The sequence below is a fragment of the Anastrepha obliqua genome, chromosome 2 (assembly GCF_027943255.1).
Source record: "Anastrepha obliqua isolate idAnaObli1 chromosome 2, idAnaObli1_1.0, whole genome shotgun sequence".
Taxonomy (NCBI): Eukaryota; Metazoa; Arthropoda; class Insecta; order Diptera; family Tephritidae; genus Anastrepha; species Anastrepha obliqua.
Genome location: NC_072893.1, coordinates 36065568 through 36353925, shown reverse-complemented (window position 1 = coordinate 36353925; position 288358 = coordinate 36065568). Strand labels below are relative to the sequence as shown.

General features: G+C 37.5%; 4 protein-coding genes across 5 annotated transcripts; 2 read left to right on the top strand and 2 right to left on the bottom strand.

The window, feature by feature from the left end:
- The first annotated feature begins 46005 nt into the window (after positions 1 to 46005).
- LOC129239012 (uncharacterized) lies at positions 46006 to 208132 on the top strand. Of its 2 annotated transcripts, XM_054874273.1 has the most exons (12): positions 46006 to 46127; positions 47324 to 47580; positions 143514 to 143690; positions 190137 to 190349; positions 194629 to 195447; positions 195511 to 195690; positions 195773 to 196153; positions 196234 to 196666; positions 203791 to 203892; positions 204054 to 204212; positions 207772 to 207839; positions 207924 to 208132. In XM_054874273.1, exons 2-12 carry the CDS (start codon positions 47499 to 47501, stop codon positions 208037 to 208039), a joined length of 2730 nt encoding a protein of 909 aa, XP_054730248.1. In that variant the 5' UTR covers positions 46006 to 46127; positions 47324 to 47498; the 3' UTR covers positions 208040 to 208132. The 2 variants fall into 2 exon arrangements, with proteins under 2 accessions (XP_054730248.1, XP_054730249.1); XM_054874274.1 differs by lacking the exons at positions 203791 to 203892; positions 204054 to 204212; positions 207772 to 207839; positions 207924 to 208132 and adding an exon at positions 202151 to 202786.
- Positions 208133 to 215380: 7248 nt separating this feature from the next.
- Positions 215381 to 258624, top strand: LOC129237534 (dynein axonemal heavy chain 6). The gene is made up of 39 exons (XM_054872341.1): positions 215381 to 215793; positions 218747 to 219093; positions 219166 to 219273; positions 219367 to 219511; positions 220846 to 221029; positions 221097 to 221158; positions 221225 to 221329; positions 221460 to 221555; positions 221632 to 221762; positions 221825 to 221999; positions 224899 to 225298; positions 225354 to 225464; positions 225533 to 225832; positions 225893 to 226280; positions 228457 to 228733; positions 228794 to 229137; positions 229217 to 229490; positions 229945 to 230397; positions 230462 to 231285; positions 231345 to 231939; positions 232007 to 232156; positions 235827 to 236138; positions 238459 to 238581; positions 238634 to 238717; positions 238827 to 239544; positions 239608 to 239784; positions 239841 to 240107; positions 242961 to 243146; positions 243233 to 243582; positions 243651 to 243792; positions 243852 to 244193; positions 244260 to 244562; positions 244630 to 244988; positions 248407 to 248587; positions 248660 to 249220; positions 249283 to 249476; positions 252537 to 253605; positions 257652 to 258122; positions 258206 to 258624. The coding sequence occupies exons 1-39, from the start codon at positions 215483 to 215485 to the stop codon at positions 258560 to 258562; spliced, it is 11976 nt and encodes a 3991-aa protein (XP_054728316.1). The 5' UTR covers positions 215381 to 215482; the 3' UTR covers positions 258563 to 258624.
- Positions 258606 to 262899, bottom strand: LOC129237535 (xenotropic and polytropic retrovirus receptor 1-like). The gene is made up of 8 exons (XM_054872342.1): positions 262778 to 262899; positions 262319 to 262711; positions 261973 to 262234; positions 261538 to 261908; positions 261129 to 261471; positions 260887 to 261053; positions 258973 to 259106; positions 258606 to 258906 (listed from the first exon to the last, which is right to left on the bottom strand). Exons 1-8 carry the CDS (start codon positions 262844 to 262846, stop codon positions 258705 to 258707), a joined length of 1941 nt encoding a protein of 646 aa, XP_054728317.1. The 5' UTR covers positions 262847 to 262899; the 3' UTR covers positions 258606 to 258704.
- Positions 262900 to 267371: 4472 nt separating this feature from the next.
- On the bottom strand, positions 267372 to 275881 carry LOC129238997 (xenotropic and polytropic retrovirus receptor 1-like). The gene is made up of 8 exons (XM_054874254.1): positions 275725 to 275881; positions 275238 to 275660; positions 271496 to 271757; positions 268853 to 269220; positions 268443 to 268785; positions 268198 to 268364; positions 268004 to 268137; positions 267372 to 267605 (listed from the first exon to the last, which is right to left on the bottom strand). The coding sequence occupies exons 1-8, from the start codon at positions 275791 to 275793 to the stop codon at positions 267398 to 267400; spliced, it is 1974 nt and encodes a 657-aa protein (XP_054730229.1). The 5' UTR covers positions 275794 to 275881; the 3' UTR covers positions 267372 to 267397.
- Between the last annotated feature and the right edge of the window lie 12477 nt (positions 275882 to 288358).

Genomic DNA, 288358 nt, shown 5'->3' with positions numbered 1-288358 from the left:
TTGGCAAAGCTTGTTTGGGCTGCAGAATTAAATCACTCAGGCTACCGCATGCGGACGATAGTTTTATATTTCTGCTGAAAATAAGCATTCAGAATCGTTTCCTCTGTCTGTTATAAACTGTATAAAAATTTAAAGCGAATGGGCCTGGTTGTGAGCGAGGCTAAAGCAAAATATCTCCCGTCAGATCATTCGTCTTTCAATACCCGGTTAAGAGTTATAAAGTAGAAAGTAGTATAGCTCTTCATTTACTTGAGAACCGTTAAACACTTTGCGTTTGAAATCAAATAGGGCTAAATTAAAGAAAATGCACTATTTCGTTAGGAAAAAAATCAAAAATAAGATTCAATAGCACTTTTGTGCTATTTATTTATGAGTTTTATAATTACAATGGTACCTATGTAAGAAAAAAGTCTGACCGAAATATTAAGAATAGCGTAGCCAAAGTTAGACTGAAGTGAAGTATTTTTTGAAGCGTGACCAAAATGCACCTGGAAAGGTAATGTAAAGTCTTCTCAAGGCGAAAAAATATTCTTCATGGATGTTTTATTGTATAGTGACCTGGATTGTGAAAACATCGAATGAGGTTGTCCCTGCAGGACTCCAGAAAATTATTCTCTACTTTACACATTTGCAGCCGAAAATGCTAGAGGGGAACGTTCGCACTATAGTCGATCATACTTTAAATGAGCAACGCAGATTTATGTCTGAACAAATACTGAAACTTCAGAGACAACAACCGCAGGCGGTAGAATAGTGAGCTGTATGAACTTTATGACGGCAAAAACAGGCTACGGCAAATTAAGGCCTTAGATGCGATTTGGTCTTAGATGCCCTTGACAACATCAGCACTAAATGGGAATCACTTAGCGTTAGGAAAAGGTATTGCAACAATAAAACTAAAATAGTTGACAGCAAATAAGACGATTTTCACAGCAACAACTTTATCTGTCTGTGAAAGTTTTTTACGTGATTCAACGCTTACAAAGTAGCCAAAACTATTTATGTACAGCAGTGGACGCTCATTCATCTATCGACACACCTAACGAACATCCAAAATTCACATAACTTTACAGCCATACATTTTGACAATTTAATAAGCCAATCAAAGTGAAGAATGCATTAAACTAATAAATTTTAAAAATATCAAAAAAAAAAAAAAAATACAAATCCAAAGAGTTGATTGTCATTGAAAATATGCGAAGAAAGAATTACAAAGTCGGCGAAAGGCCATCAGCCCTGCCCAGCATGAACCGAAACCTGTATTGGTTCACAGGCACAAGTGGATTGTGGCGCAAAGCGCTGCACTGCATATACCGCAGCATGCCACCACACTCCGAAGGCAGTGAAATCATTGCCTACAATGTCAAATGTCAAACTCGTTTGTAAACTCAGCGCAGAGCAGCGCGCCACACCAAGTTAGCTGCTACTTTTTGCATTCTTTCGTGCGCTTTTTGGGCATTCGACGCGCCCTTTTTGTTTTCGCTGTCCAACCTTTCTTCTTTGAGCTTTCCATATAGCTAAGTATAAGTATGTATGTGTGTACATATGTGTGCGCTGAAAAAATGGAAGTAGAAAAGAAATGACAGAAATTGGAGGTTGGAATTTTTGGCTGGTGAAATTTTGAAACAACACTTCTGCTGCGTTGCTTGCTGGCAGATTTTTTGTTTAATTTCGTTCTTTTTTTTGTCTATTTGTATTTTGAGTGGAAACATAAAGCTAACAAGTGGCCATTAAAAGGTTAAATAACCACTGCCAATTGACTATTGTAAAGCGGGTATTTATTTCTTTTATTTTTTTGTGGTTTGTTTTGTGTTTCTGTATTTCAGCTCATGTGTGTATGTGTGCTCTGCGCTTGTAATTGAGGGCAGTATAACTTAGAAACTTTAAGCAAAACAAAAATTTCATATCTAGCCAAAAAATTGTTTGCATATGCAAACGGAAGACTTAAGCAACGAACTTGATGGTCTTCAAAATTGATAAGGCAAGCACGCAACTACACAAAACCGCGTACTTAAAAAGCGCATGCTTGCTTCAGAAAGTAGAACTAAACTTTTACTTTCCAAAAATGTAAGCATACCTCCAATATGTTTCTACAATTATCGCACACGATATTCAGCCCACCTTGGTATGTGCGTTCACTTTAAAAGGCCTCTGGGTTTTAGTCTACCACAATACGTACAATACGTGTGTTGATTTTAAATAAACATTTGCACTAATTATTACCAATTTAAAAATGATGAAAAAGGGGACAAGAAAGATTAGTAAAGAAAAAGGCAGCGTTTTGAGCGCTTTATGAATGAAGCAAATTGACAGAGAATGCCATTCCCTCAATCCATACCAGAAGCGACCAAATTGTCGCTGCTGTTCAATTACTTCGCACCAAATTGTTTAGTGTGAGCAGCGACTATCCAACTATCATGATGCGTACACAGATGTTTGTGGGCACAACTACAAGTTTGTGTGCATGTATTTACCGATACTCGTAACTGAGTGTTTGCGCCAATGGGCTTGTAAGTTAAATAGCAGAACTTTCACTTGACGCATGCAATATGAATTCATACCAAGTACAACTATATGAACTGAATATGTGGAAATTGATTTCTTTAACTTTAAAATGAATCATTTGAAAGCAGTGCCTATCGACGTGAGCTCGTGTGCTCTTATGCGGGTAACTAAGGATTTGGAGGAAGGATAGGACGCTGTAGGCTAAAATAGAATTGAAAAGGATAGTACAGAATAAGTTAGAAGGGAAAGAGATGCTATAGGAAAGGATGATCTAGGATAGTGTAAAATGGAATGTGAGAGGAAACAAGTAAGCAAGAGTTAATTCGGTTCCCACTGAGTGTTATATAAAGGGTGGTTAAATTTTAAGGGCCGATGTTGAATGTGAACCCCACCTAAAAGTCAAGATTTTTTTTGCATTTCATTTGACACTTTTCAATTTCAGACTAATTCAATATGAACCATGATAAGATACATAATGAAGTTAAAGTTATTCAGGCTTATTATGAAAACGGACGCATATCGCGCACTTCGTGAAGAAAATCATCTTCAGTGATGAGGCATATTTTCACCTCAGTGGATTCGTCAATAAGCAGAATTGCCGCATTTGGGCGAATGATAATCCAAGAGTGATTGCCAAAAAACGAATGCATCCACAAAGAGTGACTGTTTGGTGCGGTTTATGGGCCGTCGGCGTCATTGGCCAGTATTTTTTCCAAAATGAGGCCGGTCAGGCAGTTACTGTGAATAGTGTTCGCTATCGTGAGATGATAACGAACTTTTTATGGCCCGAATTGGAAGATATGGGTGTGGACGATATGTGATTTTAACAGGACGGTGCCACTTGTCACACAGCTAACGAAACAACGGCTCTTTTGCGCGAAAAATTTGATGGCCGAATAATCTCACGTCGCGGCGATGTCAATTGGCCGCCATCATGTGATTTGACACCGCTAGACTTCTTTCTTATTTGAAAGAAAAGGTGTACGTCGATAAGCCAGCAACTATTCAAGAGCTAAAGGATGAGATAATTCGGCACATTAACGGCATAGAACCTCAATTATGCCTCAGCGTCATCGAAAATTTGGACCATCGGATGGAGGTGGGCCGCCGAGGCCGCAGCGACCATTTGGCCAAAATTTTTTGTTATACGTAATTGAGCCATACTAATATTATCATAGTAAAGAGAAATGACAATAATTTCCTAAAAAAATTGTACTCTGTTCAAAATCAACACCGTCCCTTGAAACTTAACCACCCTTTATATAGTAGTTCGAGAAGCGATGAACTTTGTTTTGGAAAACAAATGGAGAGGCAGACCTGTATGTTTCTGTAGCGGCGGCAAATCTGCGCTCATGGACTTGGACAGCCCTTCAACCAGTACAAGGGTAGTCGAGTACTGTAAATCCAAGTTAAGCTATGTCGGTAGACATAATAGCCTGATGCTAACATGGGTCCCGGGACACGTGGGTATAGTGGGTAACGAGACCTCTGACTCTCTGACTCCTTAGCTAGGATGGGCTTTGAGGCCAACTTCTTTGGCCCTGAACCCGTTTTGTCACTCCCTTCTGCACCCATCAAAGCCACGTTTAGCCAACCCATAGTTTCAGGGCTCCGCACTTATAATCCACCATAAGCAAACCGCTTAACATTTCTTCATAAATATTTGATATAAACTTTTTGTCAATAAAACTAGAAACTTAGTAGACGTCGCAATGATGAAATGTGCCTTTTAATTAAAACTAAAAAAAAAACAGTTATTCCTCCGAAAACCCCATAACTCATGGGATGTGAGCAGTAGGGGAACACTGTTTGAATTCATTCAGATTAACATACATATACACATTAACACACATATATATATTATCATATTCACTTATTAATACACACTTTCGTATGCAAACAGACTCAAAAGAATTTGGGTACACACACAAATCCGCTTCAAACGCACACAAATCTCAAAGTGTATTACCAAAATTAGAAAAAAAAAACGAAATTCAACACCTGCCAGCTTTTAAGTATTTCCGTTAGGATTGCCTTTCTTCAAAGTCAGTGGCGCGTACGAGTAAGTGTGGCATATTGGCCGACGACGATATGAAGATGCAGGCGAAATCATAACCATAACCACTTTACCGGCCGGCGTTAAGAGTCGCGCCGTCAACTTTACTCAAGCGAAATGCTGACTGAACAGCTTACAAATGTTCGTTCAGCAGTAAACATTAAAGGCGTTTAGTTGCGCTCACTGAGCAGCTGAAATATTAACTGGATAAATGGGATTACAAAAGAACATTTATAATTAAATAAATTCACATTATTTGAGATTATGGGAAATAGAAAATGATGAGAGAAATGAAATGTGCGAGTGGTGGAACGTATTTCTAAGATTAAAAATGTTATGAAAAGAGTTTTGAATGTTTACTTACATATCTTATCGTACAAGCATAATATGAGTTATATCATTTAGTTGTTTCATAAAATAAAATAATTTGTAAGTTTTGGCATTTAAGGGGCTAGGGGTAGTCAGAAGCCGGAAAAAATTATGATTTTCAGTAACTTTTTTATTGCTAGTCTGTTGCTTTATTTAAAAAAAATTAAAACCTATCATTAATTTGCCATATTTCGACTTGACTTCAGCAAATTTCAAAAAACAAAAAAATAATAATTGTAAAAGTTATCGCTCTTTGTGTGGAGCCCGTTTCTCCAAAAGTTCCTTGCGGTGATCATCACAAGTCCTTGTAGATTCATCTAAAATCAATCGGACAAGAGAAATTAGTTTTATTAATAGATAATCTTTTGCCTGAACGAAACTGTTTTTTTTTTTTAATTAATAATATGGCGGCCTCAGGAAATGTTTTTCAGATTTTCGAGAAAAAAACCGACAATTAATGCTAAAAAAATTGAAATTATTGAAAACAGAATTCTTCGATCAGCACGAGTTTTTTATGTTTTTCAAAAGCAGTATACATTTTTTTGAAATCTATCAAGCGGTTCTTAAGTTACCCGTTCAAAAAACATAATTTTGAGAAAAACGCATTTAAAGTTTTGCGAATGCTCGAAAAGTATTTTTCGGATTCACGATTTTTCACACAATATTTTTAAGATATTATATATACATATATATATACATATATATATAATTGGCGCGTACACCCTTTTTGGGTGTTTGGCCGAGCTCCTCCTCCTATTTTTGGTGTGCGTCTTTATGTTGTTCCACAAAATGGAGGGGCCTACAGTTTTAAGCCGACTCCGAACGGCAGATATTTTTTATGAGGAGCTTTTTCATGGCAGAAATACACTCAGAGGTTTGGCATTGTCTGCCGAGGTGCGACCGCTATTAGAAAAAACTTTTTCTTAGTTTTGGTTTTTCACCGAGATTCGAACCTATGTTCCCTCTGAATTCCGAATGGTAGTCACGCCCCAACCCATTCGGCTATGGCGGCCTATATTAGGGGACTTTATTGAATAATAAAACGTATTTCAAACCATAAAATTGTGGTTTTCTTATCGAACCGCTAAACTTGTTAAACTACCTTGTATTCATATACATGTAGAAACGAGCAGTAGTAGTGGGAGTGAGCAGAAGTCTTTAGTCAGTTGATCTCTAACCGTGAGCGTGGACACAACGACAGTTCTTCATTGTATTAACATTACCGCGATTCTTTTATTTTCTCTTTGAACCCATATCTGTAAATTCTTGTGAATGCAAATTAATTATGAATATTTTGAAATAAATAATGAAATAAAAAATTATGTCAACATCCAAATGCGCAGCTTACAGATCCTAAAATTCTTAACCAACTAACCTTTCCTCACTCTTCTTCGCTCAACATCTCGCTAATTTAATTTTAAACGTTGCTGCTTTTGTTTTTACTACTGCAGAAGACAAAATGCTAATGCCAACATCTTTCCTCTTATTTTGCTGCTTCGATGCTGATTTGGAGACGATGGCATATTTGTTGTTGTTTACGGAATTGAGGTCATACTTGTTAGTATTCCGCTAGCCGTTAGTAGCTAGTGAATTATATAGTAAATATTTAAATGACATGGGCAAAAATATATAATTACGCACATATAGACATTCATATGCATAAACATATCCAAATTGCCACGCTTTTATCTCTTGTACTCATATTCATCCAACTATTTGGCCATTGGTATGGTCATCAACGCTAGCGCACTCGCTTCCAGATGGAGAAAGTCGCATTTGTTTAATTTGGCCCACCATTCAGCTATGAAAATAACTATGAATTGCAAATGCTTGTTGGCTAATTTTGTGCTTGTTGTTATTGCATTTTTGGTATAAGTGGTTTTAAGATTTGTATAGAACTGCTTAAAAGATTAGATAATTGCATTAAATTTACATCAGCAATAATTAGATTTTGTTAATTTATGCTGAGAGTATGACGAACTGACCAACAGTGATTCTGCGGCATCCAAGCCATGCGCTGAAGTTAAATGAGAGTCAGGTGTAGTCACGACCTTATGTGCAGAGCATAAATGTGGTTTAGGTATCTCCGAAACAGTTAAGAACTTTTTCTAAAGGTCGATCAGTGAAACATCGACAATACTCCTCAAATTGAAAAAGCAAAAGCCACGGCCCTTAACAGAACTGAACTCGGTACACAATTCATAGTGGCAAAATATGATCGATATATAATCAAGTAGTGATGGTAGGCAGCACAATATTCACATTCTGCTGGCAGCAGCTGAAGGACAATAAAGAGCACTTAGTTTGATAACTGCCGCATTAAATAGTTTAAGCTGAGTAACCTGAGACCCTGAGAAGTAATGAATTCAAGCTCAGCAAGAGCCCTAGTAAGTGCCCTAAACCATGAATAGAAAAGACAATTTCCATAAAGCACTTCGGAGGTTGTTTGTTCTTTTTTGTTTTTTTGTTACAATTTAGTTTACAATTTAATTGCCTAGCAAAGACTTGAAGATATATCGTCCCCTTAGTATTAAAATAGCCTATAAATTTTTTGATGTTTTGAGAAAATGAATTTCAAACTTTTTGTCGAAAGTAGCTCTCACTCAAATCTCGTTATGTCTGTAAATATTTATTATTTTTTGACTGACGTTTCGACCCACTTTATGGAACTAGAATTTGACAAAATTTTGACCTCATATAAAATCGACGATGGAGAATCCAAAAATTCAATAAAAAAATAATAGCCTATGAGCACATAGGCTATTGTTATACTAAGGGGACGATATATATTTTCTTTCGGAACACTGCATAATTTTCTAAGAGTAGACAATTGAAACCAAAGAAGCAGTTGACTGGTGGCTGATAAGTACAGGGTGATCAATTTAGAGGCATCGGTTGATTGCTTGGGCAATCATTATTATTTTTGTGTAAAACCATTCATGACATTTATTTTTTAAAGATACTCCCTTGTATTTCAGTCTCTTTAAACTGCCGGAAACGAGCAGCGTTTTCTTGAAGCATGCACAATGCTTAGGGATCGCTGTTGGGAGGGAGACATTAATATTTTTTCTGATAGTCAAGCTGCGATCAAGGTCCTGTCGTCGCCGTATTGCAGCTCTCTCCTGGTAAACTCCTGTAAGGAGGAACTCAAACGTCTCGAATGCGCAGGAATCATTTCCCTTACCTGGGTTTCTTGGCACAGGAATATAGAGGCAAATCAAATTGCCGATGATCTTGCCAGGAAGGGGTCGACAGAACCGGTTTCAGTTGTCCCCTACTCAGACATCAGGGTATCCTTGACCGTTGTTAAAGGGAAACTGCACAATTTCTTTCTCAAAAAGGCAGATGGAGGACTGTCTCATCGTGTGGTATTTCAAAAACTCTATGGTCTCAATATAATAGAAACAGAACGCTTAAGGTGATGGAAATTCCCCACCATTCATTCCCTTTTCTCTCCTCCACTACATCAACAGCACTGGATGGCTGTAGATGGTTTTCTCTTCCCTAAATATTTTCACAGATAGTGGTTCACATTATGACATCAAAATGGCACGTAAGTTCTATTTGAAGTGTATTTGTGGTATTCTTGCCATCTTACCCACCTACCTACCCTTGCAAATGTTGGCCGCAACTGCGCCGACTCGTTGGAGAACTTCGTTCGGTATCTCGTGAATAACTTTAGTGTTGTTGGCTTTCAGTGCCCTAATCGCAGCTGGTTTATCCGCAAAGCATTTAGATTTTATTAGATTTTACATATCTTAACAAATAAAATCCAAAGGTGTGATATCACACGATCTCTGTGACCAATCTGCTGGCCGAGGCGAGAGAGAAATCATCGAACCGACGACGCAATAAATCCATTTTTTCACGGAATGTATGGTAGGTTGGAACCAAATGTTGTGGAGGTCACGGACTTCAATTTTCGGCATCAAAAGGAGGTTTCCTTCAGCCCATAGGCCGCACCAAACGGTTCTTTTCAATAGATGTAATGGCTGTTCTTGAATGGATTCGGGCTGCTCTCCAGTCCAAATACGACAATATTGCTTATTACTTTTAAAATTATGTATTAAGTTTCTCAGTAGTAACGCATGATCTGTCAAAAAAAATTTATTGTGACTAGACTTACTAGTGGTGTGTTCGAAGTTGTTTAGTTGACCTTTTTTTTGGCCGTATCTGAGAACTTGCCTAGGAAGCTTATTGGGTACCATGTCACAGGGGCATTTTAAGAAATTATGGTATGGGTTTCCTTAGCTACTTGTGGTTTGCTTTTGGAAATATTGGTATCGAGTCAACTCAGTGAGCTCACTAATACGTAAAAGTGGCGCTGTTGTTTTGAGGTCTTGCGGTACCCTGTCTAATGGCATTCTTTGCGAGAGCTTAAAGCTCTTTTTTACCTGGCTCAACTGGCGCTGGCTAGCACGAGAAAGAAATGATTGGTTTTCTTAATTAAACTTGGCCTAAGTCGGGGTAAGCAATTATCGTGTGAATCAAGAAGAAGGAGAATATGCTATTACCAATAGGTATGTAAGAAAAACAATTTTTTCTAATAATGGCCAGCCCTCGGCAGACAACAGCAAGCCTGCGAGTATATTTGTTGCATTAAAAAGTTCCTCAAGACGAACACCAAAAATTGTAGGAGAAGCTCAGCCAATCACCCAACGAAGTTGAAATAAATATTAACCAAAATGTTAAACAAAATTTAAATATCATACTTCGATAAGTGCTTTCGCTTAGGCACGGCGTGGGGTTATGGATTAATAATACCCCAAACAATGGATTCTTTGGTAAGCTTTCAAGTAAGCCTCTTTCCTTTGGAAGCAACCCATTCAAACCTTTGATCAACGGCTTCTACTCCTCCCAAACCAAAAAATCACTTCTAACTCCGCTCAGTACTAACTCGTTTATTGAGATCAATAATTGCACAGATTACTTCATACTAGAAAAGCAGACTCATAGAACCCAGGAAAAAAACAAAGATGTGTGCGTATACTCAAAAAATCATGCATTATTATCACATTAGCCTGCAAGCTCAGTACACAAAATATCACAAAATATTTGATTCTATGACCGTCCGTTTTGTGCGGTAATAAAATACCCATTTAAATACTTTGTGCATTTATGTCATTTGGCGTCTCATTTATCTCCGAGTGGTTTGCGTTGCTTTAAAATTACAATTAGTGTTGAGAAGATAAATTACCTTCCAGCTTTGTGTAGCTTAATTGTGCATAGATCCGGAAGTTAAGCTGTTGGTCATTATTTAGCTAAATCTTACAATACTATTTGTCACGGGAAATCACTCACACTTAATATTTATTGCTCACCAAAAAAAGTGGGCAGTCAATGCAAATTGCTACGCTTTGTTATTTGCCTTAGCGCTTGGCGGTTTTACTGCGTTTGCAATTAGTGGTCTGACATTTACATGATTTGTGATTAAACTTCGATTTGTTTGCCAACAGCGAAAACAATTGAGGCAAGCGAGAGCTCAAGCTGTGGCAGTAATCGGAAATAAGTGAATCTAAGAACAAAAGCATGTTTACTACTTCTTTATTCACTCTCACGAGGAGTATCACTGAACATCATCAAGTGCCTTTCTTAAGTAGCAAAGCCACCTAGGACTCGGGTGTGGAAATATTTTTATAAATTTATTGAAGAGTATAATATGGGCTTATTCATTTTGCGCCTTCAATTTGCGATTATTTATTGCGATCATCAAAGTACTCCTACTAGAAAACTGTTTAACATTCTAGTGGTCATTTATGAGGTGTGTTCAAAAAGTATCGAGAATTTTGAGTTTTTTCAAAAATTATTTATTTATTCATTAATATCTATTTTGTCCCCTTCAAAGTAATCCCCATGAGATTTTATGCACTTGTTCCAATCTTCGAAGTACTTCACTTCGTCTTTATCTCGTCAATCGTAGCGTAGCGTCGTCCTTTCATGGGCCTCTTCAGTTTCGGGAACAAGAAAAAGTCACAGGGGGCCAGATCTGGGGAATACGGTGGCTATGGCATTAGGCATCATTAGTGTGTTGTTTTGGGCCAAACAGTCGCGCACAAGCAACGATTTGTGAGGAACGCCCCCGCATCGTGATGCATGAGCTGATTTTTGTTCTTCCACAAATCCGGGCGTTTCTGGCGGATTGCTTCACGCAAATTGCACATAACTTACAGGTAATATTCCTTATTGACCGTTTTACCTTGTGGCAAGAACTCATGATGCACAACGCCCCTGCAATCGAAGAAAACGGTAAGCAAAACTTTTACATTCGACCGAACTTTTTTCGGTCTTGGTTGGTGCGGCAGCTTCCATTGAGATGATTGAGCTTTGGTTTCCATGCCATAACCATATGTCTATGTCCTTAGCAACTTCTCAATACCGTTTTCTTCACTTCATCAATTTTTTCGTCTGTTGTTGAAGTGCTCGGGCGTCCGGCACGCTTTTCGTCGTTTACATCTTCTCGGCCTTCTGAGAACATTTTGTACCACCAATAAACGTTGCTTTGATCCAAAGTAGCTTCTCGGTATGACACACTCAACATTCGGAATGCATCCGCGCACTTAATTTCGTTTTTCACTCAAAATTTGATACAGGCTCTTTGATCCATCTTTTTGAATAGGTAAAAATCGAAGACGAGCCGAAACACGAGCAAGAAAAGCAGCTGTCAACAATTAACTAAACACTCAAAATGGCCGTCGGCATGAGTGAGAAACATGAGTACCAACATATCGCTAAAAAAAAATCGAAATTCGAATATACGTAACCGGCGAAAATTCAAAATTCGCGATACTTTTTGAACACACCTCGTAGTTGTTTGTGTTATAATGAGGAATATGTATAAATTACCACTACCTTAGAGATGAAGCACTGCAAAAACAAAATTTTCATTTTAACTCCACATAGAAATTATTTGTTTTTTATTTTTTTTCATTACAAAAAGGAAATTTTATATTAATATTATAAAGAGTAAGACTTAGAGTAAGACTTAGAGTATAATTATGCTTTAGACTCTAACAAAAATTTTAGTAACTAAACATTTTAAAAGTTTCTGAACTACTTCAGCCATGGATCTGAGAGAGCTATTGGTACAAAAGCAGATTACAGAGGAAGTTTGAAAATGTATTATATTTTATTTACAATTATAAAAAATGTGTTTAGAGATTTCGATCTTTAACATCTTTCGAGATTTTTATAAGTTTATGTTAAAAAACTGTTCCAAAAACTAAAACGGACTTAGTTGAGGAGTAATGATTCCCCAGCCTATATCTCTCACTATCCTATTAAATCCAACCTCATGGCCTCTAGGACAATGACCAATATTGCTTGAGTGCACAATACCATTTCAAGGCATTAGTGCACCGTTTAAGAAAAAAATCGCCTTATTTTAATTCCACTGTAGAAAGAACTTTCACACCGATCTAAAGAACTCTTTCCGATAAACAGCTCTAATATTTTCTACGTACGTTCGATCAGGTCACACTCATAAATGACCAGCTATAGATGCGAAAATCCAGAGAGTAATAGCAGCAACTGCAGGCGGTAGATTAAATGTCATACACGGATAAATGATGGCTCACAAAAATGGTACACAGATGATTCCAAAACGCTCCAAGGAGTAGGAGCAGGAATAGTGGAGCCTAGAACACACAAATCCCTAACACTAAGTACAGATACCACAATTTTTCATGCGGAGCTCTTCACCATAATGGAAACTGTGGAAATCATATCCAAAAGAGGTTCGAGAAAGTAAAAATTAAAATACTTTCGGACAGCCAAACGGTTCTCAAAGCCTTGAATAGCTTCATATACAAGTCAAAAGTCCTTATAGAGAGTAACAATGCACTCAACAAATTGGCCACTCATAATCAGGTCTCACTGATTTGGGTACCAGGACATGAGGGACACCAGGGAAACGAGAAGGCAGACTTGTAGGCAGAAAGGCTATTTATTGGACCAACCCCATCGGCTTTAACAAAAATAATATAAAACAGGAAGCCAAAAAATGGATACAAACGAAAATCAGGGAACCCTGAAACTGTACTAGCAGCCTTAATCGCTCCAAAAAGTTTTTGAACTTCAATGCCAACAGAGCAAAATCTGCTCTAACCCTAGATAAAAAGGGCCTCAGATTACTCTGTGGAGCACTTACAGGTCACTTTGTCTGTAATAAACACTTTAACACAATAGGGTTACCTAGTACAAAATCATGAAGGTTCTGCTGTGATGAAGAGCAGTCTATGGAACTCTTAATCACCAACTGTGAGGCATTAGGCCATAGGAGACACAGAATTCTGGGCTTGCACCTACTAGAGGAGAGAGACCTACAACTGCTCCATACTAAGGAGCTGGTTCGATTCCTCGATATACTTAATAATTATAATTAAGTAATTAGGGGCGCACATTAGATCAATCTGGTGGCAGTGCATAAAGGCCTTAGCCTAACCCGTACAACCATTGCCATTACCAAATGCCATACACGAATGACGTACCATCAACCCGGCACACGTAAGTGGGCACTGAAATTAAACTGTATGCCTCGAAAGAGTCTTCAAAGTATCTTGAAACTCAAGACAAAGGAGAAGGAAATATGTTTATCAGGTAGCCTTGGGACGTAGGTTTAAAATTTGTATGTTAAACTTTGATGACCACCAGACATTTTGGAGTTCCAGCAGTAGATTAATTCAGATTTCGATCACAATTATCCACTTAACTTGCATTCTTTCTCTGTACAGCGTCAATGAACTCGATCTTAACGCAATACGCCTTGCCTCCCATTGTAGGCCATTGGAATTTCGCACATTGCCAATTACAGTCAAACTATTCACTTTCTCTGTGCCCGCAATGGATTATCAAGTGTGCCAAGAGAAATTCTGGCAAACGCTACGTGCATGTACTCCCTCCTTCCGGATCTACGCCAGTACTCCTTCAAGCGGCGCTCACTGCCGTGGAATGCTTAATAATTCACTAAAAAAAAAATCCGGGAATAGGCCGTAAAACAATAGAATTGCTCATAAAAATTCATAAAGCACGCGGAACGTCATAAATGTTTAGCGATTAAAATGAAATGTATATATATAAGTACGAGTACGTGTGTGTGTGTTGTATTTTTTGATGATGGCTGGCAGGCGCTTTTAATAAGCCCAATCAAAACTCATTTTGACGCTTTTACAGTCGAGCAGAACTGTTAAAATAAACTCATTAAGCCGTGGCTGAGGTTGTTTGGCACATACACACATACACATATACATGTATGCATATGTATTTAGTATGCATATATGTATGTACCATCTGTATGCAAATATCGCCAACTCGTACGTGCTTACCGCTAAGCACTGCCACGGCTGTTGAACTATTTGGGGTATTCAACTTGAACTACCAATTTCTGAGTTAGCCCACGTCACAACCACTTCCAATGACTGATTGTCGTAAGTAATTCACTTTTCTGACAACTATTTTCGTGGCCTGCGTTTAATTTCTCTCTTCTTTGCCGAGTTCTGCTGGTGTTTGTAAAGTTCGTTTACTTGGTTGTTTGTTGTGGAAAGCTGACAAGTGCAAGCAAATGGTTTTAATATTTGGCACGCGCTGCAACCAACTACTTTGGCTAGCTGACATATCTGATATTACAGCCAATTGTTGTAAGTACTTAATCAACACGAAACTTAGTGCCAGAAATCAAATGAAAAATCTAAACAGCAAAGAAAAGCCATGCAAATTCACGAGTGGGTATATAAAGGGTCTTTCGAAAGACGCGCCAATTTTTTTTACTCAAAATAATAAAATACCATTAAATGGCGTTAAAATATGAAATAATAATTACACTAAAATTAAGATTAAAGGGCAGACCCAATTTTCTATTTTTTTTAATACATTTTTTTATTGCAATCTGTTTTCTAACATTAAGTAATATTTGTACTTAAAACTAAGAAATTTTATTAGATATGCATGTAAAGCACCCAGCGGTGCTTATTAGCACTATAAATCCATTGTTGATTTCCTCTCCTTCAGTCTATTAAGGAGTTATATACGTCCACACACATTATGTTTCTGGTTGAAAGATCAGTATTTCGTCTCGAATATTTTGCTGCAGCTGTCTAATAGTCTCTGGTTTATTAAGATACATCTCTTTTAAATATCCTCATAAAAAGAAGTCGGGCGCTGTCAAATCTGGTGAACGAGGTGGCCAAGGGTAATCTGAATTTTTGGAAATCATACGTTCGCCAAAAATTTCAAGCAGCAGGTCCATAGTTTACCTAGCAGTATGTGGAGTTGCTCCATCTTGTTGAAACCACAAATTAGGATACTGCTCCGCCATTGGCCGCAATCAAAGTTCTGTAAGAAGCTCCTGAAATCGATTCCGGTGTTTTATCCTCATTTTCGAAGAAATATGGTCCGATAACTCTAGTGGCCATAACACCACACCAAACAGTACATTTAGATGGGTGCAACTGATGTTGGTGCGTTGCCCTTGGATTTTCAGAGCCCCACAATCTACAGTTTCGGTTGTTGACATAACCATTTAAATGGAAATGCACTTCATTCGACATCAAAACATTACTTAAAAAATCAATTTGTGTGGCTAATTGTGTACGAATAGAAGAACTCGATAATTTGAACGCGTTGTGTTGTACTGTAGGGTTCCATATTAAATGTCCAACAATTCAATTATAACCTAAAAAAAGAGAAAAATAAATATGTCAAAAAATTAAAAAATATGTGTGCTTAACATTAGTAGGTCTTATTTGGCCCACCCTGTAGTTTTAGGCGTATTTCTGTGGAAGTCGATTGTAAAAATTCCACATAGATACAAAGTTAACTGCTCGACGAGAGTTTGATGCGCACAGGTGGCTGTCTTTCGTTTGAGACAGCTAGCCGTTACTTTCGGAGCCTTGAAAGTTGAAACTCATTTTTCTCGAAACTACTTTTTCCGGCACGATCTGCATGATAACTCATACAGTTTTTGATATTTTTTAATGCGGTTTTTTTAAACATATGAAAGTGTTTTCTCTATAATCTGTCGAGCCGAATTTTTGATATTTTTAAAAATATTCTATGAACATAATTAAAGTGTGACATTTATGACGTAAAACGCATTTTTTTAAATGCCGTAAATTGCAAAATTTTTCGAAATTCAGAAATCCGGCTCGAGAGACTATAACTACAACTATATTTTACAAGATTTTTTTACTTTTTACAGATCCATCAACATTTCTGGAAGAAACGATGCAATTTTTTTTTTCATTGTACTTCAGGTCACGTGATTTTTTATGTACTAATAAAATACATTCTTTTATAAAGTTTCAATATCATACTAATAAACAATGTATAACATTTTTTATATTTATTTCTAAAACTAGTTTTTCTTTTAATGCATTTTTGGCGCTGCTGGACGTATGTAACCCCTTAAAGGAGATGAGATTGAGAGTTATTTCTGTAATTAAAAGGTTTGTGTGTGCTTAAAGACTTTTATTGTGAGATGTGGCAAGCTTTTTTATTTCTTCAGCTATTGCGAGCAATTTGAGATCGCAATGTATTTGGGCATTTGTGATATAATAATGGGCGTTTGTAATCATTCTTGGGGTTTTTGATTGAAAACTTTTGGAGTGTTTCGTTGATGGATATAGCTGTACGCCATAGGTCCATATTGGTTTTAAGACGGTTGAGTGGAGTAAGAGCTTGATTTTGAAAAGAACATGAGAATTTCGATTAAGTAATCAGTATAGATTTCGGAATCTAATTCCAATTGCTATGCGCTTTGCATGTAAGTTTGTAACATTATTTTAAGAAATGATTACATTGTTGAGTTTAGCGAGTGGGCAAGTGTTTCGTTTGAGTATAATGGTAACTTGAGCAGATTCCTTAAAATGACACACCTATCGCTGAGACTCTCTTTTATAACAAAAAAAAGAAATTTCCTGAACGAATGTTATTAACGAAAAGACTATGCTGCCAAAATCCACAATCAAATTCTTATTTTGTTAATTTTTGTTCTGAAGCAGCCCCGGCCATTTTTAAGGGTAAAGGTTTATTACCTCAAGTACTTAAAAAACTTGCCGAACAATTATTTTTACTGAATAGGTATTCTACCGTCTCAAATTATTTTTCATCCTCACAGCTCCTGCAGGGGTCATTGGAGGTACACCCATTCTACTGGCTTGGGTGCTAAAAAGTACAGCGACCCGTTATACCTAACACCTGTGAGGACGCTAGTAGTTGATTTGTTGAATTCAAGCACACATTATGTTCTTTTAAGGTTCAGTTTTGGCCAGAGCGCCTTGGAGGCCCTGCAGTTAGTAGTAAGAGACCACCTTCTATTGGTTTCCACAATTACGCTCAAGTCAATCGCAGTATATAGATTATTTAGAGGAATGCTAATATTCTCTACCACTCGCTGAAGAACAAGCTCAGTGCCTTTCCTTGCACACTCATCCGCTCTTTCATTTCCCTCCATTCCCTCCATTTCACTCCAGAGTGGCCGGAGACCCAACAAAGTGTAGTTTTGTGTTGTTGGATAAGCGAGATCGACCTCCTGCAATTTAAAGATAAGTGTTCTGAGTACGCTCCTAATCCAGTGCCATTCCCCATCTTTCATCAGGAAACAATTTTTAGTACTTTAACTCACATCACTTCACTTCGATTGGTAATCGGATCACTTTAAGCCAATCATGATAATGAAGCAACGCAAAGCAAATAATATTAATTAATTAATAAAATAATCTGAGACTATTCTCTCAGATTAACCAACTCCTTAAGCACAGATTTTCCCACAGGGCTCTTCAACTTCCAATGGTTATGCTTACAATAAAGTGGCTACCTAAACTCGCGTATGTATGTACGCAAAGTACCAATTGCCCTTTTGGCCGACGTCAAAAGTTTTATAATTAATATGCGCGCACTTGAACGATGGCCAACAGCAATGGTAACGGCAACAACAATCAATGCAGTAGTGGTAGTAACAGTAGCAAATATGCTTATTATAAAGTGAAAAGAGAAATTAGGCGTAAGTACTACACTTACATGCTGCATACCCAAGTACATATTGTATATAAATGTGTAAACATACAAATGCACGTATACATACACACATATATGCAACCAAGTGCATTGCTAGAGAAGAAATCTATTTCACTAAGCAAGAATTTCAAGCAAGAAAAGCACTTGCTATGTATACCCAAGTGGGCGAACAGTGAAGCAGGTGGGCAGTACAACTCAGCTAACTAAATACCCAGTTGAAATTGAAACTGCACATAGGAAAACATATGAACACACTTGTACATACATAAGTAGTATGTATAGAAATAAAAATTCTGACCCGCATGCCTAAAGCAGTGACTTATTCCGTTTTGTTAGCACTAACTTGTAAATGGTGGTGTTGTTGCTGCTGACGCTTTTATTTATAGCAAAGCTGCTATTGTACGATAGTTGCGCGCTCTTTAAGTAGTTACCAAAAAAGAAAATATTTTTTAAGAAAGAAAATTTCAACAAATAAAGTGTGGTGGCGCAAATCGTGTACGGCAAGCAATGAAGACCAAACTTTCATTTATGGCTCAAAAATAGTCACTTTTTCGGTTAAGTTCAATTCATTTTTAGGCTGTCGATATTAATGTGAGTTTTATGAATTCTTGCTTTGATTTTCTACTCTTGAATGCTTTACAAGTACAAACAACGGAAGTTTTTCATATATGTATGTATGCAGAATGTGCTTAGAATGCTTTATACATTTTGAATGGAATAAATATGGAGTAAATATGCGTACGAGTGAGTGTTTGGCCTCAAAATATTGATAGCAGAAAGTTGCAAATCTTAATCGCTTACTCAAGAGTTTTTGTATTTATATTTTCTTCGTCGAAGTTGAAAGAGTGCAGCAACTAACCTAAATGAAGAGTACTTCTGACCCGGCATTACATGCTCTGATTGGTCTACCAGCCCTTGATGCTTTCATCCAAGCAGAGGCATTGAAGGCCATATGCAGGCTGAAACACAATGGGAACTGGTACGGCCCCTGTCGGGTATTAGAAAACAGAGAAGGCATGGAATTTGGTCCAACGATTCTCTCCATGCCCCTGACTCCATGCCATCCAGAGTCGTACTTAACAAAAGATACAGTGTAGTGCTGCCAGAGGCTCAGTTGTGGGAAGACTCTGAAAATGAACCCGGCAAGCCCTGTTTTCGCTTTTTCTCGGATGGCTCTAGGACCGAGCACGGTTTCGGCTCTAGTGTCTACGTGGAATCCAGCAGGACAAAACTAAACTTTGCTCTTGGAATGCATGCATCTAAAGGGTGATTTTTTAAGAGCTATAGGAAAGTTTTTCGAAAAAATACACGTAAAATTCAGTAAAATGCATGAAATTTTTATTTAAATCGATAGTACAGTCCATATAATTTAATGTTTGAAGATTATTTCATGCAAATGTTCACCGCGACTGCGCTTCAAATGGTCCATCCGCTTAGTCCAATAACCTAACCTAACCTAACATAGCCCCACAAAAAATAATCTGAAGGCGTTATATCGCACGATCTGGGTGGCCAATTGACAGGTCCCGAACGTGAAATAAAATGTTCACCGAACTCGCCTCTCAACAAGTCCATTGTTACTCGTGCTGTGTGGCATGGGGCAACGTCTTGCTGAAACCACATATCATGCAAGTCAAGCTCTTGCATTTTGGGCAAAAAAAAGTTGGGCATCATTTCACGGTAGCGCTCACCATTCACAGTTACATTACGATTCGCCGCATCTTTGAAGAAGTACGGTCCAATGATACCTCCAGCCCATAAACCGCACCAAACTGTGACCTTTTCTGGATACATTGGTAGCTCTTGCGATTCTTTCAGGCTGATCTTCACTCCAAAATCGACAATTCTGCTTATTTACGCACCCATTGATCGGAAAATGAGCTTCGTCGCTGAACACAATTTTTCGATAAAAAAGTGGATCTTTCTTAACAGAACACGCACTTTTATAATAAAATTCAATGATTTGCAAGTGTTGTTCGTTTTTAAAACGATTCATGGTTAAATTATAGACCAAATTGAAGATGTTTGACAGTGAAACAAAACACGAAACGTGCGTCAGCTGTTCAAACCAACTGTTTAAAAAGATAATAGCTAAAAAATCACCCGTTATGTTTTAAGCGGGGATTTATGCTGTCCACGAAGCGATGAACTTTGTTGTGGAAAACCGATGGAGAGGTAGATCTATATGTGTCTGCAGCGACAGCCAACCTGCGCTCATGGCTTTAGACAGCCCCACAACCACATCAGGAGTAGTCGAGTCCTGTAAATCTAGGCATCTCAGACAATGCGCTCTGTCCAGCATGTGGAGAGGAGGATGTGACGGCGGTCCAAATTCTGTGCGTCTGTCCCGGCTTCGCTCGAATAAGGCTTGAAGTCTTTGGCGCTGATGTGTTAGGAAGCGGCCACCTTGGCTTCTTCGCACCACAAGATCTATTCAGATTTCTTCGGAGGTCGAGTACATTTAAAGAAAATTAAAAGAGACTCCGAGTGTAGTACAATTAGTACTAAATGAGAGCTGTAGGTAGGTAGGTAGAAGTGCCAGTCGGTCTTTGAACCATTACCGATCCATTGTGATACCACAGTAGCAGTTGAGCTGCAGTTTACCTCCTCATTAAACCATTTTGTTTTAAGTGCAAATCCATTGATCTGGCTGACCTTTAAATCCCTAAGGTCATCGGTATCATTCAAGAAAGAAGAGTGAAAGTATCTAATGGCTTTCTACGCAGTACCGTGACAGAGAAGATGTTTGACAGACTCTTCCTCCTCCTCACTCTTGCAGCTTCTACAACAGTCGTATTGAGAAACGTTCAATCTTTGAGCATGCTTTTCCTTGAGCGACATTTTTCCGAGACCGATTAAGTAGCGCTTTTGTGCGTCTGACTTCCCATTCTGGTCAAATTCCTTTTGTAACGTTACATGTGAAAATGCTGAAGTGACAATGCTACTTGTACCACTCATTGGGGAATAAGTTCATATCGTTTTTATATTTTCTTCATCATTATTTTACAACAATTAACTTCCTGTATGGCAAAGAATAAGTATTCATCCGATAGAACTTTTTTTGTTCTACAAAACTATTTTAGTTGTGTTTTGGAGTAACTTAGTTTTTTATTAGTTTTGAGGCTTAGAAATGGAATATTCAGGAGAACTGTCACCAAACCAGGCGAATTGGCGAAAAAAAATTAACTGCGATCATAAAACGATTCTCAGTCATTTGCGTTCAATGGGATTTACCAAAAAATTGGCAGCCTGGGTGCCTAACGAGCTCAACGAAAAAAAAAACAAAGAAAGCCGCCTTCAAATTGCTTCTCATCGTCTCGTCATCGAGCAACATGCGGTCATAAGCAGCGCTTTTTGTACCGAATCGACGCCGGAGATGAAAATGGTGCCTATACATCAATATTAAGCAAAGAAAGGAGTGGACATACATCAAAGCGGAAAGTCAAGCGGGATCTTCATCCAACGAAGATCATGATATGTGTTTGGTGAGACTGGGAGGACATGGTGCACTGGAAAATCCTCGAAAAGAATGCCACGATCAACAAAGAGTTCTACATTACCCAGCTACATCGCGTTAATGCTGCTATTCGACTAAAAAGACCTGATCGACCTGGTCAAATCATACTACTTCACGACAACGCCAGGCCCCATGTTGCGCAAGTCGTCAAAGCCGCAGTCCAAGAGCTCGAATGGGAGATTCTTCAGCATGTGCCGTATACTCCGGACCTTACACCGACCGATTACCGTGTTTCTCGTGCCCTTAAGAGGTTTTTAAAAACGGGTTCAGCAACTTCTTTGACATCAGACCAGGCGATTTTTGGCGGAACGGCATCAACAAATTGGTCGAGAGGTGGAAAGAGGTTGTAAACAGCAACGGCGAATATATAATTGATTAACTTATTGCCTATTATTATAATATATATAATTATTGTTTTAAATAAATTGTTTTTAAAAATAACTAAATTATTATTTTTAAATTAAAAAATTAAATTATTATTAAATTAAATTATTTATTAAAAACAATAATAATTTAAATAAATTAAATAAAAGTCTTCGTTAAAAACGCTACGAACGAGTGGTAGTGTGTTTTTCAAAAAAAAAAAAACATAATTGTATCCAAAAATTTGTAGCAAAAATATTAAATTTTTTTCCAACAAAAAAAAATATATTTTATCCTAAAAATGTTTTTCAAAAGTTAAAAATATGTAAAAAGGGACAGAATATTCGTTACTCTGAAGAACTCTATATCAAAATGTTCAACGTTGAAAAAGTCTGAAATTATACATTTTTTCAGTTTACTTCTTATTATACTTAATTTACCTATACTTATGAAAATAAACCAACTTTCAGAAAAAGTTACGAATACCTGGATCCTTTAACGTTGCATCGCTCTATTGTAAAAGTTTTAGGATATTTGAAAGAATATACTTCTCTTCATTTTTAATACTTCCTCATTTGCCAAAGAGTACTCGTTAATTATTATTATTTCCAAATTTTTACTGCAAATTTGTTTATGAATATATCCGCCTATTGCGAAACTCTTAACAACTAAATAATTAGTTTGGTTTCCATTTATGTTTTTTTTTGTTTTGATTTTCTCTTTATTACATAAGTACACTCAGGCGTCATCTGGACATGCACAAACATAGATACATAAATTTCAGCTTCGCCACATTAATTTTGTGGCACTCAGTAAAGTTTGCCATTCAAACTAATTTGAGTTAAATGTAACTGAAATGTTGTGTGAAGTGTATGCTTTTTCCTATATATGTGTATGTGCCCGTTGGTGCTCATTGAACAGCTTTAATAAAACCAGTCATTAACGTTAATAATTGTTCGAACATTATTGAGTTGTATTTAATTTGGTGATGCAACAAAGAGGTTGTGCAAAGAAATTTTTGAGTTAAATATTTTTTTTTATTTATTTGTATGTGAAAAAATGGTAACTTTTAAGCTAAAAAGGGAGTTTTTGTGGAAATAAAATAGTAATGGGTGGAGGAAAGCGGTGCGTACTGGGAATTGTGTATTGTTTAGAGGGATTATTTTCTACTTTCTACGGCATACATAAAATGTACTAGAGTGTAGACGTAAAAGTTTTAAAGTGTGAGATGTTGGTTGGAGATGGTTTTTATTTTTATGTTTTGTACTCTAAAGAGACGTGCAGCCTCTAATAAATATTGTCTGGGTACTAGAATGTTTCTTCTCACTTTTATCAAAAAGTCTCCGAAATATTAGCTTGGCGAAAAATATGTCCATTATTTTTGCGTACATTTTTTGTGCAAATAATAGGTCTATGAATAAGTTCGTGCGGTTTTTTTCGAAATTTGAATTTCGGATCATTCCCATGGCTTTTAAACGTTTGGAAATGGTTGATTGATCAACTCCCAAAGTTTTTGCAACCTCTTCTTGCGTTTGAGCCGGATCTTGATCGAGCAATTCCTCCAATTCGGTATCCATGAACTTTGGCGGCGCGGCCAAAATCACCACTTTTAAAGCGTGCAAACCACTTCTGGCACGTTCGCTCAGCTAGAGCATGCTCACCATAAACTTCCACCAAGATACGATGACTTTCGGCTGCTTTTTTCTTCATATTAAAGAATTCCCCGCAAAAACACATTATTTGGCACGAAATTCGACATTTTCAAGTGTGGTAAAAATATTGTTGTTTACGCTTCAAATAAAAAACTTATACTGACGTTTGTGCCTTACGACAGTAGCTCTCCAATGAATGTTTGGAAATGTGGATCGATGGAATAATAATCAAGTTACGCCATCTGTTGTAAAACCGCAGTTAGTTTAAAAATATTTTATTGTCGACCTTTAGCTCCTGGGCGATGCTATAACTACTCACATGTCGGTCAACTTCCATAATTTCTGTGATTTTGTGATGCGTTTGATGAGTGTTGGGGTTCAGTCTTGGAAATCATGTCTTTGGCGACATCAACGCTGTGCGTTTTTTTGCAGGAAATTCAGGTCTTTTAGGACCAATTTTGCAGCAACCCGGCGCAAACCCAAATCATTAACTACAATGTCCTGTATTCATGTGCTAAAATTCAGATGTAAACTTTCAAAGCGCCCATACATGTGTATTCTTTTGCCCCGTCTACCAGAATGAACTATCAAAACTCTAACCTACAAACGAGCTTGGTGGGCTGAGAGAGGCTCATGTCCGACCGACTGTCGCAGTTCCTCTTGTCTCTAAGCAGAGGGGACTCTAGGCGGCTGGTTGGACTGATGACGGGCTACTTTCTATGCACTCTGCTCAGCATGTGGAGAGGAGTATGTGACGGCGGACCACTTTCTGTGCGTCTGCTCAGCCTTCGCTCGAATCAGGCTTGAGGTCTTTGGCGCTGATATGTTAAGAAGCGACCACCTTGGCTCCTTGGCACCACAAGATCTACTCAGATTTCTTCGGAGGTCAACTAGATTTAAAGAAAATTAAAAAGGAAACCCGAGTGAAGTACAATGTGTCTGAGTAATATATTTGATAATTTGTCCCGACAAAAAAACAAAAAAAAAACAACCTCGTCCTTTTGAAGAAAGTTTGCATTTGCACTACCTACACTCAGGCTCCGACAACACCCCTTTATATATGGTGGGACTTATTAAATTTATCAAAGATACGGCCTGGTTCAACAGGAGCTATTAGTAAGGGGAATTTTGCTATCACCAAAGAACTCTATTTGTAGTGTTAGTTTATAGCTGCTTTTGACGGTAACTACTTCAACCTAACCTTGTCCATAATGACTTAATTGCACCTACCTACCAAACACCATTCCATTGACTCTCCGCACACACTTTTTCTCTCGTGCGCCAGTTATGTATTCTCAAATTGTATTATTATACAAATTACAACAATTATATCAGCTCACATTAACAGTTACAACAAATTGGTAACTATGCTTCACTTCGCAGTTCCAACTCGTAAATTAATATCATCATTGATGCACCGCCTACTTGTTTTGCGAACTATGCAGCGTAACGACTGAAAAACATATAAATATTCAAGTTCGATGAGTTAATCAATGCTTTGATGAATTCACACATAAATATAAACAGTTAGCTGCTCATTCAATTATAAATTATCTTTCATTTGTTTTAACTTCGTACCAGATAAGAAATAAAATGACCAAAAATAATAGTTACACCTCAGCTCAATCGAATAGGGTGACCCAAAAGAGAAAAAAGTTTCAAATATTTCAATGCTTAAGGTGTAAGATCATAAATTTCGGATGGTGGCAAATAATTTTTTGATGAAATTATTGGACGTATAACTCTTTCACATTTATTTACTCTTCGTTCTCTGCGCACCGCGGCCGAAGAAGAAATCGGATTTTAGAAAGAAAGGACACTGCGGTCGGTCGCACCGCTAGCCTGTGGGATCGCTATCGAAAGTTGAGATAAGAAGAGAGACGTATTATCCAAAAGAAGAAATCAATAAAAGGATAAGAAGATATATTACCGACAACAACTAAACATTCACGATTGAAAAGGTACGACTTTATCTATTTAAGGAAAGTAGAGTGAAATCCAAAACTTATTAATACAAGAGATTAAGGTTAAGTGGCAGACTTGGAAAAAACCGTATAAACTGCATCAACTTCAAGGCTATTATTGAAGTCGAAGTACAAAAATCTGAGAAAACAGCAAGATTGGTGACAGTTGACCTACCAGCCATAAAACCATGCTGATTACTTGATATGTTACGTTTTACAGCAAAGTATAATATAATTTTTGTTTTACAATATACTCATGGAGCTTTGAAACCGTTGAAAGTTTGGAAATAGGGCTGTTTGCGATGCCATTTTTATTCCCAGCTTTGAATATAGGTGTGATAGAAGTAATTTTCCAAGCATCTATGAGCTTTCCAAGCATCCAAGCCAATATAATTGGCGCGATTAGGAGTCTGAAAAAAGGGTGGAACTACAAGTTACGCAAGAGACAGTTTTATTGATACACTCCTTCATAGTGGGAGAGACTTCAATTTTTATTTAAAACGAGTATATTGAAGCTTTTTTATAGTTTGATAAGTTATACCGTACAACATCTTTATTTGGATCCTTTGCAGAAGAAGTTGATGACGCCCTAATCAAAGCAATAATCGATTCGGATCGTCACAGTACAACACATCAGATTGCAGATAAGCTTCATGTAACACAGACATGCATTGAAAATCACTTAAAACAACTTGGCTATGTTCAAAAACTCGATACATAGGTTCCTTACGAACTAAAAGAAATGCATTTAACGCAACGATTAACAGCTGCGATTTGCTAAAAAAACGTAATGAAAATGATCTATTTTTAAAACGGCTGATAACTGGTGATGAAAAATGGGTTGCTTACAACAATATCAAACGGAAAAGATCGTGGAACAGGCCAGGTGAACCAACTCAAGCAACATCAAAAGCTGATATTCCTCAAAAGAAGGTTTTGTTATCAGTTTGGTCGAATTACAAAGGAATTGTCTACTTTGAACTCTTACCACCTAACCGAACGATCAATTTCGATGTCTACATTCAACAACTAACGAAATTAAACAATGCAGTTGAAGAAAAGCGGCCTGAATTGACAAATCGAAAAGGTATTGTATTCCATCATGACAACGCAAGGCCACACACATCTTTGGCTACTCGGAAAACCATATATAGTCGACATCCACCATATTGTCCTGACCTTACTCCATCTAAATACTTTTTGTTTCGATCTTTACAAAACTCCTTGAATGGTAAACATTTCAACAATGATGATGATATCAAATCGTTCCTGATTATGTTTTTTGCTAATAAAAGCCAGAAGTTTTATGAACGTGGGATTATGATGCTCCCTGACAGATGGCAAAAGGTCATTGATCAAAAGGGACAATACACTACAGAATACAGTTATTTAGTTCCATCAAAATATTGTCTCTGCTTTTCTAACAAAAATCCGCAAATACTTAGTTGATAACCCAATATATACTGAAAGAAAGATCCATTTATAAAAAAAAAAACAAAGGAACTTTTACGCACCATAAAAATTTCTTACTTTCGTGCTAAATAAGTTATTAAATAAAATTAGTTTTTTAAATAATTACAAAAAATTTATGCAAATTTTTTTTTAATTAAGCAGCTAAAAAATTCCTACGCCAATCTGTGTAATTCATATATACATAGAAAATGTTTACCACTTTTTAACCAATCGGTTAAAAGCTGTTTGGGTTATCATTCCCATTCATCATATCGTGTAAAATATGGTGAAAAAAATCCTTTGGGCTCTACTGCAGCACACATTTTCATAAGCTATGATGCGAGTTCCGTCCTACAGAGCCATGTCATACAAAAACATGCAACAAAAACAGTATGGGATTCAAAACGAACCATAAAAAAGATGAGGAATTGCTCAGAAATAACTCTATACAATTCGCACTGCGCTTTCTAACAAAACCCGGTTTGGGCTCCAGTGAAGATTTTCGCCAAATCCACTTGGAACTCAATGTGTTAAAATATCTCTCTACTTTAAAATTTAAATTAATAAAAAAAAATCGATAAAAGTATCTCACAGTCATACGCAGTTTTTCGCCTTTGAACCGGATCCCGTTGCACGCGTTCTAAATTCCGCAATGTAGGTGTACAATCTACACACAACTCTATTTTACTATATGAAGCGCAAAAGTTTGCCCAACCCACAAGTCAGTCAATTGCATGCGGCTGAAAAATCCAATAGGCAAGTCAAGAAATTGAGCCAAAATAGATGAATTCACTGCAGAAAAATACATATTATATAGTATGTATGTTTGCAAGTATGTATGTCAAGCAAGCGACCGCGACGACCTACACGCATCAGCTGACAAATAGAAGAATTCCCCTCTTCAACGAACAAAGTTTTAAAACAATGGCTAATGATATGCGACGGCAATAATTGCAGACAAGTAAGAGCACTTACAGATTCATTGATGTGCGTAAGTAAGTGCACTTGAGCGTAATTGAGGCACAGCGACAATCATGATAAACACAAATACATCTATAAACTGACTAGCTTTTGAGCCAAACTCTTATGCCTTTTGTGAGCGCATGTGCAAATGTGTCTACTGATTGTCACTGACGGAGGTAATATTTTACTTGTTGGGGTTTAGAACTTAGTGCAGTGGTTTCGGCTGAATTGGGTAATTTGTTAGGAATTGGAAAAAAATTCTTCAAAACAGAAAAATTATGTTATTGCAGCACTTTTTTTTAACCCTATTGACACATGTGACATTTACAATTTCTGCGCAACAGCTTGTAGGGTTATTTTTGAAATTGACAGATAGAGACTGTCTCCCGGTCTACCGCCCCTTTCTAAGATCACGGAAATTTACAGGAAGTCTTCCTCTACCTGCAACATTCCATTGCTTGCTATACCGTCTTTCCAACTATTTCTGCTGATCCATTCATTTTCATTTCCATCTGAAGGTTTTTTATGAAAAAGTCGAAATAATCTGAGGCACGAGAATATCACCGCTCTAAAATCACCATGCGACATCGCTGTGATAGAAGCCTCGTCTTGCACAGTGCTTCTCAGCTGATGCACAAACTCTGGCGTAACCTTTTCTCCTCTTCCGAGCTCCAAAGGGTGGTCCATTCTTTGTTTTCCTGCCGCATCTTACTTTGATTGCCTCATCAGTAATCTTTACGCCCAAGTCTTACAGTACATCTTCATAACTACGGCTTTCTGCCTAACTATGGTTGCGTTAGTGGCTTGCTCCTTTTGTTTGGCTCGCCTCGCTTATCCATCGGCTTCTTCCGGTTGCCCTTCGTAGTAACTGTCTGCCAGCCCTCATCCATTTTCTCAGTGTGTCCTTTTTTTTCCCCCGGGGTAATTTGCTTTCTTACAGGTTGCCATTCGCTATTTCCTGTTGGCCGGATGGCAATGTTCTTTCGGGGATTCGAGAGCGCCCTTTCGCTTTCTGCTGTCTTCCATGAACGTCTGCAGTTCAGCGTTACATCCAGCAGCTCAGCTTGTTTGAATGCTCCAGCTTTGACTTCGTTGCTGATGTCCTTTTGACAACTGAAGGCCTGTTGCATAGAACTTATCACCAGTTTGCATTGGGAGAGCGCATCTTCCTCCATCCTCCTCATTCCTTTAATCAGCTCAAGTCGAGGAGTCATTTCAGTCGAGTCGACTGATACGCTTTTGGAGTGAAAGTGATGAGCTGTTCTGCCGCTGCAAGAATGCTGGTTGGCGTATATTGCGCTGATTGGAGCCCTCCAATCCTGGTACTGGAGGCATCCGTTCTCTGATCGCTGATGTTGGTGTGCTTCCTCTCCTGCCTGATTTTAGTCGCCTCTTACGATAGGCATGCTTTACCGCGGATTTATTCTTTTCCCGACTCGTTGGGGAAATCCAACGAAAAACTTGGTGCCGGGAATTAAGCGAGAAACCTGTTGAAATTTGTAAGAGCCTGATTCAATGAGTTCCGAGGGTATTGGCACTGAAGTAAGAGTTTGATTAAAATATGTAATAGAGTAGGCCGACAATTTATGGGCGATTCCAATTTCTATTCCTCCTTATGGGATTTACTTCAATATTTAAAAATGATAGTAATTTAAATTCACAATGTAAAGCGTATAGGATATAATTGGGCAAGTATTTAAAAAACCACAACAAAGTAGGTAAAATTCGGCAAGCTTTCACTAAACTTTCAAACTTTTTACTCAAAATGAAAAAAAACTTTAGATATGTAGTTACATATGTATATCATTTAATTCTGGTATAAAAAGTGGTTTTAAGTGGTTCAAAATCGCCTCGATTTTTCACAATTTTTTCTGCTGACGGTGTTGGGGTTTTCTTCCTTATAAAAAAATGGGGAGAAGGCGTTAAATGAAGAAAATGCACAAGGCTGCAACCGGGAAAAGTTTTCAAAAATCTGTGCGATTCTTGATCTACATGCAACTTTGCACGGTACTGCACCTAATTTAAGATGCTACAAAATTGAATCTTCGGATTTTTTAGAAATTCTGATTAAACAGTTTGAAATTTGGAGGAAAATTGTCCGATTTTTTAAACATTTTTTGCAAAGTTCGAAACTTTTCATTGCACAGTTTTTATGATAGTATAAACTATACTTTTTCATAAAACTGATTAAAATTCAAAAATTAATGAATAAATAGTCAATTTTACTTTGTATAGGTACAATATATTTTAGCTGTATTAGGTGCTTATTTATAGACTTTGGCTTGGATGGGTTTTTCTATTGACCTGTATAAATTCTTGTCCTGTATAGGCTGTTGATTGTTGATGTTCGTTATTGTGGGCTGTTACGCGCAGGCTTGCCATTCTGCCGGTAGTTGTCGAAACAAAACAAAAAACTACTTAGTGTTAAGTTGTAAGCAAAAACAAAGTGCGCTTTCAATAAATTATTTCAGAAGACGACTGAGAATTGCACACGTGTGCTAGGTGAATGCAATAATAGTCCCATTAGTTAATTCGTTAATTCTTTTAAATCAAATGAAGATATTCCCTCTGTCGAGTAAGTTTTCATAGAAAATAAGAAATACGTTTTTTCGAACTGCACTTACAATGAACTCAGTGATCGCTACGCCTATGGTTCTAACAAGATTGCTCCTGGCATCTGCCACGCTCGGTAAGCATCTCAATATTTCACAATTTAAAATGGCACTGCTTGCATTACGGAGGTGGGTGGTGCCGCATACACGGTACAGTTAGTTGCGCCACTGTTGAAGCCACAGCGTATAATTTGTTTTTCTGTGTAACGCTGACATATTGCCGCTTGACATTAATGTTCAACTTTGAAAAAAATATTTTTTTTTTTTTTGATTTTGTGACAGTTCCAGTTGTGTGTTCTAATTTTGCATGCAGCCATTAAATTGCGATGCATCGAGCGCTCAGCTAACGAACAGCGAAGGCTCGACTGCGCCAATTCAGCTTTCCACTTCGTCACTTTTGCAAATGATTTGTTTTTATTATTATAATTATTATTATGTTTTGCATAGATTGTTGTTACATGCATACTTGCTTGTTTTTCTTGTAGCAACTTTTTTCCTTGTCCACCTTGTAGTGACCATTTGACTTACTTACCAGTGTAGCGGTACTGGTGTTGCGTGTAGTTTGTTGTATGTTGCAAGGTGAGCAAGCCAGACAGTTTTCTACTCGTTTAACAGTTATGATTTGGTTGCTGCGTACGCACACACACGCACACTTAAATATGCAAATTTCTAGTATCGATTTCCATTCATACACTTTCCGTCGTTTATGTGTGCTTTCCGCCCATTGCTTCGCTCTTCCCTTCCCCTTTATCCTCCTCGCCTAACTTTTGCTCTTCCTCTTCCTTTTCCTTTTCACCTTCGCATTTTCCCGTTCCCGTCGTGCTACTCCAGTAGTTATTGTGCAACGCAAAATGCGTGTAAACGCTTTTAGTGGCAAGAACGGCAACAAACCAGCAAAGTAGGCTGTGTATTTGTCAGTTTGTTCATCTGCTCGTCGCTATTATGCCGCCAACTTTAATAAAAGTGCATTTTGTTGGCAATGCGATGTTGTTTTTATTTTTATTTTTATTTGTCCCCCTGCACGGGTATGAGCAATTGCATAACCTGATTTTGCTGTTATCACAAGTCTCAGGCAATTTAGCCGGTTATGCGCTGCCAGTTGTGGTGCCTGAATGCAAAACTGGTGCAAGTTGATTGCCGTCACCAGTTCTTAGTAGTTGGTGTAGCTATTTTTATTGGTGGTTTTGTTGCTTTACTGTATTTTTTGTTGCTATTATTGTGCGTGTTGCTATTGTTGTCACATTACTTTGGGTGTTGGTTGACCTGCATTTGTGGCGGCGTCGGCCGTGTCGGTCTAGTTTTTTCGCCAGTGTCCCAATCAACTGTAACTCGGCAACAACAGAAAAATGTGTAAACACAACAACAAAAATATGTGTTACTACATAAAATGAAAATAAAAATAAAAAATGTAGTGGTAATAATGCACCATGGATAGCAAAATGTTCACGCTTGTCTTTATCTCATAGTAGGCGCGTTTATAATTTTCTTTTTTTTTTTTTTTCATAATTACTTAGTTCCGCAGATATGGTGCAATGAAAAAATATGTATAGTTGACACGAAAATTATGGATGGTCGAGAAAATTAAAAATGGGTAGTGCAAATGATCAGTAGTTTAAGTATTCAAACTTAAAAATCAAAGTATTGGGGTTTTTCTTAGCTGCAGGAGAACTATCGCTATCGAAAACTAGAGAGTAGCAGTTGAGAATGGCAAACATGTAGACATTTCTGTTCAGTAGAGTTTGGCAAGTCATGATGCATCATTTAATGCTAGAACAACGCTTCCAAATTGTAAAAATTTGCTTTGAAAAAATGCGCAAAGTTCATAGAGCACTGGCGGCATCATTGGTCCTTGGCTTTTCGAAATGAGGAAGCAGCTGTCGTTACTGTGAGTGGTGAGCGCTATCAATCCATTCTGATTGAATTTTTGTTTCCAAACAATAATCAGCTGAGCATCGACGACATTTGGTTTGAACAAAATGAATGCTCTACAGTGCACTCAACAATCAATTCATTGCAAAATCAATCAATCAGTCACCTTCTTTCCAGATGTGATCTTGTTCACTATTCCCTTCGTTCCCCTCTGAATGGCTTTTTATGGGACTATGTTAGTCACATGTTTTTGCCAACAAACCAGCAACTCTTGAAGCATTGGAAGCCAAAATTCAAACCACCATTGACACCATATGGCCAGATTTATTGGAAAAAGTAGCCAAAAATTTGACTGATCGGATGGAACTCATAGCCAAGGCAGACATATGTCGGATATCATATTTAAAAAATTAATTATTCCATAAAATTATGTACCAGATTATAAAAAAATAAAAACATATTCCAACAAACTTTCTATTTTGTATTATAATTTTAAGTTATCAAGGTCTTAAAAAAACACCCGAAATAAGATAAGGGTTATTAAGCGTGGTGTGCGTGGGTCTTTTTTTAATAAGGAGTAGATCAAAAGACGCGCCTAGACGTTGTTTTAAAATAAAACTAGAAAAATTTAGATTATTTCAGGTGTCATTATTTTTATTCAAAATACGGCTCTGAACGTTTATATATAAAAAATTACTTCATTTACAGGTGCAGATGACGGCAATGGGGTATTATATTTTAAGAAAACGTTCTTAATATCCCAACGGCGGCCGCCGTAGCCGAATGGGTTGGTGCGTGATTACCATACGGAATTCACAGAGGGAACTTTGGTTTGAATCTCGGTGAAAGCAAAATTAATAACAACATTTTTCTAATAGCGGTCGCCCCTCGGCAGGCAATGGCAAACCTCCGAGTGTATTTCTGCCATGAAAAAGCTCCTCATAAAAATATCTGCCTTTCGGAGTCGGCTTGAAACTGTAGGTCCCTCCATTTGTGGAACAACATCAAGACGCACACCACAAATAGGAGGAGGAGCTCGGCCAAACATCCAAAAAGGGTATACGCGCCAATTATATATATATATATATGATTATTTAGATAACTTGTTGTTTCATCTTTTTCGGCCAGGTATAAAAATGAAAGGTATAAAAAAGGATAATTTTCCGAGTTAGTGGAACTACATTGTATGCTAATATTTATTTAAGTAAATGTATGCATAAAACAAATATTCAATTGAAAATCAAGTGTAAAAATTTTACCATTACTTTCAACCCCGCAATCAAAGAATGTTTTTTTGAGATGTTTGAGGCAGAATGCACAGATAAAGTAACCAAAATAACAGGTATTTTCACCCTGAAGGATGTCGACCGCTTCTGCAATAGGTCTCATAAGCTTTATGTATTTCTCTAAGTACACAAGCTCACGACTGAGAATAGTAGACATTTTCTTAACACTTTTATGTAAAAAATGCCATACTTTTAACGTCTACCGATGAGCACATCTATAGGTACAATCCGCCAAACAGTGGATTCATGACTGCCGCATTGTTGAGAAGATATCGATGTTGAAGGTTAAATGTTAATCAACACCACTTTGTGCTCAAGCAGCACTACTCGCAAAAGGACGCAAAGGTTTTTGGTTGGCCACTCCTTTTGTCTATCCTCGATGCAACCAGTTTCTTGAAATTTTTTCAATAATACATTTTGCGAAAAAAAAATACCAGAAATTGTTCATTTAAAAAGCGTACAAGTATGTCTAAATTTTTTTTGTTGGAATGTTGGTACAACTGTTCTCCATAGTGTCGCAGTGTTTGAGCGTGACCTGTCAATTAGCTTGTTTTTGGCATTTAGTTATATCAGTCAGCCGCAGGTGTGCTTTGCGATTTTCTCTATGGATAAAAATATCGAACAAAGAATTTGTCTTAAATCTTGTGTGCAGGATTTCGTGTGCCGAATCGTTGAAAATCTTGCAAAAATCCTATGTCGAGTGTGTTTTATCAAAATCACGGGTCTACGAGTTGTATAAGGGTTTGACATCAAACCTGCAATATACGACGTTTGAGATAGAATGTGCGTAGGGAACGGGCCAATTTGAGGAAAGAAAACTGATGGATCTTGCACAATTATAACGCACCCTCTCACTAGGCTCATATTGTGAAAGCTTTTTTCATCAAAAACTCGACAAATATCATCGAACAACCACCATATTCATCGGATTTAGTCACCTGTGACTTTTCCTTTTCCCAAAACTTAAATTTTTGAGCCGGTAGAGGCCATTAGAGAGAAGGAGTTGAAGGAGCTCCGGAAGATCTCTTGAAACCTGTTTAAAAGGTGCTTTGATGACTGGACTAATCGTTGGCATATATGTATATCTTGCTCCGAATAGGCGACAAAATAAATGTTGACGATTAAATAAATATATTATATATTTTAAAAAAGTACAGAAGTCATTTAGGATCAAATAAAAAGGTAATATAATTACCTTATTTGAAATCCAAAACTTAGATTCTCGATGAGTCGGCGCTCATTGTTTTAAATAATAAATTTAAAATAATAAATTAAAAGTTGCATAGAAAATGTTATACTAAATCTGTTAAAGCCAGCATTTCATTGCTAAGCCATTACAAAACAACAATATAAAAACACGTTTTTGATAAATTGCAAACAAAACGACGACGCTTACTGCGTCACGGGCTATATGGCAAGCAGAGCCGTCTTGTTGGAACCATGTTGTAGAGATCACGGTCTTCGATTTCCGGCATCAAAAGGTGATTTATCATGCCGCGATATCGTTCGCTATTCATTGTTACTTATACATTAGCGCCAGTCTCGTCTTTGAAGAAATATAGGCCGATTATTCCTACGGAACTTTGCTTTCAGTGGATGTAATGGCAGTTATTGAATAGCTTTTGGTTGCTCTTCAGTTCAAATACGGCAATTTTGCTTATTGATGTTGCTATTAAGCCAAAAATAAGCCTCAGCGCTGAACAAAATTCCGGTCCCGAATCTTATTAAAGAGATAAAATTTTCTAAGTAGCCCAATTGCGTTTCTCGCCGAAACCAATTCTTTTCCAATATATGAGTACTCGTACATGTAATTGGCGTTTATACCTTGGTCGAGCTGCTTCTTCTATTTGTGGCATGTATCTTGATGTTTTTCTCAAAGAGAGGAACCAACAGTTTTATGCTGCCTCCGGCAGATAGTTTTTATACAGAAATAACAACCTCCCTTACTTTATTTGAGCATTGAGCCCTCACGCACATTTTCATTTCAACGCTCGTATCAAAGTTGTAAATTTTCGTGAAGTTCATAAAAACATTCGCAATTCAGTCTTAGATGTGTACCCATTTTTAAATTCTCATTGGTGCCAATCTTACAATAAAAATTAATACGCAATTGGCAATACAAAAGACTTAACAAACAAACTCGCTCAACCTGTCCACGTTCACATGCCACAATATTGATGTGGAATCAAGTACATATTTATTAGCGTGTTGCAAGTGCACAATTAACGCCAAAATAACCACTTCCTTCCAGAAAATATGCAGTGCAATTGTCAATTTTTTTATTACTCCCCACTTTTAATTCCTTTTGGCGCTTGACGCAAATTGCATTTGGGTAGTATTGCAAGCCGCTTTATTAGCTTTTCAATGCGCTGCTGATTTCAGCCACATTTTATTTTTATTTTTGTTTCTTACTTACTTTTTTGCTTACTCTTTTGACATATCAAATTAAAGTAGCAATTTGATTTTCAAAATACCGCTACCGTCGTTGAGTGAATTGCGAGCTTAAGCCGTCCAGCTTGCGTGTATTGCTTGCCACACTCGTACAATCTCACGCACACTTGCAAACATGTGCATATAACTGCAGCAATTGTCGCTGTGCTGGCAGCATTCAAGTGCAGCACTGCAAGTAACTGGGTGAGTTGATTTTTTCTTATTTATTTTTTTGCTTGTTTTTTGTTTTTGTATAGTAAGAAGCCTGTTTCTTGGTTGCTTTTCACACATTGATGGTGGTTGACAAAAAGTATTTATTGCAAATTTTTTTTTTTTCGTATTTTGACAATTTTATTACAAGACAAAGTAGAAACATTTCAAATATGGCAATAATTTTTCTTGCACTACTGACAATAAAATCCAAGAAAGAAATATTCAAATAAAACTTAAGCCCCTGCAAAATAGAGAAAATATTTTTAATTGTCAACTCATAAAGTCCGTGGTGGTTACTGCTTGTGATTTTTTTTAATTAACTGGTGATATATGTTTGCGTTGGAGTTGTAGTTGGAGTATCCACTTCTGAGCATTTGAGTAAACGCACGGCTGTCGTCCACAGTGTGCATAGAATGAGGTTACAAATTACTCTCTGGGTGCTTGGCATTTCGTAGATTTTAACGATGCTTTGTTATTTTTATATAACCGTTAGATATTTTTTAATTTTTTCATATTATTAACAGTTAACTAATTTGTTACTTAACTATGATCAATTCTTAGAAATTTCAAAGCAGAAGTGAATTGAAACTATGAAGAAAAAAATGTGTAAAAGCTGAAATATAAACAAGCCGGTATCTATTACATAATTATAATTACCAATTATTTTGATAGTTTTAAAAATATTTTAAAAAGTGTACGCAGTTGAAGTAAAGTGATAGTTTTTCAACAAAAATTTTAGGAAGAATGCAGAGCTAAAATTTTACAATATTAATACTTAATACGCAGAGAGCCATTTTAGATTAATGTCGGTTATTATACAGTAATCATTAGTCCTGTTAATGATTACTAAAGATCAAAGTGACAAGTGAAAGTCTCAGACTTGTCGGAATACAATTATCAGGATAGGTACGGGATGTCCCTTGATGTCTCTCCTGCAACATTTACGCATCGAGGCCTGCATAAAGCCTTCGTGAGACCCGCATAAGCCAAGGTTAAACTTCTACTTATCCAGAATCAAATCCGCGTACTCAATATATGCCCGGCATGTGAAATTACCCCGCATGACACTAATCACCTGTTCACTTGCCCTCTTAAACACACTCAAGTAAGACCCCTCTCCCTTTAGACCCAATCCATTGAAACATGTTTCCTCGGCCTGTCGTTAGTGAGATACACGATGACTATCAGTAACTACACCGCATTAGTAGGGCTTGATGCCCTGCTACAACAACAACAATATCAAGTGATTCAAGTATTTTGGACATTGTCGTCAAACCTTACAAAAGTTGCTGCATTTATAAACTTGAATATAATACAAAGAAAATCGCAAAAAAATTTCAAAAAAATTTGAAAAAATATTTACGGTAGATACCTATGAAATGAGACTTTCAGCTAATATTCCATAGATGTCGCTAGGAGTATTTTTGAACCTTCCCAAATATCATGGTTTTTTCGTCTGTCATCTGTCAAATACATTCAGTTCATTGTTTGTTACGTTTCATACAACAATGCATTTTTGTCGCATGTCGAATGTCGAATTTCGTGCCTTCAAACTACGATTTGCGAACATCGTTGATTTTCTGTTATCAATTGAAGAAAAACGAAGTGGTGATTTTAGCGTGGAGAACGAGGATCATGGAGGGCCACCGAAAAAGTTTGAGGACGCCGAATTGCAAGCATTGTTGGATGAAGATGATAGTAAAACGCAAGAAATGATGGCAGAGCAGTTGGCAGTGACCCAAAAACCATTTTCAAATGTTTGAAAGACATGGGCATGATTTTAAAGGTCGGAAGATGGGTGCCGCATGAACTGATTGAAAGGCAGCAAGAGAACCGAAAAAACACTCGTGAAATGCTGCTCTCCCGGTTCAAAAGGAAGTCTGTTTTGCATCGAATCGTTACGGGTGATGAAAAATGGGTGCATTTCTCCAATCCCAAGCGTAAACGATCGTATGGTCTGCCCGGTCACAAGCCAAAAACAAAGGCCAAACCAAATCGTTTCGGCCGCAAGGCAATGCTGTGTGTTTTCTGGGATCAGCGTGGTATGATTTGGTACGAGCTATTAACACCAGGTGAAACCGTTGACGGTGCACGCTACCAACGACAATTGGCCGATTTGAAAAACGCTGTACACCGAAAACGCCCAGAATATGCCGATCGGCGTCACAAAGTAATTTTTTTTAATAACAATGCACCGCCCCATCGAACAAGAGCGACCCGCGAATTGGGGAGACGTACGATTGGGAACCGCTGGTGCATGCGGCTTACTCACCAGACTTGGCACCTTCCGGTTATCATTTGTTTGCATCGATGGGCCACGCACTTTCCGAGCAGCGCTTCAATTCTCACGAAGGAGCCAAAAAATGGCTCGACAATTGGTTTGCCAAAGACGGCCAATTTTTTTGGCGCGGCATCCACAAATTGCCTGAGAGATGGGAAAAATGTGTCGCTAGCGATGGCTATTATTTTACGATTAAATTTGTAACAATTTTTTGTTAATAAACGTTTGAAATTGGAAAGAAAAGTCTCATTTCATTGGTATCGACCATGGTAAAACGTTTGGTATACAGTTTTTTAAAGTGAAATATCTTAATAGTTGAATTCCCATAACTCTTCTAAAAATTGACTTATTTGTAGGTTGAATATAATAAGAAGTAAATTGAATGAATTTTGAAAAAATTTAGTAAATGAGATTTATTGACTGTTGAAAATTTTAGCATAAAGTCTCTTAAAGTGTTTGAGTTTCTTCGTTAACTTTTCATATTTTTATATTGTTTAGTATAAAATATATATTTTTTGTTTGTTTTTTAATTACACTAATTATATCTAATTTTGTTTTATCTAAATTTTCTTTTGGGAACAAAACTATTTGTGCCATTTTTGAAAAACATTTCCACTGCAATTTCTTCCTGCAAGTTTTCGAGTTTTATTCAAATAAAGTACGCCCCATTGCAAATGGATCGAATCACCGCTGCATACAGTAGTTTATAGAGCTCCACTAGAGTAGTATTTTGTACGGATTTGTTGTGCCTATTTGTATGAATTCAAAGATGAGACTTCCATTTGTCTTCACAACCACATGTATTCTGCCTTCACTAAACTGTTTAAACATAAAAATAAGTCCACCAAGCCTACGTAAAGTAAATATGGACTTGTTACTTTAGTTACCGTAAACCCAAATTGCCATTATCACATCTCCTCAATGAAGGTCAGTCGCTATCCGGCACCTTCATTCATTCATTTTTGCTGTATAGTGTTGCTATTACTCTTACAGCTTTATTACTCTGAGCACGCCTTAGCGTAATCAATAATTTAAAGATGATAATGAAGAAAAGCCATAGGTGCGGATTCAATGACCCCTTAAAACGAGTTGGGAAGTGGAACAGATTTTACCAATTCACTAACTTATATAACTCAAAAAGTGGTGGGGACTCCATTATGAATTACTGGGCACAGCTAGTGTTATCAGCTATTAATAAAGGGAAGTTCAAAAAAATTAAAGACAAATTTTTAACAAAAAATATTTTTTTTTACAAAGTTTTTTTAAGAGAATTTTATCCTAAAAACTAAAGAAAATGTATACAAATGTTAAAAAAAATGATTGTTATGCCAATATTTACCACATAGAATAAAGCTCAGAATTGTGCAACTTATGTCAACATTTTTTTAAACCCAATTTTTAGAGGAGTTGAAGGCAATGCCTAAAATTCTTGGCTCACTCGACAGGGAAACGCTTAACTATAAGTGATCACTAAGTGATGTTTTTTTTAATTTTTCACTCACAATTTTTCTCCACTAAAATGCCTATTAATTTATTGAAATCAATCGGAAGGAGTCCCTTAGAGTGGTGGAGAGCTAACAGTATAAGTTCGATCCAAAGCAGTGAGCAGTGTCTATAATCTGAACCTGGAGAATGAGGAATAAATGCTGATAAGGTGTGAAGTAGCTTCTTCATCCTCCAGGCATGGGTGATGGCGCTGTCGACTGAGAAACCTAACCTACAGTGTAGCTTAGAAAATGTACAATGTGGTAGGGCACCGATAGCTGAAAAATGTTTAATTGCCATGATATACTTGTATAATGAAGTCTGGAGTAACTAACTTTGACAGTCAGACATAGCTGGATAATGCCAACTCACTTGCTGAATTACCTTCAGACGGCAAACCACTCTATCCACTTTCATTTTATTTTGCGTTTCTTAACAAATAAAACTGCAAGTTTTGATATTAAAGCTGCACATTCTAGTGCTGACTGAGGTCGTAAAACTCTCGCCGCATTAGGATATACTGCGGTTTCTGCAGCCAGAGGAAGCTAAGCTTTTTATCTAAGTAAAGCTACTTCGTTTATTTATGATACCAACACCAAATGGTGGCAAGTGACAGAGAAAGTATTCAACATCCATGCTTGTTTTTGTTATTGTAGCAGTGGCAACAGTAGCCATAGGAAATAAACACCATTCCGCAATAATTAATTTGCATTCTATCTTATATATGCTGCTGCTGCCAACTTGTTTGCACTGCTACACTTTTAGGAGCTCACACCTGGTTAGTATCCATTTCACGCCTGAGCCTTTTCTAGCCAAAGTAGTGCATGATGTACTCGTAAATTCGTAGAATTCTTATTGGGCAGCCTAAAGAGTTTGCTAATAAATTGCCGATAGATGGTGAATATCTCTTTTAATGAACAAATCATCCAGTAATATGATATATGATGTTATATTTCAACATGAGAGCCACAGATCACATACACTTTTGGTGACGCGGACGAAGCTGAGTGAGACTGAGAAGTATTGATGCAGTTTGACCTTGAAAGCTCTCTTAGGGGAGTTAAGTAGATTTTAATGTAGACCTGAAAAATGCGCTTCCATCTGATGTTCATAAATAAGATTCAAAAGTTATTCTTGTAAAATGAGAGGAGAAATGGATCCACCAGAGAAATAAGAAAAGATTAATGATGAAAGTGGCAGTTAATTAGATTGATGAAGTAATTAAAAATCAGTAGCTGGAAAACCAAACTTGGCAAATAGAGCTACTTCAGAGGAGCCAATGAATATACATATACGAGTAAATACTTTCAAAAAATTCCTGAATTCATGCTGTTCAATATATATTTCATTTGATAACCGAGTTGATTTCTTTAGTTTTTAAATAATAATTTAAATTAAAATAGATGGCAATCAGTTGTGAATACTCTTGGAGGAAAGAGCAATACAGGGTCTGGCACTTGAAGTGTAACCAAGTTCAGACCGCTTGCGCAACTGATGCACGAGCTTACTGAAAAATGATCTCAAAGACAAGCCTTACAATGTCCAAAAGACGCATTATCTCTAAAGCAGCAACAAGTCAGACTTGAGAAAGCGAAGAAGTTGCTTCGCTTCGCCGGAAGCGGACAATTTCCGAACATTGTGTTTTCTGACGAGAAAATTTTTCAAATTGAGCAATTCGTAAAATCCCGAAACGATAGGGTTTATTGACCGAACGTTCATATCAGAATTTGAGAAATTTCAACAGAGGCACCGTTTCACAATGCTCGAGTGAACCAAGAACCGTCTACACAATGGCTTTCAAAATCACCAGATGCGCATCCAATGATTTTTCTCTTCGGACCATTTTGGAGATTCACCAGTCTCGAGGTGCTGAAAAAAGCCATTGTCCGCGAGAGGGCCAAAATACGTGCAAGTCACATTCGGGCAGCTTTCGCCTTCTACAGCATCTCCAGCCCATAGTCAAAGGTAGTCATATCGAACAAAGTAAGTTGATTCCTAATTTTGTATTATTTTCATACATTTTTTACTTTGAATTGAATAAAAGTAATTTTCCAAACTAAATTTATGGCCTTTTTAATTAATAAGCTCAAAACATGGACGTTATCTGAGTAGTAGTGTCATCCTAATTTTGAAAGGCATTCCCAAGAAACCAAATTATATACTCTTGTGCTCGCAATATTTTCTAAGTAAATTTTTTTTCGTTAATCTTTTTTAAAAACATAGTTAATTTTATATCAAAAATCTTATACATCAATTTTACATACTTCCTGCAAAATTCACAAAAATTAAAAAATAAAACACTTCAATTATCATAGAAATTTTCAACTTTTTAATCAGAATTTTTGGACTTCCAAAATAGTTCTGTATTTAGAAGAAATCCCAAACATTGTATGCAAAGAAAATTATCAAAACCCGACGCAATTCTTAAGTTGCTTCAAGCTTACATACACTAAAATGGAATGGGATATTAAGCTTCATATCCAAAAATATACTAAAAATCGTAATAAAATAGTTGAAAGTTTTTCGAATTTTTTTTTTTTTCAAATTTGTAAAATTTTTGTGAACTTTGTACGAAGTCTGGAACTTTGATCTATAAAGTTTTTGTTATACAATAAATATATATTTTTTTGAATTAACAGAAACAATTTGGCATAAAAAATATTGCGAATATTGTAAAAAGATAAAGATAAGCAAGTCCAAGTGTACATACACCTGTATATAGTAAAAGACAAAAATGTGTTGATATTTACCTAAATCAAATTATTTTTGGTTTGAATCTGTTTAAAACTTACCTCATTTTAATTATGATTATGAGAGGATTAAGAGGATATCCATATTTTGATATTTTACTTAACTTTGCGATAATTTAAAATAATTGACATTCTATTGCGAATATTCAAGACGCATATCACAAATAAGAGGAGAGTTCCTCCTCGACCTCGGCGAAACCCATAAAGGGTGTAAGCGAAAATTGTATTGGTTTGGGGAAAAAGAAGTCCATTATTTTCTCGGTAGATGCATATAGTGATCGATATCTCCTAACGTATCGATTAAGTAATTTAAAGTTTATCCACGTTATCAAGATTAAATTTCACACTAAAAAAATTCGTTTGCTTTTGTTTCATTCAGGAGCGGTGAATGATGTTTATGGTGCCGATACTGTAACAGTTCATTACGTGCAATTTTGATATCGTCAATTCCGTTAAGGCATTTTTTATGTTAAAGAAAATGTCGATAAAATCACAGAAATACTCGAAGTTGACCGGCTTGTTAATAATCGTAGCATCGCCCAGAAGCTAAAGATCGCCCAAATAGGAGTAAATAAAAGTTATAATATAATATATAAACATAATAAACATTATCATATAGAAAATATATGCCAAATATTTTAATATCATTCCAAAAAACCGAAGGATATTATTATAATACAGGGTTTTCCAAACAGAGGTGCTATTTTGATATTCAAAGAAGAATGCTATTTTTTAATATAAATGATCGAATGCTTATCTCATTATAAAGAGGAAGGTATGCCGTTAGTAGTGGAAAATAACATCAGGCAAATGACCACCACGAAAACGCTTACAGGACAATATACTTTTCATGAAATTTTCCATAACCGAATTGCAAAGTTGCTGCCCTATGTCCTCGACAGCCGCATGAATTCTATCTTTGAGGTCTTGAATCGACCCTGCGCTGTTGGCGTAGACCTTCTCTTTCACGTGGCCTCAAAGAACACAAAGTTACAAGGTGTTAAATCACAAGATCTCGTTGGCCAATTGTGAACACCCCTTCGAGAGGCAAATTTTCCCGTAAAAGATCAATAGTTTCGTTGTTGGGTGGCACGTAGCGCCGTCTTGTTGAAAATAAACGTTGTCCAGATCAATACCATCCAATTCCGGCCATAAAAAATAACACCTGTTATTGGAAACCCCTTTAAATGCAAATAATGAAAAATTGGAATTTTTAAAAACTATTTTTTAATAAAGCTGTCTCAATACCTCTCACTTTATATGTAGGTAATAGGTCTATGAATAAGTTCGTGCGGTTTTTTTTCGAAATTTGAATTTCGAATCATTTCCATGGCTTTTAAACGTTTGGAAATGGTTGATTGATCAACTCCCAAAGTTTTTGCAACCTCTTCTTGCGTTTGAGCCGGATCTTGATCGAGCAATTCCTCCAATTCGGTATCCATGAACTTTGGCGGCGCACCCTCGCGTTCTTCGTCTTCCAAGCCAAAATCACCACTTTTAAAGCGTGCAAACCACTTCTGGCACGTTCGCTCAGCTAGAGCATGCTCACCATAAACTTCCACCAAGATACGATGACTTTCGGCTGCTTTTTTCTTCATATTAAAGAATTCCCCGCAAAAACACATTATTTGGCACGAAATTCGACATTTTCAAGTGTGGTAAAAATATTGTTGTTTACGCTTCAAATAAAAAACTTATACTGACGTTTGTGCCTTACGACAGTAGCTCTCCAATGAATGTTTGGAAATGTGGATCGATGGAATAATAATCAAGTTACGCCATCTGTTGTAAAACCGCACGAACTTATCCATAGACCTATATCTATTCTCAAGCTTTATTCAATTATTAAATAATTCAAAATAGGTGGCACATTTTCAAGATAAACTTAGAAAATAAAATATTATCTTAAATAATTGTTATCAAGTGGTTTAACCCTCTTCTATGTAGAAGCCAAAGCATACATATGAGCATATGAAAAAATAGATATCTGAAGCAAAAATGAGATGGCAACCCTATTTAAAAAGACTTTTGGAGTAAAGTTTTTTAAATATCTCTCCTTTTATATCTACCCATTTTATGATGTTTTATTTAAAACTAAAATAATTCAAAATAGGTGGCAACCTTCATACGCATATCAGCCAGATAAATTAAGATGAACTTAGAAAGAAAAATATTTAAAAATAATAATTCATACTGGAAACGACATGAAAACATTACAAAAACATATATATAAAGAAAAACTGAGGTGGCAACCCTCTTCAATATTTTTTTTGGAACAATGCTGTCAGAGATGTCACTCACTCCAAACTCATATTTTGCAATTTTTTATTTAATCCTTATAATTTCAAAATAGGTGGCAACCATGTTTCGCGCATTTACGTATGATATTATACATGTATATAAAACGCGAAAAAATAATTTTTGTTGAATTTCGCTGCGGAGGATTTTAGACTACCCAGTATCTGGCGCTAATCATCTGCCCGATCTATGATTAGACCAGCGCTTTAGTTATCACAAACCAAATCGCACAATCTTTTAACAAATTTACCAACCAATTAATGCATGCAATGCGGTGACACCTCACAAAGAGTTCATAATATCTCAGCGCCACTTGCGAATTATTGGACCAAACCAGTTAACACAATTTCCTCAAAATGAAATTAATATTGTTGCCAAACTATTAAACTATTAAGCGAAGAGCTGAAGCCAAAGAAGGCCTTCATCAAAAACAAGAAACGAAAAAAAACATTAGCAACGAAAATAGACGTACTTGCGGTCGAATTGCATGCGAAATTGGCGCAGTGTGCAAAGCGAAAAAATCGGGTAGCAGCAGCGTAAAAAAGTTAAGTAAACAAAATGTGGCAAATAATTGGTAACAACGCTCACTAAGCCACAAGTAACAGCAAACGCATACGCAGTTGGTACCTACTCCAGAGAGCTTAGTTAGTTGAGCTTAAGAAACGCTTTGAGAAAGTGAAACACGAAGTCGAAACGCCGAAATGTTGCAAGCAGCGTGGGAAAAGCAGGTGAGAGAGAGCCAGCGCCAACATGTTGGTTAAGTACAGTGCGGCTGAGTCGAGTGTGGTTCGAAGGTAGTTCGATGGTATAAGCCAAGTTTGAGACAGCTTACACATAGACTTGCTGAGTTTGGTGCGCCGAAACCGAGTACGTTGGTTACTTCGTATGGCCGCAGCTTTCAGTTGACTTTTACTACCTGAACGTGTCGGTTGTCTGCAACGCTAGTACGCGAATTTTAGCGACGACTTTCTGTTTGTTTCCGTTCGTTTTTTTTTTTTACTTGTGTTGGCCTTTTTCCTGCTTTGCTTTCCTGCATACACAACAGCGACTTACGGTACGCTTTGACAGCTGTTGCGTCAAACACTGCCGTTTGAACGCGCGAACACGCTTGGTTGTTGTATACGTTGGCTGGCAGACAGTCAAATGCTAAGTTGGAGTTAGCGCGGCAAATAGGCTTTGGCGTACAATTTAGTCGTACGAGGCATATGAACGTGTGCGCATGCGCAGGCGCAATTTTTTAATTTATCAGAAAAAAAGAGAAAACCAATCAGCGTGTGAATGAAAAATATTGATTTGGATTAATAAAAGTGTAATGAAAGAATTTTATGAATCTTCGGCGTGAAGTAAAGGAGAATATTAAAAAAGTTTCTGTTGCAAAAAAAAAAAAAAAATAATTGCAAAAAAACAATTATATTGAAAAAAAATGTATTTAATAAAAACAACTATTTACAAATAAACAAAGCACTTTAAAATATAAACATTGCGAGTTTGTAACTTTTACCATAAAATAATTTAACAAAAAATACATTTCAGCTTAGAAATAATATGTGCGCATAAATAAAATATACACAAATTTAAATCTAAAAATTAACTCATAGCGTCAAGTCTTGAAAGAAAGTTGGATCAGTAGTTGGAAAGGCGACAAAGCAACAACGGAAGAAATGAAACGTCAAAAATAACGCTGAAACTGGCTGTCATTGTTGCTATTGCTTTTGCTGCGGCTGCAGCAGTTGCTAGTGTTGTTTGTTGCTGCTTTTGCTGCCACCGCGTGTAACGGTGACATACTTACCACTACGGGTTTTTGTAGTCACCAACTTCACCTGTTCGCCGTGGCTTTTTTAGACTTCAAGCGGCTACATTTGGGAGAGAAAAAATCGTTTAAAACAACAAAAGAAAAAATATTAAAAAACTGCAAAATAGTCTGCACACAAAAACACATAAAAACATACAAAAAATATTTAGTTTAATATAAAAGTTACGGTTTGATTTGCTAACAAGCACGAAAGTAGTGTAGTGAAAAAAGCACATTAAAAAATATGATAAAAAAATTTAAATTAAAAAAAATTTATAATATTACAAAACTCAAGAGGCATACAAAACGTTTCGTAATTTATTTAGTTTTTCCCCCCCCCCCCGCGCACATCCTTTTCTCACTCAGAATAAACAAGTTTTTTAAGACAACCGTACAGTGCGTAATACTAATATTACATAAATTTTTTTTAAATTTATTTTATTTTTATTTTCTTATAGTGTTTTAAAAAATTAAATAAAAAACAAACAGCAAACTATTGGTGAAACTTTTATTTATATCAAATATTACAAGTTATTGAGTTGGAGTTTAGCTTAGAAAAAAAAAATAAAAATAAACTACTTTATAAGTGATAAGCAGCGGTTCAGGTGTAAAAACAACAACAGTAAAGCTGCAATGCCGCACATACGTACACAGCTGATCCTGGTGATCATCAGTCTGCTGGGCTATCACGCACGCATTGATGCACAAAATACAGGTGAGTGGATGTTTTAAGTCGAAGGCTTCCTTCAGGGAGTAAAATGATACTCGAATACAAAAGAAATAAAATAAAAATAAATAAACAAAAAAAATTGATAAATTATAATTTTATTTATGGCCAAACACTCTAACAGAGAAACATAATGAGAACTTAAACTTTTCACTTTATGCGGTAGATTTTCACTGCAATTAGTGAAATTATTATTTACTGTGATCGCCCGTGGCCGAAAATTCAATTAATAACAACCTCCACTGTAAGTAGTAGGTTTTATCTAATTTCAATTCAGCTATACAATTTTTTATTTTTTTTGATGGGTGAGATATTGTTCAAAATGCCTTCGCACTGACAGCAACCGTCGCCTTCTGCATTGAGTGGTGTGGCCAGTAAAACAATCCCTCCTATTCTTCTGGGGAGTTACCCTTCCAGGGACTACTTTCTTCATTATTTCGGGCGGACCCAGAACGGCATCCATAAAGGACCAATTCTATTAATCCACATCTGGATTCACCGCATTTGTAGCCAGATTTCATACTATAGATTTGTGGTCCTATGTCGCTGTCTGTAAGGCTTCGCTTTGTTGCAATGTGTCGAGGTTTATCTTTTTCTTTCGCAGTACGTCCTCTATGTATCTTTTTACCGCGTTCCAGCTAGCCTCGCGTTCAAACATTTTGCTGATTATGTTGGTCGGCGCGATGCCGCCATTCTGCTTCCACAGAGCATCTCTTTCCGCGAGCCATCTGTCACAACTAGAAAATGTGTGTTCAGCGTCATCGCTCGGCGCTTCGCAGTATATGCCCTTGGCATCGCGGTACAGGTATCTCCGGAAGTCTCCGTGAGCCGAAAGGGATTGAGTTAAGAAGTAAATCATTTTATCCAACTTCCTTTTAACTTATTTGCCCATTGCTGCAATGAGTCTGCTACTCATCTGCCACTTGGCTCAGTGTCCCACCGGATTTGGCAGCATGGTTTGGCATCTTCGTTCCACGACGCTAGTGATGAGGTGTTTATTCTCGGAATCCCACGCAACCATTCGTTGCCGAGCCATGAGGTCGACGTTTAACTCCCCGCTGATCACAAAGAATGCAGTACCAGAGACAATGCTGAGACATCTCTGAGTGCCGCTGTTCTTTGCACAGCCTCCAGCGCTTAGCTTTGCAGTTTAGCGCATCTCCCCATAAATCGCTGCCGTACAGGAGAAATGAGTTTGTGGCCCCCATTATTGGCCTTCTTTTGCTCTGTGTTGGTCTACCGATGTTTGCCATTAATCTGCTGAGCAAGCTCGTGACATTGTAACTGTACTACATTGTAAATATGTAATCGTCATAATAATTACCTTCACAATACCAAAAAACTCCACTCTAATACCAAGAGTTCGTTTGAGATCCCCGAGCTTAAAACGTATTTTTTTTATATTTTTTGCGATAAAATACCTATGTCAATTTTTTTCAAGCTCTGGTAGCGAACCAAAAAAAAATTGTTTTCAGGTTTTGAAATTTTCGTTGATTCATTTATTTTGTACTCACGATACGAGATTTAAGTGTGTATTTGAGGTGCCACGGTCCCTTTCGTCCTAAGTATGGCATCCGTAGTTTATGTAACTGTATGAAATTTCAGTACCACCTTAGCATAAGTAGTGCCAGAGAAAAGCCATATGAAGGTTTCAGTTTGTATAGGAGGTGCTACGCCTCCTTTTCCATTACCTTCCACATTTCTGCATAAGTACGGTATATGCAATTTATGCATTCGTGCCAACTTTCAGTTCGCTAGCTTAATTGATTTTAGAGATATATTGGCTTCCACACTTAGTCTATATGTCAGATGTTACGCCCCCAATATATCGGGGTTTAGCACTTCTGCTTTAAAGGAGACTATTTGCTTCAAATTTCAATCTAACAAAAATTTGATTCTTTCCCATTTCTTTAAATTTTATGATGATATCAAACATGAATGCGATCAGGAATATCCTCTAGAGTTTTTAAAAAGAAATTGCGAATGTAATAGGGACCAATCATTAAAAGTGGCAATAAGAATGATGTGCGTAACTATAGACCAATTTCGAAGTTGCCCACTAGTTCCAAATTAGTCGAAACTATTGCTAAAGAAAATTTATACTTTGCTACGAAAAGTCTATTTTCTTCTAACCAGCATGGTTTTACAAAAAGTAGGTCCACTCTTTCCAATCTGATCGCTTTCAGTGAATAAGGTATTGAATCATTTTTGTCTGGACTTCATGATGATTGCATCTACACTGATTTCTCCAAACCCTTTGACACTGTGTCAAAATAAAAGAGGAATAATGTAATTTGGACTGAACAAACGCAGAGTATACATAATATCTTAAGAGTATATGGGTCAGTAAAGTGCGATGAGTGACGTCTAACAAAAGCGAGCATAGCAAGAGAATTAGAAACGGCATAATTTAGGTGCGTGATAAAATTAAGCTTTAAATCGTTTATCACATCAGACGAAGCAAAATATGTATAATTCATATGATAAGAGGTATAAAGGGTGTTTTCAAGCTTAGAAAATGAGATTTTGTGACATTTTTCAATATTAAGAAATAGACTATTCATAAGGCACCAGGAAAATAAATTATTGAACTCGGACTGTAGGGCGGCTGAATCACTAGAATTTCTTATTTCAGCGTACACTTTTAGATCATCAGCATAGAGAAGAAAATTAGCGAAGGAAAATCATGAACAAATATCATTAATAAACAAAACAAATAACACAGGTCCTAAAATATTACCCTGAGGTACACCAGAGGTGGCAATTAACTGTTTCGAAGAAACTCCATCGATAACTACAGTACTGCACCTCTTTATTAAATAGGACCGAATCCAATCAAGGAAAGTAGAAGACGTAAAGCAATTGCATAAGTCATCAATAAATAAAATAAAAGAGCGAGAAGCCTAATAGGTTTCCTCGGGAGACTCCAGGTGTTGCAATAAAATATTTTGGGGCAACGTTATTAGCTACAACTTCACACTTACGCGACGAAAGGTAAAATTTGCCCATTCATTGGGGAAAAATGCTTATAAATGTACGTAACAACAACAACAAAATTCAACAAATGCAAAAAGTTGGTTGTGAATTAGAAAGTGTATACTATCAATTTTGTTTAATTGCCAGTCTATACATATGCATGCACAGCACATTTTACGTGACTCAATTAAATCAATAGCTCATAATTTTTATTCGAATTTAATACTCAGTTTGAATATTTCCATGCTTAAGAGTGTAAATACTGGAGCAAGGACTGAAACGCTCGACATGTTCATGTAATGCATACAAATGTACATGGTTATGTTCGTACAACATAAGGAACTATGCAATTTTCTTTCACCAAAGTACTGTTACAACATAAAGAAAATTTTATGAGTGAAGCGAAATTTTAACGTTATAACAAACAAAACTCCTTAGTAACTAAAATGGGGCTAATGAAACTAGAGCATTAAAAATATGAGAAAGATATTTAAATAAAAAAAACCAAAAAAGGAAAAAAAAAGTTATTCGAAAATCTTAAAATACTAATCTGTTTCAATTTGGCACTAAATAGGACTCATTACTTGTTCATAGAAGAGACCAGATTAGGGTAGTCAATCAAAGAGTTAGACAAGATTATCTGTTAAGTCGGACCTTGTTTTCCTTGTACTTAAATGACTTAAACGAATTTCTACCGGTTGGAATAAATGTAGCTAATCGTTGCATTGAGTTTCTAATGTACGTTGAAGACTTAGAGCTTCTTGCCGAGTCTCCGGCCCACCTACAGGATATGGTCGATGCAATACGAAATTATAGCTTTCCTTAAAGTAAATTTGTTTAAGTCTCAATTTATAGCCGAGTGCACCGCAATTCCTGTTTCATGTAGTTGGAAGCTTGACGATGAAAATATAAAGACTGTGATTGAACAAAAATATTTTGGCGTGCTGATTAACTACAAACTGTCTTAGGTACACCAAGTGGGATTTAAAGCGTGCCGGCTCTAAAAAAACAATAAATGATACATGGCAAAAGTTTATAAATAACCCTCAGATTCCTATTTCTAAAAAACGAAAAACCTTTGCTGCGAGCTCAAGAGCGATTACGTTTTATAGTGCACAGCTATTTTTACTCTACTCTTGCCTAATCCAAGACTAGCTATTTCTTTCAAATATCTTGGCAGCTGATGGTAATGATGCTTTTTGGTTAATTATTTTTTTATTCATCAAAAATGCATTCAAATAAATGGGCAAGTCTTTTTTCGGGGAAGCAGCCGCAAATATGAATCTTAACCGGATGCTCAAACAGTTCGTTAAAGTTTTCGATTATCAGCAGTACACCGGGACCAACTATTTGTTCAAAAGGCAGTTTCATCCATAAATATAATGTAAGTTTGTCCAATTCCGTTCTGAATTTGCCTTAGCTCATGCAAGTTCATGCCTTTTTTCAAGGTGTGTTAATGAGAGTAGCGGTTGTTTCAATGCGCTCCGGAATTTGAGGTATTCTGCTAGTAAACGTCCGTCGAATTATTTCTTTGATATATTAATACCATTTTTCTTTAAAATTCTTGCAAAACTCACGCAACGATATGTTCGGCTTTATCACAAGCAAATAAACCAATCGATCTTCTGATTTTGCTTTAAGGAGGCATTTTGTCGAGGCCGCGTCCGTGGAAGTCGTCTACGTTTTTAACTGCCATTTCACGTATTTATTTATGAACGTCTTCGACTTCATGAAGTATTTTGCTGCAGATGTACGTGACAGTCCTGGACCTTTCTAAATTTCTCACGAAAATAAAAAAAAATTGCAAAACGCGCATTACGAAAAGGATACGTCTATTTAGTAGCACTTAAATTTTTTTTATAGCAGAGCTCTAAATGTTGTCGGTATCGCTTGTATTAGACAGGCTGTATGTGTACAATTGCAAATATACTTCTATTATATAAAAAGATTTGTATACTCGGTAAAATACCACATAATTGCTAATAGATCTTATTTCTGAGACATAACAGTTTAAATTTAATTGCAAATTTTCTTAATAGTAAAAGTTCCCATAATATGAAATAAAAATTGGACATGTCACTTTAGAAAGTGAAAGTTTTCATTAAACTAATTTAAAAATCACATTCAAATAAAATGTTGTTATGTCATTAAAATGGTATAATTAGCTACAGATATGCAATACTTGTGACATTTATAACTGCAAATATTTATCCACTATGAAGTGTTAGAAGCGCGAAAGAAAATAATAAACAACAACGAAAAATCTTTTTTTATATGCCCATATAGATTTCTCCTGGGGATCAAAGCTACTTTTCAAATTTTACTTTTTACACCAAACTTCTATGTATTAGGTGCGCAACTAAGTTCTCGCTGTTATTTTCATGAAAATACAACTTTATTCTGAAAAAATGGTTACAAGTGAATCATTGAAAGTATTGCCCACTGCTGGATACTACTTTTTCCCATCTTTCTGGTAGATCTCGTGTACCATCGCGGTAAAACTGTTCATCTTTTGAGGCTATCCACGAATCGAGCCATTTTTTGATGTCTTCATATAAATAGAACTGCTGATCAGCTAGATCATGTGCCATCGATCGGAATAGGTGATAATCGGACGGCGCAATATCTGGAGAATATGGCGGGTGGGGTAGGATTTCCCATTTTAGTGTTTCCAGGTAGGTTTTAACGGGCTTCGCACCGTGAAGTCGAGCGTTGTCATGCTGTAGAATCACTTTTTCATGCCTCTCGGCGTATTGTGGCCACTTCTCGCGCAGTGCTCACATCAATTGAAGTCGGTACCGATCCCCAGTGATGGTTTCGCTTGGTTTTAACAGTTCAAAATAAATAACACCAACTTGGTCCCACCAAATACATAGCATAACCTTCGCAGCGTGAATATTCGACCGAGGCGACGACGTAGAAGCATGACCGCGCAGTCCCCATGACTTTCTTTCCTTTGGATTGCTGTAATGAATTCATTTTTCATCACCGATCACGATGCGATGAAGAAAAGCATTCCTTTTTTTGCTGCTGGAGCAGTGGCAGTTGTTCACATGCGAAAAAACGACGTTCAACATCCCTTGGTTTTAACTCATAAGGAACCCAAATCCCCTGTTTCTGAATCATTCCCAAAGCATGCAATCACTTGGAAATGGATTGGTGGGTAACTCCTAATACTCCATTTTACACGGATTCTCATTGAGCAATGCCTCCAATTCAGCGTCTTCGAAGGTTTTAGCCTACCTTCACGCGGACGGTCGTCAACATTAAAATCACCGTCTTTGAAGCGACGGAACCAATCTCGGCACGTTGTTGCACTTAAAGCACCATATCCATCAACTTTTCTTTCGAGAGCTACAGATGCGCTTCAGCCGCCGTTTTTTTCGAATGAGAGAGGAAAATCAACTCTTCCCGCAAATGACGATTATTCGGCACAAAATCAAACATTTTCACAAAACCAAAAGTACTCGTATATGATACCAACAAAATCACTAATTTGTCAAAGCAGTTTGTTTTCCATATGTCTAAGGTTAGTTTATGACGTTTGGGTTATGTTAGAATCGACTAGCACACACTGCTGGCGGCATCTATTGGCAAACAGCGGGAACTTAGTTGCGCGCCTAATACTATAAAACTGCATACTTGACATTTTTATAAAATGAGTGAAATTTTGATAAAAATGTATACAAAGTTTGAAACTCGAATTTATATAATTTTTGTAGGAATATCAATTATATTTTAATAAAAAACTATTAAATTTAATAAGAGACACATAAATCGTGAAAACTTATCAACAAGTCCTAGTGCTGTAGCTATTTAATGCCGTGTATGTCCTACAAAGCATTTTAAAATTGCGCTCATTTTAAGCGTTCAGATGCAAATACTAATTTATATGTAAAAAAAGTCTCTGTCTTAACGCTTGCTTTATTTGTAAAATGTTTAATGCAGAAGCTGATTTTTATGATGCTTCCCAGTAGCATGAAAATCGTTTTGCAAAGTTGTAGTAGCTTAAATTAAATATCAGTAAATTGAAAATTTTAAATCCGAACGCTATAAATAAAAGCTGTGCATTTCTTAAGCGAATTCCGAAATTAAAAGAAGAATGCGATTTGCGAGAAAAATGGGCTATCTCCAGATGTTTTAAGTTAAAGTTGTGATAGAATTAAAAATAAGTTTATACTCTATTGTATAAAAAGTACCAAAAAAGATTAATTAACAGAATAATAATTAAAAAGAGTTGTCTACAGAAAAGTTTTGCTACCACAAATGTTCCATAAGCCACAAAATTCATCAGAAATTAATATTGTAATAAATAAAAATAAAAAAAAAAATTCCACCACTGCCACTTGTTCCACATAATTTGGCACCTGCAGCACCACCACAGCGCATAGACATCATTGTTTGGCTCCCTGAGGCAGAGCGCTTGTCTCACTGTGCAAGTAATTGCAATCAAGAAACTTCTACCATACACCTGATTTGTATACATATATAATATATGGTGTGTATATATACCCACATATAAGCATACATACAATTGCCAACTGGTGCATATGGCTCATATTTTAAGTTTGCTGCATAAAAGTCAGTGAAGCGCAGACTTTCAGTTTCGTGATTCAGTTCTTGGCGCAGCATGTCGGAAAAGCCACAGCGGGGCAATAAGAAGTGGCACGATTGTTGCACTCAGCGGCAATGACTTCAACCGAACAGCAACAATAATAACATAAATAAAACCGTAAAGCACAGGGCAGCTCAATTGGTTGTATCCGATTTCAACAACAGCGCTTCCCGGTCAGACAACTATGGAGGAGCTGCATTTTGAAAACTATTGAATGAGTGCATTAGCTAGTTGTTGTTGTTGTTGCCACACACTGAGGCTGTTGCACATCGCACAACAAAGTGTAAATGTGAGCAAATGTTGTTTATTATTATACGAGTGCATTCCATGCATGTACATATGTGTGTATATGTGGAAGTGTATATGTTTGCATATATTTTGTATATTTTGTGGTGTCTGCTGTGCTTGGGCGCGCGCATTGTTTTTAGAAAAGAGAATCAAAGCATGTATTTATGTATGTATGCCTGTATGTATAATATATATGTATGTATGTACCAGCCACCAGCTCAGTGGCAATGTGCGCGCCTTGAACTTGAATTCATGCATATACCAACCACTACCAATGATCGGTGGTGCATTGTCACGCTGCAGCTCACCAGCTCAGCTGCCATCCGCCACACCTTCAGCGCTCTTTTCATTCAATGGTCCATTGATATATTGCTGCTGCGCGGCTGTTGTTGCCATATCGAATGTCCGTTGTTCACAAGTTTTACTGTTTTGCCTCTTGCTTTTTGATTTTTTTTTTTTTTGTTTAATTTGCCAACTGCACGCTTCATCGTGTCGAAGTACTGTAAATAATCACACAAAAAAAAATTAATTAATTATGGCATTACGTGCAAAAATTTATTAGTGGCAAAAGCCCAGTTGTCAGCATCTCAAGTTTATGGTCAAACCCGAGGCTATCTATGGCCTCAGATAATTTAAAATTATTGTGGCTATTATGCTTTTCATTCTTTCATTTTATTTTAAAGGAAAAATAAGAAAATAAAAAGTGATACTAATTTCTTCTGAAAGTGAAACAAATTTTTACAATATTACAATGCCAGTCAATGAACTATCACGAATTCCTTTTATAATATATTTGTTGACAAATTTTCCTAGCAAGCAACCAGTGTTGGGTTGAGGAGTTTGCACACTTGCCTGCCTTTTTACGTAAAGTGAGCTTTGGATGCACTTCATCTCAAATATTGTGAGTTCTCCACCAGCCTAGGTGTACGCAGTATTCGAAGTAGGCCAGTCCATCTCTATTTGCCCTTTTAACGAATATCAAACTAAGCCAGTGCATGCAAGTCGTCCGTCTGGTACCTGAGTTTTTGACAGAATTCAAAAAAGACTTTGTTCCTTGCGATCTCATCTTCGGTGCAGGTGTCATGGATATCTCTACTAGTTGAATTTCATAGCACAAGCTGTGTACTCATGAAACCAGCTAAATTAGTTCCTTCCTATATAGAACATCCATCTACAAGAAAGTGCTATCTGACTTTAGGAATTCAATAATAGCCTGGGTCTCAAAGTAAATTGTACGAAATCCTATATTTGGGAAAGAACTTTTAGTCTTCTTTTATTGACTAGTTTCGTATAAAAGACACTGCAGTGGTCCGTAGGCTTCTACTATGTACCCTAGACCTTAGGTTAAGCCTAGAGATAGTGGACCTTCTGTCTAACTTTCACACGCTTTCCCATTTATTCAACAGAAGCCAGAAGTTGTGTGAGAGTTCCTCGGAGTGAATATCTCTATCTATTGATCCTATAATTAAGCTTAGAGCCGTGGGTAAAGATAGAACTGTACATGGTACGTGGTTGTTGTTGTTGGTGGTGAAGATGTTGATTATTTCTATTGAAATAATCCTAATTTGCGACTAGCGCCATTTTACTACCACTAATCAGATTCATTTCGTGAGATCCAAATATGGCAGCAAACTTTTTGAGATTTCATTAACTTTTTTGTAAGAAAGACCTACCGAGAGAGCAAAGTCTTGCTCTAGCTAGACCTGGGCATTCGCATAAGTAGTGGAATAGACTTTCTTTCACCCTTTCTGCTTGACAGCTTCTGCAGATGGTATTGCTAACGTGCATCACACAGTCTGGGGTAGCTCGGATATCAATGTAAGAGGTGAGTCACTTCTTCATTTTATTTCTACTAATAATATACATAGTGATAGCAAATAGAGGCAATGAGCCAACTTTAATAAATGTGATAAAAAGGAAGGTCGTGGATCTCACTCTCACTAGCGCATTTATATCGAATAGCATTTCGAACTGGAGGATGTTGGATGAGGTCTCCTTGTCGGACCATCGGTAAATTCGATTAGATCTAATAGGGTATGTTGAAGATATCTTTCAGGTCAGAAATGTTAGAAGACCAATTGGTCGCTATATCAATTCCACTTGGAGCAAAATAAAGGGACTCTGAGCGGACGAATCACTAACTCTTAAGAACTTAATCTTAAAATTAACAAACTGCGGAACGCAATAACGGCAGCCTTCGAAAACAGTTGCGAACTGGTTGTGAAGAAGCGTGCCAGGAATGCTCCTTGGTGGAGTAAGAAGTTGAAAGTTCTTCAGAGGTAACCCCGTCAGCACTTCAATAGTGCCAAAATAAAGTGAACAAAACTAAATGGGCGATCTCCACCTTCAGTCCATTCAAATCAGCAGGTGTTTACAACATACAGCCGTGTCTACTACAGCAGGATGTATTAGCACCCGTTTTGACAAACATTATCAGGATAAGCCTGGAATTAGGCATAGCTCCTAAAAATTGGAGTAAAGCCACTTTCATTAAAAAAGCAAACAAAAAAAAGGGTAGAATACCAGCCAAAAGCCTTTCGACCCATAAGCTTAACTTCTTTCCTGCTCAAAGCTATGAAAAAAATAATTGATCAATATGTTAGAGACGCCTATCTTAGGGATTCGCCTCTTCATGTTGAAGAATACGTTTACCAATCAGGCAAGTCGACAGAAACTGTCATTCATAGTCCTACGACCAAGATCGAAAAGGCGTTGGCTGCTAAGCAGATAGCCCTCTGTACATCGGTGGAGATTTCAGCTCAATTGAGGAAGGTATGGTTAGGAAGGAAATAGCTAGACTAATCATAAGGGTTTTCAATATGCTGAGGAGTAGAACAACAATCTTTGAAACTGGGCCAAAAATATTATGTTTTAAATCAACCAAAGGACTCCCCCAAGGATGCGTTTTATCATTGTTCCTTTGACTATTGATCATTGACGAGCTCCTACAGACTCTCAATGATCTCGGATACGAAGTTCAGGGCTTTGCTGACGATCTAGTCGTCATGGTTAGAGGCAAATTTGACTCTACCATAACTGATCGCATGCAACTAGCTCTCGACATTATGCAAAACTGGTGTCGAGAGAAAAGACTGAATAAATCATGGTTAACACCCAGCCGAAGCAGGAAACTAAGTCTAGGGACCCTTAAATTAGGGGGCGCCGAATTAACCCTATCTGGGGAAAAGAAATATACTTGGAAAAATGTCTTATCGTACATCACAAATAAAGCCTTGAGAACAATATACATATGCCAAAGGCTTTAATGTAAAGCATGTAGTCAGTGGCTAAAGATGACGGCATGGTCTTAAAAGACAATAATAGTTCCAATGATCACATATGGCTTTCTGGTATGTTGGCCAAAAGTAGCCCAACTAAGACTCAGATAACACTTAACAAGGTATACAGAATAGGCTGTCTGAGCAATGCGAACCTGCCCCACAGTGGATTTAGGAATGATCACTGGACTCATTTCACTCTATCTTGTAGCCAAAGGGTCGGCAGTCAATGCAGCAGAAGGAAATCTTACAAGGCATGTAAGAATTCTGGGTTCAATCCTGAACTCTCTGTGCCTAACAGTCCACAACTAGATAGAAAGGAACCTAGAATTCTCCAAGAAATTCAAAGTGGTCATAAATGACCGCTCAGCGTGGAAAAACTATGAAATATCCTTAAAACGGGGCGCACAAGCGTGGTTTACTGATGAGTCCAAAATGGAGGACGGCAGTGCCGGGGTTGGAATGGTCGATCCTGAATCTTTCCGCGGGGTAAATAACAGCTTCGAAAGTGCCTTTTCTACGTGAGCAGGAACAACGAGGCCTAATCGATCACTGAAGAGCCCAACCGGGATAAAGGCAGAAGCACTGCTTAACCTAATCAGAAAGAACATAAAACTTTACAGTGAAATACTAACAGGACACTGAAAACTTAATTATCACATGAAAAAGATAGGTGCGATAGAAAACGATTCTTGTAGACTCTGCAAAAGGGCACAAGAAACAGAACACGTTCTATGCGACTGCCCGGCAGTGGTACCACGTAGACTGAGTTACCTGGGGAATGGGGCTATAAATTCAAACCTCCTGGTGGAAATTAAGCCTACAGTAGTTCTAAGATTTATTAACAGCCTTAACCCCTTGCCTTACGATTTAATTTCGAAGAAACATGCGTGCTCAGACTATTTAATTTTAATGCAACTCTGTGCGGGTGTTATCAGAAAATAAAACTAAACTATTATAACGGTTGTTTTTAAGTTTATTAAATTTACTACTACTGATTTTGAAACATTTAAATATGCGGCGGGTATAGCCCGTCAATGTCGAATTTGGCAGAGAAAATGTTTGCGGGCGACACTCGTCATTTCCACTTAAGGGGTTAAACTGTTCGAGTAGGCTACATGGCTGCAAAATAGATCTATTCAGGCCGCAGTGCACAAACAACCAATCAGTAATAATAATAAATTATTACTTCCTATTACTATTACTAATTATTACATCAATCTATTATAGAATATTTATTTTGAATCCGAAACACTTGACCTAAAAAATTCGAGAAATATTTATATTATTAATATTCATGCAAATGCATATTCAATTAAATGTTGATTTGTTGTATTTTTTTAATATAATAAGAATGTTATATATGCATAATGGAAAACAACAGAAGACATCTTTTTTACATGGTTTTTCTAAAAATCAAGTTATGTGTAACTATTCTTTCGAACACATTAAATTCTTTAACTTACATATCTTTAAATTTATTAACGCGCAGAGTCCTTCAAATCGACTCATTATTATGCATACCAGCTTACTATTGTAAGAACGGTATCTGCTGGCATTCTTCTTTCGTATTTTGTTTTTTTGTTTTGTTTTTTAAACCACATTCCTCGAATCAAAGATTTACCATTGGATTCCAATCAAAGAATAATAATTTAATGCAGCACAAAAAGCAGCTTTACGAGATTTTTATGTAAATTAGTAATAAAAAGAAAATGTGAAGGTAACGAACAAAAAACATTGAGATATGCTGCACCATCTGTATGCTAATGTGTAAATAATCAGTTTGAATAAAAACAAGGTAATGTTTACAGTTAGGAAAATTCAATAATTTTTAACGCATAGAGAAGGTCAATGCAAAGATATTAGAAGAAAATTTGATTGACAAATGCAAGGCACTTGAATGCATGTCGCTGAATAGTTTCGGGTAGCGGTAGTTTTGTTAATTATAAAAGCATAAAAATGCAGCATCCGGTGCAAGCGCAGGCACAAATGGAAGAGCAAAGCTTGATGCCATATTTACATTAATAAGTGAGAACTAATAAATAAAAGTTACCTACCCCGAACTGGTTACTTCAGAGCTGCACTTCATAGCTGCACCTCAGAGCTGCAGAAGATACCGTTGCCTTTGTATTTAAGTCCGTTACTCTGAAATTATTAATGAGATACAAATTTATAAGCAAAAGCTAAATTTAAGCTTATTGTTAGGTAACCTTAACGGTTAGGTCATAGTAAAAAATTTGAAAATTTGATCTGTTTTTGCTTAAGGGGTTCCGGTGGTGTGGAGCTCAAAAATTTAGAGCATTTTCAGGATTTTTTTTTTTAAATAAAAAAAGGATTTTTTTTACAATAAAAAAATTAAAAACAATAATTTTTAATTTAAAATGTTTAGGTTTTTTATTTAATTTCTTTTACATACAAAAAAAAAAGCTTTTTATTTTGATTTTAAAAATGGCGCTGAATTTGACCCTTCCGAAAAAGTGGTTTTAAAAAAAAAATGATTTTTTTTACAATAAAAATGTAAAAACGATATTTAAACTTTTTAGCTTTTTTATTTAATTTCTTTTACATACAAAAATGAAAAAAAAAAGTTTTTTATTTTGACTTTAAAAATGGCGCTGAAGTTGACCTTCCCGAAAAAGTGTTTTTTAAATAAAAAAATTATTTTTTTACAATAAAAAAAAAAAATGAAAAACGATATTTAAATTTTTTAGCTTTTTTATTTAATTTCTTTTACATACAAAAATTAAAAAAAAAAAATTTTTATTTTAAAAATGGCGCTGAAGTTAACGCTCCCGAAAAAGTGTTTTTTAAATAAAAAAATTATTTTTTTTACAAAAAAAAAAAATGAAAGACGATATTTAAATATTTTAGTTTTTTTATTTAATTTCTTTTACATAAAAAAATGAAAAAAAAAATATTTTTATTTTAAAAATGGCGCTGAAGTTGACCCTCCGAAAAATTGGACATGGACGGTGTTGTCCATTTTGGCTCTTCTATTTACCTGAAACACAAAAACCAAAAAAATTATTAATCAGTGAGACTGTAGCTATGTCCCGTACTAGAATAAGAAACCCGTTTAACGAAATGGGGCGGTTTTGAATTTCACACTCTAAAAATCGGCCTTTTTTCAGTTTTTTAATAAAAAAAATACGAAATAATTGAAATAATAATATGATTCTAGTACAGGCGATGGCCATTGATGTTATGAACAACATAGTAAAATTTCAGACGATTCGATTGAATAGCTTTTTTTTTTGTTTTGACAACACCAGGCCGAAAAAAGTCGTTTTAAGATAAAAGAGCTTAAGGGGGGCTCTTATCAGCGGCTGGAGTTTTTTCTCAATTTTTCGGGAATAATCTTTTGCATATATTTAAAGGCATGATTGAAGAGTAATAAACAATTTTTTAACATAAAGAAAAAACAAAATGGCGGACATATGAAGAATCTCACACAGCTTCTCGTTGCGCGCTAGTAAAACGGCGTGTAAGATTGCGGTCGTAGTTTTCACCTGAAACACAAAAGAAAAATATTGTCTTATTCAGAAGGCTTTTGCGCATATAATAGACTACTTTTGTATAAAAATATGAAAAAATTGGCACACAATTAATTATTGAAAAAAAGTGCTTCTTTTCGCTATTTTTTTTTTTTTCAAAAAAGGTGTTAAATAACATTAAAAAATTATTTTTTTTTTGTATTTTGTTAGTAAATTAGTTGCGCATTTTAATTATCTTCATATAGATTATTGCTTAGGAACGATAACTTTCGTCGTTTGTTTTTAATCTTACACGCCATATTCAAAAACATGGTTTTGAGAAAACATGTTTCAAAGTTTTCAGAAGGTAGACAGTATACTCACACGAGAGACGGCTATAAAATTTTGAGGGCATATTCTCCTATAATATATCTATCGATTGCAATAAATAAAATCGATTTTTTGAAGCCAAAGATAAGAGATTTTGAGGTGCAGAAGCGCGCGGACTGCTCTCTACCTAGTTAATGGGCTGCAGCAGTTATAATATCGGGAATTCCCTCATGAAAATTTCACAGTATACTCTTAAGATACTATACTTTCAAAATATCAAAAAACCAAAAATTCGATTTGTGAAATTTCTAGACCAGCGGGCCGCTTTAAAAGATTCTTTCAGAAATTACATATTCCAAAGAATAAGGGGAAAAACTGTCTGACTACTTATAACTCACGTCTCATTCAAAACTTTAAACGCACTTTTCCCGAAACTACATTTTTCAAGTCAGACGAACTGGATTGCCTGTTTCAAAATTACTTGATTTTTTCAACATATTTCAAATTTTATATGAAACATTTATTGAAGAGTTAAGTGTCACACGAAGCTAATACGGACACTTTTGGTGACTTTGGAGCTATATGAGTTAGGTTTTTGGTCGGAGAAAATAAATGCAATGGGAGACGCTGCATTATCGTGATGTAGAAACATAAGCCACCAAGGCACAAATCAGTCTGTTTTGCTCAAATAGCTACACGCAAACCACGCGCGGATTGTAAAGTCACGTTTTAATTTGATCGCAGTGTACAGCGTTCATGCGTTTATAGTCAATACATTTTTCTTTAAGCATTCCTGATTTGAATTGCTTTCCGAAGCTATTTTCGGTGTACTAGAATTTTTATATTGGTTTTTGGTTGTCACTTTATGCCGCAGCAACCGGAAGCCATTATTAAAAGAGAATACCTATATGAGTAATTGTATTCTTTATTGTCTCATTACGCCAAGTAATGAAAAAACATACATACATTTCAAAAAAAAAAAAACAGAAAAAAGTTGAACGCTCATAAGAATCATGTTCACACATTGTCAAAGCAAATGAATGCCTGCCAATTGCATTGCTGTCGAAACTGCGGAAAGTATGTTGCAAGCAACATTAACGTAAGATTTACAACGCTGCACGCATGCGCTGCGCCAGATTTCCACTTTAGCTACATAAAACCATGCGCTGAAGCAATAAAGGTTATTTTAATTACTACAACCCAAGCTCGGCAATTCGACGACAGTTTCAAAGGCAACAACAAAGCAGGGAACAAACTCCCCGCGTAATTAAGCACTTCATTTTTGCGCTCTTAATATTTCCACAAGTCTTCCACAAATATATGTACATCGGTAGTGAATTATTGCCTAACCAAGCAATGGGTTCAACACGATTTGGCGACATGACTTAAATACGAAATACTACCAAAATAAATAAAAGTGAAGTGAGAGGCGCTAGAGGAGTACTCGTACACATATAGCCAAAAAGTTAAAGGGTAGGTAGTAAAGTGTAGAGCAGACTACTCATACTGACATTTTATTGTTGCATTACAATACATATAAAATTTTTTTTTTGTATAATATTAACGCATTCTCAAGAAAACCTGCACTCACTATCGCTTCAGTTGCCCCAGGCAGCCTAGTTGGGCGCCCAGTAGTGGAGAAGGCAGGCAATTAACTGAGGTCGTTGGTCACACGCTGAATATCAGTGGTTGTAGGAAAAAAATACCAAAAGCTATGACTACAAAGGTAAGCGCAAACGAGAAAGTACTTTAATGAAAAGCCCAAGGAGAAGGCAGCAAATAGTCAAATGCTGAAAGCAAATGTAGAAAAAAGTAAAAGTAAAATGGAAACTGTGCAACTAAATTTACTTTAACATTGTCTTATAATGTGAAAATTACTGTACGATTTTCTGTTACTCATTGCATTGTTTTTGCAGTCGCTGGTTGAATTTTTCGCTTGTCTAATTACCGCTACTGTTTTTTTTGCTGAGTCGTTGACCAATAAGAGTAAGAGAAAAGTGAATTACCCGGAGCATTTTGTAATAAGGGAAGACACACATTTTGTGCCTATTAATTTTTGCTTTGAAGTGAAAAATTTCAAAAGGTGGCGCAAAATTAATCATCATTAATTCTAGTTTTGAGTAACATTTTTCTAAATATAACAAAAGGATTTTAAGTAATGGAAGAATGGCGATGCAACTCGAAACTAACTAAAGTATATACCAAATAGAAAGCGGCGCAAAATTAGTCATCCAATCTTGCTTTTAAACAACTAGTTTACTAAATGAAAACAAATGCTTTTGGTTAATGGAAATCTTTATTTTGCTATTTACGTACTCCATAGCTTATCAGTTTGTATACTGCAGCTATCTGATTCATAAGTGTAAAATATGGTATGATACGAAGCTATTTTCACAACAAGTATAAATCTTCCTACAGAGTGATTAATTTTGCACCAGCATGTAATCAAAAAATATAAATACCTTGGAGATTTTGAATGACAAGTGAACTAATAAATCTTACCTTACCTCTGAGAAAAAAAAATTTCATATGCATTCCCAATTAATTTTGGGATAGCAAATTATGTAAGTGTTGAACAATACAGGAAATTCTGAGCCAAGAACCAAGTTACACTTTTTCAAAGTTTTTAATGTACTGAGCCCCCGAACCTGAGCCGAGTGTTAGATTTGGGTACGGTGAACCACGAAGAAAACCCAAATTGCAATAAGTAAATAAACGGTGCAAAAAAAAAAAAAAACAAATTCCGATTAAAAGGTTTGAAATTCTTATGAAAACTTTGAATTTTTTTATTTTACTTGCGGAAAATTTGAATTACTGAAAAATTGTAGTTATATTATTTTCGCAAAAGAATGAAATATCTCTGAATTTGAAATTATATGAGAAACTAAAAATTCTGAAAAATTTTCAATAAATCCATATGCGAAGGCTTATAATAATTTTAAAGTAATTTTTGGCTGCCGCCGTAACCGAATGGGTTGCTGCGTGACTAGTTGTGATCTTTAAATCGAGGTTTTAATGATGTTGCATAACCTAAAAAAGCCCAAAATCGCCTCTTTGCAATTATAAGTAGGAATATTTCGAAAACATGACTTACCGTGGCCATTCTGGGGTCACATTCGAACACAACACATCAAGAATCTTCGAAAAATTTTAATACAGTTGTTAGCTCAAAAAGTCGATAAGGTTTTCTCGGTCTACGTAAATCTTTTATATACACATAAGCGTCACGTCTACTGAAATTAAGAGGGAATGCATTAGATTTAATTTTTGAAAACCCAAAAGCATAAAAAGAAGAATGAAATAGATGAAAAGCAAAATAAATTAGAAATAAATTCAATCAGCAGAAATTCAATCATTTGAATCAAAGTTCAGTTTTAGTTACTTTCTAACTTATGACCATAGTGAGCCTACGTGCGTATCGGCTCCAAAGCTCCAAGCTCACAAAGAACATCAATCATTAAAATTAGAGAAAAACAAGTTGCCCAATAACAGCCGCCTCTGGATAAGCAATGACTAGCTTTCGAATGCATTTCTGCCATGAAAGATCTGCTTATAAAAACTATACCGAATACCAACACTTCAGAGAAAGTTTAGGTAAAACTTCAAAAAGTAAGTCACAATTTTTATCATATTAAATAAAGTCAAAAATTGTCAATATTTTTTCATCTTATTTGTACCACATGATTAAAAATGTTATATTTATTTAAAGGCAGGTTATGGGTAAAAGCAGATTTCTGACAAAACTTCAATTCCCGGGCAATAGAATAAGTGCTCACATGCACGTGCTCGACAACGGGCCTACCCATATGGAATCATTGGAATCACCACTTCGTGTTTTAGGCTTACAGCTTCGTTATTTTCTTACCTTGGCCGTAACGGGACTGAAAAATGCATCGATTTTTCGTTTTTTGCCTAGGTTGTGGAATGCTGTAACATACAACTGACTTCAAAGAAAACCAAAATATTTTAAGAACTTTCGAGCTTCTAACTTCAACGGCCGAGGTGAAATCAAAAGTAAAATGAAGTAGAAGTAGACACAGAATTAGAAGCTGACTTTAGTATATACATTACTAAAACGTCGTTGTACTTGTCCTTACTAATACTAGTCTTACCTCTAAAATGTTTTCTCATTCATCACTCACACCACTGCAAATTTAAAAAAACATATCACCATTTTTTTACAAAAATATAGTTTATAATGCAACAAAAACCATATAACGCAAGGTTCTAATCTTTGTACAAATTTTTTCAGAATTTTTGAAACTCCATCAAAGCTTTACATTTTAACCAGAGTATTTAGAATTTTTTCGAGTGTACAATCTTATTGTCCATCGAAATTCAGATCAACGTGCTGCAAGTTTCAAATTAATACAACATACCGTTTAGACATTTCTTTTAGACGGTTCTTTCACCCCGAAAAAAATCGAGCAAATAATTTGCAAGTTTCATAATGTTCTGTCAATACAACTTCAGGGAACAGCTTCAAATCTTGCACCAAACATTCGATGTATAGACTACCGAATGATACCGAAATGGATGACTTGTCATCTCGCCGTTACTTTGGGGTCCTCTGAAACATTTCCATGCACAGCTGCGATATTATTGCTAAAACGGCACCATACTCTCCAAGGCGAGCGTCCAACTGTCGCAGTATTGCCGAATTGGTGTCGAAACACCGGGAAACCTGCTCTAATATTCACGCTGCGCCAACACCCTCGAAAAAATCTAAGTATTAATTCTTCCTGAGTAGTATAGCGATCCATGTATTGTTCACGTGAGTTTTTTATCTGTTTACTTCACAAATTTCTAAGCAGAATTGATACTTGCCACCCCTTACAAAAATTATACCATCTTTCGATGGAGTGCTGACTTTTGTAGCACCTATAAATAATTTCGAAATGGCTTGCTTTATAAAGAATCTTCAAGTACTTCTTGTATTTGATACGGGTATACCTTCTACTCAAACATGAACGAGATGGTATCAATAAAACGGTCCGCGGATGACATATGGCAAAAATAAATTTTTTGTTTTTTGGTAGGACTGTTATAAGCTTACATGGCAAATTTCAGCGTGATACAATATGTCACATAGTTTGTTTTCTGTGCTACTGTAAACAAGTCAAGCTCGAGTGTGTTCTTCGAATTCTCTTTTATGACTTCAATTGTCTCAAAATGTTTTCCACGGAGCGGCAAACTTGAGCTTGGGAAACAGGAAAAAGTCACATGGAGCCATATCAGGCGAATACGGTGCTTGCGGAACGATATTAACATTATTTTTGTTCAAATAATCGCGAACAAGACGTGATGTGTGAGCTGGTGCATTATCGTGATGCAAGAACCATGACTTGTTGTCCCACAATTCCTTCCTTTTAAGACGATCGCAAACGCTTTAAAACGTCTAAATAATATTCAGCGTTAACCGATTTTGCGATTTGTGTGATTTTCAAGCACAATTTCCTTTACTTTTCCGATGTTTTCGTCGTTTACTGATGTTGCTGGACGACGTTCATGAGGCAAGTTTTCAACCTTTGAACGATTTGTACCACTGGAAAACACGTGCACGCGATAGAGCAGAGTCCTTATAGGCTGTCTGCAACATTTTTAAGGCGTCTCAAGTCGAAATTTTGTTGGAATAACAAAATTTCAAACAAATTCTTTGTTCAACTTGAATTTCCATCGTTAAATTCGACGAACACACTCGAGCTTGACTTGTTTACAGTAGCACAGAAAACAAACTATGTGACATATTACGCTGAAATTTGCCATGTAAGCTTATAACAGTCCTACCAAAAAACAAAAAAATTTATTTTTGCCATATCATCCGCGGACCGTTTTATTGATACCGTCTCGTTCATATTTGAGTAGAAGGTATGTCCAGTTCTGCATCTTCTTCATCTACCACTTTCATTGAATTATTTCAAGTTTACTTCCCCTTTACCATCTCTTCAAAAAATTATTGCAGTGAGTCCACTCATTTCTTCCTAGCATTCTACTACAGCTCGGATTTATGTGTTGATACCCTCTGTTAAGGCTTATCAATTCGATTAAGTTAAAAATGTCCGTATATTTTAAGAGTTTGCCTAATTGAGGATAGCCATCCAAATTATTTTAATGGGATGCGAATGAAATAAAATGCAACATACAAAAAAAATTTAATCAGCGGGTCTATTTAAATTTATATTGTATGTACTTACCTATTTAAATTAACCTTTTACTTTTAGCAGCTCTCTATTTACCTTGCCAAGTCGGAAATATTTTTTCCCAGCTAATGTAGTATAGAAAGAAATACGTTCAGCTGTTTATTCTCTGCTATCTACTCAACCTCCGTTTCAGTTCCCAAATTAAAGTACGACTGTAACGAATGCGAGAAAATTGTCACCTGTGATTTCGAAAGTGAAAAACTCTGTGTGAAAATCTCTCAACTTAACACCAAATAACAGTCACTAATCGCAGATTTTGTAGGAGCAAAGGAAGTTACTTTTCCCCAAGTTTTTTGTTTGAGTGATTGTGGAATATTTTGTTTTAAATATTTCCCTTTCTCTTATTTCCTTTGACTTTAGTTAAAACAAAACAAAATTTTTTTTTCATTGACAATTTTTTTTTTGTTTTTGAATATTTTTATTTTTTATTTATTTTTACTTTAATTACAAAAACAAGAAAAAATATTTTTAATTTACAAAACCTTGTTTTTTTGTGTTCAATATTTCTCTTTCTCGTATTTACTTTTACTTTAATTTAAGAAAAATATATTTTTTTATTTAAACTTTTTTTAATTATTTAATTTTTTTTTTAATTTAAAAATTTTTTGTTTTGGTTTTACACATATCTGTCTCGTACTTACTGTTACTTTAATTTAACAAAAAAAAACTATATGTTTTTCTTTTAATTAAACATTTTTTTTTAACATTTCTGTGTCTTATTTGCTTTTACTTAATAAAAACAATCAAAGTATTTTTAATTTACAAAAACTTTTTTTAATATTTCTCATTCCCTTATTTACTTGTACTTAAGTTTACAACCAAAAAAAACAGCATTTTTTTCTTTTTAATTTAACAATTTTTTTTTTAATTTTTTTCCGCTTTCATTTACCAAAATACTTCTTTGTTTTGGTTTAAGTATTTCTATCGCTTATTTACCTGTACTTTAAGTAAAAAAAAAATAATTTTCTATTTAATTTACAAATGTTTTTTTTTTTTGGTTCTTAATATTTCTGTCTCTTATTTACTTTGACTTTAGTTTAAGCAAAACAATATTTTTTTAATTTATACAATTTTTTTTTTTTTTTGGTTTTGAATACTTCGCTTTTTCTTATTTATTTTTACTTTACTTTTAAAAAAAATTTTTTTTTGTATTTAATACTGTTGGAAATATATAAATGTGGCAACACTTCCCATCACTATTTCTTTATCCTCATCTCTTTTTTCTCTTCCTGTATTCATTCCTGTATACATTCCTGAATTCATATACGCGTTTGCTTATGTTTTCAGTCTATTTCAATAAATCAAACCAACAGGTTATGGGCCCAGTGCATTGCTGTGTGTCGGCATTAATTTGAAAATTGTGAAATAGGCTTGCGCGAACGCTTTGCTTGTATATCATTGTGTTAAATATTGTGCGTCGATATTTAAAGTTACAGAGACAAATTATTTGAAAAAAAAAAACTGAAAGCATAATTATACTGTTCGTCGGTATATTATAGCATAAGCAAAATGAGTGCGTTTTTTCAAATCGAAAAATTGGACGATTCCAATTACACGTCGTGGTCGGTTCAAATGAAAAGTGTCCTAGTACACACTGATCTTTGGGGAGTAGTGTGTGGCCGTGAGGCAAAATTAGAGACTATGTCAATTGCGGAAAAAGTGGCGTTTGATACGAAAAATGAAAAAGCATTGGCTTCAATTTTATTATGTGTGAAACCGTCACAAATAAACCATGTTAAACATTTAACGTGTGCAATGGCAGCATGGAATAAGTTCCGTGAAATTCATCAACCAAAAGGGCCGGCGCGAAAAATTTTATTATTTAAAAAGCTATTGCATCTCAATATGTCTGAAGGGGCTTCTGTAGCAAACCATTTAAACGATTTTTGTGCGATTCGGGAAGGCCTTGCAGAAATAGATGTAGAAATTCCCGAAGAAATGTTAGTGATAATTTTATTATCAAGTCTACCATCGCAATTTGAAAATTTTGTAGTTGCAATGGAAACGCGAGACGCATTACCATCATTCAATGCATTAAAAGTAAAATTGCTAGAAGAAGGAGCGCGGCAAAGTGCCTGTACAGAAAAGTACGAAAAAAGTACAGAAGCGTTGATGCATGCAAAGACATGTTCGTCTGGAAGTTTTCAGAACAGAAAAGGAGCAAGCGTTGCACACGGTATATCGCATAGCGGCAAGTACAGTCAGAACGGTAAAAATTTCAAATGTTTCAATTGTGGTCGGCGTGGACATTTCGCATCTACATGTAAACAGCCGAAAAAGAGTGAGTGTAAGCAAGAAAGCAACAATGCTGAACGCTCTTGCTTTATGATGAATGTAAAAACCCCAAATACAAATGAATCTGCTACGCAAACATGGTGCGTCGACAGTGGCGCCACTTCGCATTTGTGTTGGGACCGCGGTTTGTTTAAGAACTATGTAAGTGTGTGTGAAAAAATATGGCTAGCTGGTGGACAGTGTATAGACGCAGTAGGTCGTGGCGACGTCGACGTCGACGGCACAATGATCACATTAAAAAATGTGCTACATGTGCCAGTCTTGCAGTGGAATTTTGTGTATGTTAGCAAAGCAATAGAAAACGGACATTCAGTGACATTTAAGGGTGGTTTTGTTGAAATAAAAAACAACAAAAACAATGTGTTGTTCAGAGCGTCGAACAATAACGGGCTCTTTCTATATAAGCGTAACGAGAAAAACAAAAAAGTTATTGTCAGTCGTGATGTAGTATTCATCGAAAAGGCTCAAGTTAGTGAAGAGTCTGATACAAAAATCGTCGATTTCGATGAAAGTGAACTAGAAGACGTTATATTGCCTATTAACGCAGTGCAATTACAACATAATCACGATGATGAAATAGCAGGTACTGAAGTGATGAGTAGTGATCATGAAGAGGCGGTTCAAGACATTGATGAAGTGAATATTGCTGAAGACTCAGTGGTGACTAGTCGTGGTCGTGGTAGGCCCAGATTATTGCGAACTGGGGCCAGAGGACGTCCACGAAAACAATATAATGAACTTAATTTAGTACACGAAGATTTAGAGGTAATACCAAACAGTGCCGAAGAAGCGTTTAATAGTAATCATTGTAGCGAATGGAAAGCTGCGATGGAGAAGGAGTATACAGCACTCGTTAAAAATGACACATGGACACTTACTGATTTGCCACATGGTCAAAAGGTGGTAGGGTGCAAGTGGGTGTACACGATTAAACGTGATAAGCTCGGTGACATAAAACGATTTAAAGCGCGTTTGGTGGCCAAGGGCTGCAGTCAAAGGTACGGCATAAATTATTCAGAGACATTTTCTCCGGTAGTAAGATATGCAAATATTCGAATGGTAATCGCATTAGCAGTGGAACATAATTTGTATCTTCATCAGATGGATGTGTCGTCAGCATATTTAAACAGTGAATTGCATGATGACGTTTATATGCAACAACCTGAATGCTTCGTGGATACAAAACATCCCAAACAAGTATTGAAATTAAAAAAATCTTTATATGGTCTAAAACAAAGTGGTCGTGAATGGAATGCAAAGTTAGATTTCGTTCTTCAAAATATGGGATTCAGGCCATGTCCTAGTGAGCCGTGCATTTATACCAGAAATTCAAAAAGTATTACAAGCCTGATTGCGGTATATGTGGATGATTTAATTATCGGAAGTTCGAGCAAGCAAGAATTAATTCAAATTAAAACTGGTATATCAAATAAATTTGAGGTAGTTGATGGTGGGCAGCTAACACATTTCCTGGGCATGGAAATTGAGCGTGATGGCGAAACTGGTGGTATAACGTTGTGTCAAAAGCAATACATTTTAAAATTGCTTAAGGATTACAACATGGAAGATTGCAGAGACGTCGCAACTCCCTTGGATGCAGGGTTCAGAGTGCATTGTGAAAAAGAAACGTGCCAGAAAATTGATAAAACTGCATATCAATCAATAGTAGGTGCGCTAATGTATTTAGCAATCTCAACTCGTCCAGATATTCTACATTCCGTGAGTAAATTATCGCAGCGCAATACTGATCCGCATGTAGAGCACAAAGCAGGAGTGAAACATGTGTTACGATATTTAAAAAAGACAGTCAATTGGAAGCTGAACTATATAAAATCAAATAAAGCTGTTGAAGGTTTTGCAGATGCTGATTGGGGTAGTGACCCTAGTGACCGTAAGTCATACTCAGGCTATGCTTTTGTATTAGTTGGTGGGGTATTTTCTTGGGAATCCAAGAAACAGAGCGTCGTAGCTCTAAGTAGTACAGAGGCTGAATATCTCGCATTATCCGCTGCGGCGAAAGAGGCCGCATATATTAACAAACTTTTAAAAGAAATGGGTTTTGGGCAGAGTGGACCAACAGTAATCAACAACGACAATCTGAGGTCGCAAAGTCTAGTAAAGAATCCAACTTATCATGCAAGAAGCAAGCATATCGACATCAAATTTCATCATATCCGGCAGATGTACAGCAACAAGGAAATAGATTTAAGTTATATTTCAACAAATAATATGATGTCAGATATGTTAACGAAAAATTTACATAAATCAAAGCATGTAAAATTCTCTAAAGAGATGGGAATATTTTAGTATGTTTATGTAAAGTGTTGAGAAGGAGTGTTGGAAATATATAAATGTGGCAACACTTCCCATCACTATTTCTTTATCCTCATCTCTTTTTTCTCTTCCTGTATTCATTCCTGTATACATTCCTGAATTCATATACGCGTTTGCTTATGTTTTCAGTCTATTTCAATAAATCAAACCAACAAATACTTTTTTTTTAAATTAAATTTTGTTTTTTAAGTTAAAAATTTTGTTTTGTTTGGTTTTACACATATCTGTCTCTTATTCACGTTTACTTTAATTTAACTAAAAATATATTTGTTTCCCTTTTTAATTTACAAACATTTTTTTCAATATTCCTTTATCTTATTTGCTTTTACTTAATAAAAAAAATCAAAATATTTTTAATTTACAAAAACTTTTTTTAATACCTCTCATTACCTTAATAACTTTTCCTTTAGGTTACAAAAAAAAATAAGCATTTATTTTTCTTTTCAATTCACCAATTTTGTTTTTTTTTTTTTATTGACCCAAAATTCTTTTTTGTTTTGGTTTTAAATATTACTATCTCTTATTTACCTTTACTTTAATTTAAAAACAAAAAAATGTTTCTATTTAATTTACAATTTTTTTGTTTGTTTTAGGTTTTTAATATTTCTCTCTCTTGTTTACTTTTGTTTAAAAAAAGGTATATTCTTATATTATTTTTAGATATTAAAGCAGAATCAGCAACAATCTTACAACTGTACACCTAAATAATTTCGTATTTTTTTGTTAAAAAGAAACCATTTATTTAAGTATAAAAGTGAAAAAATATTTTATTCAAAATATTTTCCATCAGAAGCGGCAATTTTTTCCCATGTTTCAGGCAATTTATGGATTCCATCCCAAAAAACTTCCCATCTTTTGCGCCGAGAAAGTTATCAAGCCATTTATATACCTTCAACATTGGTGAACCGTATTCCAGAAGGGTTATTCTTCATCGACCGAAATAAGTGGTTATCAGAAGGAGCTAGGCGGGTGAGGTAGAGTTTCCCATCCGGCATTTTCCAAATAATATTTGACCGGTGCTGCAGCATGTGGCCGAGCATTGTCATGATGGCAAATCAATTTCTCGTGTCTGGTCGCCCATTCTGGCCGTTTTTCGGCTATTGCTTGCTTCAAACGTATCAATTGTTGCCTGTATAGCTCTCCCATGATGGTCTGGCCCGATTTTAACAGCTCATAGTACAGCACACCCTTCTGATCCCACCAAATACAAAGCATTACCTTCAAACCATGAATATTCGGCTTTGGTGTCGATTTGGCTGGTTGGCCTGGCTTCACATATGTTCTTTTACGCTTTGGGTTGTCGTAATGAATACACTTTTCATCGCCAGTGACAATACGATGCAAAAACGATTTCTTTTGTGGCGATTAAGCAGCATTTCAGATATGCAAACTCGTTTCTCAACATTTCTCGGCTTCAATTCGTGTGGCACCCAATTTCCTTGTTTGTGAATGTATCCGGCTGCTTTTAAACGTTTAGAAATGGCTTGTTGAGTGACTTTCAATGTTTTTCTAAAGTCTTCTTCAGTTTGACATGGATCTTGATCGAGTAATGCCTCCAATTCTTCGCCTTCAAACTTTTTTGATGGACCTGATTGCTCTTTGCCTTCTGTGGGAAAATCACCAATTTTAAATCGTGCAAACCACTCCCATACTCCAACCTCTGGAGCATATTCAGGATAAGTTTCTGAGAGTAAACGATGTGCTTCTGTTGCACTTTTCTTTAAATTGAAGAACAAAAGCAAATCTAACTGTAATAAAAAGAATTTGTGTGTTTACTAATATTCATTGTTTACTTGATTTTTTGGCGTGCTTTAACATAGAATAGCTGTCACTGTCAAAATATTGACTACATAAATAGATATGAGGTTAGTAACAAATACGAAATTAATTATTTGTACACCGATATATATTTTTCTTTCTAATTTACAAAAAACTCTTTTTGTTTTAAACATTCCTCTTCCTTATTTAATTTTATTTAAATTCAAAACACTTTTTTTTTAATTTTTTGTAATTTCCCATCACTTCATATTACCGGAAATGTTACGGGTTTTCATTGCAACTGAGCCCTTTTTCTTTCATGCCAACCAACTTCAAATTAGTTGCGACTCGGCACTGGGAAATGCAATTAAATGCATGAAAATGAAAGCAATAACAAAAAACCGGCAGGAAAACTCAATACAAATTTTATTGTTACAGTTGAATTGTTGTCGAAAAAGTGTGAACAGCCGCGCCAACCAACTAGGAAGTAGTGGTAACTAGGAAAAGTGGTACGTTGTACAGCAAATAAATGAGTAAATAAAATTCGCGTGTATGTGCGTTGCAGGCAAACGGAGTAAACCACAAAATGCAGTAGATAAAAATATAAGTAAAATAAAAATAAATCAAAATGAAAATGAAAATAGTAAACTAAAACTGAAAATGAAAACCACATTGCTGCACGAAATTCATTAGTTTTTGTGTCAACACAGTTTCGTCGCCTCGCCTGTACTTCATTAGCTCGAGTTCGTTGCTTAAGTCTTTCGATTTACTTGCGACTTTCTCAAGCTCTAAAGCAAGCGCTATTTACTTTAGGTTTCTCGTCGCACAATGCACAATCGCTCGCTTTGTATTGCTTGTGGTACTTTCTTTTAAACAAAAATTTTCTCCGATACCTGCATACACACATTTACATTCGAATTTAATTTGCTGTGCTTTTTGCGTCGCCGAAAATATTTTCATAATTTGTTGCGCCACCTGTAAGTAATTGCGCTGACCCATGTAAGTATTGCCGACATCAACAACAACACCAAACACTATGCAGCTGGAACAAATTTACCCAGCATAACTTTTGTAACGCCCGCCTCGCGCTTAATTAATATTGTATGTACATTTGTATGCACGTATGTATGTGCATTAATATGTAAATAACTATCCACATGCTAAAATACTTAAGCCTCATTCCGCTCATTCTTCGCGCATAATTTTATGCAATGCTTCGTTTGCTCGCTTGTAAAATTGTGTGCCAATGCGTGCATGTCTGTTTGTCAGCCTTTTTGAGGTGTGCATGTGTTTGTCCTGACACCTGCTGCAGCGTAAGTAATTAACACCGAAAAGGTATTTTGTTCACACACACATTTTGGCAATATTTCAGCGCCATAACCGAAGCAGACAGCGAATTATGAAATTATGGCTCAGATGTTGCCGCGCCGGCCACATTTATTTATGTGCTTCGGATATTCCGTGCAAATGCGCATATTAAGCAATGGTGTGTTTGGGGGGAAGGCAACTTGTGTGATATTTATATACGAGTCGTACACGCATACCAGTTCAATCCTTTTACTTTGTAACCAAGTCACAACATACCAGTGATGCGAATAAAAAACAAAATCTTACCAATAACTCAGTCTGGATACTACAGCAGGTAAAATTCAAACTATGTAGAATTTGCTACGACGTATTCAGCATATGGCCATCATGAGAAGTTATCCCGGATGAGGCGCACAAAAAGTCCTACGGTGGAAGTGCAAACCTATTTGTTTCTATTCTGCCTGCCTAAAGAGCATGTTTTCTGAGTCTATCGTTATAGGATATTGAGCGTGGGTTTGGATCTCTGAGCATTACCATCAAATAACATAAAAAGTTTTTTCCGAAATCGGTTGCTCCTTGGCAGGCAATGGCAAACCTCCGAGTGTATTTCTCCCATGAAAAATCTTCTCATAAAAATCATTTGCCGTTCAGAGTCATCTTGAAACTATAGGCCCCTCCATTTGTGGAACAACATCAAGACGCATACCACAAATAGGAGGAGCAGCTCAGCCAAACACTTAACAGAATTGTACGCGCCAATTATTTATGTATTTTTTTCGTATTTTTTCTTAAAACAGATTTTGAAGAGAGTTGATGCAACATGAAAGTATTTAATATCACTTGCAAAGTGCTAAATATTTCTTCATAATTTTTTTCATTACTTAAATTAAATACTTCTTTCATTACTACTTAAAGCGAGCTCACAGCTGCATATCTTTTAAATCTCAAACATGAAATATAGGTAAATATGTCTGTAAATCTCCATCAAACTGCATATAACAAATTACATTTGTTTCTCCCCCAGCCAAGCATTCAGACTCCAAAAACTGTATGCGGGTGTGTTATGTTGTGCATGTGTATGTGAATGTGGGTATGTGGGTTGGGCTGCAAAACATGCACTGCATATAAATATGTTCATTAGTAAATATGAAATGTTGCTAAATCCTTTGCAAAAGGCATTAAGTTTTGAGAGAAGCATCGCATACATAAATAGCAACTCGCTGTGAAAATGCCAATTAATGCAACCGAGATGGCGCAGTTGGTAAATCGTCTACTTTTATGCATTCTTAATGTTAACATTTTTGTTGTTGAAACGTAATGGAGATTATCGGTGCTTTGCTTTACGAAAAAAGATGAATATTATATAATTTTTAAATTTCATCAAAGGTAATGGCATATGAATAAATTATTCTTCTACTTTAAAAATTATTAGAAACTTGCTTGACACTCTGCAACTAGCTGCAGATATGCAAGATTTTGCATACAGGCTGCCTCACCTGAAATGGTAAAATATATTAACACCCATGAATGAGGGTACCTTAGCACTCATTATAGGTAAAATGAAAACAAGTAGCACTAAAGCGTCATTTTGATACCCATTGATATTCATTATAGAGTTTGAAAGCTCTTTCTGTATCAGGGGCTAGGCACTAGGTATGAGTATGCAACAAATCTTCCAAGTTTCCGTGTACCTCTGTTCCTGTGATGCCTAATATCTTGTCATATCCTTTGTAAAATAACAACAAAATGAAGCTCTATCCAGCTGCAATATCAGTGGCTATATCTTATGAATCGCAATATCTTATTCAGTTTATTCGAGTGGGGCTCGAAATACGCTACAATCTACAATCAGTAAACATCAGTGCCTTAATGTAGGCGATCATTGTCTTAGAATAATTTTCACTGAGTTTGATTTTTTTAATTTCCTAATAGAAAATATTTTGTTTGGTTTTAATACATTACTAGTAATATATATAGTATATATTTATTTCGCAAGAATTCAAAAAAAATGTACAATAAATTTTGTTTATAATTAGTTGTTATAATTAGGTTGGGGAATAAGCTCGTAGCGTTTATTTAACCAAAATACAGTAATTATATCAATGAATTATGAATTATTCATTTGCCGTTGCTGTTTACAAGCTCTTCTCACCTCTCGACCAATTTTTTGATGGCGTTCCGCCAAAAATCGCCTGGTCTGGTGTCGAAGAAGTTGTTGAACCAGTTTTTAAGGGCCTCTTTGATATCGAATTTAACGCCTTTCACATGGTTTGACAGGGAGCAGAAAAGACGGTAATCGGTCGGTGCAAGGTCCGGAGAATACGGTGGATGCTGAAGGGTCACTCATTGGAGCTCTTGGAGTGCAGCTTTGACGACTTTTGTAACATGGAACCTGGCGTTGTCGTGAAGGAGTATGGTTTGACCATGTCGATCAGGTCTTCTCAGTCGATTAGCCTCATTCACGCGGCGTTGCTGGGCTATGTAGAGCTTCTTGGTGCCCGTGGTATTCGGTAGAAAAAGCGCTGTTTATGACTGCGTGTTGCTCGATGGTGGGCGAGATGCTGAGAAGCACTTGGAAGGCGACTTTTTTTGTTTTTTTCGATGAGCCCGTGAGGCGCCCAGGCTCCCAATTTTTTGGTAAATCCTATTGAATGAAGGTGACTGAGAATCGCGGTGTGATCGCAGCTCATTTTTTCGCCGGTAGGTTTGGAGACCGTTCTCCTTCAAAACGGATTTGACACATCATTCACATTTTTATTTTGATATTTAAAATTTGTGTTCCTATCAAAAAAAGGATAGTAATCATTGAAAAAGGAGCCACTTATAAAATTTTAAGAAATATTTTACTCTTCCACAGCTATGGAAGATGTGAATAATGCACGTTTATATTAAGCAAATATTTAGAACCTTTCTGTTTTATTAATGGAATATTAATTGCTACATGGAATAATACAAGAAATTTTAAATTTTAATTCTTTTCTCATTACAGGTACGTTAAATTATAACTAAACTAGTGAGCTACATATTTCAAGACTTATCCGGTAAGTTTGTGACTCAACATTATTGCGTACCCAAATTTTTAAGCTGAGTCCTCTGATGGAAAGAAACTACTATGCGTCTTATAGCTACAGTCCACTTTGGTGATATAGCAAGTTTTCGCAATTTCCTTGTTAAATTAAATTTAGAAAAAGTTGAATTTAATGAAATCGAAATTTTCATCATTTTTTTTAACAAAATCTAGTTCAATGCCTTACAAACCCCATAAAAATGAAGTTACGAACTTTGTGAAATTCAAAAAAATTAACAAATTTCCCTTAAAAGTCAAAATTTTGTAAACAGAGTTTTTAGATAAATTGTGAGTATGCAGTTTTATAGTCCATTAAATTTTAGTATAATAAAGAGCAAGTTTGAAGAGGCTCACAAACGGAGTTGATTTATGATAAATATTTTCGCTGACGGTATTGAGTATTTTCTTCCATGCAAAACATTACGAGCATTCGCTATGTGGAGAAAATGCATAAATGCCAGCAAAAATATTATCAAAACTCAACGTGATAAAGAGTGATAGAGCAGAACAGTAAACATCTCGCCGAAAAGTTCAAACGCCCAAGTAGCACTTAAGGTGGTAGACCGGTGTAATGACCGAAATTTCGACGTTTTTTCAAGAATCTTTTTTAAAAAGAAAATAAAATGTGATCGTTTTAAAGTGTTTACATGCTTTTATTGGTGTTTTGAAGTATATAAAAAAAATTTTTTTAAAGTTAATTTTACATTCATTTTTTAAAATTTTTGACGTCAAAGTAAAAAAAAATGGCGGACTTGTGAAAAAAGTTCTCAAAATCTAGTTTTTTTTCTTCATAAATTATTTAAATTAAATAGTTTATTATTAAAAAAATTAAATTTTTTAAAGGTCCGGGATCTCGATATGTGTGTCCAGAATAACGGATTAAATTTTTAGGCAAATCGGTTGAATAGTTTTGAGTCAGTGATTTCGAAAACATGGTTTTGAGAAAAACGCGTTTAAAGTTTCGACAACAGCTGCAGCTGGCGTGCTGCATACGCTTTCATACACGCTAGGGCGCGCTCTCTTATTTCAGCTATAACTTTAAAAATAATTACAATTTCTGTCTGAAATTTTTATAGTATAATTTTAAGATGTTTTTCTTACGAAAAATGTAAAAAAAATCGATTTTTTGAACCCGTCACAACGGGCTACTACCTTAAGTGCCAATTTGCTACTGTAGTATGCGGATGGCAGCGTTGACACCAAACAGCGCAGTTTACAAAATTAAGAAGGGAATGAAAGCCGGAGTTGGACTGAACTTCTACAGAAGATTAAACCCAAATGCTGAAAGAGTGGTTTGCCACTTCCTCAAATATTGCATTTCCCTGGTGAATTGGATGTTCACTGAAAGCCACATTCGAGGCAAAGAGTTAAGCTTTATGGTAGCCTGACGTAGTGAAATATATAGTAATAAAACAAGTTCCATGTGTATATATGTACTTTTTATATTATTTGATTATCCCATGTGTGAAGTGAGGTAGAAAATATGACATAAATCAAATGTCATAAATCCAAGGCATACAATTTTCAATAACTCTAGTGCGTAGATCTGACTGAATTTAAGAAAAAATATATACATATTTAATGGTGTTTACATCCTTTGCTGTTTATTTTTGGTCTAATTGTCCATCCTATTTGTGGTGCGCGTCTTAATATTGCTTTACAAATGTAGGGACCCACAGTTTTAAGCGGACTCCGAACAACAGATGGTTTTTTATGAGGAGTTTTTTCATGGCAAAAATGCACTCGGAATTTTTATCATTGACTGCCGAGAGATGAAAAAGAGATAAGCAAATTTGTTCTACCTCTCGTCGTATTAATTGGGTAAGTACGTGAGTTGAATTAACCTCAAGAGGTTCGGTACATTGCGACTTCATGCAATGGGCCTGCAACTTTAAAAAGCCCCACAAATAAAAGTTGCATGGTTTCAATGCTCAATTGACGTCAAAAATGTTTAAAATACATACATTTTTATAAGAAAAACTTTATTTCTCAATTAATTAAAAAAAAAAAATAATGAGATAATTAACTAATTTAAGTACTGCAATTTCAACGCATCTCAGACAGTATCGCAAGGTTACATCAGCAGCAAAAAACAAAAAAAAAGCAAATCGTCTGACCGCATCAAAATTAATTGAAACAGATTACTGTGAGAAAACCTATAATGGTTTATTATTATTTCAGTTATTATTTACTTATTATATTTGACCCATATTTTATTATGCAAGGAGGCACCTCAGATGATGTTTCAGTAAACGCACCAACAAAGAAAATTAACAAAAAAGCGATAGATCAAAAAAACAGTCAAGAGCTTAAACGAGAGCAACTGCTTAATGGGCTTAAAAAATGACGATTGTAATGCTGTGTTTGAAGAGCCACGTAATCAACTGTACAGTAAAATAGTGAATAAGTAAATGTGCACCTTTGTTTCAAGTAGCAGCGATGCCCTTCAACTGCGCCAGCGATTGATGCAACATTGTATTTCTTTTCCACTTAAATTTTTAGACATTTACAATCAACCAGCGGATGCTTGCAACAGCGCCACAGAAAGAAAAAATTAAAAGCCAAAAACTAAAAAACCAACAAAAAAAAACGACTAAGACAATGCGTAATAAAAGAGAAGACAAATTAAATGCCTTGGCAAGTTAGCAAAAGCGCAGCTATAAATGTTTTGGTGCAGCGCAAATAATCGTTAAAAAAGAATAAAAATAAAAAAGAGTTTAAAAGTAAATACTAATTCAAAAGCGAGTAAGTAGCCAGCTCAACAACCGCATCACACCACTTACCGAGTCGCAAAACGTCAAATTGCGTAAACCTTTTTCAACAAACCGAATGAAGTTGAGTAAATAGAAAAAGTTCACTTAAGCCGCTTTGATTTTTGGTGCTGCTAAGCATATTTTCGTTTTCTATTTTTGGCAATAACAACAAGTCTGAAACTGGAATTGGTGCACTTTGCACGTTTTATGTTGCAATTGTGAGAAGTGAAAAAAAATTTGGCGTAAGTCAAAAATGCAGTGCGCACAAAAAGTCAAAAATTCAAATGAAGCTTAGATTTAAAATTAAAATTTAAAAAAATAAATGCATATACAAAAAAATTCAATATGTAAAGGCTTAAAAAAATTTACAAGTACAAAACTAGCAATTCTGGTTTAAATTTTAAACACTCAAAGTGAAACTACAAGCATTTGAATTGAAGGAACTAGAAAAAATCTCACAAATAGCAGAACTGCATGAAAAATCAAAATCTTGAGCTGAAATGCTGTAACCCCCAGAGACAGTGGCGAACATAAAAAACTAAGCGATTGTTGATCTTGTTTCATATTTAATATCTTTGAAGTAAAAATGTGTGCCTTATTATTTTTTTCTAATACTGATCACTCTTTAACCAAAACATACATGGGTGCGCAACTAAGTTCTCGTCATTTTTTGATGTCTTCATACGAATGGAACTGCTAGTCAGCTAGACCATGTGCCATCTATCGGAACAGGTGATGATCGCGGAACGCAATATCTGGAGAATATGGCGGGTGGGGTAGGATTTCCCATTTCAGTGTTTCCCGTTAGGTTTTAACGGTTAGGTTTTAACGGGTTTGATAACGTAAGGCCGAGCGTTGTCATGCTGTAGAATCACTTTTTCATGCCTCTCGGCGTATTGCGGCCGCTTTTCGCGCAGTGCTCGGCTCAATCGCATCAATTGAAGTCGATACCGATCCCCAGTGATGGTTTTGCTTGGTTTTAATAGTTCATAATAAATAGCACCAACTTGGTCCCACCAAATACATAGCATAACTTTCGCAGCGTGAATATTTGGCCGAGGCGACGACGTCGAAGCATGACCGGGCAGTCCCCATGACTTTCTTTTCCTTGGATTGCTGTAATAAATCCATTTCTTATCACCCGTCACTATGCGATGAAGAAACCCCTTCCTTTCTTCCCGCTGAAGCAGTTGTTCACATGCGAAAAAACGACGTTCAACATTCCTTGGTTTTAACTCATAAGAAACCCAAGTCCCCTGCTTCTGAATCATTCCCAAAGCGTGCAATTGCTTGGAAGTGGATTGGCGGGTAGCGCCTAGCACTGAAGCAAGCTCTTCTTGCGTTTGTCACGGATCCTCATTGAACAATACGTCCGATTCGGCATCTTCGAAGGTTTTTGGCCTTCCTTCACGCGGACGGTCGCCAACATTAAAATCATAGTCTTTGAAGCGACGGAACTAATTTCGGCACGTTGTTTCACTTAAAGCAGCATCTCCATAAAGTTTTTGTAGCTCTCGATGCGCTTGAGCCGCCGTTTTTTCGAATAAAAGAGGAAAATCAACACTTCCCGCAAATGACGATTATTCGGCACAAAATCAGACATTTTCACAAAACCAAAAGTAAAGGGTGGTTAAGTTTCAAGGGCCGGTGTTGATTTTCAATAAAATAAACTTGTTTACTAATTATTGTTATTTCTCTTAATTTTGATAATATTGGTACGGTTCAATTACGTATAGATAAAAATATTGGCCAAATGACTGCCGCGGCCTCGGCGGCACACCTCCATCCGCTGAGGCATAATTGAGGTTCTATGCCGTTAATGTGCCGAATTATCTCATCCTTTAGCTCTCGAATTGTTGCTGGCTTATCGACGTACGCCTTTTCTTTCAAATAACCCCAAAAAAAGAAGTCCAACGGTGTCGTTGACGTTTAGGTGTGTTGACAAACAGCGGGAACTTAGTTACGCATCTAATAAAAACCAAAAAATAAATAGATGGGCCGAGCTCCTCCTTCTATTTGTGGTGTGCGTCTTGATGCTGTTCCACAAATGGAGGGACCTACAGTTTCAGGTCTACTCCGAACGGTAGGTATTTTTTATGAAAAGCTTTTTTATGGCAAATGTACTCTCGGTGGTTTGCCACTATTAGAAAAAACTTTTCCATTTTGTTGTTTCAGATACGCAGATTCGAATCTACGCACTCACGAATGGTAGTCAGGCACCAACCTATTCAGCTACGGCGGCCGCCGTAAATTTTTGAACTTTTCAATGTGAGCATTTAGAAGTAATTCGGGCACGCAGTAACCTGGCTTAAGAAATTTTATTAAAATAAGCCCAAGTTTTAAGTGACTAAAAATCGGTTGGATTTAATTTTTTTTTTTCTGAAACGTTGTTGCTCTTTAATATATACAATATGTAAATGAATTTATTGTGCAAGACCGTTTGCAGAAACAAAGTTAAAAAGATCAGCTCTAGTTTTATAAATTATACTTCATTGAGCCATGTTTCGGCGTGCCCGAACATTTTCTAAAGATTCAAGTTAAGTAGTTCAAAGTTTAGATGACGATTTGTTGCATTTTTCTAAACTTTGTATAAACTCTGAAGCTTTGATTTATATATTATAATTTATGTTAGAGAATTAATAGTACTTGAAAAAAATTAACAAAACAGTTTTAGCTCAAATTTTTTTAAATATACAAAAAAAATTATTGCGCACTCGGATCTTAAAAGGCTTTATATATAAAGCTATTCTTTAAAGGGTTGATACCTTATCACTTAAATCCACTCTCTTCAGAAACTTTCAAGTTGTTATTAATGGACTGGTCTAGAGAAATGATTGTCTCGACTTCAAACCTGGCTCCTAGATCTGGTTTACTGAAAGAAGACATGGTTTTCATATCTTTCAAAAAACGATTAGAAACCCTATAATTTTTTCCTTTTGAATTGTTTCAGTTGTAAAGGAGTAAAATATGAGTGGTGCATTTACGGAGATCTCAAGTAGCAGTGTTTTTTTTATAGTAAACGCCTTTGACTTTCTTTTGTTTAACGTGTAGGTGCAATTATACATTTACGCACAAGCTCAGCATTCGCTTTCATGCAATTCTTTCATTCGACACAGTTGGAAATTGATAAAATATAATATATGAAATAATAAAAAAAAATAATAAGTAAATAAGTGCAAATAAAAATAAATATGTAATAAATGAAAGTGGTAAATTATTATCGTTGCTATTCTCACTTAACTCATTTCACTCATTTTATTCGATGAAGTTCGCGCCTTGAGTCTTTTATTAGAAAATGCTTGGCAAATACCCGTACGTAGTTTGCGCTTTCCATGGTTGTGTTCAATAAGCAATTATAAAATATGTAAAGCAAGTAATGACCATGCAATTGCATGAAAGTCACATAATTCAATGAATAAAGCAATTTTATAGTATAAAAATATATTAAAACAAAAATGAAGTGAAATGATTAAATGAAACTAATTTACTTTGACATTTGTATCGAGAGTGAAATAAAGCACAAATCGAGTAGCGTAAATGAAAAATTATTCCAATAAAAATATAATTAATTTATAAATGAAACCAAACGCAATTGACCACAAGCATTCCAAGTGACAAAAAAAAAACCATACACAGTTGCCAAAAGTAATTGTTGAAACATTTCAAATAATAACACATTTTGTAGGTATGTATGAGTGTAAGCATGTATTTTTTAGCCCCAAACACAAAGAATAAAAAAAGAACCACGCCAGTAGTTCATTTTTCTGTTGTGCCATTCTTCAAAGGTAAATCGAGCCAGCAACAAAATTTGCAGCTGACCAACAAAAGTCAGCGGAGAGAATCATAGTAAGTGGCAAATCGAAATAAAATTTAATAAAAACTTGAAAAAAACTGAAACGTTTTCTATTTGCGAACGTGATAAATGGCATAGAAAAGTAGTAGCCACAGATAGATGGCCAATAAGTTTGGTGGTGGCGCATGCGCATAGAAAATGTGTGCAAAATCAACATCGAGCAAATTGTGAAACATATACAAACAAATATGCATACCCATGTGAATAAATATACATATATTTGTTCGAAAAATAAAGAAAATAAAAAAAATAAATAAATCAAAGATAGTCACGGAAAAGTTCATTGCACTGCGCAAACAATGAGCATTTTTCAGTGCAAGCAAAGTGGAGAAGTTCGTGTGTGTGTGTGTGTGTACGTTAGTTGCACAGGAGTCTTACCCTGCAGGTAAACGCATAAGTAATGAAAGAAATGGTGCGCCTTGAGGGAGTTTAGGATACAAATTTATAACATTAGAACTATAATTAGGTCTCCTTTTTCCACTTTTCCATGCGAACGACTGGTGTTGATAACAACAATTGAGATTTAGTACGCACTTCATCTTTTTTTTATAGCTCTCAAGAAGTGCCGTATGCGATAAATTATTTTTATGTGAAACGAAGCTGTAGCCTAGCTTGCTCTGCATCCGCTTTCAAATAAGGATGGGTATTTGAGAATCATTTAGGATGTTCCGGATGAAGCGAAGAAAACATTTTTATTGATTTTTTTATTTTATTTGAACACATTGTGTTTAATTTAATAAGATTTCATTTATTTCATTGAAACAGACTGGTTCGAATAATTTATCGAAAGTGAAAATATTTATTTAATCTAATAAAAGGAAATATCAGGAATTGCTTATGTATTTATACAATAAAGTGCTATATTATATGATATAGAGGCCATGGCTACACTTGGAATATATCAGGCCAGTCCATAAGTTCGTCGTTTTTAAAGGTGGTTTTAAAATTAATAAAAAAGATGTTTAAAGTATTTATTAATCAATAATATATTTTCCTTCATTATTAACAATGTCTTCCCAAAATTTTTTGTCCTTGGAGCCAAAGCACGCTTCGATATCTCTTTTTATGGCTTCTTTTTATGAGTAGTTCTTGTTACTCATATGGGATTGAAGTCCACGCAAAAGATGATCATCTCAAGGTGCAATATCCGGAGAGTATGGTGGATGTGGCATAAGCTCCCATCTGAGCTCGTTCAGCTTGCCTAATGTTTGCCTTGCGGTATGAAGTCTTGCGTGGTCGTAGTGAAAAAAAAATTTGCGCCTATTCACTAAAGACAGTCCATTTTTTTTAAGTGCCTTATTCAGGTTTGATAGCTGATGGGAATAATAATCAGCAGTTATCTTCTGGTTTGGTTCCAGAAGTTCATAATAAACAATACCGGCCATATCACACCAAATAGACAGGAGAATCTTCTTGGGGTGAAGGCCATCTCTAGTGGTCGGTTCTGGTGTTTCATCTTTATCTAACCATTGGCGTTTGTGAACAGGATTATTGTAAAGGACCCATTTTTCATCACCAGTAACGATACGGTTCAAAAGACTTTCATCTTCAAGCCGTTGCAGCAGCTGAGAACACACATTCACTCTCTGCTGAAGGTTAGCGACGGAAAGTCTATGCGGAACCCATTTTCCCAGCTTTGAAACCTTTCCCAACTGAACCAGGTGCCTGTGAATTGTTCCATGCGATGAATTTAACTTCTGAGCTATCATACCGACTGTCAAATTTGGCTCAACTTCCACGAGTTCGAGCAAGACGTCGGAATTTTGAAAACCTTACACTGACGGTATCCTCTCCGTGAACAGTGTTTATTTCTGCGGCAGTAGTTGTTGCATTTTTACCACTTTTATAAAAAAATACAAAATATGCCTCTTATACGTGATCGAAGATTCCATTTTTTTTTTTGTAACAACACGTGTTTCTTTCTATCCGCGATTAAAATCACTTGTTGAATGCGCAATATATCAAAGAAAATATAAATAGTTCCGTTATATTCCGCGAATAATTTTTTGTATGGAAAAATCGTACAAAAATGAAATTATGGGTAAAATACGCACGAACTTATGGACTGACCTGATATTTTGCTACTATTGCATTTGAATTTTTTCTATATTTTTTGTATATTTTTTCTAAATTTTTTATTTCATTTTTTTACATATTATATCTTTTTATTTAATCTCATATTATTTTATGTTATTTTATTTCATTTAATATTTTTTCTATTTAATTTATTTTGTTTTTTGTTTAATTTTTACTTTATTTTAATTTTTTCTTTTATTTAATTTATTGTATTATGTAATTTTATTACATCTTTAAATTTATTTCATCTTATTTTGTTTTATTTCATTTGATCTTATCTGTTTATTTTGACTTTATTTAATCTTACTTTACATATTTTATTAATTTTATTTCATTTAATTCTTTTTTTTATTTAATTTTTTTTTTATTTTCTTTTATTCAAATTTTATTTTTTTTATTTCGCCTAATTTTGTTTTAATTAACTAATAAATTTACTTTTTTACTCTAACTTTTTTATTTATTTTATTTTATAGTTTATAGTTTTATAATAGTTTATTTCATTTGATTTCTGTTTTTTTTTTTGTTTAACTTTTAGTTTAGATTATTTCACTATTATTTTCAGTTATTTTACAATACTTTATTTTCTTAATATAAAAAAAATTTCATTTATTTTTTCTTTTTTTTTAGTTTTATTTTGGTTTTTTTATATTTTTTTGTTATTTTACGCCACGATCTGAATGTGCAGAGAGCAATACAACATTTTAACGTACTAATTCTGAACCAGAAACTTGTTTGACTAACTCAATTTTTTTCCTACAGGGTATATGAAGGTTGTTGTACTACTGGAAAGTTGTTGTTATTATTGTCGTGTTTGCGTACATTACTTGCTCCTTCTGTGGCCGCAGCTTTGTGGTTTTCTATGCATTTGAAATGAAAATTGCACTTCGCACGTCGGCTTTGCGAACAATAACAACAACAGCAATAAAAAGAATTACAATACAATACAAACAAGGTAGCTTTTAATAAGAAACAATAGACGACCGGTGGCGCCTATTCCCAAGGAAATTAAATGTGCTATGAAAAATAATGCATTCCTTTTACAATAAATATAAAGGCGACCCCACATTAAACTCCTATATTTTATATGTCTGTTTTTAGTCAACAACTTTTATATGTACAAAATTGTTTAAGCACTCGAAAGGAGAAGTTGAAAAAGTTAACTTACTGAACTTGCAATGAGCAGGAAGCCCCAGAGAATACTTTACCTAAACGCCAGTGGTTCATTGGTAGATGAAGTCATATCTCCAAATATGCTGTTGCTATTTTCTTACATATTCAATCTATAATCTCTTATACTATGTATGTGCATACATACAAATATTCATATCTATCATATCATTTCCTAATATATGTCCTATACTCCCTTGTCATAACAAACTATCTATGTACTATGTGGATCAAAATTTTATTGATATTTATTCAGGCATAGACCACTTTCCGGAAAAATTCTAAGAGAATCACTCTGAAGGGACACCCTCTTTGATAGTAAAAATAATAAAAAAATATTTTAAGCATTTTCCTTGTAATCAAGGAGAACAACAAATCAGGAAGACTCGATTTCAGTCCGAAATTTTTTTTTATAATCGAAAATCTACAAATTTTACCAGCCAATGCCGTTAGTGGAGTAAGGCCGCATATCTTTACTTTCCATTTTTAATGCCTTCATTAAAGCACAAATATTAAGAAGAAGTCAATAATTAATAAGCGCCTTATCTAGTCTTCATATTTTATGCAATTACAATTATGGAAGTAAATTTAAGTTTTCTGCTTTAAAGTTTTCATAATAATTCATGGGTCCACTGGTGTGCACGCATATTTTTTGGCTCTTTTTTTGAATTTTCATAATAATGACCATGTGAAGAAAATTTAGCCTAATGCAATATGCACGCATATATGTATATAAGTGTGCATAGTAGTAGTGGTCACATGCCGATGCACAAATCCAATACCCCATAATTCATTGCATTATTTTATTTTCTTGTTGCAATTCGATTGCTTCAAGTCATTTTCCACCATTTTTCATGCACTTCATGCACTTCATACCTATCAGTTATTCGTCTTATTTACTCTTGTTTCAGATTTATACTCATTCGTACATTCAAGTAGCTGCTTAATGTTAACGATTTAATTTTAATTTAAATTTCATTGCATGCATTGAAAATCGTTTGTTGGCATCAAATTGCAGGAAACAGAAGTGCGGTGGTAATTATAAATACTTTTGTGGCTAATTGCAGCAGCAAACACTTTGAGAGTACGCATACCATATAAATAATTCACTATACACATGCACATTAATACTTATACATACATACACACACTCATATGTGTGTACAACTCATTGAAATTGCATCTGGTTTACAGTAACAAAAATGAATGAGTGGTGTCAGTTAAAATGTATTGCTTAATAATTGAGCGGCAGTCAAGGGGAAACAAAAATATAGGCAATTCAAAGTGGAATGTTTATAAAGCTATTAAGTATTAAAATATTAAAAAAAAAAGTTAAGGAAATAATTTGAGTGAAGGAAATTGATTAAGGAAATAAGCTTCCTGATATGATTTCTTTAATTTAATGAGACTGTTAAAAGACCGTATTAACTTGGCCAGCGGCAGACACAGAAAAAAGGGGTCATCCTCCCGTTGTACGAACCAGTGCAGCCTTAAAAGCCGTTCAAGAAAGAATTCCCTGAAATCCCCTTAGAAGGCAGAAAAGCATGTCCAGGGAAGTGAATGTAACGACCAGATCCATATAAAGACTAGTTAGTGATGATTTCGAAGTGAAAGCCTTCCGTTGCTCAATTGGCCATCTTTTGACAACACGATTGAAAAAAACCAGACTCGACAGAAGCAAGCAGCCTCATCGATAGCACGCGAGCAACGGCCATGAAAATATTATTTTCACCGATAAAAAAATGTGCACTACTGCAGAAGTTTTTAGTAGGCAAAATGACAAAATTTATGCTAAGACTTATAAAAACACAAAAAATGTTGATCCAACAGTTCAGCGTGGCCACCATCCAGCCTCCGTAATGGTTTGGTGGGAAAGTTTGGTAAAGGCGTTATATATATAATTGGCGCGTACACCTTTTTTTGGGTGTTTGGCCGAGCTCCTCCTCCTATTTGTGGTGTGCGTCTTGATGTTGTTCCACAAATGGAGGGACCCAGAGTTGCAAGCCAACTCCGAACGGCGGATATTTTTATGAGGAGCTTTTTCATGGCAGAAATGCACTCGGAGGTTTGCCATTGCCCGCCGAGGGGCGACCGCTATTATTAGAAAAATATTTTTCTTCATTTGGGTCATTCTGGTTTCACCGAGATTCGAACCAACGTTCTCACTGTGAATTCCAAATGGTAGTCCGCACCAACCCATTCGGCTACGGCAGACGTAAAGGCGTTACATCTCTTCATTTCTTCATTTAAGATCAGGGCAAGAGTGTACCAGGAGAATGTCTTAGAAGGCATGGTGAAACAGTTGAGCAGTACTCTCTTCATGGAGAGGGTTGGATCTTCTAGCAAATTTTCGCTCCAACACATAAAGCAGAAACCACCCAGCAGTGGCTACAAAACAATATTCCTGGGTTCATTGCCATCTGAAAGTCCAGATCTGAATCCATTGAATTACACTTTGTGATTAGAGTTGGGGGGATGACCTGTCGAAGACCTCAGAGAAATTTGAAGAGTCCCAAACAATCTTCGGTTCGAGCAGCGAAGGCAACATCCATGGAAACCGTGCGTGTTACAAGAGCTGAATGGCTTCATCGTTTGAGGGCTTATGTAAAAGCAAATGGTGATCATTTCCCCATATAAAGCAATCCAGAGGCATTGCATTGCACGAAGAGGACCGCTAGTGAACGGAAACCCTTCTGGAAGGAAGATTGTGTCCAAATTGATTTGCAATAAATCGATAGTTAAGCCTGATATATGGCAAGTTGCGTCATCTTCTTGGTATTAAATGTCGTCGATTTTTAGCTTGTTTATTAACATATCTTCTTTTTAATTGGCGCTATAATTACGATTACGTGATTTTGGCCGAGTTTAACAAAGCGCGCCAGTCGGTTCTTTCTTCTGCTAACCGGCGCCAGTTGGACACACCAAGTGAAGCCAAGTCCTTCTCCACTTGATCTTTCCAACGCAGAGGAGGCCTTCCTCTGCTACCACCAGCTGGTATCTCAACGAATAGTTTCAGAGCTGGAGCGTTTGTATCCATTCAGACGACATGACCCAGCGAACGTAGCCGCTGGATCTTTATGCGCTGCGCTATGGCGTCGTAAAGCTCATACAGCGCACCGTTCCATCGCCTTTATTTACATATATAATAAGTAAATTGAACAAATTTTGAAATAAATTTAATAATATGAGATTTATTAAATGTTGAAAGTTTTGGTATCGAATTTTTTTTAAATGAAATATTTTCAGTTCAACATTTTGATACTTTTTTCAAATTTATTAAGTTTTTTTCTGAGATCTATTTAATATCACAAGTTTTGGTATGAAGTTTTTAAAATCGGAATATTTTTGGATCTTTTCAACATTTTTACGTCTTGGTTTTGAATATTTACTATAAAATATTCATTTGGAAAAAACACCATTTTTCTTATCACAATTTTTTTTTTTTGTCAAATCCCCTAAATTTTTGCGTAAATGCTTTTTTGTTAAAAGCTGAAAATATGCTCAGTAATCTCCGCAAGTTTTATAATGAAATCTCCATAACGGCCCGAATTATGTTCAAATACGTACAGCAAATCAGTGCAAATACTGCCCCAGCTAAGCGCTAGCTTACGAAATTATGTAGGTAGCAGTGCTTCGATCGATTTGAAAATGGTCTTAATGCGCGAGCATTGACAAAATATAGCAGACGAATTATTTCAGCTGCAAAGCAAACTAGCGACATTAAAGTAGTTCATAAGTAGTAAACTCCAGATGTAACACACACAAGTATACATTTACACATACTAATACACTTGTTTGTCCACTTTTGTATTCACTCTTCTTCTGCTTTCATCCTATTATATTTGTCATCCAATCAGTACTAATTTGCATATTTTGTTATGCTTTAGAAAATTTCTCCATTACTATTTTAAATACCACTTTTGAGCTCCCCGACCGCATATTTGTGTTGCTTATAGCAGATCTTGTATGTAAGTGTATATTTAGGTTCAAATACTTGCTTACAATCGTGAGCTTAACATATTTAGGAGTATAATAAAATAATTCAGTGGCTTGCAGAGTAGCAAAGAGTGGGCACTGGGGTTTGCCACAACTCCATAAATGTGCTCGAGATGAGCAAAACTACGGTCGCGAAGAAGCATCTAAGAGCAATCAAAAAGTGTGGAACTTTTTTAAGATGGAAATGTAAAATATAAATAGACTCAAGATGGTTGCGTGTGTCCCAAATTCGTTAAAATATATTCAGATTACTGCTCGTTGCTTATTCGAATAAATTCTTTACTTTAGAACTTTCGAAATACGCGCGAGAAAGTTGGTTATAAAATACCGACGGCGCTAGGTGGGAATTAAAATTTATATACAGAGAATTTCATAGCTACAGCGCAGGAACTTATTAATAATTTAATAGTTTTTTTTTTAATTTTTTTATACAAATAAAGTTGAAACTACAAAAAAAAAATTCGGAATTATCAAATTTAGCACATTATTTAGAAAAAAAATTAACGAAATTTCAAACAATTTATACACAATTTTTAAAAAAGTTTAGGTATGAAATTGTATAATATATTAAATTTTACTGTGATCAGGAGCAAATTCCAAATAGCTAAAAAATCGCCTTGATTCTTGACCATTTACTTTGCTGACGGTGAACCCTACACCGTCTTTCGTCTTTCTTCATTTGAGACAAACAATAGAGAAAATGCTCAAGCCCGCCCGCAAAAACACAATTAAATGGGCTATAACCCTGCATACTAGACATTTTACTAAAAAATCTGAAAAAAAAGTTTGAATTTTTTATGCAAATTTTCAAATTTTTAAATTTTTCACTAAGTTAAAAAAAGAAGTTGTTTGTGGATAATGTTGAAAGTGTCGATAAAATCACAGAAACAATCAAAGTTGACTGGCATGTTAGTAATCGTAGCATGGCCCAGGAGCTAATGATCGACCATAAAACAGTTTTAAGCCAATTGCGCAAAAAGTGTAGGCAAAAATTTTACCAAAACATTATGGAATTCTTTTTCCCGAAACCAATATTTTAAAATATTGCATCAAGTAAAAACAAATACTTGCTTGGAGTTTGTTGTAGAAGCACTATTTTTTTATAAAAAGAAATTATTATTAAGTGTGCAAATAAGTTCCCGCTGTTTGTCAATAGATCCCGCCAGTAGTGTGTGGTAGTCGATTCTAGCATAACCTAGGAGATGCTGCGTTAAGTGAAACAACGTGCCGAGATTGGTTCCGTCGCTTCAAAGACGGTGATTTTAATGTTGACGACCGTCCGCGTGAAGGAAGGCGAAAAACCTTCAAAGACGCTGATTTGGAGGCTTTGCTCAATGAGGATCCGTGTCAAACGCAAGAAGAGATTGCTTTAGTATTAGGAGTTACCCGCCAATCCATTTTCAAACGATTGCGTGCTTTGGGAATGATTCAGAAACAAGGGACTTGGGTTCCTTATGAGTTCAAAAAGGATGTTGAACGTCGTTTTCTCCTTTCCAAAGAAAAGAAAGTCATGGGGCCTCCCGGGCATGCTTCTACGTTGTCGTTTTGGCCGAATATTCACTTTGCGAAGGTTATGCTATGTATTTGGTGGGACCAAGTTGGTATTATTTATTATGATCTGTTAAAACCAAGTGAAACCATCACTGGGGATTGGTATCGACTTCAGTTGATGCGATTGAGCCGAACACTGTGCGAGAAGCGGCCGTATTACGCGGAGAGGAAAAGTGATTCTGCTGCATGACAACGCTCGGCCTTACGTTACCAAACCCATTAAAACCTACCTGGAAACACTGAAATGGGAGATCCTACCCCATCTGCCATATTCTCCAGATTTTGCTTACGAAAAACTTGCGTATGAAGGTGAAACTATGGATTTTAGGGAGTAATGCTGTAAACTCAGTCTTTCAGCTTCTCCTAAATTATTATTTTTATTAAATTTCCGTAGGACTACATTTTCAAAAAACCTTTTTAAATGCTTGTACTAATTCCATGATATTAATATGGCTATCAAACGAAAGAGAGTACATTCCGTTGACTTTCGTTTTGGCAGCACAAATATATTAAAATATCTCGAAAAGTGTATTCTTAAATATCCATGAAATTTTCTATGGAATTATTTGAAAAAATAATTCGTTGAAGGCAGTAATATGTACTTCAACTTAGTTCTTCTTGCTGTTTTATAAAAATTCAGAACGGCTCCGTGTGGGAAACACTCACATGGGAGTGGCCGGGACGATCTTCTTTCGTATGCAGTTCAAGCAGTTCACAACTTGCGGGCTTCACCCAAGTATCTTCTGGCTAACTTTCGAACACCACTTATTTGGGAAAGAGTTAATGAGAGAAGGCAAAATCGCCCAAGATATCTTGTTGATCTCGGGATTTGGAACCCACCAACTAAAAAAGGAGCTCCTAATGAAAACAGAAACTCCGATGAGAACTCCGTATCAGAGTACGATGACGATGAAAGAAAAACAACTGGCGCGGTTTTTTCAACTCGGCCGAAATCGCTGAAGGGGGAAGAAGAAAAAAATTAAAATATTTTCTCTTATGAAATAAAGCTTACGCAAGGGACACCAGTTTATATTATCCTTTTTAACGAACATTAAAAAATTAAATTGATAAGAGAACGGAGAACTATACCAGAGCTATAATTTTATGTGCTATGGAAAATTTAAATTTTCGTGGCCAACGAAATGAGCTGATTTTTGTAGCTTGGTGTAGTATGTAAAATTCCTGTATGAAATTTGGCTCGCTATTTGCCCGTTTTTTGCATAAATTAAAAGATACCTTGTGGTATTCTTGTTAAAGGTTAAAACTATTTTATGCGTCTGGTTTTTTTTGATTATTTTCTTTTATTGTAAAGTAAATTTCTTGCGAAATATTTATAAAATATATAAAAGTAGTCAAAAAAGTTGATTTCATAGTTTTTGAATAGTGAAATTAAAATTTGAAAAGGTCAAGCCAAGGAGCACCAGGAGATTGGTATTTAAAGCTCTGGAAAGGGGGTAGATATTCAAGGAGGGAAGGAGAAAAGTATTAGAGAAAGAATAGAAAGAAAGAATAGAGACAGAGATAGAGACAGCGGTAGTTAGTCCTGTGAGAATTTTCCAGAAAGAGAGTAGATAGTCAAAGAGGAAAGGAGAAAAGTATCAGAGAAAGAGATAGGAAAGAATAGAAACAGAGAACGAGACAACGGTAGTTAGTCCTGTGAGAATTTTCCAGATTCTTTGTCAAATCTGTAAATCTCCTCCAGTTTTAGAGAACTAATATTACTCATTCTCACGACATTGGAACCCAAAACTCGTTACCGTGTATTTTTTTATTTAAATATTTTAAATTTAATTTTTTTATTTTTGGTTTTTTGAAATTTGATAAATTTTTCCGGATTTTGTACAAAACTTGGGACTTTGAGTTATAATGTTTTTGTTTTAGAATGCACTTTACTTTTCTAAAAACGTAAAAAAACAATGTAAATACAAGAAAAAATAGTTAAAACCTAGTAATTCGTCGCGCTATTATTATTCTGAAATCAGGTGTAAACATATGAAAAATTTATTTAGCCTTTATAAGCATCGCTCTAGTATAGAAGACTCCAGTAGCGAACCTGGAATGCATTGAAGTCATCGTAAAAGCTAAAGACTTAAGCAACGAACTTGCTTTTCACAATAACTGAAATGTCTGTGGAATGCCAGCATAGAATTCCACTACACCAACACAATAAACACATTAAACAATTTACTGCGCGCTCATAGCGAAGCACTTATATAAATATATATGTACATATTGCAATGTGTGTGTATGAGTTTGTAATTCGTATGCGCTAATTATGCATTGTAGCTGTCAACTGTCAGACCAGCAAACCGATTCATGATGTAATATTTATAATAATTTTTATACGCTACAGCAACATAAATTTATTTTTAATTGCGATGCAAGGAATGCACAAACATAAACATCATAAACAACCACAAAACAATGCACGACTAGTACAAAAGATGAAAAAAAAATTTTTTTAACAAAATCAGAGCTCAATAAGAAATGTGTAGCATCGATCTTGTGGCGGTCATGTGAATTGTCAGTTAATCGCTAAATTTGCCATTTTATGGGAATTTAAAGCAAAGCAGCGTGTAGTATTGGCTGAGAAAATTATCATCGACTAGCGACTTTGAGAATTTGATTAATTTTATATGTTAGCACATTTGTTTGTGTTGAATTGTTGCTCTACAGCTGCCAAATGCATCGGCCGCATGATCAGCGCAAATCAGTTGTGCACTTCAATCGCAAATGACCACTGTCCCACCACTTTGAGTCGTCATGCAAGGCTTTGCGTTATTGCCGCGCTGTACATTTGTGCACACATTTTTGTTTATTTACTTTTTTCTTTTCATGTTTTTGCACACCGCCTACCTTGACAGCAACAAATTGGCTCTGCTGCGAAAACCGGCTGCCCGCAGCTGCCAAGGCAGCACATTCCATGTTTTGCTATATTTCGCCTAGCCTTGCGGTTTTCATTGATGCGTCGCGCACTCACACACATACACATGCACACATAGTTCTACTCATAATGGCATGCAGTTGGTCGTGCTTGCGGCGTGAGCGAGCGTTTGTGGCATGCGGCATGCAGTAGCATGCATATGCAACATTTTCTATCGAATCATTCTAGTTTATTCTATTTGGCGTCTGTGCACGTTTGAGAGTGTGTGAGTGTGCGGTTGCAATTTTTCTTCTTTTAAATTTTTGCAGGTGTCTGAAATTAAGTGCAACGGCATAGCTGTTGACCCAGTTTTCTCCCGATTTGTTTGAGTTGAAGTACCCGCGCGTGTATGTGGGCTTATGTGTGAAGTTAACGCACAATGTTACTGTAGAATGCTGCTTAAATGCTTACGCGTACATTTGTCTACTTTAATTGGAGACTTTGTGTAGTAATAGCAATAGTAATATTTATTACCAAGTAGAAGTTAGGTGGATTCATTCCACGAAATAAAGCAAAGTTCAGCGAATTAGACTCAAGTCGTATTTTTTGGCGATGTCGGTATCTTTGGAGATACATAAAATTAGTTAATTGTGTAATAAGTTTAAATTTAAGCTTCTGCTATGAAATGAGTACATGCAAATGGCGTACTAAATTTGTTTGCCTAAAATCAACCTAAAAAATTAAACATTATTTCAGCTTAACTTTTTTGCAGTGAGGTAACATTTGCCGCAATAAAAGTTTTCAATGAAACTGATAAGAGGTGGTAAGGTATTAGTAAAATATAAATATTTTATTAGTTCTAATTACTCCCTTTAGGAATGAAAAAAAATTACGGAATACAAAATGATTCCTTTCCTTAGTTACTGTGCCCTCCTTTAATAAAAAAATATGCTAGCGCTGAATACCGCAATACGGCAAATCCCAATTAGGAGCAAATGATAGATGAGAGATAATGACAGATTATGGCATTTTCAATTTATGTTGGTGTATTTTCTGGGTATAAAATAGGTTTTGCGTTGCCATGGCGACATGCAAGTGTCTCGATGCGAGATGATTTGCTCTTAATGGTGAACTGCCCTAACAATATACGTTTTTTTATTATTACTACAGTTATTTTTTTTTTGTTTTTTGTTGAACAAATCTGTATTTATTTTTTTATTTTCCGTGAATTGGAAAAAAAAAATTTCTAAGTTTAGGTGTAAAGTGACGTAAAGTTTTTGAATAACTTTTTTACTAAATAAAAACAAAAAATTTTGATTGATGAAAATCTTTATTCAGACTTTTCAACGCTCCATTGCTTGTCTGTTTGTGTACTGTAGTTCACAAATGTCAAAGATGATTGGCGTAAGATGCCATTTGCAAAAAATGTAACTCTTCCGATACATATACATATGTGTATAATTGGCGCGTGCACCCTTTCTGGGTGTTTAGCCGAGCTCCTCCTCATATTTGTGGTGTACGCCTTGATGTTGTTCCACAAATGGAGGAACCTACAGTTTCAAGCCGGCTCCGAACGGCAGACATTTTTATGACGAGCTTTTTCATGGCAGAAATACACCCTGAGGTTTGCTATTGCCTGCCGAGGGGCGACCGCTATTAGAAAAAACTTTTTCTTAATTTTGGTGCTTCAGCGAGATTCGAACCTACGTTGTCTCTGTGAGTTCCAAATGGTAGTCACGCACCAACCCATTCGGCTACGACGAAAGGGTGATTAATTGTTTGCCACCTTGTAGAATGAACTATGCTTTCATTATTTTTTAAAGTTAAAGGAAATTATAAATATAATAGCGGAAGCCTGTAATAATTACTTAAATAGTTTGAGCTCTGTCACTCTATTCTGCGCTCTACTTTTGAATACAAAATTTCAAACAACTAATTAAAAATAGTAACATTTTTTTCTCTAGTAATAGTCGGTGGCAAAATTTGCTAAAATCGTTAATTACTTTTTCATCACTAGCACCACTTTGTACTAAAGTCATATATTTTTAACACCTTCGGATGGCCGATATTATCATAATAATAAAAACATCTAATTTTCACTTGCTCATTAAGAGCCGTCTTCTTTTAGGAAATACTATTTTTATTATATTCAGGTTGCGTGTCCTTATTTTACTACATTTAATAAAACAAAATGTTCTTGTTTTTGTTCGAAAATATTTTTAACACCAAACACTTTTCCAATTTATATACATAAGCTTGCTTTTTTTCGCCCGAACTATATAAGTTATTATATTTTTACATCACGCAAAATATTACGGAAACGTAATAAAATATCTCCAAAAGGCGAGTTTTTATAAATAAAATTAGATTAGAAAAATTCACAAAAAACAACCTTAGATGACAGAAGTGTTCAAATGGGAAATGAAATCAAAATAATGAGCTTTTTGGAAGTATTTCCAAATCAGGCTAGCTCACGTAAATTTTAATAATTTTCCGAAATATTTGACGAAAATCTTAAGGGGACGTCTTAGGAGGTCTAGAAATTTCAAAAAGTCGATTTTCTGTTTTTTCGATATTTCGAAAGTATAGTATCTTAAGAGTATAATGTGAAATTTGCATACGGAAATTCCCAATATTATAACTTCTACAGCCCATTAACTAGGTAAAGAGCAGTCCGCGCGCTCCTGTACCTCAAATTTAAAACTCATTTATATCGAAACACCATTTTTCGACCTGGTGTTGTCAGAAAAAAAACCAAACTATTCAACCGAATCGTCTAAAATTTGAATACGTTGTTCACAACATCAATGGGTATCGCCCGTACTAGAATCATATTACATATTATTTCAATTATTTCGTATGTTTTTGGTTAAAAAACTGAAAAAACCGATTTTTAGAGTGTCAAATTCAAAACCGCCCCATTTTGTCAAATTTTTTATTTTTTTTTATTCTAGTACGGGACATAGCTACAGTCATACTGATAAATCATTTTTTTGGCCTTTGTGTGTCAGATAAATAGAAGAGCCAAAATGAATAACATCTTCCAGGACCAATTTATCGGAAGGGTCAACTTCAGCGCCATTTTTAAGATTAAAAAATTTTTTTTTTTCATTTGTGTATGTAAAAGAAATTAAATAAAAAGCCCAAAAAATTTAAATACCGTTTTTCATTTTTTTTTATTGTAAAACAAAATTCCTAAAAATACTCTAACCACCGGGACCCCTTCAGACATAATAAATTGTATAGCTCAGATAGAAAAACAGTACCGATTTTCTTTGGTTTTATGGTGAGTGCTTCACCGTCATATATCATACTTATACATACTTATTTTACTTTACTTATTTCACTTTAATTTACTATAAACAAGCTAATAAATTCTTTTTATTTTACTTCCAGGTATGTTTCTTGGCAAATCAGTCTCAACGAGAATCAAAGCGATTTATAAAATGAGCTGCGTAAGACTGTTTAAAACTTAAAGAAACAAATCGCTCCTGTTTCCTAGAGGTACTGAAATAGAATACGCCATCCGCAAGAAGATCCTAAGCAAAATTTTATGTTAAGATCAAGCCTTGTTCTGTGCACAGGTAAAAAAAAAGTTAAGCAACATAAAACAAAACAGAAATGTTGAGCCTATAGCTTGCACAGGTCCTGTAAAGTCAAATAAGTAATTTTCCACAGATGTGCTAAATATCGAAATAATTCTAATTCCGCAAAATTGCAGTCAAGTTTAAGCAGGCACAGAATCAGAGTGTCTGGCTACGAAATCAAGAGCAAGTTTCTGCATGGTAGCATTATGACAAATCCGCTTGAAGTGGTGCCATTGTTTGCCGATCTGCGTAACTACGACAAGTAAAAGTCAGAAAATCTTATAAGAAAATCGAGCTGGGATTTATATTCAGATCCATGGTCCTAAAGTACAGGCTCATTTGTGGGCAGTTAACTAAAAAGGGTTTACCCTATAGGAGAAAATGTCGATCCGGCACATTGGAGGAAAGTAAAAAAACAGGTTTCCACCATAGCTGAAAGTGTACAACGTTCAGGCACAGAAGACACAAAATACTTAATGACTTCTCAAAACAAAATCGAAAGGAAATCTTCAAGTGTTTCCTTATTAAAATAAGAAGATTCAACAAGCAGTCCGCATGGTTGAAGATAACCAGAAATTTCGAAAGTGAACTATATCAGAAACTCCGTAAGAAAGCATATGGCAAATGGTTATTATTGCGCTATTTGAGTCCTCTACTAGTTACCAAGGGAGTGCCACCAACCAGAAGCCAACCCAGAACCCAGAAGCTCACACATCAAGATAGAATCATTACTGATTAAAACAGAAGGTGAAACGCAAAAACCAAAAGCAATTTAGGCTAAAGCCTTAAATGCATTTTAGGGGGGAATACTACTTGAAAATCTTAATGTGCCAAAATAAAATCTAAATACCACAATGAGATTTATCAGAAGTTCAAAAAAAAAAACTTAAATCCAATTTTATTTGCGCCATAAATTTCATTCTTTACTTCAAATATTCATTTCTTGCTATTCTTCGCATATTTTTTCATTCCTTGCTTTGTTTTTGCTCCTATGGTGTTTTTCATTTAACATTGTTTTGGTTTTGTTTTGTAACATTTGCTCAGCAAGCACCGCTATGTGTACGTTGCGCGCGCACCGTTCTTAAACGGGAAAATGCGGTCAAATCCAATTCACCGCATCCAATGACCGAAATTGTCGGTAGAAGCCTGTTTGCCAGCTCGCCCGTCGCACACAAACGCCATGCCTACGAATGTATGTATGCATGTGAGCTTGTGTTTGCGGGCGATTGTTGGCGCTGTCGATTACCACTTCGTTTACTGATTACAGCACATGCCATTACAACAACAGCAACGACAACAAACAACTGCAGGCAACAGTCATCGCACATTGCAAGATCATTCGCGACCTCGGCCTGACAGGCAACCAATGCTGGAAGGAACCTGTTACCCAGCGCTTACCCAGCTGGCTGACTGGCTGACCGGCTGACTGACTGACTAACTGCTTGGCAGTCTCAATGGTCGAACGTTTCTTTAATAACAGCTAAACGGAACATGCAACGTAACTGCATTGAATGGCTGGTTATTTATGCGTAGACTTTTATGGCAAACAATATTAGCAACAACAAAACAAATGCGCACGCTAAAACAATAATAATATTAAAATAGCGAAAAGTGTACTTGGTTGACCAAAGCAGCATTCTGCTAGCAACATGCTGCCGCAACATGTGCTGCATAAGTAAGTCGGACGATTGCTTGGCTATTATTGCTGCTACTTATTGATGACGTTGCTAGATTTTATTGTTTTCTTATATCTCTTGTTGTTGTTGGTGTTAGTGGTGGTATAGTATTACTGGTATTGCTACCGCGTACCCATCACATGAAATGGCATTTTTACTCGAACACTTTATGTAACTGTTTCGTGAAATATTTATGCTTATTGAAAATGGCCGCAGGTGGTTTGGCACGACGCAGAGTAAGAAGTGAGTGGTGGAGTGGAGGCAGGCAGGTGCTAAGGAAACGCAGAATATTTCTAACGCTACTAAGCATTAATAACAGACTGCTAAATAAAGCTGTATGCACTTGTGTGTGCTGAGGCTGTCGACAGTCAACAGCCGATGGCGCTAAATGTGCCGCTGAATAGGCACAAAAGGCATACACACACGTATATACAGTGAAACCTTGATAATATAAGGAAAATGGAAGGGGTGCAAAAATACTTCGTTATACACTGTAAAGATACTCATGAAAAAGGTACTCATAAAAAACTATCTGCCGTGCGAAGTCGGCTTGAAACTGCAGGTCTCCCCATTTGTGGAACAGCATCAAGGCGCACGCCACATCGACCAAACTCCCAAAAGGAGTGTAAGCGCCAATTGTATGTGTATATATGCATATACTCACATATATGTGCAAATCAAAAAAAAATCAATAAAAATATAAAAAATTTTATAAAAATTTCGGAAACTCACTTTAGTGCACATTGAATTTTAGCATAATAAAGTGCAATTTTCAAGTGAGTCAAAAATCATAGTGACTTTAGAAAATTTGTTTTCGAATAATTTAAAAACAATTCTATAAAAATATAAAAAGTACAAAAAAGGTGTATACAAATTTCGGGTATGAACTCTTGTAACCCAATGAATTTTGGTATTATAAAGTGCAAGTTAAAATCGACTCAAAAATCCGACTGATTTTTAAAATGTTCTTTTGCAAATGAAAAACAAAAAAAAAATATAAAAACCCCGGATATGCACTTTTATAACCCAATAAATGTTTAGTATAATAAAGTGAAATCGCATTGAATTTAAAAAAAATATTTTTTTGGCAAATTTCAAAAGAATTCAAAAAAATATATATAAAAAATACCAAAAAAATTTATAAAAATTTCGGATATGTACTTTTATAGCCCATTAAATTTTGGTATAACAAAATACCAAGTCCAAGTCCAAGTGATGACTCCATCTGTAATGTTCCATTACACAACAAAAAAAGATATATTCGTTGCAATTGCAAGGGAGCGATATAGATAGCTAATTCACGACTGGAAAACTTACAAACATCAATATTCTGATATCAATCCATCCAGAACAATACTCAATCTTCCCGCTCACATTCCTATTTTGAAAGATAAAGCCTTTCATCAGTCTACACCTCGGACACACCATTTTTACACATGGACATATTTTTCTACGTCTCCCTCCTAGCAAATGCTAATTTTGGTAGAATGTCAAAACATTGACACACTCCGACACGAAATCTTTGGCGCAAGGTCGCCAATCTTCTAAAAAAGAACACAACTAGCAATTCATAACATTTGCAGAGAATACAAATAGACAAAATTTACAAAAAGCGCAGAAGGCTCGACCGATGTAGGTAAACGCCGGACACAAACAGTGGCAACAACGGGCACCACTCCGAGCGTTTATCACCAGCACAAATGAAGCGATTCCAGGACCGCAGTAATGGCACAAATGACCGTAAGGCAATATCAATAAATCCGAGGCAATACCAATAAATAGTACGCGCAAGCACTAGCCAGGAAACGGAAATAAGCGCCAAAAAGTAGGCACAAAAAAACTCCAAAAAATTGGGACCAAAAACGCCTCAAACAGTAGGCACCAAAAATATATCTCCTAAAAGTTTACACCAGCAAACAAGCGCCAAAAAGTAAGCAGTGTTATTTCTCACTAGAAATTAGCAACGACAAGGAAAAACTCAGGAAAAATAGCTTCAAGTGTATCTAAGATATATATAAGGCATAGCTCTCTGTCTCCTTTTCCTCTACGTTATATCTTTTTTCTCTCTCGCGGAACGAAAATGATCTAAACGTTGTATGGCCTTGCTATTTTAATCTCCATTCTCGCTCGTCCATCGACGCCTAAGAAGTTTCACTTCAAAAAATTTAAACAATATTTTCAAAACCAAAACCACTTTTTACAAACCACAATACGCTATAAAATTGCATGCTCAAACTTTTTTTTAAATTTTAATTGAACTACATTTTCAAACTCAGATTAAAAAGTGTTAGGTTTGAATGAAAATTTAAAATTTAGAAACTTGTACTTATTGGTTTTTTGTAACAGAATAAGTAATCTTTTCATAAAAATTATTAAAATTAAAAACAAGACAAGTAAATTGTCACAACTTGTCAATAAGTGCATTAAATTTGCTGATAATTAAAATTCATGGCAACTAAAAATGCAGAATTTTTGCAAGAGTTGGTTATAAGTTTCGGTTTTTTTTTAGTTTTTATTTCTACATCGAATAAAAGCGAGAAAACATAAGCTGATTTGATTTTTTGCTTATCCTTTATAGAAATTTGATTGCGAAAGCAAAGCGACTTGCTCTTCATTGAATTGATTATTTTGACAACAACAAAAACAAGGCTAACACTGTGCACTCAACGGGCTGCACTGAATAGCGGCCCCTATTAACACGAACCATCAATACATTTCAGAGATTTTCATGCTCAAAATTTCTTTCTTTATAAAAGGGTTTCCAATAAGAAGTGTTATTTTGATATTCAAAGAAAAATGCTATTTTTTAATATAAATAATCGGATGTTTATTTCATTATAAAGAGGAAGGTATGCCGTTAAAAGTGGAAAATAACATCAGGCAGATGACCACCACGAAAACGCTTACAGGACAATGTCCTTTTCATGAAATTTTTCATTTCCGAATTGCAAAGTGGCTGCCCTATGTCCTCCATAGCCTCATGAAGTCCATCTTTGAGGTCTTGAATAGACACAGGGCTGTTGGCGTATACCTTCTCTTTCACGTGGCCCCAAAGAAAAAATTCACAAGGTGTTAAGTCACAAGATCTCGGCGGCCAATTGGATCACCTCTTCGAGAGATAACACGGTCCGGAAGCTTTTCCCGTAAAAGATCAATGGTTTCGTTGCTTGTGTGGCACGTAGCGCCGTCTTGTTGAAAATAAACGATGTCCAGATCAATACCATCCAATTACGGCCATAAAAAATCGTTAACCATGTCTCGATAGCACAATCCATTCATTCATAACACCTGTTATTGGAAAACCCTTTATTTATAAAACATTTTGGTGTGGAAAATTATGCAGTGGTGAGGTTTTTCAGAGAATTCCGCCAAAAAAATTGACACGGAGTTTTTTTGTTTTATCTAAGTTCATTATATCGAGGCTGCACTATACTAAAATGTGTAAAAAGCACTAGCACATAAGTACATACATATATTAAGAAAGGCAGTTGCATGTGTATATGTGCACATACCGTTACTACACGCCGTCACACTGTCCATTATGATGATGAATTCGTTTGTTTTAACGGCCTGTGACGCCGTCCAAACGCTCTTCATGCCATGCTTCTTCGCAACCTGCTGACTTAAATTTATTTTCATAAGTACATACCTACATAGGTACGTATGTTGTTGAATTCCAAATGTATAATTTTTTTTTTTCGACTTGCGCTTATTTTTGTCATCGCTTGTTGCCAGTTAGTTACTCCGCCCTGCTGTCTCTATTTAATGAAGATGAATAGCAAATTTTTCTGCACAATTAATTTGCGAACTCATAGCTAAAGTTAGACATGGTGAAAATGCTGTGCTGGTGCAGCGTGTGAATTTACTGCCCCATCTGTGGTCACTTCAGATACAGTAATTTTCGCTCACACACGCATAAGTAGGTACGTATGTGCTCGCTTGAGTGTGAACGATTGAAGTGTTAAATTCCGCACGTAAATTTTGTGGTAAAATCATAACCATAACCGCGAAATTTTTTGCCGCTAGAGGCTTTAGCGGTATTGAGGTGGAATTCGCTGAATTCGCTGAACTATGCTGGTTGAGTGCTGCGTGCGTGTGTGGCAATAAATCAAAAGACTTAGGCAAATATGTGTAGTTGGGTTAACGGATTTTTGGGCAGATTTTTTGAGAAATTAATGTTATGTAAATAATTAAGTAATTTTTTAAAACATTTATCTTTTAACGTAAAAAAATGTATAAGTATTATTATTTAGATTATCACGGAGAGAGCTGCGCGATCGCACTTTTCTGGCTAGACTTTTCGGACTTTGGACGTGAGTTCAACATATTTCTATTGAGCTTCAGGAGAGTTTTCTAGAACTTAATTTTCTATTGATTTATGGGTATAACCTTTTAAAAAGAATCCTCGAATAGGACGAAAAAAGGCCCGACCCGGTTGCCTAACGAAGATTTTAAAAAAGATGTCCAAGCGTGGGTTAATAAATGAATAATTAAAGAATAATCATTAATTAAAGGGGTTACAGGTAGTCAGAGGCCCGAAAAAATTATGATTTTCAATACTTTTTTTTTTGCTAGTCAGTTGCTTTATTTTACACAAATAAAAACGTAGCATTAAATCGTCATATTTCCACTTGACTTTAGCAAAATTTCAAAAACAAAAATCAATAATTGTAAAAGTTATCGCTGTTTGTGTGGAGCCCGTTTCTCCAGAAGTCCCTTGCGGTGATCATCACAACTGCTTGGAGATTCATCTAAAATCAATCGGGCAAGAGAAATTAGTTTTATTAACAGATCTTGTGCTTGACCGAAGCATTTGTTTTTCAAAATTAACAATATGGCGGCGTCAGGAAATATATTTCAGATTCTTGAGAAAAAAACCAAGAATTAATTGTTTAAAAAAATCAAAATGTTTGGAAAAAATCCTTCGATCAGGCACGAGCTTTTCATGTTCTTCAAAAGTAGTATACATTTTATTGAAAACTATTGAGATTGCAGTTGATATATTTGATTAATTTTATTTAGAAATTTACAAGTCGATATTAATGCGGTCACAGGAACAAGAAGAATACGAATTAGAAACAGATGATGAATAAGAAACAGATGATGAGTAATAACAGATGACACGCATAGTGTTGCCAGAAATAACTTGAACACGCCCTCTCAATATGCGGATCATCTAAGTAGTTAAACCAAGTCCAGTAAAAACTACCAAGCGGTTTTTGAATTACAGTGTCACCAGTTCACAAAACATAGTTTTGCGAAAAACGCACTTAAAGTTTTGCTATCGGCTCCGGAACGCCCGAGCGCCCTTTGTTAATTGTTGAATAATTCGAACAGGTTCACTTCATATTTTCATAAAATATTTTTAAGATATTATACTTTAAGAAAGTGCAAAAGAAATCCAATTTTTTTAAAACTCTGACTACCCCTGGCCCCATAAAACATTTTTGAATTGAAGCATAAAGATATGAGCCTTTTTCTATGAAAATGGCTTAAAGTGATTTTCACGAAAAATTAGCTATTGATAAAAATGAATGCAATTTACTATGAACTTTTTATTTATAAACTTTTTTCCCGGGGTAAAAAGTCCCCTATCATTTTAAGTTCTCATGTTCTTTAAAAAAACACCCTATATATGATTTTTTATTATATTATCAAAACTGTACATATAATTACCGACGTGAACCTCTCCAGCAATATTTCTTAAACTGTTAGTGATAAAAATATGTTCACCTCAGATATTGACTTGGTGGCGCAAATTTACTCACCCTATCGGAGAATTTCTTATTTTTGCAATATACCTTGCATTAACCAATTGGATGTCTAATTTTTGGTGCAATGACATAGCTGACATGCAATAATTTCTTTCTTCCCATCAATCTACATATCTCCCCTTCTTGTCATGTCGCTTGCGTTGGAAGTTCAACTGACGAACAGCTTACCATTACTGAAAGTTTACAAGTTATGACTCTCTAAGCCATTCGTTTGAAAAATTATAACCTCGAGTGTAGTGTACAGTGGTTGCCTTTCCATCTCTGCTTATTTTTATCATTTAATGAAAGATCATTTGTGCACTCCTAGGAATTTTCGCTATGCTGCCTACAGCTTCGCCCACTTCTTCAACGTCAGCTCATCACAAACACACACACGTAGTAGGTGAGGCGTTTAAAAAATGAAAAAAAGCATACAAAAAATTCGTAGCATAGAAGGTGAAGAATTCACAAAGCAATGCAAATAAATATTTATTACAAATGGCGCATTAAACTCAGATTATTTATGATGTGTGCTGCTCATTTAGACAGGCAAGCCTACTCGAAAGCTCTGGAGGAAAAAAGAAATATAAAAACCGAAAATTATCTTTTTTATTGTTGCATAAAATGGCAATAAGCCCATATCTTTTTATATAATTAAACTCTTTTTTTAAATTGATTTTTTATTTTCAAGAAGTTTCAATTAAATTGCTGTGTTTTTGTTTCTAGTTTTTTCTTGCTTTTTTTGGTTTTCTGTTTTCAACAAAATTTTTTAATTTTTCAATTTAATGCGCGTCTTTTTCACACTTCCTTTAAAAGACACATATAAAAAAATACAAACTATTATTTCATAAGCATTTCACAATGGCAGCATCATTCCTAACTCATGGCTAAATGTCATTTACCGTTGCCCATGCACAATGGTCACTAAGCCGAAAGTTGAACAAAAGCAAGCAGAGAAACAACAACTAACAAAAAACTATTACTAAAAAGCAGTAAAAGCAAGCAAAGAACTGTAATGGAAAGGCTAAAATCGTAGGTAGTGAAGAAGAATAGAATGTAAAAATAATTTAAAACAAAACAGAAATTGGATTTGAGCCACATAATGAAGTGCCTCTGTGGGGTAATAGCAACAATAGTTATAGGTATATGAAGTATATATAAATTGCCAGAGCAAATTGAGAAGAGTTAGCAAACCATCAGAATCACTTGCCACTTGCGCTGCCGCTGCACTGTTGTCTGGGTGCCATCAGAGGCAATGAGCCGCCTCGCTAATAACTGCCGCTTCAGCTCTTCGACTACTATAACTTCAGCAAGCCAGCCTGTTGATTTAAGTGGCCTAGACACCTTGTGATTATCCACTTTGCCTAAGTTACTATTATTTTCAGCACATGGAAGGAGGGGTAGGATATAAAAGCATAGACATACGAGGTGTGTTCAAAAAGTATCGCGAATTTTGTGTGTTTTCAAAAATTATTTATTTATTCATTAATATCTATTTTGTCCCCTTCAAAGTAATCCCCATGAGATATTATGCACTTGTGCCAACGTTTTTTCCTACCTTCGAAGCACTTCAAAAATCATTTTTTTATCTTGTTCAGCTTCTCCTTCGATGCCCTCTTTATCTCGTCAATCGTAGCGTAGCGTCGTCCTGTCATGGACCTCTTCATTTTCGAGAACAAGAAAAAATCACAGGAGGCCAGATTTGGGGAATACGGTCGTTGTGGCATTAGGCATCATTAGTGTGTTGTTTTTGGCCAAACCAGTCGCGCACCAGCAACGATGTGTGAGCTGGGGCAGGGGCGTTAAGGTGATGCAAGAGCCAATTTTTGCTCTTCCACAAATCCGGGCGTTGCTGGCGAATTTCTTCGCGCAAATTGCGCATAACTTGCAGGTAATATTTCTTATTGATCGTTTTACCCTGTGGCAAGAACTCATGATGCACAACGCCCCTGCAATCGAAGAAAACGCTAAGCAAAACTTTTACCTTCGACCGAACTTGGTGCGCTTTTTTCGGTCTCGGTTCGTGCGGCAGCTTCCATTGAGATGATTGAGCTTTGGTTTCCACGTCATAACCATAAACTCACGATTCGTCACCAGTTATGACCCTCTGGAGCAAATTTGGCTCATCGCGGACAGAGTCAAACATTTCATTCGCAATGTTCATGCGATGCTGTTTTTGGTCGAAATTGACACAGTTTTGGTACGAATTTTGCGGCGACCCATCTCATGCCCAAATCATTGAGAAAAATCGAATGGCACGAGCCAACCGATATGTCTAGGTACTCAGCAACTTCTTTAACGGTGATTCGATGACTGGCCAATACTATTTTCTTCACTTCATGAATTTTTTCGTCTGTTGTTGATGTGCTCGGGCGTCCGACACGCTTTTCGTCGTTCACATCTCTCGACCTTCCGAGAACATTTTGTACCACCGATAAACGTTGCTTTGGTCAAAAGTAGCTTCTCCGTATGACACAGTCAACATTCAGAATGCATCCGCGCACTTAATTTCGCTTTTGACTCAAAATTTGATACAGGTTTTTTGATCCATCTTTTTTAATAGGTAAAAGTCGAGGACGAGCTGAAACACGTGCAAGCAAAGCAGCTATCAACAATTAACTGAACATTCAAAATGGCCGAACTCGTCGGCATGAGTGAGAGACATGAATACCAACATATCGCCACAAAAAAAAAACGAAATTCGAATATACGTAACCTGCGAAAATTCAAAATTCGCTATACTTTTTTTCGAAAGTGGTTTGGATATGGTTTCTGTAAGCTTTCCATGGTCTCTACACTCATATCTTTCGGCTTCGCATACTACTACTTGAAAACGGTGTCCTTTCCGCCTGTGGACACACACAATTGTTATTTAGAGAAGAGAAAAGTATGGTGCAAGAATCTTGGTGGAAGAAACTAACAATTCAATCAGAATTTAGTTCCTTGGCTCGATTGGGAGAGTAGCGGATCCAGAATTTAGATGAAGTGCTAACATTTTTCAGAGCCTTTAGAACAGTCTAAATATCACAGTGGACTCTGAAGAGGTATACGCGCTATCTTCACTCAGTTAGCCCCTTCGTTGCATTAAGTATGACGTAAAGCGTAGAGAATCTCGCTTCTAAATGATATTCTGGATTTCTCCATTGGCAAAGGCAAACTAACTCTGTATTCCTTTCAAACCCAAAACGATTTCCTGTATCCAGAAATCTGGTCGTCGTCCATGGATTATGGACCATTACACTATAAGTGAAACTCAGCCAATGCGGCACATCGACAATCGAGCTGCGAAAGTAATGTTTTGTTGTTGGTTGGTGGAACCAGAAGAGCAGTGAGCCTCTCAGACCTTTTGGTCAGCGAGTGTTTGGTTACCACTAATAGCAAACTTGACCGGAGTCATGAGCTTTTTGTTTAGCATTGCTTCTGGCCATTCCCGGAAATGATGGTAAGTTCCTTTTGTTGTAAACCTATACATCGGTTGGGCTATCTTTCTTCTTGTGAGGCATTTGCAGACATCAATGAATAATTAGGCAATATCGAACTGTTTTTCATAGAAAGTTGTGAAAAATGTCCGATAAACGAGACAAAGTGTCTGCCTGTGAGGCATTTCGAAATGTGGAAAAATCCTTTGAGATCAGGTACCGAAAATTTTTATTGAAAAAAGTCTACATAGTCTGTTCAATTCCTCTTTCTATACATGAAAATGTTAGTCTCTTAAATTTCTGTTGGAATTCGTTAAGCTTTTTAAACTATATAAAACTTATAACTAAACAAATTAAAATTATGGAATTTTTGAATCATATTTTTTTGATAAAAAAAAACTCTTTTCTTAGTATTTGCGTTATGAGTCATAATAATAAGCAAATGTTGATTTTTTATCTTCTTCTTATACATAAAAATGAATGTTTGTCTGTATGTCATCGATGAACTCAAAAACTACTGGACCGATTAATAAAAATTGGTATATATATGTATTTTTCCACTGAGAAGGTTTTTAGAATATGCTCATTGATGCCACTCGCCACCAGGTGGCGTTGCAGAGTAGCAACTTCTGCCCTGTTCAACCAATTGTCATAAAAATTAGTATGACCATGTATTTTTACACAAAGGAAACGACTATGACATGTTCTTAAATTTATTTTAGTTGTTGGCGTAACAACGCGCGCCTTGTACAACTAGTAATAAACAAAAGTAATTAATGATTTTTATTGCCTTCTCAGCAATAATATTTTACTACATATTTTTGAGCATAAATTTTTTGCTTCAAAAAAATTGTCGCATGAAGCATGTCGAGCAAATTTCGCAAGTATGTGACGTTCATGTGTCCAGTAAAGATAAAACAGCCTTTCATTGAATTTCCAAGCCTCTTCCTACTTTTGAAAATAGCAAATTTTTCTTTGTCAGACTGTTGGCAAACGAGAGTTAAATGACTGTTTGAAGTTAGGAATCCCTTTAGCGACTCGCTTAGTAGAGCTCACTTTGGTTAGACGAGAAAACGGCCTTTAAATATTTTAAATAGTAGTAAGTTACGCCAAACACAACATGCTTAACGCCACTAAAAAATCGAAAAAATATCAGACAAGCCTTCTTCTAGCACCTCGCACAGCTTTTCTAAACTTCACATATCTCATATCATGCAGATGCATCTCCATTCCATTATGAGCAGCTCATCCATCCATCCATCCAACCATCCACTTGTCTGTATTTGCGCATTTTTTTCAGCTGCTGCATATTTGCTGTAGCTTCGTATTTGTATTTGTATTTGTCTTCTTTTTCTTATTGTAACAGCGTCTTCGCGCGCACACGTTGACCTACTTTGCCAGCTGTCCGACTTTGCTGCCACTGCTGCCACTCAGCCACTGAGCATTGCTTTCGCAGCCACATTGATGGCAGTTTGTTGTTGCTGCTGGTGCTGCTGTTCAGAAACTGTTGCTGCCAACGGTCGCTTCTTACTTTGCTTTTGAGGCTTCTTCGAAATTTATTACCTGCGGTGCTGTTGGTGCTCAAGCACGACCTAAGCTTTGTTGTTCATTTTTTTCACTATACGTAAATTGCATTTGCTGTTGTTATTGTTGACGATTTTTCATTCACTTCATTCTATTCTTGCGTTCTAGCATCATTCTTAACTTTACTGCAGGCGCTGCGTATGTAGTTGAAGTAAGTATGTATGTATGTGTGTGTTTGCACAACTTCATATGCGGCTTTGTAAATGTTTGCTTCTTTTTTCTACAATGTAACCTTTGTATGTACGTCTGAGGCGTGAATTGCCTGTTGGCTGACAGCCGCTTCTCTTTTCTTCTTCTGTGCATTTGGTTGTGTGATTCTTGATTTACTTGCGCAAGTGCCAAACACCAACTGACAGCTGCCAGCCGCCAGCAAACGACAAGTGCATTTGCATTTACTCCGGAAATCTTTGGTTCATTTTCAGACACATACAAAGAGATATTCTTAGATATACATACATACAGGCTGAAGAGTTTATGCAGGCGAGTATTGAAGCTCATTAGCATGGCGCGTTTGTTGACAGAATAAATAAACGTAAACCATTTATCTAATTAACAGTTGCAAGAAATGGGTTAATTTCGATTGTAAAGAACATTCAATGAACGTTTCCTATTTTGGAAATACTAATATTTACATAAAGAAAATTAGTTCACATTCCAGCTTACTTAACGATTTCTGATATTCTAGTAAAAAATAAAAAAAAATCATTGAATAAATTTTACTAAAAAATAAAAAAAAATTCATTGAATAAATTTTGCGATCATTGAATTTTTTTTTTTTAATACCAGCGCACTTTGCTAGGCCTTATAAAAAAATTAAATTTTGCAAAATTTCTGAAAAATCGGTGCCTAAGAGTGCTGAAAAAACTATTTTTTTTTTAATTCCTCAATAATCCGAATAAACCCATCTGATGTGTGGTATAATCATTCAATGGCAACATAACAATCGTCATTTTAGTTAGCAAATAGTCTTCCAGACTCATACACTTTTCAGGCAAACCTTCCAGAGGCACTTTCCATTGTGCTAAGTGGATATTCTAGTGTAGAGGCATGAAGTTCGCCCGGTTCTTGAAGCGCTGTACAAACGAAACAAAAAAAATTTTACTATGCATTTTTTTATCTTTTATTGATATTAATAAATATTAATAATTACATTAAAACTATCCAAAAAACAAAAATTTAAATTGTCAAAATTCGCGCGGTCGAAATAGGGGGTCGAATAAAAGAGAGTTTGCTGGCGTGCATGTTTCCAAAACTTCTGGTGATCTGAAAAATAAAAACCAAACGTATTCTCGAAAAGCGAAAGAACTTTTTTGTATGTAAATAATTTAGTCTCAGAAATTTCTCACATCGGATATTTATCGAAATCAAATATCAACCCAAAACGAAAAAATAAGCAAACACAGAGAAACAAAATGAACGCTTGTTGAATAATAACGAGAAATATTTATTTTATAACTAAACAAATTTAAGAAATTTAAAAAATCCATTTTAATAAATAATTAAAAAATGTTTTGGGTGTTGAAAATCTTAGTTTTGACCTTTATTGCTTGTCTGTTTGTTTACTGCAGCTAACTAACTCATAAATGTCAAATAAGATTAACGCACGACGCCATTTGCAAAGCTTCACAAATCTTCCGATAAGGCAATTAATTTTGCGCCACCTTGTATAAGTATACACCTTCCTCTTTATCTAAAAATCTTAAATCGATCCAAAAAAGCAAAGACATCAATTTTTTAATGCAACAACAACTAAAAAACTGGGTTCTGAACGATAAATAAAATGTTTATGTGTAAGTAGAAATTTAAATTCTCTCTGTAATATCTATCATACTATGTCATCTTACAAATACGAATTGACTGTAGCACCGAAAAGAGAGCGCTCCAAATGCCATACGAAAATATTAGCTTAAGGAAAAAGATATCCATTATTTTTGCGTACAATTTTTGCGCAAATAACTTAAAACTGTTTAACACCTGGGTGACGCTACGACTGCTAACATTTTTTAAAATCATTTTTCTTTCCAACTCTTTTGTGAATTATAAAAAAATTGCTATTCTATTGCCTTTCTTTCTAATTGCATACTAAGGCTTGCGGTATCCCCAGTGTTAAGCCACAATAATTAATTTTGTCCAATTGTTGGTTTGTGCTATCACAACTCACTCACATTTCAGTTATTTTAATTAGCGCAATTAAAGTACAAGCAAACCATTTATTAGCAAAGTCTTATATTTAAAAGTAATTCACTCGCATATCTATCAATCGATAAAGCACACACATACACATACGCATATCTACAATATAAACTCGCAAGCCTCTCATCATACACCTAAGCATTTTAGTGCACTTCATTCTACCGCCTCTCACTTCCTAAGCGCTCTCCTCAGCTACTCTACAGTAATTCCTTTCTTACGCTCACTTTGCCAATAGCTAAAGCTTTCTCTCTTTGCACACCTTCCACGTACAATCGCCATTCTGTTTGCGCGGTAATTCTTTTGTTTCTTCATTTTCTTCTAAATATTCTACTACATACATACGTTCTGCACTAATAATATTGCACAATCACATTCAATCCCCTCGTTTCGCCGCATTCACCCATTTAACCAGCAACCGACAGTGGCTTGATGGCTGGCCGCAAGGTGTGTTGCAAGAACTTACTTGGATACATTTTTGTAGGTTTGCATGTATGTAAGTGTGTATGTATGTATATCTCTAGTCCAGGTTTGTGTGTATCAGAGTTTCCGGTTTGTTTGGCCAGTATCGGTAATTAGGCGCTACTCATCAAAGTGGAAATATTAAAAACAAACTTGCAGCCATAAACCAATATTTTCTCAAGTAGTTTGTTACCCAGCAAGGCAATGAAATACTTGTATGTAATTAACCAGTAGTACCGTTACATACTCTAATGTGTACTTTAGAAAAATGAAAGTTTTTTTTTGCTTAAGCGAGTTGTGCCTATTCTTTCCCTCGCCTGTGAGCATGCAATTCTCAACCGGCTTATGAAAAAGTATTTTGAATATTATAGTCATACTAATGGGAGCGCAAACTTCGATTCTAAAGCTGCAATTCGTATTGCCACAGCCAAACCTAAAACCTAAAACCTGTGTGTACTTTGTAAACATTTTAGAAGATCCCTGATTTGCACGCTACTGAGGTCTTAAGATAAGAATTTCCTACCTTCTGGCTAGAGCAGGTAAATGGCACGGGAGGTGCGAGCTCACCTTTTCCTTTTCGTCATTTAGATAGCTTCCGCAAGTCATACGTTTGCAGGCAGCACTGTGAGCCCCCAATTTAGCTTCTAATCGAGTCAAGGCCTAGATATTGAGCTCTTTCTATTGTTGTTGTTGTTGCTGTTGAGGTGGTTGAACATTTCTGAGCTGAAATGCTCCTAATTAGTGACCAGCGCCGTTTTATTGCCACTATCTCGTGAAATGATGATATGTTTTTTTGTTTTTTTTTTTTTGTTTTTTTTTTTTTTTTTTTGTTTCCAAGTCAGATCCATTTAGTCCAATTATAGGAGCAAATCCTTTATCTCGATGACTGAGATCTCCTTAATTTGCTGTAGGAAAGGCTTACCGAAGGATCGGAGGCTCTTTCTGTTACTCTAAAAGGTTTCTCCGTAGGAAAATTTGCTTAATAGGGAGTGTTTTATGTCTCCTGCTAAGCTGCATCTGATCCGTTTCTTAACACATTATCTTCTAGTCATCGACTTTTACTTTAAAGTGATAGTTTGTTGAGAGATCTTTGTTGAAGACGTTTTCTTCCGTATAAAACGCTTTCGAGCATTTGGTATATGGAACAAATCGTTTTGTATGAGCAGGTTTTTTATGGTAGAAACACACCCGGAGGTTTGCCAGTGGCTAGCGAAGGGCGACCGCTATTAGGAAACACTTTTCCTGGCATTTAGTGTTTCCTGCCCAGAGATTCGAGCCTACGCACTCCCGAATGTTACTCATGCACGAAGCCATTCGGCTATGGCGGCCGCCTATAGAACTGCATATCCGATTTTGTTCAAAAAATTCGGTTTAAAAATGGTGTCCAAGTGTGAGGTTCGATTAATATATTGTCGATTGCCTACTTTTTCTCGATTTCTTGTTATAATTTTTGTTTTTATAAATTTTTTAGATGATAGAGCAAGTTATGAAATTTAAATACCTGGGGGATAGAAATATCCAGTGACCGCGACATTATTAAGGAAGTCAGAGAGAGAGAGATGTGTGCAGGGCGCACGTATTGCAGGTTGCATTAGGGATGTTGTATGGTGGAACAAATATATGACCACTGAAAGCAAGACGCGTATATACAAGACTGTAATAAGATCAATCCTGACCTATGGAGTCGAAGCACGAGTTGAAAACGCAAAAACATAACAGCTACTGCGTACAGCTGAAATGCAAGTTCTACGATCCATCGTAGCAAAAACACGTATTAACTGCATTAGAAACGAGGTCATTCGTGACGAAACTGGCGTTAATGACGTAGTGAAGTTTATAAGAACAAGAAGACGAGCTTGGAATAATCACGTTTCTAGAACTAGTTTCGACAGAATTATCCGAATAGCGAGGGACTATATACTATATGGAAAGCGCGGACCTGGAAGATCACCAAAGAGATGGCGCGAAAGCTGGATTTCGACATCAGCGGAAGGACAATAACACTTCGTCATTTTGAATTTTAATAATACTTTGTAAGTTATAACTATGTAATTGTGTGAAGAAAAACAGGTGAAAACCTATAATAAAAGAATAAGAAGAAGAATTTTTTTAAACATCTTCTTCGTCTCACTTTCCTAGTAAATACAGGGTAAGAGCGCTTCAACTTTTGAGCTTTTCTGAATAAAACACAAACGGTTTGACTTTTTTAACTAATTTTTTTTTATTATCGAGTTTGAACATATACATTTAAGTATGAAATTCGATTTCTTTTGCATGACCACCGCGCGCACGTTTTACGAAGTCCAATCGTTGAACCCAATTTTCGACCACTCTTTTGCATAAATCGGCCGAAATTCCAGCGATTTCGCGTTCAATATTGGCTCTGAGCTCACAAATCGTCGCCGGCTTGTTACTGTAGACCAATGACTTCACATAACCCCAAAACGGGACGGCTTGTTAAATGGACCGTAAAATGGCCGTAATGCTCTTAAAGTAGCAGCAACAGAACGATTATTTTCATAAAAAATTTGGACGATTTGCAATCGTTGCTCAAGTGTGTAGCGTTCCATGATGAAATGTGTACTAATGAAGTTTACAAATGACAAGCGAAAAATAAAAAATATTGCGTCGTTCGCCCTCCCTATCGGAAAAAAGTTGAAGCACACCTATTGGATAACCCTATATATAAAAACCGCTTCACATTATTAATTTCGCTCGCTGGGCTACAAGCACTCACTTATTCTAATTTTTCCACACATTTCCAAGTCCATTGTTTTCGCCTGCAGATACTCGCTCCGGCAATTTGCTTGCTCATTTTGCACAATTAAACTACTTTTGTATAATAACCTCAGGCCGCAAACCGAAATTTTATTCGTTGTTCTGTACGTATTTCGAAATTGATTTCAGTGCCTTAGTTTACTTTTGTCCGCCACCTGCAGGTTATTCTATCTACCTATTCTATTCTACTTTTTTTTTTGTTGCGTATTTTGTTTATAGCCACTTGTTGTCTATTTGCGATTCGGTTTGTGAAAAGTGCAAGTGTCGACCCACTTGTTGACCCACTTTTTTTTTGTGTGCTCGCGATCCGCGCCGTAAAAGAAAGTAATCATTGAAGCGACCGTCTCAGTGTCTGCTTACGTTTTTATCTTTTTATCACTGTTCAAGTCGGTGCATAAAATCTTTACGGCTGTGAAAAATAGGTGGATAGGTAGAAGGTGTAAGCAAAAAAAGTACATACAAAGCAGTGGCGCTGAGATGAATCATTCCATTTAAGAGTAAGAGCAAGAGTTGAGATTATGCAAAAAAAAAAGGAAATTTTCGGAAGTAAATAAAAGTCATGCATCATGTTCCTTTTTAGTAATGCTGCCGAATAACAAAAGTAAAAACGTAAAAATATAGTGAAATTGTACACATGAAAAAAAAAAAAATATAATTAGCTTGAGCTAATTTAAATTCATGAACGACATAACAGTTTTGTTTTTATTGTTTTTCGGCTTAATGTCTTAGCGCTGCTGTGTATCATTCTGTGTATTGTTGTTTTTGTTATGTTTACATGGCATATAATAATTTTTATTTTTTTCTACAAAACTACAAATTTTGCCAGCAACTCCCACGTTGTGCAGTCACTGAAGCATTAGTCATAAAAAATATTAAAATTAAGCCAGGCAAGTTGAAAAGCAAAATAAGAAAGGTAGGAAAGTCTAGGCTGTGAAAACAAACTAATTAATTTGGAATATGAAAAACAAATAATGAGTTTTTTTTTTTTAAATAGGAGCATTACACGTATAATTCGTGTTAAGAAATTTAAGATGTAATGGATAAGTATTGCGTAACGATCTAGTAGGAATATGAAAGTAAATGTAACGTAATAGGGATGAACAGTACACTTTTCCTTTAATTACACTAAAAAAAAAAAGATAGTAAGAGTATAGACCTTCTACTCTCTAGAGACTTTAAGTTAATTAAAATCCGACGGGAATGATAAGAAGGGACAGGATTTGAGAATTTTAACGACTTGAGAGCATATTTAAGAAACACCTTCTGTACACGTTCTATTCTCTCAATAGCAAATTGGTGGCAAGGCCCCCAGATAAAAGTTGCATATTCTAATCTAGAGCGAACAAGGGAAGTAAAAAGTAATTTGTGAGTGTAAGGGTCTGAGAACATCGTGCTATTACGCCGTATAAAACCTAATACTGAGTAAGAAGTGGACACAATAAAGTTAAGGTGACTGTTGAAAGAAAAATGTGACTCAGAGATCACCCCTAGATCTTTGAATTCATGAACAGATTGAAGTAAAGTATTAGCAATGCTGTAAGATGACTTTAAACCCTTTTGAGTTTTAGCGAAGGTGACATGAAAACATTTATTAATATTTAGAGAGATGCAGAGTTACTGCACCAGCGAACGAGCGCATTAATTTCCGTTTGCAACATAGGAACATCCTCATTTTTTCTAATGGCCGAAAATATTTTCACATCATCAGCATACAAAAGAAAGTTGGCAAATGAAAAACAGGTACAAATATCATTAATAAATAGAACGAAGAGAAGAGGCCCTAAAATACTGTCTTGTGGCACACCTGAAAATGCAATGAAAGGTTCCAAACATTCACCCTCAATCGTTGCCACACATCGTCTATCGGATAAATAAGATTTCAACCATTGAAAGAAAACAGAATGGAAACCAAGCGAGGCTAATTTACGTAATGGAATTGTGTGAGCAACTTTATCAAATGTTTTAGAAAAGTCCGTGTAAACTCAATCGACTTGAAAACCTTCAGCAAAAGTTCCAAAGCAGTATTCACCAAAAGCAGCCAGGTTGGAAACTGTAGACCTACCCGAGATAAATCCATGCTGATTGGGCGAGATTAAGCTCTTAGTTGCAAAGTACATTTTTTCTTTTACAATTCCTTCGAAAAGTTTAGAAATAGTAGAAAGCTTCGAGATCGGCCTATAATTGCACACGTCATTCTTTTCGCCACTCTTGAAAGTAGAGGTGATAGTTGTGATTTTTCAATCGTTGATAAAAACTCCCAAACTTTGTGCAAAATTAATATATTGAAAAAAAAAACTTTTGATTAGAGGTTAGAGCAATTTTTGTATGCTTCCTGCTAGATATCTCAGTTCAGAGTGAGAGAGATTTAGGTACATCATAAAAAAAGTGTGAGTTACAATAGAGAATGAGTTATGTTATGGGTGAAATACCACAGAGGGCGTTAAACATAGGGCATGTTCTAACAAAAATTGTCTCGTGTGGGCGTTATGAAGTTTGTAACGTTGTTTTTTAGCCATTCTCGGTTCACGCGAGCTTTGTGGGACGGTGATGAGTCCACTTGAAATCGCCATGGTCTTCCACCGAAATGTTTGTCTGCACACGACTTCAACGCAACCTCCAGAATACTTTCCTGATAATATTTCTCATTTACCTTGACGCCAGGCTCGATGTAAGCGATTGGAGAGCACCCATCAGCGGTCACTACGGCCCAAACCATTACCTGTGGCGGGTGCTGCCTCATGATGGCCAATTGATGACTCAAATTCCACCCAGGACTACATGTATTGGCATCACTAGGGCGTGTATAATATGCTCCATTGTCGCCCTCAACGTCATTCAGCACTTACTTCCCGTTGATCTTCAAGTGCAATCCATTACTGCTCAGACCGCTATTGGGTTGAAGGAAGTTGGTCTGAAGAAGCAAACTCCTTTAGGGCAACATGGCAACATTTTGAGGCAGATTTCCGCTTCCTCCTCTGTACTTTGCACAGGTCTCTCTATCCACAAACTGGGGTTTGCGGGTTGAACTAGGGCTATCTCTCCTAGCCGACTGCATTGGAAGGAGAAGAGAGTTCGCACAGACATTGCTACATCTCTTTTCACCAACAGATCCAAGTTGGAATCTGAAGTGTGAGTGGGAGGTTTTCTCTAAATCAGCCAATATTTCAGTCTCCTTTAAACTGCCGAAAACTAGTAGTGTTTTTCCCCCAGAGGTCTTCGCAATCCTGCGGGCATGCAAAATGCTTAGAGATCGTAGTGGGGTGGGAGACATTAGTATATTTTCCGATAGTCAAGCTTCGATCTAGGCCCTGTCATCGCTATATTACATCTCTATTTTGGTCACCTCCTGTAAGGAGGAGATCAAACATCTTGAACGTGCAGGAAACATTTCTCTTATCTGGGTTTCAGGGCATGGGAACTTTGAGGTAAATGAAGTTAACTATAAACTTGCCAGGAAGGGATCGACCGCACCGGTTTTTGTTGCCCCCATCTCAGACATCGGTTTTCCATTGACCGTTGCACAATTTCTTTCTTAAAAAAGCGCAAAACGGATGGAGTAACGTGTGCTATCTAAATTTTGGCCTCAGTACGGCAGACGCGCGACGCTTAAAGAGCTGAGGATCCTCCGCCATTCAATTTTCAAACTCAAAATTTAAATTTCACGGGGAAGCCTGGAATTCCGTACAACTCCCTTTGCAGAAGCTTTGGGGATCCGGCAGGGAAAGAGACTGTTGAGCACTTTCTCTGCAAATGTCCGACTCTGGCAGCTAGGCACTTGAGGTTCCTTAGTGTGCATTTTGGAGATAGCCTGAAGCAGTTCTCCAGCCTAGATCTCTTTTCTCTACTCCACTTTATAAATAGCACTAGATTGCTGTAGATGGTTTTTCTTCCATTAAGTTTTGTGGTCTTCGGCAGGTAGTGGTCTAAATTATGGTATCAAAACGGCACTCTAGTGCTACTTGGAATCTGGCCTACCTACCAAGGCATTCTCTTTAAATTTCCATCATTAGATGTTTGAAATTCAGCGGTAGAAAAATAGATTTTTTGTCCACAAAATACCACTGCGCGACTGGTGCGTTTTCTGATCCTAAAATAACTCTGTAATTTGACATAGACGCTAGATGAAAATTAGCTTTATCCGAAAATATGATTTTTCATTAAAAATGCTCCTCTGCGTTTTTCAGTTCATTGGGCAAACTTTTCTTCAGCGTAAAGCGACCTTTTATATAGATATTTAACAATAAACTAATTTTCTGATACTTCGCGGAAGTTTGCTGTTCAAATTAGCAAAATCAATAGTTCCAATAGTCCGAATGCTTGATGGACCAACCTGTAATGCCCTTATTACAAAAATTCAAACCTGCTTCTGCGTAGAGATCAAATCAATAAAATCACCATTTTGCCTGCACATATGCCGTCTGCTTACACACGAAGACGCTCAACTCGCCAATCGATGTGAAGCTGCAGTGAAAGTGAAATAACAACTCGTAGTACAAAAATGGGTAGCAACAGCAAAATGAAGAGAAAGGGAAAAGGAAAGAAAGAAAATGGAAAATACACACAAAAAATAAAAAAAAAGAGGAAAAAAAAATAAATTGCTATGAAAGAAATTATACTAATTATGATTGTTAACCTACGCAGCTTTCATGTTACCTGCCGAGATTGAAATTGAAGCTGTGAATTGATGAATTGTTGTTTTGTTGTGGCCGACAGCCAGTCCGTGTGCAGGTGTCTTGTATGTGTTGTGCCAGCTCAATGCTAAAGCAGTTGCTGTTGCATTTGTTGTTGAGATTTTGTATTTGTTGCTGTTATTGTAGAGAGTTTCGCTGTAGGTTTTAGTCGAACAGCTACGAATACGAATACGAATACAGCTCGACTACAGAAATAACGGCGAGGTGACGATTGTCTATGGATTTCGGTTTACAAGTGTTGGTATTACATGCATATTCACTCGTGCTTTTGTGATAACGAATGGGCGTCGGCAAAACGGTACAAATGAGGGGGAAATACATACATACTTACACAAGCGTTCTTATGATTTTACACATTTTCATTATTCACATTCATTGATACAGTAAAGCTCTTGCTCTTTCAAGTTTAGGTTACTCTAGAAGGCCAAGGGGAGCAACGGAATTGGGATAAAAAGTATGTTGGAAATAAAAGTAAAGAATATATTATATATAGAATTGGCTGCGCACAAGGCAGATATGGCTGAATAAATTTACAATGACTCCACAACGTTCTGCTTCTTCCGCTAATTTTCATTCACTACAATTCAAAGCAGGCTTAGCATAAATTTTGAATTGAATTACTATAATAAATTGAATTTTTTTAGTCATGGAATTTGTATGCAACTTAGAAGACTAAGTGTCATGTATTTTTAACTGATTAATTAATAATCATCAATTAGTTCTTGTTTTTCCTCTATATACATCTATAGTCATTAGGCGCCTTCGAATCTGGGCACAAACTCTTTGTTCTGTTGAAATATTTAATGTTCTTAAAATTATTTCATTTCCATATAGAAAAATTATCATCTTTTAAACACTTTGTACACTCAACTGGCATCCAATCAAACGAGTAGTAAAAAACTCAGCCAAAATATCTGCTATAAGACTGAAGATGTCAAAATAAATGTGAAAGAGGTTTTCTGGCACAGCAACATTCTGGATTCAAAAGGAAAGTCAGACTATGTAATTCCACAAGCTAAATTTGGTAAAAATCCCAGTGTGATTTTAGAGCTAAATGGATGGCAGAAAGGTCTACAATCCGCATACCATTCACACAATTTCTACACAGATGAGTCCAAAATGGCGGAAAGAAGAGGCGCGACAATTTGATCGCCAAAATACTTTCAGACTCTCTAATTACTGTAGTAGTGTATATTTCAAGCTGGAATCTATGCCGCAACAAAAGCAGCTAAATTAACTTTGTAATTAACTCCTCTTAATAGTTGGACAAACCTTTTAAGTTATAGCCCAGCGGCTATTAAAGCAATTATGGCTCCTTGGACTAACTCGAAATGTGTTCAACAATGCAGATCCAAAATGGATGAACTCTGCGGAAATGGACAGGTCACTATTTACTGAATACCAGGGCACAAAGGTATAGAAGGAAATGAGAGAGCCGAGAAGCTCCCTGAGGCAGTATTCACTTGCCGAGTTTGAGCACAAAAGACATATATCCATCGCTCTCCTTTCTGAAAACGGAACTCAATGAGAAACCAGCTCTGGAAACGCAGTCGATATGGAAACACTCAACCTCGTACAAACCTGCCAAAATTATGCTAAGGATTTGAAATACGAAAACTGCAAACTTTATTTTATCAAGACTGCAAAATATTGGACGGAGTACTGACAACCCCGACTGTCTCACCCCACATCACGTAGCCACAAGCGGATAAATCCAGAGCGATGCGTGTAACGAAGCGTTTGCTAGAGATACTTCGGAACACCTTCTTTGCCACTGCCCTTCTTTTTGTAGGACTCGACTGTGTCAATATATTTTTCAGCCTTGACGGATATTCCTGACAAAAGGCAGAACGGTTTCTCGCGAAGATCTGCATTAAGAATTGCATAAAATAATATCTTCGACTCCAAATACATAGCACTGGCAAGAAAATGGACCCTAGGGATCTAAGTGAGAGCTTTTTACAGATCAGCCAGGGCACAGGAGGCCTCCCTCTTTCTCTGCAATCACCACATTGAATACTTTCAGACCTAACATTCAGACAAGCATTAAATAAATCCCTAGGAAATCAAAGAGATAGCGCTGGTTGCATCGAGAACGACTAATTTTCATCGTACTAAATTTTGAATTATTATCGAATTTAACCCATAGAGACTTTTTCAGACCAAAAAAAAATGGCTCAGTAAATGACAGCTTACATCAAATGAAGAAGTTAGCGTCCAAACTGCTACCTATTTTGAGGGCCTTCCGAAATCTTACTCTTTAGGGTTAAAAAAAAATTGAAAAAACCCTCGGAAAATGGCAACGTAAAGTGAAGTAAAAAGTATTTTTTCATATAATAGTTAAAAAACGTATGAAATATTTTTTTTATTTTTTTCTGAGAACTTCTCGAACGACTCTCGTATATATTCATACAACTGCAGCGCCTATATGTGCTTTTTACTCTAAGACCTTTCGCATATAACCAAAAATTAAAGAATCGTTTTTACTTTTTTTTTCTCTGCTTGTTCGCGTTAAACGCCCAAATGGCTGAGCCGGTTAAAACGAAAAGTTCACTCCGGGGTAGAAGACACTTCAAGTTGAGTTATACACTATTTTTTAATAGCAAAATACTGTCCCCTAGGTGGCGCTCGTATCAGGTTGCAGCAGTCACTCTGTGCTGAACTGAGGTGTTTAAACTCACAAAAAATAATTCGATACGCAGTGGCTCAAAACTCTAGTCAATATTTAATAATTCGTCCCCCTGCCGATGTCATGAATTTTTGTTATATAAAAACAGTTTTATTTAACAAAATGTTATATAAATAAAAATGTTTAAACATTTTATAAAGAACATATCATACACGAATGCATGTATGAAGAAAATGCGTAAAACCTTCAAAGACAAAAAATATAAAAAATTATAAAAAAGTTGATAAGAAGTTTGAAAATTTTATGAAAATTTTAGGAATTTTTATAAATTTTGTACAAAGTTTAAAACATAGAGTTTTATCGTTGCAGAATGATTTATATTTATATAAAAAATGATCGAAAATTAAACCAAAGACAAAAGTAGTCCAAATTAGTAAAAATATTTAGACAGTATAATTGTTTCAAGCGCTTTATATACCTAGGGATATTACCAATGGATATAACTCATATCAGTACTTACACCATAGTCCACTTATACATACCGACACGTTGCCATTATCACCCAATCAACTAACTTTCATTTGAATGTAATCACAAACTAAATTAAAAATACTTCAAATTCCATACAACCAACCCGCAATAACCTCAATCACCTCATTCACCTCGTTCACCTCAATCTCCGCAATCGCCACAATCAAAGAAACACTATTACTTAGCTTCAAATCCCACCAAACTAAACACTTAAACCATTCCGATTATCGGTAGATTAGAAGTGGCTGAAACTAGTGCAACCATCACCGCCGCCACAAGCTTCGAGCAACAGCAATAAAACCACTACGTACAACCATAAATACTTGGCTAGAAAAGTAGTGTAACCTGATATACGTCGCTTACATCAAATAAGCAGCAGCAGCAGCAGCAGTCACGCAGCGGCAGTGACGGGACAGGAACAGTTTTAGCTACAAACGCCAACAGCAAAATTTAACGATCGCAAAGTTGTGGCCAATCAACCGGCAGTACTTTAGCATACACCTCGCGGAGCTGGTGGATGGTGGATGGTGGATGGTTGATGTGGACAAGTGTGGCGACGATCTAGTGCAAGTGCTTTACATAATAATAAATAGCAGCTTAATTGCCTTTATCAGCGGTTACTTAGCGAATGGCGAACAGGCAAGTCTGGCGGGTTTGTGCAAGTGGCGTAGTTGGCGTAGTTGGCGTAAAAGGCGGAAAATATTGTTGTTTATCTACTGGTTTTCTATTAACTAACTTTTTATTACTTCTTACATTGTCTGCACTGGCGGTGCTGAGTTAGAGGCAAATTCAGTAATTTAGGGCTTAATATTTGGCTGAATTTTTTGGGTAATGGTTTTACGCTTAACTAAAATCTGCTAAAAATAATTTTACAAAATGCGGCATGACGGAATATTTTGCGCATAGGAAAAGTGAATGAAATTAGGCCGCAAGTTGGATAAGGGACTGATCAAGCAGGTGTAAGGACCAGTAAAAATTGTTGCCTCCCTTTATACCTTTTTATAATCTGCACTCAAGCGATCTCGAACCATAGTTGAGTAGTAGATTTGTATAGGGTGGCGCAAAATTAATCACTCTACCGAAGGATTTATATTTTTTTAAATTTAGGAACAAAGTTATTTAAAATAAAATGGGATGATTAATTTTGCGCCACCGATTTTGAGTGGTAGAAATCTTTATTTTGTCCTTTATATGCTCCATCGATTCTCTGTATGTACGAGTATTCTAAAGCTGTCTGATTCACAATCTTTCGAGAGGGTGATTAAATTTGCTTCACCTTTTGCACTAATTTATCAAAACGTTTCAAGTAAATAAATGAAATAAACAACTCTTTGCTTTTTTGCAGCGATGCCAAATAATTCTCAATCAATCAAACAATAAAGTAATTTGGTTTTCCGCAAAGCAAAGCATAAAAAAATTTCAAAAAAAAATATTTGTCTGAGCCAATTCACATTGAACGGTAATAGGAGTAGATCAAAAACAACAAGAGGGTTGTATTATAAAGGGTGGTTAAGTTTAAGGGCCGGTGTTGATTTTGAATAAAATACAATTTTTTTTTAAATTATTCTCATTTCTCTTTCTTGTGATAATATTGGTATGGTTCAATTACGCATGAAACAAAACATTGGCCAAATGGCCGCTGCGGCCTTGGGGCACACCTCCAAATGCAAATAGTTCCTTATCTAAAGGGTGGTTAAGTTTTAAGGGCCGGTGTTGATTTTGAATAAAATACAACCTTTTTAAGAAATTATTATCATTTCCCTTTATTATGATAATACTGGTTTAACTCAATTATGTACAGAATAAAATATTGGCGAAACAGTTGCCGCGACCTCGGCGGCACACCTCCATCGCATGGTCCAAATTTTCGATGACGCTGAGGCATAATTGAGGTTCTATGCCGTTAATGTGCCGAACTATCTCATCATTTAGCTGTTGAATTGTTGCTGGCTTATTGATGTACACCCTTTGTTTCAAATAACCCCAAAGAAAGAAGTCTAACGTTATCGTTGACGTTTAGGTGTGGTTCACATTCAACATCGACCCTTGAAATTTAACCACCCTTTATTGTGTTTTTGCTTTTGGCCTCTGAAATTTCAAAATATTTATATAAACAAGGACTGAAAGGTGGAATAAAGTAAACTAAATTAGAAAATTTAGAGACCAAACAAACATACAAAAACAAAACTGCCACTACCTGTTCAATGTGCCTTGGACTCCGCAAAAAAAGCAACAAACAAATCATTTTTGTCTCTAAGTAAGAGAAATACTTTATTTTCAAATTAAATCACATTTAATAAACACCATGAAAAATTCGCAAAGTTTTCATCAATATTTCAAACTTTTTACTCAGAATTCTTCGAAAAATTTCGAGTGACTTCTAAAATACTCAGGCTAAAAAGCCCATTGTATTTAGAGCCCTGGAAAGAAGGTAGATAGTCAAGGGGGAAAGGAGGAAAGTATCAGAGAAAGAGATAGGAAAGAATAGAGACAAAGACAGAGACAGAGATAGCTAGTCCTGTGAGAATTTTCCAAATTCTTTGGTAAATCTCTAAACATCTTCCAGTTTTAAAGAACGAATATTACTCATTCTCACGAGATCGGAACCCAAAACTCGTAGCCGTGCTCTAGCAAAGGCAGGACACTCACAGAGAAAGTGCTCAGTGCTAATCGCCTCCTCCAAGCATGACAGACATACCGGGTCCTCGATGATTCCAATGGTGGTCATATGCTGATCTCATGGGTTGTGTCCTGTAATAATACCAACCATCAACCGAACGTCTTTCCTTCTAAGTTTTAGTAGAAAGTTTGACAGTTTTCTGTTTGGACTTGTCACAAAACACTTTGCAGTTCTGCAGCGTTCTAGGCCGGACCATCGCTCTTTATGTATGGTAGATTGCCTGCATAATCGCTGATCTAATTCATGATTCCAGCAGAACGGACTCCGGTTATTGGCTCTGGCCCTTGTGGGAGAACCGCTGATCATCGGCAATTTCGTTTTCTTGAACACCGGAGTGCCCTTGAACCCATACAAGCACACGCCTGTTCTGTCTTGCGACATAATTAAGAAGAAGTTTATATTCTTAAACAATCTTTGATGTTTGCTTCGCATTCTCCAGGGCCATCAGGGCAGCCTGACTGTCACTGAAAACTCCAATCTGTTTCCCGCTCCATCTCCTCTCGATTATCCGTTCGGCTACTTTCAGGATGGCCAAAAATTTCCGTTTGGAAAACAGTTGCCATTTCCCCCATAGCGATACTTATTAGTATCGTTTAAGTACCATTCGGCTCTAGACTCTACTTCATTCTTGGACCCATCGGTAGAGAAAATAGCCGTCAAAGCTCCCTGAATGCATTCTGGAATGCTCCATTACTTACGCAGTGGAAATCTGACATCTAAATTCCTTCCAAATGAAACTATGGGTATAAGGTCGTCTTCAGGTACCAAAAACACTGTCTACTGCTCAGATAGAAATTTAAAGATTTCTCTGAGTTTCGCACCTTAGTTGGTTCAAATGATGCGTTGAATTTTGACAATTTTTTTACAGATTGTATTGCGCATTTCCTTCCATATAAGACATGGGCTGAAAAGTCCCGGTTCTAACAAAGAAAACACGTTTTTACATACATAAATAAATAAATCAAAACGTTATAGTTTCATAGTTATGGCATAATTTAGTCTATTTTAATATCATGCCCTTTTGTGAGCAACCGAGATAACTCATTTTCCATTCATTCCTTTCACCTTAACTTAAAGCATCCAAAACCATGCATTTATGTTTTCAAATCTTCTGCAGCAATAAATATTTTTCATGCATTTTTGTTTGCACCGCCCAGGTAAAAGAATATTTTTCTTCTTTGTTTTTCCCCCTCCCTCTATAATAAAATCAATAATATTATAACGGTTCCCGTTTGCATAGGCACACTTCACACTCCAAGCCAGTCAAATTGCAAGAACAACTGCAGCGGCAAACTGCCGCTACTACTTCTGCATTCAACGGTACATTTTTCCACTAGTCATAGCTGCTCTTGAAAATATGCGCACACCAAATAGTTCATCAGTATTTTTTGCAACTGCGCTGCCGCGCATTCATTGCAACAGCCCATGGTGGCGGAGCTAATCGTTTGCCGGTTTGCAATTAATTTCCAGTTTACTCCACATAGTTGTGGAAAGTTTGTGTCTTAAGTCTTCGCTGCAGTACACAGTCATTGCTTTGTGTTGCTTTTATTAGTTTTGTTGGTTGCGCTGGTAGTAGGAAATAATTTGCTTTGCTATTGTTGTTGCAAAACTGTGAATGTATTATAGCAAAAGTAGGCATACATATACATAGTACACTTGTCAGAGAACATTAACGTTCTCTGCACTTGCTTTCAAATAGCGGAATGTGTGGAAATGAGAAATGCTCACTAACACACTCGGGACTGGTGAAGCTGGAGTAATTTATTATTTGCGCTTGGCGGGAAATATTGCAAGTTCTCAGTTTACTGAGTTCTAAGCACAGTTGGCATGGTTTGTTGCAGTTCATTTGAAAAAACAAACAAAACCAATAGCTGTTGCATTGAAGTGCTTTTATATAGTAAAAAGTGTGATTTATGGCATTATTTATATTTGTATTATAAAAGCGCAGGTATTTGTTTGTTATTATTCACATATTTCAGTTGTTACTATAATAATTTTAGCCAAATTTTTTAATTAAAAGTGGAATAATAATGAGTAATTAAATGTATACAATAATCTTTTCATGTTTTGTTGGATATTTTCCTGCATGTATCGGTAGTTGTTGTTAAGCGTTTTTTTTTTTTTTGTTTGCTAAATTCATTTCTTTATTGTAATCTGTTTTTTAAACATTGAGCAAGTTTTTCCTTAAAGCAATTTAATTCATTTAGAAAACAAAACATTTCTGGAATACACCCTGTGGTGCAACCGTTTGCCAGTTTTATGATAAATAATCATTTAGACTAATTTATTATCATATGAGGCCTTTTGGAGACTCTCTCTTGAGTCTGGTGAAGGTTATGGGATTTGCAATTATTTCTGTGACAAGAGGGTTGGAGCGCGATTAGATTCGTGTGTTGTGTGATGTGGCATATTTTCTTATTTCTTCAATTATTGTGCATACTTTCAGATGATTTTGTGCATTTGTGATATAATAAGGGGTGTTTAAGTTCGTTCTAAGCTTGTCGACTGGAATCTTTGAAGTTTTCGATTGTTGAATGTTCTATGTCCATTTCGGTTTCAAGATAGCTGAGTAAAGTGAGAGCTTGGTTGGTTAGAGTGGTGATTCATCCAGAATCCAACTAGCGCTTCCGCTTACTTTCGAGAGAAATATGAGAATTTCGATGTAGTAACCAATACAGGCTTCTGAGTTCTATTCCTAGAGCCCTCCGTTTGCTGAAAATATGTGTTTTCTATGTGAGTTTCAAGAAGCATATCGAGATACTTTGCGACGTAAGTTTGTAAGCATCCCCATATTTATTATTGAGCTTAATGGGTGGACAAGTTTTTCGGCTTAGTATAAAAGTGAATTGGGAAGATTTTGTCTCGTTTGACTTAATGCGCCACTCTTTCCGAAAAAGTGTTATTTTATCAAGTCCCTTCTGGAGTTTTTGGGAGGGTACATAGGAGTGGGGGTAAATTGTGAGAACGGCAGATCCGCGAACATTCCAACTTTGTTTCTTCAGAAGCTGGTAGATCGTATGTGTATAACAAGTACATACATATAGGATGAAGCTCATAATACCCCTTGGGGTACACCAGTTGAACTTTCACTTAGTTCAGACTATTCTTCGGCTTGTTTAAAAGCTTGAGAACTTAAAACGGTGATATACAACAGAAGTATTGTTGGAATGCATTTTAATCTGTTAGATAATTTCACGGCATTTATTTTTGAATATAGTTTTCGGCATGTGTCCGCCGCAGCGACGAGCTACATGGTCTAAATAAAGACCGAGGATGCCGTCAATTCTATGCCATCTATGAACTTCACAAACAGATTTTATTTTATATGTACCTATATATGTATATATATATATTTTTTTTTTCTAAGTAAATTGCTACATTTGGAAGCGTACTTCTGGCGTTAAACGATTCATGATGACTTGCCAAACTATACTGAACAGAAATGTCAACGCAATTTGCCATTCTCAGCTGTCAAGCTATATTTATCAGTGTCGATAGTTCTCTTGTAGCTAAGAAACATCCGATATTAGCTAAAAAATCAAATAATTTTCTACTGGCTTCTTTTAACAAATAAATTAAAATTTTTATTGAAAATAAGTGAAAATGAAATTAAAAAATAAAAAGCCTTAATTTATAATCACAAATGCTATTTGGGTCTTTGTTTTTGTCAAAGGGTGTATCTATATATATCTCTTATACTATCATCAGGGCATATAAAATATGCTTAATAAATTTTGCCGGAATACCAATGTGGCTTTCGCCCAGGTCGATCAACTACTAACCAAATTTTCACTCTTCCAGTCAGTGGAAAAATATTATGAATAGAACGCTGATCTTCATATGCTTTGTATTGATTTCAAACAAGCATTTGAGCGCATTAAACGAATGACAATGCCAACAATTTTTAAAAAGTGCAAACTCCTAAAAAAACTAATCAGGTTAATAATGATGAAGCTACGAAACACTGAGTTCAAAACCATGATACAGGACAACAAATCTGAGGCCTTTTATATGCAGACTGGCGTAAGACAGGGTGACACACTTTCCTCAACAATTTTTGACTTAAAGCAGTGCTGTGCAATAGACGAGCTAAGCGATGCCAAAAAACTGGACATATACGAAAAAGACACTCACACAAATAGAAAAGAACACGCCGACGATATTACGACTGCCAGCACAATTAAAAGTGCACCTTTTCCGAAAGTTAAGAAGCGACAACAAAAATTGGACTAAATATTAGCAACGAAAAAACCAAATGCGTTCTGCTCTCTGTACTACAAAATAAACAGCCACCAAAAGAGCTTAATATTGGAAAATACAAATTTGAAGTAGTAAACACGTTCACAAATCTTAGCTACAAGCTGACAACAGAGAATATTTACAATGAGTCTTACTGCAGAATCCTTATAAAATAATAAAAACGCATCACATATAAAACTTTAACAGACCTAGCAAGCTGACACCGGCTGAGCTGGCCGTAGCTCGACCCGTCCTGCACTATAGAGCTGAAACGTGGACATTGAGTGAAAAATATAAGAAAAAAACTGCAAACATTGGCAAGGAAAGTACTCAGAAAAATATTTGTCGCATTTAGAATTGCACTAAAAAATGGCGCACGCGTTGTAAGTATCGCAACAAATACGATGGGTAGTCCACGGTATGAGGATGAACAGTTCAAGAGCTCAAAGGAAAACATTTGTAACAAATGCATACACAAGTAAAGCAAGGTGAAGACCAAGATCGAGGTGGATAGATGAAGTGCAGGAAGGTCTAGAGGGCCTTAAACTAAATAACCGAAAAGAAACGGTAACGGACAAAGCAGCATGGAGGTGTACTTTTCAGCAGGTCAAAGCTCAGAAGCAGCTGCAGCGCTAAACGATAATGATGCAGGTTTCATCAGCTCACAATCCTCCATTGTAGTAACTTTGACTTTGTATTTGCCATTTATAATTCTAAAACTTTTATTATCTCCTATTGCAAATCACTTCCGTGCCAGTTTTTGCAATGCTACTTTATTCAGCGCGGCGCAATTATTTGCAGAAGCGGTAAAGTACAATTGCAATAGCAGAGAGCGCACAAAACGGAGCAAACGACGAAGTAGCAACTAAGCAAATGAATTGAATGATTTCTAAACTGGGAACTAACCAAAAGCCTCGTAGTCTCAAAACCGAACAGAAATTCAACATCATTTTTTCTACCCCTCATCTACCCATGGCATACAAAATTCATGCGTCAAATAAATTACAATTACCAAATCTAATGACTACTCATACGCCGCGAAGCAACGTACAAACAAACGGGTCAAATGGTCAAGCAGTTAAATGTGATTTTGCGAGTATACAGGGCATACAGGGTCTTTTAATGTTAGGATTCTTTGTTAGCAGTTTCTTTTTATTTCTTTTTTTGTGTTGACAGCGTTCGAATGCGTGGAGTTTTATAAATCTATATATATAAAAATGAAATGATGTTCGTTCGTCCGCATTTTTTTCGGCCGATACGAGGCCAATTTTATTCGTTCTTTTTTCATATTATAGGGATCCACTAGGGGAAGGTTTTTAGCAAAAAAAAATTTCCTTTAAATATTTTCTTCATATAAAAAAAAGAAAAAATCAAAATATTGTCCAAAACAAAACTTGCTCGATTGTTAGATTAAAGTAAGTTTCGAATCGACATTCATTTTATGTGTACAACTTTTTTTGAATTTTTTGTATTTGTATTGTGATACAGAAATGTATTGTATACAGAAATTTCAAATGATTCGAATGAAAATTTTTTTTTTTTTTTTTTATTTCTTCCACAAAATATTACACCTGTCGTTAGACAATAAGTAATTTGATTTACAAAAAGATGGAATGAGAGTGATATTGAAGGGCCAATGCCCCCAAGCTCATTTAGAAGAAATATATACATATTATTTAAAAACAAGTGGTTAACAAACAATGATATATACGATTAGTTGACAATTGATTACAAGGATTTGCAAGATCTGTTGGTGTTTGACGGTTAAGCCGACTTTGGGTAGATTTTTCTTTATTTGGTAGTCTTCTCATCATAGGATTTGTATGCCTTAATAGTCTATTTATGTGTCTTCTGCTAGCGCTTTGTATTGTTTCATCAATAGTATCGATGTCAAGGTCGCGATGAATATCTGCGTTAGGTATGTACCAAGGTGCATTAGTTAAGGTCCGAAGTATTTATGAAAATAATGTTTCAATTCAATTGAGCAATGCTTTCTTTGACCAATTCTATATGGAAATGAATGCGTTTGCAAACGATGTTTTCGGCTATGAACAAATGTTGGAATCGAATGAAAAAGGAAAGAAACGCGAAATGATAAAAAAAATTCTTGGAAAATTTAAAATGAATGGTGCTTCATTGGAAAAATTCAAAGGTAATAAGAACATACACAAGATAAAGTTAGAATTCGAATTTTTAGATTTATTTTGTTTATTTCTCATTTTTTTCAGAAGTACACCACACAACAACTCATTCCAACTCTGATTTTGAAATCCTGTTGGAATTGGTGATCGATAATTTTGTCACTATAATGGTCAATGGAAATTTGCGTGTATCAGACCCTGCATATTATTTACCATATCAACTTTTTATGGAACATATGGACCAAATGAACACAAAAAAATAATTTAGTTTTGTTTTGATTTTTTGCAACATTTTGGTTTTCAGTTAATACAATAAAAACAATACTGTTTTTTCGTGAACACAAAATTCTAAATTTATTACGTTGTTTGTTTAGAATTTTTTTAGAAAAAAAGTAAATTTTTTTGGTTTTGAGGAAATTTGTTTATTGTTGCTATTTGTAAAAGCGTAGATATTTGTAAGTATTTGACTATAATCCTAAAAGTTAATGGAATACCACTATGACACATAGAAAACATTTTTTCAAAGGGGTGTTTTTCGAAAATTATAAAAAAAATTGTTTTCAAAAATTTTGAAGAAATAAAGTAAAATAAAAAAATTTCGAAAGCATGAAATTTTTTCAAAACCAAATTTTCCTCAAAAAGATAAAAGAAATTTCTTCGAAGAGGTGTTTTTCTAAAATTACAAAAAAAAAAATTTTAAACAAATAAAATAAAATAAAACTTTTTCAAGGGTATGAAATTTTTTCAAAACAAAATTTTCTGAAAACCAAACAAAATTAAAAAAAAATGGTGTTTTCAAAGCATTTCATATTCCACTATTAATAGAGAATACATTTTTTCGAGGGGGTGTTTTTCAAAGCGGAAAAAATTTTTTTTAACAAATCAATTTAAACTTTTACAAAAGTATGAAATTTTTTCAAGAACAAAATTTTCTCAAAAACGTTAAATTAAAAAAAATAGTTTTTTCAAAATATTTAATTTTCAGCAATTAACTGAGAAGAAATTTGTTAGAGCGAAGTGTTTTTCAAAACTTCAAAAAACACTTTTTAACCAAAAAAAATAAACCTTTTTTCAAAAACAACAGGAATGATAACATTGCCTAACAATTTCTGCACTTTTGCACAGTCTAAAGAGGCATTGATACAGAGTGTATTTCCAAACATAGTTCAACATTACAAAAACCATGATTGACTCAGCGAAAGAGCAATTTTAGCTGGGAAAAATAAGGACGTCAATGATATAAATTCAGCTATTTTAGATCAAATACCTATTGACATAGTTGCGTATAAGTCAATAGACACTATTACTGATCAAGATGAGGTCGTAAATTATCCAACTGAATTCTTAAACTCACTCGATTTGCCAGGCTTACCACCTCATAATTTACGATTAAAAATTGGAGCACCGATTATTATGCTGCGCAATAGTAATGTGCCCCGACTTTGCAACGGTACCAGACTCGCTGTGAAGAAGCTAATGGGTAACGTTATCGAAGCAACAATTTTGAAAGGGAAGTACAAAGGAGAAGACATTTTGATACCCTGAATTCCACTGATTCCGGCGGATTTACCATTCGATTTCAAACGTTTGCAGTTCCCTATTCGCCTTGCCTTCGCTATGAGAATTAATAAGGCGCAAGGACAGTATCTACAAATGTGCGGTATTAATTTAGAATACCCAATTTTTTCTCATGGACAATTGTATGTAGCTTGCTCACGAGTTGGCAAACCATCGTCATTATTCACGCGAAAGATGAAAAAACCAAAAACGTTGTCTACCAAAAAGTGTTACAATAAAGTTCGAATGAAATTGTATCAAAGAATTTGCTTTGTTTCGTATTAATTTTATTCTCTTTCAGCAAATCATTGAATTTATCGTCTAGCGAAGCGGGCGAGGGTACGCTAGTATTAATATAAAGGGGATTTTAAACAAAAAAAAACAAATTTTCACGAAATGTTTTTTTCAGCTACTTTAATAGGTGTTAACCGATTTGCTGTGAGTAACACCACATTTTTTGAGAATACGATTGTCAAATTAGTTCTGATATTTTAAGATTTTTATTGAAGGGGCCAAAATCGAGTCGGTCTTCTTATTCAGGTTTACTAATAGTTGATTATCCTTTTACCCAAGAATCAGCCCATTCAATTCGAAAATCCATATATTGTAAAGGGTGGTTAAATTTCATGGGCCGGGTAGACTAGTCACATACCCTGCCAGAAAGCAAAACAGATTAACGAAACCATAGCAAGACTGAGTCTTGTCGAGGCCCATGCTCCCGCGAGGAGTGAACAAGGAAAAAAAATTAATAATTTAATTAATTGGCGAGGAAAGAACAAAGCTGAGTACGCAGCATTACTATATAAAATCTATAGTCTCATATGCATATGAAATTTTTCCTGGATAGCAAAAAAAAGTTGCACGCGGAATAAAAACTTGTATTGAACAATTTGTGCTGGTGTTGTTGTTATTAGTATTATTATTATTATTGTTATTATTATACCTTGATGTCTCCACATGAGGGAAGTTTTTGAATCTCAGGACATACTGCGACGGCTGCTGTGATGCTGCGTTAGCAATTTTCATCCTTCTCATCCGCAAAACAAAGAGAAACAAAGAACAAAAAAACTTTTTTATTTTTATTATTATTCTTGTTGTTACTGCGGTTGTTGTTGTTATTGTTATTGTTGTTGTTGTTTTCAAAACCCTACAGTTTACCAAACTTTGCCTAGTGTTTCGCAGTTATTAATCACTGTCGTCTAGCTATAGGTCCTATCCAACGGTAGGCCCAGGAAACAGAATTTTTCGAAAAATGTCTCTCATCAGCTCTGTGCAAGCCATAGGCTGCAAATTGACTAAACTGATGTTACCTGTCATGTTCGACCGACTGTGGCAGTTCCTCCTGTCACAAAGCAGAAGGGACTGCAGACAGCTAGTTAGACTGATGACGGTCCACTCTCTGTGGGCGAAGTACATGGAAAAGGTAGGCATCTCAGAGAGTGTACTCTGCCTAACTTATAAAGAGGAGGTTGTGACGGCAGACCACTTCCTGTGCGTCTGCCCCACCTTCGCTCGAATCAAGTTTGAGGTCATTGGCACTGATGTGTGAAGAAGCGACCACCTTGGCTCCTTGGCATCACAAGATCTACTTCGATTTCTTCGGAGATCAGGTAGATTTAAAGAAAATTAAGAGGCAATCCAAGTGTAGTACAATGGACTTAATTAATGACTGAGTGCGGCAGTTGCTAGTTGTCCCGACAAAAAAAAAAAACAAACACCAGAACAAACACAGCAGTAATACTATTGCAGTGATTAGTATCTGTGAGCCACTTTTGTCCAAAAATACAATCACCGTCAACAGATGGCAATATTGAGGTATTTTCGCAACATCTTCTGGACTATCGTTGGTGATTACAGTAAGACGTGTCAATATGAAACGCAGCCAACAAGCAATCAATGGATGTAGTGCAGAAAACATTCATGGAACAAATAATTCTGCAATATTCTATAGTAAATATCATAATTTGGCAGTTAAGATTGCCTGATTTAATTCCTTTGAACTATTTTCTGTGGAGATGGCTCCACAAAGCTAGAAATTATGCGAATAAACTCGATCTTTAATAAACTCCCAGTTATGTTTAAATGCACTCGAAAATCTCATAAAAAGTGTTTATACCTGTAAGCGCGCACCTCGAGGACATTTGGAAAATTTAAATTTTCACTTGTAAATTACTCTCTCTCACTCTCTCTATCTCTCTCTCTGTCACACACACTCTCTCTCTCTCTCTCTCTCTCTCTCTCTCTCTCTCTCTCTCTCCCTCCCTCTCTATTACACGTGCCAATGAAAATGCATTAATATTCAGAAAATTTGGTTTTATATGAATTACAAAAAAAAAGTATACTCGAACTCAGAAGACCCTGTAAAAGTGGAAATCATAAAAACAGTAGCAAAATGCCTACTCGTATTTGGGCCTTGCTCATTTGCTCATACTAAGTATACGTACGCGCGTGACATGGCTACTCACAACTATAATTTTGGTGCATTATTAAGCCTAACTTAAGCGCTGCTTACGCAATCGCCCGCATGACAATGCCAACTAATTGGCTCAACATAATCGCATCACCATTATTTCTGCGTACATGACAATTGTGCACATCTGCCACAGCCGTGCAGTCATTCCGTGTTGTTCCACTGTAATGAAAGGCGTGAGAAGATTTTATGTGGGCTTATTTCATACAAAGTGACTACCTGGCTTACGCAACGAAAGACTGAAACAACGAACTTTTCTTTTCATATGTTAAATTTTCATTAATTTTTCATATAGTCGGGGTTATGTGGAGTGCGCCACAGAGCGCAATTTCAATGAAGGATTTTATGGCGTTCAGTGTGTTTGCCATTCATCGTTAGAGAGTTAGTGTCAGTCATTAAAAATAGTGTCCCACTACACACGTACGTGCATGTGTATGTGAATGCGCATGCATAGGCATGTATGTGTTTGTGTGTTGTGCAACTTAAGCTCTTTAATGCGGCTAGCAACAAGGAAGTTCATTTCACCCAAATCAAGCTGTGCGACGTTATGATGTAATTTTATGCGTAAATCAACAGGAAAAGCGAAACTTCTACGATCTGCATAGCGCTGTGGTATAGAGGCGCGCTTTGAATTTCATTACAGTTTAAGTTTTTTGTTTATCTTATTTGATTATTATTATTTTTTTTTTTTTTGTTGTTTACGTACATTTTCGATAGTTAATGAGTACCGGGAAGTTGCAGATGCAATGAAAAATTATGTGAAAATTTTCAGCCTGTGCTTTCATTTTTATCACTTACTTGTGAGTGTAGTGGCGGCCCTTTCTTCCTCGCTGGAATGCTTAATGCTTATATTGATGTGCGGTGCAGTAATGCTGAAGATGCGCCACTTGCTAACATTTTCAAAATAAATTAAAAGTTTGTGATTCAAATACTGGACTCTATTATGGAGCAGCAATTTCAACTATCTGTTTCAAGAAACTAAATTTTATTGTAAGCTCACAGCAAAGCATTTAGGCGTGTGCTCGAAAGTAAATAGCTCTCAAATCTATTTGAGGAAAACGGCAAGAGTACTCAAAGGATCTGGCTTAAAAATAAAGAATCTATAGAAGCAGTGTCATAATAAATTGTGCAGAAGAGGACCAAAATTCTATACTGCAGTATTCCTTCTGGTAAAAATCTTGTAAAAAATGTGAAACGAATTCTAGCCTCCCTTTAGGTTATAAATCTGTATTTTCAGAATTTTGTAAAGGCATTTAAAACGCAAATTGCAATAAAAAAAATTCTGCATACGAAAATTCTGTACAGACAAAAAAATATTAAACGCAAACTGCAATACAAAAAATTCTGCATTCGAAAATTTTGTAAAGAGAAAAAAATGCAAAAGGAAAATTGCAACAAAAAATTTTTTTGAAGACAAAAAATTTAAAACAAAAATTACAATAAAAAATTCTGTAAAGACAAAAAAATATTAAAAGCAAACTGCAATAAAAAAAATTCTGCATTCGAAAATTCTGTAAAGAGAAAAAAATGCAAAAGGAAAATTGCAACAAAAAATTTTTTTGAAGACAAAAAATTTCAAACAAAAATTACAATAAAAAATCCTACATACAAAAATTCTGTAACGACAAAAAAATTTTGAACGAAAATTGGAATAAAAAAATTCTGTAAAGACAAAAAAATGTTAAACGAAAATATCAAAAAAAATCTGTATGCGAAAATTCTGTAAAGATAAAAAATGTAAACGAAAATTGGAATAAAAAAATTCTGTAAAGACGAAAAAATTTGAAACGAAAATTGCAATAAAAAATTCTGCATTCGAAAATTCTGTAAAGACAAAAAATTTTAAACGAAAATTGCAATAAAAAAAATTTTTAAATACAAAAAATTTAAAACCAAAATTACAATAAAAAAATTCTGCATATGAAAATTCTGTGCAGACAAAAACATATGAAATGAAAATTTCAATAAAAAAGTTCTGCATATGAAAATTCTGTTAAAACAGAAAATTTCAATAAAAAAATTCTGCATACAAAAATTCTGTAAAGACAAAAAAAAGTGCGTGTAGAAGTGAAACTTTTAAGGCAGACAAAGAAAGAGGGAGAGACCCGAGAGAGAAAGAATATATATCTAAATAAATTCACAGCATTTGCAGAGAATACAAATAGACAAAATTTACAAACAACTGAGAAGGGTCGACCGGTGTAGGTAAACGGCAGACACAAACCGTGGCAACAACGCGCACCACTCCAAGCGCACAAACGCAGCGATTCCAGGACCGCAGCAACGGCACAAATAACCTCAAGGCAATATCAATAAATCCGACGCCGAAATGGATAGCACTTTATAGTACGCACAAGAACTAGCCAGGAAACGGAAATGAGCGCCAAAAAGTAGGCACCAAAAAACACCAAAAAAAATTGGGACCAAGAAACGCCCCAAACAGTAGGCACCAAGGAAATATAACGCCAAAACGTAGGTACCAAAAATATATTTTCTACAAGTTTGCACGAACAAACAAGCGCCGAAAAGTAGGCAGTGTTATTTCTCACTAGAAATTAGCAACCACAAGGAAAAACTCAGGAAAAATAGCCTAAAGCGTATCTCAGATATTTATACGGTATAGCTCTCTCTCCCATTTTCCTCTACGTTATATCTTTTTTTTCTCTCGCGGAACGAAAATGCCCAAAACGTTGCATGGCCTTGAAATTTTACTCTCCGTTCTCGCTGGTCCACCGACGCCTAAGAAGTTTCACTTGAAAAATGTAAAACGAAAATTGCAAGAAAAAAATTCTAGGGAAACAAAAATCGGTTAGAACGATGCGGTAATGGTATTATTGCTTATTTTTAGAAAAAAAATCAACTAAGGATGCCACCCGGCAAAAACCTGGAACGAATAGTTGCTTGTTGTAGATGCACCAGCTTCTCCATGGCAACGTATGTATTTTTTTGCTACTCAAATGCGACAACTCTGATGGTTTTTATAGCCGTCAGTGTTAAAGTGAACTTATTCCACCAGACGTGAGAGAATGTAGTGGAATCCATGTAAACAGCAACACATTTTTCAAATGCCTTACCATAAAATAAATTTCTAATAAATCAAGATTTATTTAGATTAGGTTGTTCAGGTTGTTATTGTTGAAGCAGCATACAAATTTCCTATACATATATGGTTAATGCTGCTGAACTGACAGTCTTTGGCCGAATATAAATTCCGGTTGGGTAGAACCGACAGTCGGGGCGGGCAAGGTTTTTTTTTCAAAAACCGTGATTGATTAGTTATAATCCACTTATTTACGCATTTCCTTACTCTCTATTCTTTATTAAATTCTTGTTTCTATTTTCTTTTTTTGCAGAACCACCTTGCAGTTTCCCTGGTTCACCAGCCCACAGCACTGTTGTCTTCTCCAGTGCGAACTTGACGCATGGCACCGTAGCTTCGTACACCTGCGAACGCGGCTTTGAGCTGCTGGGACCGGCGCGGCGTGTTTGCGATAAAGGCGCCTGGGTGCCTGATGGCATACCATTTTGTGGTAAGTTTCACAGATTCAAGATTCCATATCATTTTCTATATTTATTGCAAATATTTATATATATTTAGCGAAATTATTAGACACACCGTTTTGGGATAAAAGGAGTGATTAATAGTGGCCTTCAGCATCAATTAGTTTTTGCTGAAGGAAAAAAGGAGAATCAAAATTTGAACGCATTTATTCTATTGGAAGCATCAGTGCTATAAAATATAATATATGCACAAGGTGGCGTAAAATTAATCATCCAATTTTTCTTTTCGAGTAACTTTTTTTATTAAATCAAACAAAAAAAATTATTTGCAGTGATGGAAATCTTTGTTCAATTTTGAATTTTTGCCTTGGCTAATTTCTTTCACTTGCCTAATTACCACTCCTGTTTTCTTGCTGAATCTTTTGACCACCAAGAGTGAGAGAAAAGTGAATTACACAGAGCAACATTTTATAGGGGATACATTTCAAAAATGTAAATGCAAGGTGTCGCAAACATAATCATCCAATTCTGTTTTTGAATAACTTTTTTATTTAATAAAAACCTATTTTGTGTGAGGAAATATTTTTAAGATTTTCGAGAAAAAACTGACAATTAATTCTTTAAAAAAAATTTTTTGAAAAAAAAAATTCTTCGATCACCACGAGTTTTTAATGTTTTACAAAAGCTGTATACATTTTATTGAAATCTACAAAGCGGTTTTGAAGTTACAGCGATCACCAGCTCAAAAAACATATTTTTGAGAAAAACGCATTTAAAGTTTTGCTATCGGCTCCGGAACGCCCGAGCGCCCTTTGTTAATTGTTGAATAACTCGAAAAGTATTTGTCGGAATCACTTCAAATTTTCATGCAATATTTTCAAGATATTATACTTTAAGAAAATGCAAAACAAAGAAAAATCCAACTTTTTGAAAATTCTGACTGCCCCTAACCCCATAAATGAAGCATTTTATGGCATTCGATTTCACTAAAATTTTACAATTGGGCTGATTTTATAATATATTCGAACTGGCAGAAATGTACTTAATAAATGTTGACATTTTTTACGAAAGATATGGAAATAGCAAAAATTAAAAAAAGTCCCTAATAAGTGGTACTAAAACCTGCAATAAGATAAAATTTTTTGATACGACTTGCATAAATGGCGTGTAGTTAAAAAGGTCATAAGTCAGAAAGCATTTCAGTTTGGTTATCTTGAAAATATTGTTCACAAAAGAACTTTTTAAATGGCTCTACTTTTTAATTTTTAAATTTCGTCCGGATTTCCCAAAGTTTTTGCATCTTAACTATAAAAAATTAAAAATATTGAAAAATTACCTTCTAAATAAAATATTTTTCGAGATGTGAGACTCCAAGGCTTCAGAAGTTATAACTGTATGAGAATTTTTTTTTGACGGATGAAGAGGTTTAAAATGCCTCGTGCATCAATAAAACTGTCATCGCAGCAATGTTGTGCCCTAAGATTAGAAAAACTACCCATCGTTTAGAACTCTAGCAAAAAAAAGGTTATCGAATGTAAAGAAAATAGTTCAACAAGAAAATTTAACTCTTCCTAATTTTTATATGAGTGTTGGGAAGAGTTTGTTTTCAAATGATTTGATCTAAACTTTGTGAATTGTTTTCTTAAACCTGAAAATTATTTTAGAAAATTCAAACGTCTAAACTTCCAAAAACTTGTACAATTAATATTTCTAAATTTTTAGAATGCCTTATCTCTAACTCTTTCTACAACTTCAACTTTTTTACTACTTTCTGTAATAGAATTTTATTTTAAATTTTATTGTTAATTTTTTTATCTAGAATCTAAATATGTAAGCCATTTTTAAGGTCAATTATTGCAAAAATATTCTTAAAAAAAAAAAATTAATTTAAAAAGTTTCCTCAGTACTAGCAAACAACCCGCCAACCACTCTAGATAACTGTAAATCCAGTTGTCATATTATGAAAAGAAATTTTAATACTCTAACTTTCAGGTAATCCTTTCAGATAATCCTATTTGCTACCCATTCATTCATATAGATTTTCCATTTTTCCCCCAACAACAGAGACTACGCACCTTAGCGCCTGGCGAACAATTTGCGCTAATGAAAACCCATAAACAATTTCCGTCTTTGATAAGTCAAAATTCATGTTCAAACAAGGAAATTAACAATTTTTGCAAATCAAACGGCAAGCATTCAGTTACAAAGCTGAAAATGCTAACTTGCGGCTTTGTGTGTGCATAAATTGCCATGGCCGTACAAATGCGCTCAGCCTGGGGCGCTGCAATAAATAAGCAATTGCCGTTTGGACACTTGAAAGACAGAAAGAGGACAATTTTGCCACACGCACAAGAAACTGTACATCTAAAACACGCACACATGGCGATTTGGAGACAGAAACTGTGCGAACTATTTTTCTTTTTTTTTACTTTACATTACGAGGTATGGAAATTAAGTTCCGGCAATTGAGTTAAGCTCGTGAATTGGCAACACTGCGTTGTTCGTTAAGACAAATATGGCTGAAAAGGGGGGTCTTCCTTTGGCTTTTAATCGAAGTGTTTTCCAGTATGTTTGGTTTTTGTTCTATGCGAGTTTTTCGAGAGCACCTGTTTTAGTAGCGCCATGAAAACAAATGGACTCACATGACAAGTACTTGTGAAAATATATCACGTATCATTTAAAAATATCACCATTTTTGGCCTTTACATGAAAAAATCAGCTAAATGGCTATGTTTTTTCTTTATTTTTATTTATTTATAATAATATTTATTTTTTCTCTTAAGAAATTTATTTAGTGAGAACATATGTAAATTAAAAAATTATTTTAAGTCAGTTATAGAAAAGAAACTAAAAAGTTCGACCCAAATTGGGGGACATCAGAATTCGTTTTAGAGGTATGGTTCCTTCGGCAAAGTTTCTTATTTTGATCCCTAGAATATGATTTTCACAGAGCAATGGGTGATTTTTTTGCCTCCCCACAAATCGACCCGGCCTAGGGTGCATAAAGGTGAAAAGTCGCCACCGAAAGCGGCAACGCCCAAGTCATAATATTAAACGGGTTTTTCGCTATTCGCAGCTTCAAACATCGTGAAAATGTTTCTAATGGACTGAAAGTGACTGGAAATATCTATCTGTATTCTGGTGTGCAGAAGTGGCTGTTCGTATGCATTTTCCGTGTACAACCCGAACTGGCTAAAAACTCAACGAGCTGGCTAAACTGGCTCATAGAAGGAATCTTGTGTGGCGTGGGCGCAAATGAGGGAGATGTTAAAAACTCGCACTTTGGTGCGGATTGTTGCGAGCCGCTTGTCCAGCGGAGTGAACGACGGCACTTGGCGACGAAATTTCTCTCCCACAACAAATCCTACACCGTATTTGCGTTCCTTTACATGGCAACTCTAGTAGACGTCGCAAGGTCCTATGGTTTTCTTGCAGTGATGCCTTTACTCTCACGTGGAGATCAACCAGCCGGGCAGAGGCACCTTCCCATTAAGGGACCGGACATTCCAGGTGCATGCCCTCAAATACTTTGAACATAAGCAAACTATTAAGGAAGTAATTTCCAGATACAAAAAATCGTAGTCCTTATTTTGTTTGCAGTGGTCGTCATCAGTATAGGGAGGTCTCATCCGAAGCTTTTTTAATATTTTCATTGGGGGGTATTTTTAAGTAGCGGATCCCAAACCAGCTATCCTGGGATGCTTCGCCTTCTCACTTTGGCTCACTCCCGAACGTTTGTCGGAAGCTACCCAGAGGGTACTTGGGCTAATTCTGGAAGTTGTGAGCTGCTTGAACCATATGTAGAAGAATCGTCCTGGCCACTCCCAAGTGAATGGCGATCAGTAACTTTCCGCACTTGCGTGGACTTCTACATATGGAACCATCCTCCATTTCACTTAATTTTGATATTATTTATTTGTTTTAATTTTTTTACGGTTATTTAAATTTTTGTTTAAAATTTTGTTACTATTTTTGTACGTTGCTATTACCTCTATTTTAATATTATTTATTTATTATTTTCATTTATTTTTTTTTTATTTTTTAATCTGAATAGTGTATTATCCTAATTTTTTTAATTTTTCACATTATTTTTTATTTTTATATTACTGATTTATTACTCGAATTTTTTTATTGTTATTTTTGTTTTTTCTTAATTCTTTATTATCTTTTCCTTTTTTTAGTTTTACTTTATTTTTGTGTTATTTATTAGTTATTAGCATTATGGTTTTTTTTACTTTATTTCATTTTTTGCTATTATTTTTATTTTTTCTTAATTAAATATATATTTTTTTGTATTTTTATTATTTCTTTCGTATCTGACTATAATTTCATATTATTTATTTGCTTCTTGAACTTTACGTTATTTTTTTTTTATTTAATATTTATTATAATTTTGATATTGGCAATATTTATGTTTTATTCTACTTTTTATTCCTACTTAAATTTTTTTTTTTAATTTTATTACCACTCTAATTTTTTTATTTGTCTTTATTTATGTATGTAATTTTTGTTTATTTTATTTTATTTTATTTATATATATTTTTTATAGTATTTTATTTTTTATTATTATTTTTGTTCCTTTGTTTTATTATTATTCTAATTTTTTATTGCTTTTCAATTTTATTTTCTTTTTAATTTAATTTTATTTATTTTTACTTTTACATGATTTATTTTGTTTTATTTTTGAAATTTTATTTAGTTTTTAATTTTATTTTATTTCTCTTTATTTTTATATGATTCATTTCTCATTTTGTTTTATTTTTTACTCTTATATTTATATTTATTGCTTTTTATTTGTCTTCATTTTCAAATTATTTGCTACTTGAATCTAAAACTAGTGTTTTTTGTTTCATTTTTTATTTTATTATTTTTCCAATTACATTTTTGTATATATTTATTTTGTTTCCTTTTTGAATATTCTACTACCTATTTGTGCTACTTTCTTTTTTAGTGCTGTAAAGTGTTTTATTTGTTTTTTTTTTCTTTATTTTTATGTTAGTCATTTATTATTTGGATTTTATGCAATTTTGTTTAATTTTTTACTAATATATTATTTTAATTTTTCTCAATTCTAATTTTTTTTTTTTGGTACTTGATTTTATTTTTATATTATTTATTGCATTTATACTATTTTTTATAATATTATAATTTTTTATTTTTATTTTAATTTTTCCCCCCAATGTATTTATATATTTATCTTAAACCTTTTATTTTATTATTTTGTTTTCCTTTTCTTTGTTTGTTGGTCTTATCATTCATTTTTTATTTTTTGTTTTCTACTTTATTTACAAATTTTTACAGGCAAGATATTGCAATAAACTAACGCCATCGCAAGCCAAGGCAACATGACGCATTATAGCACCACTAACAACTTCTCACTGACATTCGTTTTCTACACCCTGTGTGGCCTATTTATGCTACTCAAATATTATTTAAGTTTGATTAGCCAAATACTGAAATTGCCAAATTAGTCAATGTAAAGTGTAAATATGTGTGCGGACACATACACATATACGCGCCCCAAACTTCGCATTGGAATTACATGTCAGCCAGTCACTCAATTTCAACTCATTCGTTTTTCGTAGCTCAACTAACCGGACTGTGCTTTGCCACCCAAAAATGCAGACAGTTTTCTTCAAGTGTACGCACGTTTCACACAATTATCCGAATGTACGTGTGCACATGTTATACCTATATAGTATACTGATGTGTGTAAGTGTGCCATGTGTTAAAAATTTCGCTCGAGTATTGCAAGAATTAGATCACTAGCACACGAATTTCGTACTTCGTTGTATGTAAATGACTAAAAATGGGCCAGTTAGTGGTTTGGCTTGTTAATAAAATGCAATTAAGAGGAAAAAAGTTCAAAAGAGATTTAGCTAAAAGCAAAAGGTGTTAAATGTACTAACAGCGCAATGATTGCGGAAGGCATTTGGTGAATTGCATTTGTTTATAGCTTTCGTTAAAGAGGCGATCCACTTGAGGTAGACAGGTAGAGTAAGTGATTAGGAAATTGAGAAAGAGAAAAATAATTGAATGTATTTAAAAAAAAAAACAAAGACAGGCAGGCAATGTATCTGAGTAGCAACTAGTTAACTTGATATTGAGGTAGAATTTATGATATGAGACCTAAGTGGCTGAACTTTAATGGCATTTGGTGAAGTGTATTTCGGGATTTGCTAGAATGGAATATAGTGTAAGGTAAAAGTAGGTGCACAGGCAATGTGAATATTACAAAAAAAGGAAGATTCTCTTTGTGGCATACTTTCGTCAACAACATCAGGCTTAGAGTGAATTAAAGCCCGACGTAAGGAGACTTTACTTTTTATATTTTTACTTTTGCATATTTCGTTAATTTTTTTATGGCCCGTTTTATGAAAACTCCTTTAAAAGTCGCACAATACATGCAACTTATTGGAACATTAGAGAATCAAAGAGTTCAGAGCTCTCAAAAATTTCAATCGAATAGGCAGCGAATGTATTGAAAGGCTTATGAACTCAAGAGGGAGCGAGTGCTTTGTAACCAAAAAATATTATTCATAGATTTTGAAAAATAATTAAAATGGAACTTTTTCAAGATTTTTAGATGTGAAGATCTTTTAGAAGTGCTAAGGGATACAATGGGTATTAGAAATACCAAATATTGGTGCAGTAAAAAGGTGTCCTCATTTTCCGCTAGACTCACTCACTCTAGTCTGGCTGTGGTGATTTAGTAAAGGTGATTTTTGTTTCAAAAAACTTGCTTTACATTTTTGTTTAGCATCACCAGCTCTGTGTTACACAGTTCTAAAGTGCCGGCAAAAAGAGATGATTTGATTCAGAGCTTTTTCCTGTCAAGTGCTCCAGGTTTGTTGAATATTGTCGTAAATTTTTGTGAAAATTTGTTTAGTCTAGGGTGTAATAAGATGTAAACTGAAAAAATTAAAAAAAAACGCAATAATTTTGAGTTTCATTTAATGCTGAAAATTTTAGTATGGAATTTTTTTAAGGTGAAAAAAGATGAAAAAAATTCAATAATTTTGGGATTAATTTAAAGATAAAAATTTTAGTATGGCACTTTTTAAGTAAAATAAAATAAATATATAAAGTAAATAAATAAAATATTTCCGGTTCTTTTTGACATTTAAAATTTTTTTTAAGTTTTTAAGATAAAATATACTTTTTTATACAAAAAATACAAAATTTGTGGCAAAAAACGATATTATTTTGTGCAAAATTGTGGAAAATTGTTGGGAAATCCATTGGATTCTATGGATGGGAATGCTATCATGAAGCTTTCAGGTTTTGCTGAGCGCAGTCTTAGCAAAAAAAAAAATAAAATAAAAAATGAAGAATGACCAAATAAACAAAGTCTTTTTTTCCTAAAACATTTTAACAAAAAACATACTAATTTTCTTAAAAAGTATATTTAACCCTAAAATTAAATTAAAAAGCTAAGAATGTTATTGCAAAAAATAAATAATGCAATAAATATTGCCTTAAAAAAATCTAATACAATAAAATAATAAAGAATGAAAAAAATTTCTTTCCCAAAAAATTTTAACAAAAATATTACTTCTCTTAAAAATTGTATTTCTTGCTTCAAAATTATATTTTACCTTAAAACTAAATAAAAAAATCGGAAATTATTAATGCGAAAAATAAATACTCCAGTATAAGCAATAAGAAAAAATAAGAACCTAATAAAAAATTAAAAAAAAAAATTTTTTTTCCTTAACAATTTTAACAAAAACTATAATTTTTTTTTACAAACAATAAAGAAAATATTATTTTTCTTAAAAATTATATTGTTTTCATAAAATTATTCTTTTTAAAAATTGTTATTTTTCTTAAAAACTATATTTTTTCATAAAATTATTCTTTTTAAAAATTATAATTTTTCTTATAAAAATTATATTTTTCTTAAAAATTATATTTTACCCTAAAATGAAATTAAAAAATCAAAAAATATTATCAAAAACAAAAAAAAAATGTTCAGTCTAAGCCATAATGAAAAAATATATATTTTTTCCTAAAAAATATTAACAAAAAATATTATTTTTCTTAAACACTTTTTCTTAAAAAATTATATTTCTCTTAAAAATTATATTCTTTCATAAAATTATTCCTTTTAAAAATTAATATTTTTCTTAAAAAAACTATCTTTTTCTTAAAAATTATATTTTACCCTAAAATTAAATTAAAAAATCAAAAAATATTATCAAAAACAAAAAAATATTGCAATCCAGAAGCAAAAAAAAATTTATGAAAAGAAAAAGGAATGAAAAAAAATATTTTTACTCCTAAAAAATTTTAATATAATATATAAAATAATATTTTTTATTGTTCTTAAAATTTATATTTTACCCTAAAATTAAATTAAAAAATCAAGAAATTTAATGCAAAAACAAAAAATATTGCAGTCTAAGCAATAAAGAAAAATCAATGAAAAGAAAAAAGAATGAACCAATTTTGTTTCTTTCCTAAAAAAAATTAAAAAAAAAAAATATTTTTTTTTAAGTATTATATTATGCCCTCTAATGAAATTAAAACCAAAAAATATAAAAATATTAAAAAAAATCATCAAAATTTTTAAATATTTTTCGAAATTTTTTCAGTTAATTCCTTTTATACTCAAGCCTACCCTTTTCTTTAAATAAAGCAAAAACTTATCAAAGCAGTTCCCGATGAAATTCGTATCATCGCAAATTGATTTGATTTTAAATATCCAGAAGCAATTTTGCATGCCAATCTACCTTTCAACTCGAATTGATTGGGATCAACAATATTGGCCGCACAGTGCACGCGTTTCGTTTGATAATTAAATGAAACTCGTTTGCAATTCAAATGAATTCAATGTCTTTTATTTACATGGAAGAGAAATGGGGTTAACAAACAATGCAAAATTTGTATGGTAAATTACGTTTTTCCTTTTGTTTTCCGGCGCTTAACACACAAAGACGATGGCTGGCTGATTCGTGAAGATGCGATACGCGGAAACTCCACTCTGGTCTGGCAAACTTCCGCAAGAAGTCTGAAAACTAAATAAGCAATTCCAGTAATTGAAATTAATTCGAAGTGGCTATAAGTGGCGCTCATTGCCGACATGAAATTTTCATTGGTGATGTTAAATGCATTCCTATACAAAATGCAAATATTTACTTGCCAAGTTTCCAGCTTTTCATTTCGGGCTTTCCGAATTTTCTTATTGCTTGAGCCTCCAAGTGCATGGCAATTAATTTTCGCTATTGCATTGGTTTGCATAAAAAGATACGTACAAGTGTGTACAAAGTTTTTTTCTCAAACTCTATTGTATGTAAGTGTGAAAAGGACAAAGCTAAAAGCCCAAACCAAACTCCAATTATTTGAAAGAAAAGTTTTGAGAAAAATCTGCGGAGCAGTCAAAGTCAACAACAGTGAAAGGCGCATAAGATGAAATCATGAGCTAGGCCAACAATTAAAAAGAGAGAATGTTGTGCGCTTCATCAGAGCTCTAAGAATCAGATGTCTAGGTCACGTCACGAGAATGAACCCAAGGAGAGCTCAACGAAAAATAATTGACGCTAAAACATTTGCGACGAAAGCCACACTTACACCGATATCAAATTGGATTGAGGAACTAGTGGATGGCATGAGGAAACTGAAAGTAAGAACTGGAAGGAATCAACCAATGATCCAGACAAATGAAGACATTTGCTTCACCAGGTCAAAGCTCACACAGAGCTGTGGCGCCAAACGGTGATGATCATGACGATATGCTGCGAGAAGTGAAATTAATAGGTTTTCATGAACACGAAATTGTAATTTTTTTTTACTCTCACGTGAATAAATATCTCTGAAAAAGTAGTTTCCACAGATATGTAAAATATAAGTTGGAGTCTTCTCGTTCGTGTCAGTGTAGGCAATCGTAAAGAGATACAGAAATGTACTTCATACATTTCATACTTCATTCAAAAATTCCTTTATGCTCCAATTTTATTGTGATCTTAATGAAACTTCACTCATTTAATCGTCATCTTCATCTATCAGCATTACAACTCGGGCCGAGCTTTAGCTGCCTCAACGATCTCCTTCCTTTTAACTCGGTCAAGATCTTGCAGAGTTTTTCTTTTACTTTTCATTTCTCCAGGTCTTCGGTGATGTTTTGTGGCCATGTCAGCTTGGTTTTGCCTTTGCATCACAGGATGATTGGATTATAGTTTATTATTTTTTTCTGTGGTCGCGAATCTTCCATACGCACTGCGTGAACGGCCCTGCCTAGTAGTTCGCTCTTATACCATTTTCGCTACTCGCCGTTGACAAGTCGTATGTGAAGAATAATCCGAGGATAAACCAATCGCATGGGTATTTACTCGACCAAGGAGCCAAGATGGTCGCTTCTTAATACATCAGTGCCAAAGACCTCAAGCTACCTGATTCGAGCGAAGGCCGGGCAGACGCACAGAAAGTGGTTCGCCGTCTCATCCTCCTCTTCACAAGCTGGGCAGAGTGCACTGCCTGAGATGCCCACCTTTTCCATGCGCTTTGCCCATAGAAAGTAACCCGCCATCAGTCCAATCAGCTGCCTACAGTCCCCTCTACTTAATGACAGGAGGAACTGCGACAGTCGGTCGGACATGACCGGTAACATCAGTCCTGTCCATCTGCAGCCTTCACAGCCTGCCAAACTCGCTTGTGGGTTTGAGTAATCCGTTTGCTAACCGTGACTTTGATGGCTGCAGAAGGGAGTGGCAGAACGCGCTCCCGGCCAAGGAAGTTGACCTCAGAACCTATCCTAGCTAAAGAGTCAGAGATCTCGTTACCCGCGATACCCACGAGTTCCTAGACCTATGTAGGTATGTTAGCATCAGGCTATTAGGTCTACCGACATAGTTTAACCTGGATTTACTCGACTACCCTTAAAGTGGTTGACGGGCTGTCCAAGTCTATGAGTATAACCACGTAGATACCACAGATGGAACCGTGCTCGGTCCTGGAGTCATCCGTAAAAATGCGAGATCAGTGTTTGCCCGGCTCGTTTTCTAAATGTGACCATAGTTGAGCCTCTGGCAGCACGACACTGTATCTCTTGTCAAGTGCGACTCTTGATGGCATGGAGTCAAGGGCATGGCGAGGATCATTGGATCAAAGTCAATGCTTACTCTGTTGTCCAATGCCGGGCAGGGGCCGTACCAATTCATATACCAATTTCAACGTGCAGATGGCTTTCAAGGCCTCTCCTTGGATGAAAACATCAAGTGGTGGGGTAGACTAAACAGAGCATCTAATGCCGGGCCTGAGCCTTCGCTTTATTATGCCAAAATTAAATGAGCTACAGAACTGCATAGTCAAAAGGTTAAATGATCAAAAAGTTATATATTTTCCTAAAAAATTTATAAATTTTTCTAAATTTGGTATAAAGTTAGGAGTTTTAATTAAATTTCAAATTTAAAACCACAAGAGATGCAAAGCTTTTTTTGTCGAAGGGTGCATCACAGGCAAGCTAAGCAATATTTGATGAGAATTGAGTTGAGTTGAGTTGAGTTGAGTTGAGTTGAGTTGAGTTGAGTTGAGTTGAGTTACTATTTTATTAATTTTTGATATAAAACTTTACACAATGTTCCCTCTCCTAACGGGCACATCCCACAAGTGGAAACTTTTTCCAATATATACCACATATCTTTAAGAGTTAAAAAAAAAATTCCACTGCGCAAACAACCCTCCTATGACACCTTAACCCTTCCTTTTCAGTCAGTCCATTCGGTCTCCGCTTAAGACAGATTGCACTGTAGATATTCTAGGCACGCTGCCGAATAATTTTAATTTTTCAATGACAACATATAAACCATAAAAACTAAATAAGCTATGAAAACCTTCTTATGGAAACCAACTGGAGCCTGTCGTTTCTAAGAGACAATCAAAAAGTTTAAACGCCAAAACGGCGGAGAATTCCACTCAAATTCTGTCCCTGTTATTCATACATACACACATACATATGTTCATACATCACTTCCTTACATACAAATGTACATTTACTCACATCGCATGCCCAAAAACCGTTGATACTTACACCATTGATGGTGATGATAATTATGTTGCATGCAACAGATAAGCCATCACAACATCTGTCACAGTAAAATGTCCAAACACACGAAAACATTTCTTGAAGTATGCAAATAAGCCACAGCAGAGCTGACACTTCGAAACAAGCAGATACAATTGCAGCTCGCATGCATATCTAAATTTAATATTTACATACTTACATACTTATGTGTGCATACCTTGCATGTAATCACATTAAATAGCTTGAAAATGGATAGTATCAAGAAACGGTGCTGTGTGGCCCCGAAGGCAGGTTGGAGTAGGTCAGTAGTATTAATGTACAGGTATTCCCGTCAGCTAGAAAATGGCACACATTTCCAACAGCGACAGCAGCTACAAAGAAAAAATTCAAGAGGAATTACGGGAATAACGAAATAACGAAATAACTAGAAAGTACTTGCCGCTTGTCATGCAGTTGTTGTGCATGCATGCCTACATAAATTCACCGCTACATGCATTCGTTGGAAAAGGTCAAGGTTGATATGCAGATGCCGTTGTATGTAGTGGGCATGAATGTGTTGTACAATTTTTTATAGTTGTTGTTGCCTTTAAATTATAATACTCGTGTTGACTGCTTGCTGCCTTTGAATTTATGAAACTTGCTCTCACCAACAACAATAAATCCCCTTACCTAATTTCTATGCTTTATGGGAATGTACGCGCGGCTTTCGGATATTGTCATTATTTTTGTTATTCGACTGCATAGATTGGCCTAGGTGAGACTGCAAATATTTATGTATTCACATAAGATCTTGCGCAGATATGGGACAGTGAATGTTTTACTCACAAATACATACATATGTACTTCACAAGCTGTTAAGTTTTTTCGCTCCTTTTTTTTTTGTTCTTTTTTTTTGTAACTTAGGAAAGTAAAAAGTGCGCATAATTTAGAGAGAAAGAAAATTACTAATTATGCTTAAATTGCATGTGTCCATATCCGTGTTAATATTTGTGAGAGTTAACTGTTTAAGTTTGAAACGTGATTTGTTCAGTTTGATGGAGAGTAGTTGAATTGGGTTATGGTGAAATTTGATATTTTTTTTTGAAACTTTTACGAACTGTCAAAAGGAATTAATAAAGTTTCGACATGCCAGCGCATAAAGTGATTATTAGGGATAAGTTTTGATTTTCGCTATTTTGGAAAACGTTTTTAATAAGCGTCAAAAATTTACTAAAAACGCCTCGAAAACGAAAAAATTGCTTTTTAATTTAGAGTGGATTGAAGCATACAATTCAGGTACCATAAAGTGGCTCGTTTTACAGAACAATAACACTGTACGCTATAATAGGACAAGAATGAGGTACGAGGGTTGCTATTTATATTTCTGGCGTAGCAAATGGAAAAATTAACATTAGTGGTTGAAAATGGTTTTATTGTTCTTCAAAATATTCTTATTAATAATTTAAAATATTCTTCATGAAAATCAATACGATTTGGCATTCGTTTGAACAAATTTTCGAAGTAATTTGTCCAGTTGCGTTTCCTGAGCGTTTTCTAAATTGTAAGGCGAACACACCTTTTTTATCACAAGGCGCGATATTTTCTAGCACAACAAGTGGTTTTGAGTGAACCTCATGGAATTCGTCGGCGAACGACCAGCCACGAGAAAATATATTATAAAACATTTTTACAGTGCTAAAGGATAGTGCGTGCTGACCACATAATTAGTTTAGTTCATCGTTGCATTCTTTTCTTGTTCATCCACGTCGAAAATTGTAAAAAATAATCGCACGAAAATGTGCGGTTTAATTACTTGTTTTGCCGAGCTGAATTTTTAAACAACACTAATATGCCTCATACATAGAAACTTTCTGGGTGAATGAATGGTAACATTTTTCAAACTTTGAAATAAAAATGTCAGATGGGACCTTTGTAATAGCATTAGAATTGTCGAAAATCAAAAATATGTAAAATTTTGTCATTTTGAAAGAGGATGACTTTAGAATATTGGACCATCTACCACTTTGTTTCTAAACGTCACATTTTTTTCCAGTGTATTGAAGTCTTTCTTTTTTGGTTTCAAGTTCATTTAAATTATTAGAAAAACTTATATAATACAATATTTAGCTTTAAGGGGCTTTGTCGAACATTTTAACCCAATATTTCTGGCCAAAAGAAAATTTCATGCTAAACAAAAAACTGTTTAAATGCTTTAAAGTAAACAAAAGTTTTTTCAAGTAGATGGAAGTCAAAGCAGATTTTCCAACAAAAAAACTCCACGTGAAATTTCCGTGGGGATCTTCTCAGTGAGCGTTAGCACTGATAGCACACGCATGGGTTCTCGATTAAAATGGAACCTAATGGCTCTTAATGAACTAATCGTAATCTAAACAAGAAACTTGTTCTCTTCTTCTTCTTCTTCTTTATTGCAGGACTAGTTTATATTTAGTCAATGAAAAAATTACAAAATATTAATGTTTTTTTAAATAAAAATATAATTATTGCATCGTTCGGATTTTTTTACTTTAAAAAAAATGTACTAGAAGTTTGAGTCCAGTGCAGGACAAAAGTGCTGAGGTGCTAAAATAGCTTCATGTGTAAGTGAATAATTTTTGAAAAATTTATATTTTACAAAATTATAAATATTTCGTTTAATAAGAACAGGCTAGAAAAATGTCATGAAGAAAGGACTAAATAACAAAAAACAAATGCTAAATCAAGTTGCAAAAATGGTAATTTGGCCATACTGGTGATAAAATCACGTAACTCGTTGTAAAATTCACTGAGAGCAAAGTAACGGGACCACGATAGGCGCCATCTCATTACTCTTTCCATCATGGTCTTAACCTTTTTATTCAAGATGTTGGGAGTCATTTTTGAATGAACTTAAACTCTTTTATAAAAATAAAGAGAGAAAATAGAAATATAGTAGAAAATAGCCTCCTCTATTATTCTTCAAGTGAATTAGACTCTTCAAACATCAGAGGAATCTTGCTCAATAAAAAAGCCATTATAAGATCACAGAAAAGCCCTAGCAAAAGTAAATTCGAATAAACTTAAATAACAAAAAGCCATAAAATCAACTCCAACAGGTTACAGAAGAATTCAATTAAATAAAACACAACGCAACGTGTTGCAGACCAGTTTGCAACAATGTTTCTAAACAAAAATAAAAGCAACAGCAATAACAAACCATTGATGTCAGTTAATAGACAATCGACAACCGACCATAACTGTTGTTTGTTTAAGCAACTCATTGAATAACAACGTAAATCGATTACAGCCGAGACATGAACAACAAAAACAACAACATGTCCATCATATGTAGCTGTAACAGCAACAAAATCAGTTTGCGGAGAAACAAGTGGCAATTAAAAACAACTGGCACAACTGTGCGAAAAAAGAATGGCCAAAAGCAAAAGGAAGTACATAGTGGCAAAAGAATAAAGTGGAAGGAAAAGAGAAATAGGTTAAATCATACCTGTACCGTAGTGGAGAAAAAGTAGAGCGCCAAAAGAAAATACCGAAAATAGGAGCAGCAAAGCAAATCAAGCGATATGAATGGGTTAGAAAATGTGCAAATAATAGAAAATGAGAAGGGAAGCAGAAGAGCAGGAATAAGAATTTAAAATGAAGCAGGCAAAGAAAAAGAGTACAGGTGCAAAATGTAGCAACTACAAATAAAGTAGAACACATAAAAAAATCGCATAGACTTTAAAGAGCAGCCGCAACTTATGCCGCTCTTTGGCCGCTACTGAATCGATTAGCTCACGGCAAACCAGTGCACATTCTTAACCGCACACATACAGGGTGATTCAGGTTGCATTAAGGTACGCAGAGAGTTGTTGTTGTCGTTGTTGTTGTAGCAGTAATACTAGCCCTGTCAGTGTAGTGTGCATCACCGGTCGCCTTCTTCTAACTCATCTAACGGTAGGCCCAGGAAACATGCCGTTTCGGCAAGCTAGGTCCAGATAGAGAGAGGGGTTTTTTTGAGTGGGTTTTCAGGGACATGTGAAAAGGGGATTAGTGCCGTGCGTGGTGCCTTCACATGCAGGGTACGCAGAGAGTGATGGCATACTTTGACTTCCTTTCCATACTCGTACATTATACGTTTGGCGGGTGACCTCCCTTTGACGTTGGTCAGTAAACTGCCTTCTACCAGATATTGAGATAGAGATAAGCAAAGGCATATCAGCAGTAACGCGAAAGTTGTGAAGCTTAGATTTGTTCAACGCAGCAAAGAAAATGGAAGCAATTTTCATAAGCAGTCGCAGAAAACTCGAAGTGATAGCCTTCAAAGTTGGCAATTATGTGATCAAGTCTTCATGAATGCTAAGGTATCTAATATTTGGGCGCCCACATCTTTTATTGGATGTTTGGCCCAACTCGTCCTCCGAATTATGGTATGCACATAGATGTTTTCTCCCAAGTGGAGGGTACTAAAAATTTATGCCGCCTCGGAACGACTGGTTGTTTTTGATGAAAAGCCTTTTCATACCAGAAATATGGTTAATGGTAGTAAAGGGTTAAGGTATGGACCTTTAGCACTGCGACCACATTGATCTATTGTGCACCATATGCTGTCTATTGACTGTTAAGTATGCTTATGAATTGTACCAGCTCCTTCTGAGGGAGTGATTGGAGGTCTTCATCTGTAAGCATGAGCTTGTTTAAAAACCTTTTCCTTCTATGCGTCAATCCCGGACATTCGATGATGAGATGTTCTATAGACTCCTCATCTTCGCAGCAAAATCTGCAGGTGCTGGTGTTAGTTATGCCTAATTTATGTAAGTGCCTGTGAGAGTGCGAATGCTCTTTTTTTTAACGTGAGGGTCATGTTAGCTCTTTTGGCGTTGAAACTTAGGAACTTTTTGGAGTGTCTAAGACCCTCTACGTTGTCCCAATGCTGATTTAATAGAGTTTTGGCCCAGTATTTTACTTTTTGTTTTAGGCTGTTTTTGTTGAATCCGAACATGGGACTAGGTCCGATGAAGTTTACATCTGCCCCTTTTTTGGCTTGAAAGTCTGCCTTTTCGTTGCCGTCATATCCCTCATGTCCTGGTACCCAAATTAATGAGACATTGTTTTTGGATGCCAGGTTATTGAGTGCCTTGTGGCATTCTAAGAGAATTTTTAAGTTGAAGGTATAGCTATCTAAAGCTTTTAGAACTGATTGGCTGTCCGAGAGTATTGTAATCTTTACCAGAAATATACTCGACGGTTCGCCAATGCCTACTAAGAGCCGATCATATTAGAAAAAATCTTCTCTATCATTTGATGCTTCATGCCGGCGCATGGATTTCGCACCCGGGCTCTACCGAATGGTAGTCATCTGCAAGCGCATACTGCTACAGCCGCCGCACTAAGATATCTTAGTGTAATTATAAACCACACACTCAGTTTTAGTGCGCATGCAGAATACGTAAATTTAAAGTAACATTGATCTACGATGGTAAGCGCATTCCAGAAAAGTTCAAATGAAAAAACGGCATCGAATTTTAAAAGTGCCAAAGTAAGATCCTGTTTACCAAACATCCAAGGTTAAATAAAGGAGATTTTCCGCCCCATAGAAAATAGCGGTTCAGATCGTGGCTCGGCTTAGAAAATTTTCTTCTATAAAATGACATACGAAAAATTATTCTAAAAATTCTGATCAAAAAATTAGAAATTTTCATGTAAAAAATTGAATGGAAATAGAAAATGGTATAGCAAAAATTCATCAAAAATATTTATTAAAAAGTAGGAATTTTGATGAAAATTGGACTAAAATTGAATGGATTACAAAATTTCATACTAAAAATTATTCTAAAAACTCTGATTAAAAAGTTAGACATTTTGATGAAAATTGAACTAAAATTTAATGGACTAAAAAAAGTAATTATTTTTCTAAAATTTCTAATTATTATTCTAAAAATTTTTATTAAAATTGTCCCCATTTCCACGGTTTTGACGATGGGTAAGGCATTAAAACACTCACGCCCGATAAAAAACACAAAAAAAAAATAGTTCAATAGGAGCTTGGTAAATAACTGGTAATGCGCCATCAACTAATGAAATGAGTCGATGAAACTCAGCAGTGTGAACTGCAAAAGAATAACAGAAAAACTGACTAAAATAGTATGGCAACGAACTCTTGAGTAGAAGATGGCATGAGCTTGGGGAGGCGCACAAGCTTCATTTAAAAATATGCAAGCAGAAGGTGGAGATTCTGATGGCCTGAATCCTCCGTAAAGGTGTCGTCCTCTAAATTAGCGATATCAATTAGTCGTCCTAGAGATAGGTTTGAACTTTTTTGGGCCTACCGTTAAAGGTTAAGATTTAATGAAACTTTGAAAGCCCGAAAGCAATGTGGTACAACGTATTCGTGAGAGAGCGTCAGAAATGCACCACAGAACCTCGAAAAAATACTTTGAAAGAGTGTGACGAGTACCGTTAGCAAGAAAAAATTCTAAAAAATCAAAGCGATTTTCGAGACGCTTTAAGTTTGGATTTTATTGGACTAAATTATTGTACTAAATTTATTTTTAAAATTTAATTATAAAAAATCTCAATGAACCGCATACTGAAATTTTTTTTGTAATTATGAGAAAAATTAAAATTTTTTTTTTTATTTTCACAAAGATGTGAATAAAGGCAAAAGATATGAAACTATATTTTCACAAAAAAATTATTTAATTAAATAACAAAAGAAATAAATTTTCAAAACTTGTTAATAAGTCCCTGGGCTATAGCAATTTAATGCAGTGCACTTGTACCACCCTCTGCCGCTCTATACTTATAAATGTACAGCTTTAAATTTTGCAACAGCTCTGTAATTGTAGCTCACATATGGTGCCCAGCAATAGCAACAGCAACGGCAACATTAAATTAAATAAATAAACGAAATTACCCAGGCTTGGTAAAACGTGCACACACCGTCACACATTCACTCACACAAAAATCGAAGTAAAAGTAGTAACAAGAAACTCGTCAATAGCAGCACAAAAATTCGGGCGACAATGGAACAACAAAACCAAAGCAAATACTACTCATACAATGCAGCTGCATTTGCTACCATTTTGTTGTTGTTATTAACTTTTAAAATTGTTGTCATTGCCGGTAATGCGTTGCTGTTCATGTTGCATGGCTTACACACGGAGGTAGTTACGATCTTTCGCTAGAGTATGTGGCAAATGTGCGCGTTGGGGCAAAATTAATCACCCTGTATAATTTTTGTAAATGTCGTCGGCAATCATATTTGGCATTTGTTAACGAAATAGCTGCAATATACAAACAGAGAAGCAATGACCCGCATGGACCAAAATGAAGGTTTTCATCAATCAAAATATTTTTTTTTGTTTTTTTGTTATTTAGAAAAATAGTTATTTGAAAGCAAATTGGATGATTAATTTTACGCTACCTTGTTTTTTGTAATTTTCTTTAGTTAGTTTCGAGTTGCTAACGAAAAAATTCTTAAGTTTTGCCTCCATTTTTTCCATCAGTAATAATTTTTTTTTTTGGTTTTATTTATATTAGTAAAAAAGTTATGTGAAAAACAGAAGCAATGATGATTAATTTTGCGCCACCTTGCATTAACATTTTTGAAATGTATCCCCTTCAAAGCAAAAATTAATCATTAATAGGCACAAAATGGGTATCTTCCCTTATTATGAAATGCTCTGGGTAATTCACTTTACTCTCACTCTTATTGGTCAAAAAAATCAGCAAGAAAACAGGAGCGGTAGTGAGACAAGTGAAAGGAATTAGCCAAGTCAAAAATTGAAACTACAACAAGGATTTCCATCACTCCAAATAATTTTTTATTATTATAATTTTTTATTTTTTGATTTAGTAGAAAAGTTACTCGAAAAGAAAAAATGGATGATTAATTTTGAGCCACCTTGTATTTTCATCCAACAACGCTTTTTGCTAACAACAATCAATATTATTTTTTTTGTTTTGTTTTTTTACCGGAGGGGGAATCTTACATAGATACAATCAACTTAGACGGCATACACAATGCATACCTGTACTGTCCTCTAAAGTGTACAACCTCATTTGGGACCAAGCACAGTTAGTAATATCTTACTATATTGGATTTAAGCAACAGTACACCTACGTCACCTCCACCATTCTCGCTGCGGAACTGCGTCCACGTATTACTTCGCAGGGTGGGATAATTGCAACAATGATCGGCTATGACCTCTCATTGTACCTAAGCTCTTTTCTTAGAATTCTAGTAACATACGCAGCTACCTCCTCTCACTTTTCTTCTGACTCAAACATGAGTTAACTACGTCGGTTGTATTTTCTTCTTCCTGTCATAAAACGTGGACAGAGGAAACTGACAGGTCCGCGTCTTCTTCTGCGCAGAGATTTGGCAAAGAGCGCAGAGATTTGGCAAAGAGCAGTAAGATTTGGCAAACTTATGCAGGTATTTTTTGAATCCCCCCTGTTCATATATAGGAATTGAGTCACCTGGCAGCTTGCATCGCCGGAACTCCGATTTAACCACGTCCGTACGTCAAGCATAAGTTTATAGATCCATCCATAGTTGGAAGAGTTCCATCAAGTTTGCCAGCTTGTTAGTGAAACAAATCGTTCTTCTTCTGTAACTGCCTTTTTACTTATTTCCAGCTCGATCACGCATCTGTCCAGACCACTTTCAGCTCATCCACGAAGATATCCACTCCTATCACAAGCGCCGCATTGTCTGAAGGGGAAGGCGAATTAGTCGCCGGTCCTTCGTCGTAGTCTTTCGAGGTTCCTTAGCCTCTTCATAGTCTCTGCTATGACATCGCATGCTGCCGTCCATCATTTTTCCTTGCTTTGTAACATACATGGATTGCACGAACGACTCTGGGTCATAGTTTCCTCCAAATATGCTGCGAAGCTTCAATCTAGAGCCATAAAAACGCTTACATTCGAATAATACGAGGTGTACGTCTTCTATTGCGCTTACCCCACAGTATTCACAAGTGGGACCCGGTTCGTGTGGAAACCGATGGAGGAAACTTTGAAGCATCCATGCCCTGTTAAAAAGTGAGTCAGATAAAAATCCACTTCTCAACTCACTTCGCGATAAATGCTTTTTCGGTCGCATACTTCAGGTGTGTTTTAAAAGATAAGCTCTGGTATATGTGTGTATGTGTGTGTTTACTATAAATGCGTCCGAAATACATTTCTACAAAAAATTGAGCAACAGCCTTGGATTGATTGTGGAAATGTCTTCTGAACGATAACTTTTAACTGATTCCTTTCCATCTGATTGAAATTATTTTGGTGTCCTCCAAATACTTGGTTTTCTCATTTTCATTTTGTGAGCTGATTCAAGGTCGGTTTGACAATCAAACAACAAATTGAATTATTTTCTTTATTTAGGTTAGGTTATGTTGGTAGTCGGTTTGTACGACCAACTCACTTAGAACTTACAGGTCCGTTGGGATACCACTGTGCGACACGGGACCCTCATTTATTTTTCTTCGTGGACCCATTTTGTGGCTCTAATGAAGCGTCAGATTGATCCCATCCCCACACCAGACAGTTACGTAAGAAAATTAAAAAAGAAATCTTTACCTAGAAAACCTGCTCTGATTTTAGCTAAGGCTGAACAATTACAAATGAAGTACTCAACTGCTTCTTCCTCATCTCTACAACTTATAAAATATTTGTGCGCGAAAATTACTAGTCTCAAGGAATGCCAGCCAAATAGCCAATGACCGGTTATACACCATCTTTTCGTTGACTCCAAAGCTGCATTCGACAGTACGAAAAGGAGTTGCCTATTTGCCGCGATGTCTGAATTTGGTATCCCCGCAAAACTAATACGGCTATGCAAGATGACGTTGTTCAACACCAGCAGTGCCGAATTGAGAAGGAGCTCTCCGAGCCGTTTGATACCAAACGAGGTTTCAGACAGGGTGACTCGCTGTCGTGTGACTTCTTTAACCTGATGTTGGAGAGCATCGTTGGAGCCGCAGAACTTAATCGCTCAGGCACAATTTTTTATAAGGACGTACTCTTGTGGTCGAATACCGGTGATATTGACATAATCGGCCTTAACTACCGCGCTGTTAGTTCTGCCTTCTCTAAACTGGATAAAGAGGCAAAGTCTCTGTTGAAAGTTATGATTACGAGGTTGTAAAAGACTTCGCTTATTTAGGAACCAGCATTAACGCCTATAATAATGTCAGCCTGAAAATCCAACGTAGAATCTCTCTTGCCAACAAGTGCTACTTTGGTCTAAGTAGGCAATTGAGCAGTAAAGTCCTCTCTCGACGAGCAACACTAACACTCTACAAGACTCTCATCATGCCCGTCCTAACGTATGGCGCAGAAGCTTGGACGATGACAACATCCGATGAAGCGACGCTTGGAGTGTTTGAGAGAAAGATTCTGCGCAAGATTTTTTGGCCTTTACTTTGGCACAATGAGTTGTATGAGCTTTACGACGACATAGACATAGCGCAGCGAATAAAGATCCAGCGGCTACGTTGGCTGGATCATGTAGTCCGAATGGATACAAACGCTCCGGCTCTGAAAGTATTCGATGCGGTACCAGCTGGTGGTAAAAGAGGAAGAGGAAGGCCTCTTCTGCGTTGGAGAGATCAGGTGGAGAAAGAACTTGGCTTCACTTGGTGTCCAACTGGCACCGGTTAGCACGGGAAAGAAACGACTGGCGCGCTTTGTTAAACTCTGCCAAAATCATGTTAGCGGTTATCGCGCCAATTAAGAAGAAGAAGGTTATACAAGCCACAATTCTCTCTTGAAAGGCTAAGCAGTTCCTTTAAATTTTTCTTATTTATTTGCGGCCCCAATCGCCTAACTGTTATGCATGTGTCTTCATCTCTCCATGCCTTCCTTTATTTCTTTGTCGATATTTTCACCTCAATTAAAAGGCATTGTCTGGAGCTTTTGGCTTTACCTCGTTTCAAAATCACTTTGGTGTTAAAAAAAAATACTCAATCTTCACTAAAATCTTTCCGCGGCTCCACTGTGCCACAAGCGCGCAATTAAGCTGCGCAGGTCGTGAAGAGTTGGTGGCATAGGCAACATACCAAATACCTGTGCGATTAGTTTTTATGATCCGCTTATTGCTATTGCGAATGTTAGTTACCGCCACAGCTGGGCAACAGCGCTATTAAATTAACTCGCCATCTCTTGCTGATGCTACGACAACAGCAACAACAACGTCAATTGTATGGACCCACAAGTGTGTTTTGAAAGAAAAAAAAATCGTTTTTTGTTTTCTTGTTTGTTTTTTAAATCCTAGTAAAACGTGCGCACTTTAACGGTTTCATTGTCATTGGCTGCTTTGCTGCTTAACTCACAGCTGCGGATGAATGGCAGCTACAGTGCAACATGTTGAGTAACAAAATAGTTAATGTTGCTGGCCGCCTCTGCTGCAGCTAATGCTGGTTTGCGTTGTTTGTTTAGTGCCTATTGAGCTGGTATATACTTTTGTGTACTCGTATACGCCGGTGGTCAATCGAGCGACTAAAGTATTTACACTCAATTTTTTTTCTATCTGTCGCTTATTTATCTTATCTCGCTTACTTTTCTTTCAGCTGGCAGACAATCGTGCATTTTTTATTTTCGTATATTTGTATGTATGCACATTTACTATCTTCTTTTACACTTTTATTGCAAAGGCAAACAACAATAGCTGCTGCACCTTGAAATGGTTTTTGATGCTTTGTTTTCGATGAAGACAACATAGTTGTTGCTTTTCGCTGTTTCGCCACGTTTATGTTGCCCGTTTATTGTCATAGCTGCTGCCACCATATTTGTTTCAATACCCAGTCAACTTGATTATTATTCAATAGCATCGATTTAAGTACCGTTAATTGCATTCTTATCTAACAGCTTAGCGTTGGTCCACAACTCGTTGCCCGAGTAGCGGCAGCAGCAGCAGCATCAGCAGATATTACATTCAGATGTTGCTGGTCTTCGCATAGCTGACGCGTTTGTTGTGAAGTGATGTGTGGAAAATTCTATTCTTAGAAAAGACTTTTTTTCTTACAAAATATGCTGTGTTTATTTATTTTTTCTCCACTAACAGGTTCGATGTGTTTTACTGAATTATGGCTCTTGCGTTCACATTCGATTGCGGTGGGATTTGTACTTCTAAACGAACAGCTCGTAGTCAAGATGCATTAAACAACCTCTTGGGTAGATTTTAGATAACTGCTAGGAAAACAGAGGTTTTTAAAGAAGTTAACTAAGACATTTCGCTTCCAAAATGAGCAAATTGCCATTCTCCATTCTGAGCGACAGTAAAGCGGCACTTAAGGCATTGTCATCCTGTCAGATGAAGCCTTCCCTGGACCTTAAGTGCACCAAGAAACTGAATTTGTTAGCAACGCACAGTCACATCCGGCTAATTTGGGTCCCAGGACACAAGACTATAACCTGGAACGAAATAGTGGATGCATTGGCAAGCGAGACTGCGGCCTCGTCATTAATAGGAACCGACTCTTTCCTTGCTATGGGACAGTACACCGACAAGGAGAACCCTAGAGTTAAGCTTAAGGGAGTTAAGCTAAGAGAGGTTTTTTTTTTCTTTTTCACTCCACTCGGGAGCAAAGGGCCTCGACAAGACTCAGTCTTGGGTTAGTTTCGTTAATCTATTTTGATTTCTGACAGGGTAGGTGATTAGCCTGCCGCTAACAGTCCTACATAGTGGGGGTGCCGATCTGTCGTCGCTTAGGAACAACGCCTTCTTACTGCTTTGAGCGCCATCTGTGTTTCACATTTTTCTGCCATAATTCTCAAACATGAATAATCTTTTGCATTTATTTGAAGGCATGATTCAAGAGTAATAAACAATTTTTTAGCATAAATAAAAAAACAAAATGGCGGACATATGAGGGATCTCGCATAGCTTCTCGTTGCGCGCTAGTAAAATGGCGTGTAAGATTGCGGTCATAGTTTTCACCGGAAACACAAAAGAAAAATATTGCTTTATTCAGAAGGCTTTCCCGCATATAATAGACTACTCTTGTATAAAAATATGAAAAAATGAACACACAATTAATTATTGAAAAAAAGTGTTTTTTTTTTTCTTTTTAATTAGATGCGCATTTTAATTATCTTTATATAGATTATCGTTTGAAATGATAACTTTCGTCGCTTTTTTTAATGTTACACGCCATTTTCAAAAACATGGTTTTGAGAAAACGTGTTTCAAAGTTTTCAGAAGGTAGACAGTATACTCACACGAGGGACGGTACACAGGCCTGTAACTCCGAAATCACTTTGAATTCCGCTATAAAATTTTGAATAATATTCAAAATTGCATGTTTTTGAGGCGCTTGAACACAATGTCAGCTTTTCATATCATATTTTTTCATCTATTTTGCTTGAAACAAAAAAATTGTAATGATAATGTAATACAAGAATTACCAATTTAATCTTCAAAACAATAGCCATCGCTAGTGACACATTTTTCCCATCTCTCAGGCAATTTGTGGATGCCGCGCCAAAAAAATTGGACGTCTTTGGCCGCAAACCAATCATCGAGCCATTTTTTGGCTTTTCGTGAGAGTTGAAGTGCTGCTCGGAAAGTGCGTGGCTCATCGATGCAAATAAATGATAATCGGAAGGTGCCAAGTCTGGTGAGTAAGCCGCAAGCACCAGCGGTTCCCAATCGTACGTCTCCACCAATTCCCGGGTTGCTCTTGTTCGATGTGGCGGTGCATTGTCACATTGTCAGTTCATGCGGCACACGTCTTCTGACCTTTAGAATCATGCCCATGTCTTTCAAACGTTTGGAATTGGTTTTTTAGGGCACTTCCAACTGCTCTGCCATCATTTCTTGCGTTTGACCATCACCTTCATTGAACGATGCTTGCAATTCGGCGTTCTCAAACTTTTTCGGGGGCCGGCCATGGTCCTCGATCTCCACGCTAAATTCACCACTTCGGAATTTTTCAAACCACCTGAAGCACTGTGCTCTACTTAGAGCATGTCCACCATAAGCTTCTATAAGCATTTGATGAGCTTGAGTAGCGTTTTTCTTCAATTGATAACAGAAAATCAACGATGTCCGCAAATCGTAGTTTGAAGGCACAAAATTCGACATTTTAAGAGCGACAAAAATGCATTGTTATATGAAACGTAACAAACAATGAACTGAATGTTGTTGACAGAGGACAGACGAAAAAAAAGACATTTGGGAAGGTTTAAAAATACTCCTAGCGACATATATGGACTAATAGCTGAAAGTCTGATCTCATAGGTATATACTTTGTAGCTTCACATAAATTAGAATTGAATAAGGAATACTCCGAAAAAATTGTATAACGATTGAATGATAACTTTTCGAGCTAGAGTGTCCACCAGTTGATAAAAAGTTGTTTCGAGAAAAACGCCGTTCTAACTGCCGTGCGCTACGATGGCCAACCGAAGGGCGGTCACTTAAGTGCTCATAGAATCGGTAATAATGCAAATTTCGCTTTAAATTTTTTCCCACATATTCTTAAGTAGTTATACTAACAATTTATGCAATAAAAAATTTCGAGTTTTTGATCAGTCTAAACTGGTTTCCCCCTTAACTAAAATTATATCTTTTTATGTATTGGAGTTAACAAAATGTTCATTCATTACGGCAGCTTCACGTGCTTTAACATAGTACCAGAAGTACTTACCTACTTCAAATTGCATCCAGTTTCACCACAATCTATACAATTGTCTCAATTTAACTTTTTAATCAACTAATTTAATAATTTTTTATATATTTTCATAAATTACCAAAACAAAAAAATCAAACAGGTACGTGGTTTTGCTGCATTAATGCGACAAATCCAAATTGCTTTCAATTAAAATTTCTTACAATAACTTTCCTAACAATAAAATTAGTTTATTACTCCAATAAATTACCAAACTCTGCTATGTCAGCATAAATTTTGTTTAATTAAAAACTTTTACTTGGCAATAAATTTTAACAGCGAGTTCGTCGCTTAAGTCTTCTGTTAACGTGGCTATGCTATTTCCTACATTTTCGTATGTAGAAAAAATGCAAAAATGCTACTCGACCGGTTAAGGGAAGAAAGTTCATTATTTTATTATTTAGCGGCATTTTTTTTTTAATGCAATATTTACATAAGGCCTTAACTTTACCTGCGCGTAGCTCTGCTTTTCGCACATGTCGCAGCTTCTTTCGCTTTCGTAATCGGTTTAATGTGAAAGTGAAATTTTACGTATTTCAATAAAAAAAATTGTTGTGCTAAATGTCATAATTCTTACTGTATCCAACAAATTTTCACATTTAATTTTAAGTGGTATTCTTTGCATAAAAGCCTGAACATGATTGTGTGTGAATTTGTGGATTAATTAAATTAAAATTAAAAATCATTGAAATTTTAGTGCAAAGATATGAGTTTCACATGTGACTTTAAACGTACTGATATATGCTAAGTTTGAAATTAATAAAAATTTACACTATGTGATATTTAGAGGCTTTTTTTAGTTTTGATTTCCTTTTTCGGAACTTGATTATTTATTTTATTTTAGTAACTTTTGTGTTTACTGAGTAATTTTTTTATGAAAAAATGTGCAAAACTCCATAAATGTGTTTACTTTAATTCGATTTTTTCGATTTTTTTCTTTGTTCACTCCACCCGAGAACATAGGGCCTCGACAAGATTCAGTCTTGCGTTGGTTTCGTTAAACTATTTTGATTTCTGACAGGGTAGGTGATTAGCCCGCCGCTACCAGTCCTACATAGTGGGAATGCCCACCTGTCGTTGCTTGGGATCATCGTCTTCTTACTGTTTAGAGCGCCATCTGTGCGTCACATTTTTCTGCCATAAGGATCACGCAGATGGTTGAGGACTTCGCTAAATTTGGTGTGTCTGCACTATTACCGCGATTGCCCTCTTCCTCTTGCTGGCGCTACTGATGCAATGTGTAACTGTGTCTTTTTCTTTGTTGCTTGTTTTAGCTGTCACAATGCAAGTAATGCGCTGACTTTTTGTGCGGGAGTAAGGAGTGGAAGGATAAAGTTTTTGCGGCTGAGGAATGATTTTTTTTAGAAACTAGGAAAGTAGGTTAATTTTTTTAAAAAAGTGGACCGCATGGGAGGGCAGGCTAGTACACTTACGCTAGACTACAGAGGCTGCAAAAAAAATAGAAATTTATCTTTAGAAATATTTTTTTAAAAATAGTGTCAAAAACATTCAACGAATCTGATTAGGCAGTTGCATCATAAACACGTTCGTCTAAGGGAACACGCCTCGTGCTAGCGGAGTCGGTGTCTGCAGTATTTGTAAAAATTGACTTTTATTCAAATTTAGAGAACCAGCATTCATTTTCAATGAATGACCTTGCGATTTCACAAGCTAGGAGCATATCCTTCGATATTTCTTAGTTTGTTAGACGATGACCCTCATGTTCATATAAAATTATGGATATTTAATTATTTCACAGCATCTGCATAATGCAGTGAATGACTTTTGATTATCCAAAAACGAATGTAATGCATTTAGAATTGCTTTACTGGCAAGAGAAAATTACATACGTAATTCACATACACATACACCAAAGGAGAGACCTAAAGTTTCAAGCCACCTCCGAATGGCAGTTAATTCTTTATAAGCAGCTTCTTCATGGCAGAAATATTGGGTTGGCAACTAAGTAATTACGGATTCCATTCATAGATGGCTTCAGTTGAATTTTTAGGTTTGCAGACGTAGTACAAATGTAAAACAAATTTTTTTATTTGATAGTTGGCAATTCCGCTGTCAATCAGTTAAAAAATGTTTTTTGATCGATAGCGTAGTTTTCGTTTGGCGTTCGTTGAAAAATAAAAAATCAAAAGGAACATTTTCGTCATATTTTCCTTTTTTTATTTTCGCAAAAGGAAAACCGCATCGCAAGCTCATAAAAAGTTATGTGCTGTTTATGATGACGAAGCCTTAAAAGAACGGCAGTGTCAAAATTGGTTTGCCAAATTCGTTCTGGTGATTTTTCACTCAAAGATAAAAAACGCTCTGGTCGACCAGTTGAACTTGATGACGCCCTAATCAAAGCAATAAAGGTTCGGTTCGTCATAATATCAAGCGGAAAAGATCGTAGAGCAGGCCAGGTGAACCAACTCAAACAACATCAAAAGCTGATATTCATCAAAAGAAGGTTTTGTTATCAGTTTGGTGGGATTACAAAGGAATTGTCCACTTTGAACTTTTACCACCCAACCGAAAGATCAATTCTGATGTCTAAACTGAACAACTAACGAAATTAAACAAGGCAGTTGAGGTAAAGCCCGAATTGACAAATCGAAAAAGTATTGTATTCCATCATGACAATGCAAGGCCACACACATCTTTGGCCACTCTGCAACAATTATTGGAGCTTGGTTGGGATGTTTTGCCACATCCACCATATAGTCCTGGCCTTCCACCATCTGATTACTTGTTGTTTCGATCTTTACAAAACTCCTTGAATAGTAAAAATTTCAATAATGATGATGATGTCAAATCGTACCTGATTCAGTTTTTTTTGGTAGTAAAAACCAGAAGTTTTATCATTTGCTGTTGAATGTCAGTAACGAAATCCATAACTTTGCGAAGCTTCAGATAGACTGAGGTGAGAGTCTGCCAGCCATTCTGATCAGGTCTATTCGATCCGTTGGTCGCGTTCTGAATAAAAGAGTAAAATAATGTTATTGCGATTATTTTATTTATTTTCTACATTTTGTTTCAATTTTTTCTTTTTTTTTATTTGTTTTTACTTAATTTTTTTGATATATTTTTTTTATACATCTTTTTTACTTTATTTGTTTTCAAGAATTTCTTACTTACATTTTTTTATTTAATCTGACTTAACATGCAATATAAATTTAATTTTTTTTTTGTTGTCTTTTATGCTATATTTTTGTTAAGCTTTCTTACTTGATCTTATTTAATTTTTGATGTTTCGTTTTATTTATTTTACTTTATTTATATTTCTAAATTATTTTTCTATACTTTATTTTTTTAATATTGTACATTTTTTTATTTTCTTTTATCCTTTTTGATTTTTTTTTTAACTTTTTTTATATTTTTCCTCATATTTTGTTTTATATATTTTTTCTCTCTTACTTAATTCTTTGCTTTTGCTTTACTTTATAATTTTATTGTAATATTTTCTGTCTTTATTTTTTCATAAAAAAATATTTTGGGTTTTTGTTTTTTTTTCATGTATTGCTATATTTTTTGCTAAACCCTCCTACTTGATTTTATTTTAATTTTCATGTTTTGCTTTATTTATTTTACTTTATTTGTTTTTCTACATTATTTTTCTATACTTAATTTTTTTAATATATTTTTTTTTTCCTTTTTGATTTTTTTTTACTGTTATTATATTTTTCTTATTTTATTGTTGTTGTATTTTCTTTTCTCCTTTACTTAATTCTTTGCCTTACTTCATTAGCATCATTTCGTTTTGCTTTATTTTAAATTTTTTCTTTTTTGATTTGTCTTTATGTTTTCATTATAATATTTTTTCGTTTTTTTTTATATAATTTTTTTACTAATTTTTTTTTTGTATTTAATCTACGTGAATATAATAAAATGTAGTTTTTTCTTTTCGTTGCCTTTTGTACTATATTCTTTGCTGATTTCTTTTATTTGATCTTATATTGTTTTATTTATTTTACTTTATTTATTTTGTTATTTTTATTTACTTTAATTTATTTTATTCATTCAATTTTTCTTTAATTTAGTTTTTAATAATTGTTTCTTTTTGATTTGTTGTTTTTTAGTTTTTTGCTTGTTCCTTTTTTTGTTTTCCATTCATTTCATTCCATTCATTTTTTTTTTTAATCTTTTGCATATCAATTTTTATATAGTTTTTTTACTTTATTTTATTTCCTTTTTTCTTAATTTTATTTTATTTTATTATTCTATATTTTTTTTATTCTTTTTTGTTTTTTTTTTGTTTCATTTAATCTTATTTTTTATATTTCCTTTTACTTAATTTTTTTTTTTTTAATTTACTTTAATTTATTTTATTTCACTTCATTCAATTTTTCTTTAATTTATTTTTTAATAATTGTTTCTTTTTTATTTGTTATTTTTTATTTTTTTACTTTTACCTTTTTTTGTTTTTCATTCATTACATTCCACTTATTTATTATTTTTTATGTTTTGCATATCAATTTTTATATAGATTTTTTATTTTATTTCATTTTCTTTTTATTTTACCTACTTTTATTTTTTTCTGTTTTCCTTTTTGTTTATTTTTTTAAATTTTGCTTACATAATCTTATTTTTTATATTTCCTTTTATTTATTTCACATTTAGTTTACTTCAATTATTCTTTACTTTATTTTTGTAATATTTTTGTCTTCTTTTTTTGATGTTTTGTTTTTTGTTCTATATATAATACTTCACCTAACCTAATTTTTTACTTTTATTCATTTCATTCCTTTTAAGTTTACTTAATTCACTTTAATTTGCTTATCACATTTTATTTTATTTATATTTCTTCAATTTTACTTATTTTATATTTTCTATTGCAATTTTTATATTTTTTATTGCTTTATTATATTTGTTTTGGTTTTTTGTTTTTGTTTTACTTAATTTTTATTTTATTTCCCCTCTAATTAATTTAGTTTAAATTTATTTTAATGGTCTATGGATAAGTTCGTGCGGTTTTACAACAGATGGCGTAACTTGATTATTATTCCATCGATCCACATTTCCAAACATTCATTGGAGAGCTACTGTCGTAAGGCACAAACGTCAGTATAAGTTTTTTATTTGAAGCGTAAACAACAATATTTTTACCACACTTGAAAATGTCGAATTTCGTGCCAAATAATGTGTTTTTGCGGGGAATTCTTTAATATGAAGAAAAAAGCAGCCGAAAGTCATCGTATCTTGGTGGAAGTTTATGGTGAGCATGCTCTAGCTGAGCGAACGTGCCAGAAGTGGTTTGCACGCTTTAAAAGTGGTGATTTTGGCCGCGCCGCCAAAGTTCATGGATACCGAATTGGAGGAATTGCTCGATCAAGATCCGGCTCAAACGCAAGAAGAGGTTGCAAAAACTTTGGGAGTTGATCAATCAACCATTTCCAAACGTTTAAAAGCCATGGGAATGATCCGAAATTAAAATTTCGAAAAAAAACCGCACGAACTTATTTTACTCAATTTTTTCCTTTTTTCATTTGTATTTAATTTCGCTTCTTCTACAGTTCCGCTGAAAGTATTTTCTCTTGCTGTTATTGTTATAATTGTGCTAGCATTTTCCTCCATCTTTTCTTTATTAAAATCTTTAAATGCCAACTGTTTCAATGCGAAGTGTCGTAAAAGCATAAACATAAATAAGCTTCGCGTAAAAGTGAAATTTTCTTTTAACTTCATTAACAGCGGCGACATAAATATTTATATATGTACATACATATCTGTATGTGCATATGTATGTGAGTAGTAATGGACAGACAATCGGGCGGCTGCATCTTTCCGCAATGCCACCTGCAAGCAGCAGGCGAACCACCAACACCAATAGCGAATCACCGCACTTTGTGCAGCCTCTGTACGATGTGTGTATGTGTGTACCTATGTATGCACACACATATTCCACTCATACATTTACATGTGTCACATGCAGCTCCAACAGTCTGACTACCAGGCCGCCATGTCGGCGTTTGCTCACAATTGCTGGCGTTCGCATGTCAAGTTATTTACAAAGCTTTGCTTGAGCGATCAGTCAGCAGAGGCAGCCAGCCAGTCAACAGTAGTTGTTGCCATATTTTGACTTTTTGCCTTTCTTTTGCCCACATTTTGCTGCTTTGTATTGCTGTAGCAGATATTAAATATTAAAAATGGAAATTTCTTTTCATATCATCTTTCTTTGCGCCATTCGTCATGTAAATCGAAACTCGTGCCCGCTTAGCTCCCCCAGCTTCAGCAAAAATATTTGTGATTAGCTTGAACGCATTTTGCGCAAATTTACTCAAAGATTTGTTACGGATTTGATATTCACTTCCGTAACTAATTGCGTTGAGCGTGACACTGATTTTAATGGAAGATATGCTTCTTCTTTTTCTTCGAATTAATCCTACACAAATTTGGCATAAATAAACTCTTAGAGACATTCAGACAACTAAGCGGCCAAAATGAGTTTGGGTTGGAGGATTTTGTATGCGGTTAAGTGTATCTTATAGGTTAATTAAATATTATTTCTGTTATTGGATACAAAAAGCAAATATAATAATTTTAAGAGAAAATATGCAAATTGAAATTTCGGCTTTGAGATTTGAGATTTGCGGCTTCAAAATGGGGTTAATGTGGGTTTTAGCATATTTCTTGTGACAGTAGTGAGTTTTTGAAATAATTATTGTAGATATTCAGTAGTAGTTAAATACAAATCCGCAATGGTGAGTAATCTGCAACTAAATGGGGAGTAACATTTTAGCCAACAGATATTTATAATCTAAAATTGCATCAAAACTTCGTCCAAAATCGGGAAAAATTTCAATAGATTTTATGAGATCTAAATTGAACATCTCACGAACCCTGATTGAGTATCTCAAATTCACTATACAGGGTTTGATTGAAAAGTAATGAGCCTTATTTTTTTTAAGCAGTTTTATTAAACCTTTTGGCTTATACAACTAATATTCTTCAAAATAGGACACTTGAGCGTCAATACACCGCTGGTAGCGGTCCTTCTACTACTTACCTAAAGCTCGCCTACATAAAATTGTGGTGTATCCCTAATTCAGACCATCTAATCCCAGAAAAATTCATGTAACCGGAATTGATCCTGAGCATTGTTTTTGAAAAAAGCTTCAGTGTACTGAAGGTTCTCGACACATTTATTGGCCTCGGTTGCGCTAAACTCAACCAAGTAATGCTTTCAGAGCAGAACCGTGGATTAGGTGAGGTTATATGTAGACTCCCATAGGAGGGAGAAAAAATTAAATTCGCCTTTTGTAATACCATCACAGGGAGACAAGGGATAGCATGAAATATGGAATAGCTTAGGGGAAATAATAAAAATATGACTAATTACGGTTATGTTAGCCGCTTCGTACTGCTGGTCACATTCGTACTATTGAAGAAATCAACAAGCGTAGCAAAATTGTGAGTGTAATCTTGGCACTAAACCTTAGCCCCGTCAAAGCATAACAGCTCAGCAGCAGATTCTGAGATGATTTCTCCTCATCTTTCAAACAGCTGGCGCAAAAAGGGCTCCCGGTAATACCATGTTTCATCGCATGGACAGCTAATGCAGAATATTCCGCAATGAACACTCACAATATTCGAAAATCTGGGCTTGTTAGCCTTAGAAATTCCCTCGAGAACCTTCGATCCACTCATGACTAGAAGACCCTCACGGCTTAAAAGTTAGTGTATTTCCCAGTTTTCGCTGAATTCACGCGAAACCGAAATTTCTAGAAGACGAGCATTAGTAATTAAGGGAACCCCAATCATCTCATTGTGAAAAGAAACCATCTTACGAGTCCTATATCTACCTAAATTATCTTCCCGTAATATCCCTGTGAAAAGAGCTGAGCTCAGTTTGTAATTATTCGGATGCGGCCGAAAGGAAAGTCTGGCATTGTTCGTCTAACTCTGAGCTTATTAACATCCGAAGAAATATTGACTTTCCTGACAGTGGTTACATAAGTCGGCAAGTCTGGTAGCCTGAATTTTTTCCCAGAATTTTATCCGGAGCTCCACTTAAAATACTTCTCCACACATCCTTTCGCCCAACTTTGAGCCACCGTTAACCAGTTCATCAGGCCCTATCTTCAAGTGGCACACCCCCGCACTCTTCACTTGATGAAATGTGAATAGAAAAGGGTCCACAAATTATCCAACGTGAGTGTGAATTCATCACTCACCACGGGGATGAAGTCAAAGTATCCTGGTGTTGTCATAGCGTGTGGCCCAAATGCCTTAATTTGAATACCTGCCACAGAGGCAGCTACCATATTTGTCATTGCGTTAAGTGCCAGAGTAGGAGTGGTGCGAGGCATCCCACCGAATTCAATGAGAGAAGACCGTTGGACCCTCTCCAGTTGCTTAACCAACGTCGTCCTCTACAGCGAGTTCCACCCGACGAAGGCTCCACATAACAAAATTTGCTTTATAAGAGTTGTACAGAGCCAATAGATTATTCTGGGTGCGAGAGGCCGGTTTCTCTTATTTAAAGTAAACATTCATGCATAGAAGCTTGTCTTTTTGTGTTTTAAGCGAAGGGGGAATCTTACATAGACACCGTTAACATAGACGATTCACATGGCAGCCGGTTCTACGTTACCGGAATGACCCTAGCGGAATGACCGTACCTACCGGAATTTCCCTACCAATGGCTGCCGCTCCAGTAAACTAGCCCTGTCTAGTGTACCGTATCCCACGGCTTGAGTGATTCATACTGCTGGCTTAAGGTACACCTCATTTATGACCGCGCACAGTCAGTGATGTCTTACTAAACCGGACTTGCAAAAAAGGACCCCTGTGGACTCAACCCTTAACTACGAACTCTATAGCTTCAATTTTGCCCTGCGGTACTGCCGTTACACATTGCTTCACAAGACCACGCTGGACCATTAAGTCTTCTCATATACACATTAGTCTATTGTCCATCGTTTGGTTGTCTCCTTTCTGAGTTGCTGCGTTGCCATTTTTTTCCCCCGCAGCTCTTGTAGCACATTCGCGGACCAGTCTTTCACTTTGACACACACCAACTTCGATAGCAACCTATGCTTTAGCGTATTGCCTGGCGTAACTCTTTCTTTTACTATCGTTTCTATAGTCGTGCTTTCGGACACACATCTCGGGCAGAAAAAGAAGACATGTTGCACATTTCCACTGCAACTACCGCAGAACGAGCAGTCCTTCGCGTCATGATGGCCAAATCTGAGAAGCTGCCATGCCCCGTCGGAATTGTGTCAGATTGAAATTCGTTTTGTCATCACTTTTTCACTCGACCCATGCTTGTACGCTACCAATAAGTTTGTGGGTCCCCCTCTCTTTTTTCGCTAAATCCCAGCGATGTTGCCACTCATCCAAGCTCCTCTGGCTTTCTTCTTTGCTCTCGTCAGCCGAAAGTCGTCTATTTAGGCTTCTGGTTTTGTCATATATTCTGCCCAGTTCGAAAGCCATAAAGTTCGATGTGACACTCGCTTCATATGAAACCGTTCCTATAGCACAGGCACCTCGAAAGGCGCTTAGCCTCGAAGCTATTTCCGTCTTCTTGGCGTAGGTTCTCATAGCAGCTGTCTTTGCGTATTTGTGCGTCTTTGTGGGCTCTTATTTTTAATATTTATTTTATGCAGTCACGCAGAGCAGTCGATGCCTTCTCAATCCTTTACTCAATATTGGACTTTAGCGCTAGATTTCTACCAAAGAGCAGGAGCCGTGTGTTATCTCTAGCGCATGATAATTAAACATTTTGTTTTTTTTCGCATTAAGCCCAATTACAATGTAATCAGCACAATTCACACCGAAAATTACGAGCCAATTACTACGAGCTTCAAATTCCTAACCTCTTCTTTCAAATACCATAAATTTTATGCAGATGCGAGCTACATTGTATCCATTTTGTGTGTAAATGTCACTCACTATTTTACGAAAATTGATAAATTACCCAAATTACGCATTTGTGCAAATAAGCATTCAATTAGAGACCCAAAGACCCTGACACCTTTCCCATTTCAAAAGGCGAAAAATCATTTCACTGGCAGTTACTTAGCTCAACCAAGCGAATTAAAAATTCGTCAAGCCAAAGAATGCATGAAAATGTACAATTACAAAATTTTCATTCATAAGCAGATATTTGTTAATCGCATGTGTGAAAAACGCCCCGTGCCCCGTGAAGTAGTCATTTAAATACGAGCTCGCACAGGCGCGCACACATACGCAAGGACAGCTTCGCCACTTGAATGTAACCAAACAAAGTTGGAATTAAAGAAATCGTAAATGGCAATTACCGAAATTATGTTTCTCTTTCATTTTCGGAGATACGCATAATTTTCTATGCATTTTCCACAAAGTACTTGAGTAGCGAGCATTCACTGGTGTGTGTGTGTGTGTAAACCTACTCTGTGTGGCCACTTATCCTCCTTAAGTGTAGGTCAAAAGTGTTGGTTAAAAGCGAAAGCGTAAATGCTGACGTGTGAGTGAGCTTTGCATTTCCATGCGCAGAAACCAAAATAAATTTGAAAACCATTGCAGTGGGCGCAGAGGAAAATAAAAATGGCAATGAAGACCGCGCTGCGATACGCGAAAAAAAGGAATATTAAATTATTCTCTATTATTTTTTAGCCATTATGTGAATTAGTAAACAATGGAAATTATGAATAACTGTGTGACAAAAAGCGATGACATTGAAAAGAGAAATATTGCCGCTATTAATATGTGCTTATATTTACTTTTTACATACACATATGTACATGTATGTATGCGTGTGTATGCATGCACATGTGTGGCAGCAACCTTGACATCGTCTGCTGAACGCCATGCAAACATTACAAACGCCACGGGCTTTGAAGAAGCTTGCCACATGTCATTTACAAGAATTCTACGCTTTGTGGGTGGATTCCATTAATTCGAGTTTAAAGCGACGTTTCTTCTTTCGTGCTTGGTTTGAGCTGTGGTAGTTTCTAATTAACAATTGTGGGTAATAGCCGTTGTAATTTTATGGTACTCGCAGGCAATTTAGCGAGTGACTAACAAAATGGCTAAATTTAAGGCAGTACATATAAATATAAAGAAGAAGAAGAAGAAGCATATAAATTTAATTTCGCATAGTTTGGGTAATTAGGCCTTGAGAATAACACGCAGTCTCAGGATGGCTAAGAATTGAGTAAAGATTGGTTTGGTTATTATGTAGGAGATCATTCCATAGCAGCCGGGACACTCCCCAACCAAATAATTTTCAACACCACCAGTTTCCACTCGTATCAATGCAGACTGAAAAGCCGGATGATCCATCAAAAAAAAAACAATAAGATTATGGAAAAACTAGTCACCTGGTCACCAACATTTTCGACGCTTAGGGTTATCATAATAGATCCATTTTTCAGCGTCAGTGTGGATGCGATGTAGCAAACCTTTTTCTTTCTGCCGTTCAAGAAGCGTGTGAAACGTGTGAGCTCGTCATCAAACATCTCTCGATATCCCTCTCCTTCAATTGAAGTGGCACCCAGGTACCTGCTTTATAGACAATTCCCATCGCGTACAAACGTTTACCGACGGTTGATCTGTCAACATCCAACTCTTTAGACATATCATCAAGGGTTCAATATGCGTCTTCATCCAATAATTGTTGTAGTTGAATAGCGTCGAATTTTTTCGGTGCCCTTTCGCGATCTTCATCACTCACGTCGAAATTGCCACTTTGGAAGCGTCGAAACCACTCTTTACAAGTAGTATTTATTCCCATACCCAATACGTACTGCTGTCCTGATCTCCTCGTGATGCATAGGACCTGTAGAATAGATCTAAATCCCACTCTCTTAGGTGCTGCACGACAAATGTCGTTCCAATTGTAATTTGTGCCGTCGAGTTCCCTATCAATAGTTCTGCGCCTAGTGTTTCCTGGAGAGCCAGATTGCTTGGAACTCTGAGGATTCCATCTTGGCACCTGCCTTACCATATGATTCACTGGTATGCGTAGTGTGTGACCAATTCAGCGCCACTTACGCCTACCAATCCCAATCGGTACAGTTTCTTGTTGAGTACGATGCCATATTATTACTATTGATTGGCTGTTTGTGCACTGCGACTTGAAGAGATCTATTGTGCAGCCATGTAGCCTACTCAAACAGTTTTAGGCTGCTAATAAATCCTATAACTGCTGTAGGCTTAATTTCTGCCAGGAGGTTTGGATCTATAGCCCCATTTCCCAGGTAATTTAGTTTGCGTCGTGCCACTGCTGGGCAGTCGCATAGAACATGTCCTGCTATTTCTTGTGCCTCTTTGCAGCGTCTACAGGAATCGTTTTCTATCCCACCGATCTTTTTCATGTGATAATTAAGTTTACAGTGTCTTGTTAGTAGTTCAGTGTAAAGTTTTATTTCCTTTCTGCTCAGGTTAAGGATTGCTTTTGCCTTTATCCGCTCTGGATCTATAAGTATTTTCGATTGCCGCATGCCCGATTGGGCTCACCAGTGATCGATTAGGCCTCGTTGTTCCTGCGCTAGCAGAAAGGCACTTTTGTAGCTGTTATTTACCCCGCAGAAAGGTTCAGGATCTTCGAAGGGAGTGTTTGCCCCCTTTTTTGCTAATGTGTCCACAATTTCCTTCCCTTCGTGCCCCTCATGTCCCGCAACCTACATCAAGGTAACAAAGTTTCTTAATGGTAGGGTGTTGAGGACTTAAAAACATTCAAGGTTGGTCTTGATGGGAATGAGAAGCTATCCAGCGATTTTAGAGCTGCTTTACTGTCAGAGATAATGTTAATATTGGCACCGCGCGTGTCTCTCCGCAGACATTATCTGACACACAGCTCTAAGACGTGGACCTCCGCTTGGAAAATGGAAGTGGTTTTCCCCATTACAATTGCTTTTGTGAAATGTGGTCAGACAATTTCAACCCCGGCACTACCGTCTTCCTTTTTGGACTCATCAGTAAGCCACACCTGTGCCCCCCTGTTTTAATTGTTTCTCCACGCTGAGCGGTCACTTATAACCACTTTGAATTTCTTGGAGAATTCTAGTTTCCTGGCCATCTTGTCGTGGACTGTCAGGCACGGAGAGTTCCGGATTGAACCCAGAACTCTTACATATCCTGTAAGATTGCCTTCTTTGAGATGGAATAGATAAGGAAGTCTTAGAGCTGCACTGACTGCCAACCCTTTGGCTACAAGATAGAGTGGAATGAGTCGAGTGATCATTCCTAAAGCCACTGCGGGGCAGGTTCGCATTGCTGTCGTTACGCTAAGACAGGCTATTCTATATGCCTTTTTAAGTGTTATCTGAGTCGGTGCCATAAATCTTCGTTTGTTTTTTTCGGTCATCTTTTACCAAGTATTCTTCACAAAAATTTGTTAATAAATGTTTGAGTTTTCGTTTCGATGCGGGAGGAGTCTTTCCATGTTTCGCATACCTCGGGGGATGGCTATGAACCATTCAGGGCGCGTCGCAGATGGCGGATAACGAATGCTTCCCAGATATTAGCGGTAGGAGAGAAATAAAGTAGCTTTGCGGACCAAACAAGCCCGAAGAAGAAAAACTGCGTTAAAATAACATTCTAAACCTCGGCGTCTGTTCATCATGTTAGGTGCGGCCGAAGCGGCAAAGGCACTTCAGCAAAAAATTTAGATCTATGGTTTTAAAAATTTTAAATCTCATACATGTAAACTAGGGCAGGTCGATTTAAAAATCGCTCATTACTCTGTGAAAATCGTATTCTAGGGATCAAAATAAAAAACTTTGCCGAAGGAACCATACCTCTAAAACGAATTCTGATGTCCCCCAATTTGGGTCGAACGAAAAATCCCACTTTGACCCATTTAGAGTGGTCCAATCGAGTCCAAATGTATGACCGACCCCCACTAACTTTGGACGGCCGATCCACTCATGCCAGTGGCACACCCCCTGGGGGGTTCCCAATACAATTCTTTGCAAAATATCACCATTTTTGGTCTTTACATGAGAAAACAAACTAAAAAGTTCGACAACACTGGGTGCTATACACTCTGGCTGGAGTCGCATTAAATAACGCGTCTATCTCTCATGAACTTTATACAAGTATACTCTCTGCATCATGGTGAAACGATTTATAGAGGTGTGGCTCCCAGTTAACGGCCTCTCAGTGAATTTGAAAGACTCATCTGATTGGCTGACGTACATTGGCTGCCGGCTTGTTTATGAAAAACTGAGACTGTGTTCGTGGCATACAAAAAAACTCAACATCTTTGCTCGTGCTGCACGTACTGACTGGCCGAGTGTATGAATACATGTGAAATGATCGTGCAGAATCCGGCTGCCGAATCCCCTGTGACGAGGCAGTTGAAGTTGCTCGCATAATTTTATTTTTCACCATAATTAATGGCCAAATCTGGTAAATCTATCATCCTTGACTCTATATTTACCATAGCGAATCTAATTTTTTATTTTCAGATTTTAGAAGATACCATTTCGATACCCTTTAAATATCTCAAAGGTTACTTACAATCCGAGTCAAAAATGCGGTACACATTGTTTCAAAATTGAGGTAGTGAATAACTGTAGGTACCTTAATACAATGTGGCGCAAAATGAGTCACCCTATCGGAACACGCTTGTGAATTAGACAGCTGCAGTATACAAATAAACAAGCAACGGAGCGCGTAAACAAAATGTTTCTATCGCTCAAAAGATATAATAGGACTATGAATAAGTTCGTGCGGTTTTACAACAGATGGCGTAACTTGATTATTATTCCATCGATCCACATTTCCAAACATTCATTGGAGAGCTACTGTCGTAAGGCACAAACGTCAGTATAAGTTTTTTATTTGAAGCGTAAACAACAATATTTTTACCACACTTGAAAATGTCGAATTTCGTGCCAAATAATGTGTTTTTGCGGGGAATTTTTTAATATGAAGAAAAAAGCAGCCGAAAGTCATCGTATCTTGGTGGAAGTTTATGGTGAGCATGCTCTAGCTGAGCGAACGTGCCAGAAGTGGTTTGCACGCTTTAAAAGTGGTGATTTTGGCTTGGAAGACGAAGAACGCGAGGGTGCGCCGCCAAAGTTCATGGATACCGAATTGGAGGAATTGCTCGATCAAGATCCGGCTCAAACGCAAGAAGAGGTTGCAAAAACTTTGGGAGTTGATCAATCAACCATTTCCAAACGTTTAAAAGCCATGGGAATGATCCGAAAGGTAGGCCATTGGGTGCCGTATGAATTGAAGCCAAGAGACGTTGAACGCCGTTTTATGGCATGCGAACAACTGCTTCAACGGCACAAAAGAAAGGGTTTTTTGCATCGAAATGTGACTGGCGATGAAAAGTGGGTCCATTACGACAATCCAAAACGTCGGGCAACGTATGGATACCCTGGCCATGCTTCAACATCGACGTCGGCGCAGAATATTCATGGCCTGAAGGTTATGCTGTGTATCTGGTGGAACCAGCTGGGTGTTGTGTATTATGAGCTACTGAAACCGAATGAAACGATTACGGGGGATGTCTACCGACGACAATTGATGCGTTTGAGCCGAGCACTGCGAGAAAAACGGCCGCAATACGCCGATAGACACGACAAAGTTATTTTGCAACATGACAATGCTCGGCCACATGTTGCACAAGTGGTCAAAACATACTTAGAAACGCTCAAATGGGATATCCTACCCCACCCGCCGTATAGTCCAGACCTTGCGCCATCCGATTACTATCTCTTCCGATCGATGCAACATGGCCTGGCTGACCAGCACTTCCGTAATTACGATGAAGTCAAAAAATGGATCGATTCGTGGATTGCGGCAAAACCGACCGAATTTTTCACAAAGGGAATCCGTGAATTGCCAGAAAGATGGGAAAAAGTAGTAGCAAGCGATGGACAATACTTTGAATATTAAATTTGTAACCATTTTACGTCAATAAAGTTTCAAATTTCGAAAAAAAACCGCACGAACTTATTCATAGTCCTATTATATATTTTTTTTTAATAAAAAATGTATTCAAAAACAAAATCGGATGATTAGTTTTGCGCCACTGTCTTTAAAACATTATATATATACAGGGTGGCTGATGAAAGCCGCTACCAAAAAAAAATTGAATAACTTTTTTTCTTTTTAAGTTATCTGTTCCATTTTTGTTTTAATTTGCAGATTGATCTTTAAAATTTATTAAAATGGATAACTGGGACACGCAAACAAGAATTTGGATAGTCCGCCGCTATCACGCACTGGAGTCCGTAGTTTTGGTACAGAGAGTACAGGCGGATGTTTGGCGGCGATCCCCCGAGCAGATGGACCATAATGAGACTGGTGAATAATTTTGCTGAGCAAGGAACAGTCGCAAGAAGGCCTTATCATCGAAACCCACCAGTTCGGACGGAGGAAACGATCGCTGCTGTAGCTGCAGCTATACAAAGCAATCCAAGGGTTTCAACAAGAAGCTTATCTGCTCAACTTGGTGTCAGCCGACAGTCTTTGCAAACAATAATGCACAAAGATTTAGACTTATTTCCCTACAAAATTCAAATGGTTAACAAACTGAATGCAGCAGACTTGCCGATTCGCTTGGAATTTTGCCAGAAGATCCTGCAAATGGTGGAAGAAGACCAAAACATGTTAAACTGCCTTTTCATGTCTGATGAGGCCCATTTCGATTTAAACGGCAATGTGAACAAACAAAATTGTCGAATATGGAGTACTTCTAACCCACAGATACTCCACGAGACGGAATTGCATCCTCTTCGCGTGACAGTGTGGTGTGCGGTTTCTTCACGCTGTATTGTCGGGCCTTATTTTTTTGAAGAAAATGGTCACACCGTTACGGTTACTGGAGACCGTTATTTGAAAATGCTGAAAGAATTTTTCTATCCAGAACTACGCCGAAAGAGAATTCCTTTCAACTCTGTGTGGTTTCAACAAGATGGGGCAACGTCTCACATAGCCCAGACTGTTATGACAGAGTTGCGACGAAAATTTCCCAATAAACTGATTTCAAGAAACTCCGAATTTCGTTGGCCCCCCAGGTCGCCTGACCTTACTGCACCTGACTCTTTCTTGTGGGGTTTATGTAAACAAGAAGTTTATAAAACAAAGCCAACAAATTTGGATGAACTAAAACTCAAAGCAGCAATGAACAACTTTTTACTAAGATGCCGCACTTGTGTCAACGAGCATGGGGGGCATTTAAATTCAATTATTTTTAAAACTAGTTAAGCTCCATTTAATAAAATTTAATGACCTTCAACTTGAAAAAAAAAATAAATGAATTCCATACACTAAAAAAAAAGTTATTTGAGTTTCTTAATGTAGCAAAATTCATCAGCCACCCTGTATTTGGTGCTTACACCCTTTTTTGGCCTTCTCCACACAGGAGGGTCCTACAGTTTCAAGCCGCGTCCGATTGGCAGATGTTTTTTTTTTTTTATTTTTTTATGAGGAGCTTTTTCATGACAGAAATAAACTCGGAGGCAATGGCAATGGCGGCATTCGGCACTCTGCAGGCAATTTGAAACACGTCACACATATCACAGCGCACAAAACGTAGAATATTTAATTCTAATCTGAAGTCATCTTTACTTTACGGGTGCGAAACGTGGAATGCGACGATAGCCGACACAAGCTTTATACTTTCTAAGCCTTCATAAACAGATGCCTACGAAAAATTCTTAAAACATTCTGGTCAAGGACCACTTCCAAGCTGAGTTATGGGCCAGAACATAGCAGAACCCGTGCAACTAAAAGACCGAAAGAAAAAAGGGAGCTGGAGCGGCCATGTACTGCGGAGGGAAAGGGGCTACACAACAAGACCCACGAATAGACTGAAGCCCCAAGCAAGTCGCAGGCGATGAAGACCAGCTAACACTTGGAGACGACTGCTGGAGATAGAAACCCGGCACATGGCACGCCGCAGCTGGAATGAAGTTAGGGAATTGGCGCCAAACAATCCGAATAGAGGGCCTATTCCCATTGAGGGCCTATACTCCAACATGGAACTCTAGGAATTGATAATGAGGATGGTAATAGGCATAAACACTCAAGGTCAAGTGCAGACTAAATTGGCGTTAAAAATCAATAAACGTTTTAGCCTGTGTTTCAAGCAGAAACATTATAAAGCTTTGAGAGATTTTTACCTGCTAAGTGCTCGGTGCTCCCTCGATGGTCATCTGCTCAAAATCCGAGTTACGCTAAAACCATGAGTAAGGTCCAAAGAACAGCCTTGTTATCTATTCCAAACAAATCACTGGAAGTGCTAGTAAATTTGCCTGCACTAAATCTTGTAGGGAAACACGTGACCGCCGCCTCGGCGCTTAGATTCCAAAGTATGGTGCTATGGAGAGAACGGTGGTTTGGCCACGCCTGTATTTTGCACTCTCTGAACAGTCACAAACAAGAAATAGACTATTCTATTCCTAGACTCACTTTCGATAAGTTCTTCAAGATGAGTACACCGTCAAGAAGGGAGTGGCAGACACCATAGCCATGGAGAAGGGGGGAATTTAATTTCTAGACGATAAGGTTGGCTATGGAGTTTTCTCGAAGGAATTAGGACTAGAACTATCCGTTCGACTACCAGACTACTGCAGCGCCAGGCAGAGGTTTTAGCTATAAAACAAGTGGCTACATATCTAAATACGCACGCCGTAACAAAAACGACTATAAATATATTCTCAAATAGCCAAGTGGCCATCAAATCAATGAATACGGCTATACTAAGATCAAAGGTTGCACAGGAATCCCAGGCAGACCTAAATGATGGTAGCGTCGTATTCAAGGTCAGCCTTTATTTGGGTTCCGGGACACAGAGATATTGAGGGAAACTGTACAGCTGATGAGCTAGCCAGAAAAGGTACTGCTCTTCAAATGCTTAGTGATACAAGTACCATTGGAATACCTTTGGCCTCGAGTAAACTAATAATAAAAAAAAGCATTATCCAAGAGGCTAATAAGTCATGGAGAGTTTAAGATACATGTGTAACAGCTAGGCTACTATGGCCGCAAATAGACAAGAAAAAGACAAAGGAATTGCTTAGCCTCTCAAGAGATGATATCTCGAAGGTCGTGGCTCGTGTCACCGGTCATTGGCTATCTGGCAGGCATTCCTTGAGACTAGGAGTTTTCTTCCATGAATATTGCAGAAGTTGTAGAGATGAGGAAGAGGAAGAAACAGTTGAGCACTTCCTTTGCAATTGTCCAGCCTTAGCTAAAATCAGAGCAGGTTGTCTAGGTAAACACTTTTTTTTGCTCTTACAAAAATGTCTGACGTGGGGATTAGACCAATCCTGCGTTTCATAAGAGCCTCAAAATGGTATCATTAAATAAATAAATAAGGTTCCCGAGTCGCACAGTGGTATCACAACGGACGTGGAAGGTCTAAGTGAGTTGGTCGTTTGGACCGACTACCACCTTAACCTAACCTAACCCTCGGTGATAAAAAGTTCGTTTCTCTGGACCAGTACTGGCTTCGGCAAAAGTGGACTGGAAGACATCTTTTTTGATAATTATTGGTGTTTATCCATGTTGAGTAACCATTATGGGGCAATGCTATTAGTATTCAGATAAAATGAGAAACTACTAATTAAGGTACCTGCACAAAGAGTGAAACAACCCAAAATATTCAAAAGAAAAGATTCGCTTTACTATTTTATTATTATGTTTTCCTGCCCTCCTCCCTCTTATGTAGTTGTAATACAAAGGCTTATAGCCCCATACATGCCCTTCTCCGTTTCTTTTTGGCCCATACACCTAACCTCAATCGAACCTATAAAATATTTTTAATCAACAATTCCAATAAATTTCTGCATTTAATCAAATTTTTATATTCAATTTCATATTTTTAACCAAAGCGTTCATCCTTTTACTGACTTTTCTTTTCCTCCTCTTCTTTTTTCCAGTGCTCAATGTCGCCGCCGGCAAAGCGCCAATGCAAATCTCCACCGAAGGCTCGGGTGCACCACAAAAGGCCATTGACGGTTCAACATCCGCATTTTTCACACCGGAAACCTGTTCGCTCACCAAAGCTGAGCGTTCGCCTTGGTGGTATGTGAATCTGCTGGAGCCGTATATGGTGCAATTGGTGCGGCTAGACTTTGGCAAATCGTGCTGTGGTAAGTGTGCAAATACAAAATATTCTCATTTACTTAAGTTTTTAATACGAAATAGAATTATCAAATAGAACTTGGTAAATCCCAATTTTAATAATTTATTGACATTCTTCTAATCTTTTTTTCTAATGTATAATTCATTGGTAGTTATTTTTCAAGCATCTCGTCCAATTCATAGTATGTTATTTAACCTTACCGAGATCGCAAAAGTGTAAAATTTGTTTCCTCGAGGTCAGCTTATGCTTTCTCTACGAGACGTGCTATCCAGAGAGGATTGCAGCAAAAAATGAAATGTTAGATTAATTTTTATTAAGCCATGGGATATCAACACATATACTCCACCAGAATATAAGTATATTTAGCGTATCGATACTGACTATGATCTTCACAGGACCCGACCAAGGAAGGAACTATATTACATGCAATATTCACAAATTTTGTGTAGGACCTGCTCGTAAACCATCGGATACCAAGGTCATTGTAAGTTCGCTAGTTCTTGGTGCCGTGTGACTTGCTTGTCCGATAGGGATGAACTTGACTTAGCTTGCTTGATTTCCCGCAAGTGTCTGTTGGGCTAATCCTTGCTGTATTCTCCTGTCCCAGGCACATTTACACCAACTCTACCATTAGAATATCACTTTAGGGGGAGATCTAACTTCGCCCTCCCTCTCTTTTGTACCATCTCGCAAAGCTGAATGTAAGCCTATTTCAGATTCGCTAGAAAATCTACGAAGTAGTTGTGTAAATAACAGTATGGAATCTTGGCTAATACGGAACGATGTTAGAAGTAGTTTTCAACACCCTCCTTTTCTTTTTCGTCACGTGAACTGTGGCAAAAATCATTTCATGCCAAGTCCGACCCGACATGTCGTGTATCTCAAATAGATACTGTTCCATTATTTTACGAATCACTATCCGCAAGACGGTAAAAATAACGATTTAGACCTGTTTTGCAGCTTTTTCGGATTAAATTTGTACTGTTACCTCATAAGAGGATTTCTTGGTCGATAAGTAAATTCCGCTCTTTCATTGGAAGTCAGCCCAAGTCGATGCTTGTGCGGTAAATGTGGAAACCTCGCATTTTGATCAAAGTTCATCCAAAGCAAATAGGTCCCTTTTTCTTATTATTATTTAGCTCATGCGCAGTGTAGTTTTTGGAAATGCTCCTGATAGCAGGAGCTCAAACATAGCTAATGGTTTACCAGATGTATACTCGTTTAATGCATTCTTTCAATCAGATTCTTTCAATTTGTTTCCATTAATTGTACAAATTTAATGGCAGAATAAAACGTAAGTGATTGTACTGCAGTGGAAGAAAGTTTGAGCCAGAGAGTGGTCTTCTTTTATGGGAGAATTTATGCCTAAACACGTTGTAGGGGTCAGGTAGATATTTAGTGAGAGATGAATCACACTGCACACCCTATCATTTAACTTTGAGCGATATGAAAAAATATCAGTGAACCTTCTTCTTAATGGGCGCGTAACCGCTTACGCGATTTTGGACGAGTTCAACAAAGCGCGCCACTCGTTTCTTTCGCGTGCTAACCAGCGCGAATTTCAACGCAGAGGAGGCTTTCAGAGCCGGAGCGTTTGTATCCATTCGGACGAGATGACCCAGTCAACGAAGCCACTGGATCTTTATTCGCTTTATTCGCTGCGCTATGTCTATGTCGTCACAAAAGCTCATACAACTCATCGTTTTATCGCTTTCGATATTCGCCGTTGCCAACGTGCAAAGGTTCAAAAATCTTACGCAGAATCTTTCTCTCAAACACTTCAAGCGTCGCTTCATCGGATGTTGGTATCGTCCAAGCTTCTACGTCATACGTTAGCACGGGCATTATGAGATACTTATAAAGTGTCACTTTTATTCGTCGAAAGAGGACTTTACTACTCAATTGCCCACTTAGTAAAAGAAGCCCCTGTTGGCAAGAGAGATTTTTCTTTGGATTTCAAGGCTGACAAGCTCAAAAACATGACACCGTGGGTGCCGATACGCGATTGCGCTAACTGTTTGTTTGATGACAGGAGGTATTTCGTTTTGTCCTCGTTCACCACCAGACCCATTCGCTTTGCTTCTTTACCCAGTTTGGAAAAGACAAAACTAAGAACGCGATTAGTAAGCCCGAGGATGTCAAAATTACCGGTATCCGCCCATAAGTGTACGTCCTTATAAAAAATTGTACCTGAGCGATTAAGTTCTGCGGCTCGAATGATCTTTTCCGGTATCAGGTTAAAGAAGTCACACGACAGCGATTCACTCTGTCTGAAACCTCGTTTGGTTTTGGCTCGGAGGGGGCCTTCTTAATTCTGACGGCGCTGCTGGTATTGAGCAACGTCATCTTGCATAGCCGTATTAGTTTTGCGGGGATACCAAATTCAGACATTGCGGCAAACAGGTAACTCCTTTTCGTACTGTTGAATGCAGCTTTGAAGTCAACGAAAAGGTGGTGTGTATCGATTCTCCTTTCATGAGTCTTTTCCAAGGCTTGGCGTATTGTGAATATCTGGTCGATGGTAGACTTTCTAGGTCTAAAGCCACACTGATAAGGTCCAATTAGTTGAGTAAATGAACCTTAGGTTCAAGGAAGAGGCATTTTCCTGCAAATTTCTTCCAACGCTTTTCTGTGAAAAACTTGTTTAAAAAGCAGTGATAGAGGTTTGAGTTCTTTAGATTTCAGAAATATAAATTTCTGAGCTGATTGCCATTCGTCTCGACTCATTACAACTATTCTGAAGATTACCACAGAGGTCCACCGGAAAAACGCCTAGTATAAATTTCAGAGCCTTTTCGGGCATGGAGTCCGAAGAACTCCAGTTATCAATGGAAGCTCACTGGCAAGAGGTGGAAATAAAATACAGAACGTCAGTCACAATCATGCAAGCAGTCCGTTGTATTTTTTTTATTTTTTACAAAGTTGAAGCTTTAGCTAGCGCTGGACAATCTACGGTGATCACGTAAAAAGAATTATCCTCATCATCATCATCATAATGCATAGCCCTACAGCTTGGTGTAAGAATAAGTTTCCCCCATAATTTGTATCTACGCATCTCGGTCCACAGCCATCCTACGTTAGTTGGGCGCTCCTATACTTCTTAGATCGTCCTCAATGTCGTTTAATCATCTTTTCCGCGGTCGCCTTTTTCGATTTTCACCAAAACGTGCACCCAAAACTTGGCGAGGTATTCGTGTCCTAGCCACCGGATGCGCTGCAATTTAACAAACCGTGCGAAGTTAGAATTGTAGCACCAGCAATTTTCAATTTTATTCCCAGACAGTGCTACTGCATTGAAATAACCCCAACTCCACTTCCCCTTCGAAAAGTTAGCTCTGAAAAATGAATTTTGTCTGGTTATACTCCAAAGTTAATTGGCCATACGAATCTTTGGCAAAATTTCAAAAACTAAAATCCAAAACCGGCTTCATATATCATCCTCCCTTTGACACACTGTGCGCCGTTATCGGTCGACTACACCAACATATTCGCTTGGCTTTCACTTCGCTTACTCACACAGTTCGACCAAGCAGCCAACCAGCCAGCCAACCAGCCAGCCAACCAGCCAGCGCGTCCAGAAAGTTAATGTTATGTGATTTTTGTTTACCTATGAAATGCTGCCAACGCCACTAAATCCAATTCACGTGAACGGCATTGTTGTTGGCTGTCATTTTGTACCTTTTGTATTGTTTCGCCAGCGCACTAAGAAAAAATTCGATTTTCTTCAAGTCGGGCGGCGTAGGCTTTATCACAACTGTTGACTGTTGGCTGTCGTCTGTCGTCTGCTCGATTGTCGTCTGCACTGGCTGTGCTGTTAGCTTTCAATTCATGTGAGTCATACTTGTTTGTTCGGATTGTGGTAAGAGAAGTGCCTGTGCATGTGTGTTGATGCTGTTGTTGTGACTGCCGCGGCCACAACTGCCGGTGTCTTTGGTTGCTCTATACAATTTATGATTACTTTCACTAAGCGACATAGCTGCGGCTGTGTAGCCATTGCTAACCACTGCTATTGCTTATGGTGATTTTTTTGTTGTTATTATTATTATTATTTGTTTTTTTTTTTTGTAACCCGAAAGCCCAAGCCAAGCGCTGGAAGCGCAGCTGAAATTTAGTTGAACCCACTAAGTGCGAACCCCAAAAAGCAATGCTGCCACTTTGCTGTTTGAAGTTAGATCGCTGGTTCATTGAACTGTAACAAAATGTAAAGCCAGCATTCCTCCATATTTCACACTACGCTTTTTAGGTGGATTTTTATATCTATTAACCTTTTACTTTTTTTCTTGTAGGCAGCAAACCCGCTACCATTGTTGTGCGTGTCGGTAACAACCGTCCCGATCTCGGCACCAATCCGATTTGCAACCGTTTCACAGGTCTACTCGAAGAGGGTCAACCACTATTTCTGCCCTGTAACCCACCCATGCCCGGTGCGTTTGTCTCTGTGCACTTGGAAACAAATACGCCCAACCAATTGTCTATTTGTGAGGCTTTCGTTTACACCGATCAAGCATTGCCCATTGAACGTTGTCCCACCTTCCGCGATCAACCACCAGGGGCGCTGGCTTCCTACAACGGCAAATGTTACATTTTCTATAATCGCCAGCCATTGAACTTCCTCGATGCACTCTCATTCTGTCGCTCACGCGGTGGCACACTCATCAGCGAAAGTAATCCAGCGCTGCAGGGCTTCATCAGTTGGGAACTGTGGCGTCGTCATCGTACCGACATTAGCTCACAATATTGGATGGGTGCAGTGCGCGATGGCGCAGATCGCAACACGTGGAAGTGGGTGAATGGTGACGAGGTGGCGGTGTCTTTCTGGAATCATCCAGGTGGCGATGAGGATTGTGCGCGTTTCGATGGCTCGAAGGGTTGGCTGTGGAGTGACACAAACTGCAATACATTATTGAACTTCATATGCCAGCATCAGCCAAAGACATGCGGTCGGCCAGAGCAGCCGCCAAACTCGACTATGGTGGCGCTGAACGGTTTCGAAGTGGGCGCTCAAATCAACTACTCTTGTGATGCCAATCATTTGCTTGTAGGTCCGGCGACACGTACATGCCTGGAGACTGGTTTCTACAATGAATTTCCACCTGTTTGTAAATGTAAGTAAATGCAAGTTGAAGCTGTGAAGGTATTTAAGTACATCGCTTGCTTTTTTTCTACAGATATCGAATGCGGACTACCCGCCTCGATACCGCATGGCTCCTATGACCTTATAAACGGCACTGTCGGCTATCTTAGCGTGGTCAAGTATGCATGCGCCAAGGGCTTTGAAATGATTGGGCGTGCAGTGCTCACCTGTGACTTTGATGAACGTTGGAACGGCCCACCGCCACGTTGTGAAAGTAAGTGTTGTTTCTTAAAACCCAACTCATTCTTCTTACCACAAAGCTAATATTTAAAATCTCATCACTGTCATCTGCTCAGTCGTTGAATGCGATACGCTACCTGGCAATTACTACAACACTCTTATATCTGCACCGAATGGCACTTACTACGGTTCAAGGGCCGAAATCTCCTGCCCACCTGGTTATCGGCTCGAAGGTCCTCACGTGCTCACCTGCTTGGCTACGGGTCAGTGGAGTAGCGCGCTACCACGTTGCATTCGTCTCGAACCCTCCACGCCGGCGCCAACGCAACCGACAACACCGGCACCTACACAACCGCCTACTCCATCACCAACAACACCATCGACTACGTCTTATAGACCACGCCTTACATCAACTTCAAGGCAACCATCTTACAAACCCACCACCAGCACTACACAATCGACAAGTACAACACTACAACTGGATGTTCTTGGCGGCGGTAAGTAACGTCATAGTTTTTTTGATGATTCATCTTTGCTTAAGCTCTTATCTTTTTTCCCCCTTCCTTTTTTACAATAGTCGATTCTGACGAGGAGGTCACCTATATTGTGCCCGGCACTGTGCGCGAAGAGTTCCCACCACGTCGCCCACTCCGTCCAGTATCCGTGCCCAAACGTACCAGCACCACACCGGCTTATTATTCGCCCACCACTTCGACCACGACCAGCACAACAGCGCGTACACGTCCTTATAGCCCTGTGGAAACAACGACCCGTAACACGCAGAATATTATACTTAATGCGCACCCACAGGATAATGAAATTGCAGACAGCGTCAATATTCGACACAATCAGTCGCCAAATGTTAATATTCCATTCTCTGTGGACAACGCCGATCGCAAGGAAACGAAGGAGGCTAAACTCAATTTGGGCGCCATTGTCGCCTTGGGCGCATTCGGTGGTTTCGTTTTTCTGGCGGCGGTCATCACGACAATCATCATTTTAGTGAGAAGGTGAGTGGGACTGTCTTTTATTCGTTGTTTTCTTTAGTTATTAATTCGTTTATTAGTTTCTATAAATCATTTATGAATGCGAGAGCCTTTGCGGTGAGAGGCGATGCTTGATTGCAGATCACCTGCGAACGCTCTTGTTTATATGTAAATACTAATAAATATTAATTACTAAAATAGATTTTATTGCACTTTAGTGACTTTTACATTTAAAGTAAAAATGATTGAAATTTTCGAAGAAATGTATTTAATAAGCAGTGGGAAAGACTGAATGAGTCATTTTAGAAACGAATTTATTCATATGGATTATGAAATGGACTCGTATACTCTTTACTTTATTCGAGTTCAATGGCTCTGTTGCTAATTAGTGTTGACTGTCCCAACGGTTCAAACTTCAGAAAAATCGCTCTGAATTTATTGCAACACAGCCGCCTTTAAGCACTCAGTCAGGTCAAATACGAATCTAAATACCAGGTACCAGTCTTTAAGAATAGAATATTTTTTCGTATATCTGATAATTATAATGTATGTATCTATAATTGGCGCTGACACCCCTTTTTGGGTGTTTGGCCTAGCCCCTTCTGATATTTGTGGCAGTTTTAAGTGGGCTTCGAATGGCAGATGGGTTTTTATGAGGCGCTTTTTCATGGCAGAAATACACTCGGAGGTTTGTCATTGCCTGGCGAGGGGCGACCGTTCTTTGAAAAAACTTGCTCTATCATAGGTCACATGCACGGGACTCGAACCTGTGCACTTTCGAGTGGTAGTCACGCACCAACTCCGTCGGGTACGGTCACACACAATATCTTAGAGAGGTCACCATTAAATATTATTTAAAAAATTTGTGTACCAAAAGCTTTCTTTATTTATTCCGCTGTATTTCATTTAAGATTCAGTTTTAATCTGGACCCCCAAGTCCCGTCTCCTGGACCAAAGCTGTACCATTACGCTAAGCGTAAAGTATTACTCTAAAGCCGCTACTTAAAAGTTATTCCAATGGAAGAGCTGAGAACACCAGACGCTGCAGAATATAGAAAAAAATAGGAATTTCACCAATGAGGCACCTTGTACACTACAGGAGGTCAATTGGTTTCCAAAAGTCAAGGAGCCAACGACTCATATTACATGCTCAGTTAAATAGAATACATATATGAATGTGGGATGGATAGTCCAAAGAATACCCTTTGGCCTTTCGTCAACAGCCAACCCTTGGAATTTGCATTGCTTCTTTCACCAAGGCTGGTATTACAAAGATCAAAGTTTAGTTGGCAGTGTTCCTTCTGGCAGTTAGTAAGAGTTATTCTTCTTCTTCTATAACCGTTAAAACAATTTTGGCCGAGTTTAACAAAGAGCGCCAATTATGTTTCTTTCTAGCGCTAAACGACACCAATTGGATACACCAAGTGAAGCCCAGCCTTTCTCTACCTGAACTTTCCAACGCTGAGGAGGTATTTCTCTTCCTTTGCTACCACCAGCTGGTGTCAAATCGAATACTTTCAGAGCCGAAGTATTTGTATCCCTTCGCATCACTATTACTATAGCGTCATAAAACTCATACAGCTAATTATTCCATCGCCTACTAGACCCGCCGTCGCCAAGCTCCAAAGGTCAAAAAATATTTCTCTCAAACACTCCAAGGGACGCCTCATCGGATACTGTCATCGTCCAAGCTTCTGCGCCATACATTAGGGCAGGCATGATGAGAGCCTTGTAGAGTGTTCGTTTTGTTCTTCGAGAGAGGACTTTACTCCTCAACTGCCTGCTTAGTCTAAAGTGGCACTTCTTGGCAAGAAATATTCTCTGTTGCATTGGAAATAGTATATACTGGGGCAGGCGTAAGGCCCCTTAATTGCAGTTAAGCTTAACCATAGTTGAGGTTTAAATCCGACTCGCTGCCTCCTAGAAGAGTTTACAGACGTAGCGCGGCACTTCCTGGGCAATGCAACTAGCCATGAAGGCGAGAGCAAGGCAGCAGTGTGGAGTAGTCTAAGTTGTAGCTGAAGAGAGACAGAGAGGACAGCATAAACTCTGTGATCATACTGCTGAGCCCATTGGCCACGCTAGCTTTAGTTCAGAGAACGAACACAGCAGTTGGAAGCGTATGCGAAATAGCTTTCCTCTTTTGGTCAAATGGAAATGGCGGCGAATGAAACCCTTGTTGGTCAACGGTGCCGTTTCAAGCCTCAGAAGACGGTTAGTGGTAAAATAGGGATGTTTGCGTTTTTCTCAAAATTTCTGCGCCAACGCAACATCAACTAAGCCTCGGATACGATCAGCATCATCTACGACTTTTAGCTATCGAAGAAGGAGGGATTGACAGAAGAAGACAGTTAAGAAACGCATTTAAATGCCGAAATTGCTATGCCGTTGTTGTTGTGTTAAAGCTCGAAAGTTACTTTTAGAAAGGAATTAACTCAACTCTATATGGCCATTAGAAATGTCATATTAACAGTATAGGCCGTATTACAAATTTAATTTTTGAAGCTTAAAAGATCTCATAGCTACAGTTAAATTACAGGAGAAAATAGTCTTTTATATTCCACAAAAAACTAGCAATGAACGCAAATCTCATTACGGCATATAAAGAAGGCAAAATGCTGCCAGTATAAAGCTTTTATCAGTTAGAGAGCCTGGGAAACCGCACTAAGGCTTATGGTTACCCCCAAACACCTTAATGTTGTAGTGAACTCCATGACATGAAGGAATTCATAAGATATTTTCTTGTTCCATCTGGGAAACATCCAAATAGCGCCCAACTGAGGAAATAGGAGAAAGATCCCTTCGTATTGCTCATAGACCTTGAAGACCTCAATATCATACGCCTAAGAACTCTTATTTATAAGGCTTTCATCATGGCCGACCTATCGTATGGCTCAGAAGCTTGGAGAAAGGAAACATCCGAAGAGGCGTCACTTGGAGTGTTTGAGAGAAAGATTCTGCGGAAGATTTTTGGGCCTTTACACCTTGGCAATGGCGAGTATCTTAGGCAATGGCACAATGAGCTGTCTGAGCTTTATGACGACGTAGATATAGCCCAGAGAGTAAATATCTAGCGGCTACGTTGGCTGGGTCATGTCGGCGGAATGGATACAAAAGCACAGACTTTGAAAATATTCGATGCGGTACCAGCTGGTGGTAGCAGAGGAAGAGGAAGTCCTCCAATCGCGCCAATCAAGAGGAAGAAGAAGTCTATTTTTCAAAACTGTATAACGCAGAAAAATGTCAATGAACTGTTGTTATACGTTAAGGAATATGTGTTGTTTGAGAGGTTTGAGGAGTTTAGGCTTTCCGTTTTACTCTCGGTGATATCAGAATGAACCGTCTTAGACTAGCTTATGTTTTCCATAAAATCATCAAGCTTATATATGTATATTCTATTCCTTTAGAAAAATGAAAAATGAAAGCTAGTCCCAAACGTCTCTAAAATTAATTGAGTAGCTGAACGTTTTCAGGAGTTCCCAATACTGCACTCGGATTCCCTTTTAATTTTCTTTAAATCTACCCGATCTCCGAAGAAATCTGAGTAGATCGTGTGGTGCCAAGGAGCCAAGGTGGTCGCTTCTTAACACATCAGTGCCAAAGACCTCAAACCTGATTCGAGCGAAGGCGGGGCAGACGCACAGAAAGTGGTCCGCCGTCTCATTCTCCTCTTCACACGTTGGCCAGAGCACACTGTCTGAGATGACTACCTTTTCCATGAGCTTCGCCCACAAAAAGTGGCCCGTCATCAGTCGAACCAGCTGTCTGCAGTCCCTTCTGCTTAATGACAGGAGGATTTGCAACAATCGATCGGACATGACAGGTAACATCAGTTTAATCCATCTGCAGCCTCTCTCGGCCTTCCAAGCTCGCTGTGAGTTGTAGGAAGCCATTTGCTAACCGTGGCTTTGATGGCTGCAGAAGGGAGTGGCCAACTTCTTTGGCCCAGAGCCCATCTTCGCTAAGGAGTCAAAGATCCCGTTACCCACGATACCCACGATATTATGTCTACCGACATAGTTCAGCCTGGATTTACAGGACTCGACAACACCTGATGTGGTTGGGGAGCTGTCTGAGGCTATGAGCGCTACTTGGATGTCGCTGCCAACACATATAGACCAGCTTCTCTATCTTTTTTTCACAACAAATTTCATCGCATCTTGAACAGCATACATCTCCGCTTGAAACACATATGCATGCATTCCAGGAGCAAACTGCAGTTTTGTCCCGCTGGATTCCACGTAGACCCCAGAGCCGGAACCTTGAACGGTCCTGGAGCCATCCGCGAAAATGCGAAAACAGTGTTTGCCGGGCTCATTTTCAGAGTTTGACCACAACTGAGCGTATCTGGCAGCACTACTCTCTTTTCAAGTACGACTCTTGATGGCATGGAGTCAAGGGGCATGGCGAAGATCGTTGGATCGAAGTCCTTGCCAACTCTTTTTCCCAATGCCGGGCAGGGACCGTACCAGTTCGCATTGGGTTTCAGCTTGCAGAGGGCCTTCAAGGCTCCTCCTTGAATGAAAGCATCAAGTGGTGGTATACCACAGTATCTAATGCCGGGCCTGAGGTAGTCGGAAAAGCTCCGGTGCAACAGATGGCCACAGTGCGTTGTAGTCTCGGTAAGGTCCTCCTGACTCCCACTAGAGAGAGTCTACTCATCCAGACCACGAATGCATAGGTGATAATAGGTCTTATCAGATCCGTGTAGATCCATAGGACCTTGCTAGGAGAAAGAACACACAAAGACACCTTTGCACTGCCAGAAAACTGCCAGTGCTTTGGATGTCTTTGTTTCAACTAGCGATTTCCAGAGGAGTTTACTATCGAGAATTACTCCAAGAGTTCTTTGGATAGCTGGATTGTGACTCCCAATAGTGTTAATTAATGCATTTTGTTTTATGTTTTATTCATAAATAAATTTAATTTCCTTCACAGATTTTCATATATTCATTTATATATAATATATATATATATTTTTTAATGTGTTTTTTTTTTGTTTTTGCCAAAGCAATACATAAACCCTTTTATTTTATTATGCATTTTCCACTACCACTATTAAACCATAGGAACTTCTATAGTCTTGAACCTGTACAATTACCCCAGTAGCTTAGCATTTTCAGTGGTTTCAAAGTAATCATTTGTTCGAAATCATTTGTTCGCTCATTTCCTTCAAAGTTTGCCAATTAATTTTTTGTCCAATAGTACCTACCCATTATTTTACTATAAACTTTCCCTAACTTACATATTTTTAAATTCCTGTATCATACACTTTGAGTTATATAAATCATAGTTTTCTAACGCAATCTAATTTGTTCTCCATTTTTCATAACCTTAAGTATTGATGTGTAACAACACTAATTTTGACATTTCCAAAACGCAAAATTTCGAAAAACACCATTCAAATTGAATATTCCACTATCTCGGAAAAACCTAATCGACAAAATTCGCATTCATGCATTTGTAATCTCGTTTTGTTGTTGTTGTATATTATTGTCATTCATTTAGCACCTCGAACAGCAGGCGGCACAATGCAAATTGTTATTGTGTCAACCATGTCCACAGGTCACGACTACCATTCCCTCCACCCACCACCACCATTCGAACCTCTACCACTCAATATAGCAGCGCCTCAACACATCGAGCGCACATTTCGCGCGCCAGCTACATCAGTCCCGCACGTCTCTATGACCAGCACAGTAGTATCAGTTCATCGACACGCTACGGAGGACCACCCTCGTTGTGGTACAGTGTATTAGCGCTACCATTTGACGATCAGAAGTTGGGACGACGTGAGCTTAGCACCTACGGACGAGGCTATACGGCACGTGCGGGTTACTTTAGTAATTGTCCAACACAAGAAAGGATGGACAAGAAGATGAAGAAGCCAGCAATAAAAAGTAAAGCGGCAACGGATGGCAATGATAGCGAGAAATATGCGTAAAAGTGAGAAGAGAAGGGGAGAATGCAATGAAGATGAATGAAAGAAAACAACGAGTTTGAAAACTAATTAAAATTATATATACATATTTACAATAAGAAATCGATTAGCGAGAAATCGAGTTAACGTGCCAAAGACTAAACAAAAAAAATCAAAAAACTAAAATACTCCATTTTTTGTATGAAAATATAAAAAAGTAACGAAACGAATTTTTAAGTACAACACAAAGGCCATATTTTTACCGAACAAACAGAAAACAAAAAAAAAAACAAGAGAATAAGAAGCAACCGTTAAATCTAACCCGAGAACAACAGACATGTAAGCCACTTATGTACTTCAACATTTACTTACATACACCATACAATATGTATCGTTGATTCACTAAGGAACAATACTCATGCAAGTGGGGAAATATTAAAATTAAAAACAAAATTAAAAAATTAAAAAATTTAAAAAAAAATCGTATTAAGCAAATGCAATGCTGCCGCCTTGCTGGTTTGTCTGTGCACGCAACCAAACAACCATCCAACCGTACAACTATCCATCCAAACCATCAGCAATTAATCCAACCATAGCAACATTTATTCCAGTCACCCACTCATCCATGCAATAGAAAAAAAATTAATATAAAATAATAAACCACAAACAAAAAAATCACTACAAAAAAATTAGAACTTTTGAATTGATAATCGCACGTATTTGTATCCTAACTGCAATTTTTCATGTATGTGTATGTGTGTATGTACGTGTAAGTCACTTGCGAAGGAACACGAAAAGCGGAAAGTGGTTCGAGAATTCACCAACCAAACACTATTCCCCAAGGGCATTGGCTTCTGAACATTTGTCAGTCACACCCACACCCACCACCCCCCACCCACCCAACAGTCACAATTCGCATTATTCATAAATGTTGCATTCTTACTTATTCTGTATTTTCTCTCTATATATATACATACATACATATATACGTGCATTTTATTTATAATATTTTTGTACTCTTTCTTTCACTTTTGTGTCTAACTTAGAAATGGTTTTTGTTTGAAATTTGGTCAGCACGTCCTGTATTAATTGTGTGTGTTTATTTGTATATGTATTTGTGCGTTAGTTCTGAGCTTTTAAAACATATCTCACTAATTCCTCCTTTCTCTCTCTCTCTCTCTCTCTCTTCTCTCTCTGGTTTTTCGTTTTTTTGTGTTTTTACAAACAGAAATCGCACCACTCAACACTATCGGCATCGCGCCTCACCCGACTGCAATACAGTGGCCTCCTTCGATAGCTCCACTTCGGGCTCGCGTAACGGTTTAAATCGGTAAGTTTTTTTGTTTGCTTGTATGAATATTAAGCCTACCTATGAATATTAAGTCTGCTGATGCATTTTTCAAGAAATTTCTGCATCTTACACTCTTTAGGCCTCCAAGGATACTAACTGAATTGAGTAATGACTTTTGAATTTTTTCCAATCCTTTGTAGTTACTATCGTCAAGCTTGGGAGAATCTACATGAATCTGCTTCGAAGAGTAGCACACAACATGCTTTACGCCGCAAGGATACACTCGATGCACCGAGCACGATGCATTCTCGTGACAATTTGCGTGAAAACATGCAGCGTTCCAGAGAGAATCTCGATCGGTAAGTGTGGGATGCTTCAGATTATATGTGTAATGGAAAGAAAGAGTGCCTTAACTCGTTTGTCAAACTATGAGCGCCTCTGAAATTTTTTTATAAATATTTTGAGCTATTGGCTCCTATGTTAAATGGACTCATTCCTTGTCCACAGAAATCCACTTTAATATGTAGTAAGGACCTCTCAAGTAGTTTCCCCATATTTTGCAAAACTATAAGGAATTTCTGGGGAATCTATGTATTATGCCTTTCCACTAATACTAGGCACAGTTTTCGAACTTCCAAGAGCTCCAGTACCTTGTCCTTTGGCAAGAGGCAAGCTTTGGTGCTCCAATAAGTTCCGTGCTGTTCATTAATCGACTGCTGGTCTCGCGTTCACTATACAGGTTAATCCAGCTGTGAAAACATAAAATCCAGCGGAATTGGCATGCTTAGACTCGATCTCACCCATATTCTTAGACCCACTACGCTGGTACTGATAATGAGCTGTTGTCGAAGAGGTTGTAAGGTTAGCTTAGATTATACATACTGGCTGGCCGAAGCCACGTAGAGACCTTTTCGGTCCATAGCGATGCAAGATCAGAGTCCTTTTCTTAGCGAAAAAATACATCACTCAATGTGTGCGTACTGCATGCGAATTTTTTAGGAGTAACTGAAGCTCCAGTTCAGACATTGATTCAAATTTTTCAAAACTGAGATCCCCCAGCTAACATATATTAGTTTAGTTTTCGAGAGAGCCGGACTGTAGCATAGAAGGTGCTCCAGGGTTTCTCTTGTGCTCAGCTTTTAAAGATCTTCTGAACTCATCTCGAGGTGGTCGTTAATGATTTAAGTCCTTAATCGCAGTTTGCATATTTACAAAGAAAGCGATTTTTGAAAGAACGAGGCCTATCATATTTACTAGACTCGGCTTAAAGTCTGTAAGCTTCTCTAAATGAGACTTGCTGAGAGAAGGTGGAAAAAACTGTTTTAATGTCCATTTTTGAATCGTCTACGATAATAATAATTTGATGCTGGATTTCTCTAGTTTTCAAATGTAGTGAAGATCAATATCCCTCATGTGATAATCGTAGCTTCTATATTAAGATGGAACTACGGCTTGCGTCCATTATCCCCAGCCAGTTGGCACATTAACACTAAAATATATATCCATAAACAGAACGTGCGTGAGTGTATCTCTAGTGCAGCCTGTTATATCGTGGCAACCCAAACATGACCACTTTTGCAAGTTGAGCAAAGAGGATTTCTTGGTAGCTGACCCTCGCGCTGCAAAAGGGCAAGGGTCCTACCAGTCCTATGTATTATATATTATCTATAACCATAGTCGTAAACATTCATTTAGAGCCGAGTATAGCACCCAGAAATTCCACCTCACAATTTTAGATTTTTGCCATTAAATTATGACTTTTTGAAACGACATAAAGCAGAAATGCCTCTTCGTGCACATGCAATTCAGAACTTTCCTTCATTTCACTTAACTAAATCATTAATTGGACTAACTCACTGAGAGCCGACATGAATCTCCCTATGATTAGAACAACTCCATATTCTACATGCTTAGCACCCTTTATTGCTTTTCGGGGTGGTGCAAGGCTGAAAATCTTTTTACTTTGAGGGTCGCCTAGTTTAGCCATTTTATTTACTTCAATGATTTCTAAAGAAGCGTATAAGTTAAATCTGATGTGCTAAAAAGATTAGAAAATAAAACAGATAAATGGCATACAAACTAACAGGCAAATCTGATGGCATAACTTGAAAGGTACAAATACTTATTAGGGCTAGCACAAATTGCAATCAGGTTAAAGGAAGTTCGTCTCTGGAGGCAATCTCTCAAGGGACATGGTGGCATTTTCAGGCACTTAAACCCGCATTTTTCGTCGTCGTCATACAGATCTCTCTTTCCGCAAACTGGAGTTTAAGGGTCGTGTCAGGGCAATCTGTCCAAGTAGGCAGGATTGAAATGAGGAGAAATCTGTACGGGTGCTGGTACCTCTGTCTTCACTGACGGTTCCAAGATAGAATCGGGCGTCAGACCTGGGGGTTTTCCGAAATCAGACAAGTTATCTATTCGCTTTAAACTGTCGAATACTGCTAGTGTTTTTCAGGCAAAAGTCTTTGCGATCTTGCAAACATACAGAATACTTTTGGAACGTGAGAGCCAAGGAAATACTAAAATGTCCGATAGTCAAACAGCGATTAAGACACTAATGACGCCATGGTACAGATCTAAACTGGTCAACTCCTGCAAGGAGGAGTTCAAATCTCTTGGGTTTACAGCTACTGTTTCTCTGAGCAGGGTTCCAGGACAAACGAACATAGAGGGAAATCAAGTTTCTGATGAGCTTGCCATCGACTGAATTAGTCGCAGAGAGCTCCTATCCAGACATCGGCATCATTTTGACTGTTACAGGGGAATTGCACAAGTTATTTGCCGGAAAAGCGTAGGATAGATGAAGTTCCACTTCTTCATGTGCTATTTCGAAAACCCTTCGACAGGTACAATCAGGACAATCAGTACAATCAGACGCAGTACGCATAAAGTACTGGGGACTCCACGCCATTTAATTTCCAACCTCGTAGCTATGCTTACCGTTCATTGGACGATCGTCACACATGCAGAAAAGCTAGGTCTACCATTTAACCCCTATAGCAGAATAAAGGCTCTTAGCGTTGTGGGTGCTGGCTCCAAATTTGCTGTAGTAATTTTTAATAACTTAAAACTTCATTATTTTTCGCGGCTCATTTAAGAAATGTAAGTTTTTAATGATTTTTCGCAAGTAAGTTCCTTTGTTCTTACGTAAACATAAAGGGCGTTCCAATAACAGGTGTTATTTAAATATATAAAGGGCTATCGAGAGATGATTCACGATTTTTTATGGCCGAAATCGAGTGGTATTGATCTGGACAACGTTTATTTTCAACAAGACGGCGCTACGTGCCACACAAGCAACGAAAAAATTGATCTTTTACGCGAAAAAGTTCCCGGACCGGGTTTTCTCTCGAAGAAGTGATCAAAATTGGCCAGCGATATCTTGTGATTTAACACCTTGTGCCTTTTTTCTTTGGGGCCACGTGAAAGAAAAGGTCTACGCCAACAGCCCAGGGTCGATTCAAGACATCAAAGATGGAATTCGTGAGGCTATCGAGGACATAGGGCAGCCATTTTGCAATTCGGTTATGGAAAATTTCATGAAAAGGATATTGTCCTGTAAGGGTGGTTGCGCTGGTCTTTTGCTTGATGTTATTTTCCACTATTAACGGCATACCTTCCTCTTTATAATGAAATAAACATCCGATCATTTATATTAAAAAATAGCATTTTTCTTTGAATATCGAAATAACACCACTTATAGGAAAACCCTTTACAATCAGTACGCAGCGCTGCTGGCTTAAAAATTGTGAATTATTAATGAGGAATATCTTCGATTGAACCTAAAATGGGCGCTTTTGAGCTTTGTGTGTGTAGAATCATTCAATCAATTGCTTCCATTCAACCAATCAACCAATCAACTTGCATCTCATACAAAATTATACAGTTTTTAATGCTCACATTCCTTCCTTTCAGCATCGGCCGTGAGAACTATGGCATGCGCGAGAACTCTGAAATGGTTGTCTCCGATGTGTGTCTAAAAGGTAACAACACTTGGAATTTTTTTGCTTTTTTTTTTGTTTTAATATTCAAGACATAACTTTATTTTCTTTTTTTGTAATTTATAGGCGAAAAGAAACGTCATCACCACCATCATCACAAGAGCAGCTCACGCAATGGCGAATATCGAGATCAATCGGCTGGTAGACGAGAGCATCACAGACACAGCGGCGGACATTATTGACCAACCATGGTGATCACCATAAATGTGGAGCAATAAACCAGCAAATAAGTGGCTACAAAGAAGCAAGAAGCAGAAACAAAACAGAAGTGTAGTACATACTTACACACTAACATACATGTGTATAATGGGCAACGAAGAGCGTTATTTTAATTATATACATACATACATACATACATACATACATAAAAATGATGACGAGTTAACAATAACAAATACCTATATTGTTAATATTCCGTTTTGTTGAGTGCAATTTAAACTAAGTAAGAATTTGAGAGCAAAATGAGAAGAATCATAATTGCTAAAGAAAATTTGCGCTGATTTTTTTATTTTTTATTTTTTTGTTGTATTAATTAATAAATATGTGTGTAAATCAAAATGAGCAGTCAATAGGTTACCCCTTAAGGCTTCGTCAAACGGTACAATACAAGCGCACTCTCTCTCTGAATGGCGAAACGTATTGCAGTTCAAATAGCAAAACTGCACTGGCGTAGATTTTTTTCTTATTTATAGCTAGTTTTTTACTTTTGTTTTTGTTTTAATTTAGTTCAAGTTTAATTAGTTTTAAATTGTGCACAAAGAGAAACAGAAATCGCAGCAGCAACAATAGCAAATTTTTCCGTACTTCCACATTTCAATTTTATGCTCTTCTATTCATATAAATTTTTTCTGAACTATTTGCTTCCATTTTATGTAGCGATCGTATTTCTAATTTTATTTTCCACAAATTATGAGCAACTTGGTAGAGCTTAATATTCATCTTTTTAGGCTACATCGATTTATTCATAGTACTCATACTCGAAAAAGGAGAACTTCAGTGCCCAACTACAAGTAATTACAAAAAAAAGAACTTAAAAATATAAAAAATACAACCACATCTGAAATTATTATTTATTTACATACAGTCAAGCTTCGAACACATCTACACCCACTTGCATTTAGTTGTTAGCAAAATAGATTTTTTATAATAAAGAAAAAATATATATTTATTTGTTAATTAGTGTGCCATTTCCGGCAACTTACACATTAATTATAAAGCGCTATACTTACAAATATACATACATTTTTAAATATGTGCTTATTTGCAAAACGAAAATAGACAGACAAACTGCATTTGTATGTATGTACATCCATTTATATTCTATGTATACCTACAATAAGTTTAATATGAGAATGCATTTGTCAATAGTAATTCTTATTTTCTTTTGTTTTTATGTAAAAAAAATTATCTGTACGTAAGACGTAAATTTAAATATCCAAATTTATGTAAATAATGTAATAATAAATTATATAAAGATATATTTTAAAAATATATAAATATGTGTGAAATTTCATTTCTAAATACGATGATCGTTTGAAAAGCCCGTGCGAAGACAGCGAGAGGACAGCTGGTAACCCAACACAAGCAGACCAAATGGGAAGAGCACTTGAAGTCCCTGCTCCTATGTGAGCAAGCACTGGTCCACCATAAGATCCCTGTCGCACCCGACGAAGCACAACGACAAGGTGGGTATCATCTGTAACGTTTGTACTTCGTCGGATCCAAAGAGATACGCGAGCTATTTTAGCCGGCAATTCATTCTGCATGCTCCGGCCGACAGATCCAATCGTAGTCCCACCAGACGGCTGCACAAACTGACGTACAACAGTGCGCCACTTGCTTCCACTCCACTGATGAGATTCAGGAGGCCATCAACCATATGAAACCATTCAAAGCCATTGGCCCTGACGGACTAAAAATGCTGATGTTGAAAAAGCTGGGTCCATTGGGAGCAGAATATCTCACTAGGGTCTTTAATATGTCTATATGTCATTATTCCTGACAAGTGGAAATCAGGGAGAGTGGTCCCACTCGGGAAACCCGCCAACCAGGGGAATTCCTATCGTCCGATAATCTCCTTTCCTCAATAGTGAAGACTCTTGAAGTCCTTCTAATTCCACTCTTTACGAAACATCTGACCCCAGCCTCACGCCAACATGGCTTTCGAAGAGTGCACAGCACCACTACGGCACACATCGTCATTAACACTCGGGTAAACCGCGGGCTCAACCAAAACCGCCCCTGCGAGAGGACTGTCCTAGTAGTGCTGTACCTAAAGAGGGCTTTCAACACTGTCAGCCATGCAACGCTACTGGATGATATTTTATAGTCGATACTGCCGCCAGGGCTGAAGAGGTGGACCGCGAACTACCTGAGTGGTCGTCATTCGTCGGTGCTATTTCGAGACCAAATCTTAAAACAGCGGAAAATAAAGCAAATATTATATTTAACTAAATTTAGAATGTTTACAAAATTGGATCTAGGCAAAGCGAAATCAAGCAGGCTGGATAATGAATTACCGTCTCTAAGTGCGCGAGCAATGGGTGCATCACTGGCAAATTTAGTCTTGAAGTTTTCGCAATAAAAAAAGTAAACATTGCGAAGACTTCTTTGGGGAACATTAAAGCTTATCCGCTCAAGTGGAACGGCACAGTCGATGACGCCATTAACGACACTGAAAAAAAAAGAAAATGAAAGGCCTGTTCTTCTCTTTTCTAGAGATTAGAGATTAATTAGATTTAGTCGCAAATTATAGAATGGAACAGGGGCCTCAAATGGTAGGGAGCCTACTTAATAAATATTTTTTGAATTCGTTGAATTCTAATTATCGAAAATTAGTCGTGAGGTCAGAAAATTCAGTTATAGAAGCATAGAACCGAATATGATTTTGATAGAATAAAATTAATATGACCACTGAAGGACCATATCACATAAAATTCCAAAATCTTTGAGCTCGTGTTGAAGCTTATGAGCATCCACCGAATTATTAACAGATGAGAAAATTTGTATTGCATTTGCGAAATGCAAGAAATACGAAAAATAAAAACATTTGCTTATGTCATTGATAAAAATAACAAAAAAGGGGTAGCCTTAAATGTTCCCTTGGGGGACATCTGAAGTAGCAACAAAGTGGTTCAAAAGTACTCAATCAGTTTTTACCTCACACGGTCTGCCCATCGAATATGATTCAAGCCATTGCAGGAAGGTGGACTGACCTAATTTAGACCTTAGAGAAGTCAGTGTAAATGCTAACAACTTGGAGTCTTGTAGAAAACGATGACCCACAGAATTCACTAAAAATAGCAAGATTAGTAGCTGTAGGCGGTAAGTTCCAAAACTATGCTGTGTTTTTTATTTAAAGGCTTAACCGCAAAATAAATTCGGTCCTTCACAATGCATTCAAACACTTTAGGGGTGCTTGACAGCTCCGAAATCGGCCTACATACATATAATTGCGAACATCACCTTGCTTCTGGTTAAAAAAAAGGTATGTATGCTAATTGTAAATTTCCATTAGTTTAAAAATGTGCCAAAGTACATAAAAATTTGTTAAAAATAATTTCAAAAGGAACTGCCAACGCTGGTCAATTCTTCCGCAAAATTGCTGAAAGACCATCAACATATGTAAGTGACGAAGGTTTGAGAGAAAGCATCCCCTTGAAAATGCCATCAGATTAGATGTGCAAACTGCCAAAATTTAGAAATGAAGATATCTCGGATGAAAGGTCTGGGGACGCCTCATCAGCCAACACATAATTTGACATAAAAAAGTCTGAAAATAAGTTAGCTGTTTCGGCAGGTGTACTTGCAAATTTATCATACGACTTCACCGAAATAGGTACATATATGTACTTGAATTCGACTTTTTAGCTTTGACAAAATTCCAAAAGGACTTAGGATTAGCTTCGAGGTTCCGCTCAGTTCTATGAATATAGAAAAGTTACTGGACCGTTATCTAAAAAAGGAGGTTATCCCAATAACCCCACTCCGCACAAGAGATCAATCTGGTCGCAGTGCCTTCGCCCGTACAACCATTACCATTACCATAATTTTTGAAAAGCAGGCTATCTAAAGACTTAAAGTTCTTTTGAAAATGCTTGTATTTTACAAAAATATGACTGATTACTAGTTGCTTTAAATTTCTTTAAATTTTAAGATTTTTAATTTCTTAATTTGCTTATTATGACTTAAGGGAGAACACCGCTGTGATTTTTCAAAAAAAAAGGTAAAAACACAAACTCATTTTTCAAACCTGCACCATTTTCTCAAAAAAAAAAATAAAAATAAAAAAACCGCCACGTACGACGATATCCATTGATGTATAGATTAAGAATTTTATTGGTTTTTTGCTTTCAGATGATTTTTCACCGCTGTATCGTGGCCACCAGGGTGCATCAGTTTTTTATGACGTCATTGCATTAATATTAATAACAATTGTAATTTTTAATATTTTTTAATAAAAATTTGTGTCAGTATAGTCGAATATATGTTAAATAAACTATATTTTGTCCGATCCTCAAATAATTATTATAAAAAAAATTCATGAAAATCACTTAATTTTCACGCGTTCACAGCGGTTTTCCCCCTCAAGGTGACTTATAGCAGCGCTTCTTCTTTAAAGGAATATTATTAAGGCAAAATTCATGTATTATTGAATTAAAATAAGAAAAATAACTGTGAATGCCCAAGTCGGACACTAATTCATCCCATTTAAATGCTAAAAGTGAATTACTAAGCTCAGATAATCAATAGAGTGCATAATTCAAAATAGTTTTATACACGAAAAAGGTAAAGATTCATAAAAATGTATTTGAATATCTAACGGGACCTAATGAATACTCGTACCAGCATCGAATATTAGAGAAATACACTTGGACATGCAATAATTAATATTATTTGGGGAAAAATAAATCCTGTCTTATGATCGATCTACGACTTTTAGCAACTCCGATTATTTCAGTGATTTCTTTAACATCGAATATGCCCGAACGGAATCGAGGAAGCCAAAATTGCACGTAATTACTGTTACAGTAGCCGACCCGCAAATATCAGCGGAAATTCTTCATCCCCACATCACCGCCGTCTGGAGCAATGAAAAGCTGCCTCCGTCCAGGACAAATGGCATCATAGTGAAGCTGCCCAAGAAAGGCGACCTTCGTGACTGCGGCAACTGGCGCGGAATAACCCTACTTAACACCATGTACAAAACTGTAGTCGTGATCACACAAAGCAGGCTCGAAGATATCGAACGCTCCTTAAGAGACGAGCAAGCTGGTTTTCGCCCTTATAGTAGAATAATCAGTTGAGTGGCACTCTGCGCTCTACATGCTGTTCTTAGACTTTAAGAAGGCGTTCGACACTATCAAACGAGACGCTATATGGCTGCCACTGAGTAGAAAGGGAGCTCCCGCCAAGATAATCCACCTCATCAAAGCCCTCTACGAGAACTCCGAAACTGGCAGTGCTTCACAAAGGCGATATCAGCGATCCATTCACCATCCACGCACATGTAAATCAAAGTTGTCCCCTGTCGCCCCTTGCTAACTGACCCTGCACAAAAAAGGCATCATATGGAGTTTCACCAGATATCTTAAGGACCTGGACTTCGCCAATGAAATCTGCCTCCTCTCTCACAAACTCTCTGACATGCAAGCGAAGGCGGACAGACTAGTCGCGCTGGCACGCACTGTCGGACTGGAGGTCAACATTGCCAAGACCAAGGCTATGAGAGTTCACCACAATAACGCAAGGCAGATATTGGTTGAGGGATGCCCGGTGGAATTCGTCGAAAGCTTCTGCTATCTCGGCTACATCATCACGGCGGATGGTGGAGCAGATGAAGATGTCAACTGCAGACTAAACAAAGCGAGAGCGGCTTTCGGGCGAATGCATACAGTATGGGAGAGTTCGCAAATCTTCAGGCGCACTAAACTACGAATATTTGGCTCATGCGTGAGGTCCGTATAGTTGTAGGAAAGCGAAACATGGCAGCTTTCTAACACCATCACACAGAGGCTACAATCCTTCATCAACAAATGCCTCCGCATCATCTGCAGAATATTCTGGCCAAACACCATCAGTAACGACGCACTGTGGAGATTAACGAACGAGGAACTCATCCTTAGGCGAATCAAAAGCAAAAAGTGGCGGTGGGTAGGTGACACATTGAGAAAACCACCAGACAGCATCACAAGAATGGCACTGGACTGGAATCCGCAAGGGAGCAGAGGTTGCGGTTGACCAAAGAACACTTGGAGAAGGCCGATGTTGCGCAAACTAGCAGATGCCGACATCTCATGGGACGGTGCAAAAACAACAGCACAAATCCGTGAACGATGAAAGAGTGTTGTCGAGGCCCTATGCTCCCGAGTGGAGTGAATAAGGAAAAAAAAAACATTAGAGTATGGGCACCATAAACTACATTCACAATTTCAGCTGTCTGGCTTGCATTTCCGCCTTTATCGAAGAAAAACTGTAAAATGTACCCAATTTTCTCTTTGTTGACTTCCATTGTTAACACCCTGTAACTCACAATTGAATAAAACAAACAAAAAAGCAACAAAGCATTTTGTTAGTGTTAAATGTCACCTTTACAACAAGCATAAACTTTAAATTACTTGATCGATACTTTACAAGATATCGATCACTGCAGCCATCTACCGAGAAAATAACGACTTTATTTATTCCCAACAAACCATACAAACTGCCATACGATTTAGAGCCTTGGATGCAAATACGAAGTTGAAAACGCACGATACCTTCTTCTTACGGCAATTAGAACGCCGACTCTGCTTAGGCAATCAGTTTTAGCCCCATCAAGATCTTGTCGAAAAACGCCGTACAGATTCAGGTCAAAGAATTCACTATCATAAAAGTGCGCGGCCAACCACGCCTCAACATAGCAATGATGTCAAAAGCATCTTCAGTACAAAACTGACGCATTTTATACAATTTAGTCCTTAAGCTCGAAATATTGTGTCCTTCATTCATATGAATCTGAGCAAATGCCAGCTATCGAACAGCAAATGTTGAAAGAATTTTTCTCACATATGAAGCGAAATCATAGCAATCGCTCCAATTTTTGTGCTATTTTTAACTATTTTTTATTAATACAGCCCATTTGAGTTTTATGAACCGTGCACTCTTTTCAAGAATCGCATCCTTATTTTAAGCACTTCACTGCCGGCAACACTGGCCATAATTCTCAATAAACACATTTCCGGCGAAAGCGACAGAGAAAGTAAAAGAATCGAATTAAACAAACCAGCGTTGCTATAGAAATCTTTCGATGTCATTAAAACATAAAGAATCAACAAAAATATCTGAACAGTAAACATAAACAATTGGGCGATTTTACTCAAAGCATACAACAGGTGGGCGACAGCGTCTCATTGGCAACTGGCAGCGAACTCAATGTTGCTATAACAAATTGAACACGCAGGCGAGCAATAAGCAAAATATTGATTCAATAATTTTTCATTTGGAAACTTTTTCTCATTGAAAGCAATTGAATTATACGGAAATAAATTTTTTTGCTATTTTCTATATTTTTTACACAAAGAAAATACAATTAACACTTATTTGCAATAGCAAAAGCAGCAGCAAAAGCAAACCAAATCTAAGGAATGGCCGACGCCCGCAGAAAAATGGAAATGCTACGCTCTAAGGCAAAAGAAATGGAAATCAGATATGCACCGGTAAAGGGTAAAAGACCCACAATCCGAATTAATGCACCGCAAGCTAGCAAAACCACGAGCACACAGGATTTAAAGTCAATGCGCCACACAACAGCTTCTTCCATGAAGACGGGCGCCTCACTTATACCGGACTTGAATAAATTGATTAGTCGGGTGCGTGAATTTCCCGATGATCGTTTCATCTATTTGACTTATATGCTAAATAAGTCGAGCGAATATTTCACGCCATACAGCTTGATGTAAGTACTAAACTAAATTTTGTGGTGATATTTTAGTTAAATGCTCGTGAGCAAATATAAACGAATGAAATGAAAATCGCGAGTCGCTCACGAAAATACTCGCTCACTGCGTTTTGACGCATATTTTTGTATTAGAGGTTAAAGCAAACACTTCAATCAAAGATTTAAAGCAAATTTCTTCAATTTCTGGTCGCGGTTACGCTTCATATGCAGGGTTCTAAAGTTTTATACAGCTTTCGAATGGCAGTTGGTTAGATGAGCAGACTTGTCAAAGCAGAAGTGCTTTGTAGGATTTAGATTGGTTGCCGAGGGACGGTCGCTTTAGGCAAAAAAGAACAAATTTTCTGAGTTGAGATATTTTACTCAGGACCCTGAAACCGCCTACCGCAAGCGATAGAATCTCATACATACCGTACAGATATCTAACCCCGTGGTTTTAGCCGTCGTTGCAGAACTACTTTATGAGCAACTGCCGCTAAGTTGGTTACGGATTCGATACCTACTTTGAAAATAAAACATCACTTTGGAAATAGAATAGTTTGCCTAGAATCGATCGCCCTTCGACAGACAATGACAAACTTTATAGTAGAGTTCTACGATGAAAAAGCATCGACTAAAAAAAATCTGCCATTCGGAGGCAGTTGAAGCTTCCGTTTGTAAAAGAAACCCATCAAACACTTAGCAAAGGCTCTAAGCAACCACTCCATACTTATAACGCACCAAATTCCACGGTTCAAATTAAAATTTGAAAGAGACGTGCCAAGAAGCACCAAGAGGTTGGTAAGTTCTAAAACACTTAGGCTAAAAATCACATTGTAATCGAAGCTGTGAAAAGTAACAGAGTCGATAGTCAAGGAGTAAAGGAGAGAAGTGATAGAGAGACAGGGATAGAATAGAATAGAGACAGAGACAGATACAGAAACAGAAACAGGATAGAATAGAGACAGAGATACGATAGAATAGATACAGAGACAGAAACAGGATAGAATAGAGACAGATACAGAAACAGAGACAGAGACAAACAGAAACAGAGACAGAAGTGAAGTTAGAACTTGCAGCTCAAAAAACTGAAGTCGTATTACTGACAACACGACTGGTACGTGAAGAGTTAGTGATTACGGTAGCCCATATATCAAATATCTGGGAGTACTCATTGACTCGAAAATGACCTTTAAGCATCATTTACAGTCAGTCAGTGAAAAAGCCGTAAGAATAAATAACGCGTTGACTAGACTAATGCGTAATATTGGCAGCCCTCGCGCAAGTATACGGAGACTCCTGTTAACAGTCATGAACTCAGTGATTCAGCACCAATCTGGGCAAACATGAAGCCATCGTACCTCCAACACGTACGAGCCACATACAAACTTAACGCTTTGTGAGTAGCCAGTCCCTATCGCACTGTCTCAGATGACGCAATCGATGTGATAACGGGAATGGTGCCCATCGACCTTCTCGCGGTTGCGATGTATTAGCTACATAACACCATTGGACAGAAACCGTCGAACACGGCTAAAAAAGAAGAAAGGCTGCGAACAATTGAAGAATGGTAGATACGATGGGAGCAATATGAGAAAGGTAGGTGAACCTTTGAACTGATTTCCAACATTGCGAGGTGCATTGAGCAAAAGAGAAATTGATTTTTGTATCACACAGTTGCTTACTGGGCACGGATTGCTTCAAAGCTTACCTACACAGGTTCCATCTTGAGAACGACATGTACTGCCCGCAATGCCCCAAAGAACAAGAAACGGCGAGGCATATCTTGTTCCAATGCCCGCTGGAAAATTACATGTGTATCATGAAGAACCTTCAATACGCGGAATATGCACGTAGATCCCTAGAAGGAGCTCCTAAACACAATGTACAGAACAGGATGGCAATAACAGACGATTGAATAATAAAATACTCACAACAGCCTCCTGACGGACTACTTTGAAGTTCCAGGACATGAGAGGGGCTTAGTTGGGTTAAAGTCCCTTAGGCTTTTGTCGCTCCCGCTCCTTCACAAAAACAAAAAAAAACAAACAGAGACAGAGACAGAGATGAAGACAGAAACAGAGATAGCTATTCCTGTGAGAATTTTCCGGATTCTTAGGGAAATCTGAAAATATCCCCCAGTTTGAAAGAGCAAATTTACCCATTCTCTTGACATCGGAACCCAAAATTCGTAGCCTTGCTCTAGTAAAGGCAGGTTACTCATAGAGATAATGCGCAGTGCTATCCGGCTCCTCTATGCAAGACAGGCAAATCAAGTCGTCACTGATTCCAGTAGTGGTCATATGCGAGCGTCTTTTCTACCTTTTAGAAGTAAGTTCGACAGTTAGGCGAGGTCAGTTTACAAGATTTACATGTTATCATAAAGGGAGACATACCTAGACTTAGTAAAACTGGTATTTTGTTGTACCACTGGAAGGTGGTGGCGGCTAAATTGTTAAATTTTCAACGGTAACTGATTAACGTTAATAAGATAAACACTGCGTACCGGTTGAATGTTAATTTTTGGTTTGCGGACATCAAAAAAGCTACCACAGCTTCCGCGAAAATACTTCATAGATTGACGCACGCACTTTTGCAACTCCTCGCTGTATTTGATAAGTCTAGGTTAACCCGTCAGCCGACAGTCAATTACCTCTTTGGTAGCGACTGCCACTTTTAGAAGCTAGAAGTTTAAGCTGAGTGAAGGTTTTCTGGTAAAAACTCTTGTCACCCAACTTCGAACCTGCCCGTCTTCTGTTCCTGCAAATTATAGCATCCCGATTCTTGTGAGTTGGGCAACGCATTTTTAGACTCCAACCGACAGGCATGTGTCCATCCCTCCATGTTCTGTGTAGGAGTTGACGCATGTACTTCCCTTCTTTCAACAACTTGGGTTAGTTAGTCAATTTCCGCATAGACATCGTTCTCTAGTTCTATATCTGAAAAATTTACATCCCCAGTCTCTCCATTACAGGGAAGTTAAATACGACGATTTGCCGAATAAGCATCATTACTTCACCTTGAGTCGACATGGCGTTACTTATTGGCATTTGTCGGAAAACTTTTTCACGCCTCTCATGCAGTGGCAGCAAGAGTTTCAACAATTCTTAAGTATCATTAAGATACACAGTTTTGCGGTGTTTCGTGTGTGGAAGGGCTTCAAAGTGTGGGAGAAAACGGTTAAGTGGCGCAAACTGAACGATGCACGCGCCTATCTGCACGATCATCTCTTCATTGCAATACGGCCGCTAGCCAAAGCGATTCTGCAATTCCGCGCAGACATTGTGCAGCTAAATAAGCTGACATTCGTTGATGTCGCAGGTAATTGAAAGTCCACTTAACTTCTGTTTGAAAAACGATAATTCGTCTGAGTTTGTTTCTTTTCATTTCTAGCTATCGAAGAACGGCATCCATTCTATTTTCTTGAGACACAAATGTGTGTGTATGAGCGCATGAAAGCGACACTGCGTGATTTCCACGAACGTTCTAGGAAAATGTTGTGTAAGTAAACGCCTTAGAATGAATTTAATGAACTTAAATTTTAATTTTTCAATTATACTTCAAATACTTGTGTAACCCTCTCGCCACCACCAGTTCAAGCTTGCACCACTGCCATTGTAGAGCGCGGCTTCTTTCCCACGGACGAGATCAATTTTTTCCCATCCATTAAGAAAATGAAGGATGCAATGAATTTCACGGATCGTGCGAAGAAGCGAAATTTCTGCAAAATGCTTTCAAAGTAAGTGAAAACTCATTTGTCGACATATTTAATTATAGCCAGGCTACAGTTAGAAGTCTTCTTCTTCTTCTTAATTGGCGCTATAAGCGCTTACGCAACTTTGGCCAAGTTTAACTTAGCACTCCAGCCGTGCTAACCGACCCCAGTTGGACACACCAAATGAAGCCAAGTCCTTCTCCACCTGATCTTTCCAACGCAGAGGAGGCCTTCCTCTTCCTCTGTTGCCACCAGCTGGTACCGCGTCGAATACTTTCAGAGCTGGAACGTTTGTATCCATTCGGACGACATGAGCCAGCCAACGTAGCCGCTGGATCTTTATTCGCTGCACTATGTTTATGTCGTCGTAAAGCTCATACAGGTCATCGTTCCATCGCCTGCGATATTCGGCGTTGCCAACGTGCAAAGGTCCAAAAATCTTGCGCAGAATCTATAAGTCCGCATTAGGTAATATTTGATTGTAGAGGATATTCAGAAGTAAAACTGGCACTACTGGTTAAAGTTTCCCTTCCGTATTGCCGAAAATTGCCGAAACCTCAAATTAGCTACATTGCTCAGAAAATACGAATATACCCATATGAATGCTCAAAAATGCTTAATCCATTAATTCCGGTTTTCACCTCCACAGTTTATGGCATTCAAAAACGTCGGGTTATTCTTCATTCGCACAACTTCGACAGATGCTGTTGTGCGGCAAATTGAACCTTTTCGTATTCTTCTTCTCTTCTCCAATCCTGTCATCTCCGGTAGGTCATAGAGCCTCAATTCCGTTTTTTTTTTTCATGCTCATTCCTCTCGGGAGCATAGGGCAGGCTTGCGTTGGTTTCGTTAATCTATTTGATTTCTGACAGAGTAGGTGATTAGCCTGCCGCTATCAGTCCACCTGTCGTTGCTTAGGAACAACGCCTTCTTACTGCTTTGAGCACCATCTGTGTTTCAGATTTTTCTGGCAGAAGGATCACACAGATGGTTGAGGACTTCGCTAAATTTGATGTGTCGGCGCTATTATCGCGATTATCCGCTTCCTCTTGCTGGCGCCACTGATGCAATATGTAACTGTGGCCTTTTCTTTGTTTTTTTTGCTTGTTTTAGCAGCCACTATGCAAATAATGCGCAGACTTTTGTGCGGGGGTAAAGATGGAAAGGATAAGTTTTTGGGGTTGAGAAATGAGAATTTTTTTTTGTTTTTAGAAAGAGGGAAAGTAGGTAAATTTGGAATTAATTGTAATTCCGCTGGAAAAACAACATTTCTGGTGAGGCACCCTATTGTATATATATATGTATTGTATGTATATATGTATACATAACATATAGTCATACATTTCAACCGCTTTTAGCTTTTTGAGTTATTGTGACAATATGATGTACCATATGTTGCACCAATTGACTGCCAGTGCCTTTCGCCGCTTGGTTGAGTCAATGGAAGTGCACCACACAGTCGCGCCAACCATGGAGGAGTTGCAGGAAAACCCAGCGCTGGATAAGCAAATCGAAAATCCGCGACCGGAAAATGTGCCAGCGGTAACTACTAGAGACCAAATAAGCAGAGTTATGAGTCAATGAAAACTTCCATATTCTTTCACTGCAGAATCCCTTCTTCATTGCTGAGTTATACATGTTAACGGATCGTATAGATGTCGACCCATCCGAGTGAGCCCAACTATGAAGTAATAATAGTTTGTATTTAAATTTCCAACATGCTTTTCTCGCCACTAGAGAGGTGATGAAACATATCTTTCAACGCATTTCATCTTTAATATTGGAAACAGTTACCGAAATGGAGAATTTCACCGATGACAAAACATTCAACCAATATACAGAGTAAATTAAATTGAGCTCAAAAAGCATTTAATGAGTCACTTTTTCTCTCTATACATTTCTGCATTTCTCTAGTGCTCTTTTATCTTTTTCCCTCTCTTTTTCACTCCGTTTCTGCTTCATCTCACTACAGACCTTCTATTATGGGCCGTCAAGAGGAACGTTTGGCAATGACTGCGCCAGATTTGAACTTTCTCTTACGCACTGATGCGCGCTTTCAGAAAGATCGGTAAGTATTGATGTGGTCACTGATATTGCATTGGATTTTTAAATTAAAATTTATTAAATTGGCATTTACTTTGCAGCAAACTTATGTTCACATATATACACAGCGCCTACGAGAAGGCAATGCTCTACGCAGAACGTTTCGATACCATACGAAACAACTATGAGATCGATATGACTACAGATCCGAAAAAACTTACATCGGAAAGGGGTGAATTTTAATTGCGTCACTTATTTATCTATAATCAACCTTTCATTGTTATTGTTTTGCAGATCTGGAGGAGCTACGCGCATACTGTAATCGCTACTGCAACAACGTGCGCGCATTGGATGGCATATTGTCAATTGTTAATTTGGGCCTATTGAAATTAACTCAAACCAGCTTCAAGGATACCGTCACGCCCATCTGTCAAAGCCTTTCAAATGTCCTTAATATATATATACCAAAGTGAGTAAGATAGCTTGGGTTAGAAGTCTATGTATAGGCATTGCGGGCGCCGTGAGTACAATGACCAAGATCAGCTCTTAATATGCATTTGTTGGATTTGCTACCTCTGGACCCAGCGAGTCAAGAGGAGGCAATGAAAACAATGTGTTGGCTACAACTCTCCGGCCGATAACTCTCCTTTCCCCAGTAGTAAAGACTCTTGAAACCCTTCTACTCCCACTCTAAACGAAACACCTGACCCCAGCCTCACACCAGCATGGTTTCGAAGAGTGCACAGCAACACCACGGCATACACCGTCATTAACACTCACATAAACTGCGGGCTCAACCAAAACCACCCCTGCGAGAGAACTGTCCTAGTAGCGTTGGACCTAAAAAAGGCTTTCGACACAGTCAGCCTCGTCACGCTACTATATGATATTTTACAGTCAAGAGCTGAAGAGATTGGACCGCGAACTACCTGAGTGGTCGTCATTCGACGGTGCTCTTTCGAGACCAAATCCCTAAGCAGAGCAAAATAAAGCAAGGAGTTCTGCAGGGTGGTGTCCTTTCCCCTTTGCTTTTAAACTTCTGTATCTCGAAACTCCCCCAGCCACCAGAGGGAGTGTCCCTGGTCTCCTACGCCGACGACTGCACGATAGCGGCGTCGGGCAATGGCATTGATGGCCTGTGCGCCAAGGTAAAAAACGACCTCGCTTCTTCACTGCGACGAACCTAAAACTTTCACCACGAAGTCCACGGCGACCCTCTTCCCCACCTGAACAAAGGAGGTCAAACTGCAACTTAAGGTAAAATTTGATGATGCACCAATTCAATTGGGGCAAAGACAAAGAAATGTTGCTATCGTCATTTAAGGTAATAAGCCTCCCAGGCACGCCAGAAGGCACCTCCTCAATTACGTGGACGAGCTCCAGGACAAAACAGACCGACAATTACTGGATCGGATGTGTGTAGACAGACAATTAACGACATTCATCGGGACCACCTTACCACCTTCTTAAGCCCCCGACCCCCGAATGCTGTCATCGGAGACCAACCACCACCCAGGAAGAGCTCCAACTTTCCCGAGAGTCCCGCGTAACCTTGGCACAATTACGTTCTGGATATTGTAGCAGGCTAAACTCCTACCTTTTCAGAATTCATCCCGACATTCTAAGCATATGTGGAGGCACCCGACACGACACTTACCATCTTTTGACATGCCCCATCAAACCCACTCATCTAATACCCCTCTTCCTCGGGACCCAACCTGTCGAATCAGCAAGTTTCCTGGACCTACCGTTAGATGAACTAGACGAAGACGACGGGTGATTTACACTATACTGGCAGGGTAAAGTTACTACTACATTAACAACAACAACATGTGGTGTGACACGACAATCAGACTTCCGGACATAGGACACTTTGCCCACTCTCCCTACAAAAAACGGGCAGAGTGACTGTCAGTACACTCTGCCACACTCTTTTTTGCCTGACACCTAATGACAAACGTCAAATTTCTTATAGAAAAGAGTACGGTGCTAGTTTTCCTACAAAGGCACAGTGAAGGGATAAAGATGCATACCTTGGAAGCTCGGTAAGATCTTGCTACTGAGAATGATGCTGGAGGGCGATGGCATTTGGCTAGTAACTTCAGTATAAAGAAAACAGTTTTTCAATCAAAATTCTTTGCAATACTTAAAGTAGTAGACTGGATAATAGAAAACTACGAGGAATTAAAATCACGATCTTTAAAGGTATACAAGCTGCTCTAAAGACTTAAGCAACCGCTCGCACCTCTTCTACAACAATCCAGGAATATAAGTTAAGGCTAAGCTCTGTGAATCTGCTCTCTCTATCCAGGTTTAGGAGTATATTTGATGCTCTCCAACCACCTCTAGTGTGAGTTGCCTGTGTTCTTAGTAAATGATAATTTCCTTACTATAGGGCTCTGATCTATGAAATTGTAGTAAAAAATAATGCCTAATTTCGCTAGACGGTCCGCCTCTTCGTTGCGTTCATAAGGTTATGTTCCGGTGTCCAGCCTAACAAAATGATGTGCTTTCCACCCAGTGCATTGAGGACAGTGAAGTATTCCTCAGTGAATTTGGATTTTACTGTGTGAGACTGCAGTGCGCATAGCAAGCAAAATGTCGAGGCACCTCAAAGTAGTGCCTCTTCGAAGGCAGTCTCTGTCACAGATTTCTATGTCACATCCACATGAAGAATTGGAGGATAACTGCCCATGGGTATCAATCTTTTCAAATTCGATCCAGAGACACTTGCACCAATCCTATCATACGCAAGCTTCGACTCATGTGTGGACCAGATCTCCGAGTCAGGCTCAAGGCATGGATTACGTGACTCCGAGAGTGCACACTCTAAAATAGTTACCTTCAAAGTCCCAAAGATCTTTAGTACAGGAGTTACTTGAGGAGCCGTTTACATTCTTAAGGGGAGCCGGAAGGCGGCCGCCGTAGCCAAATGGGTTGGTGCGCGAGTACCATTCGGAATTCACCGAGAGAACGTCGTTTTGAGTCTCGGTGAAAACACCAAATTAAGAAAAACATTTTTTTTATTGGCGGTCGCCCCTCGGCAGGCAATGGCAAACCTCCGAGTGTATTTCTGCCATGAAAAAGCTCCTCATAAAAATATCTGCCATTCGGAAATCGGCTTGAAACTGTAGGTCCCTCCATTTGTGGAACAACATCAAGGCGAACACCACAAATACGAGGAGGAGCTCGGCCAAACACCCGAAAAGGTGTGAAGGAGAGCAGGTTCGAAGACTTAAGATTAGGCATTATCTTTTAACTGTTTTATTCACTAAAGTCTATGCCAACAAATAAAGCTCACCATATCAAATATTTAAACTGGCGCCATTTTTCAAAATCTTACTTAAAAATCTTTACTTCCTTTACAGACTAGCCGCCGAAGAAGTGGATCGGATTACCCAAGAAATACATGATTTTATCGGTGTCATCAGTGCAGAGCCCGAAACTACTTTGGAAATTGTCGAACACATACGTGAGCTGGAACGCATCGATGAAGATTTGAATAAACTTTTCGAAGCGGTTGACTACGCGCACGATCTCTTCATGATTATTAAAGAATTCCAAATACCGTGCGATGACGATCGCCGAGAAGACTATATGGATTGCGAAGATTTGGTAAATCGTGGTAGTGATAAGTTGAAGGAGAGCCAAGCTCGCCGCCCGGAATTCATAAACCGTTTGGATCAACGCATGCAAGCCGACATAGAGTTACTGTACCAGGAGATACATGAAATCGCGCTGGCGGTGCAAAACACCGAGCTATTAGATGTGCGTAGTAAAGAATGAGATTTCAACTTGCCAATTAAAATTTTTTCGTCCACAGATAAATACGGGTAGCAAAAAAGCGAAAAGCATGCTGGACAATTTGCTGCGGCACCTGAGCGATTGCAAGGAGCAAGCGGAAGAGTATATTGGCTATCAGAAGGAATTTAAGGTGTGTGCGCTAAATTGGAAAAAATGTATAAAGTATTTAACGCAACTTCTTGACATTTACATGCGCAGATCGACATATCGCAATTTTTCGAAATGGACGATGCATTCCAAGAGATAAGAATGCGCAACAACCTCTGGCAATCGCTGGATGAATGGGAATCAGCTTTAGAAAGTTGGATTAACATGGAGTTCAACCAATTGAATGTAGAAGACATGAATAATTTGAATATGAAAATAATCAAAAACTGTTTGCAATTTGAAAAATATCTACCTGAAAACAATATTGTGCCAGAGATGAAAGCCTCCGCCGAGGACTTTAGACAAAAATTGCCCGTTATTGGTTTTCTACGTAATCCCAATTTCAAGGCGGTATGTAGGAAAAAATTCGAATTATTACTTCTATTGACTTTCTCCGCTTGCTTTGCTTAGCGTCACTGGACCGATATCGAGACTATACTGAATGTTCGCGTCTACCAAGAGGAAGGTATTCGCATATCTACCTATGAGGGGGCTGGCGCATTTGATGAAGTGAAAGCCGCACAATTGATGGAGGTCTCATCGCAAGCCTCAGGCGAGTCGCAGCTCGAAGCAATGTTGAAGACTATTGAAAACGTTTGGAAGGAAACAGAGTTGTTCATAGTGAATCATCACGATCAGAAGGATGTCTTCATATTGGCGGGCACGGAGGAGCTACAAGTAATCTTAGATGATTCGACAGTGAATATCAATACAGTAGCTGCATCCAAATTTGTTGGACCGATAAAAGCTAAAGTGCAGGAATGGACCGAGCTATTGGAGTTGTTCAATGAGATGTTAGGTAAAATTATTGGACATATTGCTTTTGCGTGCGTGGGTTGGTGCGTGACTATTCAGAATTCAGAGAGAACGTAGGTTCGAATCTCGGTGAAAGACCAAAAAGAAGAAAAACATTTTTCTAATAGCGGTCACCCCTCGGCATTCAATAGCAAACCTACGAGTGTATTTCTGCCATGAGAAAGCTCCTCATACAAAATATCCGCCGTTTGGAGTCGGCTTAAAACTGTAGGTCCCTCCATTTGTGGAACAACATCAAGACGCACACCCCCAATAGGAGGAGGAGCTCGGCTAAATACCCAGAAAGGGGGGTACGCGCCAATTGTATATATAGATAATATTTAGTCTAACAACATGGATTCTTATCGTATTAATGGCGCAATAAGCCTTCCTCTGCTACCACCAGGTGATACCGCATCAAATACTTTTAGAACCGAAGCGTTTGTATTCATTCGGACGGCATAACCCAGCCAACGAAGCCTCCGGATCTTTATTCACTGCGCTGTGTCTATGTCGTCGAAAAGCTAGTTGGTCCATCGCCTACGATACTCGCCATCGCCAACGTGCAAAGATCCAAAAATCTTCAGCAGAGGCTTTCTCTCAAACACCCCAAAGGACGTCTCTACGGATATTGTCATCGTCCAAGCTTCTCCGCCATGTGATAGGATGGGCATGATGAGAGCCTATTAAGGCGTTAGTTTTCTTCGTCGAGAGAGGGCTTTGAGATGGCTTGCCTAAAACAAGCATGATATACTGGTCACAATCCTCTTAACAGAATTTGCTGAATGAGCCGCCGTGTTGTCTTTGTCGAGACCCATTAGTTTTTCCTTCCACATTTCCGGAACAACTCAGTAATCATGTGAAAGGAACTAATAATTTCGCGTTAAGGAATCCCAATAATATCGAAAAAACTATCGGCGTTGATGTAACATTATTTTATTATTCCCCTTAACGAAAGCTATGGCAGTCGTCGTCATCGTCGTTGGCAGCTTTACAGCTGGGGGTGAGCTTTAGCTTCGTTCACGTTTCGTTTCCATGCAACCCGATCTTCGTTAACAGTTCTCCACTTTCTAACATCCAATGCCCTCAGGTCCATTAGAACTTGGTCAAGCCATGTGAGCCTTGGACGCTTTAGGACTTACAGTGGTGTATGGCACGATTGACTTCTGAGGGCGGTCATCTTTCATGCGCGTAATAGGACCCAACCATCGTAATCTTTGGGGCTTGACGTATTTCAGGATGTCCTCGCCATTACATAGACGCAGCAACTCTTCATTGTAACGTATCCGGTAGATACCATCATGCAGTCATGTCGGACCAAACACGCTTCGCAGAACTTTTCGGTCGAGTACGCTTAAACAAGATTCATCCAGCATTTATCGCCATATGCAGGAACTGACCTTATTGTTGACTGGTATAGGCGTAGCTTGCAGTCTCTCGTAAGAAGTTTGAATTTTAATAGTTTAGCAATCCTGTTTTGTATTGTTTCGTCTGAGCTATTGTCGTTTTGTATCGTGACGCCCATATATTTAAATGACTGTACGCTCTCGAAGCGGTAAATGGCAATTATTTACCATGTCTTCTGGCGGTCTTCTCTCCACCTTCCATGAAATCTTCAGATATTTGGTTTTCTCTGCATTTATTTTGAGCCCAACGGTTTCAGCACTCTTCTCGATATTGAGAAAAAGTTCGGTCAGGTACTTTTTATTTCGCGCTATTATCGCGATTTCATCGGCATATGCAACGGTTAGCCCTGACCGGTTAAAGAGATTGCTAAATTTTTCCTCCTCTCTAATTGCATAATGCAGTAGCAAGTTGTAAACGGTTGTAGAGAGGAGAGAGTCGCCTTGTTTGGCTCCACAGAAAATGTCAAACGGAAGCGAGATGGAGTGCTGGACTACTACTTCTCCGGTAGTGTTTGTCAAGATGGTCAGTTTGCTGCTGATACCCAGTTTTGCAAAAACTTTAAGGGTTTTACGGGTATGCCTGTACTTTCGTTACTTCAAGGACGAACGTATTGTATTCGGAAGTGAAAGCTTTACTCTAAACAGCTGGCGATCGCTGGCGTTTGACTCATGCACAGTTATTCTTTAGCAGCGCCAACCTCATTATTTAGTAACCCCACCTTGCATCTCTTCTTTTAAATTTATTCCTTAATTCGCCTATTTTCCTCCTCACAGAGGTTTGGATAAATTGCCAAACAACTTGGATTTATTTGGAGGCGATATTCTCCTCACCCGATATACAACGTCAGTTGCCCCAAGAGGCGAAAATGTTTTTCACCGTCGACAAAAGCTTCAAAAATATTATGCGAAGTGCGAAAAAGATTTCCTTAGCGTTGCCAGTTATGACCGATCGCAAAACATTTGATGAACTCAATGAGAATAATCGTTTGCTGGATTTGATTAGCCGCGGTCTAGAAGCATATCTCGAAGTGAAACGTGTGGTATTTCCAAGGTAAGTTAAACTGCGACTGTGGATTAGAGATAGTTTTATACTAACTCGGCTTCCAAATAGATTCTATTTCCTTTCCAATGATGAGCTACTCGAAATTTTGGCACAAACGCGTGTACCACAGGCAGTACAGCCGCACTTGCGCAAGTGTTTCGACGCCATATACCGGCTGGAGTTCGGTCAGAAGGAGAGTGGCGATGGTGGCAAGATGATACCGACTAATGACATAATTGCATTCATTTCGCCTGAAGGTGAGAAGCTGTTATTTGGTAAAGGTCTGAAGGCGCGTGGTGCAGTCGAAGAGTGGCTAAGCAAAGTCGAGGAGGCGATGTTTATTGCTGTCAAGCGATATATGCGCTTCGGGTATCAGTGCTATCCGGCCAAGGAGCGCGATGAATGGTTTCAAGGTATTGATTTTGACCCTTTCTTTTCCTAGTTTTGTTTTTAAGGAGCTCCTATTTAAATTGTAAAATCTTCTACTCTTAGATCATCCCAATCAGGTTGTACTGACGGTATCGCAACAGCAATGGGCCGCCGACATTCATATCATTTTGGACAATAACAAAACCGGCGCAAGTATCAAACTCAAGCAAATGAAGGATTTCGAGAAAAAGTGTTTCAAAAATTTAGCTGCTTTAGCGGCCCTAACACGAAAGGACATCTCGTCGTTGCTGCGCAAAATACTTTGTGCGCTTATAACAATCGATGTGCATGCGAAGGACTCTATAACATTATTGATCGATAAGGAAGTGACGAAAAAGTAAGTGAGGCGGAGTCCCAAAGGGCAACTAGCAAATACCAAATACCAAATACTTTACAAAAAAAAACAAATATATGTACATATAATTGGCGCTTGCTCCCTTTTTGGGTGTGTGGCCGAGCTTCTCCACCTATTTGTGGTGTGCGTCATGATGTTGGTACACAAATGGAGCGACCTCCCGTTTTAAGCCAACTCGGATTGGCGATGGTTTTTTATGAGGAGATTTTTCATGGCAGAAATACATTCGGAGGTCTGTCATTGCCTGTCGAGGGGGGGCCGCTCTTAAAAAAAAACATTTTCCATCATTTGTTGTTTCATACGCAAAGATTCGAATCTATGCACTCCCGACTGTTGGTCGCCAACCTATTCGGCTATGGCAGTCGACGAACTATCGAATACACAGCACAAAATACCAAATAATAATATCGATTAAATTTCCACTTTTCCTTTACAGCACTGATTTCAATTGGTTGAAAATGCTACGCTTTTACTGGGCCTACGAGACGGACACTGTTTATACACGCATGGCCTCCGCCAATATACCCTACTACTATGAGTACTTGGGTGCGGGTGGTGTATTAGTGTTAACGCCATTAACAGATCGCTGCTACCTCTGTTTGATGGGTGCCTTGCAAATGGATCTGGGTGGCGCACCGGCTGGCCCAGCAGGCACCGGCAAAACCGAAACCACCAAGGATTTGGCTAAGGCCGTAGCCAAGCAATGTGTCGTCTTCAATTGCTCCGAGGGCTTGGATTACAAAATGATGGGTCGCTTCTTCTCCGGATTGGCACAATGTGGCGCCTGGTGCTGTTTCGACGAGTTCAATCGTATCGATATCGAAGTATTATCCGTCATTGCACAACAATTGATTACCATACGAAATGCCAAGGTTATAAATGCAAAACGGTGAGAGCTCAGCGTTGAGATAAAACTCCAACAGTTCTCACACAGCGAATTAATCTCATTTCAGCTTCATTTTTGAGGGTCGTGAGATTAAACTCAACAAATCCTGTGCCGTATTCATCACAATGAATCCCGGTTATGCGGGACGCACAGAGCTGCCAGATAATCTAAAGGCACTCTTTCGTCCGATGTCCATGATGGTGCCAGACTATGCGCTCATCTCTGAGGTTATTCTATACTCGGAGGGTTTTGAATATCCAAAAATTCTGGCCCATAAAATGGTGCAAATGTATAAGTTGTGCAGTGAGCAGCTCAGTCAGCAGAATCATTACGATTTCGGCATGCGTGCCGTCAAGTCAGTGTTGGTCATGGCTGGTGCATTGAAACGTGCTGCGCCCGATCAACGCGAGGATATTACACTAATCGCAGCGTTACGTGACTCGAATATACCAAAATTTTTGGCTGAGGACGCTGGTCTTTTTCGTGGCATACTTAGCGATTTATTTCCCGGCGTGGAACTACCAGATTCATCACATCCAAGTTTGGAGGAAGGTATGATGGAGGGCCTACAACTGAAAAATCTACAGCCAGTGGCGATCACCCTACGTAAAGGCATACAATTATACGAGACGATGTGCGTGCGTTGGGGTGTAATGTTGGTGGGACCGACAGGTGGCGGCAAGACAACGGTGCTGCACAATCTTGCTTTTGCACTGAATTATTTGTATGAGAAGGAGGTTTCGGGTCCAAACTTTCGACCAGTTACAATGCAAACCATGAACCCGAAGGCGGTGCACATAAATGAGTTATACGGCTTCGTAGATTCTAAGACGCTCGAATGGCAAGACGGTCTATTGGGTTTGGCTGTGCGCACTGCGGTGAATGTAGAAGGTATACTAGGAGAGATACTCGTAATTAACTAATTATTTGATGGATTTGCTTTTTTGCAGAGGAAATACATCAATGGATCATTTGCGATGGCCCCGTCGATGCTGTGTGGATCGAAAATTTAAATACCGTATTAGATGACAATAAAATGCTATGTTTGGCCAACTCCGAGCGCATCAAATTAACCGCCTGGGTGCATATGGTTTTCGAGGTACAAGATTTAGCACAAGCCTCTCCAGCCACTGTCTCACGTTGCGGTATGGTTTACGTGGATCCCGATGATCTAGGCTGGCTACCGCTAGTCGATTCGTGGAAATCGAGCGATATCCAGAAAAAACTGACCGAAGAACAAATGGAATTTCTTTATAATCTATTCACTAAATATTTCAACAAACTATTAAAATTGGCTCTCAAACATGGCGCCTACATGATACATCAGGTGTCAAGCGCCAAAGTTTGCCTACTATGCGAACTACTGGCATCTCTGATTGAACAGAAGAAGTGGATTAATAGTCCCGCAGATGAGTATAAACCACTGATGAGTAAAATGTTTGGTTGGTCTATATTATGGGCGATCGCCTCAAATTTCAAAGATGCCGAAAAGGATGGATTTGAAATCCACATCAGGGAAGTGGTGGAGGGGGACAATAATTTCGCGTAAGCTAAGAAATGCATTTATTTAGTAAAGCTTCGAGAATAAGCCAACAATTTCGCACTTACTCAGCTTTCCACAAGGTACAATCTGGGACTACTATATCAATATGGAAACTAAGAAATGGGAAAACTGGAATCTAATAATTGAACAATTCCATTTCGATCCTGAAATGAAGTATTTCGATATGCAAGTACCGACTGTGGACACGACGAAATATGGGTAAGTATTAAAAAAAATATTATATTACTATTAATATTATATAAATGGTTATTTCTGTACTGCGACCTGTACTCTCGCCTACTCAAACAGTTTTAGGCTATTAATAAATCCTTACTGATGTAAGCTTAATTTCTAACAGAAGGTTCGAATCTATAAACCCGCTTCCCTGGTAATTTAGTCTACGTCATGCCACTACTTATATTGAAACATTGTTGTTGTAGGTTAACATAATACTTTACCTGTTAATCTAAATTAATCCAAGACCGAATTGAGTAAACAGATGTTGAGTTTGCGTGCATGCTCAAAGTCGTCCCAATTGCGCAATGAAATTTCTCCTGTGCAACATATCTCTAGGAATTTTAACCGTTTAACGATTTAGATGGGACATTCTGAGATGCAGACAGCTCATACAGTGAACCGGACTTGAAAATCTAGTGCGTAGATGAGTAGAACCTTTTGGATGGTAGAAGTGGTGCAGCTGGCTTTGAGCTTCACTCGTTAAAGAATGATTCACTCTTCTCAATACCCTAGGAGCCACGAGCACCGTTTGCCTGAGCTGGCTAGCAGGGCGTAAAGGCTAGGATGAAAACGAGCAGCAGACTGCCAAGCGAAATTACGCGCTACTTTAAAATTCCATGCACCCGAAGCCCTTGTGAGATGGGAGAATAGGGAATTCTCGCAACACTAGATAGAGAACCTAGGGCAGAGGCGCGCTAAACAGTTTATCCCTCTTTCCAGAAGAATATCGAATAGGCTGATAAACCTGGATAGACAGGGCTTACATACTCTTGCTGGAGATTATACAGGACATTGTAGTCTTCGCTCTGGTTTCAGGAAACTAAGGTTACTAGAAATAAGCGTCTGCCGTTTTTTTCGAACTGGATAATGAAACTCCAGAACATATTTTCTGCGAAGATGTGACTCTAGCAAGACGAAGACTCATACATACACTTAGGTGGTGCCACTCGAAATCTCCTCAGATATGGAACAAAAATCGTGAGAAGTTACTCAAATATTTCAAAAGCCTCCAATTTGAAGTTTACTGTCAAGTTCAATAGACCACATCAAAGGTCGCTGTGCAATATGGCTCAATATTAATAATAATAATACTAGATCTGGGAACACAAAGACACCTTCTTGAATATTTTTGCAAAAAGCGTACGCAATCAGGCCAGAATTTATTTAAAAAGCCAACTTCTTGGTTTGTGATTTTAAGAGATATTCTCTAATGATATTCGTGCTTGTAATAGTTGTTTAAAACTCATATATCTACCCACCTTCGCTAGTCCTCGAAAGGTGCTGGTCGTTAAAATATTCATAGTGTCAATTTCTCTCCCACTTTTTTCTAAGTAAGCTTAACATCTCGCAGCACTCGATATATCTTTTCAGCATCTGTGTAAAACAGGACTGTTTCGGAATCTGCACGGGCATCAGCTGTCTGTTAGTTGGCTAAATGACAGTCCAGAGTATTGTTCACAAGTGCGTGGAAGGATTTTTCCGAGAGTAAACGCGTAAAAAGAAAATCAGTAATGGATTTCAAACGTAATAGTCTGATTGCATTATATTTGGCTGGAAAATCACAACCAGCGATGGTTCAAGAACTCGAGCACCTTAAAGTAAATAAAGTTTTTGCTTATCGCACCATTACTCGTTGCATACTAGATACTGGTAGCATCGCGAAACGTCATGGAGGTGCCCATCAAAAGACTGCAACGTCACGTGAATTGGTCCAAAAAGTGAAGAAGCGACTTGAGCAAAATCGCCGTCGAAGTGCCAATCAAATGGCGAAAGAACTGAAAATATCTGACTGTAGCATCCGCCGCATACTAAACAATTATCTCAAAGTCAAGCCCAACAAGATCCAAAAGGCGCATTATCTCCAAAGCAGCAACAAGTCAGACTTGAGAGAGCGAAGGAGTTGCTTCGCTTGACCGAAAGCCGGCAATTTCCGAACATTGTGTTTTCTGACGAGAAACTTTTTCAAATTGAGCAATTCGTAAACTCCCAAAACGATAGGGTCTATTTGACCCACCGTTCATACGAGAATTTGAATCATCGATTGGCCACCAGGAGGCGGCACACGCCACAGGTAATGGTTTGGGCCGCTGTAACCGAAGATGGGCGCTCTGCAATCGTTTTCATCGAGCCTGGCGTCAAAGTAAATGAGAAATATTATCGGGAAAGTATTCAGGAGGTTGTTTTGAAAGGGGCAGACAAGCATTTCGGTGGCAGATCATGGACGTTTCAACAGGACTCGGCACCGTCTCTCAAAGCTCCAGTGAACCAAGAATGGCTAAAAGCAACATTCCGAACTTCATATAGTCCACACAATGGCTCTCAAATTCACCAGACGCAAATCCGATGCATTATTCTCTTTGGATCATTTTGGAGAGCAAAGTCCGAACTAAACGATTCACCAGTCTCGAGGCGCTGAAAAAAGGCATTGTCCGCGAGTGGGCTAAAATACCAGCAAGTCACATTAGGGCAGCTCACGACTCGTTTCTGATGAGCTGATGAGTTCTTGTTTATAGCTGAGTAGCCTTAAATCGCGATGCATGACAAAATCTTATATTTAAGACTCGCCTGCAAACTCCAAAAACGCGATTCATACATCATGAAAACTTCTCGTGTCGGATTGGGTTTATTGATTATTATTATTAGTCAAGCGATGAACTTTGTTGTGGAAAACAGATGGAGAGGCAGATCTATATGTGTCTGCAGCTACAGCCAAGTTGCGCTCATGGCCTTAGACAGCCCTCCAACCACATCAGGGGTAGTTAAGTCCTGTAAATCCAGGCTGAACTATATCGGTAGACATAATAGCCTGATACTAACATGGGTCCCGGGACCCGTGGGTATCGTGGGTAACAAGACCTCTGACTCTTTAGCTAGGATGGGCTCTGAGGCCGTTCTGCCACTCCCATCTGCAGCCATCAAAGCCACGGCTAGCAAATAGGTTACTACAACCCACAAGCGAGCTTGGCAGGCTAAGAGAGGCTGCAGATGGTCAAAACTGATGTTACCTGTCATGTCCGACCGACTGTCGCAAAGCAGAAGGGCCTGCAGACAGCTGGTTGGACTGAAGACGGGCCACTTTCGGTGGGCGAAGCACATGGAAAAGATAGGCATCTCAGATAGTGTACTCTGCCCATCTTGTGAAGAGGAGGATGAGACGGCGGACCACTTTCTGTACATCTGCCCGCCTTCGCTCGAATCAGGCTTCAGGTCTTTGGCACTGATGTGTGCGACCTCGTTGGCTCCTTGGCACCCCAAGATCTACTCAGATTTCTTCGGAGATCGGGTAGATTTAAAGAAAATTAAAAAGGAATCCGAGTGCAGTGCAATGGACTTAATTGTGTCTGAGTGATGCACTTGCTAGTTGTCCCGACAAAAAAAAAATATATTATTATCATTCCTTTATTTTTTTAATATTTTAATTGGTTTTGGTCGATGTTCACGATTGCTGTTCTTTGGCATTTACTTCGCTAGCTTCTAGCTAACACAAACATCTATCAAAAAGATGTGAAAACTTTAGCGAGTCATTCAAAGCTTTTTGCTATTTCTCGTTTTTTTCTTCGATCTACTATATTTGCTAAAGAAAATTGTACTCCGAGCTGTATGTATAAGTAACTCATCAAAACAACAATATTCTTTTAAACCTCGTCCTCAGATACGTATCAGAGCTGCTCTTCAAGCGCAGATTTCCCGTTATGTTTACTGGTGACACCGGCGTTGGCAAATCCGTATTAGCCGTTTCCGCACTCAAGAAACTCTCAAAGGGCAACGTAGTACCGGTACTTTTGAACTTTTCCGCACAAACGAGTAGCGCGCGTACACAGGAAATGGTCGAGGCGCAATTGGAGAAACGAAAACGTACACAACTGAGTGCACCATTTGGTAAAATGGTGATCGTTTTCATAGACGATGTGAATATGCCGAAACTCGATACGTATGGGAGTCAACCGGCGATTGAGCTTTTAAGGTAAGGGTAAAGAATTAGATAAGCATTTTTAAATAGTGAAATCGGACATAGGACCTCTCGCTTCTGTTAACAAATTTGCACGATCATAGCCTTCCATGGCCTTAGCGATTCCATATTAAGTGATCAAAGTATTCCGACCATTGTCGTAATTTTTTTTTTCAATTTTTTTTATTTGTTGGCTTGAGTTTAGCAAGAAATAACCTTGAAAAATTGTTTCCCAAACAAAACTTTTTGTAAGTTATTTATTCCACAACAAAAAAAGTTCTAAAATTAAAAAAAAAAACAAAAACGATGTTGAGAATTTTAATATAACGTTTTTAAAAAGTGATATATCTTCGGTTCTTTTTAGCATTTTTATAACATATTTTTAATTTTTTAGGATAATTTTTAGGATAAAAACAATTTTTTCAAACAAAAAAAATTTATAAAAATTTGTTTGTTTAGAATGTCTGAGAAAAAATTATGTTTTGTCATTTTTGATAACTAAACCCCCTTTGCTTTTCAAAAATCACAATCAAAAAAATGTTTTTCCCAAAAGGTTGTACAAAAAAATTTGTTTTAAACTATTTTGTCTACAATAAAAAAAAAGAAAAAGTTTCAAAATTAAAAAGGACGATGTTGAGGATTTTAGTAAAGTGTTTTTAAAGTGTGATATATCTTTGGTTCTTTTTAGCATTTTTATAAATAACTTTTTTTAATTAAAAAAAATGGTTCGAAAGAAAAAAATACATAAAAATTTGTAAATTAAGAATATTTGGCAAACAATTTTGTTTTGTCATTTTTGATAAATAGCCCCTTTCGTTTTTCATGTTTTTCACAAAAATTTGAACAAAAAAATTTAATTTTTTCCCAAAACGAATTTTTTTTAAGTTATTTATTCCCCGACAAAAAACAAAGAAAAAGTTCAAAAATGAAAAAACGATTGAAAGTTTTGGGATAGAGTTTTTTTTTTTTTGGTTGAGCAATTTTTGATAAGTAAAACTCCTTTTGTTTTTCAAAAATCACAAAACAATTTAATTTTTTCACAAAAACAATTTTAAGTTATTTATTCCACAACAAAAAAAAATTTCTAAAATTAAAAAAAAGGTTTGAGAATTTTAGTTTTTGTTTTCCAAAAATGACGCAAAATGTTTTTCCCAAAAATTAAAAAAAAAATTAATTTTTTTGCTAAGTGATCAAAATAAATTTTGAATGATAATGAAAGTTTCGGTATAGAGTTTTTGGAAAGTGATATACTTCGGTTCTTTTTAACATTTTTATATATTTTTTTTTAATTTTGAAGCAAAAAATATTCTTTTAAATAAAAATTCATGAAAAAAAAATTCACACACATTTTTTTAAGAATATTTGAAAAAAAAAATGTTTTTTAAACATTTTGAAAACTAACATTTGTTTCCACCAAAACTTTTTTTGAAGTCAGTTCAAAAATTAAAACAAAACTGATGTAGAAAGTTTTGGTATAGAGTTTTCTGAAAAGTGATATATCTTCGGTTCGTTTTACCGTTCTTATAACTTCCTTTAAATTTTTTCGAATAAAATATATTCTTTAAAAAAAAATGAAAAAAATACATAAAAATTTGTTTGTTAATAATGTTGGGAAAATTTTTTTTTTGTCATTTTTGATAAGTAAACGCTGTTGTTTTTCAAAAATCACAAAAAAATTTGAAAGTAAAATTTAATTTTTTCACAAAAAAATTTTTGAGTTATTTTTTTAAACCAAAAACAAAGGAAAAGTTAAAAAATTAAATAAAACCGCCTTTTTTCCAAAAGAAAAAAAAATTATTTTTTTTTTGTCACAATTGTTTGGGAAAACTTTTTTTTGTCATTTTTGAAAAAACCTCTTTTTTGTGTTCAAAAGTGACCAGAAAATGTTTATACCAAAAGTTTTAACAAAAACTTAAATTTTTTCCAAAAAAAAATTCAAGTTGAATGCTTTTACTAAAAATTAAAAAAAAAATTTAATGTTATCCCAAAAAAAAAATTAAGTTATTTTATCCACAAAAAAAAGAAAAAATTTCAAAAATGTAAATAAAGCCGGAGATATTTTACTTTAAAAAGAAATACAAAAATATTCAAATTTGAATAAATTTCGAAACGATTAAATTTCTCCAGTTTACTACTCATTATACACAACCACTCAAATAAACCAATTTTCAGCAAACTCGAAGACGATGTCCAAAATGCTTGGATCACTTAGCATGGACCAGCTCGCCTTTGAAGCTAAAGTAAAATGTTTTACAGCATCAGTGTCATTTCTTAAAGCCCCACCTCGTATATCTAAGCTCTAACGTACACTAATACTGCTCCTAATACTCCACAGGCAATTTCTTGATTTCAAAGGCTTGTACGATCGTGAAAAGCTCTTCTGGAAGGAGATTTTGGATGTAGTACTTGGCTGTGCTTGCGCACCTCCGGGTGGTGGCCGAAATCCACTCACGCCACGGTGAGTTGACAATCTTTCCCCTCACACACATATTATAAACTTTTTTCTTCAGTTTTGTGCGACACTTTGCGCTCTTCTCGCTGCCAAAGCCGAATAATGACACGTTGACGACTATATTCGCTGGCATACTTACTGGGTAGGTAAAAATAAAAGCTTTCGCTGGTTTTGTGTAGTTGCCCTCTATATTTTTGCTCATTTAAGCAGCTGATTATATAACCTATTAGCAATTAAATCTTTTTCCGTAGCTTCCTAGACACCTTCTCGTCCGTGATACGCCCGCTCTCCATACCGATTGTCAACGCTTGTGTCGAAGTTTACTCGCGTATCTCGAACGAGATGTTACCGACTCCAGACAAATCTCACTACATCTTCAATTTACGTGATCTATCCAAGTGCGTGCAGGGCATTCTACAAGCAACCAATACCCATTACAATCTAGAGATACAAGTTTTGCGGCTTTTCTTTCATGAGACAACACGTGTCTTTCATGATCGCTTAATCAATGATGAGGATAAGGCGCTCTTTAACAATATCATGCACGAAGTCTGCCTCAAACAGTTCAACAGAGAAGTAATGAAGCGGGACGAACCGGCCATACTCTTTGGCGACTTTATGATATTTGGAAAGCCGAAAAACGAGCGCATCTATGAAGAGATCGCTGATCACAAGAAGTTGGAGAGCATTTTGAATGATTACATTGTGGATTATAACTCGATGACGGGCAAGAATATGCGCTTGATACTTTTTCAGGATGCTTTGGAGCACACAGTGCGTTTGGCGCGCTTGCTCCGTAGTGATCGTGGTTATGGTTTGTTGGTGGGTGTGGCTGGTATGGGTAAGCAATCACTGACACGGCTGGCAGCACATGTCAACGAGTATAAGTGTCTACAAATCGAGCTGAAGAGAAACTATGACATAAATGGATTCCATGAAGATCTAAGAATCATTTACCGCTTTGCAGGGGTGAGCTGGAAAGTTAATGGGCGCATTCCTTAACTCATAAACTTAAATTCATTTATTTCACAGATTGAAAATAATCCGGTGGTTTTCTTAATGATCGACACACAAATCGTGGAAGAAGAGTTCCTGGAGGATATTAACAACATGCTTAACTCGGGTGAGGTGCCCAATCTCTTTGAAGGTGATGACTATGAGAAAGTTATATTGGATTCACGTGAAGCGTGCAACGCAGCGATGGCTGGGGTAAATTTCTTTACGTGCGACTGCATTGTGTTATTGCTAATCTGCTGCTTGTACAGGGTTGTAGTCGTGATGAAATCTATAAGTTTTTCATCAATCGCGTACGCAATAATCTGCATGTAGTTCTTTCTATGAGTCCAGTTGGAGATGCTTTTCGCCGGCGTTGTCGTATGTTTCCGTCCTTGGTGAACTGTACAACGATTGATTGGTTCTCCAATTGGCCGACTGAGGCACTGTATTCGGTGGCATTGGGCGTGCTGCAGGATATCGCACGTGACAAGAATGATCGCATCGCGCTGGCTAGCACCACCGTATTTATGCATAAGGTAAATGAGGACAAAATAATTTTTAATTTTTTTTCGATATAAACTTTCGCTAGAGGGCTTTCAGACCAGAGAGCTTTCAAATTATCTTTATGTGGAGCTCTACAAGAATATTAGGAATCCAGGCTAGTACTGGGAAGCAGCTGTCCAGATTTAAAAGTTAGAATTTTGCGTAGTTGTATTTTGATTCGAATTTTGAAGCCAATGAACATAAAATTGGGCCTACATAATGCGATCCATAGAATGGCACACATTTTTGAGAAAAAATTCCATCCAGGTGATACATCGGAATTCGTAAGAACTATTGCCTAGGAAAGCTTCTCTGACACAACAACTCGATGGAGCGCATTTGGAAAACTACTTCCAAAAAGGCGATCGGCTATCATGCGAAGAGAGTTCATTCTCTTAAGATAATACACTGCATAAAACCGGTCATTGCACGTTCCGAAATATTCTATAACGTCTACATTGTATTTAGTGACGTACATAAAATAAATCAATTTTCATGACAGCAGATGCGAAGAAGTCGCCATATTTGCCATGATCTAAGCACTAAGCAGAAAAAGATCACATGGGCTGGGCAAACTTTTCTTATGAAGCCATGCTGCATCTCTCCAAGTGCTTCGAAATAGTAAATTTAAAACGTGCACTGCGTGCATACTAAAGATCTGACTATTGTACCAGCGTATAGCATTACGCTCTACCTTTACGCGCAAGACTCATCCTAAGAGTCACCGAGCCACAATCCTCAATAAATTTAACTGGAGATGTTTAACCGTACCACAGTAGTGAGCACTAACAAGCCTTATAAACTATTAAACTCAAACAATTGAACTCATAAACAAACTCACCAAACGATCAGATAACTCTCCAGCTATCCTCGCCTCTGTCACTCTCCATAAGCTAATCAATAAGAATTAGCGAAGTTCATTATGAATTAGAGAAGTTCTTCGAAATATAGCATAATACAGGGACACTACTACTACCAGCATACAGGGTTTAATTGAAAAGTAATGAGCCTTCCCGCGCGGAGCGTCTGCCAAGCGATCAACCGAATCGGCTAGTGGGGGAAAAGACCGTTGGACCTTCCCCTTCCACTAGAAACCGGTCCCAGTTCGCTGGCAACAGCGGTGCAGTCAACATCGCTCCGGGCGTGAAAGCTGTTTTAAAAGTGTGTTAGGATTTTGCAGTGGCGAAAATGCAGCGATCGTTGGAGCAACTTTACTCGATCAAATTTTGCATAAAGCTAAACAAAACGAGTACCGAAACCATTGGGCTACTCAAGGAGGCTTACGGGGACCAATCTCTGTCCAGTGCCCAGGTAAAACGGTGGCACAAGTCGTTCAACAATTCAGCCCGACCTCGTCAACAATTGGACCCTTCATCACGACAATGTGCCGGCGCACACCGCCTTCCTCTGCACCTCTACATTGGCCAAGATGGGGATTTCGGTGTTTCCCCACCCTCCCTACAGCCCAGACCTATCCCCTGCGGACTTCTTCTTGTTCCCGCGCCTGAAAAGAAAGCTGAAGGGAAGGCGTTTCGACTCCATCGAGGCGATCCAAAAAACTGTGACAGCCGAATTGAACGCGATTCCGACGGATGAGTTTAAAAAATGTTTCCTGCAGTAGAAGGACCGCTACCAGCGGGGTACTGGCGCTCAAGGGCCCTATTTTGAAGAATATTAGTTGTACATATAAGCCAAGGTTTAATAAAACTGCTTAAAAAAAAGAAGGCTCATTACTTTTCAATCAAACCCTGTATTTTTAGGGGAGAGACACGTTCACCAGCCACTTCTGCTAACCTAATCTATGATAAGATAATTCTTGCCCACAACGGGCTTCGAACCCTGGTCCTCATGAATGGTAGCCGCGCACAAACCATTAGGCTACGGTGGACGAACTAGAAAGCATATATACTCGTATAAATATTTTCCCTTTAACACCTATTGGAGCGCAGGGCGTCAACTAGACCTCTTCACCAACGGACACGATTTTGAGCTATATATCCCAGTTTGTTCAACGTAAGACCAAGAGTGGTCATTTCAGATTCTGTTGAGCTGATGCGTGGCCTACCCACTCCTCGCCTAGCTTATTGGAAGGGTTCCAATGCAGGGCCTGCTGAAATAACTTTGCTAGTCCTACACTCAAGCCAAGCTACCTTCGAGGGTGACCATGCAGCCGAGGTGGTAAATTTTATCTACAGTTTCATGCCGTTGTGCACCCACTGCAACCAGCTCTGATGTAAACTCGCTGAGATGCAGCGCTTTCGTTTTTATAGCGTTGATCTCGATGTCGGTACCTTGAAGCTTTTCCTGCATGGCTTGAGTATGCAGTTTCCGGTCGGAAAGTTTATAAGCTAGTAAGCAGATATCATCCACGTATGCAAGTGGCCTGAGAAATTGCTTGTTTTTCTGCCACTAAATGCCTTTATACTGATTTTCATTACTGAAAGCAGCTCACATCCTCGAGGGCAAGGAAAAACAAAATTGGGAACAACATGCATAGTTGTCGTACACCGCTTAACACTTGGAAAGGCTCACATACCCATTCTTTGTGCAGGACGCAGCAGCTAGCGTCTCTGTAGCTCTTCCTTGTCAGAGCAATTAGCTTATCTGGGTGACCTCCTCTTCGCAGACAGAACTATTGCCTCTCGATATTTACGTAGTCGCCACCTTAGCGCAGAGATGAACTTCTACATAACTTTCCTTGATTGTTGTAACGAACGTAGCTCATTAATGCATACGCGTACTAATTTCGAAGGAAAGAATTACTCTGTAACCTTTCAGCAAGTACTTCAAAGCTCGCATTGTCCATTGAAATAAATATTTTTTAATTTCCCACATTTTCTAAACAGACCGTCGAAGAGGCATCGGTACGTTTTTACAAGGAAATGAAACGCCATTACTACACCACACCAAGCAGCTATTTAGAACTGCTTAAATTGTATCAGAACTTACTAAAGATTAAGTCCGATGAGATAATCGCTAAACGAAAACGTATCGCAAATGGTTTGAATAAAATTTTGCAGACCAATGATGTTGTAAGTACTCACTAATTTTGGTAGTCGGTATCAAAAATCTACTTTCCAACTTATTTCAATCTATTCGACATTCCCACTCCATACAGATCGCTGTTATGCAAAAAGAATTAGAGGTTATGGTACCACAACTAGATGAAAAATCTGCGATTATGAAGCAATTGGTTGATCGCCTTAGCTTCGATACCAAACAAGCGGATCAGGTGAAGGAAGGCGTAATGCGCGATGAAAATGTAGCAAAGGAGAAGGCCGCAGTTTGCCAAGTGATTTCGGATGACGCCAACAAAGACTTGGAAATCGCTATGCCAGCATTGCGTGATGCAGATGCAGCCTTGAAAAGCTTAACAAAAGCAGATATTAATGAACTAAAATCCTTCACCACACCACCCGCTTTGGTACAGTTCACCATGGAAGCGGTGTGCATCTTGCTGGGCTCTAAGTACCTACAAACATACAATTCATACCAAGGGTAATGAGTGTATAATGAACGAATATTCATATTTTCAGAACCGACTGGGCCTCTGCTAAACGTATAATGGCAGATGTGAATTTCTTGAAGCGCCTAGTTGAGTATGACAAGGAACACATCAAAGAAGATGTGCTTAAGAAGTTAAAGAAATATATTGAGCACAAGGACTTTCTGCCAGTGGTAGCTATTGATCTCAGTTTCCAACAATTCCTGTATACAATTATGCATTCTTGCTGCAGAAATTGGAAAAAGTGTCAAAAGTTGCGTCCTCTGTCTGCATGTGGGTCATCGCCATGGACAAATTCTCTAAGGTCTACAAAGTAGTTGAGCCGAAATTGAAACGCAAAGAAGCAGCAGATGCCGAACTCAAAGCCATTATGACTGTGCTCAAGCAAAAGCAAAAGGAATTGGCTGCTGTAGAGGCTAAAATTCAAGCACTACAAGAAGACTTGGAGGAGAAAAATCGTGAATTCAAAACCATACAAGATGCAGTCGATCTGACATATGGGCGCCTAAATCGCGCCGGTCGCTTGACCTCCGCTCTATCCGAAGAGGAAATACGTTGGAAAGAAACAGTGAAGGTAACCAATCAACAGCATAATCTTTTTGCATCAGCACTAAGTGCATGATCTCTTTTTTGTACTTAGACTCTAACACAAGATCTGAAATGTGTGCCGGGTGACGTATTGGTCTCGGCAGCTTGCGTCGCTTATCTGGGCGCTTTCTCGACTGAATACCGCGATGAAATGTGCACGCAATGGGTGACCAAATGTCAGGAACATCAAATACCATCAAGCGGTGAATTTCTGTTGCTCAAGGTGCTTGGCGATCCATATGAAATGCGTCAATGGACCATGGATGGTCTACCTAAGGACACAGTGTCGATTGAGAATGGGCTCTATGCAACACGTGCACTGCGCTGGCCACTTATGATCGATCCACAGGAGCAGGTATTCACTTATGAGTGTCAATAAGTAAAACTTTCTAATATTAACTTATACTCGGCCTGATTTGTAGGCTAATCGCTGGATTCGCAACAAGGAAAAAGCAAATGGTCTGATCGTCTGCAAAATGACAGATGGCAATTTATTACGCACATTGGAAAATGCTGTGCGCCAAGGACTCCCAGTGTTACTGGAAGATATCGATGAGAACATTGATCCCTCCATTCGTCCAATTCTGCAGCGAGAGACTTACCTGTTTGAGGGACGCGTCTATTTGAAGTTGGGCGATATGGTTATTGACTATGATCAAAATTTTAAGCTTTACATGACTACGAAATTAGCGAATCCACATTATTTGCCAGAAATTTGTATTAATGTTACGCTGGTGAACTTTTTAGTTACAGAAAGTGGACTTGAAGATCAGCTGTTGGCGTAAGTTGAAAAGTTATACAAAACGAGGCAAGCGGTAAAATATTTACCATGAGAATTTCAGAGAAAGAAAATTCGCTTTCGTAAAGAGAAAATGAGCCATCGTGAGGCACTTTCAGACATTTATTTCCCATCGATTTTTCTAAACTAAGCTCTTCTTCATGCTCTGTAAACTTTGTAAGACCCCTTTGATTACAAACTTGATCAGAAGGTAAAAAGTGAAAGAGAGGAGATCACATTTCCTTTAAATCATTGTTTTAGGTACTCAATTTTTTGTTTTAAATCTGGCTAAGCGTGCACCCCGAGCGTTGTCTGGATCCCTAGAAAGAAAGAAAGATTCCTGCATTGCAACCTGCCAGTAGGCGAATTGATTACAATACAGTCAGCCATGCCCAGTATGTGGATATCTTTCATTCATTCGTGTGCGCTTGCTTTTATTCTCAATCAAGCTTTGAATTCGATGAATTGGCCAACTGTGGATTAGCGACTACCCCACAGGGACCAGAACCAATAATCGAAATCAGTTCTACAAGAATCATGAATTGGACCAGCGATTATGTACGCAATTTATATAAAAAGCGACAGTCCGGTCTAGAACGTTACAGAGTTGCAAAGTGTTTTGTGAGGAGCCCGAACATAAAACTGTCGAACTTTTTTCTAAAACTTGGTAGAAAAGACGTTAGACACATAAGGATACAGGCCCTAGGGTCAGCAGTACAAACACCACTGAAATCATTAAGGGTCCGATTTGCCTGTCTCACTTGGAGAAGCCGGATAGTACTAAACATTTTCCCTGTGAATGTCCTGCCTTTGCCAGAAAAGGCTGCGAATTTTGGGTTCCAATGTCAATTCATTCCCTCAAACTGGAGAATATTTTCAGATTTGCTAAAGAGTCTGGAAAATTCTCACAGGACTAGCTATCTCTGTCTCTGTCTCTTTTTTTCTTTTGGTTTTTGGTGGAGGAGGTAAGCATCGAAAACCCTTGGCCATTGCGGCCGTCAGTGGGAGACTTTAACCCGAACAAGATTGGGTTTTCTCTTGTCCGAACAGTTGCTCCTCCCGGAACTTTGCGTTAAGTAATACGTTTGGGAGGCCGTTATGGAGTATGTTAACTGGAATCAGTCAGTCTCTGTCAGTACGAGAATCTGTTCGTTGCGTCACGTAGAAGTCAACTTCCCCGTGCTTCCTTCGGTACCATTTCGCTATGTCTGGTACCAGCTTGTGCGTCCAACGACCATTTTTTGAATGGTCCTAGCATTACTACACTCTCTGATGGTTCGCTGCCTCTCTTCTTCTTTAATAATACCGAGTGGTATTTCGCGCGGTAGTTTATACAGCCTCTGCAGCTTTTTGATCGAGAGATCTACAGGCGTCCCTCGTATAACACGGTTAATTCGTACCGTACTATATCGAAACCGTGTTATACGAAACAAGGTATAGTATCGAGACCTTGTCTTGTGTTATATCGAAACCGTGTTATACGAAACCTATAAATAAAGGCAATGTGTATCGTGTTATGTCGAAACCAAATCTTCAGGTGTAAAATTTTATGATAGCTGAAATTTCGTTCCAAATACTACATAAATGAAAAAGGAAGTTACCTTGAAGTTTTTATTAAGAAAACTTTATCAACTTCATTTACAAAGGACAAAATGCATATGTACTCGTACTTTCACTTCTCAAAACGAAATGAGATATTTTTTTATAACAATGAATTTGGGGTATTCCCCTTATTGAACGGAAAAAAAGTTCAAATATAAAATCCATATTTTTCAAAATCGTGTTATATTAATATCAATTCTTGTACCGTGTAATATCGAATTCGTGTTTTACAAGTACCGTGTTATACGAGGGACGCCTGTATAGGGATTTTCCTCGATATGGTTGCCAAGGCATCGTCTGAAACAGTGCGATAAACGCTCGCCACTCTAAGCGCGCTTAGTTTGTATGTGGTTCTTATTTCTTTCATACGCGATTTTTTCGCATTTGCCCAGATCGGGCTATCTGTGCTTTTTTGCTGACTGCCTCACAATTATCCTTGAATGTTATTTTTGGGTCAATGATGACTCCGTGGTACTTCAAGTACATCTGGGTCCTTGTGGTGTGCTCGCCTAGCGTAATCACGATCTCTTCACGTGCCCTCTTTTTGCTTAGCAAGACTGCTTCCGTCTTCTGCGCTGCAAGTTCCAGTTTTGCTGCTACCAACCGTTTTCGTATACGCGAATTGCTTGCGCCATTGCATATGGCCGTCAGTCGCTCAAGATGTTTATCTACTACCACCAGCGAGATATCATCAGCGTACCCAATAAGTGTCTCCGTCTCTGTCTCTGTCCCTGTCTCTCTCTGTCTCTGTCTCTATTCTATCCTATCTCTTTCTCTCTGTCACTTCTCTCCTTTCTCCTTGACTATTGACTCTTTTACTTTCTAGAGCTTCGAATGCAATGAGCTTTTAACGTTACCATTCTCTCGGCTTGCCATTTTCAAATTTCATTGAATCAAGTCGGTCTACATCACGCAGGCCATCAATATATGGACTACGAAGCCCACTTCTGAGGTAAATAGACAGGTCTTATCTAGAAGGAATGAACACAAAACTAGGTCCCTCATTAAACCAGATCGAGTTTCCATTAGTAAAGTGGTTGGTACTGTCACCGGGCACTTTCTAATGTGACCTGAAATCTGTAACCATCTACAATATTTGACCACATCGCGAATTAGTGAGGAGGCTTGTGCCAAACAAGTCGTATCACAATGGGCTCCACACCCTTATGGAGAGTGCCAATGACCGTAACCATGCATCGCGCTAGGCAGTACTCAATTTGCTTGTGATAATTATGAGTTTTTGAATAGCTTAGATTTCACATCCTACTCGCATCTTTGTTTAGAAGTACTCTTACAACAATCTGAGGATTTATTAGCTGCCCGTTTTCTTTTTCGCGGATCCAAGGTGTTCGTTCACTGCTGACTCATAAGTTGAATATTTTATACTGAACTCAAAATAACTTTTTTTCAAGCTCCCAGCCATTTTTTTTTCTCATATTTATTGAAATGCTTACCAAACCCAAGATCTGCATATGTTTCATGGAAACAAAAATACTGTAGATATTCAACCAACAAATATTCTTCAGCTTCCTTACAAAAATCTAACCATCAAAGGCTTGGACTTGCAAAGGTCACGTGATAACAGAGAAAATACAGAGCTCTAAAGGCTGAAGCCAAACATATTTGATGTGGTAGCCCCAGTTGCAGTACTGCAGAATTGAATCGTCTTGCATCTAAGAAATCGTTTATAGAACTCCCCTATATTTTCCACAGAAACCTTAATTTCCGACTAGTGTTAACTTTTAAACATTTCCCTTTATTATTTATAAAACTAAATCTAAAATTCTTCACACTTCTCAACATCTCTCTTTTCATCCAGCGATATTGTGGCCATTGAACTGCCTGCAATGGAAATCCAACGCAACGATCTCATTGTGAAGATCAACACAGACAAACAACAGTTATTGGCATTGGAGGATAAGGTGCTCAAATTGCTCTACAACTCACAGGGTAATATTTTGGATGACGAGGAGCTTGTTGAAACGCTTAATGATGCCAAGGTAAATATTCATCAATATCATCTTCAGCGGATTGCGCTCACCAACAACTCTCGTCTAACGATAATCCGTTAGGAAACCTCGCTTATCATTGCAACACGTCTCATCGACACTGAAGAAACGGAAAAAGTTATTACGGCCACACGCGAAAAGTATCGTTCGTTGGCTTCACGCGGCGCCATATTGTATTTTGTAGTAGCCGGTTTGGCCGATGTGGATCCTATGTATCAATACAGTCTTAAGTACTTTTCACAAGTGTTCTGTAACGTCATACGTCTGGAACATCCTAAGCAAACCATCGAGGAGCGCATAACCCAGTTAAAACTTGATGAGTTAAAAGCGATTTTCGAAAATGTTTCACGCGGTCTATTCGAAAATCATAAAATTATATTTAGCTTTTTGTTAGCGACGGCAATTGAAAAGCAAGAGGGTCGCATTTCTCAAACTGATATGAATTTTTTGACGCGCGGCAGAGTGGGTGCCGTGCCTTATAAACCAAAACCAGACGAATGTTTGCTAACCGACGAGGATTGGGAGACGTGCATCTTTCTGGAAGAGGAACTGCCGGATTATTTTGGGGGCTTTACCTCGGCACTAACTAAGCCCTTCTATCTGCAAATACTCCATACCAAGGAGGTGAGCCTGAATAGAAAATCGTAATGTAAAATTTCGTCACTTATTGTGTTGTTGTATTACAGGTTTTCAATTTCTCTGACTCAAAAGCTACACCCGTGGACACTTGGAATAAACGGCTTACTATTTTCCATAAGCTAATGTTTATACGCATATTTCGACGCGAGCGCTTCCTACTCCATGTTGTGGTGTATTTAACCGCAACCGTGGGTAAATACTTCACGGAAGCATCCGCAACAGGCAACCAATTGAAAACTGTGTATGTAGTAATGTAACACAAATACAAAACTTTCCAATAGGGTCTTAAAATAACTTTTGCATAACCCCGAAGTAAAAGTTGTAGCGTTTCAAATCGGCAAGAGGGTTTACTAGATTTAATTTGATCCTGTGAGGGTATAGACCAATATATCTTCACTCAAACTTGACCCCAATAACTGTGAATACTGCATAATAGACTGATTTGGCTAATTTTGAAGAGATACTCTTAAAATATAAATAAATAAATAATTAGCGGGTACACTTCTGTTAGGAGTTGGCTGAGCTCCTTCTCCTATTTGTGGTATGCGTCTTGTTGCACAAATGGAGGAACCTGCAGTTTTAAGCCGACCCCGAAGGGCAAATGGTTTTTTATATGAAGCTTTTTCAGAAAATACAGAAATACACTCGGGAGTTTGCCATTTCCTGCCAAGGGGCAATCACTTTTAGAAAACTCTTTTTCTATCATTTGGCCGTTTCATGCACGAAAATTCGAACCTACGCACTCCCGAATGGTAGTCATGCACCATGCATTCGACTCCAGCGAGCGCTGATACTCTTACGGCTGTGATTTTTCGGTACTTCGACCGGCACAGGGGCACTCAGCAATGAAAATGTTCCATGTGCAGCTAGCCCGGAGCTGTGAAAGCCTTCAAATTGATTCTGTCCAATATGGGCGACGTTATTCCGGCAATAGAGTCTCGAATGTTACCCTCGAACTCATTCAACCACCAACCACTTTGGCTTATTAGCGTAGACTAAGCACTTAACAAAACCCAGAGAAAATAAACGAGTAATGTGAAGTTACATGATCGCGGTGGGTAATTGATGCACGCTCGTCGAGAGATGATCCAGTTGCCAGATATGTGGATATTGTCGAACTCTCACCACAGAAAGCGATACTAACGGATATATACCCGGAGCCATTGATGGTGAAGGTGGATATATTAATGCTTGGTCGAGCACTAACTTTAGTGACCTCTGAAAAATAACAATTGAAAAAACTTTAATTGCTATCTGGCCACTCGTTGATTTGGAATAACTTTCAAACATTGGTCGTTCGCAAATTTCCCCATTGTCAGCGCGTGACAAAAAATATGGTTATTTTTCGTTTTTAACCCTTTAACGGTCGTTAAATTCGAGTCCTTTATCAATAATAAGAACTAGAATTCGGACCACTTCCACCAAAAGATTTCTTGTGCCCTCCATTCATCACAATTCCCGTGACCTCTAAAATCAAGAATTGAGCTGGGTTGGGCTGAGCGTATGTGCCACATCACGCCGAGGTGTCTACTTCTTCTTCACGCTATAGCTTAGCATTCGAGATGAAAGTGTGTTGAAGTTTTTAATAATAACGGAAGTCTGTCGATGATGGTTGCACAATCCCAATGACCTGTGAGAATGCCTATGAGCATCGCATATTGTAGATGGAGAGACCAGACGAAATGCAAAATCAGCAGGACGTTATGGCCCACCTACAACCTCAAGCAATCGTCAACATGGTTAAACATTAAACGACGGGACGCCTGGAGACTAACGGCAGTCATAACCGCCTTTTGGTCTGTCTGAGAACAAGCAGCCAAAATGAGCATTCCTCACAACACATGCTGTCAAAGTTGTAAACAACCGGAGAAAAAGGAAACAATCTTCCATTTCCTCTGCGAATGCCCTGCCCTATAGAAAGACAGAATGTTAACCCTGGGCAAATCGCTGTTCGAGAGTCTCGAGCAACTGTCTAGCTTAGACGTAAACAGCCTAATAAGGTTCCTAAACCACACAAACTAGATATAGTCTAGCTGTAAATAACTATTAAACAAGTTGATAACGAGGATGTGGCAACAAAATGGTGCTGAAGCGCTAGTTGGATTCTGGATGAATCACCACTCCAACCAACCAACCAATCAATGTCTCGTAGCCATCACTCTTTGCTTCAAAGCTCTTCCGTGATGGTATGGCGTCCTAGGAAATCTCTGTTGCCAAAAATTACTCCAAGCAATGCACAATTGGCGACCGCAATGACCGAATAGGTTGGTGCGTGACTACCATTCGGAAATCCGTAGGTTCGAATCTCCTTGCATGAAATACCGAAATGTTAGAAAAAGTTTTTTCTAATAGCGGTCGCCCATCCGAGTGTGTTTCTATTATGAAATGGCTCATCATAAAAAACGATTTGCTGTTCAGATCGTCTTAAAACTGTAGGTCCCTCCATTTGTGAAGAAACATCAAGATGCACCCCTCAAATAGGGAAGGAGCTCGGTCAAACACCAACAGAAGTGTTATTTATTTTTATTTTCAATGTTCTTCCTTACACTTTTAGAGGTTCCGTTCGTCTATCACGTCTTCTTATTAATTGTCGCGATAACCCCTTATGCGATTTTGGTCGAGTATAACACAACGCGCTAGTTATTTCCTTCTCGTGCCAACTGGTGCCAGTCGGACAAACTAAGTGAAGCCAAGTCCTTCTCCACCTGATCTTTCCAACGCAGAGGAGGCCTTCCTCTTCCTCTGCTACGACCAGCCGGTACCACTTCGAATACTTTCAGAGCCAAAGCGTTTGTATTCATTCGAACAACATGAACGGGCCAACGAAGCCGCTGGATCTTTATTTGCTGGGCTATGTCTACTATATGTCGTCGTTAAGCTCATACAACTCATCGTTCCATCGCTCGCGATATTCGCCGTCGCCAACGTGCAAAGTTCAAAATATCTTACGCAAAATCTTTCTCTCAAACACTCCAAGTGACACTTCATCGGATATTGTCATCGTCCAAGCTTCTGCGCCATACCTTAGGACGGGCATGATGAGATCCTTATAAAGTGTTAGTTGTGTTCGTCGAGAGAGCACTTTACTACTCAGTTACCTAGTTAGTCCAAAGTAGCACTTGTTGGCAAGAGAGATTCTCCAACCATCACTACGTACGTCAATTAAATTTGTATTTGTACCATAATTTAATAGTGAAAGGAAAAACATCTTAGAGTAAATAAATACAGAATTGTTATGTCTCTATTGGAAAGCCAATCAGCTTAAACCCAATCTAAATGAACTCTCCTTTTCTTTCCCCAGTTTTGGTGACACCAACAACTTAACACCAATGGTGTTCGTGCTCTCCACTGGCTCAGATCCCATGGCCGCTTTTCTCAAGTTTGCCGATGAAATGAAATACATGGATAAATTCTATTCGATCTCACTCGGTCAAGGACAAGGACCGATCGCTGAAAGCTTAATAGAAAAGAGCTTGCGTCTAGGTCACTGGGTATTCTTGCAGAACTGCCATTTAGCTACATCGTGGATGCGTCAAATGGAAACTATTGTGCGAAATATCACATTGGGCATCAGCAAAGCTCATGAGGATTTTCGTCTATTTCTGTCCTCTATGCCAACAAAGAACTTTCCCATTAGCGTATTACAAAATTCGGTTAAATTGACCAATGAACCACCAAAGGGCATCAAAGCCAACGTATTGGGTGCACTAAATGATTTGGAGAAAAACTTCTTCGAGACACATGCGCTGCGTGAAAAATGGCGTGCCATTGTATTTGGACTTTGCATGTTTCATGCTGTCATTTTGGAGCGACGTAAGTTTGGACCACTCGGCTGGAATATCACGTATGAATTCAATGAAAGTGATCGTGATTGTGGTCTCAAGACGTTGGAATTCTTTATCGATCGACAAAAAGTGGAAGAAATTCCATGGGATGCAATTTTTTACATTAATGGCGAAATCACTTGGGGTGGACGTGTCACCGACTATTGGGATCAACGCTGCTTGAAAACGGTTTTGAAAACTTTCTCATCGCCGCGAATTATTGAACCTGGCTATAAATACTCACGTGGTGATCCCTACTATTGTGATCCACAGAAACTAACTGTTGATGAATATATACAATATGTACAAAATTTCCCAACGATAGAAGATCCGGAGATATTCGGCATGAATCAAAATGCTAATATTGTTTTTCAAACACAAGAGACAAACTTCTTCATTACAACACTCTTGATGGGACAGCCACGCGCAGCAGCTGATGAGGGGCAAGCGGAGGAAAATGAGACAGCGGTAGAGATTATTAACTACATACAAAGCGTGCTGATGACGAAGATAAAGCGTGATGATCTGCATGAGTCGCTGACAATTGTAAGAATATAAACTCTAAGGGCCGCTTTCTCAACTAACCAATAACGTCGGTTTTACCAATCGAAACGATAAACTGTTCTTAACTTGAAAGTAACCTCTAACTATGCGGGTTTTCTCAACTGTCTGACGAAGCTAGTTTCAAAATTACAGCAAGGCTAGCGTAAAAATTTATTTTTTAAATATCTTCGAGTTCTAACTACAGATTTTAAACGGCACATAAAGAAAACTTTAAATATTTTTATATGCTCGAGAATGAAACAAGTTTTTGAGAGAACGGCCGTGTGTCCATGTGAGCTGTATTGTTGAAAATTAGTTGAGAAAACGACTCTAAGTTAAATATGCCGATCAAAAATTTATTGATTTTTCTTAAATCAACTCCATCGAGTTGTTCTTTATTCATTTAAATATTTTTTTAATCTATCCGATTTGACGAGCTCAAATTTTCGTCGCTCAGCACACATTTCTTATCCGAGATATCTACCAAATGTCTTTATTGGCGGGACAAATATTCAAAAAGTATTCCTTCGTCGTTCCCTTTACATCTAAAGGCGGAAAGGAAAAACGAGCTTGTCTCGAATGCACTTCAATCTTAGATTCAGATTCATTGGAGGTTTGCACTTCGACCTCATGGCTTTTGTGCCTTTACCCTGAGCCTTAAAAAAATACCTTTCAGCGGCAAAGTTGTTTGTGGTTTTATCGGTTCGAAGATAGACAACAAGAACTTAGTCCAACTGCAGTGTCTCGAAACCTCGCAAACATTACTAGGAGAATGAATTACCGTTGCGTAGTAGTGATTCTGGTGACTAAAAGAGGGAATATTGTAACTAATTAAAGAGGGGAAAAAGCGATTTAGACGATCACCCGTTCCCTACTCACTTAAGTATTATGGGACACCCGAACAGTCGCTACGAAAATAATAGTCAACTCATCTAACTCAAAAATGTAAATTGAGGCTTCCAGGCCACTGTCTTGCAACTGTGAAAGTCGCAAACAAGAAACACTAAAGGAAGGTTAGGTTAGGTTAAAGCGGCTGTCCTGTGGAGCACACTCAGGCTCATAGCCCATTGTAATGCCGCGTGGGGAGCTTTCCCTATTTCTCCTAAAACCAGTGTGTGCTTTTCAAAATTTTAGAATATCTGCTATTTCTGCTGGTCTGAGATTTTCCAACTCGTTAAAAAATTGTGTGCCTAGAATAGCAAATCTCCGTCTGGATAGAGCAGGACAATGGCACAGAAGGTGCAAGATTGTCTTCCTCATCAAGACAACTTTTACAGAAGTCATGTGCTTGCACACCCATTCTTTGGGCGTGTCTACCTATTAGGCAGTGCCCCGTTATGACTGAGATCAGTGTGCTAAGGCTGTGCTTATTTTAGCTTAGCAAAGATTCTGTGCATTTAGCATTGAAAGTCGGCCACAGTTGACGGGCGATTTTGCAGGTGGCTTCATTACGCCATATTTCGCTTGCTTTCCTTATGATTTCTTCAAGGATAAGTAACTTACATACATGTTTGTAAGGGTATGCCTATGTCATTGTCTATGTACTCATCGGTCAACTTGGTGCCGAGTCTCGCTACTTCATCGACTCTGCAGTTATCCTCAATATCGCGATGACCAGTAACCCATATTATCCTTAAGCGAAATGTCTCAGCCATCTCGTTAAGAGATGTAGGTAGTATTTCATGGCTACCTTGGAGATTGTCGACTGTTTTGTGAGGGATTTTTTCGCTGCCTGGTTATCAGTGAAAATTTAGATTCATCTCCAGGTATCCCATCACACTGTACCAGTGTCAGGGCTTTCATTATTGCCATTAGTTCAGTCCGAAAGACACTACAGTAGTTGGGAAGCCGAAAACTGAAGGAGATCCGCAGATGCTCGGAATATACACCTCCGCCCACCCTACCCTCGAGCTTTGAGCCATCTGTGTATACATAGACGGGTTCCCCTGACTCTTACCACGTCTCGTTCCCACTCTTCCCTCGAGGGTAGGGTCGTGAACGTTGTAGTGGCAAGTATAGGCAGGACTGTATAGTCCACCTGTCCGGCAAGCCCCAACGTGCCATCCAGGATTTTATCATGGTCATAGTTTGTGTTTCACCACTTAATCAAAGTACTCGGCCTTATTGCTGCACTGCGCACAATGTACTTTGCCTGCAGGTCTACCGGAAGGAAGTTCAATATCACATACTCGTAGAGTGCGTTATAACAACGAAGAAACATGAAGTGAAGTAAATATTTATTGTGATAGTCAGGTTGCACTAAAATCATTAATTGCATACTTAAATGAGTTGGGAATTCCCGACTTTTCTTTCACAGAGATATGGCAGTAACTTGAAGGGCTGATGAGCCGACTGTATAGGACACCAGTTGAGATAGTTTCTGTGCTTAAAGAGAGGGTGTACGTTATCTTGACTAACTGTCGTCTCTTCCTGCAAAGTTGCAAAGCTCTTCTGACTACGGATTGGCCGATGGCACTTGAAAGAGCTTATGAGGCTAACAGAACTGCAACTCACTTTAACCGTTGAAGCCTTAACTGACTCACTTGTCCATCAAAATCTATGCGATGCAACTCAACATAAGTTTTGTGATAGCTTCCTTATGGATGATGATGTATTATTATCTCAGCTTCTATACCTCAACTACCCAGCTTTCGTGAAGTTAAGATATAGACATTTTATTACTTACATTTTAACTAAGCCTGGCAAGCTAACAGGCTTGGATATTAGCTTCCTACGAAATTTATAAGCAAGCAACTTTTCTCTACTCACTGCTATCATACTATTCCCTTTGTTTGGAAGTCTCTTTTGTTCTTTCATTTCCTAGGAAGGGGTATCCTTTGTGCTTTTATAGTAATTGGCATTATTTTACTTCTCTAAGTGGGCCTTCATGCCTTCCTAACCTAACATAACCTGTCACCCAACTCAACCTCGATAATGCACTCCTAGACCGGTGTCTCTAACGTTTCATATACTTTGACTAGGAAGACCGAGACACATAGCCCGTGAGATATATGAAAACATTATCCCCTAGCCTCTGACCTAGACAGAAGGATACCGGATATTAACCCTTTATGTAAACGAAATTGCCGATGAATTGGCCAACCGTGGATCAGCGATTCCCCCACAAGGGCCAGAGCCAATAATCGAAATCAGTTCCGCAGTAATCATGAATTGGATCAGCGATTATGTAGGCAATCTACATAAAGAGCGATGGTCCGGTCTAGAACGCTGCAGAACTGCAAGGTGTTTCGTGACAAGTCCGAACAGAAAACTGTCAAACTGTCTGCTAAAACTTGAAAGGAAAGACGTTCGATTGATGGTCGGTATCATTACAGGACACAACCCATAGGGTCAGCATATGATCACCATTGGAATCATTGAGGACCCAATGTGCCCGTCGTGTTTGGAGGAGGCGGATAGCACTGAGCGCTTTCTCTGTGAGTCTTCTGCCTTTGCTAGAGCACCACTACGAGTCCGATGTCGAGAGAATGAGAAATATTCGTCTCTAAAACTGACGGATATTTACAGATTTGCCAAAGAATCTGGAAAATTCTCACAGGACTAACTATCTCTATCTCTGTCTCTATTCTTTTCTATCGCTTTCTTTCACAATTTTCTATTTTTCGCCTTGACTATCTATCCTCTTTCCTGAGCTTTAAATACAATGGGCTTTTTAGCCTGAGTATTTTAGGTGCCACCAAATCTCCTGGTGCTCCTTGGCTCGACCTTTCCAAATTTCAACCCTTATGCAATATTCCCAAAAACTCTGCAACCACTTTCCCTTTTAACGTAGAAAGAACTATTTTACCCCGACCGCGAAAAAGATGGTTAGAGGGTGTTGAGAACGATGTAAGAAGCATAGGAGCAATCAACTACCGTAGCATAGCTATGGACCGAGATCGCCTCGAGCTGTAGTGCTATGCATGGTGATGATGATCGGCAACGGCTGCCTTACACACTTTAATTTCTAGCTAACTGTTTTAAATTTTTAATTTTATTTTTAAAATTCAGCAAAACCAATTTGCAATAATCGTTTTCGCTACTTCCAGCTGGATGCCAAAGGCCAGCTGCCATCCCTGACCACAGTATTGGTGCAGGAGATCGATCGTTACAATATCAGCCTGCGCACGGTGCACGACAGCCTTATAAATCTAGCAAAGGCGATTAAAGGTCTGGTCGTCATGTCCGAACAACTCGAGGAAGTATTTAAAGCGTTGCTCACCAATGTAGTGCCCAATCTATGGGCCAAGAAAAGCTTTCTCTCCATCAAGCCACTTCCAAACTACATTACCGATTTTCAGCGACGCGTTGAATTTATACAAAACTGGGCCCACTTCGGCGGTCCGCGTTCATATTGGATTAGCGGCTTCTACTTTCCACAGTCCTTTCTCACCGGCATGCTGCAAACGCATGCACGTAAGCGAGTGCTGCCTATCGATTCGCTAAAAATTGATTTCAAAGTCTATGATTTGGTCATCGTACAACAGGTGGTTTTCGAACGACGCGTTAGTGGAAAAGATGTAAGTTTGAAACAACTTTAGTTGGTTAACAGTTTTTGTAACTGTCACTTCACTTCATTTTTATTCTAAACTTTTTTTTCTAGTTTGAGCTTCTATATGGCAATCTACCTGAATCGGATGACTCCGGCATCAACGTGCACGGCATTTTCATAGAGGCAGCACGTTGGGACTCGCGACGGGGTGGACTCTGCGATGCGGAACATGGCGAATTATTTAGTCGTTTACCGGTTATACGTTTTATACCATGTTTGACCCTGAATCCGGGAGAACGTTATGATGCACCACTTTACAAGACACAAGCGCGCTCTGGCGTACTCTCGACAACGGGTCACTCAACCAATTTCATTCTATCGATTTTGTTGGAAAGCAAAAATTCCCCTGACTTTTGGATTTTGCGCGGCACTGCTTTAATTTCTGGCGTTGCTGATAATATTTCCTAGACATTTATAAGTTTGCTTGTGACTAGAATAATTTTGTTTTGTTATACAAAAAATAAATGCAAATAGACATCTTTATTTGAACACAGTTTCATTGTGACCTGTTATGTCCATTATATGCAATATTGAGTAATCTTAGTCTGCCTCAGTCTTCCTTCATGTCAATTACATCGCCACTCATATTTGATGACCGATTAGTGGTGCCGTCTACCTCATCCATCATGCGCTGCAGTATCACTTCATTATCAGGGTCGATTGGTTCTACGAAAATATCGCGCACAGCACGAAACTTGCCAGCATTGAAGAGATGTTCATTCTCCAATCGAAAGTAATTCCAAATATATCGTCTGGAAGTAAAATATTTTACAATTTTACTATTACTACTCAGCATTAAGGACGTCGAACTACGGCACCTGAACATCTCCAGCAAACTAGCGATGGTATTGCTATGAAATACCGTCAAAAAGTCCTGCTGATATATATAAAGTTTAAGTGCCCAAAATATACGGCATAAAAAGTTCTCAATTATTGCAAAGTAATAGAAACTCTGAAAAAGAAAAAAAAATGCATGATTAGGTGAATCAGCTAACGCAAGAAGATTAAAAAGTTCAGGTATTTTCGCTAAACACGACAAATACCGAAAGTTTTCTAAGTAATATCAGTAGCACTGAAGGCCCTAGTAGCCAGTTTGCTAATTAAGTTAGGGTTGTATTGTATATATCCCCTATAAATAATAATATATTAATCTCAGTAGTGCAAGTTCTGAATTTTTTTCCAATTTAACAAAAATTACAAGGTTTCTCCAAACTCACAAAAAATAACCAGGTTGCGTCAATAGACTTTGGCATCGAGGACAAAAACAAGTGTTCACCCTTTTGCACACTCTTATGCTAAGGCGGCATAAGAAACTGTATGATCCATACATTGTGGAACATTTTAGATGGGCCTTTTGGGCTCTTTTGTAGTTAAGCGCAAAAAACTACTTTTGCATATTCTTATGGTAAATCACCTTCAGAAAGTATATGATCCTTACATAATAGATATGTCTAGGTTAGGTTAGATTGGGTTAGCCTGGTTGACATTAAGCCACACATAGAGCTTTTGGTCCCTAGCGATAACAGATGGAGACCAGCCTCTATGAATACTGAAAGTAGATATCATGTAGAATGGATGTCAAAGCTTTTGGCGAATCTAAGCAGAGCTGGGAGATCCGCTTTTGAGACGTCCTCCAGACCCTCAAACAGTGGGACTCCCAAGCATTTTAAACGCGTTTTTAATAATGCCGGACAAACGAATAGAAGGTGTCCAGCAGTTTTATGGAAATAAACCACAAAGGGCATTTCTATGGAACATTTTAACCCTCGTAACTCCTCAATAGAAAGAAGACTCTTTCTTCTTTTTTTAGTAAAGTGCAGAGATACAGCGTGATAAAATATATAAAAATATATTTTATATATAAAATAAAATATTTGTCATGAAATTCAGTTGGGTGTTTTTTAGGGCCACTCCCACGTTAATAGCAATGAGGGACTTTCCTTGCTTGTGTGGACTTCTGCACACGGAACCTCTAATACCAACAAGTGCTACTTTGGACTAACTAGGCATTTGAGTAGAAAACTCCTCTCTCGAGGAACAAAACTAACACTCCACAGGGCTCTCATCATGCCCGTCCAATCATATGGCGCAAAAGCGTGGACGATGACAACATCCAATAAGGCGTCACTTCGAGAGAAAAATTCTGCAGAAGACTTTTGGACCTTTGCACGTTGGTGACAGCGAGTTTCGTAGGCGATGGAACAAACAGCTGTATGAACTTTACGACGGCATAGACATAGCACAGCGAATAAAGATCCAGCGGCTACGTGGGCTTCGACATGTCGTCCGAATGAATACAAACGCTCCGGTTCTGTAAGTATTCGATGCGGTACAGCTGATGGGAGCAGAAGAAGAGGAAGGCCTCCTCTGCGTTGGAAAGTTCAGGTGGAAAAGAACTTGGCTTCCCTTGCTGCGTCCGACTGGCGCCGGTTAGTACGAGAAAGAAACGACTAGCGCGCTTGGTTAAACTCAGTCACAATCGCGTATGCAGTTATCGCTCCAATCAAGAAGAAGATATACATAAATAGAACCGGTAAAAGAAATTCGGACAAGCCAGGATTTTTTTTTCTAATTCTGAACAATCGGCATTTCTAGACGCACTGGTCGAATAATATTCGAAAAACATTTCACTTGAAGGCGTCAGGATCTTCCATGTGAATTTATTTTTTGTTATTGTAATTCTTTGTAGTCATATTAATGATTCATCTTGTTCACTCTTCAGTCCTACTCACCGTTGAATAAAGCAATTGGTCTCTCAAAAATATATTTTCTCCGCTAAACTTTTTGAACACACCAAAATCCATAATCATATCCCAGGCAAGGCAATAAACGGTCTGCACAATATTCGAGATAATAAAGAACCATACAAATGGATTATCGAAGAAGTATTCATATGAGTCTACAAAGGAAACACATCGTAAACACCACTTTTTTATCCAGTGAAATAAATTTTACAACACATTCGAATACTCACAACGCGTGCCGGCCATGAGAAACCCGAACAAGGCCACAACAAACGACATCGAGTACTTGCCCGCATTCACGATGAACGGGAAATACTGATTTGTGTCACGATAACGTCTCAAGCACTGAGCTAAACGAAACCAAGCAGGCAGCACCAGCACCACCGGGAAGAGCACTTGATTGCGGCCCAAGCACGAATGCGGTTCCAGAGCAACGTCCAAATCAAAATTTGTGCAATAGAAACATACCGTATACGCATAATCCACAAGGCAGTAAGAGAGTGAGTTGAGTTGATCGCCGAGCCAAAAGTCTGCAAAGCCTACATGGAAAAATGGCGCAGCCATAACGCGACCCTGCAAATTTAAAAAATGGTCAGGATCGTACGCCGTGGTGGAATACTTACACGCACATGCACGCACCAGTACTTTAAGAAACCATTTGCGTGCAGAGTAATTGCATATCGGCATGGGATTGATTAGGAAAGTAAACACAGCAATCAAGAGTGCCAATGGGAAAACATAACGTGGTATGTGCAGGTAGCTGGCATTTATGTACGCAATCATAGTGATTGTAACGACTACCGCCAGACCGACAGCCATTTCCATTACATGTGCCGCCGTCAGATATTGGCGCGGATCCAATTCGAAAATGAGCACATGATTAACACCCGCTTTGCGCCAACCGTGAATGTTAATACTGATTAATGCGAGATACAAAGCTATGGAGTAGGGACCACGAAAAAGACGAATGGTGACATCCCAATCGCTTGGGCCCAATTCTGAGAGGCCACCTGAATGTCAAATAGACAAATGTACGGGAGATTGAGTAAAGAGTAAATTTTGCAAGACACTTACATGAAATGAGCAGTGCAGAAATTAAAACGACTAGTGCTCCCATATAGAGGCCGACGCGAAAGGAAGTCCAAGGGTGATGTATTTCTTCGAGTGGTGGTACGCGTAAGCGTTTCATGGCACGCTGTCGATCACCGCCCTCCAAATTATTGGTCACAACATCCTCGGTGTCGTGTATTAGATTCATTATCTCGCGATTGGTATAGAAAAAACTAGAGTTGACATTTGAATTGAAAAACTGCTTACCTTTGGGGTTGCGCAGCAACTGAAAGTGAGCAAATCACAACTGGGGTTTTATGAATAACCATTAATAATCAGTAACAGTGGTTTTATACTGCTACATACACACCTTATCGTGTTTCTTCAGTATCTTTCTAAAACCCGTATGATTCAACGATTGATAGTTTTGCAACAACACCAAGCCAAGATACAGCTCACTGAAGGCAAAACGAAAATCTTTTGTCTTGCGTCGCGGCAGTATCGTTGAGAAATCTATAATCGAAATACGCCCTCGTTGTTCGGCTGCATTCAGCGATTTTTTTAGCTCCGTTTTTAAGGCAGCGTGCTTCCGTTTAGCTTCGGCCAATTTCTCAGCGTAGAATGTGTTGACTTTCTGCAATTCCATGTCGCAACGCTCGAAGAATCTGTCATCGAAGATCGCATAGTATGATTGAACTGCACGAAGGTCTGATTGATCGGTCGGCGCATTCTCAACGGCTGACGTGAGCATCTCTTTTAGGAGCTGAAATTTTAATTCCTTCTTAATAACTTATCTCGCGGCACATATCCTCAAGCAGAGCCTACTAACCTCATAGTGGATGTATTGACTGCGCCATTCTGGTGTCAAAAATGTTCCAAGCTTCTGCGAGAATCTCATTTTTAATAAATATATACAGAAAATATAAATCTAATCTTTGCAATAAAATGTCATATTTCTTGAGGAGTTCAATCTTGAGTATTTCTAATATAAATAACTTCCCAGCAGGAAAGCTGAACTTCCATGAAGTTTATAAAAATATTTTTTCATTAATTTTAATTAATCAATTAAAAATCGAATTGGCACTCACTTCTGCACAAACTTATTAAATTTCAACAAATTTGCTGTTATAATCAAATTGTAGAAACCGGTAGCGCCCATTTTACGGTGTTTATGACACTTAATGGCTGAAAAAGTGATTTGAAGGTTAATTTTCGGTCGCTAACCACGAAAATTGTGTACATTTTGGACAAAAAAACGAAAATCAAAATTTTCAAACAATGAATTTTCTTCTTGCCTTCTTATTCTGCTTCTTCTTGATCTTCCAGTTGTTTCTTTCTCAGGCTAACCGGTGCCAGTTGTAAGCTCCAAGTGGAACCAAGTCCTGCTCTACCTGATCTTTCCAATGAAGAGGTGGCCTTCCTCTACCTCTGGTACCGCATCGAATACAGGGTGCGCCATCTTTTATGTCGGTATGTAAACGCTGAATAACTTTGTCATTTACCAACCGATCGACTTCAACATACATGTTTTCGATACGTCAATTCAGTACAATTTCAACCATGGATCGCTTTACGCCGAAACAACGCGCTGAAATAGTGACGCCATACATCGAAAAAAGTCGTTCTATTGTTCTAGCTCAACGCGCATATAGCAAAAAGTATCGCGGCAAACAGGCACCGTCCGGCAATACTATTTGTCGTTTGGTGTCGAATTTTTTTGTGCACGGGACAGTAGGAGATCGTCAACATGCCATTCAACAACGACCAAGACGTTCCAATGAACTTATTGAAGCAGTGAGGGAGAGCCTTGCCCAGGAGCCAACAGTGTCGTATCGTTGTCGCGCTCAGCATTTTGGCGTCAGTGAAACCACAATGCGGCGTATTTTAAAGGATGATTTAAATTTGTTTCCGTATAAAGTGCAATTGACACAAAGAATATTGCCGACAGACCATTCACGTCGCTCGGAATACGCCCAAACAATCGCTCGAATGGTTGACACTGAACCCAATTTTTGGAAGCAAATTTTAATGACTGACGAGGCACATTTTAACCTCTCTGGCAGCGTGAATAAACAAAATTGGAACTGGGAATCCCCACGAGATCCATGAAATGCCATTACATGACCGGAAAGTAACTGTTTGGGACATATTTTTACCGAGAAAACGAAACGGTCGATGGAAACCGATATCGATGGCATAATAAAGTAAACATAAAAACATAAATGTTGGCACACCCTGTACTTTCAGAGCCGAAGCATTTGTATCCATTCGGATGACATGACTCAGCCAGCGTAGCCGAAACTGGTCGCCACCGACGTGTTAAGGTCCAAAAATCTTCTGCAGAATCTTTTTCTCGAACACTCCAAGAGACGCTTCATCGGATGTTTTCAACGTCCAAGCTTCTGCGCCATACGTTCTCCGATGGATTTCAAGGCTGACATTTTAATCGGTGTCAATGATGGTTCCCACATAAACGAAGTCACATTCGTTTTGATTCGTTATCCAATTTGGAAAAGCCAGAACTAACAGAGCAGTTGTCAAGGTCGAGGATGTCAATATCACCGGTATCCGCCCACAAGTGTACGTTCTTATAAGCGGCTCGAACGATTTTCTTCAGCATCAGGTTAAGGAAGTCACAAGGCAGTGAGACACTCTGTCTGAAACCTTGTTTGGTATCCAACGGCTCGGAGAGATCCTACCCAGAGAGGTCCTCCCTTCACAGGAATTATCGAAACGTAAAGGGTTTTCCAATAACAGGTGTTATTTTGAAAAGGATTGCGCTATCGAGAGATGATTAATGATTCCATTATTTATGGAAACGATTTCATTCATGTGGCTGCCTTGACTAGTTTCGTAGTAGCGCATTCTGTTAACCCAGATTTCCAAGACCTTGGTAACGATTTAGCTTTATCCCAGCAATGGATTGCTTGTTAATTACCTTAAGTGACTGAATTGTTGCTGTATTAACCACATAATATCGGTTCTTTAATGAGCTCTACAAAAAAAATCGACCGACGTCAAATTGCAGCCACTTGACATCATCGAGAAAGCTAATAATAACACGATTATCGACCATGGCGCGCAAAAGATCGATTGCGTCTTAGGTTGTGTGGCACACCGTGCCATTCTGTTGAGACCAAAAATGTTCCAAGTCCATATCTTTAATTTCTTGTCACGAAAAATCATTTAACATGCCTCTGCAGCCCACACCGAATGATCGAAGAGGCATTTTCAAACAAGAATAGGTGGACGAGGCCGCCATTCCAAAATCCGCGCCAAAGTGTCACGCTCAGAGGCCATTCGAAAATTGAAATAAAAAAGTGTTCATTTAAGCCATCTACTGAGTAGACAGGAGGCCCTTCCTAAAGGTTTTAAGGACTAATTACGATGCTCCATTAATACTCCATTAAAAGTGTTTTCGACTCAAAATATAATTTATTATAATATTAATACTTTGTTTAACTTATGATACATTTTACAGATTACACCGAAATATTTGTTTTGTCTTCATTAACGATTTTATAGCTAATTAAATTTGTCAAAAAACTATGGGAATTGATTATTTTAAAAGTCCGATTAAAGGCATGTCAAATTTTAAAGAAAGGCTAAACACTAAATGAAGGATATTATCGAGGCGTTGCATGTCATTTTTGAGAGCGAGTTTCTCTGAAAAGTCAAGGCTATCACTGTGAACGAGCCAAGAACTCAACAAATATCATCGAACAACCAGGATGTTCAATGTTATATGGATCCAGCTTCTTTCTATTTCGAAACTTTAAAGTACTACTTTAAGACATCCAAAAAAAAAGAGTTCAAGGCCAGAAATGAAGTCGTTTACGAAAAATGCGTTCGAAAAATATTTTGATGAATGGATGAATAATAAATATCCTGTACCTTATTGACCAATTCCCGAATCTTTTTTGACAAAATATAAATATTATTAATGCAATTTAAAAAAAAAAATCTTGCATTCGATACTTAAAAGGGTCTTTCTTAACACGTAATACATATGCACTACGTTATATACATTCCACCTTGATAAAAAAGCTCCCGAAACAACCGCCAGGTGACGCTCTAAGTCAACTGATTCCAATTCTGTTTTTTTTTTTGTTTTTTGTTTGAGGTTGCTCCATCTATGATTAACATTCCTACCAAATTCTATCGTCATTGCTTGACATTTGTAAAAGTTACGCCACCTTCCGCCTTGCGTGCCTGCAATGGTTTTCGATCTTTTAAAGTTTTAAAAATGAATTTGAATTTGCAACAACGAGCAGGTAAATTTTGCGTTAAAAATGGATTCTTTGGTTCGAAATTCTCAGAAATGTTGGGAAACTGTTTCGGTAATACTCTAAAGAAAATAACCGTTTACGAGTGACATGAACGCTTCAGAAGACATCATGAGTCCATCGAGGATGCCTATCATAGTCGTCGACAGAGCATCGACAACGAATATTGATGAAAATATCAATAAAGAAAATAAAAGTTGAGCAAAAACCGCAAATTAACCATCAGGCAGAGGACTTGAGCAAGGCTTATGGATCCATTCAAGACATTGCAGTTCATAAGTTGTGTTTGCGCCACTGCAAAGTTCCATCCCAAAAGACCTGAATTTCATGCAAAAAAGAGACCTCGTTGATATCCCCAAAGACTTGATTTTCAAGGCTGAATCCGACCAGACATTCATCAAACGCATCACTACTGGAGACAGGACGTGAGTTTATGAGTACGGCATGCAATCCTGACATCAGGCGAATGAGTGGAGAGCACCGAATGCAGCAAGACCAAAAAAATTACGTAATTTTCAGTCAAAAACGATAGCGATGCTCACGGTTTTTATGGAATATAACGGTATTTTACGCCACAAATTTTTGCCAGCAGTTCAGACAGTTAATAAAGATTATTATTTGGGCGTTATATGTTTACATGAAGCGATTCGTCAAGAAAGAAAGGATTTATGAGAAAACAACTCAGGGATTTTGAAAAAACGACTCATTTTCCGCGAAATTTTGATCAAGAACGAAAGGAATACTATCCAACAGCCATTGGATTCGCCTGATATGGCTCCCTGCGCTTTTTTTTCTGTTTGATCGGAAAACCACTACTGAAGTAATGAAGAGAAAACCCTTAAAGTAATGGAAAGTTCGAAAACGGCCCTGAAACGGCTCGGTTATACTGAAAATACGAGCAATGTTTCGGGAGCTGGATTAAACGCTGGCATAAGTGCGTTGCAGTTGATGGGGAATACTTTGAAGGCGATAATATCCTATTTTTGAATTCGCTGAATACATTCCGGGAACTTTTTGATCAAGGTGGCACATACCTACGTACATAAATGACTCACTTTCGATACTTACAATAACCAACTAAATTGCATACAAATGTACTTACATATATGAATGAATGTGAATAGTTTTAAACGTATTCTAAAAAACCAAAAACTTATAAAAACTTATACAACATTCGGGTCTTTCTTCGCATTATTTGGTGATTTCAGTTTCTTATGATTTTGCCAATTATGTAAGGTGTCACTGATAGAAAACATTGAGGATTGCAAGGGCTGTTCAAGAACTGAAACTGAGATATCACGTACAGCGCGAAATTTGCCACAATTATTTAAATGCTCGTTCTCCAAACGAATAAAATTCCATAAGAAACGCCTAGATAGAAAAACAGAAACAAAAAGTTTAGACAATTTGAAGCAAAAATTCTCAGACAATACTGTAAACCAAGACGTATTCATTAAAGGTGGTGGCACTGGCCAAACAACAATGTTTTGTACGTTTAATTGTCAAAGCAAAGTATTGGCAAAGTAGAAAACAAAGAATGAACTCGCTTTGTTTCATTCTATGCTGACAGCCACATGGACACGGCGAAAGGAAAAAATAATCCAACTGATTTACCGATGCCACCTTTAATATATTCACCTTGCTGTCAACCTTAGTCAAGTATTGGGTTAAAAGAGTTCAGCAGGCAAGCGCCTGCTGCCTCTTTAAATTACTGAAGTCTTACTCGTAAACTTTCTTGACCCATCACTCACTTTTTTTTGTTCGCTTACCGTATTGCTTCCAATATATCCGCTATAGGGGACATAACTCTCTTACTGACCACTTGCGTTTCATCCAGTAAAAACACGTAGGCCCAAAGAAAACGCAGCACAAAGTTTTCCACAATCAAAAAGTAATAGAAACTCTGAAAATCGATGGATATTTAAAGCGAAATTTCAATTATTTTTCTTTACGATGTACCCACCGCCCGATAGAGAATTTGTGAGCGTAAGTATTTATGTTCGCCGCATTCTCTACTAAAGATGCCCCAATCCATTAGAAAATCCCACGTCAGACCGTACGATGATGAAACGATAGCAGCTACTACCCACAACCACATAAAAGGATTCTCTAGCCGACTGTTGTATGAAGCTTTCCGTAAGAAAATCGAAACACATAAGAAATAATGAAAACTTTTCGATCCTGTCCAAACAAATGAGGCCTACTCACCGGCATAGTGCATTTTCATGAAGTCGAAAAACACCACAAAAAAAGTAGTTGCATATTTGCCAACATTGATTAGGTGCTTCTTATCACGATTAGGACTATCGTGATAACGCCGTAAACACTGAGCGCAACGAAACCAAGCGGGCAACACCCGCATTATGGTTGCATAACGACGATTGCTGGCGCAGGTTGTGGGCTCTTTGGCCTGATACCAATCGAACGGTGTGGTGTAGTAGCAGATGATGAGGCTGTAGTCCACGAAGAGTGCCACGAGCGAAATGAGTTGATCCGCCAACCAAAAGTCGGCAAAGACGACTTGAAAGAATGGTGCACAAGCGATGCGACCCTAGGAAAATCAAATCAATTACAAATGGTTATCAGAAGTTGAACATAATTTAGTTTCTAGCACTTACCAGATGCCGCAGCAGCCACATACGTGACTGGTAATGAAATATACGAATTGGATTGATGAGGAAGACAAACATAATTAACGGCATAGCGAGTGGAAATACATATGGTGGCATCCTTAAGTAGTTGAAATGCAGGAAGGACAGCGTGAGCAAAGACAGTATACATCCAAATATAACGGATATTTCAAGAATTTGCACCGCGGCCAAATAGTTACGAGGATTTAATTCGAATATGAGCACATGATTGATGCCCACTCGTCGCCAGATGTAGAAGTTCAAGCTGAGTAATCCTAGGAAGAAAATCATAGTGAAGGGGCCACGGAAGAGTAGCACACATGCAGCGACATGCACGTCGATGACCTTCATAGTGACTAGAAATTCATAACAATTGGGATTAATCAACCAAGAAAACATCAATCAAGTAAACCGAAGTAGATAAGAATAATAGTCAATAAAAGTTAATCAACTCATGCTAAGTCAAGACAAGTCAAGTCAAATCAAGCCGAGTAACCAGCTAAGCAAGTTCTAGTCAAATTCAGTTGAAATACATTAAATAGAAGTAAATCAATTCATGTCATGTGCAGGTGAGTCAAATTGAAATCAATTGGAGAGAAACTATAATAATAAAGTAAATTTTAATCGAGTTAATTCGAGTCGAAATTAGTTCAAATCAAGTGACTTGCAAGCCTAGTCAACTTTGCTTAACTTCGCCAAAGCGGATGGCCTCAAAGTCATAGTCTGTCTAGTCAGACGAGTTAAGTAAACCCGAGTCAAGTCAAATTCCGTCACCTCACGCTAAGTACTGTACCGATTTACAGCAGAGGTTGTACTGCTCGCAAGGTACCAAGCCGACAGAGGAACTCAAACAAGCAGAACGTTCCACCTTCATAGCTGAATGTCAATCAAAATGGGACCAGTCATCGAAAGGCCGGTAGACGCATAGGTTGATCCCATGGATTAACAAGTGGATCTCTCGAAAACACGGAAACATCAGTCCTAGCACAGCTTTTAAGCGGCCATAGATTCTTCCAAAAATATCCAGAATGCTTAGGCGAAGAGGAGACGGTCAAACATGTGGCCTTTTATTGCAGCAGGTTTGCTAAGGAACGCGATGACCTAGCAAGAAAAACTGGTATACTTCTGACGCTCAATAACCTAATTCCACAAATGCTTGAGTCGAATGAAAAGTGGAGGGCGGCACAAGCTTTTGCAACACGAATTATCGTGGAACTTTGCAACATTGACTGGAGGTGAAGGAATGATGCGAGACGAACACGACAGCAGCCACAACTGTCGCATGGATAAAATGCAGCAAGACAAACAGCAGGCGAATGTAACTGACGATTGAACTTATTGCTCACGACGGCCTCCAGACGTAATTACCAAAAAGGGTAGCCCTGTAGGATGAACTGTCGGACTTGAGGTGCTTTCAGCGGCGTTAAAGGCCCACAGTGGCAAAGGTTTTCGATTGCTTTTACACCTCGTTAAAAACAAAAAACGCCAAGTGCCTCAAGCCAAGAGAAATCAGTGAAGTCGGGTTAAGTCAATCAAGATCTACTAAATCGCCATTGAAATCAAACCGAAATAAGTCAAAAGATGTTGCGTCAAACTGAAAATGAGGCAATCTTTTGTCCAAATCTTTGAGTCCAAAGCAAAGTCAGTCCAAGTCTAGACAAGTAAAGTCAAGTCAAGGCAAATTCAAAAGCAAACTAAATAAAACAAGCCAAGTAAAGGCCATTCAAATCAAGCAAAGTTTTGTCAAGTAGCAGTCAGGCAAGGCTGAATCAGTTACAATTCGAATAAAATCAGAACTTGATAAGGTCATTTCATTTCCTTTGCTGAGTAGAAGATCACCCTATCAAAATTTGATTAACCGTGGTAGGGCGTTCTTCAACCAAATTCTGAAATAGGGTATTCCGCAACTGAATTCTGAGACAGGACGGTATTGAACCATTTGCTGAGATAGAGCGATATTCCACCCAGCCGACGGTTTGCAGTTATCGAAAAAAGAACCAGTACAACAAATCAAGTTACTTCTAATCAATTGAAGTCGAATCAAAGTCTATTTAAGTCAAGCGAAAGTCAAGCCAAATTTTATACTAAGAACAACAAACCCAAAACTGTGCTAAAATTTCTAAAAAGCCTAAAACTCTAGGGTTACAAAATAGGCCTTTCACAATAGATCAGCTCTGGTCGCAGTGCGTAATGGCCTTCTAATAATAATAATACTATAAAATTGAAGTAGAGTCAAAGTTAATTCGCGTGAAGTCAGTTCGGGTCATATCAAGTAAAGTTTTATCAAAGTAAAGTCAAATTAGAACAAGAACTCAAAGCAAATCAGCTTAAGGCAACTGGAGTCAAGTCAATTGAAGGCGATTCGAGTCAAAGTCAAGTCTAGTATAGTCAAATGAAATCGAGCCAAACTAATTAAAGTCAAGTCAAAGTCACGACCAGTGAGGTCAAATCAAGAGAGTGCCAATAAAATCTAGTCAAAGTCAAGTCATATGAAATCAAGACAAGCCTGATAGTTAAGTCAAATTACGGCAAATTATGGCAAGTGTGTTCAACTTTAGTTCTGTCCACTGAAGCAATACGAATCAATTTAAACAAATTCACGTAATTTAATGCACTTTCGCGATTACTCACAAGATAAAACAACCATAATTCCCAGAATGATAAGTGCACCCAAAGAAAAGCCCGTACGAAACGAAGTCCATGGGTGCGATTGGTCGGCAAGCGGTGGCACACGAAGTTTTTGCATAGCTTTATGTCTATTACCGTTCTCTAAATTATACGTCATTATGTCTTCGATTTTTTTCAAAAGATCCTTGGTTTCTCGATTTTTATGAAACGGGGCGTTTTCCACCATCGATGTAAAATAATTCTGGCCCGATCCACGACGAATGTGCTAGAAGATCAAAGACTCCTTTACGAAAATAATTCAAGGAAATATTTAATACTTATAGTATGTACGAGTACAGGGTGTTCCAAAAGAAGATTTAAGTTTTGGAGTTTTTAAAAGAATTACCAAACTTGAAATATTTGGTTGGGGAATAAGTTCATAGAGTTTTTATGTTTTCTCTTATTTTACAACAATTTGTTTGCTGTTTGGCAATAGGTAAGTATTCATTCGAAAGAACTCCTTCTGCTCTACAAAACTTTGTTAATTGAATTTTTGAGTTATTTAATTTTTCATAAGAGACTTAGAAATGAAATACCCACGAGGCATTTTTGACAACTGCTCTTCCTTGCTTTTCATCGAGGTAAAAAAGCTGCCGACGAAGCCAGAGACATTTGCGACATGTATAGAGAAGGTGTCATAGGAGAGTCTACAGAACGTAAATGGTTGCAGTTTAAAAATGAGACTATATATATACTTATATATATATTTGGCGCGTACACCCTTTTGGGGTCTTTGGCCGAGTTCCTCCTCCTATTTGTGGTGTACGTCTTGATATTCTTCCACAAATGGAGGGACCTACAGTTTCAAGCCGACTCCGAACGGCAGATATTTTTTTTATGAGGAGCATGGCAGAAATACACTCGGAGGTTTGCCATTGGCTGCTGAGGGCCGACCGCTTAGAAAAATGTTTTTCTTAATTTTGTTGTGTCATCGAGACTCGAACCCACGTTCTCTCTGTGAATTCCGAATGATAGTCACGTACCAACCCATTCGGCTATGGCGGTCGTCAATGGGCATGAGACTACAAATAATATAAACAGTTTTTTTACTACCGGTCGCCCTCGGCTGGCAATGGCAGACATTCGAGTAAATATCTGTTTGGAAAAGACTTAACAAACGCCAATAGTCATTTGGAGACCATGCAAAGCCGAAGGAGCCATCTGTATATAGCGCTATCAAATGCTCGAAAAAGTAGTAGAAAGAAGTCGCTAGATCACGCCTTTTCGTGTGAATCAGAAGGTCTCAACTTAAGTCACTTTCTACCATCAGTCTTATAAAATTTCTATTTATCATCGATTTAAGACGTCAAGACGCTGTGACCTCCTCAATCGCTAAAGGAAGTAGTTAGAAAACAAGGGCTTTAGAATCACATAACTGAGACACTCTCGGCAAAAATCATTTGCTATTAATCAGTGCGTTGAAATTTTTATCTATCATCGATTTATAAGACATCAAGAATGCTCGAACAAGGAATAGAAAAGGAGTCATCCATAGTTCGTGCAACTCAGACGAAAGCAATGGAAATCATTTTCCCTCGCCAATGTCATGAAATTACTATCTACATTTAAAAAACCTGAATTATTTCGCTAATACAAGGTGGCACAAAATTAATCACCCAATCGGAAAATTCATATATTTTTTTGCATTGCATAAATCCTTTCATATCCCTCATGGGAGGAGTGGGCGCGGTACAACATTTGGAGACAAAGCATAGCAAAAATGTTCACGGATGGGTCGAAGTTGGACGGTAAGGTTGAAGGTAAAGTATTCTGCGAGGAAACAAACTCATATTTAGGTTACCGGACCACTATAATATTTTCCAAGCGGAGGTAGCCGCAATTAAAAAGGCAGTGGATTGGTTGCTTACTTCTGCAATTACTGTAGAGGAGGCAAATTGGTAAATAAATATCTACTCCAACAGCCAGGCGGTAATTAGGGCTTTGAGATCTTTGTTTGTGCATTCGAAATTAGTCGGGGAATTCGATATTAGGCTCATCTGGGCGGGAACCCAGTGACATAGCGGAAAACTGCTGGGTTGATGAGTTGGCCAGACAGGGGACCCTCGAGAAGGTCACGTCAACTCAGTGAGCACTGAGTTAGTGCACTAAAGTGCAAAGTTGAAGGGAACGTCTGAGGCTAATAAAGCCGCAGCTCTCTATTTTGGCAGGTGTGCTTACCTAAGCATTGTTCGTCCATTTTTCAGATTTTCTTTTGTTTTCCCGCGCTGTATGACATCACAATGGACGACTTTGATTATTTGTCCCTTTGGGCCTTCGTATTATCGTAATTTAACCTAACCATTTTTTTGGTTTTTTTTTTGCAAATGGCGTCCTACGTCAATCATTTTTGACACTTGCGAACTAGACAGCTGGAGTATGCAAATAGGCAAACAATGGAGCGCGTAAAAGTTAAAAAGAAGATTTCCATCACTCAAAATAATTTGTTTTTTTTTTTGTTTAGTAAAAAAGTTACTCAAAAACAAAATTGGATGATTAATTTTACACCACCTTGTAGTTGTTTCCTGTACTTGTTTGAATTTGTAATTTTCCACCTAAGGAAACATCCTCTATAACGCTTCATTTTCTTCAAATATTAGATGATTTAGAAGGTGTCCTATTGTTCTATGTCCGAAAGTTGTTTAAGGTTAAATAAATGCTTAGAGGTCTCGAAACCATTTATATAATTACGCGTTTAAAATGTGTGACATACAACAATACACCTTTGTGAAAACCCAATAAAAATATATATCTTGCCTCTCAAATGTTAAAAAGACATAATTTCATTTTTTCCATAAAAATTAATAAATCAGTGTTGTATGATTTTGGCCCAAAGCCCGTTTTGCCACTCCTTTCTGCGGCCATCAAAGCCACAGTTAGCAAATGGCTTACTACAACCCACAAGCGAGCTTGGCAGGCTGAGAGAGGCTGCAGATGAACTTAACTTATGTTACCTGTCACGTCCGATCGACTGTCGCAAACCCTTCCTGTCATCAAGCAGAAGAGAGTGCAGACGGCCGGTTGGACTGATGACGGGCCACTTTCTGTGGGCGAAGCACATGGAACGGGTGGTCATCTCAGAGCACAAGGCCCAGCTTGTGAAGAGGAGGATGAGACGGCGGACCACTTCCTGTGCGTCTGCCCCGCCTTCGCTCGAATCAGGTTTAAGGTCTTTGGCACTGATGTGTTAAGAAGCGACCCCCTTGGCTCCTTGGCACCACAAGATCTACTCAGATTTCTTCGGAGGTCGAGTAGATTTAAAGAAAATTAAAAGGGAATCCAAGTCTAGTACAATGGACTTAATTAATATCTGAGTGCTGCACTTGCTGGTGGTCCCGACAAAAAAAATGATTTTCTTGAGAGTTCACTTTAGTGGCTTCCCGTTGCCTTCTGACCAATTAACCGCTTATTTGTAAGACAGACACTTAACGAATATTTTTTTTCTTTTTTTGCACCTCGATGTCAAAAAGATTGCAATCAAGTCGATATTTGTCTGTTTTTGTCGGCGGGTGGTATTTTATTTACCACCTACTCCACACATCTGTCGAGCATTCCCCTATTCGAGGGCTGTAGACGCGTCCGATAGGAGATTGGCAACTACATACACACGAAGCTCCATTTTGGAGTTATAAAAAGTTTGAGAGAAATTAGAAAGATAATCCTCGTTGAAACACCCTGTATACGTTTACACACCACTCAAACACCTTACCTTATCATACTTCTTAAGTATTTTACGAAATCCGGTATAATTCAAAATCTGATAGTTACGCAAAAGTATCACATTCAAGTAGAGCTCACTAAATGCGATCTTGAAATCGTGACTGGCCCTGCGTGTCAATATCCTTGTCATATCTATTGTTGCTCTATGAAATCGGGCTTTAATGCGAACCGATGGGCGTGCCAATATGCTGGCGTCTGACAACTCCTTGGCCAAGTTCATTTCATCCTTCAAATTTGTGTATTTATGTATGATCTCAGCCAATTTGGCCTCGTAAAACATATTGATTTTTTCCAATTCTTTGTCGCAGGCCTCGAAAAATTGCTGCTGGAAATGAGACAAATGCTCATCGAGCTCAACGCTGCCTGACGGCGGCGCATGCGCTACGGCATCGAAAATCAACTCTTTTAATTGCTGCGTAAAAAAAAATAATGAGAGTGACGCAGAAAAGCGGCTAATTTTCATTGCTTAAACTTACGCCATATTCTATGTATTGTGTGCGCCATTCGGGTGTTAGATGCGTTTCGAGGTTTTGTTGAAATTTCATTTAGATAGAGGTGAAGTTGCGAATATGAACGCCGTCTTGCATTTGATTGGCTTTACTACTAAATATTTACGATCTTTGCTGCGCGCTGTTGTGCTCCATTCAAATGCCAAACTGAGACTCAAATTGTAAATATTTTTTTCGAAAAACTACAAACGATTTTGTTAGTATGTTTTCTTTATCTATTTTATATAGTATTTCTTTGCCTAGGCTGGAATGTCAAATATTTATTTTTATTAATTAAAGTAAAAACAAAAAACGCATGTAATGTTGGTAAGGGCTGAAATACTACCGTACAGAGTTTCATGTTGTACCGGAAAAAATTTAAATTTCCTGCAAGTAAACTCGTATTTTTTTATTTTTATTTTTGCTGGCATTTGTTTCGAAAACCTTCACCTGATTGCGCGCACAAATGGTTTGAATTTGAATTTGCCAAAATTTGTCCCTCACAAGAAAACCAAAGACCACACACCCACTTGTTGCCGCCGGTCATTGAAGAATGTGTGTATGCGTGTGTGTATGTATTTGTGGGATGTATGGATTATATGTATAGCACGTGCTATTTAAATGCGCGCATATTAAAAACAAATAAACTTGCATTTTTATAAAATCTACAGCGAGTATGTAAATGTACGTTTTTCAATGCTCTGTGCCGGTTGTAAGCCTGAGAAATGTGAGTCGCACGTGCATAACCGGCTCGAATTAATTTATTTTTAGCGCAGTTATGGCAGCTTAGTGCTGTAAGTCTACTGTAACATTGAATAATTCATTAAGACAATAATTTTTTATAAATCACTTTTAATTTTTATTTATTTGTTTTTTTTTAACCAGTTTTTTTTACCAATTTTCTTATCATCCACCCATAAATGGACTTTTATTTTATGCTCCAACTTTTAGTGCATATTTTTTAATAACTTTTTGTTTCTTTACCAACCACTTTAAGGTCAACCACATTTTTGATAACACGCAACGTAAATTTTTCTATGAATGAATGGTGTTTGCATTGAAATTTGTTTGCACTGAAATTGGTTTTCACGAAAATTTTTGCCGCTAACGCTACTAAAGCAAAGCGTATCGGAAACTGCAGAGGCTCACATCTCTACGCATTTGTTTGATACGTCTAAATTTATATTCTATATGCACATACATACATACATACATATGCAATCTAAATTTAGCTTCCAAAATACAGCTATTTGGCATCTTACAATTTCGCTTTCACTTACAACGTCTTCAGTTTTTATACGTACAACAAAAAAACCAAAAATAAGGAGAAATAATATGTTTTTTTTACCGCATAGCGGTGGCATCCATTAGCCACTGAACTATTAGAACTACGCGACTCTATAGAACTTCGCAACTTATTTGCTCTATACTGCAATAAATAACCATAGCACAAGGACTTATTGACAAGTTTTAACAATTTATTTATTATTTCATTTAATTTTAATAATTTTTTTTAATGAAAATATATTTCATACTCCTCCAAAAACCAAGTTTCAAACGTTTTACAAATTAAAAAAAAAAAACATTCAACAAATTTTCATCAAACTTTCACACTTTTTAGGAGTGGGTGGAGTGTAACATATGGAGACAAAGCATGGCAAATATGTTTACGAATGGCTCGAAGTTGGACGGAAAAGTTGGTGGGCAAATATTCTGTGAGTAGCTCCCCATCAAGCTCACATTTAGGTTACCGGACCACTGTAGTGTTTTCCAAGCGGAGGTAACTGCAATTAAAAAGGCAATGGATTGGTTGCTTACTTCTGCATTTACTGTAAAGGAGGCAAATAGGTAAATATCTACTCCGACAGCCAGGTGGCAATAAGGGCTTTAAGCTCTTTGTTTGCGCATTGGAAATTAGTTGGGGAATGCCTGACTTCTCTCCCGAGTGAATCCGATTACTTCGTTATTAGGCTCATCTGGGTTATCGGTCACAGCGGTTACACATAGAGAGAAACTAAAAGGCTGATAAACTGGTTAGACAGGGGACCCTAGGGACGGTTTCATCGCAAAACGAGCGAACCTGGGAACCTGTGATCTACTCCCTGAAAGATGGGCCTCACGTCAACTCAGTGAGCGCTGGACTAATGCGCAATCGTACAAAGTCGCGAGATCCTTCTGGTTACAGGTAAGTCGGGGGCGCTCGAGGGAACTTCTATGACTAACAAAGCCGCAGCTCTCGAATTTGGTAGGTATCCTTTCCGGACATTGTCCGTTAGAGGTACATGCGGTTAGATTTGGGATTACTTCAAGTTCTTTCTGCAGAAGCTGTCTAGAGGATGAGGTGAAATTATCTCAGCCCCCCTCCCCCTACTCAGCTGCCCTGCTCTCGTTGAGCAAAGGCATCTGGGCTCTCACTTTTTCGCTACACATGCGGATTTGCGGCTTTAAATATCATACACCTGGTGAATTTCATCAAAAACTTGAAGCGGTTAATACGAACGTAATTGGCCCTTGGCGGCCGTCATCCTCTAATCCAAAGCTGTTACAACAACCCTAATTCCTCTCTGATTCTCTCCAATTCCTCCCTAAAGCGAATCATCTCATCGCTCCTAGCATTCTGGCACTCATACTACTACTTACATATCTATCTACATTATTTTATGCAGTTACAAGCAACCGTTATAATACACAAGTGCCCGTCCACAGGACAGTCGCTTCAACGTTACCGGAACGACCTGGATTTATATCCGGCTAAGGTCTTTCCGCTCCAGCAGCATTACCCGTAAATGTATGGGGAATGTTCATGCTGCTGTAACAACAACAAAAACAACAAGTGCATTAGTGCGCTCAGGTATAATGGCTTATATAAGTATTATAGGATTATCTAATAGGGACTGGTCAATGGTGACAAGCTGTGACGGTCATGCTGTTTCGACGGCGTCTGTCAAATCTACTGTCATCCAGTCACTTTTGCTACATCCCCAATGAATTTGTCTTAAGGCGACCCGGTGGTCTAGAAATTTCAAAAATCGATTTTTTATTTTTTCGATATTTCGGTAGCATAGTATCTTAAGAATATACTGTGAAATTTTCATGCTGAAACTCCCAGTATTATAGCTTCTACAGCCCATTAACTAGGTAGATAGTGGTCCGCGCGCATCTGTACCTCCAACTTTAAACTCATTTATCTCGAAACGACTTTTTTCAGCCTGGTGTTGTCAAAAAAAAAAAAAATGTACAGCCGAATGAAATTTCGCGTACAACATCAATGGCAATCGCTCGTACTAGAATCATATTATTATTTCAATTATTTCGAATTTTTTTGATCAAAAAACTGAAAAAACCCCCTATTTTAAGAATAAAAAATTCAAAACCATTATTTCAATTTTTTTTATCTAGTACGAGACACATTCTGCAAAGAGCTCCCCATCAAACTCAAATTCAGGTTACCGGAACGCTGTTCCAAGCAGAGGTGGCCGCAATCAAAGAAGCAGCTGACTGGCTACTTACTTGCGTAATAACTGTTAAGAAGGTAAATATTTACTCCGATAGCCAAGCGGCCATTAGGGCTCTAGGCTCTATTATGGTGCTTCGAAGCTGGTCAGGGAATGCCTGGTCTCACTCTCGATTGCATCAGAATTCTTCGACATAAAGATAATTTGGGTACCTGGTCACAGTGACATTGCAGGAAACTGCGAAGCCGACGAGCTGGCCAGACAGGGGACCTGTGAGGCAATGTGTCCGCGAAAGGAGAGGATCGGGATCCCCTTGACAACCTGCGCTCTACTCCTGGAAGGATGGGCTATGCACCAACTCAGCGAACGCTGTGCAAGTACACGAACGTGTAGGGTCGCGAAGTCCTTCTGGCCACGTTTGGATAGGAGGCGTTCGAGGGATATCCTGGGGATGACAAAATCTCATATCTCAAATTTCGTGGGCATCCTCACGGGGCACTATCAGCGGGAATTACTTCGAGTCCTTTTTGCGTCAGCTGTATGAAAGATAAAGCGGAATCACTCTGCTCCTTAACTGCCCCGCTCTCGCGGCACTAAGGTTTAAGCATCTTGGTTCTCACTTCTGTTTTGCGCCTGCTGACATAGCAGGTCTTGATATCAAAAATCTGATGAACTTCATCAGCAGCATAAAACGGCTAACACAACCGCAAATTAGTCACCGTTCATAGTCCACAAATAGTCAACCCTCGCCACCCCTCTCATTTTCATCCTATCGTTTTTTTCTTCACTGGTATCACAAAGGATGAACCACACTGCTTTCGTCCAAGGGGGCGCACTCTCTGGGTAACCAATAAAACCTAACCTAACGAGACATAGCTACAGTCACTGATTAATGATTTTTTTGGTTTTTGTGTTTCAGATAAATAGAAGAGCCAAAATGGACAACACCGTCCAGTTCCAATTTTTCGAGAGGGTCGACTTCAGCGCCATTTTTAAAATTATTAAGATAAAAAAAAATTATTTTGGTTTTTGTATATAAAAGAAGTTAAATAAAAAGTTTAAAAAATTTAAATATCGTTTTTCACTTTTAGTCCAGTCATTTGGTAAAAAAAAAGGGAATTACCTGGAAAGTTTTCCGGGAGTTTTCAAACTAGGTAATTTTTGTAGATTTTGGCATGCTCTTTTCGAATTTCAACTTTGCCACCTCGTATCTGCGACGCTAGCACCGCCATATTGAAAAAATGGTGCCTAAAAACAGTTTTTTTTTACAATATCTCCATTCCGACGCATTTTATGAGAAAAACATATGTATACAAAATTAAACTAGATATAATTTCCTACATTTTATGTTATTACGATTTTTTTATAAAATCGATAGTTTTTGGCGTACGAGCGCCACAAAGTAATATTCACCTACACCACCACGTTTTTTCGTATATTTCTCTACAATAATCTTCTACTATAGCAGGTTTTAGAAAAGCAGGTATAAGGGTAATGTGTCGCCTTTGTTGATGGGTCCCTTTCTCTCTCGACCTTCAACGAAACATCTGTCGGTAGAACTGACATCATCATTTGGCATCGTGGTGAACCATTTTCATCTATTTGCAGTAACTACATCACGTACGTTCGATCTAAATATATGTAAATCCAATGCCATAATCGTATTCGACGGATATCCAGAAAACTCAAGTTACGTAATCAATGAAAAAAGAAAAAAAATTTTTTTAGAGTACAGAAATTTTATTGTCAAAAGTAATAATTAGCTACATTTAGGTATGTAATAAATCAACTCTTCGAGGTACTGAAAAAAACTCTTTCAAAATTATTTGCGGATCGATTTTGACATCGCGACGTACATAGAGTGAGGCTAAGCCGTTCAGGCGATCTTCAGACATTGTTAATCTGAAATACGTTTTCAGTCGTCGCAAAGTTGCCAAGGATCGTTCATTCGTCGCTGTTGTCACAGGCCAAACTGCCATCACGCGAAGCATCTGGTTAACATTTGGAAACGCATCTTCATTACAAATATCGAGTGCTTCAAGTGAGTTTTTTATTTCCTTTCCGACAATGAGCTTCCGCCAAAGTTGTGCTTCGTTCACCCAAATTTCACGGGAATCGTCGTGCAAAATTGAACAGTATGGTTGGAATAGTTGAGCGCAGGACTCTTCCTCGAAAATTTGCATTTTGTTGGGAAAAAGGCAAGCGAAATTTGATAAAATATTGCGGTGATTTAAGAATCGAGATTGCAATTGTACCAGAAACGAATCAATATACGGTATGTAGATTGTTATGCGGAAATAATCTTCAGCTGAATCAGTTTGTACCTTGGAACGTTGGGTCTGTTTCGACGCAATCCTTGGCTTTCGCAATTCAATTTCATATTGTTCGCTAATTTCGCTCACGCTTTTGAAAATTTGTCTAAACTCACCCTCAGCGTTTTCTCTTCTTTCCATCAAAATTTGTTTCGCTGCATCAGCCAATTTGATAGCCTCTCCCAGATCTTGATTTTCTCCTTGAAGTACTCGACTCAGGGACAATGTGAGAGAATGCACCGAGCTCAAAATATGCATGGATATCTGTAAATTTGCGGTTTTTATAGCTGAAAGCAGTTGAAAAGCTCCAGACGAAGTCGTTTGGTCTTTCCAGGTAGTAGAAATCACTTCAAGAGCGCGAATCACTGCTGGTTGCAAATGAAGATATGTTGCGACGGACTCGTGCTGCTCTACCCATCTGGTTTTACAAAATTGTTTCAATTTCTTTACTCGAGATTCCGATAGATGTTCGTTTTCATTTATTGCACCCTGAAGGGCATTTTGGCGTTTCGGATAAATGAAGAAGGAATGGATATTAAAGATAAATTATTATTTAATGCTTCTGTGATTTAGTACTATGAGATTTATAAAGAAATTTATAAAATGTCACAGTTCCTACTTAAGTAGCAACACTTGCTTTGTGAGTTGTCATCGGCAAAATTAGAAATAGATTTAATTCGGCGACAACTTCAATTTGCAGTTTTGCCGCTTGAAGTTGTGCTGTCGTCAAAAAAATCGGTTCCATAAGAACGCGTGTAAATTAAATTTGACAGATACTGACTGTCGCTCGCTGTCGTCTATGTAGACACAGTATCACGACGAAGCGGTTAAATACGCATTGCGGGAACAACAACGAACAGAAAGGAGTATTTACATATGTATTAAATAAGTATATCTACTATGTATGTAGTCATTACAAGCTTTCAATTCGGTTTTTTATGTGTGCGAAAGCGAGAGAAAATGCCACATTGCGGTTCAGTTATAAGTAATAAGGCAAATTTAAACCGCTTTGCACTTACAAGTGAGTGCACGAACGTAAATGACAATTTTAATACATACACCCACCAAAAAATTCGATCCGCATCTAAGGCTGTAAAGAGTACCTATCAGATGGAATGGAATTTGGCCATTTGAAATATAAATGTTTGCTGAAATCTCCCTAAAAGGGGGTGTACTTTCTCAAACCAGGAAAAGGTAAAATTACCCAACAAATATATTCCACTGAAAGTATTATAGATCAAACAGCTGCAGATCATATTCTATTTCTGCATGCATTCATTCAGTGGCTGTGATACAACATATGCACTCTTTAATCAAGGAAAAATGAAATTCATTAATGTACTCCGAAAAAATCCTATTTTAAACCAGGTTATTCAGGTATTTAAAAATCCAAACGTCGATCCAGAGATTATTGCTAAAGCAGGAGAACGTTCTCTTCTTGAATTATACGGTTACAGTGATGTGAAAAGTTAGAAAATCCTGTCTTTAAATGAGTACAGATATGCATGCTTCACAAAATCAGCATATAAAAATAAATTTAATATTGCGCCCTACCACCGACAGAGGCAGCACCACGACAGCGTTCATTCCGAACCTATCACCAGGTTCAGCAGTGGTACGGGAATGAACAAAATGCAGAACAATGGTGATGGAACAGAAACAAAACTGGGTTAGTTCCTGTTACGACACTCGAGCCCCCAGCTCCAGAATCCTTGGTAAAACTTATTTCTTGTAAATGTAAATAGGGATGTCAGAAGGCCTGTGGATGCAGAAAAGCTGAGTTAAAATGCTCCGTTATATGCACAAATTTTAGTGGGGCTTGTAAAAATTCGCAAGTGCAATTGGATTACGATGAAGAAGAAGAAACTGCAACTATTTTAGAGCAAACGTTTGATGAAACGGCCAACGAAGAGGAATGTGATGAGTCTGATAATCGTATCGCAGATGATGCGGACGAGATTTCAATCAGCGACGTCTAGATCGGTGCCAAAGACGAACTCGCAACGCCTGGTCCATCAGAAACGGTAAAACTAGGAGATTGGGCTAAATTTTCGAAAGTGTGCATCACACGTGGATTAGGCTTACAGAGGACACCACGATAAAAAAAAACGCGCCGCTTATCTTGCCTCCAGGTGGTGTGGAAATAAGTTTTTTTCGAAAACGCTTATTAAAATGTACTTTGTGGTGCTCATACGCCAAAAACTATTGATTTTACAAAAAATCGTAATAACATGAAATGTAGGAAATTATCTCTAGTTTGATTTTATATATGTAAATATGTTTTTCTCATAAAATACGTCGGAATGGAGATATTGTAAAGAAACTGTTTTTATACGCCATTTTTTCAATATAACGGCGCTAGCGTCGCAGATACGAGGTGGCAAAGTTGAAATTCGAAAGGAGCATCCCAAAATCTATAAAGATTATCCAGTTTCAAAACTCCCGCAAAGCTTTCCAGGTCAAACTACCAGATGACTGGACTATTTTTTATTGTAAAATAAAATTCCTGAAAATACCCTAAATTTACGAGCTCTAGACCACCGGGACCCCTTAAGCCCTAGTAGTTCTACCAAAAACTATAGCGTTTTCCAATAAAATACATACACTTCAATCCTTCTTTGGTTTCAATCGAGGTCGCGCCTATGCATAGGTTCCCAAATTAGTTGGGTCTATATTTTCGCACCGGCTCGGATTTATTTCTCACTAAGAATTGTTGCTGTCAGGAAAAATTTATGAAATATGGACTGTGAGCGTCAAAGTAAAGTGTACAGGGATATATTTTACAAATATGATGTCGATTTAGTATTTTGTTGATTTCCCTTTAGCTTTGATAACGGAAGACAGTCTTCGGGGCATCGACTCAACTAGTTTTTTTTGTTACGTCAGATGAAATTTAATCCCACTCTTCCTTTATAAAGAGTTTCAGCATATCCATATTGGAGATTGTCTTTTTCCGGATTTGGCGATTTAAATGCTCCCACAAATTTTCAATAGGGTTTAAGTCCGGAGACTGTGGAGGATGATCCAATGTCTTAGGAGTACGATAAAGCAGCCATTATTTTACTATTTTTGCTGTGTGCTTGGGATCATTATCTTATTGAAAGATCCAAGATCCTTGCAAGTTTAATTTCTGCACACTGGTTAACAAATTATTTTGCTTTGATATTCAGATAATCTGTTTTGTTCATGGTACTTTCAATAAAAACCAAATTGCCAACTCCAAATGCCATACATACATCCCCGCACCATCACTGAACCCCACCGTGTTTAACAGGGGTTATCAAATTTTTGGTCGGCTAACTTACTATTTTTTGGTTCTCCAGACTTTAACCGTTTTTTTCTGCCCAAATACTTCGAAGTTACTTTCATCGCTAAACAGGACATTATTCCAGAAAGAAACATCCCGATTTTCGTATTTTTTGCATAATCAAGACGTTTTTTTTGATTAACTGTCGATATAAGCGTATTTTTTCGTGGGAGACGACCATGTAACCCATTTTCGTGCAACGCTCAACGCATTGTGCTGGCACTTACGCGAGTATCTGATGCAGTTGAAACTTTTTGTGATATTTTGACTGCACATTTAAAGGGATTTTCCTTCACATCACGCACTATAGACCTTACTTCAGTCTCAATTTTGGACGGCCTGCACCTGAGCGATTTTCTACTTTGCCGAACTTTTTGTATTTGTCAATTATTTTTTTCACAGTATTATGGCTTCTGTTGATTATAGAGCCAATTTCACGAAAGGTTTTACCTTCATTGCGAAGCTTTAGTACCAGTTCTCTAACATCAGTCAAAGTTTGTTTACCCATTATTGGAAAAAATAAATAATAGAATTTAATTTACTGTAGACAAAAACTGTTCACTCTGCCGATCGAAACCAATTAAAATACAATGAGAAAAAAGTTTCAATGCAACGAAAAAGGAAGTAAACAACCAAATATTGGGTTGGGGAAAAAGTAATGTCGTATTTTTTCAATTGAGCGCAACATTTAAACATATCTTGCGTTGTATTTTTGCATCGGGTCACACTAAACGGCGATTTGAAGACGACAATCTGTACTACAAGTGTCTCTTTGACAGTGTTGTGATCGTACGTTTCAGTCTTAAGTTATAGCGCGTCAAAGATGGAGTCCACCAAGCAATAAATTCGTCATATTTTACGTTTTTACTACCTTAGAGGTAAAACTGCAATGAAGGCGGCGGCAAAAATTTGTGAAGTTTATGGGCCTGATACTGTAACGATTCGCACAGCACAGCGTTGGTTCGATCGATTTCGTTCTGGTGTAGTAGATGTCGAAGAAGCACCCCGTCCTGGTAGGCCAATCGTCGTAGAGACTGATAAAATCGTTGAAATTATCCAAAGAGACCGGCATGGAGCATTCGCTCGATTAGTCAGGAACTAGGTGCAGACCACAAAACCGTTTGGAACCATTTGCAGTAGATTGGATTCCAAAAAAAGCTGGATGTTTAGGTGCCACACGTGTTGACGCAAAAAAATCTCTTGGACCGAATCAACGCTTGCGATTCTCTGCTAAAACGAAACGAACTTGACCCATTTCTGAAGCGGATGGTGACTGGCGATGAAAAGTGGATCACGTACGACAACGCCAAGCGAAAAAGATCGTGGTCGAGAAGCGGCGAGCCGGCCGAAACCATTGCCAAGCCCGGATTGTCCATCAGGAAGGTTTTGCTGTGTGTTTGGTGGGATTGGAAGGGAATTATCCACTATGAGCTACTTAGCTATGGCCAGACCCTTAATTCGGTCCTCTACTGCGAGCAAGTTGACCTTTTGAAGCAGGCGATTGACCAGAAGCGGCCAGAATTGGTCAATAGGAATGGTGTTGTGTTCCACCAGGACAACGTTCATCCTCACACATCTTTGATGACCCGCCAGAAGCTACGGGAGCTCGGATGGGATGTCTTATCACACCCACCATATAGTTCGGACCTGGCACCAAGTGACTATAATCTCTTTCGGTCCATGCAAAATGCCCTTGGTGATACCAAGTTGGCCTCAAAAGAGGCTTGCGAAAACTGGTTGTCTGAGTTTTTTGCAAATAAGGAGGGGGGTTTTTATAAAGGGGGGATAATGATGTTGCCTTCTAAATGGCAACAAGTTTGCAAAAAAAAAACGGGGCATATTTGACTTGAATCGGATAATTCTAAGTACGTTAAATAAAGCGTCAAATTTCGATCACAAATACGACATTTATTTTCCCCCAACCCAATATAACGGTATTTTTTACGGTACAACATCGCTAAAATGCTACGGATGTACGTTATACACTTTATTTTGACGCGTAAAATATGCACTAAATTTTGTTTTTGTTGTAAAACTTTTGTTGTTTTCTAGTATTAAGTATGTAGTATGTTTTAAGCTCTTACAACAACAACAACGCAGACGTATACAAGTTAAAAAGATTTTATTACAATATACAGTAGACTCGAGGTTGAGGGAACTAATTCGTGCACGGGCTATTCCCCTCAACCCAGACTTTCCCTTCAATTGAGATTAAAATTATACATGTACAGAAGTGGGCGGATTATAAATATTTTATTAATACTGTTGTATGTAAGGTAGAGGTACATAGTTTGTGCAGTGAGTGTATTTATTTCATGTAATAAAAACATATTATTTAAAGAAGTCCAATATAGTACTTTGCTTTTTCTTAGCTTCCAGTGATTTTTTCACTGCAATATCCCTGATATTGTTAAGAAAAATGATGTGTTCGAGCGAGTTGGTATTGTGTTCAGTCCAATGGATTGCTTTGTCAAAAATTTTAATGGCTTCAGCTGCCTCTATGCCTGTCATGCTCATCCTCATCCTCATCAGATGCCTCAACAGGTTGATTAACATCATCGATAACGCCTTCAGTACCATTAGCGCAATTGTCATCTATTCCTGTCCATATTCTTAGTTCGTTGACACTTAGGTTTGACTGAAATAAAAAAATTATGGCATGTTAAGTGCACGTATAACTGTAATGATTGTGTTTTTTACCTGTGGAAATGCAGTTTCAGTTAAATTGAGTATTCTTCAAATTCGGAATGTTGTTGTGCAACTATCTGCTGTCTTAAAACACTGAGAGGCACATCATCCTCGATACACTCATCATTGTCTATCGGATGTTTATAGTCAAGTAATGGACACCAACATGTTTTAATAACGTCGGCATCGACTTTTTGCCATGCTTGGGTCAAAAGGCAAATGGCATCTTTCAAAGTAATTTTTTTTTAAAAGTCGGCTATTTCGTCTTTACCAATAGCTGATTTTAATAAATTTGTTCTATAGTGCAACTTGGTTAACCTTATTATATTCTGGTCCATCGGCTGGAGAAGGGGTGTTACATTTGGTGGCATATATAAAACGAAAATTGAACCACATTCTGTTTTTAATAACTTTTGTTTTGGATGGCACGGTGCATTATCTAAGATCAAAACAGCTTTGACTGGTAGACCCTCGTGTATTAGGAATGTGGTAACCTAAAAAACTAAAAAAAAATTTATTTAGTTCAATTTATTATTTACTCTGTTATGATTTAATTTTAATTTTTTAAATTTACCTCTGGTACAAAGGAATTGTGGAACCATTCTTCAAAAATGTCCGCAGTCATCCATGCTCTTTTTGAGCATCTGTAGTTCAACGGAAGCTTTCTGAATGATCGTGGTTTTTTGGGTTGACCTATTACTAATGGCTTCAATTTGTGTTTGCCAGTTGCATTAGTGCACACTAAAACTGTGACTCGCGCCTTTTCACTTTTTCTTCCGCACGCATTTTTTTCATTTGAGCTAACGTATGTTTTGTCTGGCAGTAATTTCCAAAATAATCCAGTTTCGTCAGCATTGTAA

Bases quoted from the DNA above. Each gene is read 5' to 3' on its own strand.
- LOC129238997 (XM_054874254.1), bottom strand. From the start codon at position 275,793: ATGAAATTTCAACAAAACCTCGAAACGCATCTAACACCCGAATGGCGC. The intron at 269,221-271,495 runs GTGAGTAATCGC...ATGAATTTCTAG, and splicing joins AATTATGGTTGTTTTATCTT to TCACTATGAAGGTCATCGAC. The intron at 268,786-268,852 runs GTAAGTGCTAGA...TGATTTTCCTAG, and splicing joins TGTGGCTGCTGCGGCATCTG to GGTCGCATCGCTTGTGCACC.
- LOC129237534 (XM_054872341.1), top strand. From the start codon at position 215,483: ATGGCCGACGCCCGCAGAAAAATGGAAATGCTACGCTCTAAGGCAAAA. The intron at 248,588-248,659 runs GTAAATATTCAT...ATAATCCGTTAG, and splicing joins AAACGCTTAATGATGCCAAG to GAAACCTCGCTTATCATTGC. The intron at 249,477-252,536 runs GTATGTAGTAAT...TTCTTTCCCCAG, and splicing joins GGCAACCAATTGAAAACTGT to TTTTGGTGACACCAACAACT.
- LOC129237535 (XM_054872342.1), bottom strand. From the start codon at position 262,846: ATGAGATTCTCGCAGAAGCTTGGAACATTTTTGACACCAGAATGGCGC. The intron at 262,712-262,777 runs GTTAGTAGGCTC...TTAAAATTTCAG, and splicing joins GTCAATACATCCACTATGAG to CTCCTAAAAGAGATGCTCAC. The intron at 262,235-262,318 runs GTGTGTATGTAG...GCTCACTTTCAG, and splicing joins TACTGAAGAAACACGATAAG to TTGCTGCGCAACCCCAAAGG.
- LOC129239012 (XM_054874273.1), top strand. From the start codon at position 47,499: ATGCCGCACATACGTACACAGCTGATCCTGGTGATCATCAGTCTGCTG. The intron at 195,448-195,510 runs GTAAGTAAATGC...TTTTTTCTACAG, and splicing joins ATTTCCACCTGTTTGTAAAT to ATATCGAATGCGGACTACCC. The intron at 203,893-204,053 runs GTAAGTTTTTTT...AATCCTTTGTAG, and splicing joins TCGCGTAACGGTTTAAATCG to TTACTATCGTCAAGCTTGGG.